General features: G+C 39.5%; 11 protein-coding genes, 1 long non-coding RNA gene and 2 pseudogenes across 15 annotated transcripts; 7 read left to right on the top strand and 7 right to left on the bottom strand.

Annotated features, from left to right (window-relative positions):
- Positions 1-12,409: 12,409 nt before the first annotated feature.
- On the bottom strand, positions 12,410-15,381 carry LOC129768026 (uncharacterized aarF domain-containing protein kinase 5). The gene is made up of 4 exons (XM_055769387.1): positions 14,442-15,381; positions 13,866-14,383; positions 13,653-13,808; positions 12,410-13,593 (listed from the first exon to the last, which is right to left on the bottom strand). Exons 1-4 carry the CDS (start codon positions 15,297-15,299, stop codon positions 13,485-13,487), a joined length of 1,641 nt encoding a protein of 546 aa, XP_055625362.1. The 5' UTR covers positions 15,300-15,381; the 3' UTR covers positions 12,410-13,484.
- LOC129768027 (uncharacterized) lies at positions 15,242-15,942 on the top strand. The gene is made up of 3 exons (XM_055769388.1): positions 15,242-15,415; positions 15,480-15,709; positions 15,765-15,942. The coding sequence occupies exons 1-3, from the start codon at positions 15,374-15,376 to the stop codon at positions 15,940-15,942; spliced, it is 450 nt and encodes a 149-aa protein (XP_055625363.1). The 5' UTR covers positions 15,242-15,373.
- Positions 15,943-18,848: 2,906 nt separating this feature from the next.
- Positions 18,849-84,203, top strand: LOC129764518 (maternal effect protein staufen). Of its 4 annotated transcripts, XM_055763689.1 has the most exons (10): positions 18,877-19,113; positions 19,800-20,072; positions 43,103-43,425; positions 43,489-44,204; positions 44,272-44,410; positions 44,492-45,481; positions 62,769-63,040; positions 63,115-63,340; positions 83,710-83,812; positions 83,878-84,203. In XM_055763689.1, the coding sequence occupies exons 2-10, from the start codon at positions 19,918-19,920 to the stop codon at positions 83,960-83,962; spliced, it is 3,009 nt and encodes a 1,002-aa protein (XP_055619664.1). In that variant the 5' UTR covers positions 18,877-19,113; positions 19,800-19,917; the 3' UTR covers positions 83,963-84,203. The 4 variants fall into 4 exon arrangements, with proteins under 4 accessions (XP_055619661.1, XP_055619664.1, XP_055619660.1 ...); XM_055763686.1 differs by lacking the exon at positions 18,877-19,113 and adding an exon at positions 18,849-18,870 and having other exon boundaries at positions 44,272-45,481; positions 83,878-84,202; XM_055763685.1 differs by having other exon boundaries at positions 44,272-45,481; positions 83,878-84,202.
- On the bottom strand, positions 64,696-83,340 carry LOC129764519 (methylenetetrahydrofolate reductase (NADPH)). Its single transcript, XM_055763690.1, has 2 exons — positions 82,622-83,340; positions 64,696-67,985 (listed from the first exon to the last, which is right to left on the bottom strand). Exons 1-2 carry the CDS (start codon positions 83,186-83,188, stop codon positions 67,605-67,607), a joined length of 948 nt encoding a protein of 315 aa, XP_055619665.1. The 5' UTR covers positions 83,189-83,340; the 3' UTR covers positions 64,696-67,604.
- A 3,910-nt stretch (positions 84,204-88,113) lies between the features above and the next one.
- On the bottom strand, positions 88,114-88,300 carry LOC129772241 (U4 spliceosomal RNA; annotated as a pseudogene).
- A 12,110-nt stretch (positions 88,301-100,410) lies between these two features.
- LOC129767224 (probable cytochrome P450 308a1) lies at positions 100,411-102,463 on the top strand. Its single transcript, XM_055767889.1, has 5 exons — positions 100,411-100,654; positions 100,712-101,051; positions 101,112-101,302; positions 101,513-101,744; positions 101,801-102,463. The coding sequence occupies exons 1-5, from the start codon at positions 100,473-100,475 to the stop codon at positions 102,362-102,364; spliced, it is 1,509 nt and encodes a 502-aa protein (XP_055623864.1). The 5' UTR covers positions 100,411-100,472; the 3' UTR covers positions 102,365-102,463.
- Positions 102,464-104,077: 1,614 nt separating this feature from the next.
- LOC129767226 (chromatin accessibility complex protein 1) lies at positions 104,078-104,871 on the bottom strand. The gene is made up of 2 exons (XM_055767892.1): positions 104,603-104,871; positions 104,078-104,537 (listed from the first exon to the last, which is right to left on the bottom strand). Exons 1-2 carry the CDS (start codon positions 104,717-104,719, stop codon positions 104,145-104,147), a joined length of 510 nt encoding a protein of 169 aa, XP_055623867.1. The 5' UTR covers positions 104,720-104,871; the 3' UTR covers positions 104,078-104,144.
- A 7,383-nt stretch (positions 104,872-112,254) lies between these two features.
- LOC129767225 (probable cytochrome P450 308a1) lies at positions 112,255-120,649 on the bottom strand. Its single transcript, XM_055767890.1, has 5 exons — positions 113,790-120,649; positions 113,391-113,730; positions 113,145-113,335; positions 112,569-112,800; positions 112,255-112,509 (listed from the first exon to the last, which is right to left on the bottom strand). Exons 1-5 carry the CDS (start codon positions 113,969-113,971, stop codon positions 112,414-112,416), a joined length of 1,041 nt encoding a protein of 346 aa, XP_055623865.1. The 5' UTR covers positions 113,972-120,649; the 3' UTR covers positions 112,255-112,413.
- A 2,979-nt stretch (positions 120,650-123,628) lies between these two features.
- LOC129766186 (RINT1-like protein) lies at positions 123,629-126,316 on the top strand. Its single transcript, XM_055766689.1, has 4 exons — positions 123,629-124,752; positions 124,814-125,151; positions 125,211-125,897; positions 125,961-126,316. The coding sequence occupies exons 1-4, from the start codon at positions 123,778-123,780 to the stop codon at positions 126,145-126,147; spliced, it is 2,187 nt and encodes a 728-aa protein (XP_055622664.1). The 5' UTR covers positions 123,629-123,777; the 3' UTR covers positions 126,148-126,316.
- Positions 126,317-134,291: 7,975 nt separating this feature from the next.
- On the top strand, positions 134,292-136,482 carry LOC129768423 (uncharacterized). Its single transcript, XM_055770075.1, has 2 exons — positions 134,292-134,446; positions 134,614-136,482. Exon 2 carries the CDS (start codon positions 134,625-134,627, stop codon positions 136,134-136,136), a length of 1,512 nt encoding a protein of 503 aa, XP_055626050.1. The 5' UTR covers positions 134,292-134,446; positions 134,614-134,624; the 3' UTR covers positions 136,137-136,482.
- Positions 136,483-141,443: 4,961 nt separating this feature from the next.
- LOC129770196 (uncharacterized) lies at positions 141,444-142,842 on the bottom strand. Its single transcript, XR_008742049.1, has 3 exons — positions 142,345-142,842; positions 142,227-142,288; positions 141,444-142,150 (listed from the first exon to the last, which is right to left on the bottom strand). It is a non-coding gene; the product is annotated as an uncharacterized LOC129770196 (long non-coding RNA).
- Positions 142,843-157,366: 14,524 nt separating this feature from the next.
- On the top strand, positions 157,367-169,097 carry LOC129770914 (retinaldehyde-binding protein 1-like). Its single transcript, XM_055774106.1, has 2 exons — positions 157,367-158,146; positions 168,421-169,097. The coding sequence occupies exons 1-2, from the start codon at positions 157,433-157,435 to the stop codon at positions 168,676-168,678; spliced, it is 972 nt and encodes a 323-aa protein (XP_055630081.1). The 5' UTR covers positions 157,367-157,432; the 3' UTR covers positions 168,679-169,097.
- Positions 169,098-169,437: 340 nt separating this feature from the next.
- Positions 169,438-170,731, top strand: LOC129766748 (uncharacterized; annotated as a pseudogene).
- Positions 170,732-190,941: 20,210 nt separating this feature from the next.
- LOC129766747 (uncharacterized) lies at positions 190,942-197,394 on the bottom strand. Its single transcript, XM_055767345.1, has one exon. The coding sequence runs from the start codon at positions 197,392-197,394 to the stop codon at positions 190,942-190,944; it is 6,453 nt and encodes a 2,150-aa protein (XP_055623320.1).
- Between the last annotated feature and the right edge of the window lie 12,416 nt (positions 197,395-209,810).

The following is a 209,810-nucleotide window of genomic DNA, read 5'->3' as shown; positions in this document are numbered from 1 at the left end:
GCTGTTTTCTAGATTGGCATCAAGTTGACTCCGTCTGGCTCCTCGTTCAGCGCGACCCTTGGCAATTTAATCTTTTCTCGGGTCCGAAGTCGGTTGCGGTAAGTTGGTATCCGATATAGCTGTCCTTTTCAGAATTAATCGATCGGTAAGGTATTTCTCAGCTAAAATGACCGTTCTACACTTCACTGGCAGCACACATCTGTCCGTGACACGCTTTTCAAAAGACTCGTTACTAGGTTCACAAGGCTCATCAAGATATTCACACTGCTCATAAAGAGTTTCACAATGCTCGTCACAAGGTTCACAGAGCTCGTTGCAAGTCTCACAAGCCTCGTGATAAGGTTCAGTTTTAATCACAACATCCATTTTCCTCCAGTATTGTAGTATTGTAAAATTATCAAAGTAGTACTAAAAAAAAATTGTGTTTTTCGTATTTTCCCTTCACGAGGAAAAACTAATCGAACTATTCCATGTTGCAGCGTTTTGATTCTGCTGAAGTTTCATTAATAATTTTAACGCTGGAATTACCCTAGAATCTAAAACCATTGTGTAGCCGGCGAAAAATAAATACTTTGGAGAATCAGATGCAATGTGAAAACAATTGAACGAATTGAACAGTTTATGCGGTTTGTTCACATTTTGCTCACACACTGAGCCATCCTTTCAGGAATGCCAGGGACGGGACTTTTTCGAATATCTTCACGCAACACAAAAAAACCACCCTCAATCTTCTTTTATGTGAAGCCGAGGACATACCAAACGCGGTGCGGTGCGATGCGAAGCGAAGCGATTAATTTCAGCTCATCTGATCGAGTTTTTTGATGTTTCATTCCACTCCATTTTACATGTAAACAACCTAGCACAAGGATGCCAGATATGATAACATGTCTTCGTTTTGTAAACGGTTGAATTGTGAGATCGTTTTTATTTGTGAACATGGTGAATGAAAAGCCCTTAAGGTGAAGGTGGAAGCTAGCCATAATGGCGCTCATTTCTTTCATCTCCCTTTCTCACCCCTCGCCTGAAAATCAATAATTTTGCGAAACAGTGTAGAGAAAATGATCGTTTTCGTACACTTCCCATCAAGTAATATCAACCAAACTCTAATCGATTACTCACAAGATATTAAATTTTCATCTACTGTCGTACTGTATAGTGGAAAACGTCGGAAAATTCAAGCTAGTGATCTGAAAGATAAATTTTCATTTTTCAATATTCGGTAATGGTTTTGTTTGTATTGGTGAAAGCATCGTTATTTTTTCGACAATGATGCCAGACAACATCATCGAAACTGCTATAAAACAACTCGATAAAATATTATTTCTGAGTCATAGCATTTCATGTCATGAAAATCAATACAATAAAATTGTGTTGATATCAATACAATTATTATTTTTACGTTTAATGGGTCTATAATGTAAGTTTCAGCAACTTTAACATTGGGTAAGAAAATTGTATTGCAGAGCCCGGAACACTGCCACGGCTGCCTATGCTTTCAAAACAGTAAACGGTATTACATTCAATCAAAATGCCTCGGCCAACGAAGAGAAGTGTTAAGGCTCTCCAACGTGAATATGTGAAAACAGTACGATCAACGAAGGAAAATATTAAGGAATTATCAACATCGTGTTACTATGCGGAAGAACTTGTTAATACCAAAAGAGCCGCAATTCGCATGTGTTATAAATTTGCTCATGTTACGCTCGCGTATAATTAGAATTATACTTCATATGCAAAAGCACCTTCTATATATATATTTATATTTGCAATTGTTCATCGGAACATATCATTCATACATTTTACTTTAGTATTGAATTGTTATTCTTTTTTCAAATGTATTCAAAGACTCGTGTCAATGAAGCGCCACACAGTCTGATAAGTGAATTGATCTATTTACGTGTGCTTTGCTCTTCTCTCACAAACACTATTACCCCATTTTACACGTGGGTTTACTTATACTACTACAATGGCTAGCTTCCACCTTCACCTCAAAGGTAAAAAAATACTGTGTTTGAATCACCGTTTAGAAATTTTGTAAGGAAGAAAACACTGATGTACATATACATCATCATGCATTCAAGGGTTAATACCTAAAAGGGGCGATGAGCATGATTTGAATAACCATCGACCGATCAGCATGCTCAATACGGACTATAAGCTGTTCACAAAAATATTGTTGATCAGGTTACAGCCCGTATCAAGTAAGCTCATCGGTCCGGGTCAATCGTAATACCTCAAGGATCAATCCTGTGTTGATAATCTCCGCATTCTTCGGAATACGTTGTTGAAGTTACAGCAAACGCGTCATTTCAAAGGAATCCTTCTTAGCAAAGATCTGGAGAAGGCATTCGATCGAGTTGATCATGTTCTTTTGTGGGCTATTCTGGAAAAATTCCGATTTCTAACTATGTTCATTGATTGTTTGAAAAGGTTAGATAAATGGGCTAACTCTAGAGTTTTGTTCAATGGCCTTCGCACACAGACTTTTGCAATAAAATCATTGGTACGGCAAGGTTGTCCTTTGAGTACGGCTCTATTTTGTCTTTACATCGAGCCATTGATTAGAATGATTTACTCGAACATTGATGGTTGCCTGATTGGAAATTATTTCGTGAGAATAATTGCTTATGCCGACGAGATTAACATTCTCATCCGTAATAATCTCGAATTTGATCGATTCTCAGAACTAATTCATTATTTAAGTATATATGGAAAAATTAAAATGAATTTTCCCAAATCACAGTACCTACGATTTAATAATTGTCATTTTGTGCCTCATAGGAAGAAGAAGAAAATTAGAAGATTAAAAGATTTGAAAGTTTTGGGAGTAGATTTGTATAAAAATTTGAGCAAACTATTGGAAACAACTACATCAACTTAGTGTCCAACTTAAAATTTACAAAGCATGTCCAAAGAAAATTTAATCTTGTTCTTGTTGTTTTTATCTTGAATATTTACATTCTTTCTAAATTATGGTATATTGCTCAATTATTTCCACCAGCAAAACAACATTTTGCAAAAAATTTGAAATAATAAATTTATGTGGAAAGGATACTTTTATAGTGTAGCAAATAATTAATTGACGAATTTACGCAAAGCTGAATCACCTCATGCGACATCTACATTAGAACAAGCCATTCCTCGTAATATACATAGCACATTGTAAAATGATGATTTTCTAACCTTTTCAGCGTGGAAAGAATACATGAAACCGTGAAATTTGAAGATAAATTCTGATTTGTCTAGAAAATTTGAACGAATTTCATACCAAAAAAACAAAACATCCTCATTTTATTCGCTGCGCCATCTGGTTGTAAATCCAACGTAAATTCGTCAATTATACCTGCCAACGTTTAGGAGCCCCCGCATACTACAGCCTATCTGTCAGCCAAAAGTTTGGTCGGGTCGGCCTTCTGGTGCAAAAACCGACCAAACTGAATCGGCGTAATGTGCGCACATGCATACCTCTCCGTACTGATTAAGAAGCCGACCAAATCATCGGCCGACAAATCAGTCTGCAGTCTGCGGGGGCTCTAAGGGTGGATTAGGTTTGGAAGATGTTGAGAACAAATCCAAAAGTCTTTTTATAAAAAACATTCCCTTCGCATACCGCGATCCCAACCAACACATCGATGAATTTATACAAAACTAGCTGTACTCTGCCACGCTTTGCAGTGGCACGTTGTGGTTGCATGGTTGAGTTGAATTTTTCATTTTTTTATCTTGTAGCAACAACCCTAGATGTGTTTGGTTGTTTTGTATATTGTATCATAGTTTGAGCTCAGTCGGTTCCGTACTTTTCGAGTTTTTAACGCGCACACAAACGAACAGAAAACTTTTATATATATAGAGATAGATGAGGGAAATCGATAAATTTTAAATCACTTCGAAACGTATGTTTCCTTTACATAGAACACATATTCATTATTGAATAGTCGATTTTCATTAGCAGCTCTGTTACGACGAGACCCCTCATCGCAGCAACGCCTCACGCTACGACGTGGCGTCAGCTGTCAACAAGTGACATGGCGATAGAAGAATGCCATGTAACGCTACTGGGTCATAAAAGGATGGAACAAAAGAATTATTAAGAAATGATCAGAAGGCTTTGAGTGTACCAGAACAACATTTATTCTTATTCTAATTATTTATATATTTTCCTAAGTTCCTAAATCTAAAACTTATTCTACCGTGCAATTATAAAACCTAAATATAGAACTAGTTATTAAACTAGCATTGTAGTCAGCGCAGTTAAAAAGGTAATTTAAGCCATACCACTTCCAGAAGTTTCTTACACCAAATTTCTTAAAGCTCACATACTAAAAACGTGGTGCTCAATTTAGAGTTGGTGACCCTAACCCAACAAGCTCAATTTCAGAAACGCACTCTGGTCATATATAGAATTATTTTTCTTCCAATTTTCCAATTTTTTATGCCGTAACAACACTCCTTGAAGTAGATTGTATTAGGCTGTCAAAAAAGTCCTGCGGTATTTTTTTTGAATTTTCATTTGTTCATAAAATTAGTTACAATCATCTGTTTTAAGTCAAATATGCGCCGTTTTGTTCGATGACTTGTTCCCAACGAGATGCCAACTTCATAATACCCCTGTTATAGAAGCTCGCTTCCTTATTGGCAAAAAACTCGGATAGCCAATCTTCACAGGCCTCTTTTGTGGCTAACTTCTGACTACCTAGCTCGTTCGCCATAGACAAAAACAGGTGGTAGTCACTTGGTGCAAGGTCCGGACTATACGGCGGATGCAAAAGAACCTCCCATCCGAGCTCCCGGAGCATCTGGCGCGTCACCAAAGAAGTGTGTGGCCTGGCGTTGTCCTGATGGAAGACAATGCGGCCTCTGTTTATCAAAGATGGCCTCTTCTTCATGAGTGCTACCTTCAAGCGGTCCAGTTGTTGGCAGTACAGGTCCGAATTGAGCGTTTGGCCATAGGGAAACAGCTCATCATAGATTATTCCTTGACAATCCCACCAAACAGACAGCAGAACCTTCCTGGCCGTTAATGAGGGCTTGGCCACCGTCTGAGCCGCTTCAGCGGGCTTCGATCACGACCGTTTGCGCTTCACGTTGTCGTAAGTGACCCACTTTTCATCGCCAGTCACCATCCGCTTCAGAAACGGGTCGATTTTGTTGCGATTCAGCAGCGATTCACATGCGTCGATACGGTCAAAGATGTTTTTTTGCGTCAACGTGTGTGGCACCCATACATCGAGCTTCTCTGTGAATCCAAGCTTCTTCAAATGGTTAATAACGGTTTGATGACTTATCCCCAGCTCGTGGCCGATGCTACGGCTGCTACTATGCCGGTCTTTCTCGGCTAATTCAGCGATTTTGTCGCAATTTTCGACGACAAGCCTTCCGGAGCGTGGCGCATCTTCGACGACCTCTACAGCAGAACGAAAACGTTGAAACCATCGTTGTGCGGTGGAAATGGAAACTTATCGGGTCCATAAACTGCACAAATGTTATTGGCAGCTTGAGATGCATTTTTGCCTTTGTCATAGTAGTACTGTAAAATATGTCGGATTTTCTCTTTATTTTGCTCCATATTTGCGACACTATAACTCACGAACGACTTAACCAAACAAAACACTGTCAAGGACTATATTATAGCGCGCAAAAATACCTTTCCAACAAGCTATAGTATGACTCGATACAATGAATACAACTAGAACTACGCGCTTACACCGACACCTCGCGGAGATACCGCAGGACTTTTTTGACAGCCTAATATATAGAGATTACGTTAATAACATTAGACAATTATCAAGAAACGCTGCGAAATAGCTAGTCATTGCTAGAAGTTTAGAAGCGGATCCGAAATTAAATACTTGTAAGTGAGGACGGGGTAAGACGGCCACCCTAAGTATATAGTACAATTCAACACAATGCATACAAAAATGAGGCATTTCATTATGTCAGTATCGATCTTTAGAATGTTTTCCGCAATCACGTTGACTTCCATAAGTTTTTTTTATTTTATTTCATAATGTTATATGAATTAAAAAGGTATGAAAATCATGACGGGTCAAGTTAGCCACCACTAAGGATGAGATGGCCACATGAAGTGACTCGTGAATCTAGGCGTTTATAGAATGATTGTTTCCGGCTAAATTGTGCTACATATCAAGGTCGTTGTATTTTAGATCAAGCGTGAAAAGAGTGGGAGGTGCTGTTTATAGGTTATAGGTAACTATAACGTGCTCAATGTGCAATCCTTGCGAAATTATCATAATTTAAATTTATTATATTTGGTATCTGAAAAAACATCAAATTTATCATGAATGCGCCTTGATTTATTCAACCAACATGATGTTCTCATCCAATTCGTCAATTAGGCGCGTTCAAAGGTCCGTTAAAAGGTGCGTTTATGGCAAATCTCATCTCTTACAATAGTGGCCACCTTGCCCGCGCTATGAGTCAAGCAAAAGAGTCTCAATAATTCTATGAAATGTTTTAAAAACATACCGTTTTCTATACAAACACACTCCCACGGCCCGCGTGTTTATTATTGTAACATTGGTTTCACAGGACATGTCCACATTCACCACTAAAACCAAAAATTTCTTGCAAACAAAATAACGAATCGGTGCTCGTCGCCATCTGAAAAGTTTATTTTTATTGTTTACTAGCTGACCCGACGAACTTTGTCCCGCCCAAAATATTTTTTTTTATTTGAATACTTTCAAACATCCACGTTTTCTTACTAAGTGAACGTTAGTGAGGTCAATAACTGAACTCTTCATTGATTGATTACCTTTTGACTCTTTACAATTTCCTTTTACTATAAATTGTCTAGTACTTCTACAAAAATTCGTCCTTATAATATAAAATTATTTTCAGACCCAATTCTCGTTCAAGATTCTTCAAGCATTTGGAAATAACATGTTTCTCCGTTGCATGGAATACATGTTTGATACAGAGAATGTTACAAAATAAAGACAGCTTAAATCGGACCATTCCTTCCTTGGGTTTAGGGCACACCAACACATTTGGCCTTCCATTTTTGTTTATATAGATAGAAGATATAGGAATGCATTATTCCGTCTGAAAATCCTTTTCCACTTTCGAACAAAAATCAATTTCGTTAGCGCCAACATTAAATGGATTAACAACGCTTAGCTAATTGTAGAACATATGGGAATTCAATTTTCCGATTTTTTTCTCCGCTATATTGATCTACGGGAAGAGACGAATACAACGAAATAAAGATGGCTCAAATTGAACCTTTTCTTCTTCGAGTTTTGCGCTTACCAACACATTTAGCCTTACATTTTTATTTTTATAGATATAAGATATGGAAATGGTTATTTCGCTTGAAAATTCATTTCCACTTACGAACAAAGATCAATTTCGATAGCACAAAGATCGAATGGACTAACAACGCTTATTATGATGTAATTTTCGAACATGTGGGAATTCAATTTTCCGAATTTTCCGACCTTCCATCAGGATTTTCCGAAAATTTTCCAATTTTTCTCTCCACTATATTGATCTACGGGAAGAGACGAATACAACAAAATACAGGAGGCTTAAATCGGACCATCCCTTCTTCGGGCTTTCCGCTTACCAACAGATTTTGCCTTACATTTTTATTTACATGTGTTCAGTCTCACGACTGAAGAAAAGAGAAACCGCAAGAGAAAACATGTCTGTACATGTTCATAAGGAACAAACGCCCCTTTTCTTTGATTCCCCTTCCAGCAGCGCACGTGCATTACATAGCGCAATAACGGCAACAACACAAGAAATAAAAATGCTGTCCATCGCTATTGCAGCATTACCGCTGAATAAAACTATGCGTTTCAGCCAGTGAGACGCTCTCACATCTATATTTTTTTGACGGCTCAAGAAGTGTTTTACCTCGAATAGTTTTTTGCAAGTGTTTTCTATATTCTAGATTAAGTTAGTATAGTTCTAAATTAAGCTAGTAATGTAAATCAAAAGTGTAAATAAAATAGTTTAGAAAGACATTATTCCGTGTGTTGATTCTCACAGTGTTAAAGAGTTTTATTTAGCAGCTGAATCAACAAGAGTGGTCATCAGCGTAGATCAGCGAGTGGAAAGTTTCGCAGCAGGCAGCTTTTCAGCCAGCTACTTCCCGGCGATTGTGATTGTCGCATGCGTGAGGCATCACCTGCTGTCCAGTTAATCCGAGGAAAGGTCACGAGCATCTTTGCCTCCTCCCCAACCATATACAGTCCACCATCGAACCACACATAAGAAATTGGTCCTTCGAACCGGATAGAAGCAGACTCCGAGAAGAAGAGCAGTTACCAGTGTGAAATCAAACACGGAATTTAAACAGTGAAGCGTTAATAGACTAAAGTGAGTGAAAGTATTTGAACAATTTGTGAAGTGAACGAACAATCAAACAACGAGCAAAATGCCCACGAAGAGAACACCAGTGAAAAACGACAGTGCAGCTGCAGAAGTTGCTTGCAGCATCGAAGCTTTGTCTGCGCTCCGCGGGGCAGCGCAAGGAAAAATAACAAGGATCATGCATCTCCTTCAACAAGCAGAAGTGGAGCAAAAGGAAATTTCCAGTCAACAAGTCAAAGTGTGGATGCAGCGAATAACGACTTTGACGGTTATCATCAGCAAATAGTGAGTGGAAGTCCAGCGTCGGAGCAAGAAGAAATTGATAATCGTTATGTGCAGTTTGAGAAGATTTACAACGAAGTGACAGTAAAATTAGAAATGTTGCTAGAGCGACAAGCACAACCAGCTGCTTCACAACCCATTATGAATCCGCCGCAATTAGTGATTCAGCAATCGCTCCCACGTGCCATACCAACATTCGACGGCAGATATGAGCACTGGGAGAAGTTTAAAATAATGTTCCGAGATGTAGTGGATCGAAGTAATGAGCCTCCTCGCATCAAGCTGTATCATCTAGAGAAGGCTCTAGTGGGAGAAGCTGCCAAATTGATTGACGCCAGGACGCTAAACGAAGGAAATTACGACAGAGCCTGGCAACTGCTAGAGGAGAGATACGAGAACAAGCGGCGATTGATCAATTTGCATATTCGCGGTTGTTAAGTTGTTAAGCATGCAAAAAATAGTGAAAGAAAATTACAGTGAGCTGCAAAAATTAGTTGAAACTTTCAGCAACCATGTGGAGAATTTAAAGTTCCTTGGACAGGAATTTACTGGTGTTTCAGAGCAAATTGCTGTTTATCTGTTAGCACAATCCATTGATAACGAGACGAAGAAACTTTGGGAGGCGACCATACGGCGAGGTGAACTACCAAATTTTGACTTAACAGTCCAATTTTTAAACGATCGAGTGTCAATTTTGGAAAGATGTCAGCCAACCGAAGAAATTAAATTCAAGCAGCAGCGCATTTATTCGAACCCGTCCTCGGAAGAACCTTCGATTCAGCGTTTCAACTCAGCGAATTCTCCTGCAGTGCAACAAAGTCAATGTAATTTCTGCAGTAACATCCATCCATCTTACAAGTGTCCGGAATTCAACAGTTCTACATTGAGTCAACGTCTGCTGAAGGTTAAGGAAAGGAACTGCTGTTTTAACTGCCTACGTCAAGGCCATCGAGTAATAGAGTTTCCATCGAAAAGAACGTGCATCAAATGTCAACGGAAACATCATACCTTGCTTCATAGCGACGGAACTGTACCGAAGAGCAATGTTGATAAGAGACAACTTTCCCAAACCAGTGTCGCAGTGGAACCGACAACAACCTTTGAAGAGAATGCTGCATGCCAGTCCACAGTAACATCAGCCCTGTCCAATACACGGTCAAACCCAGTCAGCCAAGTGGTGTTATACACTGCTTTAGTCAAAGTTTTAGATCGAGATCAGCAAATACATCAATGCCGTGCCCTGTTGGATTGTGGCTCACAGGTGAGTTTCATTTCGCAATCACTCCAAAATAGTTTAAACCTTAACATAGAAGAAGTGAATGTTCCCATAGCTGGAATCGGTAATGTTAGGTCGCTTGTGAAGCAAAAGTGTTCTGTTCAAATTCGATCACATTACACTAATTTTGAGTTCAATTTGGATTGTCTTATCACGCCAAAGGTTACCGGCAACATCCCGGCTATTCATTTCACGACTGAGAATTGGAACATACCCACAGGAATCCAATTAGCAGATCCCTACTTTAATCAATCAAATAAGATAGACCTACTTATCGGAATGGATTGGTTCCATGATTTGATGAAACCAGGCTTTCTTAGACTAGCGGACAACCTTCCCAGTCTTCAAGACTCACAACTAGGATGGCTAGTAGGTGGTCGATTTAATAATTACAATCACAACATAATAACACTACACGCTCTTACTGTGAGCTCAGATTCTCTTGGAGAAAATTTACAAAAAGTCCAGGAGATAGGAGTGTCAGAAAATACTTACTCTACCGTTGAAGAAGAAAATTGCAAGCTACATTTTACAAAAGCATATCACCAAGATGAGAAGAGTCGTTCCATATTTGAATCACCTCTGAAGAACATGAAAGGAAAGAAAAAGCATCCATTACCAGCAAATGTCATCGAAGGGATTTTTTACATAAACGACACCCTATTTGATTCCAATGATACAGAAGAAGCGAATATATTTCAAACACAACCAAATGGACTTAATTCCAGCGGAATGAACTTGCAAAAATGGTTACCTTATGACGAGCGCTTCTTACTTACAATCCATCAAGATAAAGATTTCATAGTCAATGTTAGGAACTGTACGATAGCGAAAAACGAAATATGGTGGAATGATTCCCAGTTATTGCGAACAGAAGAGTATAACGTAGAAAGCATTGATGTACCTCCAGATATTGAGGTATTAATTCCCGAACTCAATCATAAATCACCATTTCATTACTCATTGATAAACGAAGAATTTCCGCTTTTCAAAAATGTTGAATCGTATGATCATCTAAAGAAAACTATATCATATTTGTTGCATTCAAGTAACACCAAACAGAATCGGGAAACCAATCGCTATCCTATCGTTTTCAAACATTACCAAGCAACATCATATATCATTAGTGCAATGCAGTATCATGAGTTCTTGAAGGAAATTAAGTGTATGTTATCTGGTGTGCCTAATCGGAGACAGGATAATTTGAATGGACCTGAGTTTACTAAGTTTAGTGCTTGTGGTAAAATTCAAATGTACGACACTTTCAAGCGACCCATTCACAAATTAACACCTTTACCTATTTTGGATAATGATCGAAATGATTCCACTTCATTAGAAAAAGCAGCTTTGACCTATTCGCCGGGGGAGTATGTTCAGTCTCACGACTGAAGAAAAGAGAAACCGCAAGAGAAAACATGTCTGTACATGTTCATAAGGAACAAACGCCCCTTTTCTTTCATTCCCCTTCCAGCAGCGCACGTGCATTACATAGCGCAATAACGGCAACAACACAAGAAATAAAAATGCTGTCCATCGCTATTGCAGAATTACCGCTGAATAAAACTATGCGTTTCAGCCAGTGAGACGCTCTCACATCTATATTTTTTTGACGGCTCAAGAAGTGTTTTACCTCGAATAGTTTTTTGCAAGTGTTTTCTATATTCTAGATTAAGTTAGTATAGTTCTAAATTAAGCTAGTAATGTAAATCAAAAGTGTAAATAAAATAGTTTAGAAAGACATTATTCCGTGTGTTGATTCTCACAGTGTTAAAGAGTTTTATTTAGCAGCTGATTCAACGAGAGTGGTCATCAGCGTAGATCAGCGATTGGAACGTTTCGCAGCAAGCAGCTTTTCAGCCAGCTACTTCCCGGCGATTGTGATTGTCGCATGCGTGAGGCATCACCAGCTGTCCAGTTAATCCGAGGAAAGGTCACGAGCATCTTTGCCTCCTCCCCAACCATATACAGTCCACCATCGAACCACACAATATGGATTTTGACGTTTCACCTATACACACGCAAAAATGGGTATGCATGATTGAGTGTAATGTAATACACCAAACTAATGTGTTATAGTTGCCTAATAGTTGATTGATTTAATGATCTAGAGAGTGGCCATCTTACCCCGGGTAGCCGTCTTACCCCGTCCTCCCCTAAGGGTATACAATAATCGTTCGCTAACTGGTCCTGGCTTAACTGGTCTGCTTTTTAACTGGGCGAACGTTAACTAGTCCTTGGACCATTTAAAAACATAATTTCGTAAATAAGCGACGCCATATTCAAATGGAAAAAATTACATGAGTGGCATTCGAATGTAATTTGAAATGTTATGAAAATTTACCTTTTTTTCGCATGACAAAAAAAATAAATTACATAAAAATAATTTCCTCAAATTTTATTTCATACCTGTTGTCGCACTCAATGCGAAACTTCTTCTTCTTCTTCTTTTTGGCTTTAAGAGGGTTTAAACTTGTCAGTTCATTCGCCTCTAATTGCGAAACTTCCATTGGAATCCTTTTGTTTTGTTTGCGAATCAAATAATTCATTGAAGTTCCCCGCGATTTTATTTGACATTTTACATGCCGGACCAGTTAAAACGCGAATGTCGATAACTCGATAATTTACTGTATATTACCACCTTCAAAATGAAATAGTTACCAAACCTCAATTGCAAATGGAATTATCCAACGCAAAATGGGAGATTTTATATAAAAAATTTAGTATAAACTTTCTCTCCATTGATCGAAAATCGGCTTTATTTGCAATATTTAACGACTTAGTTCCTACGCGTAGCAAAATGTTTAGTCACCGTATAGCAGGAATAGATTCTCCTTTTTGCAGCATTTGCGGTAGACTCGACACACTAAAACATCGTATAAAACAGGGTAATTCAGCTTCATTGTTTGGTCGTGGATCAAGTCTGTAATCCATTCCCGAATGAAACTACAAATCAAAGATCCAGAAGAGTTGCTTACTTCACAGATTATTGAAAAAAATTTCAGGTCGAAAGTTGCCCTTGGTAAGACGGGCATTGGTTATTTGATTATTTCAAAGATGGAATACGAGAAGTACGGTGGAATAATAAGGAAAAGTTCAAAAAAAAATTCAAAGGGTTTTTGAACATCTGCTGAGGTCGGCTAGGTTCTGCTGGAATAAATTGGGTTTCGCTTTGCTGGTTCGTATTATGTTAGTTACTAACCCCGAGTTACCGGGGGTAATCGGTGTTGCTTACTTTAGGTTTAGATTAGGTTGAGTTTTTTCGTCTCTTATTACCTTACTTCGTTAATGTAAACGAATATTGTTTACTTAGAGAACAAGGAATGCTGAATTGTGAATAGTAAAAATGGAATAAATAAAAAAAAACCTTCGCGTACAACATCGAGTCTCATTCGTGGTATACTTGCATAACATGGGGCGCTAAAACGTTCAGCAGAATAGTGAAATCACTTAACGTGTGACGTATTAAAAAATACGCTAAGGGGTTAACAAAAACAACTTTATTTGAATACTGTATATATTATCACCTATAATAGTAACATGCACAATTTTTTTCATATGCTAAGTAGGACGGCCTAGAATACTCTTCTTAAACTTCTACGTGGACTTCGAGCAAGTGGGACGTATCCGGCGCTCGGCCAACTCGAGTTAATAACCTCAAGTAGCTGCTCACAAACCAATATAGGAACGATGACTTCCTGGAATAATTAACCGAAATTCACCTTGAACCGAGTTTAGTATTAATTTTTGTACAAACCATAATTGATACTCAAAATTGATCCTTCGAAAAAGTGTATGGAAAAAACTTTGGTTGATATGCCTCAGAGAAGTAATTGCACATCGAGCCATTATTTTGACACGATCCACGACATCTCCATGATCGAAAGCGATTGACCGGATGGTGTTTAAGTTTCTACAGGTTAACATAGTGGTTGTGAATCGTACCACAGAATGGAACATGATAGTTTACCTCAGAACGAATATAAGATTCCTCGGCATGCTTTTTAGTGTTATCATCACTCTATCGAAGTGCTCTTTCGCTTGTTTGGTCATGTACGCTAAATCCGCCTCTGACAATCGAATGGACATATTCGAACCTTTCAGCTCCAATGGTCGCTGTAACAGAATCTCGGCGAAGGTACGATAATCCTCCACATTCAGAGCTCGAGCATATTTTTCCATCGACTTGTAATCTTTCAAAACAGTAGCTTCCCAAAAATGGCATAAGTTGGCACAAATTTCCTTAGACAGTCCACCGTAGAGCCCATGATCCAGCAAAACTAGTTGTGGTCTACCGGAGCAGGGATCTCGGCGAACGAAAATATTCCCCGGATGAGGATCTGCGTGAACGAAGCCGGTGCGAAAAATTTGATCGGCAAAAGCATGAAAAAGAGAACGATCTAACTTGGACATATTGGCATTAATCTTACGAAGTCCATCGCGATCGCTAATTTTACAACCATCTATGAATTCAGTTGTTAAAACGCGCTGTAAGAAAGCAGGTTTTCAATATACCTTATAGTCTCAGAGTGCCAGTAAACTTTACCTCGTTAGTATACTCCCAGAGAACTTTGGGAATGTAAACATAATCGTGCTTCTTTAAATCTTCGGCACAACGCTCAGCATTTTTTCCTTCGTGTATAAAGTCCAGCTCTTCCCTAAGATTATCTTGTAAATCACGTGCAATCCAACCAAAATTATAATTTTTGTGCAGCACAGCTATCAAATCCTGAAGAAAAAGAATCGTCCTCAAGTCACCCTCGAACCGTTTTCTTAGATCCGCGTACTGAACTTTAACAGCAACTTGCTTCCCTTCTTTGGTCATAGCTCGGAATACCTGCGCCAGGCTAGCAGCCGCGATGGGTTCGTAATGAAATTCGGCAAAAACTTCATCGGGGGGCCTACTGAAGTCCTCTTCAAACAGTTTACGTACTTCATCTGGCTTGCGTGTTAGGCACCTGTCTTCCAATTTCCTCAGCGTGTGTACGTACTCCTTTGGAATTATGTGATTCAATGCTGCAACACCTTGACCCATTTTTATATACAACCCACCGTTAGCCAAACAGCCCCGTAGAAGCTTATCCGCAGATCTCTGATGAACCTCCGAAATCAACTCCGAGTGGCGGGGATCGTCATCATTCAATCCCCTCAGACTCCAGGCGTAATCCAGTGAAATGCTGATTCCAATGCTTAGTGATCGTACAAATCTGTGGGCACTTTCCACATTCTCAAAATCGTTGTAAAAACCATCATAAACAACACATCCAGATAACAAACCACCTGCCGCCCCCAGAAAGAATCTAGTCGCTCCTGTCGTAGTAGGCGTATTTCTGGTTGATAAATTCCTTTTTCGACATCCGAGCCCCATGAAGTATCTTATCCTTGCGAAAAAGGAGCCATTCATTGTGGAAGTCGCCTTTCAACAAATATTTTTTTGAATCACGTTCCGAAATTGAGCCGGCATAAACAACGAGCGCAATGACTATCTCTCGAAGTGCTCGAAAAAATTTCTACGTCGTGGTATTTCGATAGATGATAAATGTTATGGACACAGTAAAAAAAACATTTTTTTTTTCACCCTCAGTGGCATCGAGGACGTTTGGATCAAAAAATACTGTTCTTCCTTCATCCTTTTCTACAGGATCTGCTGTTTGTATGGGTAGATATCTGGAGCAATGATTGGTCGACAAGTCTCCCGGCAATAGTTAAAGTATTATCGAGTGTGATCATTACCGGGGTGATGCTACTGCCGGTATTTTTTGGGATTGTCGCTTCACTCGCCTTTCTTGGATTCTGGTCATACCAAATCGAAAGGTGCGTTGTTGCTTGAAAGTTTCATAGTCTCATCCATAAGGTTTTTTCGTTCTAGTTTATACCCTGGAATAGTACCGGTACAGCTTCTGATACACCGCTGTTTGGGTGTTTTATTTCAGAGTCAAATATACTCGGATGCATTTATCGAACGTTGGAACTTATTGGTTTACCGCTCTCTGCTCGTAACTATCGGAACGATTGATTACTTGAGAATGCTGATGGAACTTGTTTGAATGAGTTCAGATCTATAGAAGTGTACTATTGATGTAATATATCCATTGGCGACAAGTGAAAATATATTTTTGTGAACTATCACACCAAGTCTTTTTATATTGTTGTGAACCAATATCATGTTCGTTCTTCCACCTGACGAAGCTGGCAACTCGGTATAATGTATCTTCGACAAGTACTGAAAACCGTATGAATGTGTGTTAGTGCTCCATCGTAACCAGTTGGACACCGTCCAGTAGATGGGTAACATCGAGCCCGAAATAAGTCCACGAAAAGGGTAATTTTCAGCCCTGTTCTGTATTTCGATCAATTCGAAATATTTCGAACGACTTGATAAAATTCCATCCTGTATTTCGTTCGAGTTGTTTTTGCATTTCGTTCTATCTGTTTCTTTTTGAATATCAAATGGGCAAAACATTCTAAATAGGAAATGCGAAATTATAACTCGAACGGAATAACGGTTTCGATCGATGTAGAAATCCGTCGTAATACAGAATAGAGCTGTTTAACTCTTTTAATATTTGTAAGCACTATATGGCTAGGCGTTAGCGTATAGCGATCGTGAGCTAACACAAGGACCGATACGACTCATATGGACCACAGACGTAGCGTGGTGGTGCGCATATTTAGTCGCAATTTTGAGTAAATAACGTGGGAGTTGTGCGGTATATTTATTTACTAACACAACCACCCGACCGAAGCCATTCCGTAGTGTCGAGAATACTGCTGCCGCTAGCGCATCAATTGAGTGTAGAGTTAATGAATAGTAATTTGGCAACCATGCCTGACCAGCGAGAGAAACTGACCAAGAGTGAGCGAGAGAAATGTAGAGATACATGGAAGCAAGTTAAACGACGACATTCATATGCTTCTACCAGCTGGCTCGGCTAATGTGATTCAGGGAATACTTTGATCGTGTTACCGGTTTGTGCTGTAATTTGCAGGTTTGTGCTGGTTCATAACGGCAATCAACCTTGCCGACGAAACTGTAGTCAATGTTTAGTGTTGTTTGGATGCCATCTATTTAAATAAGTTCAAACTTACGGGATACGCCCGAACGGCAATTCTGACATTACGTTTTACCTTCCACTTCACTTTCCTTGGGTCGTACTTCTTCCGTGATGATCTTCAACGAAGCAACGAAGTGGACTGGTTGGGAACCGAACGGAAAGCCGACGGTTGAGGGGTGAGTGGATGGTGTGTCGTTACTCACACATCATTACGATGCATGTTGAGTAATTATATGATTGGCAGTTTAATGCCACACAGTGGCCATGCAAAAGAAATCTAGTTCCATAAATAATAGCATCAAATGTACTTTTACATGAATAAAGAATTCCATTGCTTTCCAAAATCGTTTTTGTTTTATTTAAAAAAAGACCTTTGTAGCGTTCTTATTAAAAACCCCTTTACAAGCTAAATTTCCCCCCTTCCAAATCTACCATGAGTTCAACGAAGCTTGTCATCTAGTTGTGAATAATCCCTCGTAGAATGTGCACTATAGCGGTCAGGAACAAATAAGCACTCCCAGAACGTTTTGATACAGTGCGTTCGTTTCCAAGCATGTTGAGTATACATATGTATTTTAATGTATACAAACAATCATTGGTGTCTTTCATTTGGAAGAATCCTAGAGTATAAAAAAATTGCATTGTTCTCTTGTGTCGAATTTTGGGTTTATGACCAGCGAGGATTTCCGCCGGAGTTCTACCGCTGTACGGAGCCGAAAAGTATGCACATCGCGCTGGTGTGATCGATGTGCAGTATCACTCTCATGTCGTCTGAAGACGACGCTCGTACATACAGCTCATCGCGCGGATGTCGTCTATAGACGACGCTCGAAGCGAAAGGGTTAATCACGGACCGAATCGATTCGAGAAGACATGGTATAGAGTCTGCATCAAAATTCCTCCCCACAATTCACACCGCCTGAGTTGATTTTTGTAGTAACGGCGATAAAAATTGGCATTTAAAAGTACATAAACTTATTTATCGTCTTGTCAGTCAAATATATTCGCAAACCATCTGTTTCTGTCATTTGTTCAAATGAATCTAAAGACGCGTCCACATTACGCCAATTGGCCTTGGCCGCCCGGTAAAGCTGACTAAATGTGGATGTACCACCCGGGCTTGCCGACGTGCCGAAATCCGACTCGAATCAAACCGAACCCAACCCGAAACAAGTGGGTCCGGTTCGATAAAGTCGAACCAAAACAAAACGAAGTAAATTAGCGTTCACGACGTTGTGCTTCGTGTGTTCGTGACGACTTCGTGCATCCGATGGGGCTTCGGCTTCGTGCACCCGATGGGGCGTCCACATTACATAACGAACCGAATATGCCACCTGGTACAGGACGATCGGCATCATTCGGCATAATGTGGACGCGCCTTAACGCACAATAATTCTTTATCGCTTCTGTTGTCTCATTGCCCAGCTGCAGGCCGTCTTCTAGGTACTCCTCATTATCGATTTATGAAAGCTGGGTTCGATCCTGTCTTCCAAGAGAAGTTCGGCACTTTCGTACTTGAAATGAAAATTTCGTTAAAATCTTTATCTGGAAAGTAAGTGGTTATGTCACGTAGTAAACTCCAAAATCAAAACAATTGGTACCTAAATATAGATAAATATTTGTACTTAATGGGTTTGAAAGGTTTACAGTAAGGAAACATTAATATGCGAATTGGTGTTGTGTTATAAAGTCACAATATCTAATTTGTTTGAATTTACAGTGCAGTGACTGCTCGAACTTTAACGATGACAGTCGCTTATTTTCCATCCTTCTCAGCCCTTCCTTTCCCACCAACATTTTAGCAGTGGTAGAACTTCGTTTTCTCCGCTCCGTCACAAGTATTGCCCCATCTCGCTCTGCCTTGCGTGAATTTTACACTACTGCTGGGGAAGAACAAACGTCGTCTTCTAATATGTTTAGGTAACTTTATTTTAGTGCTTAGCCAAAAAACGCCAACAGCGAATTCCATATGTCGTAGAAAAATTTCTTTACTGTTTGCCGACGATTGTCCAATGGGTCGTAATCGTTTCGAATAGTGTACCCGAACGTGTGTGAAATGTTTGTGTTATTTGTTTAGTGTTCAATGATTGAATTAATTGTGATTAAAATTCGTTGAAAGAAAGTTGTTTTTCCTTTACTCTCGAGTAAGGGTTGAAACGGAAGGTAAGGAAAATTCTTGCTTCCTCGCCTACCCATATATGTATTGAGCAATGTCTCCCGATATCGATAGTGTGAATAAATATAAAATTGAATAACTGTATTGAAATCTGTGAATGTTGCGACATATGCATTGTATTTCTCTGCAGAGAACATAATTTATCATCATGGCGGAAAATTGGTTGCTAATTTCTTGTCTGAGCTTGTCACCCGGATCAAATCACGGTCGTCGTATGTGTTGATAAAGGTGGCAAATGTGGGAAAACTGTTGACTATTTAGATTCTATATGCTAGTTCCTCTGTTCGCGAACATAAGTTATTCAACACCAATTTGTTCGGTTTATTATTTATCAAATTAGTTGATTGCTACTTTTCATTAGTTTGAATAAGTCGGATTACTTTTGAATTTTATGTTACATTTTTGTTTCATTATAATTCGATGGTTGATAGGATGGGTAACCGGTTACTGGTGGACAACACGATGTTAGTGACGTGATGTTTTCTACAGAAAAAAGGATGATGCTTGGGGAAATTCATGCAATTATACATGAAGATCGATAGCTTTCAGAAAGACGTTCCAGACATTCCAGACATGTAAACAAAAAAACATGGGTCCGAGCGATAAGATATAATTTGCACGACAATTCAACTTTATGGCATCAAAGCAGTGATGTGTTTTTTGTATTTTCCAGAATCCTGCAGGTGAAATAATATACACGTAGAAGACGTGTGAAAGTTAAACTGTGAAGACAGTATAGTGAAACAAAATCTCCAATCGAGTGTGAAGGAAAAGCAATCGATCTAGAAAGGATGTTGCATGTACCTCCTCCGCAGCCCCAGCAGCATATGGCTCATCCGCCAACGCAACCGCCACCTCCTCTACCGTCGCATTTACCACATCTGACGAGCGTTCCACCGCCGAACGTTCCAACACAGGGATCGGCTGGGCAACATCCTGGACCAAGGTAGGGTGTTTCCTTTCTTGTTTTCACCGTTAATTTATTCAAACAGTATGGGCTTTGCTGAGAACCTGTATATCCATGCCAATTTATGAAAATGTGTTATGACCTTAAAGCCCGGTTCTTGTAAATTTTTTTTTTATTTTCATCAAAAATATATCGAATAAATATCGATCAACATCAAACAACATCGCGATCTACTACATGAGTTATAATTAAGAAGATCAGTCCATTACCGGAATGTCTTTGAATCATAGTTCTATCATTTTAGCGGTATAGTCAGTGTCATTATAGTTTTCGTTAAAACACTGTTTTATCGGCATATTCCAACAAGAATAATAACAATACCACGAATTGAACCAATTCCATCGTGCAAAACGGTTCACTTTAATGAACCGTCCAATGACCAACAGTTCACTTAAGTGAATCGTTTCTTTTGAGCAGTTCACTCACTCTTTCGTACAGTAGAGGCATATGTCAAAGCAAGTTTAAAAAACTATGGACGGGTTATATCTATGATTTTACCGCAAGGTTGACTGCCGTTGGCTTAGGCCGTCTACACACTAGGCAACCTAAGTTGGAAAGCAACTTAACGAATATGTCAAAAAAGTTTAGAGCATGTGTAATCAAATGGGAGCATACACACTAGGCAACTGGCAACTTAGGTCGGACCAACTTTTTCGATTCAACCTAGCATGTCGAGTCACGCGCGATATATGTTGGCAACTTTTTCGTTCAATTTCTGTTGACATTTTTAATTCTGCGTTCGTTGAGTTTCAATGTTTGTCAGTAGTAATAACAGTGTTTTCAAGATTTGCCCAGTTTATAATAATACGAACGAAACGTAAACATTTTTTATTTTGATATATAATTTTATATATGGTTTATATTGTATCAGGTGGAACAAACTGAAAGAGGATTTCGAATGGAGAATGACCTATGTTGGGGAGCCAAATTGAGCCGTCAAATTCTCAAACTCCGATAGCTTCATTTCCAGGCCCCAACATCAAAGGGAAAATTTCCTTTCCCCCACATAAGACACAAACTCCGCTACCGTCGGCAAAAACAAAAAGTACACATCCACTCAAATTTCGACGACAATCCAAATGCGTAAACACTCAAAGTGCAATCACATATGCTACCGACATTCCTTCACAAACAAACATATCACATCCGTGTAATTCCATTTCACATTACATAATTACAATTCACATGTAAAAACTCAATTTATATTTACATATCACAACGTTTAGATTTTACATTATATTTACAGTTACAGGTATTTCACCTCACAAATTACATCTATTAAATTAAATGTCACCACTGGCGGACCATCTCGGACTACTTTCGCTCCGCTATTTACAATTTTTGTTGTGCGTTGTTGTTGATGTTGATCCTACTCTGTGTCATATTTCACGATCTCCAATCTACGATGAAGTGATGAATAATTCACCAACGTGACCGCTTCGTTCGTGATGAGATCCCAGAAGGAGAGAACGGCAAATCACATTGTTTTTTCCGTTCTCCTATCGCACATGTGAGATACACAATTCCTGCTGTATATGATCAGCTGATGTAGACCTTGTAGTTCATTGTTCTCCAGCAGGCAGCCGTCTCGATTATGTAATCGTGTGTACCAGGCCTGTATTTGGGGAGCTTCTACTACTCATAAACAATCTATGTAGGATCAGCCGAATCGGAAGAGTACAATCAGGTTCTTGACACGATCTATGTTGGTCCGGTACCAGTGGGGAGACACATTATTTCAAGCAAACATACATTCCCAATGTGACACGTATTCCGGAGCTAGACGCAGTGACTCTTCACACTTGTTCATATTGTGGTCAAGGATTCGCGCGAGCCGGTTACGTTATAAATAATTAATACTCAGAAATAGAGAGAGAATGGAATGACCACTGAGTACAATCCGGGTGATGCTTGAATTGATGTTGCTTTAAACATTGCTGGAATCATAACGGAACAGTAGAGAACAATAGAATATTACTGTGAGAATTTAGCAGAAATTCGAACTCGTGACCGACGGAATATTGGACATGAATATGTTTACTAGAATGATCCATTTTTTCAATTGTTTTAGATTGATGCGGAACCTAAATAAAGTCTACTGTCGAATGGCAGCGCGTCATATTTTTTTTTCTTTTCCATGCAATCAAAAAAAATTTTAATGGTGCTGGTTATCTGTTACATGCAGTTGAGGTATTATAAAACTGCTCGTTTTGATTTCATTGTAGCTTACAAATATTGCGCACATTTTCAATTAGATGTCGTTTGCATAAATTGAGTACTTTTGTTTTCCTCTTTTCGCGAGAGTTAGATAATTCGCTCTTCATATGATTTATTTTGGTATTTGAAGAAATGACATCTCTGCCAGCGATTACGCAGTTGACAGATGAAAACTTAACGAATTCATTACGTTTGAGTTGCCTCAATGTGCTGAGCTGAGTTGGAGATCTGATTGACATCGCCAACAAAGATCGGGTTGCGGTTGCCCAATGTGTAGATGGCCTTAGTAATCAATTGTATTTCTTCAATTAGCAATAATTCCACTTCGGATGTTCCTTATAGAGTACGATATCGCCGTTGCGCAGAGCTGTCTTTTGTGTGAATTGATTAAATTATGTCTAATGCTCAAACGGTATGCGTAGAAGTCCAGTGAGTTGGTGACATGAAGAGATATATTTCAATGCAGTCTTGAATAATCGAGCCAGAGCGTTGCATTTGTACCCGCTTTTGTAGATTGTGTTAGCAAAAGGAATTCCAGAGTGTAAAAATGCATGGGGGTATAAAAGTATTGTCGACTTGAATGTATCTGCAATGCCGATTTCCACAGGCTCCATGGTTTCGAAGTCTGTGTTAGGGAAACATTCCGATTTCCAGATACGAAAGCGAGTACAAAAGTACCCGCAGCTTGTATCTATTTTGCAATGTCGATTTCCCCTGGCTCCATTGTTTTGAAGTATGTGTTAGACAAACATCCATCCATTCCAGCGATCGTTCCTCAATCGTAGCGCAATCATGACTGAGTGAATTTCCGAACGGCAATCGCTTATATACCGATTGGTGTGATTCCAATAGCCTGTTTTGAAAGCAATTTTAGGGCTATTGAAACAAGTTTTTGGATCAATATGTAACAAGCATATAACGCGTAGACATTTTGTCTTTCGAATGAAGTGTTTATCATGCCATTTCGTTCAGTTATTTAGGAGCTATTAACGCTCAAAATCTCGTTCTCCGGCGTATCGCTTTCGTTTTCGAAACTTTGAACTTACACCCCAGTATAGAAATGAAAGACGTAGTCCTACGTCAAAAGTGTGGGATGTTATGTAGGACTGTTCTGTTCGTTCATGAAATGCTGTTTGTAAGAAATAACTATTCGTCCGAATTTTGTGAAAAATACCTAAGAACAATAGAAGATCAAACTTTGATTTTAAAATTTTGATTCAGTTTGTGTCGTGATTCATTTTTTTCAGCACAAACTAGCTTTGCGCTGCTTTTCTTACGTTGTTTTGCAATAACTGAATAACTGCTATAGCAAAACTGTACCAAAACGCGAACGTCTATCTCAAAATTATTGAGCACAATATGACATAATGTAAAAAAAATCATATCAACGACCCGAATATTTTTTTACTGTTTAACAAGACTGTTTGAAACGTTTCACCTTCAACTGTTTTTTCCTGCATATCATCTTACTGAAATATTTACCTAACACCAGGTATGGGCAAAATCGCATCGAAATTCGTTCAACAACACTCATTCAAAGATAAAACTCACCCTTCTATTCTCCGTTTATGCCTCACTTTATTTGAGACAGAAAACATTCACCTATCCTCTTCGCAAAGTTCATTCTCGATTAGAACGGAAAAATACTGTCTCGATTCCGTCCATCTATTCTCAGAAATTTTTGCATTCCCTCATTTGCCGCTCGGAATGACGTTAGATGGTGATAGAATCAAACTGGAAACTTTTGTTTGAGCCAGTGAGTGTCTCTGTAAAATCATTCGTTTTTCACTCAAATAGCAATCATTGAGCCTCGATCGCGGCAGTAAAATATAGGCAGATAGTTGAAATCGAGTTGTTTCCTGTGCACTATTGCAATGACATTTTTTTTTATTCTAGTATGAAACGATCAGTGCTCCCGTGGCCGAGTGGTTAGCGTCCCACACTATCATGCCGGGGGTTCGGGTTCGATTCCCGTTCTGGTCGGGAGATTTTTCGTCAAAGAAAATTCTTCCGATTTGCACTGTGGTCACACGTATTCTAGAGCTTGCCACTCCAGAGTACATTCAAGGCGTGTTATTCGGCATAGAAATCTCAACCAAGTACTACTTATAAAAATGATGCAAGTAGTGCTACGTTGAGAAGGCAAAAGTTCCACTGGAACGTTAGTGCCATCCAAGAAAATGAAACGATCTAAGCCAACGCAAAAGACCATATTAACGCAAGTTATTGGTGAGCGGGAAGGTGAATTCATGTGCACTTGAATGCTGACAAGGAAAAGAGTACAAGCGTAAATAAAATCATGCATACTCGCAGATTCAGTCTATTTTGACTCAATAGTTATTTTGTTTCGTGCTATCTTTCTAAATGAGTATTCATTCATTAAATGTTGTTTTCCACTCTTTGTTTTGTTATGTTCACTATCAGTCCCGAATGAAGATGGAGTGTAAAATATTTCATCGTGCAATCTCACGATTGCTTGCTGCATTCTTTCCGTCATTATTATTCCAAGCAGATACAAGACGAGATCTAAAGATCGACCCCTATTAATTAACACAAGTTCTTATTTGAAACTTTCAAGACACTGCATAAGTTGTGTTACATGTACCAACTTGTTATAAGAATGACTAATATAATATTAGAGAGTTTTTTTTTGTAATTTGTATTAATAATTATTAATTACACCTGATATTCACTAAAATTTATGTCTATTTATTGATGAGAAGATTACGTCAAGTGGCTATAGGGGTCGATAATTTCACTTCAATCCGGAAAAGGGGTCTCTGGCCAAAATAGTTTGAGAGCAGGGTGTCGACTACCTTGAAAAACATTGAACATCAGGGAATTCAAAACATGTCAGGGAAAATCAGGGAATATCATGGAATTTTGCCGCCAACCTGGAAAAAATTAAATTCCGTCAATTATGATTTTCATTATTTCAGTAATTAGAAATTTAATGATACAAAAAAAATGTATTTGACTAGTTTGAAACTCTATAGGTTTTTCAGCATATTGTTTGCTTTTGCCTGTAGGTGAAGTTAGTCCTTGAGAAGAGCTTTATAAACTGTTTTCTAGGTTACTAAAAATATTAGTAGGCAAAACCACCCTCCAAGGTATTTGGCTGCAATATCCGGATATTTCGTCATGGTTGATCGACACTAGGATGCGCGTACTGTTCTGTATTAACAACAAGAACTCGAACCAGGCACCTTTGGTTCGTCTTACAACTGATCACTTATTTGTGTAATTAGTATCTGCAGTTCAACTCCAAAAACTTCCTTTTTTCTTCGAAAAGTGTCGATAAATTCATGCTTAAAACCGTCATAGCTGAGATCCTGTGGAGTCCGGAAACAGTTAGGTGTCAAAAATCACTCCGTAGTTGCATCGAGAAGAATGTATCATAGTAGCTAGAAAGCTGAGAATTACTGATAAAATGAGCTTTATGATGATGTTTGGCATTGCCCCATATTCTTAATTTGAGCTCGATGAAGTTGTGCGTAATAAAAGCTATTACATTGTCGTTAGTTTCGACCTAAGACAAGAAGTGACAACTGGTTTCTTACTCTTTGACCAAGTACGAGCAACAGGGATACCGAACCACTCGAGATATCAAGTTTCCAAATGAGATAAAGCGCCTGAAGACTATGTTTTCACGTCCCTAACATATGTTTTCGTATCAAATATTCTACGAATGATTTTATTTGGATGATGTAAAGCAAAATGTTTGCGTATTTCACAACAAATTGTATTTTTCTGTTATGCTTTATCATGAAAACTAGTGTGAGAGTACATACCATGAGTACATTATGTAGAAATGTATTTCCAAATATTATTGGTGACCCTTTAAAATTGACCAATCAACTGCTGGTCCGAAAACTGGTCTGAAATCGACCCCCTATTGTCAGGTCTTGTCTTAGGTTTCGACGAGTCTTTGCATAAAACTACAAAAAGACTGCAGATGGGTTTGAATATCAGATTTTAGGATGAAGAAGAGAAGGAGGTGATAAATTGTTACATGACGTCAATGTTCTTGGAACGTTCATAAAAGTCAGATCAAATTGCAGATATTAATTCGTTGAGGTTCGTGTCAGTCCTTAGGGACTAACATTAAGCTTTTCGGTAGAAAAAAGTTGATAAATGGGACTGACTGTTACAAAATAAGGAAATATAAAAAAAAATATTTGTTTTCGGATGTTTTACGATATGTGACTACTTTCAACTCGAATTTCTACCTATTTTCTTTTTATACAATAAATATCTTTGTATGCGGGGACCGATACTGATATTATACAAATACTCTTGATGCGGACTAAATGGGGAGCGCAGCAAGAACAAGCGGGGCTCAACGTGTTTGTTAAAACGAAAATTACTCGTTCTGTACAAGTGTTTATGTATCCTTTAATATAACTTTGAACAGTATTAATAAATCTATTTTCTTATCTTTCCCGACACTTCTCAGTAGTTGTTTAGTTCAATCAAAAATCACAAACAACTCATTTATTGGAAGATATCGACAGACGTTCACAAATTCCATTGTTTTAGCAAATAAAATGTCTTAAGAACTACAACTACAGAACTAGTCGAAAATTTTATTAATAGTTTACATCTGGAATCTTTCTGAAAAATTACTGGAAAATCAGGGAATATTTTTTCGAGTTTCGAGTCGACACCCTGGAGAATCCCTGGTGTAAACACAGCGATTCCTCGTGCTCGTGCCTCGTGTCTCGTGCCTCATAATCGCCGATCTCTTACACTCTCCCGAAAAAGTTGGTATATATAACGAGCTTTTTGGTAAATATCAATATTTAGTAAATTTTTGCAACGGAACAGCTCGCAAAAAAAAACAAACAGCTCTTCAGCTCATTTTGATAATGATGCAGGAGAGAATAGAGCTGTAGAATTGCAGAGAGTATGTGAGCTGTATGATTCAACTGAACTGACCGCCTCTCTGTTATATTAGCGTTGACGGCATTAAGCTTTGTTTACCAGTTTAGGGGGCGCCAAAAATAATAATTGACTTTCAGGCAGAATGAACACGTTTTTAAAATTGAAATTATGAATGAAAATTAACTTCTGTGTATTAAATTAGTGTTCTATTTCAATGAAAAACACTTTGTAGGCGGTGAAAAAAATAATAAATTCTCTTCGAAGACAATTTTATATTATAATGAAAAGTCTCAGTAAAAATGTCGGAAATGTATAGACAAATGGTTAAATAAGAGTCAGGAATAGAGATGTGCCATCCGCTCATGAGCTGTTCCGAAGAATCGACTCTTTGAATTAAGTTGACACTAATGACACGGAACAGCTCACAAAAAAAACAAACAGCTCTTCAGCTCACTTTGACAATGATGCAGAAGGGTAAAGAGCTGGAGAATTGCAGAGAGTGTGTGAGCTGTATGATTCAAATGAACTGACCGCCTCTCGCGTTTCGTGTTATGACATTAGTTATGTTTCATTGGTTCTTGTATTTTCAACTGTTATATTCGTGTTGACGACATTGGGCTTTGTTTACCAGTTTAGAGGGCGCCAAAAATAATAGTTGCCCTTCCGGCAGAATGAACACGTTTTTGAAATTAATATTTTGAATGAAAATTAATTTCTGTGTATCAAATTAGTATTCTATTTCAATGAAAAACACTTTGCAGGCGGTGAAAAAATATCAGAAGAAAATTGTTTTCGAAGACAACTTTATATTATAATGAAAAGTCTCAGTAAAATGTCGGAAATGTATAGACAAATGGTTAAATAAGAATCAGGAATACGTGTTCCAAGTAATTTAATAACATGGTGTGAAAAATTCCATTTAAATTTTAACATTTTAAAACTTGGTTCGTGTCTTCTAATCTGATAAAGGATACACTATCGTGTTTGGGACCCAAATTGAATGTCGCCACCAGACGTCGATACTGACAACTGAGCTGAAGAGCTGTTCATAAAGAACAGAGCACTTTTAGATGAGCTGAACTGATCTGAGCTGTTCATCATGATGAGCTGGATTGCACGCCTCTAATAAGGTTAGACACACAGACGTTCGACTTGCGTATTAGATAAAGCGGAAAGGAACGCTTCTGATGCCCCTTTCTATGTCTGATCAGTATTTCGCTGGAAGTGTGTGTCTAGCCTTATGAACATTGGAATGTACGTCAAGTACATATGTACAAACGAAACATTGAGATATAGGACATAAATCGAGTTACACAATGGAAATTGGAAATCTTTCGTTGAGAACTCGGGATAACCTGCCGCATCGACTTGATTTAATCACTGTTGCACAACATCTGGTTATGCGACCATACGATCCGCAAACATCCAACAGTTGTGTGATGAACCCTTTCTCAACTTTAATTTCCTTGGTTTATGCACATAACTGCACTTTTGCGCTACTGTCATCTGCGAAGCAAGAAAAACAAAGTCGGAAACACATATGCAAAACCAGATCGCATTCCATTGTTACGCGTTGACTAAATAGGCATCCCGTTGCACTCTCCACCTCTCTGAACCGTCCGTAGACGTGAAGAGTTGCGTATGAGGTGCTCAACGCGAAGCAGCGAGCAATTTATCATATTAAACGTCAAATGGAAATGTGCATTTTATTGCATCTCTTATTATATTTTTTTCTCCATCCATCTCTTGTTGATTCTGGAAAAATGTTGAAGCACGAGTTTACTCTTCGCGATGGCACACCAACTATGGGGAATGAGATAATTGTCGCGAAGTACTTCGAAGAACAAGGTATTGAGAACGAGTTTCAACTGTTTTGACTGGTTGGATAATTGTAACTTGATCGGTTTTGTTTTATTGTGCTGCATCAAAAATGTTCATAGAGCCGTCAGGTTTGGGGGTTTATTCAACTTTCTTCAAATCCTACTCTTCGCTGAACAATTGATGTATTGATTGTTGTTTCACATGGATCATTCGAAAATTGGTTTAGAGTTCGGAATCTGAACAAGGAATTGTAGATATTTGTCATTCATATTTCCAATGTCGTATCGACCACGTAAATTCACTTGTTTTATGTTTTATGGCTTCCTGTAGAATCATATGCTTTTGAATAGCCACTTGGAATACATGCCGTTGGTGCTGCATTCATTATTTATATTTTTCGATTTAATTAATTGAAATTCGTGTCGCTGTGTTTGAATATATATATATATATATATATATATATATATATATATATATATATATATATATATTTTTTTTTTTTTATTTGATTTAAGACACTTTATCACAATGTGACATTCGTGTCATTTACTGAAGGAGAAAACGAAAAGAATTAAAATACAGTGAAAACTAACTAAACTAAATTTCTTTGAACACATTTGCATCTTTCAAAAACCTGATTACTGCTTCTTCCTGCCTGTTGGTGTTGGCAAGAATAGTTGCTATTGTGCCATTCATTTCATGTTTTCTTCTTATTTCGTCGAGTCCTCTGCAATCCACAAGTATATGAGTCACAGTAAGCTGCGTTCCGCAGAAGCGGCACATTGGTGGGTTTTTTTTTTCTAAAACATAGGAGTGGGTCAGCCGGGTGTGCCCAATGCGTAGTCTGGTAAGAACACGTTGCTCCGATGAATTTTTACAGTCCACATATTTGCAGACGATTGGCTTAATTTGTCGTAAGTGTGCAAGTGTTTGTCTCCACTCGTTTTCCCAAACACACCAGATGCGTTGTTTAATGAAACGTACAGCATCTTGTGCGGGAATTGCCATGATTTGTGGAGTTTCGTTCCGTCCTTGGTTCGCTAATCTATCAGCTTCCTCATTTCCCGAAATTCCCGCATGACCAGGAATCCAACAGAACATAACATTTCTACCTCCCACTTCACGTTCAATCGCTTGAATCCAGGGATGAGTTGATTTCCCTTTTTGAAGGGCATCCAAACAGCTGGCCGAATCGGTTAGTATGATGGTTGGTTCCCGGTTACAAGTCTCTGACAGAGCAGCCTTTAGTTGGAATGCTTCGGCTGACATTATGCCACAAATTCCTGGCAAGCAGAGAGAAATTCGTTTAATTCCTGTTACAATTCCTACACCAGTTGTTTCTTTGATCTTTGATCCATCGGTGAATACTCTAACATGCTTGGGAAATTTGTTTGTAATGATTTCAGTAAAAATCGGCACGACAATTTGGCTTGCAGTGCCGGCTCTGATTTTTTCCTTTAAGTCGCTACATATAGATGGTGATGGGGTAAACCACTCCCTGTCGTTTAATCTCAATATGTTACAAACGTTTGGCAAAGATTGTCCTGCTCGGGCTGAAAAAAGATCAGCTGCTCGTTTCATTACCGGTAGGATAGTTGCTGATCTGTTTTTTTCCGCGAGTCGCACTGTGAGCTGTGATAAGCGCTGTATCAGTACAAGACGAAATGGTAGACAACCTGCTTCAATCATAATGGAGTGGATGGGGCTGGTTTTGAACGCACCTGAGGCTTGTCTTATTACTTCATTGTACGTTGTTGAAAGGATGCGTTCCAATGCATCTAAGTTGATACTAGTAAAGACTAATCCGTACAATAGTTTAGATGTTACAAGAGCTGACCCTACGTTTAGGAGGGTTGAGCGACTGCTTCTGATTAAACGGCGTCCCAGTATTCGGAGTATGTTCAGTCTACGATCGCAACTGTGTTTGATCTCTTTGAAGTGTTGAAGAAGATTGATTTTTGCGTCTAGTAGTATCCCAAGAATTCGTAACTTTCTCACATATGGAATCGGAGTACCATTGACTTTGATGGCCCGACCTCGCTTCCTATGGTTCATATCACAAATGTGCAATAATTTTGATTTTGCTGGAGCAATGGAAAATCCAACACTAGTTGTCCAGTTGGTAACTTTAATAACTGCATTTCGTATCAGTTTCCGGACGACTGTAGAATTGCATCCCTTGGCAATCAGAATTACATCATCAGCATAAACTATTATTTGAACATTTGTTGGGAAATTTTCAAAAATAGGTTGCATTGCAACTAAAAACAGTGTTACCGACAGAATAGAACCTTGTGGCACGCCATTTTCTGCGACACGAACGCTAGATATAGCTCCATTAGCTGCAACACGAAATGTTCTGTTGCTGAGGAAACTGATTATGATGTTCAGCAAATGTCCGGATATTTTCCATGATATCAGTGTCTTGAGGATTGCCGGCCTCCAAGTGGTATCGTAAGCTTTGGAGATGTCGAGTGATACTACTTCTACATGCTGGCGCTCGCCGTGGTATAGTAGTGTTTCCAACTGTGCCAGGTAAGTGTTGGCACCTTTACCCGCGCGGAAGGCATGCTGACGAGGATCGAGTTTATCAATGATGTTAAGTTCAGTGATGAGCCGACGGTTCACCATACGTTCAAATGTTTTCGCTAAGCAGCTGAGCAGGGTAATTGGCCTATAGCCGTCTGCTTTACTCCGATCTCCATCTGGCTTTGGAATCGGAATAACTACTCCTCCTTTCCATTCGTCCGGGAATAAAGGGTGTGTCACATCAAATTGCATCACGGAAAAAACGCTGTAGAAATTCGCCCAGTAGACCGATCCTTTTGAAAATTTTAGACAGTAAAATAAAAACTATTAAACAACTTTTGGCATTTTCTTTTTATTCATACTTCGAGCCCAAGCCCGTATGCTCGCACCTTCCTCTTTACCCCGTCCATAAGGTTCTGTACAACGTCAGGTTGTAGTTTTTTTTGAACAGAAATCCATTTTCTCTTGAAGTCCGCCTCCGATTTGACAACTTTTGGGTTCTTCCGGAGGGCCTGCTTCATAATCGCCCAATATTTCTCTATTGGGCGAAGCTCCGGCGCGTTGGGCGGGTTCATTTCCTTTGGCACGAAGGTGACCCCGTTGGCTTCGTACCACTCCAACACGTCCTTTGAATAGTGGCATGAAGCGAGATCCGGCCAGAAGATGGTCGGGCCCTCGTGCTGCTTCAATAGTGGTAGTAAGCGCTTCTGTAGGCACTCCTTAAGGTAAACCTGCCCGTTTACCGTGCCGGTCATCACGAAGGGGGCGCTCCGCTTTCCGCAAGAGCAGATCGCTTGCCACACCATGTACTTTTTGGCAAACTTGGATAGTTTCTGCTTGCGAATCTCCTCCGGAACGCTGAATTTGTCCTCTGCGGAGGAGAACAACAGGCCCGGCAGCTGACGAAAGTCCGCTTTGACGTAGGTTTCGTCGTCCATTACCAGGCAATGCGGCTTCGTCAGCATTTCGGTGTACAGCTTCCGAGCTCGCGTCTTCCCCACCATGTTTTGCCTTTCGTCGCGGTTAGGAGCCTTCTGAACCTTGTATGTACGCAGGCCCTCCCGCTGCTTGGTCCGCTGGACGAATGAACTTGACAAATTCAGCTTATTGGCGACATCCCGGACCGAACTTCTCGGATCACGTCTAAACTGCTTAACTACGCGCTTGTGATCTTTTTCACTGACGGAGCATCCATTTTTGCCGTTCTTCACTTTCCGGTCGATGGTTAGGTTCTCGAAGTATCGTTTTAGTACTCTGCTGACCGTGGATTGGACGATTCCCAGCATCTTACCGATGTCCCGATGTGACAACTACGGATTCTCGAAATGAGTGCACAGGATTAATTCACGACGCTCTTTTTCGTTCGACGACATTTTTCCAAATTTACGAAAAATTGACAGTGAAGCATGGCCAACGTGATCTATACACTCTTATCTGATTATAAGCGAAAGCTGAAGATATAATTCCTAAAAATTAAATTTCTACAGCGTTTTTTCCGTGATGCAATTTGATGTGACACACCCTTTATTCCGCTTATCCATACTTGGTTGTATAGCTTGAGCAGTGACAGCTTCGCTGAGGGCGGCAGTTTTCTTAAAAGTGGATAGCCGATGTCATCATTTCCTGTAGATGAACCACCTTTACGATCCAGGGCCCATATCAGCTCATCTATCGAGAAAATTTCGTTATACCGTTTATGATCCTTTGAATGTAGTGTTTTCGATATTGCATGTTTTTCCTTCAGGTTTATTCTCCGAAACTTTTCTGTGTAGTTATTATCCGATGTTTTATTTTGGTACTCGTCTGCTAACATGTTAGCTACTGTTTGTCCGTCATTCGTAAATCCATTTGAGAGTTTCAATGTTATCGTATTGTTTTTTCTCTTCCCTCGCAGTTGGTTGACTCTTGTCCACATTTGACTACTCGGAGTTTGAGGGTTTATGATCTGCACGAAATTTTCCCAGCTTTTCAATTTTGCTTCGCAAATAATTTTACGGCTTACTGAACGGGCAGCTTGAAATGCTTGAAGTGCTTCAGCTTTCCGGGGGTCATCGTCACTAATTCTCCGAAGTGCGCGTAGTTTTTTTCTGCGGTCTTTCACAGCTTTTTCTATAACAGGATTCCACCAAGGAACTGTCTTAGCTCCCTGTTTTCCGCTGGTTCTAGGTACGGTTGCTTCGGCGGCGGATGTGATAAGATGAGTAAATTGTTCTACGGTGAGAGTTTGCTGAGGATTTAGAGTTCTGTTGCATATATTTTCATAATGTTCCCAGTCAGCTTGATCGTAGATCCATTTTCTGCGAAATTGGGGTTCTGCTGATGTTCTAGGTATGTCAACTATAATTGGAAAGTGATCACTGTCTCCATAATCTGAAATTGTTTTCCATGTGAATTTGTTGGCGATGGAGGCTGAACAGATGGTGACATCGAGAGCTTGTGTGTATCCGGTGGCGGGATCAAGACGAGTGTGCGAGCCGTTGTTCAAGACCACCATGTCATGATCGACAGTGAGTTCAAGAATTTTGTTGCCTCTCTTCTGTGCCGAGTTTGATTTGGGCGATATTCGGCTTCCCCAGGCGATATGGTGTGCATTCAAATCTCCTAAGACAATAATCGGCTTTGGAAGCTGCTCAACTAAATTACGGAGTTTGTCATCAGCGTTTTTATCATTAGGTGATAAGTACACAGAGACTACTGTCATTTCCATTGGTAGGTGCATTCTTATGGCTACTGCTTGAATATTTGTTGGAAATACAAGCCTTTCAAAAACAGTATTCCTATGTACTGCTAGGCCCGTTCCTTGCCTACCGGAGGATGAGCAAGAACTCAGCAGAAGTAGGTATTGTGTTCCAAGGTAATTTGTCGTGATTAGATGTTCCCACGTGTTGGTTTCTTGTAAGCATACAACTGTTGGTTGATACTTAGCAAGAAGAGTCTGCAACTCATCTCGATGTGAACGGAGCCCATTGATATTCCATTGTATTGCAAATATTCGAGATGCTCTATTTGTGTTACTTTTCTCACTGGAGCTAGAAGATTCTGAGAGCGTTTCATCGTTCAGTGATGGTAACTGAGGATTTTCGGTGTTGGTATGCCCTGTAAGCGGGAGAGTACACAAGGAGGATACACATGCGCTTGAAGATGATAAACAAATGGGGTAACTTGCCAGTGGAGTTAGACTGCTCACGTCGGCAGCCGCCAGAGGTTCTTCGGTTGAAACCGGTACATCTCTAGTCGGGGCCGACGTGAGAAGCTCTGGCGAATCATTAGACGGAGTATCGACTGTTTCGAGTGGTTCATTCTGTAGAGTTATGCGGCCCACGTCAGCTGCCGCCAAAGGCTCTTCGATTAAGACCAGTACTTCTCTGGTCAGGGACGATGTGGGATGCTTCGTGCTTGACCAATCACCTTGTTTAATTCGGTTGGTGTCTGTGATGTTATTTTTGTAACTGCAGGCTTTACTCGTGCTTGGCCTTTGTTTTTGGTGGTATAACTGATCATACAAATCTGCATTACTGAGGACGTTTGACGGTAGTTTACGCATTCTGTTTTTGGTGTTTACATTATCGTGTTCCAATCGGTTTCCAATGTCGTGGTACATTTTCGTGATAGTGTGTTGTCCTTCTGGGTATATGTATTTTGGTTGATGTCCGCTATTCTGATTTAGGTATTTCATATTCTCGCTGCTATTTTTCAAAGATAGTGATGAATCCATGAGTGCGTTGACTTATGGGTTTAGCTGCGTTAGGGTTACTGGGACATGTGTGTATCCTGGTTATCAGCTGTGCCTTCATCCGATGAAAAGTTAAACTCCGAGTGGGTTTGGGATAGATAAGAGTTGTTTTTATGATGCTGTGTCTCTTCTGAGTCGGAGATGTACATAGGGATATCGTTGTTTCTAATCTTTTTTGGGGTCGACTCGCTACCGTTTTGTTGAGAGGCGGCAAGGCGTGCATTTTTTTTTTCTTAGACTCCGTGTGGTCGGAATGGGAGTTTTGTTCGGAGACAGAATCGGTTTCCATTGAAGAAGAAGCATTCTCGAGCGCTTTTGGCTTGGATGATTTGCTGTTTTTTGTTGTTGATTTTTTAATGTTGACGTTAGTTGCGGAGAGGGCAGAATGCGCTAAGTATTTCCCTTCTTGTTGGAGTTTTTGGGCGGGTTCACCGTACATTTCGCGTCTATACGCTTCATTAACAGTTCGCAATGTTTCGATTTCCTTGTCCTTTTTGGACACTGTTTTTTCAAGGGAAGAGACTCTTGCGATAAGGTCTTCAATAGTGCCATTTTTGCGTACAAGGTCCATCCTGCATTCTCCTTTTTGCATGTTCTCTAGTGCTTGAATTCGTTCATCTTTGTTTTTCAACTCTTGTTGGAGATTGAGAATAAGATTACGGAGGTTACTGAACTCGGAATTATTTGTTGTTGTGGGTCCTGCTGCGATCTGGGCTTCTAATGCCTTGATCACGGCGTCCTTTTCTTCCATTTTTCTTGTCATGGTTTTAATTGTGTGGTCTTTAGAGAGAGCTACAATACTGGCGTAAGATTTTTGTCCATGCGTAGCCTCATAGATTCTTCGGGCTGCTGGGTACGAAATGCCTTGATCGACGCGAATATGTTGAATATTGTCTTCAGTTTGGTAGATTGGGCATTTTCGGCTGCTGATGACATGGTCGTTAGATTTGCATCTTGAACAGAAAGGTTGATTTGTGCATGGCGTGTTCTTGTTTATTATATGCTGTTGACTGCAGTTTCCACATGTGGCGTCCTGCTGTTGGCAATGAGTCTGCGTGTGCCCGAATGTGTGGCATTTGTAACACAGCATAGGTGCAGGGTAGTAGGGACGGGTCCTATATCGCTGATAGCCCACGTCTATGTGCCCTGGCATCGTTGTACCTTGGATTGTGAGAATAATAGTGGCCGTATTTTCCTTCTTGTCTCCTATCTTCCTAGTAATTCGCCGAATACCTTTAACTTTTTGAGATTCAAGATTTTCGAGGATATCGCTAATATTCGCCAGCTCTATACAATTGATGACACATCGAGTCAAGTTCATTCCGGGGTGCATTGAGATTTTGATAGCCGTACCATCTGTCAACTCAGTCATCGAAAGAAGTCGCTCTATCTGATGTTTGCTTCTCACTTTCAAAGCATATGTTTTTCCTCGTGCCTCTGGAATCGCTCCTTCAATCTTGCCATTAATGCGTTTTTCAATTGAAGTCCTTAGCGTGAAGGGGTGATTTGGAAGTTTCTTTCCAGCTATTGGTTCCAGTTTCAAAACGACTAGTTCACCGTGGTCTCCCTCAGGGTCCATGTGTTCAGGTAACGTTGATCCGGTATACGTGCCATCTATCATACTGGAGAACCCTCCTCCGGGGTCCCCGGGAAGGGGGGGGGAACCCCACCCCCAGCATCACCGCCGATGTGGTGGAATGTTCTCGTCAATCTGTTGACTTGCTACCAAGGATTGGTCGCAACTTGTATGCAAGCTATACTGTCTTTGTTGAATGACAATGCTGATAGTGATGACTGCTTTTTTCTGTCGCCTCGTGGTAGCTTTTCTTTTACGGATACACTATATTACAATCGTTTTTTCCACTCACTTAACGGGAAAATTCGAAATCTTCGTGTTTGGCCGATGGCCAGTCGGTTGGTGAATGATCTGCAAATAAATGAAAAAGATAATCAGATTTCACTCGCGGTAATACGAGAAAGATTGGAACCCTTTGCTTGCACGACCGATCTCAGCGAAACCGAATGACGTAATGTGTTGAAAATATATTGATTTCAGATTCATGTGCGAGATTATCCAAAATTAGGAGAAGTGCTTGCAATGCTTGACAAGGGCTCATTCTAGTCGCAGCTTGTGCGAGAAAATGGCATTTGGAGAAAGCTGTGAAACCGCAAAATCCACAAGTGAACCTTGACAGGATACGAACCTACGAACACAGGAATACAGGTGGTTAATTGGTACAATTTGCTTGACTTTTCTATCGAGTGTTGCCTTTCCAGGTAGTGATTGTTCTTCATCGTCGTAACATCATTTGCTTAATAATTTCAACTTCAACCGCTTCGAACTCCTGTTGCGCTATTAGTCAAATGCGTTTTTCACCTATCTTTGGTCTTAACAAATCGTAATTGTATAACTAATAATTTCTCTTAGTACTGCAGAGATATTACTGTGTTTCTTGGAAGAGTGTCTTAAAATTTGACCTAAGTTTTATCTAAATTACATTATATCAATTCAATATGTTCCACAAAGTTATAGGTGACATTCAAATAAATAACTTTGCCGAAGACACTAATAGTTTTTAATGAAACTATTCTGATGTACAGTGGTAATATGTCACTTCTCCTTACCAAATTATTCAAAAAGGTGCACGTCTGTGCATCCATACTCAACATCATTTTATTCGTCAAAGTTTGGAGTATAACACATACTCCGTTTCGAACTCTGGGACTTTCGGGAACATAATTTTTGATGTCAATATTGCAGCCTTATTTAGTCCATATTTTAACCTTTTTTCTTCATACCTCATCTTGATGTTCATCTACAATATATTGACTTACAATTCGATTCCAGTTTCTAGTTTGCAATCAGAGCTCAAATATGAGTTATTTTGCAAAAGTTTCACTGCAACTGGTGGAATAAATTTGATTTTCTTTTCGGATGTTAAAAGCAATTTTAAGAAAACATTGTGATTGTTAACCTCTCTGCAAATTGGAATTTTTTAGGTTTACAATAAGTATATTATTAAAAAATGTAGCATTTAACAATTATAATTAAAAAAAACTGAATGTTTTCCTAAAATTGCTTTTGACATCTGATCGATTGCGATCGAAAATTGGTAGGAAAAATGATTCTGGTATATGCATGAATTTTGGTTATCAGTAAAGTCCCGGTAGACTTCGAAATAAAACAATCTTTTAAATTAGTGACAAAAGCAACAAATTCGCTCACTATAATTAGAAAAATTACCCACTGGACTAATAGTTTTTTAGTTTGTGTTTTTCAAAAAAAAAAAAGGAAAAAAAATTAAAGAATTTTTTAATTTAAAAAATATAAACTCGTTTACTCGTTTTACTCGTTTGAAAATATTAAACCATTTTTAACAAAAAACTCATCGGAAAAAAATATTTTAAAAATTTAAATACAGGTATTTTTTTTCAAAAACATTTTTGTTTGAATTCTGAAAAAATACAAGTGATTCTTATAACGGAAGAAGGGCATTGCTACAGGGGAATAGTTTTTCTTTTTTTTAATGTTTCACTCGTAATATTTTTATGTGTTAATTATCGAGATAGACATGTTCTACAAACTTTTCTTTCTATTTAGGAACATGTCAAGAACATGTCAAACGCGAGATGTTACTAGAGCAATTCCACGATAAAACAGCCGATTTTCACGCGACCCTTTCCGATTTTACGTATGGTGGGAGCTACCTAAAATCAAAATTTTCATTATCAGATGATTGTTTTTATAAATGTTCAGAATTGTTCAGAACCGTTTACCTCTTTTCAAAAAATCATAACTAGATCTAGATATCTGTTTTCAACATGATGTACAGTGAAGTTGTAGGAAAATCAATTGGATAACGTTTTGAATACACTATTGAAAAATGTTACTCAAAAATCGAATTGAATATCAAAAATGTTTATAGCTTAAGGGTGTCCTCTACGACATTTTTTAAAATATACAATACATATAATTTCATAGAAAATCAACAAAGTTTGACGTATGACAGAAAATTTAACAAAGTTTGACGTATAGTGGTGCCGTGTCGGATTCACCAAAATGAAGATAGCTTTTTTTTAAATTAATGAAATTTCAATACTCTGCGAAATCGTGACCATTTAAGAAAAGTAAAAATAAAAATGGGATCTACATGTGATTTTACATTGAAAAGAATGTTTAACGTTTCATCCGAAGACTTTTCTAAGGGTCTTTTCAAAAGAAATCTAATTTTTTGGAGATTTCAAGTATGCAAAGTTGCTTAAATGACCAATGACTTTACACCCACAACGTTTCACTGCAATCTGAGATGGTGTTGCCAACTTCTAAGACGAGTTGGCAGGAAACTCGTCTATTGCCTATTGAGACTCATTTGTTCTTAGATGGATTTAGAATAACGGGAAAAACTGATTGATCATGAGCAACATCTGTTTTTAAATAGTTGGCGACAGCTATTGGGTGTGGAAATCACATTTAATTAATGTCGCTGTTCCACAATATACTGACCTTGCTAGCATAGTTTGACATTGAAAAACTGTGTTTTTCCAAGAATCAAGCCGTTGACAATGTTTTTCCATTAACTGCATACATTTTGCTTACGTCAAAATGCGTGATTACAGGAGTATAGCTGACGAGGCTAATCATGTCACAATGTTCGCTACAGGTATAATGAACCAAAGAATAGATTTTAACAAAATCTACGTTGAGACAAATTTTTGAAAAAATTCTAAAATGATGTTTTTATTTTTACATTTTTTAAACTTTCATCTGTAAAATGTCGCATATTCAATCATCATATCTTCATATCTTCTCTATGATTTTATTCCTTTATATGAAATCATTATCAGACATAATTTTTGTTCAAGATTTTACCCGACCTGCAGAGGATGTAAAAGAGTAAACCTTTTACATACAACACATATCTGATACGTTAGAGTTAATTTTAATACATGATTTTTGTTTCAAAAGCATGCTTATACTACCTGAAAATCCATTACCATTTTCACGAATACATGCTGTGATATCATGAAAATGAATTGCATTTTGATATGAAAATAGCAAAGGCTGTGTCGGCGTTGCTCACGATAGTGTCTCGCAAGAGAATGTATTCCTTTTTACACCGCTTCTGTTGATAGTGTCGTAGGAATCGCAGTCGTTCGCTCTCTCTTTCGCGTACATGTCGACCATATATTGTTGATAGAGCTCTTCACAACGTAGAATGAAGTTTTCCTGACCGCGTTAAATCATCATATGATTTTCATCGAGCGCACTCTTTTGTTTGTTTCGTCTCCTCTGTTCATAATGCTTATACACATTAATTCAAAAAGAGTAATGATGTTTATAGTGAATGAAGTTCGTATGGCAGGATCTTGTTGCTAAATGCTTGTGCAATATCCGTCTTGTTTTTTCAGAACAGCTGGAGGATTTTTCGTCAAAGATATTTCGGTACTTTCGTATTAGCGTCACCGGAGCCGAAATACAATAGATAGCAATTACTTAACCGAGCAAACGTATGCCGTCCGACGCTCGGTCGGACCTAACTAAAGGATCGTCTACTATGTTTCAAACTAGCTTAGGGCCGTCTCTGTTCCTTATCCCAGATTGATGGGGACTACGTCCCCATTACGTTGACCTCAGAATAAAATACCCCAAATCCCAAATACGCATTTTCGTAGCACTAAAAAATGACCAACAAGGCAACAACAATACAAATAATATTTGAATGCCAGTGCGAACAATAAAAATGCTATCTATTATATTTCGGCTTCGGTGACGCTAATACAAAAGTACCGAAATTTCTTCTGATTTGCACATTGTTCAGACAATTCAGAATGGATGTTAGATAGTGAAAATTTGTGGTTTTATGTATGTTTGAAGTCAAATTTAAAAAATATACAAAAAGAAAATTATTCAGAAAAAAAAACTTTTTTTATACATCGACACTAAATATACGGTAATCAGTATCTTAGCGGTATCATATATAGTTTACGATCTATTCTCATGCCTAACAATTTTTTGCGCATAATTCCATTGGACTCAGTCAAGCCGTTTCGGAGGAGTTCGACCACGAACACGAATTTTTTATATATATAGATAATTTTTGTAATATTTTAATTGATTAGCCTTTGCTTTTCATTTTAATTCTAAATAGAAAAAATTGCATCATAAAAATGCATGTTTTATATTATTTGGTTCGACTTTCAGTGTTGGGCATTTTCCGCAATCATTCAATTAGAGACAGTGTTCATATAAAATATTCACAAGTGCGAAGGTTGGCCTGAACTGTTAGTTGAGGCAAATATTAATTTTACTGTATTTTTAGTGTATGAACAGAAAATACGAAGAATAATACATAATATTTCGATATCTGGTCTCTTCATGGATCGTCCAGCAATAAGCAACACACCAGACGATTAAGACCAGACCTTCACGATCAACTAACCCGATTACCGTCAATGACAAGTATGTTAAATTATGTATACAACGAATTGAATGAAGGTAAAAAAAAGCTTCGTATCGCTCCTGCTTGTGTTTGTATGTGCATATGCAGGATCAGAGAACGGTAGCATTATGATGCCGTCAAAGTGTAAATAGAACATGAGAATATGAGGACCCTTTCCGACGCGCAGTGTTTTTAAAAGGCCATTTTTATCCGTGTCTGCTTGAATCAACTCGCCCTTGTCAGTCCAATTCGATATTAACATGACTTTCTGGGCACTCTAAAGGGGGATTTCAGGAAGAGCCTGTAACCAGAATGGAAAGACATATGATAACTATACTCGAAAGATTATACTTGATTTTGCTTGACAAATTTGAAATTTGTTTATTTAAGTTAACTAAACATAAATGATAGAAAAGTTGGGCGGAAGCTGATTCCTGGAAAACGCGGTTATGATACGGAGTTGAGATACAGCTGTATGCATAGTACTATATTTTGTGCGAACCACGTGAATGCTTGATTCTGCTGTTCTCTCCATATCGGCGGCTCTCATTATTTATTTGTTTTTATCCGCAAATGTACGCGAATTCTTTCATCACCCCATTCAGACAGATATATCACTCATTCTACCTGTACTCATTCACAATCTCCTCCCCTCCTTCATGGCCACATCCCGGTACTCAAGCCTGTTTTGCTGCGACAAACGCGATGTGTAACTGAAGCACATTTCATGAGGAAGGGAAAATCGCGATTTGCCACTATAGAAAGAATAAAAAGCAGACAGTGAAGACATGAAAAAACAGGAGCAAATAGTAAAATATATTTATAATATTCTCTCTATGAACCACGTGTACATTTATGCCTTCCTTTGAATTGCACGGTAGCATTGGCATTTTTCTTGGCCAATTCAACACTGTGCTACGACCAAAGCGCACAGCAGGAGATCCGCGAGCAACCGGACCTGCACTGGAAAGGATCGTATAACATTTTACAGACTCCGCGAAAAAGGAAGAGCTCAACTGGCACCTATTCTTTGTATTTCTCAAGAAGGACTAGAAAAAGACAAGCAAACTCACTTTAATGATATATGGCAGAGTGTAAATAGAGAAAATCAGATTGCGGTTTTATGATTCAGATTGATTCAGATTAGTACTGCACGAACATCGGGTGCGAGCAGAGCTGAGGGCATAATCCATAGCGCCGAAACAAGCGAAAGGATAACACGTTGTTTTTCGCGAGAGCGTAGAGAATTTGGATGATTTGGAAAATTTATGGGAAAAGATGCTGCAGGACAATCGAATGCGTTTACCTCTATTTGGCTTGCCAGCTAGTTTGACATTTGACTCCTTTCTTTCGTACTACAATCGTTCCTCTATGTTTTCTTTCAGAATCACAAATCGACACCATCACCATCAACGTGTTTCGGCCGCCGGAGAACATCACCAAGCGATACCAGCGCTACGAATGCCACTCCAGCAGCAGAACTCCAGAAAATCTGCGTCACACCACTATGTATCCAACAATATGATAGGCAATGGTGGAATGCCATCGAAGCATCAGCAAGCTCCGATGGGCCATCCCCCAAAGTCACTATCGTACCACCAGCATCACCATCCCACCCACCATGGACATCCGAACACGATCGTCATCCCGGTGGTATCTGCGGCAGGTTCTGGTGGGTCGAAAACACGCATGATTCCAGCCCATGATCGTAAGTTGACGAAAAATCGGTCGATTCAAGAACACTTCTAAATTGATTGTTTCCGCCTTTCAGCCAAGAATATTAGTAAACCCCACAGTAATGCGTTATTAGCAACAAACAACACATCGTCAAATACGAAGGGGATCCACCAGGTGGAGCCCCCTATTCAGCTATCGGGAGGAATCCCCTCCTCGACCACCACTGGCACGGTCGGAACCAACACTAGCAACACAAGTACCACTACCGGCACTGTGAGTATCCCAGTTGGTGGTAGCGGTGGCGGAGGAGGAGACAGCAATATTGGAGGTGGTGCAGTTACGTCAACCGCCTCCTTAGCGCCCATTGTGGAATGTTCTTCCGATAGCATCCCGAAAGATTCCACCTCACAGCAACTGCAGCCTAACCAACTGCCGTTGACTGTGTCGGAAACCTTGGCAAACAATAAAGAGAAAACACCAATGTGTTTAGTTAATGAATTAGCACGTTATAACAAACTGCAGCACCAATACCGATTGACCGGTGAGTCGGGCCCCGCGCACAAAAAGCGCTTCACAGTCACGCTTAAGCTGGGCGATGAAGAGTACACTGCGGAGGGTCCGAGCATCAAGAAAGCCCAACACACGGCGGCAAACGAGGCGGTCGGTAAAACCAAATATAAACATCCGCCGGCCAAAACCAGTCGGGCCAAGTCTGGCGGGAAGACTAGCATAGGAAACATCACACCGACCGTTGAATTGAACGCACTGGCGATGAAACGAGGCGAGCCGACTGTTTACGAAAGCGAAGAGGTACATCAATTCATATAGGCTTGATCAGTTTTTCGGTTTTAAATACTGTGTTTATCCATCCCGTCAGGTGGTTGTTACTCCCAAGTATACTCATCCACCTCCAGGGCGTCCCAATGCACCCCAACCGAATGTTAGTGGTGGAGGTCACAGCTACTTTCCAGCTCCACCTCCTGGGACACATTACAGTTGTTTCCATCGGAACAATGGTATGTACAACAGCGCTCCTCCAACGGGCGTCCGATATGGTGCTCCACAACATCAAACTTACGGTAGACGCAATCCAATAGGTGGAAAGATGGATTACCATTCTCGCGGATATTACTACAACCATCATATGCCACATGTGCCTCAGTCCGTACCAGAACTCTACAAGGTTACACTGCACGTGGGCGAGAGAACCTTCCTGGGAGAGGGTCACACATTACAGGCAGCTCGACATGATGCAGCAGCACGTGCACTAGAGGTACTGAAACCGCTCACTCCGGATACTAATAACGCTGGCTCCGAGTTTCTCGATACCTCGCTTGATAGTGACGATCCAAACTCTGAGCTGAAATCTCCAATCTCTCTCGTGCACGAGATGGCTCTGAAACGCAAACTGAGCGTTCAATTTGAAGTTCTCGGCGAAAAGGGCCCACCCCATATGAAAGTCTTCACGACACTCTGTAAAGTGGGCAACATCATCACGGAAGGCGAGGGCAATGGGAAGAAACTTTCCAAGAAAAGAGCCGCTGAAAAGATGCTGGAAGAACTTAGAAAACTTCCTCCGACTGCGCCAGAGAAAAGCACATGCAGTTTACTGAAGCAGAAGCGCAAGCTTCCGCTGCCGAAAAAAAAAACCCGCAACCTCATCAAGGAGAACGCGGACGAAGATCCGCTGGACATGGTGAACCCAATCAGCCGTCTAATGCAAATTCAGCAGGCACAAAAAGAGAAGGAGCCCGTGTACACGCTGTTGGAAGAGCGCGGCCTTGCCAGGCGTCGGGAGTTCATTATGGAAGTGTCAGTCGGTGGTATGACCGCCACCGGTATGGGACCAACAAAGAAGCTCGCCAAGAAAGAAGCAGCGGAAAGTTTGCTGGTAATGCTCGGACACGTACGTTCGCCAACGGCGAATGCTTTCTCACCCAACAAGGAAAACATACCGGTGGGTGCAAACGAGATCGCTGAGAAGACGGGAAGAAAAGTTACTGATGGCACGGGAGCAAGTACGGTCGGAAAACATGGTGGCAGTGCCGGGAGACAGATTGTTCCCGGAGTGTTGCAGTTGAATACAGGTGAGAAATATCCGATAAGGGGCTCAAATCAGGGGCTAATTTTGGAACCAAAACCCATCAATTTTGATCCAAAATATTCCGAAGGCAAATCACGAAATGATTGCGCCATAGTAGAAACATCGGTAAAAATTTGGTATATAGTTTGTGTCATATTTTAAAGCTTCACATGAATAGTTAGGTTTGATTGATTCGCCCTGACCAAATACATGATTTTTATTCTCATAATGCTTCCCAGTAACCCTTGAACAGTAAACTCAGATACTTCTTCCTCTGCTTGTTTCCTTTGACTTTTTTTTTTGTAGTCGGGGCCGTTACCTTCAAAGCGTTTTTCCACTCCCTGAAAAGACTGTCCATCAAGATCAATTTGAACGGTTGGACTTCCTTTTTAAAGGCAAATTTAAATAGGTTTTTTAAGCGAAATGTGTTACCAGATGACGTCCTGGTCACGCTAGGCCTAGGAAATGTGTTATATGTCCCCCCTCCGACAATACTTTTCGTTTTCGAATGAAAAATCAAATTTATCGAAACAAGAAGCGTATTTATTATAATATTAGATAGGACGAACAAGAAATCACAAAATTTTCACGCGATGGTCACTGAGACTGACAGTTACAAAGTAAGAAAATTAATAAAATATTTTTTTTATGTTGAAATGAAAAGACTCGAATAAATCTTATAAAAAAAATCTTTGGGAGCTGAGACCGACAATGATATTGTACAAGTGGAAGGTATTTCGTCTGTTTTGCTCATGTTATGAGGAATTCTCCTTTCTGTAGCAAATCGTTGGTCATTCCGGTCAGCCTTTTTAATGGTCATTCCGACTAATCCGAAAAGCAAGAAAGCAAAAAAAAAATCCACTTCGTTGAGTCTGATCACAACGTTACTCAGAGATGGTCTTTTAATTTGCAAATATACTGCGCTGATGTACTTCATGTAGTACAACGCATCAGAAGTACAGATAGCCGAGAAGTATCATAAATTTCTGGTAGGAGTAACCGTGCGCTTGATCCAGTATTTGAGTTGCACAATACTCCAGTGGCTATCAGCACATGTGTGAAACATTTCTCAGCGATCAGTTGAAACTGCGAGAAACGAGTAAACAGATTAAACAGTTCTAAAAATGTCACACACTGTAGATTCTTAGCAAAATCATGTTGTCCTCATAAGCCCAAACAGTTGTCTACAAACCCTATGGATACTGCTTTTTTGTTTTGCTTTCTCACCTTTTCATTTTTACTATTAAATAATTTGCTTTCGAAGCTGTTCTGAAAATATTGAAGCTATTGAAACAAGTTTTCATGCCCAAAAAGTAAACTCACATCTCTCGTAGATCTTTTATCTTTCGAATGATGTTGTTTTCATACCACTTCGTTCCTTCGGTAGAGAGATATTAACGCTCATAATCTTGTACTTCGAACGTAACCCCCTCGTTTTCGGGACTTTGTATTTACACCCCAGTACAGAAATGAAAGATGTAGTAGGGGAACTGGGGGTAAGCCCGTCATTGGAGGTAAGACGTCGGTCTTCCTTCTGCCCCTTGAGTTCTACTAGGGAATTCTCATTAACTATGTTTTTGAACAATGTACATGTTAGTATTTATTATTTTAGACGTTTTAAATCAAATCCAACCCACCGTGATTCGTCAAATGTTAAAATATTAATTAAAACAAACGCGAGTGCCGATGATGTGCAACCGGATGTAATTTTTCGGTAGTGGAGTTTAAGCTTTTATTCTTGAGAAGGTTAGACCAATTAATTTATAGAAAGTCTCCTTAAAAAATGTATGCTGTTGGGGTAAGACCGTCACCCTTAGGTGGAATAAGCCCGGCATGATTTCCAGTTAGTTGAAGGTTATTGGGACATATTTTTCATCTATTTCAGATGCCTCGCAGCTCCTGAGGAAATCAAACTGTGACAGTGGGTCCCAGGAGAATCTCAACCTTGCAAAAGAGGCTATCGTTGGTGGAGTTTCCGTCGAACGTGTCTCCAAGACTTTGAAATTCTCATGTCTACATTACAAGCTCGAAACTAGGACATAGATTCCATCGAACTAGTGACTGAGTTGTAGTGTAGTTTGAGGTGCCGCATGATAGATTTGCCTAATATAAAATTCCTTTTTTTTCATATTCCATGTTCACCGGAGCTTGTTCCGACCATATCTTCGGAATCAGTTGAGCGATTCAGATCATATTCGATAGCGATATATAGAATTGGAATACCTCCCATTTGGCGGTTTCAACATTCAAACTGGTTCAGCTGGTGTCAAGTGTATTTATTGACAAATTGAGGGTGCCGGTGTTACTCCCATGGGGTGCCGGTTTCACCCGCACTGGTTGGTGAACTCTGTTTTTATGTCAGCTTTGAAAATTGACTACTACTTGCAAAATTGCCGTTTTAAAAGTACTAATATTTCTGGGAACCGCGATTTAGAATTGCTGCTGCTCGCGCCGTGTGTTGAAGAGATCCCAGCTACGTTCTATCCGATCAGGGTGTCTTGTCGAAGGTCGTAATGCATCAAGAGTGTGTATACGAGATGGAATGATTCGGTAAAGTATAACGGCCGTAACCAGCAAGGTTATCACAATATACTCGCGGTGTCACACACATAGTGACTTGTTTTGTTAAATAATACCATAAGGAATAACCAGTTACTTTCATTCAAAATCATGATTGATTTTTTAATATAATATACTTGTCATGGTCATGGGTGTCACCCTTAGGACCGCCATCACCGCCCCCCGTGCACTACGCCACTGAGTACAAGTTTTGTTTTATATATTCAAGTTTCGAGTTTCCAGATTCCAAGCTTCCTTAACAGGAACACTCTGTATGGTTTTGTGTATAGTTATAATTATTGTATAATATGCCCAAAGTTCTTTTAAGATGTTGAACAGGCAACTCTCGAATACGGAAAGGCTTTTTCGCACCGTGTTTTGTTGTAGTTAGAAATATGTAGATGATTGGAATGTCTCAGCTTTCATATTCATTTTGTACACTGATTATATTTCCAAAAGATTTGGATGGTTCCGACGTAATAATTTGGATAATGTGCTGTGCTTCTTTATAATTAAATATTCAATATTTATTTATTTAACCCTTTCCCGTACAACTTCGAGTCTCACTCGTGTGTACTTGAATAACATAGGGCGCTAGAACACTCAGCAGGCTAATGAAATCACTTGATGTGTGACGTATTAAATAATACGGGAAGAGGTTAATATTTATTTAATTACAGACATCAACAGGCTTAACATAATTGCCCCAAAGAAAACTAATTCTAAAAAAATGCTACCCACTATATAATTAAAAATTAAACTTAGAGCTACTTAAGAACAACAGAATAGAGCACTGTGAGGGACGAACGAGAAAGGTGATCACGAACACGAACTACAAAGATTGAACACACGACATATACTGTTTATGGTGTAGCCATTGTAGCCGTAATTAGTTCGAGATGATGGAAGGTACAAATAGTTTCGGGTTCGCAAATGGCGACGACTAATGTTGAAGTTTATATATAATTAAAGCATAACATTTTTGACTAGTATTACAGTCAAACACCAGGATGTAGTTAATATAGCATGTTATGTAGTTTATGTAGTTTATGTAGTTTATGTATGCATAAGAGTTCTATATAGTGTATGTGTAAAGAATAAGAGAACATATCGTCGTGTTGATTGCTGTTAGAAGAGTTCTCACGGTTATCTTCTCAGGTTTCTGAAAAAGAACTCTTCGGCGTTGCGAGATTGGAGTTTGTTACAGTTTGCTGCAGTTTGCTCGATAAATAACAAAATATATCACCGGTCCGATCCGATTTTCAGGTTCCCCAGAAATAATTCTCCGAATAACGAAAAACGGAACACATCGTAGAGACCATTGGTTTTAGAGATGTTCTCTCGGTTACCTTCTCAGGTTTCTCGAAATTAACTCTTCGCCGTCACGATAGGAGTTCGATAAAAATTACTTGCGATAAATAATAGAACATATATTAGGCTGTCAAAAAAGTCCTGCGGTATTTTTTTTTAATTTTCATTTGTTCATAAAATTAGTTATAATCATCTGTTTTAAGTCAAATATGCGCCGTTTTGTTCGATGACTTGTTCCCAACGAGATGCCAACTTCATAATACCCCTGTTATAGAAGCTCGCTTCCTTATTGGCAAAAAACTCGGATAGCCAATTTTCACAGGCCTCTTTTGTGGCTAACTTCTGACTACCTAGCTCGTTCGCCATGGATAAAAACAGGTGGTAGTCACTTGGTGCAAGGTCCGGACTATACGGCGGATGCAAAAGAACCTCCCATCCGAGCTCCCGGAGCTTCTGGCGCGTCACCAAAGAAGTATGTGGCCTGGCGTTGTCCTGATGGAAGACAATGCGGCCTCTGTTTATCAAAGATGGCCTCTTCTTCATGAGTGCTACCTTCAAGCGGTCCAGTTGTTGGCAGTACAGGTCCGAATTGAGCGTTTGGCCATAGGGAAGCAGCTCATAATAGATTATTCATTGACAATCCCACCAAACACACAGCAGAACCTTCCTGGCCGTTAATGAGGGCTTGGCCACCGTCTGAGCCGCTTCAGCGGGCTTCGACCACGACCGTTTGCGCTACACGTTGTCGTAAGTTACCTACTTTTCATCGCCAGTCACCATCCGCTTCAGAAACGGGTCGATTTTGTTGCGATTCACATGCGTCGATACGGTCAAAGATGTTTTTTTGCGTCAACGTGTGTGGCACCCATACATCGAGCTTCTTTGTGAATCCAAGCTTCTTCAAATGGTTAATAACGGTTTGATGACTTATCCCCAGCTCTTGGCCGATGCTACGGCTGCTACTATGCCGGTCTTTTTCGGCTAATTCAGCGATTTTGTCGCAATTTTCGACGACAAGCCTTCCGGAGCGTGGCGCATCTTCGACGACCTCTACACCAGAACGAAAACGTTGAAACCATCGTTGTGCGGTGGAAATGGAAACTGTATCGGGTCCATAAACTGCACAAATTTTATTGGCAGCTTGAGATTGCCTTTGTCATAGTAGTACTGTAAAATATGTCGGATTTTCTCTTTATTTTGCTCCATATTTGCGACACTACAACTCACGAACGACTTAACCAAACAAAACACTGTCAAGGACTATAGCGCGCGAAAATACCTTTCCAACAAGCTATAGTATGACTCGATACAATGAATACAACTTGAACTACGCGCTTACAACGACACCTCGCGGAAATACCGCAGGACTTTTTTGACAGCCTAATATAATTAAATTCAATGGGTTTCCTTCTTCCTAAAGATCTGCCGCGTATTTTGACACATGAGATTTTCGGATTCTAGTTTCGTTGAGTTGTCGATAGTTTGCGTATACAACATAATCACATCACTTTCCTCAGTGCATCCTGATTCTTACGTCCCCCACTAACAACTATCCCTTCCTTGATAATCGCTAGGGAACCACGCTATAGAGTTGACCCTTCTGGCCTTCGGGCGGCGATTATCATACTAACATTCCTTCCCTTCCCCTGGTTACTGTAAGGACGTGGCTGGCGTCGTTATTGACTATTTATAACTCGAATCACTGAAACTTGCACAATGAGAATGAATTGCTACTCCCAAGCGTTATTCAGTGTGTTCTTTGTGCAATTTCACTGATTCAGGTCAAGAGGTCAATAATCGGAGAGCAACTACGAAATGTACAGTCTACCCAAGTCCAAGGTCAAGCTCAAGATTATAAACAAGCGAATTGAGCAACTTAATTTCATAGTTATACGTCATTATCCTGGATACCACCCTTTAATTTTTTGCAGTTTGTGATGGAGCATGGTTTTGAAGAAGTCGGATCTGCGTTGCTTCTTTTGGTTTCCGTTTTGGAAGTAAAAACTCTTCCATACGATGCAATGTAGCGGTGGTATATAGTAGCACTAGAAAATTGAATGTTGTGGATTATTTTTTCTTATGAATTGAATTGCATATTTATGAATTGTTTTAGCAAATCTGAGAATCCACAATCAATAAACTGCACTTTATAGCAGAAAAGTTGATGGATCTGAGCCTATGGGCACGGACGGGATCTTGACATAGGAATGTGAGACTGTGCAGTAATTGCATTTGAGTTGAGTTTTTTCCATAGTTCAAAATATGTATTTTTTGTCTTTTGATACATCAAATGGAAGCCCTGTAAAAATATCGTTTCCTGTATGAACTTGTGTCCTTTAAATGATCCCATTTAATCACATGAGGTAAGGTGGTAGAATCCGGATCACATTCTATTCAAAAATGTACACAACAATACCATTAAAGCCACTACTACCCTTTTTCTGTTTACTCAATTGTGCAGAAAAAGACAAGGAGTCATCATTTATCATTTTTAAACACAAGTCTAAATAGTAAAGATCTACATAAATATAAACCTAAGTCAAATAAATTTATGACTACAGAAATGTATTATGAATAAAAATAGCATTTTCTCCTTCGTTGTCACGTTGTCCGGACATTGTTATAGGGGTTGTGATAACTTTATAGCCAGATGGTAATGTATATTAAGTATCCTATGGCCATTAGTTCGTGTAGCTGCTGTACTGAATTGATCTCATTGGGTATTCTGATTTTGTATAAGAAAGGGAAAAGAGAATGAGTAAGTGCATTCGAGGAAGTGAAGCGGGCTTCTAAGGAAGACATACATATATTAAGATCGCAACTACTTAAGCTATCATAATCTGATATGCGTGAGTATACCCTTTCGAGTCTCTAAATCAGCAAAAATTAATTATTAAAAATTAAATTCTTTAATTGCTTTTTTTACATTACCAAAGAACATGCACGATATCATCATATCCTTGACCAACATTACATAAATTGTTAGTAGCACGAAGTAATTGGGCAACATAGAATACAACAAATGATAACTTTAACTCTTTTAACTAACGCCCGAATGTAGGTAAAAAGATTGTGCCTGCGTCTGGGAAGCGAGCGGTTAGTGCAATCAAAAAACATAACCGTTGTTTAACTTTTTTACTCTATTTTATGTTCGTGTTCCAAGCGATAAGTTGCTGGATAAATTTCCTGTCTAATGGTATACAACACAACATATGTCGCAAAAACTATTTTTAGTAATATGCATTTGAAACCTCCTAATAAATCGTTACATTTTGCGTAGAGTGACCCACCTTTATGGAAATCAAAGACATAGTCCTATGTCAAAACGAAATGTTTAACAGAGGATCCCCACAAAGCGCTTCAAGCTTCCTCCACTGTTCAGTTGGTCTCGAACAGGGTGGTTTCTCAACGAAGAACTGATCAGATGCTTTCTATGCTATCCATGAAGTCTCTCTTGCCCTTGAGAGTATTTCGCAGGGTTATGAACAAGTGATAATTTGAAGATTCAATAGCTAGTTAGTAGAGTGAATGGGATAGCTATAACTAATGTTTTGTGTACCGAAAATTCCTAATCAACCGATAACCTGATTTTCTGACAAAGTTATGAATTGGACGAGTTACCTCGTTGATATTGCGGAACTTCATTCATGGCATTAAAATAGCCATTAAGCCAATTTAATTAAAAAGAAAAAGGACTGGTTTTATCACAGACGAAAGAACAAGTTGATCCATTATCTGAATCTTTTTATTCCATGGCTTGATGAGATAATTTCCAACTCGAAAAGATTCTAGTCCGCTATGGAATTAAACCCAATATATATATCAGTATAAGCCAATGGAACTAGCAAATCCCCTGCGACGATTTACTAGTCTGAAATCTAGCAGTTGAGCCAATCCAAACTCAATGCTAGCAGTCAACATTTATCTCAAAGCATGTCGAGAAAATTACCAATCCGAAGAAAAAATCCTTGATAGATCAAAAATTGGATTGAAGTGTTAGTCTTGAATCTACGAAGAAATTCTCCAAGAAATAGATTCCCGACAACGGTCTACCAATGTCAGTAGGTTTTGGGTCTAGATCAGTGGTCTCCAACCTTTTTTGCTCAATTCACCCCTTTACGAAAATTAATCCCATCCCCTATCAGTATTTTGTAAGAAAGTTTGCAGCATATAAAAAATAAAAAAATGTAAGAATACAAACGGTTTTCGAGTTATATTCGCAACAAGTTTGTTTTTATACTTGTATCTGATTGCAAAAAAGGTGTATACAGTTTGGCAAGTCAGTATGGCACCTGCGCCTAAACGTTTTCCGTCAAAATCGTAATACTTGAGAACGTTGTCAAAAAGAACACCTCATGTCTTCGATATCCACTCTGTTACGGTGTTTTGTTCCCATCGGCAGCGTTGTAGGAAATCCAGATTCACATACATTCTACGCAAAAGACAACAACACTCGTAACGCTTATTCTGCATATCAGGATTAAAATCGATCAATTGTAGATCGATTAGTTTGTTCTGAATTTGATCCGAAACTTTCGTCACTGCCAATCGGGAGGCATTTCAAACCATGTCCAAATTTGTTCTTTAATATAAGGAAAGTATGTTCCAAGTTTAACTTGTTGTAAAAAGTCTTGACAAATGCTGTACAATTTCCTTTCTTATGCACTTCTGTACTGTTTTGTCGTCTGTTCCATCATCATTCAGTGACGAAAGTCTTTCAAACATTCAATTGAACATTACATTTCAGATTTGGAAATGTTTACCGAGGATCGCAAATTTTAGTGTATCCAATAAAGTTTATGTGGCAATTTTTGCTAATCAATGTCATCTTCGAAGCGAAGTAAATGTGCAATATTCCCTTGCCCAATTCCCCCTTTTAATGACCAAATTCCCCATCAGGGTGGTACTCAAAAATTATTCCGCTGGGACCATGAGTGCAGCACTGCACACGCGAAATCTTCCAACGTCTCAAACGTGTGCGCTACAACACACGTTTTACGTTAAAACTAATGTGTTTAATAGAAGATATTTTACGAGTTTGAAATAATGTTATAAAAAATTTGATTTTGAAAAAATAAATTGTTTTATAATGATTTTTATCAAGGCGGGCGCTGTGTGCTGGCGTGTTTATCGCCATATCATCGTCATCGAAATCATCGCACTGTGGAGCCATACACCGTTGCAGCTGTGCTGTACGATCGACACGCGGTTCGCTGGGAACCGTTCTAATTCAACCGCACGGGTGTGCGATATAAGTATATTTTTTATTAGATTAAGGTTTTTAGTTTAAGAAATAATCAGAAAAAAAGATTGAGAAATCACTGAAAAATTGTACATCTGCCACTTTATATGGCAGAATGCGGAGAACCCGTTGACATGGAGATTGAATCCACTGTCTATCCCTCCACATCTACGGGAGGTGGGAAGTCGCTTAAACGCGTTCCCCCTTCAGAAGAAGTCTTTTCGGGGGAGGAATTAACCCACCTAAACAAGCCTCCCTCAAGAAAATTTGTAAACCTCTCCTCTTCACCCCCTCAATCTCCTGCTCCCGTTCCTCCTCTCGCTCCCGTTCTCGCTCTCCCTCTCGCTCCCACTCCCGTTCTCGCTTCCCCTCACGCTCCTGCTCCCGCTGAACTCCCGATCACGCCACCCAACCCTGCTGTTTCCGCTTCCGCTCAACAATCGACCCCGCTTTCCTCTCCTGTTGTGTCTCCACCCCGTGTCAAGGTTTATCCAGAAAATGCAACTGGAACTGGCCCATGGGTTGTTTTCTTCCGACCTAAACCTAAAGGAAAATCTCTGAATGTCATTCAGATCATGAAAGATTTGTCAAAAAATTATTCCTCCGTGGTCGAAATTTCCAAGGTTCGCCCGAATAAACTGCGTGTTGTCGTGGCTGATCGGAAGCAAGCTAACGCTATTGTTGTCGACAAGCGGTTCATTTTAGAATATCGCGCATACGTGCCCTGCCATAACGTAGAAATTGCGGGAGTGATTACAGAAACGGGTCTGACGTGTGAATTTATTAAAAAAGTAAATGGAAAGTTCAAGAAGCTCCCCTCGATGGAAGTCGAGATCTTGGACTGTCGCCAATTAGGCAAACTCTCCCAGGAAGGGGGAGAAACTAAATTCACGCCGTCCGACTCGTTTCGAGTAACTTTTGCTGGTTCCACTCTCCCTGACTACGTTATGGTGGACAAATTGAGACTGCCGGTGCGACTCTTTGTGCCAAAGCCCATGACTTGCAACAAATGCAAGTCAGTTGGTCACACTTCAGATTATTGTGCCAACAAGGAGCGCTGTGCAACTTGCGGAGAGCAACATGTGGGAGAATCCTGCAGTGCGACTGAGCATAAATGTCCATATTGCGGGGGAACTCCACACGCGCTCTCAGCTTGTGAAACTTATAAGAGTCGCTGGGAGAAACAGAAGCGCTCTTTAAAGGAACGCTCGAAGCGCACATTTGCGGAAATTTTAAAGGGCGCTTCTCCACTGACCCAACAACAACAACAACCAATCTCAACACACAATACTTTTTCCTCGTTGCCAGTTGATGAAATGGAAGCGGACACAGCTAGCGGGGACACACCGTTTATTTCCAAAGGGAATCCCCGGCGCAAGAATGTGACCACTCCCAAAGTTCAAGAACAAGTCCCCCCGGTGATACCCCCTGTTAGCTTGCCTAAAAAATCGAGTGCCGCGGACAAGTAAAATCAGGTTCCTCCTGGCTTCCGTGGGAATAGTTCACCTTCGAACGACCCAGCACTCGAGGGGACATCAAAAACCCCAACTGTCTCTTTTTTTTCGTCCAGTTCAACTTCCCAATCGGGATTTATAAAGTTGTCTGACCTTCTGGATCAAATCTTCAAGTGTTTTAATGTTTCCGACTCCATCAGAACCATTGTCATCTCAATGTATTAAAGACAATTTTGCAACAATTGATGCAAACATGGCCCCTCCTTGCAATGATTATCTCTCTTGATGTCTAATTTAGATAGAGAGGTCGGAGATATCACTGTTTTACAGTGGAATTGTCGTAGTCTCATCCCTAAATTGGATACATTCAAATTTTTAATTCATAAATTCAATTGTGATGTTTTTGCTCTGTCCGAAACTTGGCTTTCTTCGCGAGATGATCTCTCTTTCCATGATTTCAATATTATACGCTTGGACCGTGATGACAGTTACGGAGGGGTGCTATTGGGGATCAATAAGTGCCACTAATTTTTTCGAATTGACCTTCCACCTATTGGAGGGATTGAAGCTGTTGCTTGTCATGCAAACATCAGAGGAAAAGACCTCTGTATTGTCAGCTTGTATTGGCCTCCGAGAGCTGCGGTTAGCCGCAAGCAACTTGTTGACATGTGCTCACTCCTTCCTGAGCCACGATTGATCTTGGGAGACTTCAACTCTCACGGAACTGCCTGGGGGGAACAGTACGACGACAATCGTTCATCGTTGATATATGACCTTTGTAACAGCTTCAATATGACCGTTTTGAATACTGGGGAAACAACAAGTGTTCCTAAACCTCCTGCTAACCCAAGTGCTCTTGACCTCTCGCTTTGCTCGAATTCACTATCGTTAGATTGCAAGATTCATTCCATCCAGGACCCCAACGGTAGTAATCACTTGCCAATCAAAATTTCCATCACCATTGGGTCGAATTCTTCTGAATCTATAAACATGGCATATGACCTCACAAGACACATTGACTGGAAAAAGTATGCGGACGCGATTGCTCTAGCCATCAATTCCAGAGATGGTTTACCTCCATTGGAGGAGTATAACTTCCTTTCTCGTTTGATCTATGACAGCGCAGTTCGCGCTCAAACGAAACCCATTCCAGGTTCCACCATTTCCCGAAGGCCTTCCAATCTATGGTGGGATAGCCAATGTTCCATGCTTTATATAGAAAAATCGAATGCATTTAAAGCTTTCCGGAAACGTGGAACTCCTGAAAATTTTCAAACGTATTTAGCCCTTGAGAATCAGTTCAAAAATTTGATCAAAGGGAAAAAACGTGCTTATTGGCGAAATTTCGTGGGAGGTGTGTCACGAGAAACGTCAATGAAAAAATTATGGAAACTGGCTCGGAACATGAGAAATCGCCCTTCAACGAATGAAAGCGAAGAATATTCACATCGATGGATTTTTATTTTTTTTTTTTTTTTATTAATCCGTTTATTTTTACAGGCTCAGTTACATAAGTTTAATGGAGCCAAACTCTTAACTATATTTCAAATAGCATATATCAACATGTTGTTTCCTTAATTCTATGGTTAATGAAATAGGAAACCGATTACTTGCGGTCGACTCGAGTTTAGAAGGGTAACACATTTTCATTAGGAAAAGGATGGGATGTAAGGAGATGTGTGTTTACACTCGCACTCACATTCACATTCACATTCTCATTCACACTGACACTTCACACTCAATTCTTAAAACTATCCTTACATCTAATATGTATTTACAATTTAACTTATTCTAATGTTAGTAAGAAGGGAACCGATAGCTCGCGAAGGACGAAAAGGAGGGGAAAAGGATGTATGAACAATCACACTCGAAGATCGATAGCTTTAAGGAAAACATATATTTGGGACATGTAATCAAGGTCTAACCGAGCCAACACATCTCTCACCGGCACATTGGACTGCTTTCCTCCAGCCCGAAGGGAGTTTTCTAAATTCGATCTGGCGACAAGATACAACTTGCACGACCAAACAACGTGTTCGATGTCGTGGTAACCATGGCCACAATCGCAGAGATTGCTGTCGGCAAGATTAAAACGAAAAAGCAGCGCGTCTAACGAACAGTGATTAGACATGAGTCGGGAGAAGGTGCGAATAAAGTCCCGACTCAAGTCCAGACTTTTGAACCACGGTTTGAGGCTAACCTTAGGGATAATCGAGTGGAGCCACCGGCCCAATTCATCTTCGTTCCATTATTTGCGATGCCAGTTAGCGATGGTATTTCTACGAACTAAAGAATAAAATTCATTGAAGGCGATTTGACGCTGATAAATATCGCCTTCAATTGCACCTACCTTTGCTAATGAGTCAGCCCTCTCATTACCCGGAATTGAGCAATGTGAAGGGACCCAGACAAAGGTAATGACATAACAGCGTCTGGATAGAGCACTCAAAATTTCTCGTATTCTCTCAAGGAAGTACGGCGAGTGCTTTTCCGGCCTCACTGAACGGATAGCTTCGACAGAGCTAAGACTATCCGTTACAATGTAATAGTGTTCAACAGGTCGTGAGGCGACGCTGTCCAGCGCCCAATGTATTGCTGCCAATTCAGCAATATACACAGAGCAAGGATTCTAGAGACTGTGGGAGGTGCTAAAAATTTCGTTGAACACTCCAAATCCTGTGGACTCATTCAGAGAGGACCCATCAGTGAAGTACATATTCTCACAATTGACACGCCCATACTTTGCTTCGAAAATCGTAGGAACGCTCCCCGATCGATGATAATCTGGAATTCCATGGATATCCTGCTTCATGGACAGATCAAAATGCACAGAGGAATTGATGTAGTCAGGAAAACAAACACGGTTGGGAATATACGAAGAAGGATCAACCTGCATGGAGATGAATTCATGGTATGAACTCATGAATCCGGAGTGAAAATTTAGCTCGATCAGCTGCTCAAAATTTCCGATCACCAATGGGTTCATGACCTTACACCGGATGAAGAACCGAAGGGATAATAAATTGAGGCGATCTTTTAGTGGGAGTACGCCTGCCAAAATCTCGAGACTCATGGTATGCGTTGAGGGCATACATCCCAACGCGATACGGAGACAAAGATACTGAATTCGCTCGAGTTTAATGAGGTGTGTTTTGGCAGCTGATTGAAAACAGAAACTGCCATACAATTTTTAATTTTGCACGAAAGGTTTGTCCCAATTCCGCTCCCGTGCAAAAAATTGTTCGAAATATTCCACAAGATAGGTGCGATCTTGATTCTGAGTTTTCGATGGTAGAATTCTCTCTTGCTCTCCTTTCATGTAACAATTCTGCTCCGGGATCGGATCGAATTAAGTTCAACTTGTTGAAAAACCTCCCTGATGTGACGAAACATCGCTTGTTGAATTTATCCAATCGTTTTCTGGAGCATAATATTGTTCCAGATGATTGGAGACAAGTACGAGTTTTAGCTATTCAAAAACCCGGAAAACCCGCGTCCGACTTCAATTCGCACCGCCCAATAGCAATGCTGTCTTGTATACGGAAATTGTTGGAGAAAATGATCTTGTTTCGCCTTGATCGATGGGTTGAAACGAATGGCCTACTCTCAGATACACAATATGGGTTCCGCAGGGGCAAGGGGACGAATGATTGTCTTGCGTTGCTTTCTTCAGAAATTCAAATGGCTTACGCCGAAAAAAAAACAAATGGCTTCAGTATTCTTGGACATAAAGGGCCTTTGATTCAGTTTCAATAGAGGTCCTGTCAGACAAATTACACTCTCGGGGTCTGCCGCCTCTATTGAATAATATGTTATATAACTTGCTTTGTGAGAAACATTTGAATTTTTCTCACGGGGATTCGACAGTAAGTCGGGTCTCCTACATGGGACTCCCCCAGGGCTCATGTTTAAGCCCCCTTTTGTACAACTTCTATGTAAGCGACATCGACAATTGCCTTACACAAAATTGCAGCCTAAGACAACTTGCAGATGATGGAGTGGTGTCTGTCGTAGGATCAAACGAATCCGACCTGCAAGGACCCTTACAAGATACTTTGAACAATTTTTCAACCTGGGCCATGGATCTAGGGATCGAATTCTCCACGGAGAAAACAGAGATGGTGGTTTTTTCTAGGAAGCATAGACCAGCAAAACCAAAGCATCAACTTTTGGGTAAACCGATCACTCATGCTATGTCATTCAAGTATCTTGGGGTCTGGTTCGACTCCAAATGTACTTGGGGGGCCCATATTAGGTATCTGAGTAAAAAATGTCAACAAAGAATAAACTTTCTCCGTACAATTACCGGCACATGGTGGGGAGCCCACCCCGAAGATCTTATAATGTTGTATCGAACAACTATTCTCTCAGTGATGGAGTATGGCTGTTTTCAATCAGCTGCCAAAACACACCTCATTAAACTCGAGCGAATTCAGTATCTTTGTCTCCGTATTGCGTTGGGATGTATGCCCTTAACGCATACCATGAGTCTCGAGGTTTTGGCAGGCGTACTCCCACTAAAAGATCGCTTCAATTTATTATCTCTTCGGTTCCTCATCCGGTGTAAGGTTATGAACCCATTGGTGATCGGAAATTTTGAGCAGCTGATCGAGCTAAATTTTCATTCTGGATTCATGAGCTCATATCATGAATTCGTCTCCATGCAGGTTGATCCTTCTTCGTATATTCCTAACCGTGTTTGTTTTCCTGACTACATCAATTCCTCTGTGCATTTTGATCTGTCCATGAAGCAGGATATCCATGGAATTCCAGATTAACATCGATCGGGGATCGTTCCTACGATTTTCGAAGCAAAGTATGGGCGTGTCAATTGTGATAATATGTATTTTACTGATGGGTCCTCTATGAATGAGTCCACAGGATTTGGAGTGTTCAACAAATTTTTTAGCACCTCACACAGTCTTCAGTATCCTTGCTCAGTGTATATTGCTGAATTGGCAGCAATACACTGGGCGCTGGACAGCGTCGCCTCACGACCTGTTGAACACTATTACATTATAACGGATAGTCTGAGATCTGTCGAAGCTATCCGTTTAGTGAGGCCGGAAAAGCACTCGCCGTACTTCCTTGAGAGAATACGAGAAATTTTGAGTGCTTTATCCAGACGCTGTTATGTCATTACCTTTGTCTGGGTCCCTTCACATTGCTCAATTCCGGGTAATGAGAGGGCTGACTCATTAGCAAAGGTAGGTGCAATTGAAGGCGAAATTTATCAGCGTCAAATCGCCTTCAATGAATTTTATTCTTTAGTTCGTAAAAATACCATCGTTAACTGGCAACGCAAATGGAACGAAGATGAATTGGGCCGGTGGCTCCACTCAATTATCCTTAAGGTTAGCCTCAATCCGTGGTTCAAAAGTCTGGACTTGAGTCGGGACTTTATTCGCACCTTCTCCCGACTCATGCCCAATCACTGTTCGTTAGACGCGTTGCTTTTTCGTTTTAATCTTGCCGACAGCAATCTCTGCGGTTGTGGCCATGGTTACCACGACATCGAACACGTTGTTTGGTCGTGCGAGTTGTATCTTGTCGCCAGATCGAATTTAGATAACTCCCTTCGGGCTGAAGGAAAGCAGTCCAATGTGCCGGTGAGAGATGTGTTGGCTCGGTTAGACCTTAATTACATGTCCCAAATATATGTTTTCCTTAAAGCTATCGATCTTCGAGTGTGATTGTTCATACATCCTTTTCCCCTCCTTTTCGTCCTTCGCGAGCTATCGGTTCCCTTCCTACTAACATTAGAATAAGTTAAATTGTAAACACATAATAAATGTAAGGATAGTTTTAAGAATTGAGTTTGAAGTGTCAGTGTGAATGAGAATGTGAATGTGAATGTGAATGTGAATGTGAGTGTAAACACACATCCCCTTACATCCCATCCTTTTCCTAATGAAAATGTGTCACCCTTCTAAACTCGAGTCGACCGCGAGTAATCGGTTTCCTATTTCATTAAGCATAGAATTAAAGAAACAACATGTTGATATATGCTAGTTGAAATACAGTTAAGAGTTTGGCTCCATTAAACTTATATAACTGAGTTGGGGCCGCGTGTGCAGCACGGGTAGTTTTTACCCTTATATGGCAGATAGGGATGAAATTTTATGCTAGATGGGTTCCTGGCACCATCTAGTATAAGGTCAACAATTGGACCCTCCATGCTTCTACGAACTTTTTGGTCAAAACACATACATTAATAATCTGTAAGACATACTACGCCTGGGACCGCACGTTTTGGGGCAAACTTGTACGCTTCTCTTGTTCGGATTCCACGAATGAGATCGTTTCCTTCGGTGTGGATAATACGAAGGCGAACCATCCTTGTTAGCCTTGTTAGATTACTGACAGACCAAGGATTTAACCATCAAGTGCAGAAAACACGGGTTATTTTGTAAACCATCCGTAACAGACGGAACGCGAAACACGAAAAAAAAACTCGTGGGCGGTCCTTAATGTGCTAAGAAGTAGAGTTAGTCGGTTGAGATAAATCTAGTTTCACTCCGGTTGTATCATTGAACCCCTTGTAATACCTTCTTTGTATCCGAAAAAAATGAAAAATTCTTTGCTTATGTTAAATCTCATGTTTCTCGATACCTGTCAGGGCAAGCTGGCTCAAATTATTGCAGACTTCACAATAATAAACTAAAACGGGAAAAAATTCAAACAAACAAAACCATAATCCAACATTTCTCTTCAATATCAAATAGGAGTATCGAACAAGTCCCTTTCCGATCTGCCATCGTTGAGGGAATCTTCTCAAGAAACTAACATCAACACGGAAGCACATTCACCCGACATCGCCAACACTGCAAGGGTAGCAAGCCCAACGAAGTCGTCTACCGGAATAGGCTCAGCAACTACTGCTCCCAGCGTTACACAGAATACAACTGCGAGTAAAAATACCACTGGCACTAAACCCCCCACTGTCGGCAGAATGAAAGAACAGCTAATGTATTTGGCTCAACTATTGAAGTTCGAAGTGAGTGTCATTGTGACAAACTTCCTATGTTTATGTGATCTGGACCCAAACAACTTTTTTTTCTCTATTTTCAGGTCTTATTTTCAGATTTCCCGAAAGGCAACCATGGCGAGTACCTGACTCTGGTAACACTTTCAACCGAACCACCGCAGCTGTGTCACGGCGGGGGCGCAAGTTTGGAAGAATCACACGATGAGGCCGCTCGTGGGGCTTTGGACATCCTGAGCAAGATTGGCCTGGATAACGTGACACCCAAAGGAAGCGCTTCCACAGCAGCAGCATCATCTGCCGCAGACGACAGTAAGTCCAAGTCAGCATTTACTAATGGGTTGAAATAAGTAATTGCATGAGGCAGTATTTGAACAATTTTCAATAATAATGATAGAGAGATCGTGAAATACGGAAGAATTACATATAAAATAGAAAAAAGAAGGAGGCTCTGTCGTTCGAGTGGTAAGCTTGTTTGATGTCTGTAATAAGCATGAATTTGTCTGGAGATCATACATTCTTCTTATAAACTCATGCTTTGTTTTATTCAAGTCTACCGCCTAAACGCCACATCCACACGGGTTGTCACAGTCATGAAATCAGAAGCGCTAATTCATTGACTAAACATATTGAAAACACATAATGTGCTGAAACTATCAAGCACAAGCAAAATTAATCATTTTAATAACAATCCTTTACAGAGTGTGTTGCTCGTAGATGATTTTTATTACATACATTTGCTGATTCTGAAATGAAAAAGCTGCAGAGCAGAATGTTTGCACGTAGCTCACAGCAGATTTGAATATTGATTACCATTTACCTAAAAAGTTATACATATAAAAACGCAGCCAAGTATTAAATACAACAACTTGAAGGTTCTTATTCATATGAAATCGATTCGAGCGACCGGAGAAAGATGCTGGGGTGGCGAACGGTATGCGGTTCAATGCCGCCGGTGATTGAAGAGACAAGAAAAACAAACTAATAACCATATAATTGTCGTAATAGTGGATAATACATAAATACTCTTGATCACTGACTGACGTGTTACAGAGGAAGATTAGGTGACGCGCGTTGAGATTGTCGTCAGTCAGCCGATCGATAAAATACGTTTTTATATGCTATTGTTTCAATCGTAATTCGTGTATTGTTTAAAAACCTTCATAAAGTGTAGTAAACAAAACAGAATGCGAATGCTAGGACCGTCGCATATCGCATATACAGTAAACTCTCGGCGCCGTCTGCTCTTGCGTTCAGGAATCACATGCGTTGAGGTAGCTGTACTGAAAGTCAAAGGATGACAAACGAAATAATTTTGATAAAATTGAAAGTGAATTATTTATTTATTTTGGCTTAACGTCTTTTCAACATGATACACACATTTTTTTCCAACTAACTCGGTTCGTGGCTATCTTTCTCCAATTCCGCGGGCACCCCGTGTTCTTGCTTGTTGCGCTCCTCGTCGCCATGTTGCGCCATTTTTGCAGGATAATTGTCCCACATTCTTGCAACATGTCCTGCCCAGCGTATCCTTCCAGCTTTGATCACTTTCTGGGTACTGTGATCCGGTGAGTTGCGTGAGCTCGTGGTCCATCCTTCGCCTCCATACACCGTCCTCCTGTACACCACCCAAGATGGTTCTTATTACCCGTCACCTTGTCGAAGCCCCCTGCGGGATTGGGTTTGCTGTTTCTGCTCCTGTCTATATCGTTCCACGTTCTGACGGGTAGCTTGACGCAGCATTAGCTCCCGCGTAGCGTTCTTCTCGTGTAGTACTGTAGTCTTCGTTCCACGTGTCCTGGGGTGTTCTCCGCTACGCTGTTTATGGCTGTTTTTATCATGCTCCAACAGTCCTCAAGAGGAGCTTAGTTAATTTGTACTCTTCCGGCAGCGCAGCTTCAAGCGAACGTGTGTAGTTTTCGACGAGATCTGCATGTTTCAGTTGCATAAGATTGTACCGTCGCGGGCATCGGTACCGAATGTTGTGCACAACGGAGAGTTTTGGACGCATCTTAAACATCACTAGGTAGTGGTCCGAATCGATGTTAACGCCTCGATAGGTTCTGACGTCAGTTATGTCCGAGAAATGCCGACCGTCTATCAGAACATGGTCGATCTGAGATTTTGTTCGATTTGGTGACCTCCAGGTGTATTGGTGGAGGAATTTGTGTTGAAAGAAGGTTCTGCGTACGGCCATATTCTTAGAGGTGGCGAAATCGATGAGTCTTAGGCCGTTTTCATTTGTTAACTGGTGTGCGCTGTACATATCAATCACAAGTTCGTACTCCTCTTCCTCACCGATCTGGGCATTGAGATCTCCGATGATGATCTTGATGTCATGTTTTGGGTAGCGTTCGTATTCGCCTTACAGTTGCACGTAGAATTCGTCTTTGTCATCAGCGGGACTTGTAAGGTGAGGGCTGTGCACGTTAATGATGCTGATGTTGAAGAATCAGCCTTTGATCCTCAATCTGCACATTCTTGGGTTGATTGGCCACCATCCAATCACACGCTTCTGCATATTGCCCATCACTGCTTAACGTCCCGAGTACCACCGGGACTGGGCAAAAATGCTTATTGTGGCGTCAATTCGCTTAGAGGAGCTGTTTCCGGCCTTTTGTGGCTTTTATTGGGAACTGGCAATGCCCAATACTCATCTCACCACACCCTAGACAGTTCCCTTGAACCAGTGCAAGCCAGAAAAACGATCTATGACGATAGAATTTCTCCATCTTTTTCCATCTTGCCAAGCGCAACGCTTACCACTAGGCCACGGGGATCACTAACCAAATACTCAAAGTTCGAAAATTACGTTTACATTTGGTAGCAACTGCGTTCCTTGAAATATGAGTACTAAGATAAACTAAATTTACCTAGCCACTAGCCAACCACTGATGCATATTGTATAATCTACCTCAAACAGACACAACATTTCCTGAATTAAAAGAGCTAACAGCTGTGGAGATTTTACTGTATTATTCGTAAGTATCAGGCGTATGTCCGGTGGTGTGCCCAAAACCATACCCAACCTCCTTCGTGGTTGAGGTATAAAATTTGCTGTCAGATCTATCGCACACAGTCTGGCCAAACGCCTTTTCTTCGTATAATTAATCACAAGTAAACTTAAGTGTGTTTCTACTAGTATATATCTATAAGAAATAATGTATTTTTTCAGTACTTCCCTGTCCCTATTGTCCAACTACACACACATTTATACAAACAGTTAGCACCTACCATATTTAATCGTTCACACATACAAACACAAACTCACATACTCTCTCATGTTTTGCCCTGTTTTCAAATCAACACAATAGCAATAGCTGATACAAGATTAAATTCCCCTTTTTTGTCTCCCCAAAAATCCAAAACGGTTAATTCGCAAACACAGTGCCGCAACTAGCGAACGAAAAATACATTTTTTCCTGGATATTCAAAGCCGCAAAGTAGAAGAAAACGAAAAAGAAAACTGCATCAAAACTAGTTATTGGTAATCTCAATGAAACGAACAACATTGCAACAGCGAAAAACAACACAGGCAGAAACACATTTCTTTGGAAAAAAAATACACGCTAAAATTCATGTACGTAACCCAATTAGGCATATGGTAATTGATTAAGAAGAAAAAGAAAAAAGCAAAAACAATGGATATCTTTGCGCATACCATATGCAGGCTAAGGTCCCGATTTTATCCAGAGAAAAAAAAATAGGCGAAGAGCAAATCTGTTTTTGTTATCATCATCAGCAACTTAATTACGTACTAAAATGCACAATCCGTTTCATGTCCATGTCGGTCGTTGCTTATTTTATCGGCCACAGCCGGCATAATAAGAGACTGCAATGTGACAACGGAATTGTTGTTTGCTTGTTCTAGCTGGATGTACTTTTTTTTGGCTCTACCTAAAAAAATCTAAATTGTGGAATACGTTTGATTATTGAAGTATTCCGTTTGTTCCTAAAATATTATTTATTTTCCGTACTCATTAATTTTCAACAAACAAAATTATCGGATGGTCTGTTTTGAGGAAGTGAGAAAAATTTACTTATTAAAGAGAAAAAATGTTGTTTAGAAGCTAGCCACACACACGAAAATGTTGGTTCCCATGTTATGTTTTAACAAAAAAATTAAAGATAAATTTTGACTCCCATTGAGCTATCAGCATCAATCGTTCTGTTCAATGCATTGTTTTTTGGCAGTTGTGATACTGAAATATTTCTCTGAATAAATTTTGAAACAATATGTCAAAATGAGGTCAACGTACTTTCCATGCATCTAAAACTGCCGAATATTCCATGGTTATTTTGATTTATTTTATTGTCGATGGTTTCTCATACATAGTGTTACAACATTTCCCCCCTTATACTGCACCGCGAGTGACGCGAGATAACAGTAGTCATTCCTCTATTCCGGAAGTCACCTTACTTTTCAGCTCCTATTCTATACCCAAGTCGAAAAATGAAACGACTTCAAATCTGCACCACGACCACTACAGTTCGCATTGATTCGCATCATTCCGCCGCACAGAATGAGGGGATTTTTTCCTTGAGATCATCTCGCCTTTTTATTCGTAGTATCGCCTTAAAACAAATCCATAATTTTAGCTAAAACTTTTTTGAGCAAATCCAATCGGTTGAAGGTGAAAAAGTGCACCAGCTTCACTTCTTCTGGCCGTGCTTCCCGGAGCGTCCGGACGACACCTGCGAAATGTTCCACAACGAATGATTCGAACTGTTCCGGTTCGTCGTTTGCGTGCGCTTGTAAGAGATCCATTACTTCGGGTGGTGGGCGCACGTGTGTTATTCCTAGTACCGTCTCCAGCTGCTGATACGAGTAGGGAAGGAATATACCAGGCACAATCGGAACTGTGATGCCGACACGGCGACATTCGTCTACGTAGCGCAAAAAGGAGGCTGCATCGTAGAGCGTTTGCGTTAGAATGAACTCAACACCTAGATCGATCTGGAAATAGAGGGAGAGGAAGAGAGAGAGGTTAAAGCAAACTGCCAGACTCTAGTGAGAATTTTATTATTTTTTGAATGAACGGTAATTGTAAAATTATGGCCGGGAAAGTAACATTGTCAATGTCGCTCTTACTTCAGGATATGTATCACAGTAACGATCTAGTACATGTAGCGAGATATATTCCACATAAGATTTGCTAAGACGGAAAGAATCAAAACAGAAATCGACAAAATGTAGGACTGACGTTCAAAAGTGAAATTTAAATACTAATCGACATCTCTTGTCAAGAGATGTAAAGATGAATAATATTCTAAGACTTACCTTCTCATGATACAAGTCACACCAGGTGTGGAAATATGAAACCGGATTTTTCATTAACCCATTAACGACCAAGTCGTAAAAATATTTTTTAACAAAAGTCATTGGTGTAATTTTGATAATTGGCATTACAGAAACCCCAATCTTCAAGAGTTTTTTTTCCGTTTTTCAGAAAATGACGAAAAATCGAAAAATCACCAAACAAAAACATTGGTCAAAACGTACATTTTTGTTCCCGTAGGAGATTCAATCCAATGTTTTTTTTTCTACATCACAATGTGTGTTCTTTTTTCAAAGTATATATACTATATATTGTATAATACTGTAGAAAAGTTAACATATTTTTGGATTTCATAAGGTTTTTTTTGTTAGGTGATGTGAGGTTATGTACTTTCCGCACATAGTTGCTTGAAACCGAATTTATTGCACAATAAAGTGATACAGAATTGGATGAAATTGATAGTAGGTTATAGCTAATGAACTAAGCTATCCTCTCATACCAAAACCTCAAAATATGGTTGCTTTCCAAAGCAATGAAAAGTGATCAAAGTTGCTGTTCGATGTTTCGAACGCTTAGCCTAATATTACATTAACATTACATTACATTAGGTTAACATTAGAGATGGGCAAAGCGGTACAAAAGAACTAGTTCGCAGGAAAGAGTAACCGAACGGTCGTTCTTTTTCAAAGAACTGTAGGAAGAACTACGAACTGATTGCGAGCGAACGGTTTGTGAACGAACTGATTCCAAAAAAACGGTTTGCGAGTAAACTGTATGGGAAAGAACTGTTTGAGAAAGTACTGATTGAGAGTGAACTGTTTGTGAACGAACTGTTTGCGAGTGAACTGTTTGGGAACGAACTATTTGAGAACGAAGTGTTTACGGGTGAACTGTTTGCGAACGAACGAGTGGAGCTAAACTGTTTTGTGCTGAACGGAATGGGAAAATATAACGAGAACGCTTGTAAGAAGAATAAAACGATAATGTACTTTATGAGCAAAATGCATGTAACGCAGGGTTCATTTCGTTAATTTATACTCAATTTAGGGTTAAAAATATTAAATTAGATTTTCGTAGTTTTAAAGGCAAAACTATATATTTCCAATTTCAGGTAATTTTTCAATTCTGCGTAACATTCATATACTTCCTGATTATCAGAAAAAAATCTGGGAGAAGCTGGGGCGATTCATGAATTAGGTAAACATAAAATCTTATAGTGACGGCAAGTTGAGAAAAAAGTTTTTTCGTTGCTTTCAATCCATTGTTTGGCATATTGCGTGTACGTGTTATCGTAATTGTTTGTATTATTGATTGTTAGTGAAAATCGCTGCTGATTTTTTTTTCTCTTGATGAACATTATGAAATATGATCTTACAAGGAACCTGTGTGTTGTTCAAACAAAAAATATGAAAAATATTTTGTGCGCATCAAATTATTACATATACTTTTGTCTGCCGATAAACATAGTTTCACATACAGTTTGTGACTTTTAAAAAAGAAGCAGCTTATCTTTCCCCACTAAATTTCAAAATTATAAATCCCATACGTACACTATGCAATCAAACAATATCAATTAATAGCTGTCTATTGATGTTGGGTTTCAGCTCACATTCTATGTTGTCTCTAATACCGCTGAACGAAAAAGCTAAAGAACGGTTCAAAAGAACTGACTCACTTAGATGAGCAGTTAGTTACTGAACGGTTCATCAAAGTGAACTGTTTTGTCCATCTCTAGTTAACATATAAGTTTATTATTTTCGAATGATTCCGATTGAAGGCAACGGTCATTGGAAGCTGCAATTTTTTTTTCTTCAATATCCTTACTCTTCTGGAGAGTTGCATTGAACGGATGTCTGGTTCCGGTCGTCCGATGGTGCAACGCGATAGTAAACTGCAGCTTAAAGCAGAAAACGGAGAGAAAGGTGACTACATCGTTCTGGGCTTTGGGCCGGGAGGTCGGATAGTAAAAAATAACTAGCGGAGATGGGAATCGCCATGCGGAAACGTAAATCAAGACTTACCATGTCGGAACGGCATGCTGTGACCCAGAAACAAAGACTGAAAGTGATGGAAAATAATGTTTTTTTCCGTGCAGTGGGAAGTCGCGTTCCGTTCGAGACTTGCGGTGAACGGGGATTTTTACAGCACAAAGTGCCTACCGGAAGTTGTCTCCTTCATCCATAAATATCATCCGGACGAGGATGCGGTATTTTGGTCGAACATACAAACATGAAGTGGGGGGACAAAACTGGTCACTTGAGCATCCTGAATCCCTTACCCTCTGGACCAGCCTCAGAGACGAACAGTGATTGGAAGGAACCTAGGACTAATTATGACATTCCAAATAAAGTGATCGAACATTCTCGTTCAGTATGGGATGAGGGTGGTAGAAATAGCTGCAATTATAGAATGTTTAAATGTCTGCCTCAAAAGAAAGTATAAACATGGCAACATCTGCATATTTTCAGACAGTCAAGCGGCACTTAAAGCTCTAAACGCCTTTAAGGGGGGACCCAAGTCTGGAAGGTCGGGAAATAATGAATTTTCGTGTATTTTTTTTCGGATGTTACGAATAAAGTGAAGTGTTCGTGTATTTTGGTTATTGTTTAAGGTATATTTTATGAGATGTATTTTCCATTTTTTGAGTGCACGAATAATAGTTATGACGCTGTTGGCATCTGGATACATAGATGCTGTCTGAAAATCGGTACCTTGCTGGTGGTATCGGTTCTGAAGCAACGGGGTGTCGTAGAAAAAATTCCAATCAATATTTTGACACTTTAGGACAATACCTAAAGCGTTACATAGGGGTTTTTTGAAAATTCGAAAAATTGCTAAAACGGCGGCTGAGATATCGATTACCACCAGTTGAAATAACATGGTTTCGATAAATACGCGTTTTAAAATTCGTACAGTAATACTATATCCCTTGAGGTGACTTCATACTTTTGGCTGTAACTTTCCAACGAAATCAAATATCGAATAATCCTTTTAGGACAACATTTCTGAGGGCATAAACTTCCCAAAAATGCAAAAAACAAAAATTAATTTTTTTCGATTTTCCAGACTGGGATTCCCCCTTAAATGCTCTTTAAAAATCGTCTGGGAATGCATCTTCCTTCTACGGCAATAGAGCCAGATAAGTTCGGTACAACTGTACTGGAGCGTAATGCAGTACTAGTAGACAGACATAAAATATAATTAGCTTATGAATTCCTCACTCTATAGTAATTTGTTTTCCATTTCTGCGAATATTTGCACCCAGCTATTTGCAACTAGCAAAGATTATTAGTTCCACCTTTTTATCTCATCAATTTTGAATCCTTGAGTTATTGTGTACCCATGAAATAAAATGCTTCAATTCATCTGAAAAGGAGTTGTACTAATGATACTTTGAATGATTAGTTAGGAATGGTCTTCAATACAATCCATTTATACTGTTGTGTGTTGGACTAACCATCCATTTTTAAATATACTCCAACAAAAAATATGAAATCCGCGTTTCAGCTACCATCACCAACCCATTCGCTATCGTGAAATTTTCTCACAGAACAAATTTCATTTTCTGTATTTCATGGGTTTTCAGTGAAATCCCGTAGCACAGCATGACACTTTTTCCATTGATTTGCAATTGATTACTAATTGCCTGTTACAGTAATACAGTTGTGTAAAATTGTTGCGAATGCAACAATGTAAATCCCAATTTATTCATCAGTTGTTCATTCGAATACAATTATTGAAAATAATGACAGTAGAATATTGAGGATTATAAAATTTTTCTGTATACTCAAAATACGGTACAAATTGATAAAAAAACGTGGATCCAAACCTGTCGAAAAAACGGTGCTGTCCCGTTCATAACTGTACGTTTGGTCAGCCTTACTTTCAAAACGCTAGAATGAAGGGAGCTGGAAAAGGGTCTCCTTACAATCAAATTGTCAGCGTAGTGACACCTTTCATTTGACACTACTAAAAACTCGGTAGGAGACAGTGCCGAAATTGGTTTGTTAAGTTTCATTCTGGAGATTTTTGTTCGACGATGAGCAACGGTTAGTCGCGCAGGTCACCCAATGAATGATGATTGAATCAAAGAAAATGGTGAGCAAATCAAGACCATCATCGAAATGGATCGTCATGTAACTGGGCGAGAGATTGCAGAGGAATTGAAAATATTGAAATCAACAATCCATGATCATATAAAACGTCTTGGACTCGGTATAAAACATGGGTACCATATGAACTGAAAGAAATTCATTCAATAAAGAGTATCAATGTTTGTGGTATGTATCACAAACGCATGAATTCGATCCTATCTGAAGCGAATAATTACTGGCGATGGAAAATGGATTGTTCACAATAATGTCAATGGTCCAAGTATGATGAACCATCACAAAACACCTCAAAAGCTTTTTTTTTTTTTTTTTCTGTATTATAGTGACTTTCAACGCTTCTGGCTGGTTCGTCACTTTTACCTTTCATTTTGGAAGAATGTCGGGAGTGAGAACTGAACTCGTGATCTTGAGCGTGAGAAGTATGGATGTTACCTCCACGCCAGATCGGCTCCCACCTCAAAAGCTGATATTCACAAAAAAAAAAAGATTTTGCTTTCAATTTAGTGGGATTCAAAAGGAGTAGTATTTTTTGAACTGCTTTCGAGGGATCAAACGATCAATACGGAAGTCTACTGTCAACAACTAGACAAACTGTATAAAGCGATAATCGAAAACCGTCCAAAATTAATCAATCGTGAGGATGTCGTTTTACACCAGGAAAACGCCAGATCACACAAATCCTTTGGTCACTCGCTAAAACTTAATGGAGCTTGATTAGGAATTAATGTTATATCCACCATATAGCCCTGACCCTGCACCATCAGATTACTGTTTCGATCTTTTCAGAACTATTTGTATAGTAAAACTTTCAATGATGATGAAGCTGTGAAATCGCACTAAAATCAGTTTTTTCCGATAAAAACCAAAAGTTCTACGAGCGTGGAATTAGGAAGTTGCCAGAAAGATGGCAAAAGGTCATCGAACGAAATGGAAATTATATAATTGATTAAAGTTTATTCTATGTACAAAAAAAAGGATTTTATTTGCATTTTTCATTACTTTTTCACTTAACTTCACTTACTTTTTTACAATTACATTTCGGACAACCCAATCATTGGTGGATGCCGGAAAAACTGTTACAAGTCATTTTACACTACAGTGCTTCACCGATTGAATGATTGAGTTCGTCCTGTAAGCCTATAGAGCATAGATGAATGTTTTCTTCGCCGCAACAATGCGTTCTCTCATACTTCGCTCACTACGAGTGAAGTTTCAACCAAGTTAAATGTAGCAACCTACAACCTACAACTCCGATCAACCTCTCAGAAACTTTTTTGTTCCCTTGAAACATGAAACATTTGCAAGGGAAGCGCTTCGACTCAATTTTAGAAGAGTTAGGCAGTTTTGATGAAGTACGTTGATAGCCTTCGGCTGTCATCGTTGTGTCGATGCCTAAGAGTAGAAATGAGTTGAACGATTCGTTTCCATGGTAACCGCATCGAAAAGGCGGCTCGTGATCCACTAGTTTGTATATTGTAAAAGAAATTAAACCGAAGAAGGGTAGTTTTAAAGTTACATCTTTTTCAAGTTTTACAAAGAAAAATTGTTGAAGGCTCTAGTGAACATAGTGAACATACGTTTAGAGAAATGTGGCGGAAGCCCCCTTTCATAAATCGAATATATTTAGGGATACATACTGTTGACTATAGATGGCCCGTCACTCATAACAGCAAGACTAAACTGATTAAGTGGGGATTTACGCGGCTATTTTCTGGAACCGCAATGTATAACAATGAACGCACTGACACTAACGTGTGAAAGCAAATATTTATCATTTATGTGGTCATTTTGTCACACGCAATATTGTTTCTTACGGATCTCTCGCAGTCTCAGACGGAACTGATGCTAGGACGTTCTGCTATGTCGCTTGTTGAAACGGTTGGATTCAAGCGAATTTTCGATTAGTTAAAATTTAATTCGATCGGGTAATAATAATAACAGCAACGAATGCGAAAATGTGATTCATCTTATTTTTTCCATCCATTGAACAGAGCTTTTTAGCTCTTTTACACTTGCTAGCTATTTCAAAGCTAATTTGAAGAAAAACTTCATAGAATTACTATTCTTGATTTAGATGTTCACTTTTTATTAAATCGCAACTGAAAAACACCACAATTTCAAGCTATATAAATTTCCGATGAAGAAAACACATGATATTCAGGAGAACCTCTAAATATTTTTATTGAAAGTAATCTCCGTTTGATTCTACACATTTCACCCATCTCTCATGAAAATTGTGGATTCCATTCGACGAAAACCATTCACCAACCCATTTTTCGATATTCTTATATTCGACCAAGTACTACTTTGCAAGTGACAATCTAACGGGGCCAGATCTGGAAAATACGGCGAGTGCTATAACGTTTCCCATTCAAGGGGGTATTCTAGTGTAGAGGCGCGAATTTTTGACGTTATTTCGAGCTTCGAAAAAATAAAACAAAGAATATTTTTACCATCCATTATCTATCTTTTAACAATAAAATAAAAACTGAACGGAAAAAGATTATTCAAAATTAGAATAGTTACAGGCTGATAAAGTGAGAGGGTTCAAAAAAGTTGTGCCACGGTGTGCACGATTCCAGCCCTTCTAGTTATCTGAAACAAAAAAAATCGAGCTGATCCTGAAGTTGGTAAGATGCCGCTATCGCATGAACCGTTTGAGGAGAAAAATGTTGTTTTAAACGTGTTTCTTACGTTTCCTGATTTTTAAAAAACAGTTAAATTAAAAAAAAATATATGTTTTATTGGTTTATGAGAGATAGAGAGATACATACAGATTGTATTCATATAAATACGTCATAAACCGGTTCAGTAGAACTTGAGATATCGTGTACGTCAGTTTGAAAAAACTCGTTTCGCGTTTGAAGTTATTTGCTATAGCCATACTAGATTAGAAACCGCATTACTAAAATGGCTATATCTCGGTAAATAAAGGGATTTTCGAAAAGTCCTTTCTAGGGTATATTCTTGGATGCCTAAACATCAGAAATGTGAACTTACTCAAAAGTTAAATTTCATATTAAAAACTTTTATACCTCAAAACACCCTACTTTTGTATATTTTTATACTTACGCTTTTTGTTTTTTCTATTGGATAACGAATCTATCCCTGGAAAGGCTTGGCCTTCCTGGTTGGAGAGGAGAATTATACAAAAATGTTTTGTCCGCTACGCTTTTCGCCAGTTACCTTGGACCGATCCTATACACCTTCCTGCTTTCGAAGACCGCTGCCAGCTCCTTCATTTGCCAACGCTCAAAAGAAGAAGAACAATCCTACAACGACTCTTAATTTTTGACATCGTTTCCAACAATCTTGACTGTGTCAAGCTACTTGGTAAAATTAATTTTCACGCGCCGTTAAGACTAATCCTACATGTTGGGCTTCTCCGACTACAAACTCATTGGTCTGAGTATGGACATAACAACCCATTGAATATATGTTGCCGTTTATACAACGAAGTTAATGACCAATTCGACTTTAACATGTCGAAAAATGTGCTTAGATTTAGAATTAGTTCATACGTGTCCGTGCGGTGTTTTCATCGAAGAGTAAATAAATAAATTAAATTAAAAATTTATTTAATATTAATTGAATTAACAAAGTTTGACGTATAGTGGGAATCATCAAAATGGAGATATGAATTTTTTAAAATTTATGAATTTTCAATACTTTGTGATCTCGTAACCATGAAAATAGAATATACTTGCGATATAACATAAAAAAACTACAGTAGAACCCCGATTATCCGCGGAAGCGAGTTCTATAGTAATTCTATAGAGCTTTCCAGAGTTTTTCAGTGAGTGAGGTATGCTCTTGATATTTTGTTTTGGTTAGGGCTTTCGCATTATCTGTCCTCTGGTATACACGAGTTGAATGATTTCTGTATTGATAAAAAATACTGAATTTTTTTTTCCGCGTTTGCACATCATTTTTAGTCCTTTATTGCGTTATTCGCGTTTCGCGGATAATCGGGTTCTACTGTATATATATAATGTTTTATCCGAGGACTAACCGTTCTCGAGATATAACCAATTTAATATTCAGTCATTCCAAGGCAAACCGATATAGCGGTTCTCGGATTTTCGTGAAAATTGGTAGTTTTGTTCTTTATCGGAAATTATTAGACCTGTATTTCTTCAATTTTTTACTGTCGTGAGCACTTCCATTTCAAAGTGATTCGAAAAATCATTATTTTCCTTTTTTTTCCAAAAATTACTGCTTTCGAAAATTTATAAATTTTGTACTACGACACCGATTTCGATGATCGACATATCAAATTAAAGCCAATAAGCTAGATTTTATTCGGAAAAATATTAGATTTGCGAAAGAATAGGATTTTGTTTTCGTAATTATTGATTAAATTTGTTTTCATGGATTTCATGGTCTCGGGACCAAGGGCGCTATACTTTTTTATATTTTTTCTTGAAAGCTTACATTTTGACGTAGAACTACGTCTTTCATTAAGGGTGCCAAATAAGAAAACAGGTCACGTTATTATGAAATAAAGTTAACTTTAATAACTATTTTTGCCGCGAATGGATTTTAGCGATTTACATACCAAACGAATCGGAAATCTCCTAAGATTTGTTTGATATGCTATACATTACAATCCCATTGTCTGTATATGGTTAAAATTGATAAAAATTGGAAGCATTCCCATTTCCTCATACATTTGTTCTGTCCATTTGTGTGCTTTCCCGAACAGAGCTGTCAATAACGAGCAATTTATCGACGAGCAACGAAGGGATAATCGTAAGTTATAAAGTCTCCGTGAACAAAGGAAAAGAAGAAGAACGAAGGAGGATATTTGCCTAGAGTATAAACAGTGGATCTCGCTGAGGCAAACTTTCATTCTTCGTGAGGAAATCGACTGAACAACATCGTTGCTGGGCGAGCTGGATGGCGAGGGATCGGATGCCTTTCTCAAGGCAATGGAGGTGGAGGAGTAATATTAGGCTGTCAAAAAAGTCCTGCGGTATTTCCGCTAGGTGTCGTTGTAAGCGCGTAGTTCTAGTTGTATTCATTGTATCGAGTCATACTATAGCTTGTTGGAAAGGTATTTTTGCGCGCTATAATATAGTCCTTGACAGTGTTTTGTTTGGTTAAGTCGTTCGTGAGTTATAGTGTCGCAAATATGGAGCAAAATAAAGAGAAAATCTGACATATTTTACAGTACTACTATGACAAAGGCAAAAATGCATCTCAAGCTGTCAATAAAATTTGTGCAGTTTATGGACCCGATACAGTTTCCATTTCCACCGCACAACGATGGTTTCGTTCTGGTGTAGAGGTCGTCGAAGATGCGCCACGCTCCGGAAGGCCTGTCGTCGAAAATTGCGACAAAATCGCTGAATTAGCCGAGAAAGACCGGCATGGTAGCAGCCGTAGCATCGGCCAAGAGTTGGGGATAAGTCATCATACCGTTATTAACCAGAAGCTTGGATTCACAACGAAGCTCGATGTATGGGTGCCACACACGTTGACGCAAAAAAACATCTTTGACCGTATCGACGCATGTGAATCGCTGCTGAATCGCAACAAAATCGACCCGTTTCTAAAGCGGATGGTGACTGGCGATGAAAAGTGGGTCACTTACGACAACGTGAAGCGCAAACGGTCGTGGTCGAAGCCCGCTGAAGCGGCTCAGACGGTGACCAAGCCCTCATTAACGGCCAGGAAGGTTCTGCTGTGTGTTTGGTGGGATTGTCAAGGAATAATCTATTATGAGCTGCTTCCCTATGGCCAAACGCTCAATTCGGACCTGTACAGCCAAAAACTGGACCGCTTGAAGGTAGCACTCATGAAGAAGAGGCCATCTTTGATTAACAGAGGCCGCATTGTCTTCCATCAGGACAACGCCAGGCCACACACTTCTTTGGTGACGCGCCAGATGCTCCGGGAGCTCGGATGGGAGGTTCTTTTGCATCCGCCGTATAGTCCGGACCTTGCACCAAGTGACTACCACCTGTTTTTGTCCATGGCGAACGAGCTAGGTAGTCAGAAGTTAGCCACAAAAGAGGCCTGTGAAAATTGGCTATCCGAGTTTTTTGCCAATAAGGAAGCGAGCTTCTATAACAGGGGTATTATGAAGTTGGCATCTCGTTGGGAACAAGTCATCGAACAAAACGGCGCATATTCGACTTAAAACAGATGATTGTAACTAATTTTATGAACAAATGAAAATTTAAAAAAAATACCGCAGGACTTTTTTGACAGCCTAATATTAAAGACGTAATATAAAGTAAAGTTTTCCAAGGGCCTTTTTGAAGGTTAGAGACGAATGAACTGAATAGGTTTAAAGTCTCAATCAAGGAAGGAAGGCAAACTTTCAGTATCGTTCTGTATTAAAAGCAATGAATATGAACATGTCTTCGTTTTGGATTGAGCAGTGAACGCGACCAAATTACTCACTCACTGATGTCTCTGGCATTGCAATCATTACATCAAACTGACACCATTGCATTAAAGTTTTGAGCTACACAATTTTGTGGGGAATCATCAAGCTAGGCTATCGTCAGCTCACCAAGAAAATAAATCTCGCGTAACTTTTGAAAAGGTCCTATGTAAGAAATGTACACTATTACACACTCGATACGTCCGAAGTAACAAAGCAATCAAAACAACACGAATACGCACTTCGGACATTTTGAGTTTTTGTTATTTTCGAGTGTAGATACCGTTTGTAGTGCAATTCAACGAGTGATAACAATAATGATCTGATTTTAGCACGAGGTACAAGTATTTATATCGTTGTTCAGTTGTTATTTTCAAATTTTCATCGTGCAACGTAATTTGTCCAATGTACAAAACGATCAGTCAAAACGTCCAATGTAACATTTTTCGCTCAGAGGATTCAATTTCAATCTAAAATCTCATAACAACAGTTACGATAGGTTTTTCAGAGTTATTATTGACTGCTAGTGGTAAAAGTAGTGAGAAAGATCGATTCCTTTTGAAACAATTCGCGTTTGTGCCATATAAATGAAACACAAATTTCTGCATTACTCGAGAATTAATCGAGCACACGAAACCAAATTAGGTATATGGAGGTTTTAGGGTGCAATAAATGTTTTCACGGTGGTTAAACATTCCACCCCCTCTCTAAGGGGGGGGGGGAGGTGGTGGTGGAAACCAAATTTGGCATGTGAAAGTTTTAGGGTGCAATAAATGATTCTATGGTGGATAGATACTCCTCCTACCTCTATTAGGGGGAGGGGGGATTTTACGGGGCACGAAATGTTTCTATGGTGAATAGACGCTTCCTCCCCTCTCTCTCTAAGGGGAGAAGTGGAGAGGGGTCTGTCTTTATTCTATCATATTTTCTAAATGAAACATTTATTCCTTGTAGCGGAGAAACATGTTATTTGCAAGTGGTTGAAAAATATTGAACGAGAATTGTGTCTGAAAATAATCTAATATTATAATGATGAGTTTTGGTAGAAGTACTAGGATTTTTTTAGTAAAAGGTAAATTCAACGGGGTCGATTAGAAGATCAATCAATGAACAGTTCTGCGATTGGACTCATGAACTTGCGCTTAGTAAGAAAACGTGAATGTTTGAAGGTATTGATAACAAAAAACCAATTTTGGGCGAGACGAAGTTTGCCGGGTCAGCTAGTTTTGAATAAAATAAACACATAGAAAATATAAGTTTGAGATGTATTTATGTGCGATAATAATGTTCGCATTTCTAAATGTTTTAAATGTTTTGAATGTTCGTTATACTACAAACAGAGGATCACTAAGGAATCGCTTTACTGGTACTCAATTTGCAAAATCCCATTGTGTATAATACCATGTTTCGCTGAATATTACCCCACAGCCCTGCCAAAATCAGCAACTAAGAAAAACGCAATCAATGTTTTCTAGCATATTTATTTATCAGAAGCTTTAATCAATTTAGTGCTCCCGTAGCCGAGTGGTTAGCGTCAAAACCTAACATGCCGGGGGTTCGGGTTCGATTCCCGTTCTGGTCGGGGAAATTTTTCTTCAAAGAAATTTCCTCTGACTTGCACTGTGGTCACGCGTATTCTAGAGCTTGCCACTCAGAATACATTCAAGGCGTGTTATTTGGCATAGAAATCTCAACTAAGTACTAATGAAAATGACGCAAGTAATACTACGTTGAGACGGCGGAGTTCCTCTAGGAACGTTAGTGCCATATAAGAAGAAGAAGAAGCTTTAATCATCTCAGTGTGGCGATACACCGGGTTTTTTTTGTAAGCAGTACATTACTGTTTAATTAAATGTGAAAGGTTCCCCTCACTTGAATCATCGTGAAGAAGGGCCATCTGCAACACCTTCGCACAATATAAATCTAATTGTTATTAGACATTCGCTAACAAAGTGTACACGTGTTCTATAAAACTTGTTTTTCTAGTTGTTTGAGAATTAGTTCGTTATTCCAAACCAGAAATGAGTGCATTAGCCTTGCTGAAAGCGTGACATAAAATTCTTCTACTTGAACCGATTCATTTATCATGGCTCTACAGAAAATACATGAAGGGACAGTTATGCCTAGAATATCAACATGGGACACTTGAGCCTAATGTTGTTTTTTGAAAAACAAACAATAAGTTTTTTTGTGGTTTTCTGAAAGTTTAGCCATAAAAACATCGTTTTATAAAGAAAAGTGAAAATTGTGTAAAAGTAACATCTATGCGTAGAACGGCAGAGCAAGACTTTGAGTTCTTACTTTTACATGTATAATATTTAATTGATTTCATTGTATTTTGAGTTCAATATGTATGTAATATATGCTATGAATATATGAAGTAAATATTAGTAATAACATTTTCAACCCATCTTTTTCATTCAATATCTTACCAGCGAAATTTACTCTGTGATTGACGAATATACTCGTCAAGGCTCGATTCTGACGACACAAAACTGTGCGTGCTTTTAAATGGAGACGCCACAGTTAACTGGTTAATAAATCAGTTCTAATTTCAATTGTTAATATGATATTGAAAATTGAGATTGAGAGTAGCTTCAATCATAAGTACCCAGTTTTAAAAATGTAGGAGAGGGTCGGGTCAACATTTGTTGTTTTTTGATCGATTTGGCGTGAAATTGCTCTATTGGGACAAAACAATTGAGGGAAGGAAATGAGAATAGAATGGAACTAAGCCTATAAAAGATGCTGCAGTTTTATTATGCAAAGGTAGATGTAAATGTTGATGTACTGGTTTAGAATAAACAAATAAAATTTAGCTACTTATGCTTTAAAAAACTATTAAATGAAACAACACAGTCTATACTCGAAAAATCACATTGATAATTTTTAGTGATATTTTATGTGTGGTGCAATAATTTGCCGACCCATCTTTAGCTATTACCCTTCACACATCACATTTGACATTTTTCAAATAATTTGTAATATTCATCTTCTCAGTTGCAAATGTATTATTCTGCGATTGTTGAGCATTCCACAAAAATTGGTTCTCTCAGGTTGCCTCATTTGATTCGATCGATATTTTCTCATTATATGTTTTGAATGTTAACAAAAGCTGTTCGGATGTAATTGAAAACTTTTTATAAAATTACAAATGAACTGTCTAAAAATTTTGATTGTATACCACATTTTGAAACACAGTTGATTCTGTTTGACCATTTGCGCAGAACAAGAATCGCTCAAGCAAATCACACAACGTAGCCAAATAGTACAAGCATCAATTATTTTTGGAACTGCGTGAGACTAGTGAAACATCAACATGCTCAGCGTCGACATCAAAAACAAAAATATTCACAGAATTTGATCACAAACTAGTAGATAGAATTTCAGTCAGCTAAAAAATAATGTTATTGTATGAAACAGACAAACATAATGCGAGTGGAACTAAATGACCACACACAACTGATATATATTTGCGTTCACACATTAGCGGCATTGCACTGATTGTCTTCAGCCTACGGAGCGGTGATTGAGTGATTCAGTGGTTGTTGATTTGGTGGCGGAGAATACTTAAGAATATGAATCCCTCAAAATTTTTGATTCGTGAATATTCAGCGCCAATACGCTCAGCTTCCCGTGGCAACCAGACAAATTCACTCATCAATGAATATACCACTAAAAATAGCACAAGCTGCGGCTGTTGACGAACAAACTCTAGTACTACATGGTGTCTGTGTGTTCCCCAATGTCATATATCTTATCATGGCTTATCTACCTCGGCTTTCTTTTCCAAGCACCAAGCACTTACCTTCTGCTTCAAATACTTGACGTCATGATCCATCGAAGGCGATTCTTGGTGCACATACGGATAACCTCCGACAGCGATGGTCAACTCGGGATTATTCTTTCCTCTCAGATACTCCACCAGATCCGACGAATGCTTGAAGCGTTGTCCTTCACTGACAGTGTCCCCCCGAATCACGAACAGGTTCCAATTACCCATCTCGACGAACTTATCCACCTGTGCCTCGGTAATATTGTAACAGGAAATATGGTTCATCACCGAACAGTGGGGCACTATTTTCGCGGTCATTTTCAGCATCGGGGTATCGACAAATCGCTGATACTGTAGGTTGTTATCTGATATCCATGGCAACGAACAGAACTGTGGTTTCGGATTCAGCCGTCCAAAATCCAACACCAGGTCTTCCCTCGGGATCAACTCGATGGAGTAACTCAACCGATCGGAACTGGTCCATCGTTGGATGATGTGCTTCAGATTTCTGCTATTCTCGTGACTATGCATCACTTCTGCTGAACTTGCTCGTTTGTCCTTTTCGCCATTGGGATCGGATTCGACTGTTAGCCGATGCATGGCCGCTTGTGGTGAACGATAATTTTAGACTGTGAAGGCGTTCGTTCTGTACGGTATGGTCACGCGTATCGCACTGAGTCGCTCCCGTGTGCGACTGTAGTTGAATCGTCGATCAGCTGACGGACTCTGAGAGTAAGAGCACAAAAAAAAAACAAATACGTTGGGAGCGCGCTTGTGTATAAATATTTTTGTATGTTAGTTATCGGCCAGCTTGTTACGCTATGTACTACAGGCGATACTAGCGTACAAATCGAGTGGCGCCTCGTGCAAATGCAGTGGTACTAGAATTCGCGTGGTGGATGCGCAATAGGATGCAGCAGGATTCGCGTGTAAATATTTGGATACGAAGCACTGCGAAAAAACAACGTTTGTGACCTTGACATTACACTACAGGCGCAGACTGCGAACTTTAGTTTTAGCTTTATCAATGAATCAATGGGTGGAATGGGTGGAATGGGTGGAGATTTTCAAATTCGTAGAACAAACAAATACATATCACTGACATACTGTTAACTTTATAGCATGCCCAACTGTTCTAACCAATGAGAGCCGTGTTACAACAATCGACGAAAATTGCAAATTGTTCTTCGTTAATGTAATAAATTTCCTACCCGAACGAGGAAGGTATGTAGAACAATACTTGACGGAGCTGTAACATTGTTGATTTCCAATATTGATTACATTCGTAGGAGACAGAGTTTTGAGGTGACGTTGAACGATGTCCATGTTGTACGACTGAATAGACACAACGACAAGCCTTCTGATTGTTTATGATTGTTATGTAACGTCCAAAACAACGTTAATTTAAATTACTCAAATTAAAGATGACATGATTTGTATCGCGGGATAGCCAAAAGCGAATGTATGTTTACCAAAAGTTTGTTTGTTATATTGAATCTTGTAAGAACGTTAGTAATCTGTTATAAGTATCGATATTTAAAATTACACAAACTTGTTTACACAAATATGTTTATATGTTGCTAGGGATAAGTTCAAACAAAATGTATATTTATATGTTATGTGTTACATGTTATATGTCAAGCTATTGACTTCTGTTAAATCCCACCAATGGACGTAAATAAAATGACTGTCTGCACTGTATGATAACGTTTGTTATCATTTCGTAATGTAACACAATTCGTTCCAAAATATTTGCTCTGATTATCATATTCTTCATTTATGAATAGGTTAATCGTTCCCTGCATGAACAAAGAAAACAATGGAACGAATTACATGTTTCATATATATTAGATTAGTTTCACTCTGATATGGACGGTAGCGACATACAGAGGAAAGACAAAAGAATTGAGTCAGACACAACTTTGACAATACTGTTAAGCATAATTCTTAGAAAATAAATTTAAACGCAAGTGGGAGTAGTTTATCTAATTTCATTAAATTTTTTATGATAACTTAGTGGACACCAGACATGTTCCGAATTCCACGGGGAAAAATAGCTTAGAAATTATCTGTACAGTAGAACCCCGATTATCCGCGAAATAGTCTGGCTAGGTCACCGTGAATAACGAAATAAATGACTAAGAATGAGGTGCAAACACGAAATAAAGATATTTCAGTATGAAAACCAGAAATCATTAAACTATCCATCTGCAAAGTCGTGTCACCAGTGATCAGATAAAGTGAAGAGCATGACCAAAACAAAAGAGCAAGTGCCTACCTCTTACTGACAAATTTCGGGAAGCTCTAGAGAATTACTATGGACCACGCTTTCGCGGATAATCTGTACCGCGGTTCATCCGCTCGCGAATAATCGGGGTTTTACTGTATAAGCGAGTTTGGGGCACTCCAAACAAAGGTGACCATCTATGAGGTACATTGGAGAAGGACCAAGATGACTTCCTTGATGTACGCCCGAGGTATCTCGAAATGGAGAAGATACAGTGTCGGCGATTTCCACTGCCAGACATTAACGATTGTGTCACATTTACCCGAAACCCACTCACCCGAATGACAGTTACCCGAAAGACATTCACCCGAATTCTACTCACCCGAATGTAACAAATACCCGAAAGCGACAGCTACCCGAATGTAACATCTACCCGAATTGACACTTATTCGAATGCGACATTTACCCGAATGCAACAATTACCCGAACGCTCGGTCGGACCTCACTAAAGGATCGTCTCCTATGTTTCAAACAAACCGGGCAATCGGTGGAACACAGGTTTGCTTGCGAGAGGCCGCCGCTTCCGACGGCGGGTCGGCGGCCTACTCGGATTGCGTCACGATTCCTTATCCTCATTAAGTAAATTTCATCACGAAATAATATACTCATGATAAAAATTGCGCTGCGGCGGCAAATACGTAAGTACCATTTTTTCTTATCTATTCTTTTCACATTTTCATGAAAAATTTTATGTTAAAGTTACCTGTTTAATTTTCGGAATATTTCATAACCCATGCTCATTTCTGAATGATCTCTTGGTCTTAAAGAGCAATACGGAAAGGAAAGAAGACAGCATGACAATTGTGCCTACACTAATTTCCTAAAATAACACAGCGCAGTCTTCAACATCTTTTTCGAATTTCCTCATTACAATTTCTCAGTTTACTTCGTAACTTCCTAACAGCAGATTCGACAAAACTCATAAATTGATTTGTCGGAATTTTTCCTTCTTCATTCGGGTAAACATCCCATTCGGGTAAACGTTGCATTCGGGTAAATGTTTATTCGGGTATATGTTGCATTTGGGTGTCATTCGGGTATGCGTTACATTCGGGTAAATGTGCTTCGGGTAAACGTGTTTCGGGTGAATAGGACACAACCGGCATTAACAGATAAGAAGCTGGCGACCGGAAAAATGTTTCCATGCATTTGGAAAGTTTTCACATGATAATGATCGGTTAAACAGCAAACTCATCGGCGACGATAGACTGTGGCAAGCCGGTTGTGCTCTGTTAGGGCAAAAAGCAGTTAGATCACAGAAAGACGACAGACAAGGTACATCACTGACTACTTTGTAAACTTGATCGCTATTGAGAGATTGTTATCGAACAAGTGTTCATGTGTTTCCTCTGGTGCTTCTACATTATTATGTGGAGCAGCTGAATCTTCTTTCTCTGTTTATCTGCATATCTCCAGAAACCCTTCGCGATGAATCGTTTTACTGTTTTTGTTGCCGGCCGAGTGCTTTCTCCAAAAATCAAGGCGGAATTTCGAGTATAACCAATATGAAAAATTACGACGATGAGCATTATGATAAAGTTTTAAGGGAGTAATCCCGTTTATGCTCAAATTGCACCTAAAATTCTTCTTTTTTCTCCATCAGTGCTCACTAGCCCATGTTTACAAAGCTAGTTGTCAAAATTCCTGTACTATACACGAAACAGATAAACATTCAACAGTTCTATTTCAAACTAAAAATGAAGTTAGGCAACAAAATATGTTTAAATATTTAAAAAAGTAATTATCAGCCAGTCCATGCCAAACCGATATAGAGGTTCTCAGATTTTCGTGAAAAGTGGGAGAATTGTTCTTTATCGCAAAATACAGGTTCAACTCGATTATCTGGAATTCGATTCGAAGTATTTTAGTTTTGATTAAAATAAATTGATCATAATTTTTTAATAATTTATTAGAGTACAGTTGAACCCCGATTATACGCGAGCGGATGATCCGTGGTGCGGATTATCCGCGAAAGAGAGTTCCATAGTACAGGCAAACCTTTTTTTTGTTGGGGGGATAGGGACCGCACAAAAAAAATCGCATAAAAAACCGTGCAAAACTTCACCAGTAACTTTAAAAAATTATGTTTGGTACTCATTTTGAAAAAAACTTTTTTTGTGCGGTAGATAGGGACCGCATAAAAAAAGTTTCCCCCAAGAAAATAACTCAAATCCACGCCGTTCACCGTTCCATTTCCTTTTGTTCTCCTGCATTGCGATGGGACAGTTTGCCTTTTCGGTTGCGCGTGGCTGTTTTGTGCTTTTAGTTGCATGTCGAAACGTGTTGCTGTTAGAAATCATGTCATACAAAAACTTAGAAAAACGTAGAGCATTTGATGGGAGGAGGGGAATAATTTCAGAAGAATTATTGAGACGCAAATGTGCTTTTTTCGCACTGAAATACATATAAACCATCGAAAAAAAATAATTGGACGATAACTTTGTCAAATATGCTTCTTTTCATATACCGCACAATAAAAACCGTACAAGAACAGAAAATCGCACAAAAAAACCGCAAAAAACAGGTTTTACTGTAATTCTATAGAGCTTCCCAAAATTTGCCAGTGAGACGTAGGCGCTTGCTCTTTTATGTTGGTCATAGCTTTCATATTATCCGACCACTGGTGCACACGACCTCGCAGATGGATAGCTTAATGTTTTTGTGTTGATAAAACATAGTTTTCATGCTGAAATTTCTTTATTTCGTGTTTACACCTCATTTTAGTCGTATAACGCGTTGTCCGCGATTTTCGTTATTCGCGGTGACCTAGCCAGACTATTTCGCGGATAATCGGGGTTCTACTGTACTTTATAAGTATGATTATTTGAACAAAATTGAAAGTAGCCAGGTAGACCAGGGGCTGAAATAAGGGTAAAAACGTTTTTCTTTAATTCTATTCTTTATTGCATTTTCACAAGTCCAGACAATAAGCGTTATTATTAGACATATAGTGGCCCTTCAAAGAAGATGATTTTTAATGTTTTGTGTCACTAGGGTTCCGTTTCAACTTGTGGACATCTGTAAAAGAATGGAAAAATAAAATGAAAGACTAGCATGCAGTGTTAGCGCTTTCGAATGTTTACTGATAAGGCTTCCGAATCGGCTACTAGGAATCGTTGCTTTTTGAAACCCAGGAACCCACACGAGACTCACTCCACCCTGGGACATCGCTCTGTTGTCGGCCTTATCAAAACGTTGGTTATTCGGAATCTAAAGTTTATTTGCAAATTTTTGTTTTGCATGTTTGCCTTTCAAGAATTTTATTTGAACATAGCAATTTTTCCTTTGCAGTACAGCTGATTATGATTGATGTATAATGTATGATTGACCGTAAGACTGTGTTTTGTTAAGATGAAATTTTCACCTAGTAATAATCGCAACTCGGATGAACCTCATTGGTTACGATATCGTCCCTGCTCAAAGCAATGTTGTTAAGATGAAGGACCGAATAAATATTAAATAAATAAAAATATATGAAAGTGTGAAAAATTGCTAAAATATCCATACACAATATCACAATCAGAGAATATTTTTAGGTCAAAATCATTATTGGAATCTCGCTTTTTAATCCGGAGCGAAATCATGAACCCATCAGTAATTGAAAATTGTAACAAGCTTCTCGAAATGAACCAAACCAACTGAAAAAAAACTGATTACCGATTTAGAGGGTCGAGGAGTACACTCACGCATGCCAGTACGCGATATCTTAGCTACTCGCGACCTTAATTTTATGTTTCTCATATTCTCATATTCTTCCTTCTTCTTCTTCTTCAATGGCACTAACGTTCCTAGAGGAACTTCGCCGTCTCAACATAGTATTACTTGCGTCATTTTTATTAGTACTTAGTTGAGATTTCTATGCCAAATATCACGCCTTGAATGCATTCTGAGTGGCAAGCTCTAGAATACGCGTGATCACAGTGCAAGTCGGAGCAAATTTCTTTGACGAAAAATTCCCCCGACCAGAACGGGAATCGAACCCGAACACCCGGCATGTTAGTTATGACGCTAACCACTCGGCCAAGGGAGCACGCATATTCTTCCTAAGAAGGGCTAATATTATTATTTAGGTCGCATCTCCTACTCCCAATTGTCCATCCTCTCTTCCTTTCCTATTACATAAGCAAACCGTTGAGATAAGATCGTTACAGGAGCTGGAAACATAACAAGGAGGCACTTACTACCAAAGGATACCGATGCTACATCACCTGGCGACGTAATTGCTACGATCCACCATAGGCACTGATGAATATTGTATTAATTACTTAATCTATCTAAACCAAAATATCTCAACTTAATACTAAATGCGCTTAAAGCCATTTGAACTTATTTTGTAATAATTTTGTCACCTAAAATTTATATCTAAATCTATGATCAATTTTGAAACCGATCTAAAGGGATCACCTTAGAATTTCTACCTAAGAGTTGAAGCGAGGAGAGAACAATTCAGTTCGATGTTCACTAGTAACGGACACTGTATGTAAAGGCTAGGATAGGAAACTATTGTTAAGAATATAGTCAGTACGCAATTTATCTTTGGAGTGTGAAGTCAATCCTCTTGCTTCATTCTTGTTCAGTCGGGTTCAAAGTGGTCAAAGAAAAGAATTTTAATAGTGTTTCGACAATGAAAGGAATTCACTGGAATTCGTCCATGTGCAGGTGATCAGTGCAACAGTACTGCATCAGGCACACCTTGCAGCGTACAAATGGCCGAGCATCATTATCGTTGGAGTCAGGGCCCGAAATCTTCGAAGGAAAAATGAGGACCGACCCTACTCTCAGTAGCTTCGCTTCGACTAGAACTGCTTCGGCAGTCGCCGCCAACAAAAATTGACTTAACTAGGAAATGAATATATAGCAAGGATGACTGGTGAACTAGTCCAGTCACTGGTTATTTTAACTGATTAATGAATACAAATCTGCCTCTTCATTCAACTGACTTCAATCCACACTTCCATTTCCCCTGACACTAACTCATACCCGCGTACACAATCTCATTTTTACGTCCATATAAAGAGGAACGAAAACATGATTTCTGATGCAAAAAATTATAGGAGGTTGTGTCCAAAATACGACCGCATTGTTGACGTAGAACTACGGTGTTATTTTAGATAAGTCGCTTGTTTATACCTTAGGATATTATTCTATAATGCTGTGAAATTTTCGAAACAACTGCTTAGTAGAATAATCTCTGAAATGATTTTTTCATTGTAGAATCAGTTGACAATAATTGATTGATGTTTCATTCTTGCCCTCGCAAAACAATACACTAGCTGATCGTATGTCGCAATCTATTTCATTTCAATGCATTGAAAATTTACCACGAACGCTATTCCGGTGGCCTTTTTCGCAACTGACCGGGATTCGGCTACACAACAATGACAACACTTGCAAGTATCAAATATCATGCTACATGTTATTTAGTATTGCCTCAAAGCAATCGCACCTCAGGCATCGTTCGTACAACGTAAACAAAGCGCCAAACAAGCGTTCGCCATAGCATGCATACAGAGCCATACTTTGGTGGCTTGAAACTACTAGGAATATAAACACTTCTCATCATTTTGCGCTACTCTTAAAAGAAACGCTTCTGTTAATATCACTGGCCTCAAAAAAGTTGTATTAGAAGCGCAGCTGTCACCCTTAGTGGAGGAATTGTTGCTACTGGTAAGCGAAACCTAATCACATACAAAATTCCAGAACGACATTTACTTTCTTGGTGACTAAACAAGCGAAATAAACTCTTCTTGTTAATATCAACAACGTCGAAAACAGTAGCAATGCTTCATTATGATCAATATTAGCGCAAATTCAATCCTAGTTGAAGGCAGTTTTGCGACTGGCACGCGAACCGAAATAACTTATAACATTCCAGTAAGACATTCAAGATGCTTGGTATTCCCCAAATATTTTTTGGAGCACAACCTTAACGCCTGCTTCGGCATAATGTCAGTTTAATGCATTGATGCATTCTCAAATACACCAAAGAAGCCCTTATGATGACGGAAAACAAACAATGTTAACTGCTTGAAAAAAGGCTGAATTATGCCACACAGCTTGTACTCTGCTGTAACACCCATCGATGCGAATTCGCTGATGAGTTTGTCAAGAGCGATCGCCTCTTCACCACCAGCGGGGGAAACTTGATTTTGGTTGCTGCCTGGGTAACGGCGTTCACATTTTCGACCGACGCGCCGAAATCGCCTACTTCGCTGTTGTTCGATGTGGTGTCATACACGCGAAGACTCGGTTCAGTGCGAGCGGATTTCACTGCACCAAAATCGCGTGCATCATTAGATGACGCTTGCCTCGAAATTTCATTGCCCCTGGCAATGCGTTCGTTTTTTGCAGGGCTAGAGCCTGCCTCCCTTTTCTTGTTCATCACACACTACGCGAAGCGTTCAATTTATGACGCGGAAAGAAAAAAAAACACGATATGAATAACGAATAACGAACAGAAAAAGCAAACGACGATATCCAAGTTGGATTACCACTGGTGGGGTCCAATCTTAGATCGAAGCGCAGCGAAAGCAAAGTGAACTGGATTGCTCAACAGTCCGATGCCGAATGAGAGTTTGCCTCAGCGAGATCCACTGTTTATACTCTAGGCAAGTACTCCCCTTCATTCTTCTACATTTCCTTTGTTCACGGAGACTTCAAATCCTACGATTTCCCCTTCGTTGGTTGTCGATAAGTTGCTCGTTATTGACAGCTCTGTTCGGGAAAGCACACAAATGGACAGAAAAAATGTATGGGAAAATGGAAACGCCTAAAGTTTTCATGAATTTTAACTATTTACAAACCAGGGGATTCTAATGTATAGCATTAAACAAATCTTAGGGAATTTCCGATTCGTTTAGTATGTAAATCGCTAAAATCCGTTCGCGGTAAAAATAGTTATTAACGTTAACTTTATTTCATAAAAACGTGACATGTTTTCTGATTTGGCACCCTTAATGAAAAACGTAGTTCTACGTCAAAAAGAAGTTACCCCATCAATGGACGGTTTATTATCTACCCATCGTGAACTCAAACCAACGAACTTAGACATTTATCAAGTATGCTATGAAGGTCCTCGTGTTAGTATTAGTTAGTATTAGGCGTGCAAAATAGCGCACACACACTGCACGTTATTTTATACGTGTAAGTAATTTTCATGTGCGATTCAAAAGAATCTACCTTACCTGTAGCGTATGTTAAACCACGTTGAACTCAAACATCGATGCATGCACATGTACATGGGATAGAGAAAGAGAGGAACGAATTCATTTTGGGGGAAGTCACTTCAAAATGCAATGAGGACAATTTGACTGGGAAGAATGAAATGATATAGTCGAGTCGGTAGAGGGAGATAAAGTCTAAACGCCCGACTGACTGTTCAGTCGTTTTGACTATGGATTCAGTCAGTCAGTTAGCCAATTGACTATCCTCAGTTGACTATGACTATGCAGAGCCCTGGTTGGAGTCAACGATTCAACGCCGATAGTCAGCGTCGGTGTATTCCGCCATTGGAACGCTTCTTCTGGGCCGTCGTTTATCGGTCCTTCGAACCGGGTCGAAGGTTCCCCCGACCAGAAAGGCAGGTGTGGTGAGTACACCATTTCGTATTTCTTCCACGCGCTGGTAGTTGATTGACCTGCAGTTGAGGTCAATAACTTGTGTGGCTGATAAAAGTCAAGCCTTTCGAAGCCATTTTGGACGCGCACAGTGAATAGGCTAGACAGTAGGCAGATTTTTCGACCTGTTTGCAGTGGTGAAGCACGGTGTGTGCAACTAGAGAAATTTCAAGAAAAATAACAAACTGATTTGAAAATAAAGTGAAATTAGTAAATTGAAGTTTCATTTACATTTACATCTGGTGGTGGTGAGTGGAAAGTTGAGTCGCGTGGGTGGTACGTATGTGTCGAGAAAGACTTTAACGTTCATTTCATGTATCATCCTAGAGTTTCGTTCGTGTATAAAGTGGCACTTCGTGACGGGAAGGATTTATTCGTACGATTTGTGTTATTTTCCGATGATCGCGCCGTGTAGAAGACGGTACGACGCGCCGGGAAGGAGTCCGTAGTCCGATTTACTTACCGTTCTACCGAATCTCGTTTTCCCGCATTCGATTTGTGGTGGTAGTGAAGTGGTGATAGTAATCGAGATGTCCACCAAACCAGAAAAGAAGCTGGCCGAATGCCTGATGAAGCGCGAGGCACTGCTCGTCGTTCGTGATTCCGTTGAAGTGTTCATCAAGAATTTCGATAATCAAGATGACATGTACCAAATTCCGATCCGTGTTGAGGCGCTGGACAGAATCTATAGCGAGTTTTTGGACCTTCAAACGGAGATCGAGAAATACGATGATGTTGAGAAATTTGAGGAGCATCTGCAAGAGCGAGAAGCATTCCAAGCGCGATACTGTTCGGCCAAAGGGTTCCTACTGATGAAACGTTCCAATGATCCCAACCAACCAGCATTGAATACATTCTTCACTGCAAATAATCATGCTTCTTAAGCGGGATTCCACCTTCGCTCACCCAAGATTGGTGTACCGAAATTCGACGGAGACTTGTTTAGCTGGCTTCCCTTTCGTAATACGTTCACCTCCATGGTCCATTCCAACGCGACGCTGCAATACCTCTTACAGTTATTGGAAGGAGAAGCACACAAGCCATTCGAATCGACCGATATAAGTGCGGATAATTATTCTCTAACATGGGACGCTGTACTGAAACGATACGACAACAAGCTCTATCTGAAGCGTCAACTATTCCGAGCTCTGTATGACCTCCCGTCCCTCCAGAGAGAGTCACCTCAAGAGTTGCATGACCTGGTTGATGATTACCAAAGGCATGTGAAGGCCTTAGCGAAACTGAACGAACCAGTCATCCACTGGGATACCCCATTGATTAATCTGCTAAGCTACAAGCTGGATTCAACAACCCGATCCTGGGAAGAAAAAACGAGTAGCACTGTTAATGTCACTTACGAGGAGTTGATCGATTTCGTGTATCACCAGGTCCGAATGTTGAAGTCCGTCTTCTCCGATCTGCAGCACCGCTCCACTCAGCCCGGCCAAACCAAGGTGGCCGGTCCCACACCGATCCAGAAGAAGCCATTGAAGATGGTATCTAATTCCGCCACAACTGAAATCGAGAATTCCGCTCCGTACTGTATTGCATGTCCAGAGAACCATCTCCTGTTCCAATGTCCAACATTCTCCAAGATGTCCGTTCGCCAACGTCGAGAACTTATATCCCAGAAGCGTTTATGCTGGAACAGCTTCCACTCTGGACACCAAAGTCGGAATTGTACATCCAAGTACGATTGTCGAAACTGTCACCAAAACATCACACCTTGCTACACGCAGTTGCAAACCCGAAGATTCAATCCACTCCTATTGCCATGTCTGGTCAGCTATCCCTGCAACCGAATCCATCCACGTCGACCGTCGTCGAAACCCCAGGATCAGCGAATCCAAACCACCAAGTGAGCCCCAAGTGCAGTTCGATGAATCCACTGTTTTGTTGGAAACAGTTAACCTTCTTGTTGTGGACCAGAATGGCAAAGGGCACTCTGCTCGTGCATTGCTAGACTCGGGTTCAATGTGTAGCTTCATTACAAAGAGTTTGGCAAATTTACTCAACCTCCGTCGCACAAAAGTATCATACTCATCCTAAAGAAACCGGCGTTTCTGAGGAACAGGTATAGATGGAGCAGAAGATCAGGATCACGGCTACCTAAGATATCCTGGACGGGGATATCCGATTGTCTACCTTGTGCCCTCAATGCTCTGGAGAGCTGAGAGCGGGCAGCATGGAACCGGATACACGACCAGACAACATGCTCGATGTCGTGGTAGCCATCGCCACAATCACAAAGATTGTTTGCTGTGAGCCCAATGCGATAAAGATGCGCGTTTAGATTGTAGTGATTGGACATAAGCCGAGATACCACGCGAATGAAGTCACGACCTACATTCAATCCCTTGAACCTTGCATTCGTCGAGACCTTAGGGATAATCGTGTGTAACCAACGACCGAACTCATCTTCACTCCACAGGCGCTGCCAACTTACGAGCGTGTGCTGACGAGGAATGTGGAAAAAATCATTATAAGCAATTTGCCTTTCAAAAAGTGTGCCTTCTGAAGCCCCCATCTTATATAGCGAGTCCGCTCTCTCATTCCCCGGAATCGAGCAATGAGAGGGAACCCGTACTTAGGTAATCTTGAATAATTTTTCGACCAAAACACTCAATAGATGTCTTATTCTTGTTAGGAAATAAGATGAGCGTTTATCAACTTTCATTGAGCGGATTGCCTCTATTGCAAGCAAACCATTTGTCATGACAATTGTCATGCGTAAAGCGAAAACAGCTTGAGAATATGAATCCTGGCAGCTGATCGGAAGCAAAAACTGCCATATTCCAACACTGATAATATCGTTGTTTTGTACAACTGAATGAGGTCTCCTGGATGGGCACCCCACCATGTTCCGGTTATTGTTTGGAGAAAATTGATTCTTTGCTGGCATTTCTGTTTCAGATACGCAATGTGTCTTCCCCAGGTACATTTAGAATCCAAATATGCACCGACGTATTTGAAAAACTTAGAGTGCATGATCGTTTTGCCGGAAAATTGAAGCTGGAATTGGAATACCGTGAACAGATTGTTCAGGGTATCTTGCAACGACTTTTGCAGAACGACGGGATTAGTACCCGTGATGGAAATAACTCCATCGTCTGCAATTTGTCTCAGCGTGCAGTCTCTAGTAAGACAATCATCCATATCATTGACGTAAAAACTATACAAAAGGGGGCTTAGACAGGAGCCTTGCGGTAGACCCATAAAACTGTAACGAGAAGATTTCGAGCTGCCATGAGAAAAAATCATGTGCTTTTCTGACAGTAAATTGTACAGGAAATTATTGAGTGGTTTCATTGGAGTAAAAATCAGAACATAGCATAACTGCATGTTCGAAACAAACATGTTATTTACATTCCATGCAATTGTTGCGCGTTTTCGGGTCTTTTATCGAAGAGAATAATGTGTACCGACCTTCTAGATAATAAATAGACGATAAAGGTTCTGGAATATAAAGTTTGCATATTTCTAATATTCTTTGTCTCTTTATTCTTGGTAAACTAAAAATTAATGCCTTTTTATAGATAGGGCATAAAAAGATGATATAAAAGGATTTCTAGGAACTTCCTTTTCCTTCTCTTGTTTTCTTGTTGATATTGTCCATTATAAAAAAAAATATCCCCGAAACTGTAACTGTTAAAAATTACCATAAGCCACCGATTAGTTTATAGTTTACTGTTTACAATTCTTCCACAAGTGAAATTCTTTCACAAGTGTGTATATGTATGACCATTATACTTAGCGAATAACTATACGAAAGTCAAACATTCACATTTTGCTTTTGAACATATGAATCTAACGACGAATATATCGACCAATAGTTAATATATGGATCTGTTCAATCCAGTTACAAAAGGGACTGAAACCAAATAAGAATAGTCCGGTAATGATCTTATGCATTATATTCAATAAATATTCCACGCCACCAACATTAATTTATACATTTCATTCAACAATATTCTAGAATATGAAAAAAGGCACATGTCCTAAAAAGTTACTCCTATACTCGCGTCGGTGTGTCAGACCGAAAGTGTTGAAAAAGTGGCACACGTTCTCTTTTTACCAACACATGCGATACGCTAAACGATGACGAACGACGAATAACGAAGCTAGAGAGAATCGCAAAGTCGTAGTGTTCATATTTTCTGAGAAATGAACGAATTATTGATTTCTCGGTCTGACAGACCAATGCGCGAATATAGGAGTGTTAATCAAACCTTTTAGTTTGGCTTCTAGAGCTTGGTACTTTCGAAACCATTCCACTAATCCAGTTTTCCTGAATTTTTTGAAAGCGGGTGATTTTTCAAGGTAGACCTTTGAACACTCCTTGTCCCACCAAAGAGATGGAGGACGACGTCGGAAAGTGGTAGCAGGAACACGTTTCTTTTGAGCCTGAAGTGCGCTTTCGGTAAATCAAACTCGATATAAAGTTATACTCTTCGAGTGGAGGAAGTTCATGCATTGAAACAATTGCTTCAGATATTATTTCAACAAATTTTCTCCAGTTAATATTCTTTGTGAGGTCATACGAAATATTGACTGATTCACGAGAGTTTGCTGCTCCGGGAAGTACTGAGGACCCCTGGTGCGTAGAAGAACCGCTTAAACCAGGAAGTACTTGCTTCGGTCTATTCTCAGCACGTTCAATTCGAGTTTTCATTCCAACTTGGGAAGGTCCGGTCGTCTTTCTGGGGAGTGATGAAAAAGAAGTAATTTTTCTTTTCCTGATGGCTCCCTGCGATATACCAGAACTTCCTGCATTGGGAGCGTCAGCAACAGGCTCGTCGTTCTGCAGGATGGAGTAGAGATTGTCCTGAGTCGTTGGAACGGAACTCTTAAGCATTTCTGCATAAGTCCGCTTGGAACGTTCCTTTAAGGAACGCTTGATTTTTTCCCCTCGTTGTTTGTACACATTTGGCACTGAATAAGATCATGAGGAGTCCCGCCGCAATGAAGACACTTGTGCTCTTTCGCGCAAGGATTCTCATCATGGCTCTCTCCATAATCTGCGCAACGTTTTTTATTGCAACAAAAGGCGGCCGCGTGACCGAGTTGCATTTCATTACCCGGGGCACAAACAATCGAACAGTGCACCTATTGCAACGTAGTTTGGAAGGGCGGAACCCTCAAATGTCACACGAAAAGAGTTTGTCCGATTGAGAACTCTTTTGTCATTTTTAAGTGACACAGATTTCAGTCGATCGCATGCAACAATCTTCACACTTTTGAATGAAGAGTTCTTGAAGCGACCGACACCATCGAGTATCTCTTTTCGAGTCAAACCCTTTTCGTTTATTACACCGTCTATTTCAACGTTGCAACAGGGTAGGTATACGCGATACTCAATCACAAAGAGATCACAGCGCGTTATTTTATTCGCTTGGGTCCTGCTGGAGACGATAACTCGTAATTTGTCTGGCCCCATCCGAGTAATCTCGGTAACATCGGAAAAATTCTGTGTCAATTCTTTTGAGATGCGGATGACGTTAAGAGGTTTGGATTTTCATCTAAAGTAAACTATAAATGGGCCTTTGACGCCATCAGGGTATTCTTTTAGACGAAAATCCTGCTTTTCGTCAGTTTCCTCATCTTCGGAGCTTTCTATTTCGTATACATTTGTCATGATTGTCGGTGGGGAAGTCTACCACGACCTACAAACTGGTGTCAAGATTCCCTGCGGTGAAGGGCAGCCTGTATTCGTCGAGACCTTGTTCGGATGGACTGTTTCCGGAAAGATAGTCATCCTGTCATCCGAACTTCCACGTGTTTGTCACCTTACTACTGTGGACCGTAACCTGGAGCAAGCACTCCAGAAGTTCTGGGAGTAAGAAGCCGTTGAATCGTGCACCATGTTAACAGTTGAAGAAAATCTCTGTGAAGAACTGTATACCACTACCACCACTCGTGATTCATCGGGTCGTTACGTTGTCTCCTTGCCACTCACCCGCGATCCGCTCGTCACTCTCGGTGAATCCCGTTCAATCGCCGAGCGCCGCTTCATGAATCTCGAAAAAAAATTAGAGCGAGATCCAACCACCAAAGATGCCTACTGTCGATTCATGGAAGAATACGAACGCCTAAATCACATGAAGAAACTCGTGGATCCTGTAGACCTCCCACACCATTCAGCGTTCAAGACATCCAGCTTCACCACGAAAGTTCGTGTCGTGTTCGACGAATCGTGCAAGACGTCGTCTGGATTCTCCGTGAACGACTTACAACTACTTGGATCAGTCGTTCAAGAGGATCTACTGTCGATCCACATCCGATTCCGCATCCACCGAATTGCGTTCATCATCAACGTGGAAAAAATGTACCGGCAGATCCTGCTGAATCAGCCATTCCGTCGATACTAGCTCATCCTCTGGCGTTCCAGTCCAGATCAACCGATCGCTACGTACAAACTGCAGACAGTAACGTACGGTTTCGCGCCGTCTCCGTTCTTAGCGACTCGCACCTTCCAGCAGATCGCGCAGGACGCAAGTAAGACCTATCCAGCCACAGCCGCGATAGCCCAGAAGGATTTTTACGTGGATGATTTCCTGTCTGGTGCCGACACTGTTGAATCTGCCATCCACATGCGCCAAGAAATATCTGCCATGTTTGCAGCGGCAGGCTTTCCGCTAAAGAAGTGGGCATCAAATTCACCTGGTGTTCTAGCAGACATTCCCGAAGACGATCTAGCGTTTACGCCGTACCATGACCTTCACAACGATCAACCCTTTTCCACTCTCGTGCTCATATGGGAGCCGAGAACAGACATGATGAGCTTCAAGGTTCAGCTCCCACTTCCAGCACCCGTTCTGACGAAGCGGAAGGTTATGTCGTACGTAGTGCAAATTTTCGACCCACTTGACCTAGTGGGACTAACCATAGCTAAACTTTTTATGCAGCGTCTATGGGCGTTGAAAACCGAAGCCGGAGATTCCTATGAGTGGGATCGTCCTCTTCCTTCTCGTTTGCAACGTTCCAGACAAGGATAATACCGACGAGGCAACGAAGGAATAAATAATATATTTTTTATGAAATATTGTTCTGTAGTTTGAGCTAATTAGACTTAAGGTGAAGGTGGAAGGAAACCGTTGTAGTAGTATAGGCGAGCCTAACATGAGTAACATAATTTATAATACATGCGAATTGGGGCTCTTTTGGTATTACCAAGTTCTTCCGAACAGTAACTCGATGTTGATAATAATGTGTTCCTTCATTGATCGTATTTTTTTACATATTCATGTTGGAGAGCTTTAACCCTTTTCTTCGTTGGCCGAGGTAATTTGGTTGAATGTAATAGCTTTCCGTTTATTATTACTGACAGCAGAGGCAACCATGACAGCCAATTGAACAATTTTCCGAATTTTTCCGACATTGCGAAGGCAGATGAAAATTTAATATCTTGTTAGTAATCGATTAGAGTTTGGTTGATATTACTTGATGGGAAATGTGCGAAAACGATCATTTTCTACACACTGTTTCGCCAAATTATTGAATTTCGGGCAAGGAGCGAGGGAGGAAGATGAATGAAATGAGCGCTATTGTGGCAGCCATTTGTGGCTTCCTTCCACCTTCACCTTATGTCAATAATTATGTAGTTATAATATATTTAAATAGTTTAATGATATACAGCTAGATGATGGCTCTTTATCCACTTGAGCCTAATTAAATAAATAGAGGAAGAAAAAAATTGGAATCAATTGAAATAATAGTTTCATAGAAAATTGTCACACTTCGAAGGGCGCAGCATAAATTTTCGCACCACCCTGACGACCTTCGCTATCAAAACACGAAAATTTGCTGGATTGATTAGCTACCAATACTGCACAGGAGAAGGACATCATCTGGGGTGTAAATGAGCACATACAATCTGCTCGCTTCTCTCATCTCTTTACCGCGTAGTGCATACCATCGCACTGGCATTTGTTACTCAGCAAACATTCAGTCTGTCCAGTCAGGTGGAGACCACGCAGTGAGAATGATTGAACTGTACATCGCTCTGTCGGTGCTGGTGATTTGTTTGTATTTCAAATGGTCATGCAGCTATTGGCGCCGCGTGGGTAATATCGATGGACCGCAGCCTCTACCATTTTTCGGCAATGTTTTCGAACAATTAACTGCGAAGAAACATTATGGCGAGATTTTCGACGAAATTTACCGGTGAGTTTTTTTTATTAATAATCATAATATACAATGCCACATACTCGTATATTTTAGATCATATCCATCGGCATTGTGGGTGGGAATCTACGAGTTGTTCAACAAACCAGCGATCGTTGTTCGTGATATGGACCTGGTGAAGGAAATTCTCGTAAGCAACTTTCAAAGCTACAACAAAAACTCCTTCCGGGTGGATGAAACCATTGATCCTCTGATTTCGATGAATCCATTCACTCAATCCGGGGACAAGTGGAAGCAAAGACGGTCGCAAATTACGCCGGTTTTCTCCATGCCCAGAATACGAGCTGCCATACCAATAATTAACAATATAGCGGAGAATTTCATTGAACATGTTACCAATGCTCGTGACACATGTCTCGATTTCGAGGCAAAAGATGTATGTATGGTTTCGGTTTTTCTTAAATTATTTGTACCAAATCATTTTTCTAACGTATAGCTCTGTGCGAAATACACCATCGACGTTGTAGCTAGCTGCGCCTTTGGTATAGACGCCGAGTCATTCCACAATCCCGATGCCGAGTTCCGACGATATGGCCTGGCTCTTTTTAAAGCGGATTCGATCGTTGCTTGGTTGCGTGCTTTTCTGGCCCTGTTTGTTCCGCGAGTTTCATCAATTCTCAGGTTACCGTAAGTATAAATGTACTGTTCATCCTACACTGCAATATTGATAACATTCCTTCGAGGTCAAGCGTAACGAATTCAAGTTGAAAATTTGTTTTGACTAAGCTGCTGGAATTCGGCAACAGCAAATTGCGTAGTGTGCACTAATTATATTTGTAACGAGATAAGAATTTGAAATCGTTGTGTTTGAAGATATTTCTTCCATCTTTTTCGTAGATTTGTCCCCGGGAAGGTAGATCGATGGTTCCGTGGAGTTATAGGAGAAGTCATGCGACAACGTAAGGATGGTGAAGTGAAACGACAAGATCTGTTCCAAGCGATTTACGATTCACTCTCGCAGAACGGTACGATCGAGGTGAAAACCAGTGAGATTGTTGGGCATTCTGTCACATTCCTGACTGAGGGCTATGAAACTTCCAGCACTCTGATGAGCTATATGCTTTATGAGGTTCGTTTTTGATTCGGCAGTATTTTCTCAGATTAATACGATCTCTTTTTTTTCAGCTGGCAACCAATCAGAAAATTCAGGAAAAAGTTCTGGATGAAATCGATTCCGTATTAGAGGAATTCAACGGGAGTCTAACTGATGAGGCTGTCCAAAAGTTGGTTTACATGGAACGCGCAATGTACGAAACACTGCGAATGCACAGTCCTGTTTTCACTCTTCCCAAAATTTGCACAAAGACTATCGAGCTACCTCCTCAGTATCCAACCGACAAGAAGAGGATGTGGTTGAAAAGCGGAATGACGGCCATCATTCCAGTTAACGCTATCCATTATGATCCAGAGATATACCCCGAACCATTCCGCTTCGATCCTGATCGCTTCCTGGAGGAAAACAAGCAGTGCCGCCACCGGTATGCTTTCTTAGCGTTCGGCGAGGGCCCACGCATTTGTCCGGGAATGAAATTTGGACTTACTCAGAGCAAGATAGGAATCGCAACGTTGCTTAGCAAGTTCAGAGTGGAGCTTTCTGGAAAACAAGAGCTTCCACTGGAATTCTCGAAAACGTCTTTTCTGCTGGCACCGAAGAGTGGAATTTGGGTCAAGTTTGAAAAGAGGCAATAAGCATGTAAGTATGCAGCTGAATATTCGAGTTTACTCATAACGATAGAGAAAATATATACGAACATTTCTGGCAACAGTCTATGCGTAAGGGATTTATGCCGAAAATAACTGCAAACACGGCGACAGAGATTTCATCCGCCATTTTATCAGTATAGATGTCATATGTTTTTACTAGAGATGAAACGGATATCCGGTAACTATCCGGTATCCGGCCTATCCGATCATTTTTTGCTATCCGGCCGGATACCGAATATTTGAAAAAAAAAAATAATAAATTTCTTATAAACATAAGTTAAATTATAACACAACTAGCTGTACCCTGCCACGCTTTGCTGTGGCACATTGTGGTTGCATGGTTGAGTTGAATTTTCCAGTTTTTTATGTTGTAACAACAATCCTAGATGTGTTTGGTTGTTTTGTATACTGTATCATAGTTTGAGCTCAATCGGTTCCGCACTTTTCGAGTTTTTGACGCGTACACAAACGAACAGAACATTTTTATATATAGAGAGATAGATGAGGGAAATCGATAAATTTTAAATCACTACGAAACACAATTTCAGTTCATAATTTTGTCAAACACGTGGAAAAAAGATGTTCCTTTCACATAGAACACATATTCATTGCTGAATAGTCGATTTTCATTAGAAGCTCAATTTCAGAAACGCACTCTGATCATATATAAAATCTTTTTTTTCCAATTCTCCATTTTATTTATGCTGTAACAACACTCCTTCAAGTGGATTGTATATTGTGTACAACTTTGAGCACAATCGGTTCCGCACTTTTCGAGTTTTTGACGCGTACACAAACGAACAGAACATTTTTATATATATAGAGATGGGATGAACAATATCGACAAGAAAACAAGTCGCAGGAAGTTTTTAGAAAACCTACTATATCATTTTATATGCCCAATAAAAAGGCATTAATTCCTTGTTTGCCAAGAACACAGAGACAAAGAATATTAGAAATACGCAAACTTGATATTCCAGAACCTTTATCAACTGGTAATTATCTAAAAAGTCATTATAAATTTTTCTTTTCGAAAAAAGACCCGAAAAACACGCTACATCAGCATGAAATGGCATGTAGTTATGGTAGTTTCTGATGCTGATGCACCAATGAAACCTCAATCGATTAATATGTTTTTATGTTATTTTATAGCTCTTTATACTTTCATGAATTATAGTAAGTTGCTTATTCTCAATTAATAATGGGAAAAAAGGCGAACTTCATTATTCGTGTTGAAGTATCTAAAATTACTACGTTTTGAGGAGGCCGAATTAGATGACCATAAAAACTGAATGAAGACGGAGAAAGTCTAAAAAATACTTTCGGTCTGTGACACCGTGCGCGAGTATACGAGTTTTGATTTTGCTCGCGAGTACAGGAGGGTTAAATAACTTGGACTATAACATTGTCGTACTGTACTTAACTCTATCTATAAAGGTAAGAAAGTAAAAATTTTGATTTCATTGTTAATGTTGATCACCCTATTTTTGATAATATCAAAATAAGCGGTCTGTCATGTGCAACAACTTTGTCGAAGACAGTTTCTGTCTAGAGAAAAACTGTCGAGCTCTAGATGCTAATTTCCACTTAAATACACCTCCTGGACCATTGTGCATTGTGGCAACCATTTGTGGCTTCCTTCCACCTTCACCTTAACTATAAACAAATGTTCAAGTATTCAAATGATTTCCATAAAAATAAGTATATTTTATGTCTAATATAATTCGGTAATAAAAACGAACACAGATACAAAAGCAAATTAATCCTAGGGTGAATCGCCAGTCTTGTGCTTTACCAGCGTTTTCTTGTTGCTAATATTCTTAGAGTTCTCCTTCTCATCCGAGCTGGACGAATTTATCGAAATCACATCGCCCTCTTCAGCCGAGGACGATCCGGATTCATCGGATTCATTTTCCTCTTCGCCACCAGAGTCGCCCTCCACACTGCTCTCCTCGTCACTGTCGCTATCCTCATCGTCTGTGCCCTTCCGCTCCTCTAGTATCTGTTTATACTCCTTCACGGTAATCTTATCAGGTAAAACCTGAACCAGAAAATCTAACGCTGCCTTCGATTCGACGTAGGCGGCCAGATGCTTGTAGTCGAGGGTTTTGTTACCCTTCTGGTGTGCGTTCTTCGCAATGTACTCGATGAACATTTCCTAGCGGGAGAATAAACAATATGAAGTTATCTCAATAACGAATTTGGTTCAAGTTGTTCACATACCGCTGCTCGACACATCAGGAATAAAGCGTCTGTGTTGATGGGACCAATCGATGGGGACGTTTTCATCACTGTTCGTATGCGACTAATGGGAAGCTGTGTCAGCTTTTCCTGCTCCATTTCTGCTGGTTATGATGCTATTAAATAATGAAACTAAAACCGGCAAGCAATCTCGAGGCGCAAAATGCTAAATTGTTTTGATTATACAGCCCGCTTTAAGCGTATATCGCCTCGGGGCGGGTTTGATTGACAGCCGATGCTAATAATAGTCCGCGTACTAGATTGTTTGGAAGTAATAGAATGTAACGTGATAACGCGTGAAACTGGTAAACACTGAGGAAAATATAATTCCTCATTATACACTCGACAAAGAATTAGAGGAACAGAGTGCGAAGTCGGGAATTTTTAGTGATTTTGGACATGCTGTAACATTGTAAAAAAAATCAACGCATATCGATGGGATGCGCATCATGTTGTAACTTCAAATTTTCAGGTATTAGAATGTCCTACGTAGATGCTTTTATCTTGGTGTGTGTAGGTGGGCAACAATATCGGGAAGAAATGAAACATTGATTTTTTTCTGTTTTTCAAAGATTTTCTGGACTACCACAATTTTTGGCTAACCAGCTCAATAGCAAATTCATTTACTTTTATCAATCAGCTTTCATTTGGTTCCTAGAAAATCCCTGTAGAACCTTCCAATACAGAGATATTTCAGTTTGAATGAAAAATTACTCTTTCGTTTGTGATGATGAATTATTCAATAAACAACCATCGCATCGCAAAACGAAAGCCAGTTTTGAAAATTTCAATAAATTCTGTACAAGAATAATTTGTTGCTTTGATGAAAAAAAAAGTTTATTGCTACCAGAAGGTTATGCTGTCTATGGGACCAGCTGGGTGTGGTGTACTATGAGCTACTAAAACCGAATGAAACCATTACGGGGGACATCTACCGACGACAATTGATGCGTTTGAGCCGTGCACTGAAGGAAAAACAACCACAATACGAGCAGACACAATAAAGTTATTTTGCAGCACGACAATGCTCGGCCCCAGTTTGAGAAACCGGTCGAAACATACTTGGAAACGCTAAAATGGGAGGTCCTATTGCACCCGCCGTATTTTTCAGACATTGCTCGGTCTGATTATTTCTTTTTTCGATCGATGCAAAATGGCCTGCTTGACCAGCACTTCTCCAATTTTGATGAAGTCAAAAATTGGATCATTGGGGGGCCCATATTAGGTATCTGAGTAAAAAATGTCAACAAAGAATAAACTTTCTCCGTACAATTACCGGCACCTGGTGGGGAGCCCATCCCGAAGATCTTATAATGTTGTATCGAACAACTATTCTCTCAGTGATGGAGTATGGCAGTTTCTGTTTTCACTCAGCTGCCAAAACACACCTCATTAAACTCGAGCGAATTCAGTATCTTTGTCTCCGTATTGCGTTGGGATGTATGCCCTCAACGCATACCATGAGTCTCGAGGTTTTGGCAGGCGTACTCCCACTAAAAGATTGCTTCAATTTATTATCTCTTCGGTTCCTCATCCGGTGTAAGGTTATGAATCCATTGGTGATCGGAAATTTTGAGCAATTGATCGAGCTAAATTTTCATTCTGGATTCATGAATTCATATCATGAATTCACCTCTATGCAGGTTGTTCCTTCTTCGTATATTCCCAACCGTGTTTGTTTTCCTGACTACATCAATTCCTCTGTACATTTCGATCTGTTCATGAAGGAGAAAATCCATGAAAATCCAGATTATCTTAGATTGGGGTTCGTTCCTACAACCTTCAATGCAAAGTATGGGCGTATCAATTGCGATAATATATACTATACTGATGGGTCCTCTATGAATGAGTCCACAGGATTTGAAGTGTTCAACGTATTTTTTAGCACCTCACACAGTCTTCAGAATCCTTGCTCGGTATATATTGCTGAATTGGCAGCGATATACTGGGCGCTGGACAGCGTCGCCTCACGACCTGTTGAACACTATTACATTGTAACGGATAGTCTTAGCTCTGTCGAAGCTATCCGTTCAGTGAGGCCGGAAAAGCACTCGCCGTACTTCCTTAAGAGAATACGAGAAATTTTTAGTGCTTTATCCAGACGCTGTTATGTCATTACCTTTGTCTGGGTCCCTTCACATTGCTCAATTCCGGGTAATGAGAGGGCTGACTCATTGGCAAAGGTAGGTGCAATTGAAGGCGACATTTATCAGCGTCAAATCGCCTTCAATGAATTTTATTCTTTAGTTCGCAAAAATACCATCGCTAACTGGCAACGCAAGTGGAATGAAGATGAATTGGGCCGGTGGTTTCACTCGATTATCCCAAAGGTTAGCCTCAAACCGTGGTTCAAAAGTCTGGACTTGAGTCGGGACTTTATTCGCACCTTCTCCCGACTCATGTCCAACCACTGTTCGTTAGATGCACTACTCTTCCGTTTCAATCTTGCCAGCAGCAATCTCTGCGTTTGTGGCCAAGGTTATCACGACATCGAGCACGTTGTTTGGTCGTGCGAGGTGTATCTGGTCGCCAGATCGAATTTAGAAAACTCCCTTCGGGCCCGAGGAAGACAGCCCAATGTGCCGGTGAGAGATGTGTTGGCTCGGTTAGACCTTGATTACATGTCCCATATATATGTATTCCTTAAAGCTATAGATCTTCGTGTGTGATTGTCCATACATCCTTATACCCTCCTTTGCTTCCTTTGCGGGTAATTCGTCCCCTTGCTATAAATAGTAGAATAAGTTGAAATGTAAATAAACTATAGATATACGAATAGATTTAAGAATTGAGTGCTCATCAACATTGTTACAATTTCCTTATATCCCATCCTTCTCCTAAAAGTATGTCACCCTTCTAAACTCGAGTACACCGCGAGTAATCGGTTTTCCACCTTACTAACCATAGATGTAAGAAAATTGTTTATATATATATATATAGTTTTAAAAATATATTTAAGAATTCGGCTCCTTTAAACTTAAGTAACTGAACCTGTAAAAATAAACGAATTAATAAAAAAAAAAAAAATTGGATCGATTCGAGGTCAGCCGACCAACCGGCTGATTATTTCCGCAAAGGGATCCGTGAATTGCCAGAAAGATGGGAAAAATTGTGACTAGCGATGGACAATACTTTGAATATTAAATTTGTAACCATTTTTGCAGAATACAACATTAATTTTTGAAAAAAAGGAAGAAACTTACCCGTACTCTTATTAGAAAAAATGTATATTGTTTTTGGAACAATATTTGGAAATATTTGGTTTGTAATCTAGAGAAAATTTAAGAATTTAAAATTAGTCGGAATAGTTCCTAAGACTTTAAATAAGCTAGGTGTTCGGATGGCGTAAGAAAAAACGTCCAGATAGCAGCTAACTCGCACCTTCAAAGCTGTAATATACAGTCAATCCCAAAATTAAGTAAACACCTCGTGCTGTTTTGTTATTTTTGAGTTTTTCGGATTTAAATAAAATAATTAAATGTAACATATTCATCATAAAATCGATCAACTTTACATTCATGTAGTAATAAGAATAAAATTAAAATGGTCACATTTCTACTTCATGTTCAAAATACAAACAAAAAATAGAAGGGTCTGAGCCTAGGGGCACGGACGGAAGTTTGACGTAGGACTGTGATTGTTCAGAACACTTGGTTATTTTAAATGTAATTCTTGTCTTTTTTCAGTAATCTGTTAGTTTAACTTTTTTGAAACTCCAAATAGTAGCCCTGAAAAAGGCCGTTTGTTATATGTACTCATAACCGTCAAACGGTTTGTAACGAACAAAAAAGGAAATTAAGTTTCTGGCAGGAAGTTCAACTGTCTAACTGAAAATGATTAATGAATATAAATGTGACACATAGCAGGGTGGAATGGTAGGAAAATGATATCGTCGTTGATTACATTGAACATGAAGTTTATGGGAAAGAAATAAAAAAACAAGTTGAAAACCCTTACAATTTCGTGATATTTTGAGGTAAGTTACACGTGAAATCATAAAGTTGCTTTATTTTTAATGGATAGCTATGGTATTGTATTTTCTTTCTAGTTTGTTATTCTTATTATTAGTCTTATTCTAAGGCATTAGGAGCAATAGCTTTTTCGGTGAAATAATGTTCGTTTGCAGACTATCACAATCAAGTCGTATTGGTTCTACTGCTCAATCTATCATAGAAGGAATTGAGTCATTTAGAAATATGAATATGAGTCAGGAAGAATATTAATATTTCATTTCGTTTCATTTTTGTGATGCGGTGTAATGTCGATCTCAATAAGTCTTCGCGTGATAATCGCTGCCTTCTCCTAATTAATGAACGATCAATGTATGGGTGACATTTTCTCGTTGCTTTGATGAAATCTTGCATGAAGTTTGAGTGATGCATGAAATCTTGCATCTGATTACTTTAATACCTTGCTAATTTGTTAGATAGAACGAATTATTGCACGCGATTTGTGTTACATACAACATTCATGGAAACGAAGTTGAAAGAAAGAATGCATAATACATGATTTATCTTCGCATCCGCTCGCAAAACCTACCTCTTTCTTTTTTTAAATTGCTCACTTGTTTTTTATTTCCACTGTTGATGGCTCAGGCGAAAGAAATGCTGGATAAATTTTCCGTCTAATGGCATATTTTATAGCATAAATCGTAAAAACGATTCTGTGTAATATGCATTTGAAAACTCTCAATAAACGTTACATTTTTCGTAGAGTGACCCCCAATATAGAAATCAAAGACGTAGTCCTACGTCAAAAATCTCCAATAAGGACATGGCAAAATTGAGTGTACAGTTCAAGTTTTTCTTTAAAAGAAAATTGAAATCAGGTCACGCGTATTATTCGGCATAGAAATCTCAACCAAGTATTACTAATAAAAATGACGCAAGTAATGCTACGTTGAGAAGGCAAAAGTTCCACTGGAACGTTAGTGCCATCCAAGAAGAAGAAGAAGTATTTGGTATGGCCCCTCTTTGGCGTCCAGCACATCCTGCAAGCGACGAGGCGAGATTTCTGGTCACTGTAGACGGAAGTGCCTCCCAGATCTTCGTAATCGTCGTTTTGAGTTCCGCTTTGTTTCCTGGATTTTTATTCTTCAGATGGTTCTTGATTTCCCACCATAGATACTCAATAGTGATCAAGTCCGGTGATTGCGGAGGTGCTTTGAGTGGATTGGGACATTATAGAGCAGGTATTCCCGCACGATGAGGTCAGTTTGTTTCGGGTCATCATTCTGTTGAAAGTAGTAATCACGAGGGAGACCCAATTTCTGAATGGGAGACTGCAGGTTACGGTTCAGAAAGATTAATGAAGCCATCTTGTCCATCGCCGAATCGATAAACTCCATGATTCCAGTTCGAGAAGCCACCAATGTACCATACATCAGCTGACTACCGCCACCGCGTTTTACTGTGTGGACCATATGTTGAACCTGGAGCACCGATCCTGGTTTCCTCCACACCATTTGTCTTCCATCCGATTCCAAGATCCGAAAGTTTCCGATTTTTTTACGTGATTTACAGACGTCATTACTCGTCTGTTTTTAGTCGAGCTCGGCTTCTGGGTATGAGAACAAACCTATTTTCTCTTTTTGTCATTCTAAACCTAACCGCTATTAATATAACACGTTGTTAGTTTTTCTCTGAGTATACTCATCGTGTTCGACTATGTTTTCAGGTTTTTTTCTCTAAAACCACAAGTGGAAGGGGTGCAACCAGACACTTCCACACCGAATGCGAAAGCTTCACTCGATGCAACTGTTCCGAATATTCAACGAATACGAATTTCCTCGAATACGAGGACCTGTTCACCATTTCAGTCCGAGGAAAAATAATCTTTTCATGTTTATCGGTTTCACCTAAATTTATTTATCGATTTGGCCTATATTCCTCTTTCTTTATTAATTCTTTAACCTACAACGTCGAACCACATTATCTAATCATCTAACGGATATACTGGAACGGAGCCTCAATTTATGAGCGAGTGTGATCTTTCTTCAACGTCTGGCCTTAACACGTTCACGCCGGCGCTGTAATTAATGCTCCTTGTCATCTGGCGGCTGCACTTTTTTTTTTTTTTTTTATCTTCGCTTATTTTTCGTCGGCCTATTTCCGCCACTTTTAGTGCCAATCACCGACATCAGGGAGGCGACTCCACCTGTTCCTACCTATCAGACTCAACAACTCATGAGCCGGGCCAACTTCTTTTACTTCCGCTCCGAAGGAAGACGTAACCAGAGATTTTTCGCCTCAGAAAATCCCAACGACGCCAGCTGGGATTGAACCCAGGCCGATCGGATTGTGAGGCTGTTACGCTAACCATACAACCACTGGCGCCGTCTGACGGCGGCTGCACTTAATGCTTTCCAATTAAACGTGTCGCATTACAGGTCTGTCCAATTAGCAAAATGTCGTATTAAATGTAAATTACTGTGTAAAAATGGAGTGATATCAGCCTGCCTTTCTGATCTGATTCTTACGGACTTGGAAACTACTAAACCGATCGGATCAAAAATTGGTATGTGGGGGTTTTAGTTGCCGGGGAACATTTTTATGACAGTTCGAGACCCCTCCCCCTTTCTATGGGCGGCTGCCACACAAATGGAACACAAATTTCTGCATAACTTGAGAACTAATCAAGCAAATCGATTCCAACCAATTGACAACTGAACATTTTCGGAAAACTCTGAAAGAAAATGGGATAATTCGGAAAATTCAATTCCCATATGTTCTACAATTACATAGTAAGAAGCGTTTTAGTCCATTTGCTGTTGCTCTAGCGAAATTGATCTTTGTTTGAAAGTGGAAATGGATTTTAATGTGATAAATCGCACTCCTATATCTTCTGCTATCTATATAAATAAAAATTGATCGGCTAATATGTTGATAACTTGAAGGAAGGAATTGTTCGATGTATGGTTGTCTTTGTTCTATCATATTTTCTGTAACGGACATGTAACGGAGAAAAATGTTATTTGCAACTGGTTCAAAACATCATGTACGTGAATTGTGTCTGAAAATAGTCTGATATTAAAATGACGAGTTTTGCGATGAACGTGCGCTTAGTAGGAAAACGTGATTGTTTGAAGGTATTAATGAAAAAAAAATTTTGGGCAGGACGAAGTTTGTCGGGTCAGCTAGTTCATCATGAAATAGGGAAAATCGCGGATTGCAACGGATCTAAATCTAGTAATTATATATAAAGCTATCGGAAACGACGTAAAGCATTTACATACATTTACATACATGCTGAGTTCAAAATTATTCATATCTATTATGTAGTATATTTTTGATTAGAATTAATTCTCTATCAATTGATTTACCTTCTTATCCTCTACTCTCGAACCTGACCCAAATTCCCTTTCTGGGTGTCAATAGAATTGACGTTTTGGAAAATTCGAGCGGAAGCTCTTGTTTTTCAGAAAGTTGTACCCTAAACTTTCTGAGCAACGTAGCGATTCCTATCTTGCTTTGGGTGAGTGCAAACTTCATTCCTGGACAAATGCGCGGCCCCTCACCAAAACCTAAGAAAGTATACCGGTGGCGACACCGTTTGTTTTCCTCCAGAAACCGATCGGGATCAAATCGGTACGGCTCGGGATATATCTGTGGATCATAATGAATGGCGCTAATTGGAATAATGGCTGTCATTCCACTCTTCAACCAGATCCTTTTCTTGTCGGCTGGATATTGGGGAGGCAATTCGATATCCTTAGTGCAGACCTTTTGCAGAGTGAAAAGCGCACTGTGCATCCGCAGTGTTTCGTACATAGCCCTTTCCATGTAAACCAATTTTTACAAAGCCTCATCGGTTAGGGTTCCATTACATTCTTTCAATACAGAATCTACTTCATCCAGTACTTTATCCTGAATTTCTTGGTTGGCTGCCAGCTGGAAAAAAACGTATCGTATCAATATAAGAAAATACAGGAAGTTCGGAAAGAAACAACCTCATAAAGCATGTAGCTCATTAGGATGCTGGATGTTTCGAATCCTTCAATGAGGAATGTGACAGAGTGTCCAACAATTTCAGTAGCGTTCACGTCGATCGTGCCGTTTTGTGAGAGTGAGTCATAAATCGCTTGGAACAGATCTTGTCGTTTTATTTCACCATCTCTGCGTTGGCGCATGACTTCACCTATCACTGCGCGAAACCATCGATCTACATCTCGAGGGACAAACCTACGAATATAGTGACATTCGAAGTTAAAAAATATCTTATGTATCCTATGACATTCCACACATGAAAGGTTCAAAATGTTTTCTTCATATTTAGTTTGTTTTAATGAACTAATCAAAGTTTGCGACCTACATACACTTGAAACATTTCGATAGTAAACCATGTTTCGTTCGCATCGAACGCATCTTATCTATTCACGAGTGTTCTTATCACGTTGTGAATAAGTTGTATACATTACGTACGTATGTATACGGCAGTGGAGAACTCAAACGTTCAACATGAATTCACTGCACTTAGTAACGATTAAGATCTATTAGTATCGCAGTTCAACATGAACAGTACTTACGGTAATTTCAACATTGACGAAAGCCAAGGAGCAAAATGGGTCAGGAACGGGCGCAACCATGCAACGAGCGAATCTGATTTAAAAACCGCTAGACCATTCCGTCGGAACTCGGCATCGGGATTATGGAATGACTCGGCGTCTATACCAAAAGCGCAGCTAGCTACAACGTCGATGGTATACTTCGCACAAATCTATAACTTAAAAAATTGGTTATTTTGACCCAGTAAAACTAGGAAAGGTACATACATCGTTGGCCTCGAAATCCGGGCATATCACACGGTTGCTGGTAACATGTTCCAAGAAATTTTCCGTGATATTTTTAATTATTGGTACAACAGCTCGTATTTTTGCCGTGGAAAAAACTGGCGTTATTTGGGACCGCCTTTGCTTCCATTTGTCCCCGGATTGAGTGAATGGGTTCATCGCAATGAGGGGATCGATGGTCTCATCCACTCGGAAGGAGTTTTTGTTGTAGCTCTGAAAGTTGCTCACAAGAATTTCCTTCACCAGGTCCATATCACGAACAACGACCGCTGGTTTGTTGAACAACTCGTAGATTCCCACCCACAATGCCGAGGGATATGAACTGGAATATACGAGTATATTACGTTGCAAATATTGAAGGAGCTTTTTGAAACATGTCACCGATAAATATCGTCGTAAATATCGTCATAATGCTTCTTCGCAATGAGCTGTTCGAAAACATTGCCGAAAAATGGAAGAGGCTGCGGTCCATCAATGTTACCCACGCGGCGCCAGTAGCTACAAGACCATTTGAAATACAAGCAAGCAGCCAACACGGACAGCGCAATACAGAGCTCAATCATTTTCACGATGTGGTTCTCACTTGACTGGATGATAGAATGCACTTTTCAACGATATTTGGGTGAGAGAAACGAGCAGATCGTACACTCATTCAAACCCTAAACGATATCTCTCTCCAGTCCCATTGATAGAGGACAAACTAATCAATCAATGTTTCGGTTGTTGATAGCAGAGTTAGAACTGCAGGTTGGTTTGAAAATGTGTGAAAAAATATACACAAAAATATAATCATCTGTTGACTCAGTTGATTTATGTGATCTTCAGAATTTCGTTTTGAAAAATGCAGCGACGATGAAAAAGTCTTAATATTTGTTCGCATCATCTTGAGAGTAAAATTGAGTATAACATTATTCGCGCTGTAGCGTCACAATGAAGCGATATTCATGAAATGTGTTGGTAAATTATCGCATATCACTCACGGTAATGATTACGTTTACAACAATGACCCATAACTATAATCAAACCAGCAGGAACGCTTCTTCTTTTTATTCATGAAATCTATATATATAAAAATGGATTTCTGTCTGTCTGTCTGTCTGATTCTTATGGACTCGGAAACTACTGTACCTACCGAAATAAAAATTGGTATGTAGGGGTTTTTGGGGTCAGGGAAGGTTCTTATGATAGTTCGAAACCCCTCCCCCCTCACTAGGGGGTGGGGGGGGGGTATTTAGTCATTCAAATAAAACACAAATTTATACATTACTTGAGAATTGATCAAGCAAATGAAACGATATTTGGCATGTGGAGGTTTTAGGGTGCAATAAATTAGTCTATGGTGGTTATATACTCCTCCCACCTCTCTTTGGGGGAGCTGCTATACAAATGAAACGCAAATTTCTGCATTACTCGAGAATTGATCAAGCAAATGAAACCATGATAGGCATATGCAGGTTTTAGGGTGCAATAAATGTTTTTATGGTGGTTAGACACTCCACCCCCTCTCTAAGAGGGGGCTGCCATACAAATGAAACACAAATTTCCGTATTACTCGAGAATTAATCAAGCAAGTGAAACCCAATAAGGCATATGGAGGTTTTAGGATGCAATAAATGTTTCTATGGTGATTAGACACTCCGCCCCCTCTCTAAGGGGGGCTGCCATACAAATGAAACACAAATTTCTACCGTACTCGAGAATTAATCAAGCAAATGAAACCAAATTTGGCATGTGGAGATTTCCGGGTGCAATAAATGTTTTTACGGCGTTTAGACACTCCACCCTCCCTCTCTAAGGGAGGGATTTTCTACATCACTCGAAAACTCATCAAGCAAATGGAACCAAATTTGGCATATGGATACATATTTGTTTGACACTCCTTTCTTCTCTCTGAAAGGGGGGGGGGGGGGGTAAGGTTGCACAACTCTAGAATTAATCAAACAAATGGAATCAAACTTAGCATATAGAGGTTTTAGGGATCGATAAACGTTTCTATGGTAGTTTGACACTCTCTCTAAAGGGGGCTTCCATGCAAATGAAACACAAATTTCTACATAACTCGAGAATCAATCATGCAAATTGAGCCATATTTGGCATGTGGAGGTTGTAGGGGGCACGAAACGTTTCTATGGTTGTTCGACACACTAACCCCCTCTCTAAGGGCATGGGGGCTACCATACAAATGAAACGCAAACTTCTGCATAACTCGAGAACTAATCAAGCAAATGAAGCCAAATTTGGGATGTGAAGGTTTTTTGGTACCAGAAATGTTTCTATGATGGTATGAAACCCCTTCCTCCTTTGGAAAGGAGAGGGGGCCCCATAAAAATAATGCAAATATTTCAACCAAGCATATTCCAACCAAACATGACAATTGAAAATTTTCGGAAAACTCTGAAAGAAAATAGGAAAATTCGAAAAATACAATTACATATTGACAACGTCAAATGGACTACCATTTGATGCTTGCGGTAACGAAATTGATCATCGTTCGAAAGTATATCTATTTCTATCTATATAAATAAAAATGCATCGCCGAATGTGTTGATAGGAGCAAAATTCGAGAAAGGAATTGTCCGATTTAGGACTGTCTTCATTCTGTCATATTTTCTGTATGAAACATTTATTAACATTTATGTAACGGAGAAACATGTTATTTGCAAGTGGATGAAAAATCTTGCACGAGAATTGTGTCTGAAAATAATCCTTTATTATAATGTCGAGTTTTGGTAGAAGTACTGAAATTTTTGACGTGGGACTACGTCTAACCGGAATATATGGGGGGTAATATGAAAACCTAAACACAGGACATGCAGGAAAAAATGAAAGATTCCGAATACCTATAACTCGAATATTTCTTACTGGATCGGAAAGAGGTTTGCATCTATTGATAAGGAATATTTCTACGCGTCTATTGCAATGAATGAAATGTTATTTTCATTAGATAAACAATTGAATAACTGTAAAACGTTAAGCGTTATCTAAGCGCTCTAACTGCCTTGTTTCGATTGGCCTGATTTACGGTTTCCCCAACACAGCCATCAAAACTAAGCAGCCTTGGGGAACTCGACATTGCATACACATGAAAGTAGGGGGAGTTTTCGTTCTCACCGAAATGTGTTCCCTAACAGAGATTTCATAACCAAGGTGCCCGAAGGAAATCGGCATTGCAAATTCATACAAGTCGGGTGTTTTTGTTCCGACTGAAATGTCTTTCCCTAACACAGCCTTCAAATCCATGGAGCGTGGGGATATTTACATTGCAAGTACATGCGAGTCGGGAGTATTCTAGTTCCAACTGATATGTGTTTCCCCATCACCGACTTCTGAGCCAGGTGTCTGGGGGAAATTGGCATTACAAATTCAGATAGGTCGGGGGTATTTTTGTTCCAACTGAAACATGTTTCCCTAACACAGCCTTCAAACCCAAGGTTTCTGGGGAAATCGACATTGCAAATACATGCAGGTTGGGGGCATTTTTGTTTCGACTGAAATGTGTTTCCCTAACACAGATTTCAAATTTAAGATTTCTGGGGAAATCGGCTTTGCAAATAAATGCAAACTATAAGTACTTTTGTACTCGCTTGCCTATGTGCAGACTATAACATGTTTCCCTAACATGGTCTTCTAGACTTAGGAACCTGGGAATTTTTCGTCAAAGAAATTGCCTCCGTCTTGCACTGTGGTCACGCGTATTCTAGAGCTTGCCACTCAGAATGCATTCAAGGCGTGTTATTTGGCACAGAAATCTCAACTAAGTACTAATAAAAATGACGCAAGTAATACTACGTTGAGACGGCGAAGTTCCTCTAGGAACGTTAGTGCCTTTGAAGAAGAAGAAGAAAGAAGAAGAACCTGGGAATATCGTGCAGACACTAGAGGCGAATGAACTTTCAGGTTTCAAGCAAATTCGCAGTTCGAGAAGTACGTTCACTTGAGGGATGCATAATAATCGTTTGATTATTCTTCCGTTCACATATTTCGAAACTTAAACCAAACGTAAAAGGACTGTCGTTTAATTTACTTTTAACGAAGAACATAATCTATAAAAATGCATGAATTGACCTTACTTGTTCAATCTTTTTACTCACGAAGCAAATATATTGAATTCAATTGAATTCGGAAATTGTTTCATTCAATCAAGAGTTTAATCAATACAAACAAGTGATTGCTAAGCTAAGGTAGTCCCACGTCAACCTTGCGGTTGTATCATAGATATAACCCACCCATTTTTTAGTAAAAAATAATTTCAAAGGGTAGATTAGAAGATCAATTAATGAACTGTTCTGCGATTGAACCCATGAACGTGCGCTTAGTAAGAAAACGTGGATGTGATAATGAAAAATAAATTTTGGGCGGGACGAAGTTTGCCAGGTCAGCTAGTAGTATTATAGAACATGATTCTCAATAACTCCCAGACAAAGTTGAGGGCTCTAAGAAGGATACTAGCTCGGCCATTCCATGCCAAACCGATATAATTAAAGTGACCAGATGGTCAGAGGTCTAACGCGGGACACAAATAACAAAACGATATGTGTATACGTTATGTGAACATAAACCATAGTTTAGCGAGTCTAAACTGATCAGTATTATTTTTTTCTGAGTATCGGCACTTAGTTGTGATTTTTCGGTGGTTTAGATTTTGTTTTTTTTTTTGAGGTTCATCCCTTTAAAAAAATCAACATGATCAAATTGTGATATTGAAATATATTGATATTGCGGGACATTTTCGTATCTTTTGCCAAAAGCGGGACGTTTCGCGGGACGGAATCTTACGCGGGACATTTTGTTGAAATGCGGGACTGTCCCGCGTAACGCGGGACTTCTGGTCAGTTTAGATATAATGGTTCTCAGATATTCGTGAAAATTGGTAGGTTTGTTTCTTATTGCAAAGTATAAAATCGTTTTTTTAAATTTTTTTTTAGGGTGGTTCGAAAATTCAATTTTCCCCCCTTTTTATTTTTTAATTTTTAATTTATTTATTTCGCCGTCTTGGATTTAAAGATTCCTACAGACTGTTTACTTAGGCGAGTTCCTTAATTCTATTTTTGAATACATTTTTAGATATATTAAATTCAAGACAATTATTCGCTACATTGAATTTACGGAAACATTAAAATATAGCAAAAAATATGATGCCCTTGGTTCCGGAACCATGTAAACTATGAAAACCAATTACAATTAATAATTACGATTTTTTCCCAAGTGTAATATTTTTTCAAGCAAGGTTAGCTTAATGGATTAAATTGATATGTCAATCATCTAAATCAGTCCAGTAGTTCAAAAGTTATAAATTTTTGTTGTGGAAAAAAGAGTAAAAATGGATTTTTCGGATCATCGGTTAATTTTGAAAAATCATTTCTCAAGAACAAAAACATGGGTTGGTATAACCGCAAGGTTGACGAGGGACTATCGTTAGCTTAGTAATCATTCGTTTTTATTGATTTAATTATTAGTTGAATGAAACAATTTTAGAATTCAACTGAATTCAACACATTTACTGTGTAAGTAAGGAATTTGAACAAACGCCTTTCTTCCTTCCTTGTTTGGTGTATAGAAACTTTTGCAGTTCATTCGTCTCTAACGCTGAGAAGGGTTCTTGTGGAATGAAAACTACTACATTACTTCTCCTTCACCTGTCTTAAGACAATCCATTCCCACTCAACACCCGCCGGCAACGAGGTTGCTCCGATGACCCCCAAACGAGAAGTGGCGGGAGAACAAACGCCCTGTAATGTAAGGCACCTTGGTTTAGATGGCTATGTTAGGGCACACATGTCGGTGAGAACAAAAGCCTCCCCCCTACACAACTTGTATGTATTTGCAATGCCAATTTCCCCAGGCACGTCGGTTTTGATGGCTGTGTTGAGGAAACCATAAATCGGGCCAATCTAAACGGGTCAGTAAGAGCGTTTATATAGCGCTTGACATTTTCAGTTATTCAATTGATTATGTCACAAATAATAACATTTCATTAATTGTGATAGAAGCGTACCGAGGCCATGCAAACTATAAAAAACAAATGCAATCAATAATGTCGGAATCAAAATCATTTTTTTAGGTAGTGTAGTATTTTTTCAAAGAAGACTTCATTGGCTTCAATTTCTGCTTAGAATTGCGAGTTACATTCAAGCGAAAGAGCTTATTTTATTGTTTTCTCTTTGTATAGTACTGCGACCAAATATATTTCGTCAAGTGCAATTGACAGGAATGCTTCCGAAGATTATTCTTCCCCGTCAGTAGAATATTTTTATATTCAAATAATGAAGTGATCATCATATCATTTCGTTCAATCGACAAAGAGACAACGTAACGCTCTCGTTTTCGAATTGCCCCAAATATTCATTTATTCATTCATTCAAATGGATTCAGATTCAACTTCAAACAAATGACCAATAAACCAACGATAGTCGCTTAAAACGATCGGATATGGTTTTCTGAGCTACTCCAAGTTCTTGTTGCGTTTGTGACGGATCTTGATTGAGTAAAGCCTCTAATTCTTCATCTTCTAACTTTTTTTGCGGTCTGGAACGTTCTTCGTCTCCTAAGTTAAAATTACCACTTTTAACCCGTGCAAACGTTTTTTCATTCGCGTGATATCTCGGCTTATGTCCAATCACTACAACCTAAACGCGCATCTCTATCGCATTGGGCTCGCAGCAAACAATCTTTGTGATTGTGGCGATGGCTACCACGACATCGAGCATGTTGTCTGGTCGTGTATCCGGTTCCATGCTGCTCGCTCTCAGCTCTCTAGAGCACTGAGAGCACAAGGCAGATAATCGGATATCCCCGTCCGGGATATCTTAGGTAGCCGGGATCCTGATCTTCTGCTTCATCTATATCTGTTCCTCAGAAACGCCGATGTCAACGTTTAATGATGTTTCCTTCGTTGTGCCCCCGTTTCATATCCCTCCTATCCGATCGATAAACTTTTACTTAGTCGCGGCAATACATACACACACTCTTTACAGATGCACGGGCCGAAGATTGTGCAGTCCACTGATCATTCAACAAGAGCCAAAGGTTGTACCGCTCATGACAACTCTACACGAGCTGATGATTGCGCCGGCTAGTGACCATTCTATCCTGGATTCCTCGAGGCGAGAAAGACGCACCACGCTAGATATGGGGTACATACTAGGGGGGCGTTGCTGATTAATGGTCAGCTGCATCCCAATAGAAAGTATCCCGTGTCGGGCACACGTACAGAGCATCGAAGACTGCAACATACCAATTATGAGAACACTTGTAATACTAACCTCGAGCCAACCGCGAGTAATCGGTTACATATTACTAACATAGTTGTAAGACAAAAATTGTCAAAATATTGGACTCCCGGCCCCGTCAGGCTAACTCCACATGTGGCTTAATAAAATATATATTTTGGAAAAAAAAACCGTGCAAACCACGTCTAACACGTTCGCTCAGTTGGAGCATAGTCACCATAAACTCCCACCAAAATGCGATGATTTGCCGCAGTTTTTATATTGAAGTAATGAAGTAACATTCCTCGCAAAAACACTCTCGTTGATACGAAATTCGACATATTCGAAATGGCAAAAAATTATGTTGTTTATGCTTCAACTTTTTGACATACAGTGAAGAAGACGCACAATGACAGTAATTTTCCAACGAATGTCTGGAAATTTGATTCAATGGAACAATAATCAAGTTACGCCATCTGTTGTAAAACCAAAGAAACTTACCGGTACACCTAATATATGAAGACAATCTGTGTGCATCTCTCTACCGCATGAACCTATAAAAATCATATTATTTTTAATTTTAGTATTGGAAAAAAATCGAGAAACGTAGAAAAAAAAACGTTTTATAAAATGCTGTATCAGAGCGAATCAGAGTTGTAAAGTATTACTTGAAAAAGAATGGAGAATTTTATCCGGCTTCGCATCTGAATTAATTATAATCTACTAGCTGACCCGGCAAACTTCGTCCCGCCCAAAATCTGTTTTTTGTTATCAATACCTTCAAACATTCACTGTTTCTTACTATGAGCAAGTTCATGGGTCCAATCGCAGAACTGTTCATTGATCATTGATTGATCTTCTAATCGACCCCGTTTAATTTACCCTTTACTATAAAATTCCTAGTATTTCTAACAAAACCCATCATTATAATATCAGATTATTTTCAGACATAATTCTCGTTCAAGATTTTTCATCCACTTGCAAATAACATGTTTCTCCGTTACATGGAATAATTGTTTTATACAGAAAATATGATAGAATAAAGACAGTCCTAAATCGGACAACTCCTTCCTCGAGTTCTGCTCTTATCAACACATCCGGCGATCCTTTTTTCTGGTATAGATAGAAGAGGATATAGGAGTACGTTTCATCACATTAAAATCCATTTCCAGTTTCGAACAAAGATCAATTTCGCTAGCGCAAACATCAAATGGACTAACAGCACTTGTCACTATGTAATTGTAGAACATATGGGAATTTAATTTTCCGAATTTTCTCTTTTTTCCTTCAAAGTTTTCCGAAAATTTTCAATTGTCATGTTTGGTTGGAATATTTTTGGTTGAAATATGTGTAATATTTTTATGGGACCCCCTCATCATTCCAGAGGAGGGAGGGGTATTATAGAAACATTTCTCATACCCAAAAACCTCGAGTTATGCAGAAGTTTGTGTTTCGTTTGTCTGGCAGCCCCCCCCTAGAGAAGGGGGGAGGAGTGTATTCACCATAGAAACGTTTCGTGCCTTGTAAAACCTTCACATATAAAATTTGGCTCCATTTGCTTGATTAGTTTTGGAGTTATGCAGAAATTTGTGTTTCATTTGTATGACAACCCACCTTTAGAGAGCCGAAGGAGTGTCTACCCAGCAAACATTAAATCGTATAACTTTGCACATTATAAGTCACATATAATTTCGTATCAAATCACAATCGCATAAAATATCAATCAAAATATCGATCATATATATCTAAAATCGCATAAAATGCAAAAACACGATTTTGCATGTCATCGATGGATTGAGTGGTAACGTTGTCGTATCAAATCGCATATCAGTCCAAAAAGCATCGCATATCGTTATATACGGCTTTATATGCGTACAAAACATGGCATATACGTATATCGCCTCCACTTTTGTGTGTATATGCTAGTTATCTGCATCATATATCATACAAATGTGTCTTGGTTGTATGTATATCGCCTCCAATTATAGCTATTCATACGACTTAATGTTTGCTGGGTAACCGCCAAAGTATTACTTATTACATCCTAAAACCTCCACATGCCAAATTTGGTTTCGTTTGCTTGATTAATTCTCGAGTAATTCAGAAATTTGTGTTTCATTTGTATGGCAGGCCCCCTTTAAAGAGGGAGGTGGAGAGTCTAACCATCATAGAAATATTTATTGCACCCTAAAACCCCAATATGCCCAATTTGGTTTCATTCAATTGATTAATTCAAACTATCACGAAAACCTTTCCCGGCCTCAAAAACCCCTACATACCAATTTTCATGTTGATCGGTTCAGTAGTTTCCGAGTCCATAAGAATCAGACAGACAGACAGACAGAAATCAATTTTTATATATATAGATTTTGGGAAAACAATTTTATTTCTTCAGTGTTTAGTAATACCAGGGACAGACATACAGCTGTACTAGCGTTGTACGTTTACAGCGTTGTACAGGTACCATTGTAGCATGACAGACATACTTCGGTTGTACATTGTACCGCACGTCAAACTGACAATCAGAAATTTGACCAATTTTTACCTCATATTTCAATGAAAAAGATTTTTATTTAGCGTCTAAACCATCAAACACAACAAACAAGTTTCCAATCTGAGTTATTGACTCAATAGAAGGTCAATGAAAAGAATGTTTACCAGGTATTTCGATTCGGTTTGTTCATGCTACCCACCACTAACCGTCTATGGCGCTGCACACAGTACAACTGTAGCCATGTACAGTGGTAAAATAGGTCGGTACAGGTACAACGATTGTACCGGGTTGCTTGCATGCTCCTAGCGCTGTACATGATGATAGACATACAATTTTCGCAGTACAACGTTAGTACAGTTGTATGTCTGTCATAAGTATAACATTGACTACAAAATCAAATTTCGTCCCAATTACAAAACTTTTCTTGATATACATTACTAAAAAAAAACTTCAGTGTAATCTTTGGCAAATAATGACCAGTGGGTACAATTTTTTCCCATTGTCAACTGGCCAAACAACAACTGCTGGAGAAATGTCATCTGCGGTGGATGATGATGATGTGTTTACAAGTTCCAATGATCACGAATTTCTACGGTATGTTCAGTTTGTTCGCTATCCCAAATCCCAAATAATTGACCCCAGCCAGTAAGTAGCCACCCCCCCCCCAATGCAAAGACATTCCACACCGAAAATGACGATCGAAGATCGTGTTGTCGCCCAATTGAACACGGAACTGGGTCCGGGTTTCAATGCGCTGACCAAAAGCGATGAACTGGTTCGGAGTTACCGTGCTGATCTGGACCGATTGGCCACAAAATTAACGCTTAGTGATGAGAGCTGTGCCCCGGAGCTGAAGAATGCGGTGCAATCTTGCTCGTGGAAGTACACCGAACTGGAGGAAGCGGCTGACAATCTCGAGGCGTACGAGGAGAAACTGCTCGAGACGATCGATCGGCACAGTGAGGTGATGTCACGAATCGATGGGCATTTGAAGAAGATAAAGAAGTTGGAGAATATGAAGGAGTATTTTCTGATTTTGCTGGACATCCAGAATATTGGCCAAGAGCTGACGGTCACGGTCAATGGGAAAGATGAGAATAAAACGATTAGTTTGTACGTTGCTTTGAGTGGGAATTTGTCGAACAGTATTTTAGATCGATTGCAGGGGGTTGAGGCACCACATTTGAAGATGTATGCTAGGAATACTGCGTTCTATTGGCACGATATTTTGAAGGAAAAGTTTTCCAAGGAATTCGAGGCCATTTTGAAGACCATAAAATGGCCCAACTTGAACCAATCTTTGGAAACATTCAATCCTTCCAAGGAGAATATTAGCAAATTGATTATCCTGGCGGAATATCTGTTCTTAGTGAAAGTACCTGGTGATCAAAATTTGTTGAACGTTAAACTCACTCCGTCAATTATATGTCCTCCATTCACTACTGTTACGGAATTGTTGCTTAAACCATTCCGACTAAGATTCCAATTCCATTTCTCCGGAAACAAGCAAACCAATCGTTTGGATAAACCGGAATGGTATTTCACACAAATTTTGTCATGGGCAAAGGAAAATCATGTGTTTGTAGGACAAAACTTCCAGAGTGCAGCTCTCAGGGCTGGTGTCACCAACCATAATGTCAGGGTAAGAATGTGGTATGATTTGGGCGTGTTTAGTAAATAATCGAATTTCGCTTATTTTTTAGCTGGAGTTCATACGCGGTCTCGTGCAGTTGGCCATCGAAAAGCTGGTGGGAGACATCGATTCCATATGTCAGGAGGAGACAGTATTTGCACATCTCATTGATGAAGTGCTTGCGTTCGAACAGGAGCTGAAGAGTACCCTCGGGTACCCTACCAGTCTTCCGAGCGCAATATCTGTGCTGATTCAACCCAAATATTTGGTGAAGTGGATGGCGATTGAGGAAAAGTTTACAACCGACAAAATGGACGCAATGTTGAAAAGTGATGACCCGTGGCGCTTCCTAGATCCTGCCAATTTGGACGATATGAAAATTCCTAAGTGTGCGGATCAGTTTATTTGGTAGATTCAGGCAAAAATAAGCTTTTCGGGTTGGAACAATAATGTTTGATTCTCCACAGTCTTCTGGACGCTATCAAGGAACGATATTGTGCCCTTCCCCAGCCAGGACAGCAATTACAATTCCTGGATCTTCAGCTCAAACTGATTGATAATTTCCGTCGCCGGTTAGTGCAGTTGCACAACAGTCCCGGAACGGATCGTGTGAGCTCAACTAAAATTCTCAACGCCATCAATTATATTACCTCAGTTCTCCAAGAGTGGGGTGAAAATGTCCACTATCTTCACCTACATGCCGCTCTGTATGGTCCGCACACAGACGAAATAAGTTCCGTGTTTGACAAAACAATCGAAGAGCTGGACCATTGGCAAAATACTTTGGTGAGGAATCTCTCCTCTCGCGTGGTGGATGAAGTGAAGGCAAAGTCGAGATCCTATCGGCACGACATATGGCCCATCATTGACCAGCTGGACACGAAGGAAACCTTCATGCTGTCCGCTACGTCTAGCGAAATGTTTCAGGTTCTGGTGAACAATCTGCACAACCTGGAGAGTGAGTTGTCTTCTAACGTATTCTCCATTGCGATACGTCTCATCGCTCTCCAGCTGGATGAGTGGTTGATAGATGGAATGGTGATGAACACTATGTTTTCGACGGGTGGAGCGCTTCAGTTTCAGTATGACATGACAAGGAATCTGTTTGCGCTGTTTGGTCAGTACGCACGAAAACCGAGCTTGCTGTTCAAAAGGTTTCGCGGTTTATATTGGTTCTAGTAAACTTAGTTATGCGTAACTTTTTGAAATACTTCCAGAATCAACGACACCTGTCTATTGCTTACGCTACCTCTCGGATCGGCCTTGCTTTTGCATGAGACTGTCTCCTCCGAACAGTCGGAGGAAGCAGTGACGAGCACACTGAAAGAGATGGGCCTAATGATACTTCGAAAACCTATGGTCTTGGAAGTGTTGGAGAGGCGAAATGATATTGCACATTCCTAATTTGGTGTAATACCTCATTCGTGTTGAAATTATTGTCATCATCAACCAAATGACTATGACTGGAATGGCAATTGTTCATGTCATACCCAGATCCTGATTTGTCGATTGAAAATGATGTGTACGTTTCTTTATGTTTGTTAATAAATTGATTGTGGTGTATATACAGTAACGTCTCGATTATATCACACTAAAAAAAAATGCGTGATATAAGCGGCTGTCCACATACCACGTGGACAAAAAAGTACCATTTCAGACACCCCCCCCCCTCTCCCCCTCCGTGGACAAGCATGGATATTTTCTACACCCCTGTTGTTCATGTTTACATTTTTCCATTTATTTGAAAAAATAATCGGAAAAAGCATTTAATTGCGTTCAAATCCAATGTTATGTTTGTTTCTATTTTCGATCCTTTGTTTGTACATTATAAAAATGTAAACTTAATAGGAGCGGTTTCTTCTCAATTCTTTGGACGACTTTGGAGAACAACAACCCGTGAAGTTATTTGTATTGCTGTTTGTTTTCTTCCAAATTCAATTTACAAATTCGATAACGTTATAAAACACTATGGGCCTGATCACGAACATCACTATCACACACACTTTCACGTCGCTTACACTTCACTTAATCTTTTTGTGTCTATCATCATTGTCACGGACAGTTTCGTGTAGAAATGAACTCTGAAGTGAATGAGTTTATTCCCGTTTATAAGAGACATGTCAGTTGCATAATTTCGGGCGTTTGAACGTTATGTCGGTTGCATAATTTCGGACGTTTGAACGTTATGTAGGTAAAATTAATAAGTGTATGAGATAATATTCCATTTAATTGAACGTATGTTTTAGAATGACAAGTTTGCGGTTATACCTGGATGATTCGGTATTTCAATGCCAACTATTCGAACTCATTCCATGAATCATTTGCTTGGAACGTTAGTTTGTTGATTCAAACGCTGGTTCAAAGATGAGGAGGAATACTTGGTTGCTCTTGAATGATACAGTTGTTGAACATATGGGAATGTAATTTTATTTCCTCTTTCTATAAATTACTCTAGAGATAAAGCATGACTATCATGAGTTTAATAATCGATATCTCGCATACTCTTGTACTCATATCTGTCTTACTCGTTTGAATAGTGAGAAGTATTTAGTATAGATCAACGTTAAAATCATTTTTTAAGAACCGTTTCTACAATTTCGATGAATAATAATATTTTCTATATCTCAGAATAAACCCGAATTTATCCATCACATGATCAGTATAATCAGAGTTACTCCCATATGGGATTCTGAACTTTAAGCCTCTTATCCTTCCGATTCTCGTGTAATTTGATATACGGGACATGAGGTTTGATATAATTATTTAAACAGAAACTGGTCAGTAGCGTCGGTCAGAAGCATAATTTTCATATGAAACACCTGATGAGTTTCAAGGAATTAGCCAAAAGCAGAAAATGATTCAGATTTTCTTTAGACGGATAACAACATTATGGAAAAGAACTAGAGAATAATTTAAAAATTATGATTTTAAAAGCTGTGCAATGATGGATTCATTTTTTCCTTATTTGAAACTTAAATATTCTTTCATTCAAAGTATGTCTTCAAAACAATATCGTTAAAAATATCTATGACGTAAAAACAAAAGATCAATGGCCTTATTCGATGTAACTATCGTCCTGATTCGGGTCTTGTCCACCAATTGCGAATGTTTGAATTACAAACACCAGCTCTGCAATGTTGGAAATTATTTTATATTTAAAATATCAACAATCAGTATTATACATAATCAATCATAATGTTCGTTTTGGGCCAGTGGCCTCCATTTCCATTTTATGAAGTTGCAACTCTCTGTTAGTCTCATCCTCAAAATAGAAACAAAAAATTCTATTCATTTAGGACAATCGAAAGTAGACCTTTCGCCATGTTTCAATCGGTCTACGGGAGCTACATTTTTATGGCGGGTTTACATTAGGGAGATCTATAGCTATAGATGGATTTATACACGTGAAAATAGGTGTAAACGGATGAGAATAAATATGATACACTTATTCGAGGTATATATTCAGCATGTGTAAGCGCTTGTGAATTTCTCACTGGTGAGAAATCACTAAAGTTGGATGCGGTTCTACTTCAGGTGAATAAATTCACCGAAGATATGAATATATTCATTATAGAAGTTCACGCTAGTGTAAACGGTTGATGCGATTTCTATAAATCTCATCATATTTCTTCACATGAATATATCCCTAGTCTAAACCCACCCTTAGTCCTTAATTACATCCCATTGCGCATTCATCGAGTCCAAATAAACAAATTTACACCCTCTGGATACGTCAGGATTTCGTTCTAAAAATGCCACCAAGCCGGTAAAGTGCGATTCACATACAACATCCACATCACGTTCACGTTCCGTCCCGTCACGTTGCGTCAATTATCTTTCCAAGCAGTTCTTATGCAAACATTCACATACACCGGCAACGGCAACTTCGACTTGCCGTTGCTGGTGTATGTGAATGCTTCAACACGAATTGCATGGAAGAATAATTGACGCACCGTGACGTGACGGAACGTGAACGTGACGTGGATGTTGTATGTGAATCGCACTTAAATTGTTGTTTGTTTACCTTTTCATTCTTAACCCTCCTGTACTCGCGTGCAAAATCATAAAGGCCGTTTTATATTATCTAGCACGTAGCGTAAACGGCACGTACCGACACCGGCAGACAAATACATGATGTATTCATATCAGGCATAGCAACTTCTCTGTACGGACCGGCAGCGCAGACGGAGCGGAGAAATGCTACTGGTGATTGAACCGATGTCGTACCGAAGTGCGACGAACGCACCCATACCACGAACTTCGACGTTTGATTTGTATGTATGGTGCTACTCGCCCGTGTAGTTCGTGCCCGGCACCGGCAAATATTCTTTTCGAGAATTCCTTCATGCATTTGTCTGAAACGTGCTGTGTATGTCCGGAGCCGTTTCGCTATATATACGAATACACATTTGAAACACACGCAATAATATTTGTCTTGCATGAAACGTGCCGTGCCGGTTACGCTACGTGCCTGATAATATAATATTACCTTAACACGTATACTCGCCCACGGTGTCACAGACCGAAAATTGAACTTCTCTGAAATGTTGCCATTGTGTATTTTTCAGACTTTATTGGCATTTATTTGAAGGAGAGGGTATGTGTACGCTTCATGAAGATACGAAATGTCAGTTGACGGGTTCAGAGTGGCCGTGAGCCATAAATACTAGGGAACTATTATGCTGCATGGGATCAGCCCTATTGTTTTATAGCTCCGTATTTTTTGTTTAATTTAAAAATAGACGACAGTAGAAATTTGAATGTAGTGAACGTAGTCCAATTCTGTTTCGTCCTTGTTAGCCAGTAGAAGTAGATCGGTTGACCATGTAAAATAAATGTATTAAACCAATTGTATTTTAAATCAAATAAATCTGGTGTTATTGTAAATGTTGTGAAAATGTTTGTGTGACTTTCATTGGAAATTCTGGAGCAATCTAGCAGTGTTGGACCCAACGGGAACTCTCTAGACCCTGGTATGAACGACAGCTATCGAAGGAAGGATTTCAAAAGATTTTGGAGACCCCTTGAGTCCGACATTATGGTCCTTCGAACCGGATCCTGGACACGGAATTTGGATCATTTTCAAAGGTTCAGTATCTGTGGATCAAAGGGAAGAGGATCTATTTAATTCGCACAAAGGTCATTATCCTGGAAACCATTATCGATTATATGGAGTATTGTTCCTGGATCACAATTCTTATTCGGTGGAACAACAATATTTTCTTTCAATTTGATGGAACAATCTAACAAAACGAGTAATTCATTCTGGATCAACATCAATTCGGATCAAATCGACTTCAAAGGATCGGATCGCAACAACAATTGGATCAATTCTATTCCTATTCACCATCATTTTGTGTAACATGGATGAAATCACAACAGCAATCTGGATCAATTCTACTTCTGTGCTCAACCAATAAAGCCGAGTTTCAAGGATCAAAACGCAACAACAATTTTGGATCAATTCTACGCTTGTGCCCAACCAATCAAGTCGAGCTTGAAGGATCGGATCGCTACCACACCAGGATAAATGCTCCGTCGCGGATCGTCAACAATTAAGGAGGATTCTTTTGAAATTAGAATACTGGACCAGCCAGCTGTTCGGTTTCCCGGGTAAAATTATTGAACAGTATATGTCCAGTCGAATGCGGATTCCCAAATACTTACACGCCTGTTCGAATTTTTCAACGCTTTGTTGTTATCGGACTGCTTGCTGGAAGGAGAATTATCGAGGATTTTAGCTGGTTTTGCGGCCGAGGGGAAGCACTGGAGTATCACCATATCTATTTTATGTGAAACAAAGAGGAAGCCACCATTTATTTTCCGTCAGGTTAGTGAAGAACGGTATATGTTCAGCCGAGTCTGGACTTTTCAGAAAATACACACACAAACCCAAATCCTCTTCGGTTTCAAATTCATTTCCTACGTACGTAATCCCTGTTATTGAGGCGGAGCAAGTGATCATCGAAGTGGACGATTATTGGTATCTCAGTTCGAATAGGTTGATTTACCGGAGGTTGAAAAGTTTCACTACCTGAAGGGATGCCTTCAGGGTGAACCTAGAAATTTGATAGATCCCTCGAAACTCACTGGAGCGAATTATCAAGTAGCATGGGACATGCTACTCAAGAAATACAATAATAGTAAACTACTAAAGAAGCGCCAGATCCAATCGCTATTCAGGCTACCGCATTTATCCAGAGAGTCCGTTAGTGAATTACATAGTCTTGTTGAAGGATTCGAGAGAATAATACAGACGCTAGATCAGATTGTTCAGCCTGCGGATTATAAGGATCTTCTTCTAATCAACATTCTTACGGCACGCTTAGATGCTTCAACACGCCGTGGATGGGAAGAGTTCTCAGCAACTAAAGAAAAGGATACACTAGAAGATTTAACAGAGTTCCTGCAACGAAGAATACGGGTGCTGGAATCATTACCACTCAGAACAAATGACAACAAATTTATGCCACCAACATTCATGAAGCAAAAACCATCAACTGTTAACCCTAGCTTCAGTTCAGCACAAGGACATGTATACAAATGTCAGGCTTGCTCCGAGGATCATTATTTGTATGCCTGTCCTCAATTCAAAAATTTATCCGTGGTAGACAGAGATGCATTCGTTCGAAGACATTCATTGTGTCGCAACTGTTTTAAATTTGGTCATCATGCGAACGAATGCCAATCAAAATTCTCCTGCAAAAGTTGCAAAGGACGTCATCATACGCTCATCTGTTTCAAAGCTAACGATGAAAACGCCACAAGAGATAACGGTCACTCTTCGGCCAATGCAGAAGAAAGTCATCCATGCTCATCACACAGCTCCCACACATCTGTTGATAATATGGTCCCCTCAGATTCATCATTTGCTCTCACTGCTCAAAATTGTACATCACAAGTATTTCTGGCCACAGCATTAGTTTTACTCGACGACGGATATGGAAATCAAATGCCGGCACGCGCATTGTTGGATTCTGGTTCTGAATGCAATTTTGTCTCAGAACGGTTGTGTCAACTTCTAAGAACAACGCGAGAAAGGGTACACATTACGGTACAAGGGATCGGACAATCAGCTTCAAATGTTCGGCACAAAATTCAAGCTACAATAAGGTCACGAGTCACTGGATTCGCACGATGTATGAATTTTCTGGTACTCTCAAAGGTCACAGTAAATCTACCTACAACCTCAGTTGATACTACTGGATGGTCCCTCCCAACCAAAATCTCCTTGGCAGATCCTACATTCTCCTTATCTAATGGAGTGGACATAATATTGGGCATCGAAGCATTTTTCGATTACTTCAACGCGAATAGAAGGTTGATGTTAGGAGATGGCTTACCTGTATTAATAGATTCGGTCTTCGGTTGGGTGGTTTGTGGCGGTCCATCAGTACCGAACCCAACAGTAAAATTTAATTGTCATTTGAATATTTCTGATAATTTGGATGAATTGGTCACAAGGTTTTCGAATTGTGAAGATATTGGGAATGACGAAAATAGTTTCTCACCTGAAGAGGCGCGAACTGAGGAATATTTCACACAAACGGTGAGCCGATCACCAGCAGGCCGATATATCGTTTCGTTACCGAAAAAAAAGGATAAACTTTCGCAATTGGGTGATTCACGAAAAATTTCCATCAGACGATTTATGGCTACCGAACGAAGTCTCGCAGCAGATAATTCTCTTCGAGATCAGTACACAAGCTTCATGGAGGAATATATTAAATTAGGCCACTTGCATAGAGTTCCAGAAGCAGCAGTGTATACTGTTAAGCGGTGCTACTTACCTCATCATCCAGTTATTAAAATTTCAAGTACTACTACGAAACTTCGTGTAGTATTTGATGGATCCTGTAAAACATCCACTGGAATTTCATTGAATGATTCGTTACTATTGGGACCAGTGGTGCAAGAAGATTTGCGCTCTATAATTTTGAGAAGTCGCACGAGACAAATCATGATCGTTTCGGATATTGAGAAAATGTTCAGACAAATCAACATAGTACCTGAGGATAAAGCACTGCAATGCATCGTATGGCGCTTTTCACCTACGGAGGAAATTCAGACATTCGAGTTGAATACGGTTACGTATGGAACTAAACCAGCACCATTCTTAGCCACCCGAGTTCTACGACAATTGACGACAGATGAAAGGGATCGTTTTCCGTTGGCCGCGAGGGCTGTCCTGGAAGATTGCTATATAGATGATATAATAACTGGAACTGAAACAATTGATGAAGCGAAACAACTCCAAATTCAACTAGATGAAATTATGAATTCTGGAGGTTTTCATTTAAGGAAATGGGCCTCAAATTGTCCAATAGTTTTGGAGAATATTCCAGCTCAAAATTTGGCAATTCAGGAACAAAATGAGATTAGCTTTGATACCGATCCTAGCGTGGCAACCCTTGGATTGGTCTGGAAACCAAAAACAGATGTGCTCATGTTGAAATTCAATATTCCGGCGCTTGAACCAACGTCCATTGTGAATAAGCGAAAGGTTTTATCCATCATTGCGGCGCTTTACGACCCTTTAGGTCTCATAGGTTCTGCTATTACTACCGCAAAAATATTTCTTCAACTACTGTGGACTTTACAAGATGCAGAAGGTCAAACATTGAACTGGGATCAACCGTTGCCGCCAAGATTTGTTGATGAATGGATGAAATATTATTCGAAGCTCCCTCTGTTAGCTGATATACAAATTGAACGGTGTGTGGTGATACCTAATGCTCTATCGATTGAGTTACACTGCTTTTCCGACGCCTCTGTAAAAGCATATGGTACTTGCATATATGTGAAAAGTAGAGATGCACAAGGTGCAGTATACGTTCGGCTGCTGACTTCTAAATCGAAGGTCTCACCTCTGAAATGTCAATCGATTCCAAGATTGGAATTGTGTGGAGCCCTGTTGGCTACTCAACTACACCAGAAAGCGAAGCAATCTATTCGAAGGCCTTTCCAATCCTATTTTTGGACGGACTCAACGTGTGTAATTCAGTGGCTTCAATCGATCCCAACAACATGGACCACTTTTGTGGCCAATCGTGTTAGCAAAATTCAAAATCTTTGTGATGGATGTAATTGGAGGCACGTTCCAGGAATACAAAACCCTGCGGATTTGATATCCAGAGGGGTTAGTCCACAATCGATAATAAATAACCGTCTTTGGTGGCATGGCCCGTCATGGCTAACAGAAGAATCATCGAAATGGCCACATCAGTATAATTGCACAGCAGATGAAGCTGAAAAGGAACGACGAACGATTAGTTTGACTAACACAGTTTCGCAAGCTGCAGAATTCATCGATGAATACGTTTCGAAATTCAGTACATACACGGATCTAATTCGCAGTACTGCTTTAGAGGTGAATGAACTGCAAAGTTTAAAGCCTCTTAAAAACAAAGAAAGAAAGAAGTAAGGTACACTGGGGCAAGTGGAATTTGGGGGTAAGTGGATCAAATATAAAGTAAACAAATAACAAAAAATATTTTGCTTTGTTTCCACACAACATCTGCCAAACAATCAATAAACATCTACTAAACGTACTTTTTAGTCGTTGTGAACCACCAGACGCAACCAAATATTGCTTTGTTTACAATCGCATTTCTGCAGCTGCGATCAGAGTCGATTACGCTGTCAGTAAAATTACATTTTCGACGATCGGCAGTTCGGAAAACTGGTTACATTTCACTACTAGGTAATTGAAAAATGCTTATTTTTGTGTTTACCGATACAAAATGTGAAAGATTGTCTTTTTACTATAAAAATCGGCCTGTTTCCACTTGCCCCACATGTTTTTGTAATTGGGTTAAGTGGAATACGTGAAAGTAAACATTGCTTATTGAATGTTTTTAATCTTTACAGCCACCGGAAGAATGGTTCGCAAATACATTCGCAAGCGTTCTCCTGCTAAATACAGTGGACAGGACTTGACAGATGCGATGGATGATGTAAAAAACGGCAAGATGAAGATAAAAGCGGCAGCAAAGCACTTCCGAATCCCATATGCAACACTCTTCAAGCGAGTGAAAGGTCTGAGAGGCATTAAAAGTATAACGGGAGGCCGACCCACTGCTTTGCCGTTGAAGGTTGAAACACAGATCGCCGACTGTATCAAGAAAATGGATAAGTGGGGCTTTGGACTATCCAAAGAGGAGACAATTTTGGCAATAGCAGAGTACGTAAAAGTTAACAAGCTTCAAACACCGTTTGTAAGCGGTGTTCCGGGAGACGATTTTTTCCGGAATTTTAAGCGCCGGCATCATCTATCGCAAAAAAAGCCCCAAGCCGTTGAGGTCGCACGGAAACGAGGAGCTGATCCTTTCGTGATGACCGAATACTTCAAGCTCCTAAAACAGGTGACCACGAACGTTCCTCCAGAGCAGATATATAACATCGATGAGACTAGCTTCTGCCTCGATCCGAGTCGGGTTAAGACTGTGGGAGAAACTGGAAGAGCTGCTCATCGTGTCACGGGCGGTTCAGGAAAAGAAAATTTTACTGTATTGATGGGAGGAAATGCGGCTGGTGACAAATTACCACCACTTATTATTTTCAAAGGATCCAACGTATGGAACAGCTGGATGGCTAGTAAATGTGATGAATTTCCTGGAATAGTTTATGCTGCAACCAAAAACGGCTGGATGGAGACGGATGTTTTCGCCAACTACTTCGAACGGTCCTTTCTGAGCGCTACCGCTGAGGGACAATTGGTCCTACTTTACGATGGCCATGTATCACATGTTTCTCTTGCTCTCATCCAAAAAGCAATCGAGAATAATGTTGTGATACTCAAACTTCCGCCCCACACAAGTCATCTCTTGCAGCCTATGGACCTGGCGGTGTTTAAACCATTGAAGCAAGACTATGACAAGTGCGTTATCCAGTGGCAACGGAATCACTATGGGACGAAGCTGTCTAAATCAGCTTTTTCAAACATTATCTCCAAAGTTTGGAGATCATTTGATTCACAAATAATTAAAAATGGGTTCCGCAAGGCCGGCGTATACCCGTTTTCCGATAAGGTGATTCCGGAAGACAAATACGAACCGAGAGCATGGGCACGTTTCATCGCATCACAGCAAGCAGCTCAAACGTTAGATGACAACACTGTTGAGATCGTCGAAGGATCGAAGAAGGCGCTTCCAAGAGTAACAAACACCAGAGATGCAGCTTCAGCAACTTGTAATTGCATTGCTTCCTCAACAGGGAATGACCAAATGGAAAATGATAATCCACAAAATAATTCTTTTGAAGCGATTCTCCTTGACCATGTGAAACAGATTCCTGTTTCCAAAGCGCAGAGAAAAACAGGAAGTGGGTTATATCTATGGTATAACCGCAAGGGTGACGTAGGACTATCGTTGATTTATAGATCATTTGTATGAAGTTGAATCTGAATTCATTCTGAATGAATTAATATTTGGAGAACTTCGAAAACGAGAGCGTTACGTTGGAGGCACAAGGTTTTATGCATCCAATATTGGATACGGAAATATCCTACTGATGGGGAAGAATAATCTTCAGAAGCTATCCTGTTGATTGCGATTGATTGAAAAATCACAAAACCTAATGTATTTGGTCACAGTGTTACATGGATAGAAAACATTAAAATAAACTCTTTCACATGAATATATTTTGAAAATTCCCAAAGGAACTGGCAGATTATTTTCAGTAACGATTAGATATTTCCACATTTTCCTCGATACTGGAAGCCCACCAGTGGTTAATGCCAACTCGATAACCACCTGTTAATAGCACTTGATTGAAACATATTTGGTCACAGTGTTACATGGATAGAAAACATTCAATTAAACTCTTTCACATGAATATATTTTTAAAATTCCCAAAGGAACTGGCAGATTATTTTCAGTAACGATTAGTTATTTCCACATTTTCCTCGATACTGGAAGCCCACCAGTGGTTAATGCCAACTCGATAACCACCTGTTAATAGCACTTGATTGAAACATATTTGGTCACAGTGTAACATGGATAGAAAACATTCAATTAAACTCTTTCACATGAATATATTTTGAAAATTCCCAAAGGAACTGGCAGATTATTTTCAGTAACGATTAGTTATTTCCACATTTTCCTCGATACTGGAAGCCCACCAGTGGTTAATGCCAACTCGATAATCACCTGTTAATAGTACTTGATTGAAAAATATTTGGTCACAGTGTTACATGGATAGAAAACATTCAAATAAACTCTTTCACATGAATGTATTTTTAAATTCCCAGAGGAACTGGCAGATTATTTTCCAGCAATGATTAGATCTTTCCGGAACTTTCTCGATGCTGAATGGCATCCAAACGGAAAGAATTCTGCGCGTGTATGTGTCGATCCTTCGCCGTCCACCTCCTCCAGCACGTTAGGCGATGTTGTCTTGTCGATGTCCTCACGAAAAATGAATGTGTCTCACCACCAGAATATCGCCTAAGTATGCTTTTTGTGTGTGATTGAATCGAGAGAAGGTGTGGTTTACGATGGCAATTTGGAAGGCAAACTAGAGGGGAATGAACTCTCTGAGCTCGGAACTTTCGGCGAATGAGCAATAATCGATTGCGGGCGCATACAATATTGGATACGGAAATATCCTACTGATGGGGAAGAATAATCTTCTGAAGCTATCCTGTTAATTGCGATTGAATGAAAAACCACAAAACCAAAAGTATTCGGTCACAGTGTTACATGGATAGAAAACATTCAATTAAACTCTTTCACATGAATATATTTTGAAAATTCCCAAAGGAACTGGCAGATTATTTTCAGTAACGATTAGATATTTCCACATTTTCCTCGATACTGGAAGCCCACCAGTGGTTAATGCCAACTCGATAACCACCTGTTAATAGCACTTGATTGAAACATATTTGGTCACAGTGTTACATGGATAGAAAACATTCAATTAAACTCTTTCACATGAATATATTTTTAAAATTCCCAAAGGAACTGGCAGATTATTTTCAGTAACGATTAGTTATTTCCACATTTTCCTCGATACTGGAAGCCCACCAGTGGTTAATGCCAACTCGATAACCACCTGTTAATAGCACTTGATTGAAACATATTTGGTCACAGTGTAACATGGATAGAAAACATTCAATTAAACTCTTTCACATGAATATATTTTGAAAATTCCCAAAGGAACTGGCAGATTATTTTCAGTAACGATTAGATATTTCCACATTTTCCTCGATACTGGAAGCCCACCAGTGGTTAATGCCAACTCGATAACCACCTGTTAATAGCACTTGATTGAAACATATTTGGTCACAGTGTTACATGGATAGAAAACATTCAATTAAACTCTTTCACATGAATATATTTTTAAAATTCCCAAAGGAACTGGCAGATTATTTTCAGTAACGATTAGTTATTTCCACATTTTCCTCGATACTGGAAGCCCACCAGTGGTTAATGCCAACTCGATAACCACCTGTTAATAGCACTTGATTGAAACATATTTGGTCACAGTGTTACATGAATAGAAAACATTCAATTAAACTCTTTCACATGAATATATTTTGAAAATTCCCAGAGGAACTGGCAGATTATTTTCAGTAACGATTAGTTATTTCCACATTTTCCTCGATACTGGAAGCCCACCAGTGGTTAATGCCAACTCGATAACCACCTGTTAATAGCACTTGATTGAAACATATTTGGTCACAGTGTTACATGGATAGAAAACATTCAATTAAACTCTTTCACATGAATATATTTTGAAAATTCCCAGAGGAACTGGCAGATTATTTTCAGTAACGATTAGTTATTTCCACATTTTCCTCGATACTGGAAGCCCACCAGTGGTTAATGCCAACTCGATAACCACCTGTTAATAGCACTTGATTGAAACATATTTGGTCACAGTGTTACATGGATAGAAAACATTCAATTAAACTCTTTCACATGAATATATTTTGAAAATTCCCAGAGGAACTGGCAGATTATTTTCAGTAACGATTAGTTATTTCCACATTTTCCTCGATACTGGAAGCCCACCAGTGGTTAATGCCAACTCGATAACCACCTGTTAATAGCACTTGATTGAAACATATTTGGTCACAGTGTTACATGGATAGAAAACATTCAATTAAACTCTTTCACATGAATATATTTTGAAAATTCCCAAAGGAACTGGCAGATTATTTTCAGTAACGATTAGTTATTTCCACATTTTCCTCGATACTGGAAGCCCACCAGTGGTTAATGCCAACTCGATAACCACCTGTTAATAGCACTTGATTGAAACATATTTGGTCACAGTGTTACATGGATAGAAAACATTCAATTAATCTCTTTCACATGAATATATTTTGAAAATTCCCAAAGGAACTGGCAGATTATTTTTCAGCAATGATTAGATCTTTCCGGAACTTTCTCGATGCTGAATGGCATCCTAACGGAAAGAGTTCTGCGCGTGTATGTGTCGATCCTTCGCCGTCCACCTCCTCCAGCACGTTAGGCAACGATGTTGTCTTGTCGATGTCCTCACGAAAAATGAATGTGTCTCACCACCAGAATATCGCTTAAGTATGCTTTTTGTGTGTGATTGAATCGAGAGAAGGTGTGGTTTACGATGGCAATTTGGAAGGCAAACTAGAGGGGAATGAACTCTCTGAGCTCGGAACTTTCGGCGACTGAGCAATAATCGATTGCGGGCGCATACAATATTGGATACGGAAATATCCTACTGATGGGGAAGAATAATCCTCTGAAGCTATCCTGTTAATTGCGATTGATTGAAAAACCACAAAACCAAATGTATTTGGTCACAGTGTTACATGGATAGAAAACATTCAATTAAACTCTTTCACATGAATATATTTTGAAAATTCCCAAAGGAACTGGCAGATTATTTTCAGTAACGATTAGATATTTCCACATTTTCCTCGATACTGGAAGCCCACCAGTGGTTAATGCTAACTCGATAACCACCTGTTAATAGCACTTGATTGAAACATATTTGGTCACAGTGTTACATGGATAGAAAACATTCAATTAAACTCTTTCACATGAATATATTTTTAAAATTCCCAAAGGAACTGGCAGATTATTTTCAGTAACGATTAGATATTTCCACATTTTCCTCGATACTGGAAGCCCACCAGTGGTTAATGCCAACTCGATAACCACCTGTTAATAGCACTTGATTGAAACATATTTGGTCACAGTGTAACATGGATAGAAAACATTCAATTAAACTCTTTCACATGAATATATTTTGAAAATTCCCAAAGGAACTGGCAGATTATTTTCAGTAACGATTAGATATTTCCACATTTTCCTCGATACTGGAAGCCCACCAGTGGTTAATGCCAACTCGATAACCACCTGTTAATAGCACTTGATTGAAACATATTTGGTCACAGTGTAACATGGATAGAAAACATTCAATTAAACTCTTTCACATGAATATATTTTGAAAATTCCCAGAGGAACTGGCAGATTATTTTCAGTAACGATTAGATATTTCCACATTTTCCTCGATACTGGAAGCCCACCAGTGGTTAATGCCAACTCGATAACCACCTGTTAATAGCCGCGCGTGTATGTGTGTATAGCGATGTCTTCCCAGGGAACCGTTTGTGGCATCACTCTCCTCCTGATAGATTCCCTTCTGGCCTAGGGTGCACAAACAGGCTCTTGGTGACACCGTTCATCCGCGCTTTCATGATAAATAAAGAGCTTCACCGCAACAGCGACAACATGCTCCAATCGCTGTTCAATTAGAACTGAGTGGATTTCCGAGCGCCGCTCGCTTATATACCGATTCGTGATTTCAATAGCCTGTTTTGAAAGCAATTTTAAGACTATTGAAACAAGTTTTTGGATCAAAAAGTAACAAGTATATAACGCGTAGACATTTTATCTTTCGAATGAAGTGTTTATCATACCATTTCGTTCAGTTGTTCAGGAGCTATTAACGCTCAAAATCTCGGTCTCCGGCGTAACGCTTTCGTTTTCGAAACTTTGATTTTACACCCCGGTATAGAAATGAAAGACGTAGTCCTACGTCAAAAAAGTTTGTCCTGGGGCAGAAGTTATAACATCGACTGATGCCGTTGTGAAGCTGGAAACGATCAAATCGGTTAAAGAGGCGACACAGAAAGCAAAGCGTAAGAGAGCTTCGAAGAAATCATAACTGTGGTTAGCGATGTACCTGCTATTTTTATCTATTGACCTGATTTTGAAGACTTGCGAAGCAATAACGATATTTATTGCATTTTTTTTTTATTTCCTTAAATGCATTGATTAATTAATTTTGTATTATCAAAGAATAAAAGAAAGTGAATACAGTTTGTTTTATTCATTCCCAAACACCTTTTTAACAGAGTTTAACTTGTTGTAAACATAAAATTCCAGGTTTCCACTAACCCCCGTATCAAGGGGTAAGTGGACTTTGGGGACTTGGAGATTATTTTTGGCCAAACTTAAAATCTAGTTGAGGAATTCATTTTTCGGTTCCATATATTAATAGCTAATCGGCTACAGTAGTGATGTGTATAATTCGTTTTGAAAAATAATCAAAAACAGGAAAAATAGGACACTTTATTTTTGAAATAATGGTTTTTGGGGTTCCACTTGCCCCAGTGTACCTTACTGCTTATTGGATTCGACTAATCAGCTTGCTCAAGGAACCGAAAGATAAACGTTGCAACACGGGTTTCCTAACAACGGCCGAATTATCGAAAGCAGAAAGAATAATTATTTACCATATCCAGAAGGTGAATTTTCCTGAAGAATTAAAATCTTTGTCTAAAGGGAACGCAATATCGGTAAAATCACCCCTTAGATGGTTCAATCCATTTCTATGCAAACAGGACCACCTTTTACGAGTGGGTGGATGTCTGAACAATTCGCATGAGATTGATAGCATGAAACATCCAATCATCCTACCGGCTCGTCATCATTTTACTAAAAAACTTCTTCAACATTATCATGTGAAGATGCTGCATGCTGGAGCACAGTTGTTGTTAGCGTCCGTCAGATTAAGATTTTGGCCACTCGGAGGGCGTAGTATTGCAAGGCATATTGTGCATCAATGCGTTAGATGCACTCGGCTAAAGCCAACTAGCGTACATCAATTGATGGGTGATCTCCCTTCATCCAGAGTGACCATTTCTCGTCCTTTCTCTAAAGCTGGAGTAGATTATTTTGGTCCAATTTATATCAAATCTGGTCGTCCGGCTGTAAAAGCATATGTGTCCATTTTTGTATGCATGAGCACTAAAGCGGTCCACATGGAGCTGGTCACAGATTTGTCCACGGAGAGTTTCATCCAGGCATTGAAAAGATTTGTGGCACGAAGAGGATGTTGTTCAGATATATATTCCGATAACGGAACAAATTTCGTTGGTGCTCGGAATCAGTTACATGCCTTGTTGCAGCTACTGAAAAACAAGGAGCATGGTTTCAAAATATCAAGAGAATGTGCCAACCAAGGTATTCAATGGCACTTCAACCCACCTGGTGCCCCTCACTTCGGAGGTCTGTGGGAGGCTGCTGTGAAATCAGCTAAACAACACATGCTGAAAGTAATCGGAGATACACCATTATCATATGAAGATACCAATACGCTACTTACGCAGGTCGAAAGCTGCTTAAATTCACGTCCTTTGACACAGATATCAGATGATCCGAATGACCTTGAACCTCTGACTCCAGCTCATTTCTTGATTGGATCATCGCTCCAGTCTCTTCCAGATAAGGATTTCTCTGAAGAACAGATGAACCGCCTAAGTCACTGGCAATTTGTTCAACGAAAACTGCAAGACTTCTGGCAGCGATGGAGAAAAGAATATTTGACCCAATTACAAGGTAGAACCAAGCGCTGGCGACCATCTGTCAGACTAGAATGTGGCAGACTGGTAATAATAAAGGATGAAAACCTAGCACCTCTTCGTTGGAAAATGGGAAGAATCCACGAGTTACACCCTGGAGCAGACGGAGTGATGAGAGTTGTCACCCTGAAAACTGGATCTGGGTTTCTCAAACGCCCAGTAGAACGCATTTGTTTGTTACCTTTTCCAGAAACTAGTGAAAACAATGAGTCTGTTCAACAATAGCATCACTTCTCTACCTTTGAATCTTCACCGAGGAGTGTTTTCGTTCAGAAATTATAGTAATTTCAGGGAGGGCCAGAATGTACGCTTCATGAAGATACGAAATGTCAGTTGACGGGTTCAGAGTCGCCGTGAGCCATAAATACTAGGGAACTATTATGCTGCATGGGATCAGCCCTATTGTTTTATAGCTCCGTATTTTTTGTTTAATTTAAAAATAGACGACAGTAGAAATTTGAATGTAGTGAACGTAGTCCAATTCTGTTTCGTCCTTGTTAGCCAGTAGAAGTAGTTCGTTTGACCATGTAAAATAAATGTATTAAACCAATTGTATTTTAAATCAAATAAATCTGGTGTTATTGTAAATGTTGTGAAAAATGTTTGTGTGACTTTCATTGGAAATTCTGGAGCAATCTAGCAGTGTTGGACCCAACGAGAACTTTCTAGACCCTGGTATGGACGACAGCTATCGAAGGAAGGATTTCAAAAGATTTTGGAGACCCCTTTAGTCCGTTATTGAACACAAATAACGAAATTCGAATTTTTAACTGTTATAAATTAAAAGTAAGCAACTGAATATTATTCATTCACGTATTAATCGATTGTGGTTTCATTGGAGTAAGAATCAGAACATAGCATAACTGCATGCTCGAAACAAACATATTTTTTACACTTCATGCAGTTGTTGCGTATTTTTCGGGTCTTTTATCAAAGAGAAGAATGTATAACGACCTTCTAGACAATTACCAGATGATAAACGTTCTGGAATATAAAGTTTGCATATTTCTAATATTTTTTGTCTCTGTATTCTTGGTAAACTAAGAATTAATGCCTTTTCAGATGGGGCATGAAAAGATGATATAAAAGGATTTATAGGAACTTCCTTTTCTTTTTCTTGTTTTCTTGTCGATATTATCCATTAAAAAAAATGTCCCCGAAAATGTAACTGTTAAAAATTAGCATAAGCCACCGATTAGTTTATAGTTTTTTTTATCCCTTTTGTTTATTTTAGGCTCATTAGCATTTTAGCTGTAACAGAGCCGAATTACAATCGTGTGCATGTCACATGTTTATCATATCTATAATTAGCACATTACACAGTTGCCATGTTTTCGGCGTTAGAGTACTCCCTTCTATACCATTGCATATGGTACACATTAACACAGTTGCCATATAGGCGTAAGAGTTTTCGTTCTGTTCTTCCATTATCCAATTAGACCGGACAGCGGAGACAGTTGATTGAACATTGTTGAGTTATTTATAGAACAGCAGCCCGATGTGTCTTGCAGAGCAGAGCAGTTGTATGGATGAATCGATCTTATTTCGACCGTGGATCGATCTCCATCGCTAATGATTGTTGCGTGGACGTAGTTATTGTGTAACAACACAAAGATGGTCAATGAGGGCCCTGAGTTTTGAACTCACGATCGATCGCTTACTAAGCGAACGCGCAACCAATGTGGCTACGGAGACCCCCTATTTTATAGTTTATTGTTTACAATTATTCCACAAGTGAAATTCTTTCACAAGTGTGTATATGTATTATTATTAGCGAATAACTATACGAAAGTCAAACATTTATATTTTGCTTTTCTAACGACGAATAGTTAATATATGGATCCGGATATGGATCCGTTCAATCCAGTTACAAAAGAGGCTGAAATCAAATCAGAATAGTCGGGTAATGATCTTATGCATTATATGCAATGAATATTCCACGCCACTAACATTATTTTATACATTTCATTCAACAATGTTCTAGAATATGAAAAAAGCACTTGTCCAAAAAAGTTACTCCTATACACGCGTCGGTATGTCAGACCGAGAGTGTTAAAAAGTGGCACACGTCCCCATTGCACCAACACATGCGATACGCTAAACGATGACGAACGACGAATAACGAAGCTAGAGAGAATCGCAAAGTCGTAGTGTTGATATTTTCTGAGAAATGAACGAATTATTGATTTCTCGGTCTGACAGACCAATGCGCGAGTATAGGAGTGTTAAAAAGAAAGACAAGATTCAAAATGTTAGCAAAAAAGTTAAATAAATCCGAAATTAAACTTACTCCATTCCGCGTGACTAGCTTTCACTATCTAAAACACAAGTGACAAATATACTAGTTTTTCCCCGTGACGTGACAGTATTGTGGTATTCATAATAACACCGAGTTCATCAAAGTTGTCGCGACGGATGAATTCTTCCGGGTTCTACATACACGGTGGCAGCCGTGATAACGTTGTATACAATTCACTTCGTTTTCACCGTGAAGTGACCTTCGTGATCAGGCCCGTTATGTAAAAAAATCCTCAGCTTTCAAGAAAATATATAAAAAATTATAGCGCGCAATAAAAACAATGAAAACGACTACAATAAATGATTACGAAAATAAAATCCATTGTTTTGCGAGTTTAATATTTTTCTTAAAACCACCCTGAAATGTAAATAGGCACCCTAACGGAAAAGTAAAAAATCTAATATTTTGCGATAAAGAATAAAATTGCCGCTTTTCATGGAAATCTGTAACCTCTATATCGGTTTAGCATGGAATGGCTGTATATATGTTTTATTCAAAAACTATATATATTAGGCTGTCAAAAAAGTCCTGCGGTATTTTTTTTGAATTTTCATTTGTTCATAAAATTAGTTACAATCATCTGTTTTAAGTCAAATATGCGCCGTTTTGTTCGATGACTTGTTCCCAACGAGATGCCAACTTCATAATACCCCTGTTATAGAAGCTCGCTTCCTTATTGGCAAAAAACTCGGATAGCCAATTTTCACAGGCCTCTTTTGTGGCTAACTTCTGACTACCTAGCTCGTTAGCCATGGACAAAAACAGGTGGTAGTCACTTGGTGCAAGGTCCGGACTATACGGCGGATGCAAAAGAACCTCCCATCCGAGCTCCCGGAGCTTCTGGCGCGTCACCAAAGAAGTGTGTGGCCTGGCGTTGTCCTGATGGAAGACAATGCGGCCTCTGTTTATCAAAGATGGCCTCTTCTTCGCTACCTTCAAGCGGTCCAGTTGTTGGCAGAACAGGTCCGAATTGAGCGTTTGGCCATAGGGAAGCAGCTCATAATAGATTCCTTGACAATCCCACCAAACACACAGCAGAACCTTCCTGGCCGTTAATGAGGGCTTGGCCACCGTCTGAGCCGCTTCAGCGGGCTTCGACCACGACTGTTTGCGCTTCACGTTGTCGTAAGTGACCCACTTTTCATCGCCAGTCACCATCCGCTTCAGAAACGGGTCGATTTTGTTGCGATTCAGCAGCGATTCACATGCGTCGATACGGTCAAAGATGTTTTTTTGCGTCAACGTGTGTGGCACCCATACATCGAGCTTCTTTGTGAATCCAAGCTTCTTCAAATGGGTAATAACGGTTTGATGACTTATTCCCAGCTCTTGGCCGATGCTACGGCTGCTATTATGCCGGTCTTTCTCGGCTAATTCAGCGATTTTGTCGCAATTTTCGACGACAGGCCTTCCGGAGCGTGGCGCATCTTCGACGACCTCTACACCAGAACGAAAACGTTGAAACCATCGTTGTGCGGTGGAAATGGAAACTGTATCGGGTCCATAAACTGCACAAATTTTATTGGCAGCTTGAGATGCATTTTTGCCTTTGTTATAGTAGTACTGTGAAATATGTCGGATTTTCTCTTTATTTTGCTCCATATTTGCGACACTATAACTCACGAACGACTTAACCAAACAAAACACTGTCAAGGACTATATTATAGCGCGCAAAAATACCTTTCCAACAAGCTATAGTATGACTCGATACAATGAATACAACTAGAACTACGCGCTTACAACGACACCTCGCGGAAATACCGCAGGACTTTTTTGATAGCCTAATATTATATCTGAGATTATTTAAAATGCAACAAGTTGATAAGTTTTGACGTAGGACTACGTCTTTCATTTCTATACCGGGGTGTAAAACCAAAGTTTCGAGAACGAAAGCGTTACGCCGGAGACCGAGATTTTGAGCGTTAATAGCTCTTAAACAACTGAACGAAATGGTATGATAAACACTTTATTTGAAAGATAAAATGTCTACGCGTCATATACTTGTTACTTTTTCATCCAAAAACTTGTTTCAATAGTCTTAAAATTGCTTTCAAAACAGGCTATTGAAATCACCAATCGGTATATAAGCGAGCGCCGCTCGTAAACCCACTCAGTTATGATTGAACAGCGATTGGAGCATGTTGTCGCTGTTGTTGTGAAGCTAATTTCGTTTATCATGAAAGCGCTGATGAACGGTGTCACCAAGAGCCTGTTTGTGCACCTAAGGCCAAAAGGGAATCCATCAGGAGGAGTGATGCCACGGTTCCGCTTGAAACATCGGAGCAGCCGCCACACACACACACACACACACACATACACGTGCGGAATTCTCATTGCTGAAAAATAATCTGCCAGTTCCCCTGGGAATTGAAAAATACATTCATGCGAAATAGTTTATTTTAATGTTTTCTATCCATATAACACTGCAACCAAATACATTTGGTTTTGTTATTTTTCAATCAATCGCAATTAACAGGAAAGCTTCTGAATATTTTTTTCCCCATCAGTGGAAATTTTCGTATCCAATGTTGGATGCATAACATGAAAAACGGAAAATGTTTTACATCGCGAAAATCAAGTCATTTTCGAGCGATTATTTGCTTTCTACTCATATAATGCTGCGACCAAATACATTTCGTTTTGGATTTTTTCAATCAAGTGCGATCAACGTAAGACCACGTATTTCGGCAATTTATTAGAGGTGCAATGAATCTTTAGGAATTCCCGCTCTACGCGCACTGGCAAACAATGTTTACTCAACAATTTCTCAAACTAGAAATGGGTGTTGTGAGAAAGGATTAGCGAACGCGAAAACGACAAACGGGAGAAAGATACGTTTGGAGGTTGAAGGAAATTGGCAGAAAACTTCTTCATTCTATCATTCAAATAATGTGATTCATACCACATCGTTTTGCCAGAAAGAGATTATTAATGCTCAAAGGAGGAATCGAGTCCTCCGAGGAAATTACCCAGCGCAAATTAGAGTCGACTATCGATTGCGGCATTCGTACACAAATAATTTTATAATGCAGTTTCACCAAAGTGATTTCTTCGGATATATTCACTACATCATATCATGTATTTCATATTCTTCATTAAGAAATCCATATCCATGGCACCTATCGGTAACGAATTATTATCGAAACCACGATTTTCGCTAAATGCTCCTTTCAGTTCGGCCTGTAAAAAACTTTTCTAAAAAAACTTTTCCATCAAATTTGGAGCCCTGAAAAGGGCCGTTGATTATAAGCTAATATAGCAAGCTCTCCTCGGATACGATGGGCCAGCTGGATGTCCTTGGGCATGATGTGACGCGTTTTGCATGGATAGCACTCAAATTGGTATCTTCGAATAAGCCTCCTGCAGCGTCATAGCCGCGGAACTTTGAAAGCGCAAGTCGGTTTTGAAGTCCTGAGCAATTCCACGAACCAAATGCAGCTAGGTAGCTTGCGGATCAGCAATTTGGTCGACTTCCGATAGCGATGAATTTCACGCAAAGTTCCCGGTCGATAGCGATGTGGCTTCTCCACCTATCCTGCTACTGGTGCGCTTATCCGAGCTGACTTCGTGTGCCTTACCACCGAATGACTAACGAGCTGTCTGCGAAAGACTAACGAGCTCGAGTCCTCACGGTGCGAGAGTAGAATAAGAAATGAACTAAAGCAAAGGAAGCGTCATTTTAGAAACCATAAAAGTATAGAATCTAAATCCCACCCTTATTATATTCGTGAGTATACAGTAAGCTTATACAATAAAGAGGGTGGGGTTTACATTCGATTCTTTTATGTTTTATAAAACGACACTTCCCTTGCTTTCGTTCATTTCTTACTCTACTCTCGCACCGTGAGGACTCGTTTCATCGGTACTAAGCAGACAGCTCGTTAGTCTTTCGGTGGTAAGGCACCACGAAAGCAGCTCGGATAAGCGAATCAGCCGCAGGAAGCATGAAGAAGCCACATCGCTATCGACCGGGAACTTCGCATGAAATTCGTCGCTATCAGAAGCCGACCGAATTGCTGATCCGCAAGCTACCTTTGCAGCATTTGGTTCGTGGAATTGCTCAGGACTTCAAAACCGACTTGCGCTTCCAAAGTTCCGCGGTTATGACGCTGCAGGAGGCTTATTCGAAGATACCAATTTGTGTGCTATCCATGCAAAACGCGTCACATCATGCCCAATGACATCCAGCTGGCCCATCGTATCCGAGGAGAGCGTGTTATATTAGCTTAGCATATAATCAACAGCCCTTTTCAGGGCTCCAAATTTGATGGATTAGAGTTCAGAAAAGTTTTTTACAGGCCGAACTGAAAGGAGCATTTAGCGAAAATCGTGGTGTCGATGATAATTCGATACCGATAGGTGCCTTGGATATGGATTTCATAATGAAAAATATGAAATATATGACATGATGTAGTGAATATATCCCCATATCGAAGAAATCACTTTGATGAATCTGTTTACCGTTTGTCGTTTTTAATTGTTGGGAAAGGGCATTATTTCTGCTGACTAAATTCCAAGAAAAAATCCATTCCTTCTTTAAGCGTGATTCATTCTGCTTCGGATCAACGGAACAGTATGATAATCATTTCATACAAAAGATAAAATGTCCAAGAGTTATATGATTGCTATTTATTGAGTCGAAAAATTGTTTCAATAGCTTAATGATAGCTTCGAAAACAGGTTATTGAAATCATTCGTATCCGTATGTAGCGCGCCCACTTGGAAACCCATTAATCTTATTGGAATGTGAGATGGGGAAGCTCATACTTACGTCTATGCATTATGCTGTACACTACAGACTTTTTTTCTCCGTACTGATTAAGAAGCCGACCGAACTATCGGTCGACAAGTCAGTCTGCAGTCGGCGAGGGCTCTTAATTTCGTTTTTGCAGGCCGAACCGAAAAAATTTCAGTCGAGTTAACTCTTTTTTACAGTAATGCTTTTGAATCCGGACACTTTGCATTACATTCAATATCATACCACAGCCATAACATTTTTTTCATGTTGAATTTATGCGATTAATAGTTGCTAATATAGTTACTGATAGTTTCTTGATAGTTACTAATCAATCGCATTAATTCAACATGCAGAAAATGTTGTGGCTGCGGTATGGTATTAAATGTAACGCAAAGTGTCCGGATTCAAATACATTACTGTATACTTACTTCGATGTTATTCGTTTCTCTCTCAGAGTAAGCAACGAAGGGTGGGGTTTAGATTCTATACTTTTATGGTTTATAAAATGACGCTTCCTTTGCTTTCGTTCATTTCTTACTCTACTCTCGCACCGTGACGACTCGTTTGTTTGGGACCAAGCAGATAGCTAGTTAGTCTTTCAGTGGTAAGCCACACGAAAGCACCTCGGATAAGCGCACCAGCCGCAGGATAGGTGAAGAAGCCACATCGCTATCGACCGGGAACTTTGCGTGAAATTCATCGCTATCGGAAGTCGACCGAATTGCTGATCCGCAAGCTACCTTTGCAGCTTTTGGATCGTGGAATTGCTCAGGACTTCAAAACAGACTTGCGCTTCCAAAGTTCCGCGGTTATGACGCTGCAGGAGGCTTATTCGAAGATACAAATTTGTGTGCTATCCACGCAAAACGCGTCACATCATGCCCAAGGACATTCAGCTGGCCCATCGAATCCAAGGAAAGGGTGCTATATTAGCTTAGCATATAATCAACGCCCTTTTCAGGGCTCCAAATTTGATGGATTAGAGTTTAGAAAAGTTTTTTACAGGCCAAACTAAAACGAGAATTTTCGTTTGGATGCCATACAGCATCGAGAAAATTCCGGAAAGATCTAATCGTTGCTGAAAAATAATCTGCCAGTTCCCTGGAAATTGAAGAATACATCCATGCGAAAGAGTTTATTTTAATGTTTTCAAATTATATGGCGAACACAGCGACCAAATACATTTGATTTCGTAATTTTTCAATCAAGTGTAATTAGCTGGAAAGCTTCTGAAGATTATTCTTTCCCATCAGTAGGATATTTTCGTATCCAATATAGGATGCATAACATGAAAAACGGAAAATGTTTCGTATCGCGAAAATTATATAATTTTCAATCGATTATTGCTCAGTCGCCGAAATTTTCATACTCAGAGAGTTCATTCTCCTCTAGTTTGCCTTCCAAATTGCCATCGTAAACCACACCTTCTCTCGATTCAATCACGCACGAAAAGCATACTGAAATGATATTCAACATCGTTACTGAACGAGCTGAACGGCGAGGGATCGAGGGATTCATTACCTGGTCTGACCTGACCTGAAATGCAATCAATTTGTTTTAACTGTGAGGGAGCGCAGAAAAGCAGATGCTGATACTCTCGTGACCAAGAGAGTATCAGCATCGAAATACGGTTCCTCGGGAAGACATAGAAGCAGCCGCCACACCCACACACGGAGGCGATCTGGCGTAGTGGTAACATCCATACCTCTCACGCTAAAGGTCACGAGTTCAATTCTCACTCCCGACATTCTTCCAAAAATGGAAGCAAAGTGACGAACCAGCCAAATGAGTTGAAAGTCACTAAAATACAGATAAAAAAAAAAAAAAAAAAAAAACACCCACACACATACACGCGCGCAACTCTTTTCATTTGCTGGTTATCGAGAGGAAACCTGGAAAGAAATGATCGTTGCTGAAAAATAATCTGCCAGTTCCCCTTGGAATTGAAAATTACATTTAAGCGAGTTTATTTTAATGTTTTCTATCCATATAATACTGCGACCACATACATTTGGTTTTGTGATTTGTCAATCAAGTGCAGTTAGCAGGAAAGCTTCTGAAGATTATTCTTCAGAACAAGGTTTTTTGTATCCAATATTGGATGCATAAAACCTTGAGTCTCCAACGTAACACTCTCGTTTTTTAAGTCACCCAAATATTTATTTATTCATTCATTCAGGATGGATTTAGATTCAACTTCAAACAAATGATCTCTAAATCAACGATAGTCCTACGTCACCCTTGCGGTTATACCATAGATATAACCCACTTCCTGTTTTTCACTGTGAAAGTACTATCACGATTTTTTTTCAATTAAATAAATGGTGTATTTGGTGAGAGATACGCCTAAATGTATATGAGTCCAGCTAGTGAAATTTCATACAGTTAGAGTTTTCGAAAAAAGTCATTTTTGGGAAAAAGGCGAAAAAATGGATTTTTCGTACCACCCTAAAATAGAAATTAGCACCCTGATGAAAAAAAAAAATCCGAGTCTAACATTCTGCGATAAAGAGCAAATCTACCACTTTTCACGAAAAACTACTAAATCGGTTTGACATGGAACGGCTCAATTATTATATGTAGAGGAGAGGGGGGCACATTGGGACACTTTTTTCCTTGATTTTCAAATGAACTAACAATGCTTGTCAACATGTAATTGTAGAACACATGCGAATTGAATTTCCCATTTTCCTTCAGAGTTTTCTGAAAATTTTCAATTGTCATGTAGTGGTTGAAATATGTGCATTATTTTCATGGGACCCCCTCCTTTCCAGAGGAGGAAGGGGTGTCATACAATCATAGAAACATTTCTCGTACCGAAAACCCCTCACATCCCTAATTTGGCTCCATTTGTTTGATTAGTTCTCGAGTTATGCAGAAGTTTTTGTTTCATTTGTATGGCAACCCCCCTTTAGAGAGAGGGGGTGGAGTGTCTAACCACCGTAAAAACATTTATTGCACCCTAAAACCTCTATATGTCTAATTTGGTTTCATTTGCTTGATTAATTCTCGAGTAATGCAGAAATTTGTGTTTCATTTGTATGGTAGCCCCCCTCCCTAAGAGAGGGGGAAGGAGTATCTAACCACCATAGAATCATTTATTTCACCCTAAAACCTCGACATGCCAAATTTCGTTTCATTTGCTTGTTCAATTCTCGAGTGATGTAGAAATTTGTCTTTCATTTGTATGGCAGCCTCCTCTCCCTTAGAGAGGGGATAGGGGACTTGAACTATCATAAGAACCTTCCCCGATCCCAAAAAACCCTACATACCAATTTTCATGTCGATCGGTTCAGTAGTTTCCGAGTCCATAAAAATCAGACAGACAGACAGACAGAAATCCATTTTTATATACCGTCGATGGGGTCAAAAATGGAGAAAGTTACTATTAGTAATATCTTGACAAATATTGCGAATATTTTTAAAATCTGTGTGCCGTTTAATAGGAGACATATTTCTACAACTTCCGATGCATAATACTTAGCTGTAGTACAAATAGTTTTTTTTTCATAATTCATCAAATTTTGATGTGTAAATAGACATCAAATAACACCTCAGAAAAAATCTAATGCCCAGCATTATACAGAACTACTAAAATTGAAAATATTGGATATAATTATTCTTTAAAATCTTGCCAGATGAGTCATTACTGATTTTGAACATCAATTTTATTTGTTCCATTCAGTTTTCAATATTTTCGAAATAATGTCTTATTTACACTGAGTGCGGGTGAGAATGGGTCAAGCACAAAATTGAATTCCATGCCAAACCGACATAGTGATTGTCAGATTGTCATGAAATTAAAGCCAATAAGCTAGTTTTGTTTGAAAAAAAGTACACTTGAAAAAAAATTTTTTTTTCGTAATTGTTAAGAAATCGAAAATCGATGGTGTTAAAACACGCGGTCAGTTTGGTTAGATTTTTATTAAACTTAACTTTCACAACTCTGTCTGATATTCTAGCGATAACACGATAAATGTTGAGTACTTCAGTATATATTTCCGACTGATGAAGAGAGTGAGTCCAGAAATTAGCGAGCTTTTTTCGTGTTGCCAATACGAGGTTTGGAAAATTATCTACATTCCTGAACCGTAATTATTGCTTGTAATTATTTTTATAGTTTACATGGTTTCGGAACTAAGATCACCATATGTTTTATATTTTTTCTTGAAAGCTGAGGTTTTTTTTTACATAACATATCCGAATATAAAAAAGTTGTTTTTTCGTTTTCGAGTGATTTTGCGAAGTTAACATATTTTAAGTTTTCGTTCTTAATTCCTATGCGACTAGAATCCAATTTTTATGCATATGTGGTATTTCATGTGGCTTCGAATTAGTATATCGATTATCTGAATCCCGGCCCGGTAGATGAAAAATTATGAATTCAAAAAAAAAGTCATTTTTGGAAAAAAGGGAAAAATAATTTTTCGGACCATCGGTTAATTTTGAAAAATCATTACTCAATAACACAACATAACGCATCTCTGAATTTTGGATGTGTTATCTAAAAAAATCTTAGCTTTCAAGAAAAAATATTAAAAAATCGAGCGCCCTTGGTCCCGAAACAATGTGAACTATAAAAAAATACAATCAATAATTACAAGACCAGAATCCAAAATTTCTGCAACTACAACATTTTTCGAAAAGAGACCTAGCTAATTGACTTCAATTTGATATGTCGATCATCTGAATCGGTGCAGTAGTCAATAGTTATGAATTTAAAAAAAGGAATTTTCCGAAAAATGGGAAAAAAAATATTTTTTGAGCAACCCTAAAATGAAAAAGATTACCCTAATGATAAAAAAAAATACGGGTCTAATGTACTTTTCACGAAAATCTGGGAATCATTGTATCGGTTTGACATGGAATGGATGTATATAAACATTTCCATCGCACTTCTAGGTGGATTGACACTGTTTTCATAACTCAAATAATCATTCAAGACATTTACATGTTCCTCAATTATCTTGAAATTATTGAGAAATTGATTGTTAAACACAATTCTTAATAGAAAGTAATATTCACTACTTTGATCCATTGTCACCCCCTCTAAGGAGTGAGATTGGATCAACATTCATTGAATCGTAGTTCAGTGAAAAATTAATGTTATTCAACAATTCCTTGAACACTTACGAGTGTTCATCATTGGATAACATTTCTACGTAATCAGAATTGTGTTTACTCTAATTTACGATAGTTAATCAACAGAAAGTTCGAAAACTACCTTTTTTGACCCATTTTTACCCCCATCAACGGTATATAGATTCTCCAAAAACTATACGAATGGCCGCCGTTTTCAATAAAAAAAAGTTTTTGTAAACGTTTTGCATTACGTTTAGCTGAATCTAGTGCGATATGGTTGCAATTTTTGAATTTTTTATCCAATGTTGAGGTCTTCAATGGTATTTGACCATGGAGAATATATATTGCCTTTTTCAACAATTCACATAGAAAAAACTAGAAGTGGGTTATATCTTTGATTAATCGCAAGGTGGACGTAGGACTAACGTTGACTTGGCAATCAACAAGTAACAAGCATATAAATCTTAGACGTTTCATCTTTCGAATAAAGTGATTATCATACCACTTCGTTTAGCCGGAAAAGAATTATTAACGTTCAAAGGGGGAATCGCATCTCCTCGGAAATACCCAGCGCAAATAGTACCCACTCCCCAAGCCCCGACAATTGGAATCATCGTTGATCCGGAGCGGGATTATTAACGCTTGAGAAGGAATGGATTCCTCCTCGGAATTACACAACGAAAATAAGACCCCCTTCGCAGCAATTCCAACTTCCCAATAACGACGATCGATTGCAGCATTCATAAACAAATAATTTTATAACGCTGCTTTTATAAATGTGATTTCTTCGATATGTAACATAATATCCACTTAGATCATATCCACTACACCATATCATGCCATATAAAATCCATAGTCAATCCGAGTACACTAGTACTCGCTGCTTGCATCTAATTTTGTATGCCAATTTCCCCTGGCTCCATGGTTTTGAAATCTGTGTTAGGAAATATTCCGATTTCCAGAAACGCATGCGAGTACAAAAGTGCCCGCAGTTCACATCTATTTTGCAATGCCGATTTTCCCATGCTTCATGATTTTGAAGTCAGTGTTAGGGAAACATTCCAATTTGCAGAAACGCAAACGAGTACAAAAGTACCCACTGCTTGCATCTAATTTGCTATGCCAATTTCTCCTGTGCCAATCGGAATGTTTCCCTGACACAGACTTCAAAACCATGGAAGTCTGTGTCAGGGAAACATTCCGATTTCCAGAAACGCAAGCGAGTACAGAAGTACCCGCAGCTTGAATCTGTTTTGCAATGTTGATTTCTACCAGGCTACATGGTTTCGAAGGCTGTGTTAGGGAAACATTCCAGTTTCCAGATACGCAAGCGAATACAAAAGCACCCACTGCTTACATCTATTTTGCAATGCCGATTTCCCCTGGCTCCATGATTTTGAAGTCTGTGTTAGGGAAACATCCATCCATTTCAGCGATCGTACCTCAATCGTTGCGCAATTATAACTGAGTGGACTTCCGAGCGGCACTCGCTTATATACCGTTTGGTTTGATTTCAATAGCCTGTTTTGAAAGTAATTTTAGGATCAAAAAGCAACAAGCATATAACGCGTAGACATTTTATCTTTCGAATGAAGTGTTTATCATGCCATTTCGTTCAGTTATTTAGGAGCTATTAACGCTCAAAATCTCGTTCTCCGGCCTAGGCGTTTCGTTTTCGAAACCTTGAACTTACACCCCAGTATAGAAATGAAAGACGTAGTCCTACGTCAAAAACCCAATGGAGTTAGATCCAGAGGTCTTGGTTAGCAGACAGATACTGTCCGGTTCTATACACCACAGCTTCCGACGCAATAAGTCCATGATTTGACTTATAACATGACATGTCGTTTTTTTTTGTGGGGTTTTGTGAAGTTTCTGGTCTACACTGATTGACCGCAGACGATTGACTTCTTGGAAGATAAGACAACATTGTCTCTGATATTCGGCCTCCGTTGTTGCAAAAAGTTATTAAAAATTAAACTTCCTCCGAACCAGCCGAAGTATGTCGAGAATCTTATTAAATGGCGCGTTTGGCATCAATTAGATTGACAAGACTCCGCCGGTGAAGCAAAATGTTGTCAAATGGAAGCAAGAAACTCCACTGTCGGCATTTGTATAAAAACAAGAACTTTATTATTCCGGGTGTTTAACACTAGAGAACAAGTTGCCTGCGGTCTGAGACGCAATTTATTTTTCACAATATGACCCCGCTAACGTGTTTAATTATGTTTGCTTGCATTACATGCATTTATGTATCGTAATTTTGAGGGGTTTCCAATGTTGTTTCTCTTCGTTTTTTCTTCGTCTGCGAGAGAAAAATTATTCCAGATGTATATTGAAATCCCCAGGTTTAATTTGCTACCGAATACTTGTCTAATGATTAAATATTGATCTTTTTCAGATCAGATCAAGAGTTATAATTCAATTTATCAGCATTCGTTGGGATTAATCGTCGTGAGAAATCCCAAAACTCACAGAACGTCTGCCGCCTGTTGTCTGTCCTCAACGAGACATCCCCACGTGACTGTGTGCGTAATAAAAGCTTAAGTGAATTTGAATTAAACTTATTTTATTGCCGACTTCAAACAAACTCCGCTCAATGATTTTTATTTTGATTAACACAGGACTTGCAGTTAGTCGTGGTTTGTTCGTTGTAAGGAACGGATACGAACGGATTTGAAATAAAATTCAGTGTTGGTAGAATCTGTGAGCAATGACTGGTCTCAGTGTTGAAAAGTTCCCAGAGCAATACGATGAGTACACTTTTACTCTGGGCGAACGCTATCTGAAGATGGCCCAGGAGGATCTTAACGAGACGGATAGTGTTCGGGAACAATCACTCACGCAGATGCGTGAGTGGATCGCAAAGCATCCTTTCATAAAAAAGTGTCGCACCGATTCGGTTTTTGTTCTGCGATTCCTCCGATTGCGGAAGTTTTCTGTCCCAAGAGCTCAGGAAACATTGGAACGTTATCTGGCCATGAGACAATCCTTTCCGCAGTGGTTCCAAAAATTGGACCCGGAAGATGTCGAGATGAAAGAGTTGCTGGGAAATAACCAGTATCAGATTCTGGGAAAGGATTCCGAGGGCAGAACGGTTATTCTGATTGAGTTGAAACGATTCAACGAGGAACGGTTCACATCGGATCACCAGGCGCGTAATGCCATGCTGCTGTTGGAGTTGTTGTTCGATGATGAGGAAACCCAGATAGGCGGATATGTAGTTGTTTTGGATTATATGGACCTGACGATGCGTCAGTTGGCGATTTGGTCGTTGACGGATGTTAAAAATTTTATGAATTGTGTCAATCATTCACTTCCGTTCAGGTTGCGGGAAGTCCACGCTGTACGGCTCCCTAAATTTGCACTTGCGATTGCCGAGCTGGCGGTGTCCTGTTTAAGTCAGAAGCTGAAGGATCGCATTTTTGTGAGTATCTTCTGTTGTAGCTGTACTGATTTTTAGTTGAAGACGTATTGTTTCGTGAACTGCACCTGGAATATTATTTCATTATTTTCCTGAACCAAAAAGGTATCTGGCAATACTTAATTTTTTGGGCTGCTAAAAATGCACAATATCAATTTGGGAGACATTTTTATGTAATAAAAAATGGATGGATTATATCTATGATATAATCGCAAGGTTGACGTGGGACTACCTTAGCTTAACAATCATATTGTTTAATCAATAGGCGTTATCGCAGCAAATGGTTATCAACATTTTGCCTGATCATCAAACGGTATGCGTAGAAATTTAGTGAGCAGAAGATATGAACGCATATCCTTCAATGCAATCTTGAATAACCGAGACAAAGCGTTGTGTTCGTACCCGCTTTTGTAATCCGTTTTAGGAAAACTCTTTTCGGAGTGCAAAAAAACATGCGGGTGCAGAAGTACCCCGACTTGCATGAATCAACAACTTCAACTTCTTTTTTTTTATACTATAGAGGCTTTAATCTTGAAAGTTCCTTCGCCTCGAATGTCTGCACGATTTTCCCAGGTTCCTATGTTTAGAAGATCGCGTAAAGGATACATATAGATACTAGTATGCACAAAGGCAAGCGAGTACAAATGTACTCGCAGTTTGCATTTATTCGCAAAGTCGATTTCCCCATACATCTTGGTTCTGAAGTCTGTTTTTGGGAAACACATTTCAGCAGGAACAAAAATGCCCCCGACCTGCATGTATTTGCAATGCCAATTCCCCCACGCTCCATGGATTTGTAGTCTGTGTTAGGGAAACAAATTTCAACCGGAACAAAAATGCCCCCGGCTTGCATGAATTTGCAATACCAATTTCCCCACGCTCCATAAATTAGAAGTCTGTGTTAGGGAAACACATTTCAGTCGGAACAAATATACCCTCGACTTTCATGTATTTGCAATGACGATTTCTCCAAAACTGCTTGGTTTTGAAGTCTGTGTTAGGGAACACATTTCGCTGAGAACAAAAGTCCACATACTTTCATGTATTTGCAATGTCGGTTTTCCCAAGGCTGCTTGGTTATGATGGCTGTGTTGGGGAAACCGTAAATCGGGCCAATCAAAACGAGACAGGGCGTTTAGATAACGCTTAACATTTCACAGTTATTCAAATGTTTATCTAGTGAAAAATAAAATTTTCTTAATTGCGATAGATGCGTAGAAATATTCCCTATCAATTGATGCAAACATCTTTCCGATGCAGTAAGAAATGTTCAAGTTATAAGCATTCGAAATCTTTAATTTTTTCCAGCATGTTCTGTGTTTAGGTTTTCATTTTAATGAAAACCTAAACACAGAACTTATAAGGGGGGGATAATGAAGTTGCCTTCTAAATGGCAACAAGTTTGTGAACAAAACGGCGCACATTTGACTTAAATTGGATAGTTTTAAGTATTGTTTGTTTGTTTGTTTGTTTGTTTATTGTCTAGTAGCGTAAGATATGAATCTTATGAATAATTTGCTACCTCCGGTTTTAAAATTGGCACAGACATAATTATAATCTATCCTATTCTTTACTATCGTTATAATAAAATTCAATTTACTCGATTCCAAAAATTTATGCAGCTACTCTTGAAGATTGCTTCCGAAGGGGAACGCTTCACAGCGGGGGGTAATGAGTTCCAGTTTACCACACCTCGAACGAACAATGAATTAGCATAGCATGCGGTGTTGTTGGCAGGTATTACCAGGTTCTGCAAGCGGCGTCCACGAGTTTGGATAAGTTTCCGATAAAGTATGCCAGGAGACTTTGTCTTCAATAGATTCCATAAAAAAACACAGGATCGGTGCGCGTAAAAGTTTTGTAAAGAGCACCCAATGAGGTGCTGTTGCAGGTGACTCACGTGATCAAGGCGGTTCAGCCCATATACATATCTCACACAGCAGTTTAATGCGACACGCAGCCGGTTGAAAGATGTTGCGCTGGGGCGGACGTGGAGGACGTCGCCAAACAAAAAATGCGGCAGGATCAGTGATTTAAACAGTTTCAGTCTGGTGGCGGTCGGGGCAGTGCGGGTACAGCAGTAAAGCATTCGAAGACTAGCATAGATCTTTCCACATTGTTGAATTATGAGTTCGTCCCATTGGAGATCATGTTGGAAGATAAATCCTAGGTTGTTGACACTTTCCGACAATTCTGTACTCTGCCCGTCCAGTTTTAGTTCAGATTCTGGGGAAATAAAGCTTCCAGCTCTACGACGTCGGCTTGTTATGAAAAGTGCTTTGCTCTTAGCAGGATTCACTTGGAGTTCATTCCGTCGCGACCAATTCGAAACCCGTTCAAGATCAGCATTCATCATCCTGATTAAATCCCGAGTACATGGACCAAGCCTACCAACGTATAGTTGTACATCGTCGGCGTAAATCTGGATGGAACAGTATGTAAGCACCGTCGGTAGGTCGTTGATATGGCAGCAGAAAAGCAGAGGACCGAGAACTGAGCCCTGAGGTACTCCTGACGACACTTCGACACTGCTTGAACAGCGGTCACCACAGAAAACTGTCTGTCTTCTCCCACGCAGGTACGATTCCAACAGGTTTACGGCAGTAGAAGAGAAGTTAAACTGAGAAGCTAATTTGCCAAGCAATTTGCTATGTGGAATAGTATCGAAAGCCTTAGAAAAGTCGAGCAGTAATAGTATGCCAGCACCTTTTTTATCAACAATGGTTCCTAAATCGTCGTACACTCGAAGAACTGCGGTTTTGATGCTCTGTCCTTTACGAAAACCGGCCTGACAGTCAGTTAGTAAATCATTTTCCTCTATATAGCTGGTCATTTGGTGTTTGAGGAGCTTCTCGAAAGCCTTTGACAATGCACAAAGGATGCTAATAGGTCGTAGATTGAAGATATCGTTCAAATGCGCTTTTTTCTTCAGTGGCAAAACCTTCGCATGTTTCCAGGGATAAGGGAAGGTGGAACTACTGATAAACATGTTAAATAAATGCGTAATTTGTTGCACAACTAATGGTAGTATGATCTTGAAGAAGTTAATCGGTAAACCGTCCATTCCCACGGCGTTCGATTTGATGTCCCAGATGGCGTTCACGACTTCCCAGTAGCGCACAGGTCGAAATGAGAAACTGTACAACGATGGTGGTGCTAGTCTCAAAGGTACAGCTTCTCGATGAGTATTTCTCGTAAAATTTGCAGCGAATGTACGATTTACATCATCTGGATCAAACGCACAAGGTCGCGACTGTTTATCTTTGCCTACTCCAAGACTCTTTACCCGCTGCCATAAGGTTTTCGAAGGTATTCTGCTGTCTAAAAAACGATTTAGGTACTGTCGTTTAGCTTGAGTTATTTTCGCGTTGGCGCGATTCCTCAATATCTTGTACCTCTGCCGCCTGACGTCCTTCAAATGTGAAGGTGCTTGCAACCAATCTTTGTACGCCAAGTCACGCTCAAGCAGGAACTGATGAACACTATCAGTGAACCATGGATTGTACTGTCGACGACTGGCAGTGACACGTAGAGGAATACACACATCGTGTACTCTTTTGATGTGAGCGTTGAAGAATTCCATGGAATCGGCTGGACATTCCATCGCGTAGAATTGGTTCCAGGGGATGGACAGAATTTCGTGTTCCAAAACATGCGCATCAAAATTTGCGTAGTCTCGATAAGTACGTGGAGTGGAAGGCCGTAAGACGTCGAAGTCAACTGACGCATAAATTAAATCGTGCTGAGAAAGCCCGGGAAAGCTGACCTGTCCAAATCGCAAAACCTTTTCGTTGTTGTTGGTTAGGAAGAGATCAAGCTGTGAGCACCCTCCACCATGAAAGAACGTTGGTTCGTGGTTCGTGGTATTGTAAATAAATCGTCAAATTTCGATCAGAAATACGACATTTTTTTCCCCAACACTATATGTGTTATACCTCATATGAGGATTATGTTCTCTGAAGTCGGTGTCGATTCGTTGCCTAGTTTCTACGGCCTTATAAAGGATTCAACACAATTTTCGATTTCTAAAATTTTGATGCGACTGTTCATTGGAATACCTCACTCACTACAACAACATGTTCTGGATAAAATGACGGTCAACATTGTCTTACTTCCTAATGACACTGAGAATACTCAGTTGCCAAAGCTCAAAACGTAATAACTTTTCAAATATCTAGTGTCTTGGGCAGAATTATTCAAAAAGCCAGCAGTGTAGGTAAAATTACGTTCTCAATAAATTTCGTGATACTCAAAGCGTGCAATGTTGCAGTAAAATTGTATTCTCAACTGCTGGCAATTAAGTTCTTATTTCAGTTCTGTTACGTTAAAATTCTAGATTCAACAATTCTAGTAAAGATTCGGGAAAAAGTCTTCCGACTTCTAACTTTTGCTGCCAATTGCATTTTACTGCGTTCCAAAATCTTCACCCTCTTAAAAGAGGGGGCAGCATTCCCGCTTCTACAAAATCCACTTCTCGTTCTGGTTATAAATATTCTAAAATCACGTTGCCAATCTTGTTATCACGACTGGAAATTTAAAAGTGGTGCTCCAGGGTAAACCGCTGCGAACAACGAATTGCTGTTTGACAGGGTCAACTTGTGCTATCTCGACAACTGTAGAACATATCATGATATTTTTTCGGTATCTGAATAGCCTTAAGCGTTCTGGACCTTTGTCTATTAGAGAGAACATATAGTTCAGCAGTGTCACTCAGAGCGTTTTTGTAATCGTTTTTCATCACTACCTTCACCACTAGGAACTAAATCCTTACATGAGGAATAAGTGCAATTTCAAATGAAATCGAACTAAAAATGCAGATTTTAAAAACTTGTATTTTTTATTCGAACGAAAATTTGTATTCCGTTTGGGTTGGAGGAAATATGAGTTTTCCACGGCATTTGGGAATTTTTTGACTCAAGTGTAGCTTTTGAAAAGGGCGTATCGATTTTAGTAAGATAAATCTTTGATAATTTATATCTCGAAATTGTGAGTCGTACCGAAATAGTGTCTTAGAAAGAGTTACAGAGTATTGATGTTAAAACGCGAAAAAAATATACACTGAGATAAAAATTATTTTTTTTATTAATTCATAACTTTTGAGCTACTAAACCGATTCAGATGATCGACATATCAAATTAAAGCCTGGTCTTTTTTGAAAAAATACTACATCTGCAGAAAATTTGAAATCTGTTCTCGTTATTATTGATTGTATTCGTTTTTTATTGTTTTCATAGTCTCGGGATCAAGAGCGCTATACTTTTCCATATTTTTTTCTGAAAAAGGTGAGGATTTTTCGCATAATATATGTCGAAAGCAGGGAGGCGTTTTTGAGTTATGATTTTTCAAAGTTAACCGATGGTTCGAAAAATAATTTTTTTCCTTTTTTTTTGGTTTTTTGGTGAAACCAAGTTGAAAAATGAAGTCTGCATAACCGAAAACATGCATGTTTATACCAAACACGATAAAAACTGAAAGTTTTAAACTTTGCCCTCTTGCCCCTCCCACCCCTTTCGGTTTTTTTGTGAAACCGAGTTGAAAAATGAACTCTGCGTATCCGAAAATATACATTTTGATACCAAACACGATAAAAACTGAAAGTTTTGTACTTTGCCCCCTTGCCACTCCATCCCCCTTTTGTTTTTTTGGTGAAATAGAGTTGAAAAATGAACTCAGCGTATCCTAAAACCAAAGTCTACCAATAATTGGGTTTTTAGCTAAAAAATCTGAGTTTTGGCCGCCTAAATTTCCTCAGGGACTTCTGTATGAGGTGGTGATATTTTGACTCAATACAAAATTATTTTTTGCGTTTTCATGTATGAAACATACAAAATTGAATTGAAATTGAGAAAATTTGCTACAAGAATCATCAGTTGGAGAATATTTTATAGATAGACTGGCTTGTTGTCATTTAAATACGTTTGTGTCGTGACAACATCTGATTTTTTGCTGACATTAATTATTAATTTAATTAATATCAGTTCCATTTTAAAACATACAATTGAACTTTGTTCTGTGATTTGTCAACAAAAGATGCACGTAGATTCCAGAATATAGAATATAATCTTGTTTCGACTTCCGGCTCTGAATAAAAAATATATAGAAAAACCATATGATATGAGTATTGAGTACAGGTGGCTTACTAGCGGAAGTCGAATATCGTCATTCGATGCCATTTTGGAATCGAGGAGGGTTCGTTAAAAACGGATCTAAAACACCGGGAATGGCATGAAATTCCACAGTACGATCGGAAATCATAGTGTTAGCATATATCCATGGGTGGGCGGAGAAAATGAAAAAGAAAAGAAAATAAAGTTTTATAGTGAGCAGATAGGATTTGAGCGAAAGGGAGATAATTTTAGAGTGGGAAGAACTTAGCCTTAGAGCGACGCTTGTGGAGCTAGACAAAGAAAGAGTACATACAAGTCCACACGCAAACGTCAACGTCAACGTCAACATCAAAGTCATAGTCAACACGCAAACACAAACGCCCTTGCACAGATCACGGCGCCTAGAAGTATATCCTAAGGTGGGCCAACTTGCTAAAACCACTCTTCAGCCATCTTGGAAGTCTACTGTGTTTTGTTTGTAAACAAAACACAATACGCTAGTGCCGAAGCTCGCTCGTGATCAGTCTGTCTCTTTCACGCCACAAGCAAATAATTCCCCTTCTGCTTTCTTCCGTACTGTTTTCATATACCGCTCCCCTAACCAACTTAGTGACGAAACGGCCTCACCTAGTACCATAGACCCATCTTGGAACAGATATGCGCACTTGCATAGGGTTACCATCTGCCCTGATTTAGCAAGACATGTCCTGATTTTGAGATTATTTTTGGACGTCCTGATTTTTATAAGAAATTCAATTTTGTTGATGAATCATAATCAGGGCTTTACAATTTCGCTTCAATTGACAAATCCTCACTCACTGATGAGCCTATCGCCTTTCAATATGCTGCATACTCATGCAGGATAAAAAAATGCTACTCTCCCACGCTCGATGAAAAAATATCAATTCACCTCTGAACAATCTCGTTTCGTTTCACGTTCATTTGTTCACACTGAAGCGAAGTTATCAAATTGTCAAATGAAAATGAAAGTGTCTTATACAATAATGCAAATTTCGTGTAAGTTCGAACCGTATTTACTGAAAGTAATGAAAATGACGATGTAGAAGGATGTGCAGTATGTCAGCAGGCATAATCAGTTGCTGGCGCTGGTTGTAAGACTAATATGCCCTCATGTGCCTCTATTAATTCCACTTCTTTCAGAAAGACAGTCCGGGAAAATCCAATTTGGAGAAATGAAACCGAATGAAACATTCAATTGGAAGCAACGATGCGAAACTGAAACTGACATAAAGCCCATTCATATGATAATGAATTCGAGTATTTTCAATCTGCAAGAGCAAGTGTTTGCTTTCACATTCAAAGGAAATGACAGCAGAAAAGAACGAAATCGATGTTTCAGTTTAAGTAGAGAATACTCACAATCGAAAAAGATTTTGGCCAATGAGTAAAAATGAACTAGAGAAACTATTTTCATCTTCTCGTGTCGAAAGTCCCGCGTTCTGATTGGTCATTTGGCATAAGCAATCCGTACTCTCCCAGTTGCTTATTCAATATGAATACGGGACTGTGCAATGAGTAATGCGTTTGATTTGACTTTTGGTGCGGTAACTCTTACGTTTTGATTGGACCAATTTACTCTCCTCCAGTTCTCATCTCAATCCCATTCGGCATTTTTTATCGTGCGTCATCCAACGACATATCATCATCCTTCTGCCATCATCGCTTGATTGTACCTCTGGTGGAGTGAACAAAGAAAACTCAACAATCAAACTAAACGCTCCTATCCAGGGCCATCAAATTACTATCCAGGAGTTAAATAATGGAATGTTTCAAACATCTACATAATCAATTTGCAAGAATAGCTTAACGTAATCCTACGTCATATGCTGTCGTTTCTCTGTCACAATCCTCCTGTAATTTTCATTGGTGACTAAAATTTTAAAATATCTAAACGAGAGTATCATTTTGCCGACAAATTGTGCCGAATGTACCATTGTCTCATATAAAGATTATGAGACCAAGTACTGCACATGTGATTTATAAGTGTTGGTGGTCAATAGGTAGGTCATTATAAGTAAATCTGATTTGGAAAAGCATATACAAATACCGAAACATTGCAAGAATATTCAATTGGAATCCTCTTCTAAAGATATGTTGAATTATGCGGTGTAAAAATCACATCGCTCAGAAGATTTGAGCTACAGAAGGAACTCTTGCGTTTCATACATCATAAAATCCATGGATTGTACACTATTGATGTACAAGCGTGATGTTTGATGACTCGGAAACCGCCCAAAAATCTTCTGTTTTGAAGATCACCTCCGGATTATTTTCACCGCATGGATCGTCCAAGAAATACGTCAAATAAATGAAGTGACAAACCAGCCAAAAGTGTTGAAAGTCACTATAATACCTTTCTTCCTTGTTTGGTTTATAGAGACTTTAAACTTTTGTGATTCATATGTCTCTGGCCCTGAGAAGGGCCCTTGTGGAATGAAAACTACTCCATTACTCTTTCTTCACCTGTCCTGAAAGACAATCCATTCCCGTTCGACGCTCGCCGGCAACGATGTTGCTCTGATGGCCACCAAACGAGAAGTGGATGACAGAAAAAAATAGATTTAAGTATTCTGGTTTCTCGAAGTGCAAATCACATACAACGTGTTTTTATTTATGCCTATCTCAAAATAATGTTTATGATTTGTTCATTATCGTAGCTGTGACAGGTGTCCTGATTTTCAACTCCGATGAGATGGTATCCCTACACTTGCACACACATATGTATACATAGAGTTAATCAAAAGTTTCTGATAGCAAAATAAAATGCGTTACCCCGGTAGTGAGCACCACTCGATGAGCTAGACTTGTGCGAGCCATTGATGGCAAGCCCCAGAGTGAACGTATTGAATGAAGCTGGGTCGATTTATGATCACTCTGACTTCTTTCAAATAACGGTATTGCGTGTACTGCAGCTAGATTAAATTTATATTTTTTTTTCTCTGTTTTTGAAGCTTTGAAGATGCAAAATGATGCTAAAACGCTAGAACGAAGTGAGCAAAAAAAAGTCACCATATTATAAAATTGTCAGCGTTGTGCCAGCTTTTATTTGACACTACTGAAAATTCGATAGGAAGCACCGTTACTGCACCGTATATAGCTACAATACAATACGGTGAAATTCATATTTATTACACCTTATTGATTTTGTGACGTGACAACGCTTTGTTTTTTCAGTTTTTTTTCATAAAGAGCTTGTTGTTACGTCACAAAATGCATGCCGATTTTTGCAAAGTTCTTGCGAATGTTTTGAAAAACTTAATATACAGAAATCCATGTTCATCTTTTGTTCACAAATCATAGAACAATGTCCATTTGTATGTTTTGAAACGGAAATGAACATACAACATTAATGTCACGTCACAAAAGTATTGGGCTGGCAACAAGCGAATTCAACTATAGAAAAATCTCCAATTGAAGATTCATGTAGGAAATTTTTTCAATTTTATTTTGACATCGTTTGACAGAAAACCTGTGAGTCAAACCGTTTTCACGTCACGATGGGTATTTTTTTTGGGAAACATAAATTTTCACAGATACAACAGATTTCACAAATTCTGCTGATAAATTTGCTAAAAAAAACTTCAAGGATAAGCAGCTGTTTAAAAAAAGTCTTCAAAGAAAAGCTAGCGATTTTCTTTCAACCAAATCAGAATAACTTTTGTATGCCCCTTTCTGAAAGAGCAATTAATAACCTTTATTTTGAGTTCTTTGTTTCATTGAAGCTGTCGTGAGATGAAATAAATTTCTTGCGTACCATTTCTAAGTAAAGCGTTTTTTTCAATTTTTCCTGATATTTTGATATCGAAATATTTTTTGGAAATTAAAATTTCAATTAATTCTCATTCCCCATCTAACCGGGAACAATTTTCAAAAAAAAACAAGAATACGAACAATTCCGCACATGTTTGGAAGGAGAAGAAAATACAATTATTCAAAAAAAAATCTACTTCTCCGTTGATATATTCTTCTAACTTCTCCGAAAATGTTCTCTAAGGTTGCAACGTGAATTATAATATAAACAATTTCAGCTATTGCCGATGTGAATGTCTTGCAAAGTTGAACTATAAATGCGGTGTGATGATTTTAAGTCTACATGAACCTACTTGTTACCTTAAATAGTATTGTGCCCAATGTTATCGTTCGTTTCAGTGCCACAAATCAATGGGGGATGTGCGGAAGCATTTGGATGATTCCCTACTTACCCTCGATTACGAAGGAGGCAAACAGGACCCGGAGCAACTGAAAAACGATTTTATCAGAAGAGCAGTGGAAAAACGCCAGGAGTTATTGCTACTCGACGAAATGGAAATCGATGCAAGCCGCTACAAATCACTGTGGCATCAAACAACCGATGAGAGTATCGAGTCTGGTGTGGCCGGTAGCTTCCGGAAGCTTACCGTAGATTGATTGAATCAACTTAGTTGTTATGATTGCGTGTGGTAATGGATAATTGGTTTATAAAATAACGCAGCTTTTTTTTTTGTTATCTGTCTTTCCCAGTGGCAGAGAGATTAAGCTATTTCGTGTACCTTCAAACAAAAGCGAATAAAAAAAAGTGTTACCTCAGACGAGAAATGAAAGAAATCCATTGAAGTCTGAACAATCGGAAGCATGATCAGTGCCAGTAGGTCATCTCAAGCGGTTCTCCGTCACCTCACTTCGTCAGTGTAGTTTAGGGTTACGCGTACAGGTTCCCAGTAATCATAAAATCACAGGAGACCCAAGGTCGAGAGTAAAATCATCATCTCAGCCGCCCCGCCATCAACCGGGTGCAATGAAACAGAGACGACACTGTTTTACTATCTAAAATATACGCACAGATTTATAGGGTAAAGTGGGACGAAACGCACCACCTACCGTCATGCGGGGCTACTTTGGACAATTTAGGTTTTCACAAATTTCTTATATAATTACATTTTTTCAAAATGTATTATCTGTCATAATTCATTCATACAATACCTTTCTACCACGTTGACAGTTTTTTTTAAACGCAACTACTCCTTTTCAAAAAATTAAAAAACCTCGAAACGTCGAGCGGTAGTGTTTTCAAGCTCCAGAAAAATTGTTTCCGTACACATTGTTCTTACAATTTTAAATACTGGTAAGTATGTTAATCTATCAGAGAACTATTCGTTTGTCATATATCAGCAGCAGCACGTTATTTTATTGTTGAAATTAGTTATTTTTGAAAAAAAAATGAGAGCGATAAATTTTCCACCATTAGCCATATTGTAAGGTTATGTTTGTTTACTTTTTTGTAGGTAAAGTTGTAGGTAGAATGGTGAGGAACTATCGGAAGGATAATAATGCTCGGAAATAAACTGTAGTTTCCACTGCAGATTCAATGCAGTGCCTTGAAAAAGTCAAATCCGGAGAAATGTCCCACGCAGAAGCCGCTAGGCAACTCCATTGCAGCCGACAAACAATATACAAACAGCTATGCGAATCGCACCAGAAACAGCCCGGACATCAGAAAGTTTTTACTGAGGCGGAAGAATTATCGTTTTCAGACCATCTCAGCTGCTTGTCCGAGTAGGGCTTCCCCGTTGGAACCGATGATCTGCGGGAAATAGTTCGAATTTATTTGACGAAGCAGGAAAGAAAAGTGCCAACTTTTGTAAATAACAAACCTTCACGGGACTGGGTGGCACGATTCCTACGCGATCACCAGCAACTAAGCATACGTTTTGCACAAAATATAAAGTTAAAACGCGCAGCAATAACACGAGAAACAATCGCAGAGTACATGGCCAACTTAAAGGAATCTCTGGAAGGTGTCCCGGCTTCCAATATTTTTAATTACGACGAGACGAATTTGTCAGAAGATCCGGGTAAGCAGCTTGCTATCTGTAAGCGTGGCTTAAAGTATTTTGAAAACGTGAGGAACTTCAGTAAATCTGCTACTTCCGTTATGTTTTTCGGAAGTGCAACTGGAGAACTGTTGCCACCATACGTGGTGTTCAAGGCAGAACATTTATGGGATTCTTGGACACTTAATGGCCCTCGAGGAACATGCTACAATCGAAGTGCTTCTGGCTGGTTCGACGAAAGAATTTTCGAGGACTGGTTCAAGACACTTTTTCTTTCAGCTATAAGGCAATTGAACGGACCAATTGCGCTGATCGGAGACAACCTCTCATCTCATTTGAATCCAACAGTTATTGAAATTTGCCGTCAAAAATATATTAAATTTATCTGCTTGCCACCTAATGCAACTCATCTGACACAACCGCTCGACGTAGCATTTTTCTCTCCAATGAAGCGTGAATGGTGGAAAATTTTAGGACGGTGGTGTGCCTCTTGTGAGGGTTCTAAGAACGCAACTATTCCCAAAGGTCGCCTCGGAAGCCTTATCAGTGAACTTTTGAAGGCACTAGCACCACACACTAGACGTATTCTAATATCGGGCTTCCGGAAATGCGGTATCGTACCATGGAATCCCCACGAACTCATTAACTAGCTGCCATCTGATAGCTTAAAGCCCGAGTTGATTGGAGACTCATTCAAACAATTTCTAAAGGAACATCGTAACGACGTGATCGGCTGTCCAGTTGGGCCTCAACTGAAGAAAAACCTAAAGGTTTCTCCTGGAAAAAGTGTTTCTCTTGATGAAATTCCAAAACGTGATTCGAAACCCATATCTAAGACACCCGGTAAAAGGGGACGAAAGCCCAAATCACCTCGTTGTAAAATACATTGATGTAATAAATTTATTTTGAAAAATTCGTTCAAATGCACATATGTATAGCCATCCATAACTCCTTGTTCCAAAAAATGTTAATTCAGCATTATCCTATGTAATTGATGTAATTGATGATGATTTTAAATTTTCAAATGACTATGTTAAAAGTAGCCCCCAACGTGTGCAACGGAGCTATTTTTGATCGCTCTATGAACAAAAGTTTTATTTCTCAATTAATTCAGATCATATTTTGCACAAATGTCATCTATACATCCAGGTTAAATATATGTCAAGATTGTTAAAATCCACCCACAATAATCGGAGTTAAAAAAAATTTCAAATGATGAAAATGAAAAAAAGTGTCAAAAGCAGTCCCGCACGACGGTAATTGGAAGCGTGATTTTTTTGAAGATACATTTTCGAGCTATGTCATTTGACAATTAAATGCGAACGCGTTCCAGGGGAAGAGATTTACCAAATATTGTAGACAAGATGCTTGCGTGTAAACGAAGATGTCGAATGAGCCACAAGAAAAAATGTTTCAATAACTTATCACAATTTGTTTGGTGTAACTGTGGCGTTCTATAAAGATTTTTAATTTTTGAGAGTTTTTTAATGCTATTTGAATATATACGTGAATGAAAATTCGTTCCCTGGGAATTCGAGAAGCACAATGTGCTACGATTCAGACTGTTACATACAGAGATTCATCTGACTCCCCAAAGCGGTTTGTCCCACTTTACACTACGTCCGGATGGGAGTTTCTTAAAGCACTGGCCGAGGTCTCTTAAATAACGCAGTGATGTTTCCATGTTTCTATTTTTGGTAAAACATGCCCTGTTTATTTGGACTGTTTGGTAACTTTCGAAAGTAATTATATAACAGATTGAATTTGATGGTAACAAGTGAAGCGACGGACCGATTTGAATCTTATACAGATAGCTTCAGCGGCATATGTGTAAGATAATAATAATGTTGTATATAATCTTCGTTGAATTACAACTATTTTATGTTTGCATCTGATTTAGATTATGGATTATGTTGACGAAAGGTATTCAATCCTAATTAACCCCTGATAATCAATCCAAATAATATACGAAACAAAATGTTTTTTGTTGTTTTTTTAATAGTGAGCATATACGAGATTAACATTGGCTGCAACCCTCAGCCCGAATAGCGAAGGGGTTGAAAATATTTCTGCCAGCAATACGAGTTAGCATCAATGTGTAAATAACTAGTTTAGTGAGAAAGAGCTTGCAAGGTAAGTCTGAGGCGATTGGCGTCCTACATGAACTCACACTAACCTTTCAGCATCACCGACAACAGACAATTAGGCGGGCGTCTGTTTATAATAACATTCATTCTGAAAATTGGTTTAATTGTTCGAGTCGAGATGCAATGTGTTATTGCAACAAACTTCATTATGGTTTTGTTTGGGTAATTGTAAAGCGCCGATTTTCGGTGCGATTCAAAACCGAACTTCATCGTCCATGAAACCCACTTTGACGTTCGATTTTTTGTTGAAATGTAGATTCAAACCTACATCTCTATTGCGATCATTCTTCTTCTTCGGAAGAGAAATATTTGACAGTGTCTCTGGCTCAGTTTCGATTAAATAATTCATGGTTTCCGACTAATTGTTGCATCCATTGATTTCACTGTGTTGAAGTTTTTGAGCAGTGGATCGGTTTCCCGTTTCGCGAATGTGAAATTAATAGCAAAGGATAAGTAGGAAATCGGAATTTGCACATTGATAGTTATATATGCTAAAAAAAAAGTTAAAAGATTAGAAGTCATTTCGATTGTCATTTTTTATGTTTTCGTCATCTATCAACAATATCCAACTGAAAATGTCAGAAGTTCCACGCAGCTACAACATTTTTGGTGTTGAAAATGGTTAAGTTTGTATCACACCGAAACAAGCGTTGGCAGGAAACATTTAATCTTGGGCAGAAAAAATGCTTTTTCGTCTGCTGAAGGGTGAAATGAACAAATAAAAGCACATTTTTAAAAGCTTCAAAATGGTTGTAAATATGGGAGCAGACATCTCTTTTTCTCAGATTGAACGTCTCTGCTTGAAAATTTATCCGTAAAAAATACAAACAATGTAAACGGGGATCGAACCTAGGCCGGCTGGAATGCAAGACTCACACGACCACGCTATCCACATAGCTACTGGTGCTGTTGCGTAAATGCTCTTATATTGCTATAGTATATGTATTACACAAATGCTATAACAGTATAGGAGAGTAGTAATAAATCTGGATGCCAAAACATATGCTAAAAATAAATTTTGGGTGTATCGTTCTGAATCATATTTCGGACGCTTGAGGCATATGACGCAGAAAATAGATCTAAACTTTATGCACATGTATTATTTAGTTGATATTTTTAGTAAATTAGTTCATGCTCTAGCTTTTAAGCTTTCTACTGTGGTACCTGTTTAATTGAAATCATCGAAAATTATCGAATAAGAATGTTTTTCAATTGATGCAAACAAAAATCAAACTTCGGGCACTATTCATAAAAAAAATCAATTTCCGGACAGAGTGAATTCAAATTTCGGACACTGTTTGCATAACGGTTTCTAACGATCGAATATGGGAAAATAACTAGGACTCGGCCTGTCTAAAAGTGTACTGTAACCTTCCATGCACATACAAATGACGAGTTTCATGCCAACTCGTCTTAGGAATTGGCAGCACCATCTCAGATAGAAGTGAAACGTGAAAAAAAATACATGGGTCATTTAAGCAACTTTGCATACTTGAAATATTCGAAAAAGAATTAGACTACTTTTTTGAAAAAGTCAATTTTTTTTTCTTAATTTTTTACAAAAATTTATAACTTAAAAACTATGATACCTACAAAATTATTTTCAAAGGGTGAAATATAGGAAATTATTTATATTTTCACAAAAAAATTACCAAAAAAATTTTGGAAAAAAATTTCGCTGAAAAAAAAGTTGTTTTAAAAATTAAAATTTATTTTTCTCAAAAACGTATTTTTTTTTTAAATTTCCAAAAATATATATATGAATAGCCCTTAAAATTTCCAACAAGTCGTCCATACATTGGAAGATGGGCACTTTTACAGGGAAAAAGTTTTTCGAACAACAACTTTTTCATGTTTTCTTTGAAAAAAATACAACTTATCCTAATTTAGTTTGAAGTCAAGATAGCGATATAGTGTATTCAGCAAAGTTTTAGATCTTGTTAAAATATAAACTTTTGTCGAAGACATCAACTTTCTACAGGGTGGGCCATTTAAAGTGGAAAGATTTGTTTTTGCAATAGCAGAGTAAAGAAGTGGAATTTTAAATTTTTTTTTAAATTCATTTATTTTGGTCCAAGGAGATTTGTTCTAACTAGTTTTTGATTATGATATCTCGTAAATGACCGCCTCTGGCCTTGACCGCAAAATGTGCCCTTTTTTCGGCATTTTCCATCACTTTGCCCAATGTTTCGGCCGATATGGCAGCAATTTCTTGTCGGATATTGTCTTTCAGCGCAGCCAGGGTCCTTGGTTTACCAGTGTATACCTTGGATTTTAAATATCCCCATAAAAAAAGTCAGGAGGCGTCAAATCAGGTGATCTCGGTGGCCAGTCATAATCGCCGTTTTTCGATATTAATCTTCCGGGGAACATTTCGCGCAATAATTTGGTCGTGGCAGCAAGTTGTGGCAAGTTGTTGAGCCATTTGAATTTTATACGGAAACATTTTCAAATCAACACGAATTATGCGTCGGAGAGTGGTTCGAGCGATGCCTAACTCTTGCGAACGATGGCGACCTGATGTCGATGGAGTCTCTGCAACACTGGCTCGAACGGCATCAATATTCTCGTCGAAACGTCTTGGTCGTTGTCTGGACAGATGACTGGCATTACCAACACTACCAGACGATATAAATTTGGCATATAATCGACGTATAGTGTTGTCTCCAGGCGATGTTTTAACTTTATTTTTATTTTTCCACGCACGTTTAGTTAACACAATTGAGAAGTTATTTTGAATGTACAGCTGAACAATTTCAGCGCGTTGTTTAGGTGTGTATTGTTCCATGGTTAAAATTGTACTGAAATGACGCTTCCAACGCGGTATGACATTTGTTAATCTGACATCTCTGTCAAAAGTTATGGGGTTGCCAGATGCTTCCACTTTAAATGGCCCACCCTGTATCTTTCATAGTTTTTGGAATATGTGTCATTTTTGTATGAGGACTCCTGAAAAAAATAATGTTTTGTTCGTAACATTTTTGTGTGTAAATTCTTACGTTTGACATGTTCTTGACATGTTTCTAAATAGAAAAAAGTTAGCAGAGCATTTAAAATGCGATAATTTATACAAAAAATGTTACGAATAATAGTATTTTTTCAAAGAAAAACAAGAAAAAGTTGTTGTTCGAAAAACTTTTTCCATGTAAATGTGCCCATCGTCCGATGTATGGAAAACTTGTTGGAAATTCTAAGGGCTATTAATATCTATTTCTTTCAGAATTTTGGAAGCATATGTTTTCGAGAAAAATGAATTTTAATTTTCAAAATAATTTTTTTCAATGAATTTTTTTTCTAAAATTTTTTTTTATAATTTTTAATGAAAACCAAAATAATTTCCTACATTCCATTTTTTGACTAAAATTTTGTAGGTCTGATATTTTATGGTAGGATTTTTTAAAATTTTTAGTTTTTTAAACTTTTTTTTCGAAAAATCTTAATTCAAAAACTATAACATCTACAAAAAGATGGTCAGAGAATGAAATGTAGGAAATTACTTAGGTTTTCATTAGAAGTTATTAAAGAATTTTTTGGAAACAATTTCATTGGAAAAAAAATATTTTGAAAACTAAAATTTGGTTTTCTCGAAAACATATGCTTTTAAAATCCTGAAAAAAATATATAAATAGCCCTTAGATCTTCCAACAAGTTTTCCATACATAGGACGATAGGCACATTTACATGGAAAAAGTTTTTCGAACAACAACTTTTTCATGTTTTTCTTTGAAAAAAAATATTAATGTTCAATTCGTAACATTTTTTTGTATAAATTATCGCAATTTACATGCTCTGCTAACTTTTCTTTATTTGGAAACATATCAAGAACATGTCGAACGTGAGAATTTATACACAAAAATGTTACGAGCAAAACATTATTTTTTTCAGGAGTCTTCATACAAAAATGACTTATATTCCATAAACTATAAGAGATAGAAAGTTAACGTCTTAGACAAAAGATCAAATTTTAATAAGATCTAAAACTTTGTCGAATGCACTCTATCGCTATCTTAACTTTAAACAAAAAAAAAGTTGTTGTTAAAAAAAACTTTTTCCCGGTAAAAGTACCCAGCTTCCGATGTATGTACGACTTGTTGGAAATTTTAAGGGCTATCCATATAAATATTTTTGGGAATTTAAAAAAAATACATTTTTGAGAAAAATGAATTTTAATTTTTAAAATAACTTTTTTTCAGCGAAATTTTTTTCCGAAAAATTTGTAGTATTTTTTCGTTAAAATTTCAATAATTTCCTACATTTCATCCTTTGATAATAATTTTGTAGGTATCATAGTTTTAAAGTTATAAATTTTTGTAAAAAAATAAGAAAAGAATTTTGGCTTTTCCAAAAAGTTGTCTAATTATTTTTCGAATATTTCAAGTATGCAAAATTGCATCTATGACCCTTGTCTTTACACCCACAACGTTTCACTGCTATCTGAGATGGTGCTGCCAATGGATAGTCGGGTTGGCATGATATTCGTCAAATGTCTTAAAAAATTTCTACAACGATGGCTTGTAAACTTGTAACAGAACTTCTACCACTTGTTTTTTTTTTAATTAACTTTACATAATTTTCAACAACCTCTTTTGTGATATTTGTAAGCATTTACCCCTTCCCATATTTTCTCGAAAATGCTTTTCGTTTATTGATGTTTCTGCATGGTTTAAATTACCGTATAGGTGATAACTATATATTTGAATTCAAGTTATTTGTTGTTCAGCGTAATACAATGATTCAAGGTTATTCACATCTCGATTCTCAATTTTTGTTACATAGTTTCATTCATTTTGCCATTAACCTTCTGTACCAATTTCGCGTTCTTAATTCGTGAATTTGTAGCTTGTTTTGCCATTTTCAGTCCTTCAAGTTTTTCTTTCTGCTGCATCCGTTTTTCCTAGTTCCTCAACTTAGCTAATGCTTGGAATTCCTTTTCTCACCGTTTCAACTCAATTTTCCTTTTCCTTCCTACTTCTTCATACAACATATCCCAAGACTTCAACGTTTCTTTTGTTGGAAGTTCATCCAGATGCACATTGTCCATCTACGTTTCTGCACACATAATGGGACTGAAAACTCACATTTTAGTATCACCAGTTTCAACCGTCCGAAATATGAATCGTAAGGAATAAGTTCGATCCGAATTTCGGACACTTTATTTTGCAACTTTTTGAGGGGAAATTACATTACACTTATTTATATTTTATAGTGAAATGTGAAACACTTACCAAGCAATAACAGTAAACTTATAACGGTGATGAGAATTGATGAAACACGAGAGAAATTTAAATATTGATGAATGGTTAAATTCAACATGCTCACGCTAAGTGAACATCAAACACAAACGATAATGAGTAGTGCTGTTAGATTTTTGACTATTATGTTATAATTCAGATGTAACTCTCATATAAAACGAAAGTGAACCCAAGGGGTTAGTCTAAAGAATGAAATGTGATATTTATCACACATCACAAATCAAAACAACCCTTATAGTCATTTTTCCGGATAGGTATAATGGAAAAAATGTTAGTTATGATGAATTCTCCTATTTGCATTAAAGACTTATGTATTATACGTAATCGCAAAAGTGTCTTAAGCGCCAAATTAATAGTGTATAGTATATTGATAGTGACATAAAATTAAATAGTTCTCTGGAATGGATCTCCTGTTTAGATAAAAGGCTAATAACACCCAGTCTTTTATATCTCATCCGACGACACAGTGACCTAAACGCCACCGTGGTAATTTCTCATTTTTTTATACATTTTTTCGTCTAAGTTGCTAATGCTTCATTTTTAACAATTGAATACATTTCACTCTAGGGCAATGTTTGATTTATATATTCTTACTCTTTGCATAAAAGATTAATGCTTTATACGACTTTGTTTGCATAAAAGACTAACTATTAAACATTCTATAATGCTAACCTGTAACCGATGTGAATTACGCATTCAAAACATTTTATCTTGCAATGCAGTGGTGACAGACCTAGCTTGTGTGGAGGCGATCTGGCGTAGTGGTAACATCCGTACCTCTCACGCTCAAGGTCACGAGTTCAATTCTCACTCCCGACATTCTTCCAAAAATGGAAGTCAAAAGTGACGAACCAGCCAAAATGTGTTGAAAATCACGGTTTCGGTATTTGGTACTGTCTCAACACCCTTCGATGTATTCATATCTTTCGGAAAAGATCCACATATTGAGCATTTTGCAGAAGCTTTATTTCCGGAAAGCACATTTGCCACCTTTCCATCTATCATAGTAAGATTGAATTTAAAACTTACAACGATCTGAGCGCCATCGCAGTTGATGATGAAAATCTGTAACGCTTTAATTTTCTTCTCCATTTCTGACTGAATGCCAGGAATAGCTTGTGAGTCTTCCTTCGTGAACACAAATTTAAGCGGTCTACAGTACGATGTTGAACTTGGCCGAGGATTCATCCAGATGACAGCGTTATTTGCGGAGTCGATCAGTTTTAAGGGAACCAGTGCAATGACTAACAAACTTTCGTCTGAACTTCCTGCTTCCGTAAACTTTTGCTTGTATGCACTATGCCCTGAACTGCCGTCAAAACCCCATTTACAGACGAGATTGACTGAAGTTGAAGTCATTGGCGAAATTTCTTTGACGATGCTAGCGGAGGTGCAATTCATAAGATCTTGTAAATCTACTTCAGCAGACCTGCAACCGAGACCGCAGAGATCAATTTAGGAGTTATTTTTGCTTTTTCTTGTTTCAATATATAAAGACTTGGTAGCAAATTTGGATGTATTTCATTCAAAGTAATTCGAAGTACATTGTCTTTTCTTTCAGAGAGATCTAAATCAACATATAGAGCCAGTGCTTGTGCCGCCGTCAGTGTTTTCTCCTGATTTCCACTCGAACAGTTTGATACATTGGCAGCGAATGTAAGCCCTTCAGGTGCATTGTTGTTAACAAGATCTTCAACACGTCGCCTTTTTGTCTTTTTCGAACATTCGTTAAACGATTTCTGAGGTCTTCCGTTACCAATTTGTAGAACAAACTGCAAATCGTCTTTTTTTACCTTTCTGATATACCTGAAGCTTAACTGGTTTTGACAACCAGTCAGAATTTTGAATATGATCTGTAGCATTTCGACCATCTCTGGTTAATTTTGTAGCAATAAACTTTGCAAAATTTCAAAAGCTCTTCTTTAAATTCTTTAGAGAAATCATCCGTATCATAAAAACTCAACAAAAAGGTGAACAAACGATCTTTTCTTTGGCAGGGGTCAACTAGGAGCCATTGTTCGAAAATTTGCTTATTCTTGATTGTAGAAATATCATCTAAAAACGTGAATTGTGGTCAGAAGAGCAGACTTGAGCAACAAGAATCACTTGCAGAATAAATCAAGGGTATAATGAGTGGAAAGTTGAGGGGTGTTTTGGAACGGAACTCCACGGAACTTATTTTGCCGAAGGATTTGAAATTTTAGTATCTTTTTTTCTTAAGGAACAAAATTTCCTTAACCAAGAAGCGTTTATTTTCACAGTGATTGCGGAATGTCCCAATAATAGTTAAGTAAACTGATTATACTTACGTGTTGCTACCGTCGCCATTTGGGGTTTCACTTTGAAAGATATCGAAAGTAAACGAAAACTCAATGTAAAACTGTGATGAATCACTGAAAATTAATTTGCCACGTGCTTAGAAGAAACTTCTTGACTGCACATGCTTGTTCTGACAAATTGAGTGGGCTAACAAGGCTACTGAGATCGTTTCAGCATGCCTGAAACATGTATATAACACACCGCCTACTTAGTTTGGGTGAACATGAAAGTGAATTTTTTGACTTTTGTCTATGGGAGACGCACTGTGCGTCGGTCCCTAGGGGTGTTTTTGGAGCCTGACTATAACACCAGCTAAACTAGCCAAATATTGCACTTTCAGGTTATTACAGGTTCAGGTCTCTACCAAATTTTCTCAAGAGCAAGCACATCGGCTCTATGGGCAGCATAAAAATACCTTGAACAGTTTTCGCGCACGTTCATGGGTCCAATCGCAGAACTATTCTACTAATCAAACCTTTAAATTTATATTTTACTATAAAATTCCTAGTACTTCTACCAAAACTCGTCATTATAATATCAGATTATTTTCAGACGCAATTCTCGTTCAGGATTTTTCAACCACTTGCAAATAACATGTTTCTCCGTTACATGGAATAAATGTTTGATACAGAAATTATGATAGAATAAAGACAACCTTAAATCGGACAATTCCTTCCTCGAGTTTTGCTCATATCAACACATTCGGAGGGGGGTCTCCGTAGCCACATTGGTTGCGCGTTCGCTTAGTAAGCGATCGATCGTGAGTTCAAAACTCAGGGCCCCCATTGACCATCTTTGTGTTGTTACAGAATAGCTACGTCCACGCAACAATCATCAGCGATGGAGATCGATCCACGGTCGAAATAAGATCGATTCATCCATACAACTGCTCTGCTCTGCAAGACACATCGGGCTGCTGTTCTATAAATAACTCAACAATGATCAATCAACTGTCTTCGCTGTCCCGTCTTACTGGATAATGGGAAGAACAGAAGGAAATCTCTTACGCCTAAATGGCTACTGTGTAAATATGTACCATTTGCAATGGTATAGCAGGGAATACTCTAACGCCGAAAAATGGCAACTGTGTAATGTGCTAATTATAGATATGATAAATATGTGACATGTACACGATTAAAATTCGGCTCTGTTACAGCTAAAATGCTAATGAGCCTAAAATAAACAAAAGGGATAAAAAAAAAAAACACATTCGGCGATTCATTTTTATTTATATACAGCCATTCCATACCAAACCGATATAGTGTATGTAGTGTATAACATATGTCGTAATCAGAGATGCTATTTTATTTCGTTTTTGAGATATGGTTTTTCAAATTTAACATGTTTTAAGTCTTCGTTCAATATTCCTGTGTGACTAGACTAGACCTATGCGACCAGAATCCAATTTTCCCGCAAGTGTGATACTTTAAGTTTAGCTCATTGGTTTTAATTTGATATGTTGTATATCTGAATCGGTTCAGTTGCTCAAAAGTGATAAATTTTGGAAAAACGTCATTTTTTGATACAAGGGGAAAATGATTTTTCGGACGAGTCGTTCTCGCTTCCAAGCTGAAGTAAAATTTGAGAAAAAAAATATAATTGTGTCTTCCGAAATAAAGTAACTAAAGTGGCTCTTGAACTGAAATAGAATTACAAAGGTGCGACTTCCAGGCAGAAACGATATTTTTGGAAATTGTGGCTACCAAGCAGAGAAAAATTTTTCAGAACATTGTGCGATTTCAGAGCCATCATTCAGAGCTTAAGCAGATTATTAGATAGTAGTGTGGTTTCAAAACTGAAGAAAATTTGTCATGTGTCGCCGGAAGAGGCTAGTCAAACGAATTCGTCGCTTCCTAGATGAATTCGAGCTCTGAAGAAAAATTATACGGTGTTACTAAAACTAGAGAAGACTCAGCAATATATATATGTCGTTCCGGAGCTGAAACAGAATTGGAAATGTGTCGCTTCCGAGCAGAAGTGGAGTTTTTCGAAATACATTGTGGTTCTCCAGAAGAAACAGACTATGCGGACAATCGTGCGATTTCAGGACCATTGTGGATGCTTCCGAGCTGAAGTTTGGTTTTTAAACTGAAGCAAATCTCTTAAGTGTCGTGTAAACTAGAGAAGGCTAACCAATACATTTATTGCAACCGAGCTGATGCGAAATTTGTGAATTACTGCGTTGCTTCCAAAATGAATCAGTATTCTCGACTGTAGTGCGACTGAAGTTCTTTATGACGCTATTGTACTAAAAAGAATTTTGAGGTTTTAGTGTAGTTCCCGGGCTGGAGCTAAATTTGTAAAATAAATTGTGTAGTAGTTTTTAAGTTGAAACAGACTTTGCAAACCGTAGTGCGATTTTAAAGCTGTCTTCCGAGCTGAAAAAATTATGAAATAACAGTGTGGTTCCCAAGCTGAAACAGTATTGAAAAGTTTGGTTTTCGAGCAATATGCGGACTGCTGTTCGATTTCAGAACTATGAAACAGATTTCTTTCTGAAACGTCGCTCGAGTTAAGAGAGGCTAGTTAAATGAATTTATCGCTTCCAAACTGAATCAAAACTCTAAAGACTAAAGTGTGAAAAAAATAGCAGAGCTGCTTCTAAACTGAATCATTATTCCCGGGTGTCGTGCGGCTTTTGAGCTGAATCATAATCTGAAATTGTGTAGTGGTTTTTAAACCGAAACAGATTTTTTGTGTAAGTGTCGTTAAGACCAGCTCGCTTCCAAGCTGAACTAGCTTTAGTTTCCGAAGTGTTGTCGGAGAAGTAAAAGGAAATTTATTTGTCGCTGAAGTAGAATTCGTAAACTGTAGTGCAAGCTTGAGTCGTTTCGCGATTGCAGTGGTGTTCACAGACTGGAACAAAAATATTTCTAAAATGTCGTTTAAGCTATAAAAGACTGGGGAAATAATCAGAATATCAAGCGCATAGCAATTTCAACCAAACGGAGAGTCCGATAGCAAGAGCAGATCATATGCCTCGTCTCGGGTTACCCCGTTTTAATGGTGCAGTAACGGAATGGATCTCATTTAAAACGAGATTTGAATTGATTTGCATTTTTCTAACGCACTAAAGATGATCAAGAGTACAAGTCATCCGGCGTGAACAGTACTTCGCTTCCATGCATAGCACATGGGCTCTTAGTATGTATAGCGAAGCAAAGATTGGACTACGACACCCTCGTAAGAATGGAAGAGAAACAAGACTTGAGCACTATACACACCTGGGATCAACTTAAGGCTCAATTAGAAAAATACGGCAACCAACTTACAAGTAGCTACAAGGCTGATTTGAATAAGGCAGTGCTGCCACAGAGGATGTTGGTAACATTTAGTCAGGTCAATCTATCTGTGGATTCAAAAGCTCAATCGGGTTCGAACTGTATGGTATGTGAGGAAGCAGAACACAAGATATATGATTTTCCCGAATTTCTGGCACTAAATCAGAAACAAAAACGAGAAATCACAATGATTAGGGGCATGTGTTACAATTGTCTAAAAAGGGGCACTCGGTATCACCATGTTCATCGCAAAGTAGGTGTAATATCTACAATGGTACACATCATACGATGTTGCACAAGAAGAGAACATCCATCACAGCATAACCAAACATCGGTGAGATCGAAGTAGTGGTATCAACTTGCCATGATGAAAGATCACAAAATGAATAAATGCATATACATCAATTCACATATAGCCACAACGCTGAATAACATTCATTCGTTAATTCAATTAATTCAATAGTTCTTATACCTGTTTGACTCGGGCAGTCTACTTAAACTTACAGACAATACAAGCAAGTATAAGCTCATCACAGCCAAAATTTGAACGCAAAAATCATCAGTTCATCAATTTGGGGCAGCAGACTGTGCCCCAAAGGGGGGAGAAAATGGATCAGATTAAAGTAACCCTTTCCGAAGCCACGTTACATCGTCCCAACCTAGAAGCGGACCCATCGAGAAGCGGGAACACATTCAAGCCCAAAACATATGAGTGAGCAGCCCGACGATGTGGATTAGAGTTCAGCGGTCTGATCAGCAGCAATGGAGCAGTTACAAAAAGTATATAAATCAGTTAGAATTATAGAAATATAGATCAGTTTCCAACAATCTCTCGATGAGTATACTCATTCCCGAACGAATGAAGCCTTAATTTTACCCAGAGCACGCTGTCTTCGGAGTGACCGGTTGGATGAAATCAGAAGATTTCATCTTCTTACGGATCACTCAAATTAACGAGAGTTTACAATTTTCAATTTGTATGGCAGATACACAAATAAAAGAAACAAATAAAGGACCTATTTCAAGAATTTAGAAATGGTTGTGTGTATGGGAGCAGATCTCTCTTTCTCTCAGACTGATCGTCAGCTTGGAATTGAATCAAAAAAAGTCCAAACGATGCCAAGTGTGAATTGAACCAAGGCCAGCTGGAATATAAAGCTGTTTTACACGACTACGCTATCCACATAGCCATTGGTGTTGTTGCATTAATGCGTGATAATATTACACCACGTTATACAGGGTTTTCCAACTTTAAATTCCGAAAGTAAATAGAAATAAAACACACTTAGAATTCGAATTTCGATGAAAATTTTATTTCAAATTAATGTTTGGTGTATGCCATTATGTGTGAAATACAACATCATTCAAATGTCCACCTAGGGCTTCCTCGCACACCTTGATCCGGAACAGGTAATTTTCGATGACTTTTCGGCACATATGGGGCGGTATCTCGGTTATAACTTCACGAATGTTGTCTTTCAAATGTTCAAGAGTTTGCGGAGAGTTGGCATAAACACGGTCTTTCGCATAACCCCACAAAAAAAAGTCTAGCGGGTTCAAATCGCATGATCTGGACGGCAAATTGGCATCACCAAAACGCGAAATTATGCGTCCCTCAAATTTCGTTCGCAATATGGCCATGTTCGGTCGTGTTGTGTGGCACGTGGCGCCGTCCTGATGAAACCACATGTCATCCGTATCCATATCTTCAATTTGTGGTAAAAAAAATCCGATGACTCCACCAGACCATAATGCGCACCAAACAGTGACTTTTGGCGGATGCAATGGCCTCTCAACAATCACGTGTGGATTTTCTAAGCCCCATATACGGAAATTTTGGGTGTTCACATAGCCACCGAGCTCGAAATGTGCCTCATCGCTGAAGAAAATTTGATGCGAAAATTCAGCATTTTGCTGTTGTTGTTCGTTCACCCAATCGACGTATGCCCGACGCATTCCATGGTCACCACGCTCTAATTTTTGTACCAGTTGGACTTTATATGGATGTAGGTGCAAGTCCAAATGCAAAATTCGCAACAATGATGTGTTTGACAAGCCCAATTGCTGAGCACGCCGTGGAATCGAAACATTCGGGTCATCCTCCACACTGGCAGCAACAGCAGCAATATTTTCGGCCGAACGAACATTACGATGATGCACAGGTTTCACAAGATCCGCTACGGATCCAGTTTGTTCGAATTTACGCACTACATTAGCGATTGTGTGCTCTGTAGGCTGTCCATGACGACCAAAATCCGTCCGTAATGCTCGAAAAACATTTGCCGGTTTTTCATCATTTTTATAGTATAATTTAACAAAATTAACACGTTGTGCGATGCTAAAACGATCCATATTGTAAAATGGCAGGCTTTCAACTAACGATATGACGCTTTGGTTGACAGCTATGTCAAACGGTTGTCAGCACAGGGCTGTATACTTTCGGAAGCCCGAAATGGAAAACCCTGTATAATGATGTTGGATCTTAAAAGTATACTTGGAAAGTGTTTCCTAAGAGTAAAAAGTAGAACATAAACGGGAACCTTTATCCTTTTCGCGACGAGGGCCATGTATGTGGCAAAGTAAGAAAAGTTTTAATGTGTGCTTATTTGCAATGTGTCTTTTGTTTCGTTCTCTCATATTGCTCTTATATTGCTATGGCTCTTTCCAAATGAAACTCCAGAACTCGAGGACAATGTTCCTTTCATAACTTGTGGAACCATGAACCATGAAATATATCAAAAGGAGTGCCTTCAGTAGAGGTTCCTGGCTCAATAGAGTAGTGTTTGAATCGACTAAACAGTAGTACTGTTTCAAAGTTTCAAAAAAGTGAATGCCAACACCCGGAGCTAAGGTCGTAAACTAGGCAGGCTAGAAAAGAAGGATTAAGCTGCAATCGAAAATGGGATTTCACGAGCGTAATGAGTTACAAACGACATAAAATTATGTGTTCGATCGTCTAGCGATTATCGGTTCACAACGTGGTCAGAGATATATCTGAAAGCTCGGTGAATTGATCAAGCAATGGATCAAGATCGATGAAATATAGAGCCATAACTTTCGCGCAAGGAAGCTAAGTGATTACCACCAAAAACGTCGACCGTTTACAAGACTGATCGAGGAAGTCGAGTTAGTTTCCATCACGACAACGCACCATTATTTGTTCCCCGATTTGAAGAAAAGGCTGGCTGGAAAATATTGTATTCATACAAGGAGGTTATTGCAGAAACGAATGGCTGTTTTTCAGACGAATCCTTTTACTCGGAAGGGATCAAGAAACTAGTGCAGCGTTGGACAAAGTGTATAAGCCTAAAAGAAGACTATGTTGAAAAATGAAAAAAGGTTTACTCCAAACAATAAGTAGTTTTTCTTTTTGCACGGATTTTTTCAACAACCCTCGTAGATGATATAGTTTGGTCAAGCTTTTCTATTGTTTTTTCCGTTATATTTATTTAAAACATTACTCTAGCATAAGATCGTCAAATTATATCGTTCATGAATTGTGTCCTTTCATTGACATAGTATGATAATTAACAGATTAATTTTAATTCAGCTTTCAATAATTGTCCTCCCACGTGTTTAAAAATTGAAGATTTACCTCGCCGGAGGAAGATCTAATTTGTTGATGATGAGACATATTTCTCAATTCTCTCCTGAAATCACGATCGATTTTGTTTTATTACTTGGCGGTCTCTTACATAACATGTTATTAGGTCACACGAAATATGTCAAAATAAAGTACCTTTAGGTGGTCATTCGAGTTCGCTACCCAATGCGCTATAAAATCGATGGTTGAGATTTTATTGATGCCCAAATGCTATGTTGAAACAGAGCTGAAAAAAACACCAACTAACTTTCCCCTCGAATTGCGTATATTTCCTAGGGCTTCGGTAAGTGACTATCGATGGGTCAAGCGATAGTTGGGATTTTATTGGTGTTTAAATACTGTTTCAAAACATAGCCAGCAAAACACCAATAGCAAACGCGCTATCTTTCTTATTGAACATAAGGGAATCTGAACCCACGGAAAAAGCTGCCATTTTTTTTTAAATTTAAATACCCGAAACATTAAAATAAAACGCATCAAAAAACGAAACGCATCAAAGAAATTATGTTATTCATGTACCGTTTTGTCTCATATTCCGAACAATTAAGGCCATTAAACAGTGTCTCATTACTCAATATGGTACTTTTTCGCGAAATTAGACTGACTTTTGGATACGATTGAGCCTTCTTCTTCATTTGACTGCAATAAAGCTGATTTACAAATACATATTCATGGTAAAAAACTAAAAAAATGTTTCATCACATTTGTCTCAAATTCCGAACACCATTTTTGCCACTGACTCATATTCCGAACACATTGGTCTCAAATTCCGAACAGCGAAAATGCATTTTTTTTAAGAAAATCATAACTATTGAATTACTGGACCGATTTATTTGATCGATATATCAAATCAATGCTAATTCGCTAGTCTTTTTTGTAAAAATATTATTCTCACAAAAATTGTATTTTGTTTTTGTAAGTATTGATTTTATTTGCTTTTTATAGGTTCTATGGTTTCGGGGCCAAGGGCGCTATATTTTTAACATTTTTTCTTGAGAGCTGAGGTTGTTTTTACATAACACTTCTAAAAAACAGAGATGTGATTTTATGATTTTTCAAAGTTGAGATGTTTTGGTTGCGGTCGCTTAATGGACAGCAGATAGGAATATGGGAAATCTAGTTTTCCTGCAAGCCTAATATTTTAATATTTTCTCAAAAAAAATATTTTGGATACAATAGAGCTTTTTTCATTTCACTACAATAAAATTGATTTATGAATAAATATTCATGGTGAAAAACTGAAAATATATCACTGACTCGAATTCCGAACAACAAAAATGCAAATGATATGTTCCGCGTATTTTTGGAAGTTGAGGTCCATAGAAGGGGCTATATACATATGCCAGGTGACAGTTTGAGAGGGTGGGGGTTGAGGCCTTGGTCACATATATGAAACCAAGCGCCCTCTATGAGACAACGTTCAGGTCCGAAGTCTTTGGGAACCGCTGACGACTTCATACGTCATTCCACACAAAACCTGACTCAGCAAATCAATTTTACTCTCGTCGGTTTGCGTCTGCGACTTTCGTTTTGACGGAAAAGAGCTTACAAACATTTGTTAACAAATGGTCTTCTTATATTGTTGCTCCAGAACTGGATTGTACTTGTACCCCAATTTGTGAACCATTGCTGTAATTCCCTGAAAATAGTGTGATCAAACATATTCTGTTCGGGATTCGAATCATGCGTCGAAACTTGATTCAAATTCTGAAACTACTTAAATGCTTATTTTAATGAAGATTTCGGCATTATTCTCATTTGTTGATCTATGTATAGTAGATTCTTACCTTTTCTAGCACTTAACATGAAAACAGCAGGCAAAATAGATAAAACATCAACAAAAACTGAAAAAATCGCGATGCTTGGTTTTTACGGAATTTACTAACGCAAACATTTTATCACTGGATTTGACAGTCACACTTTTTTGCAAATGCTTAATATTATAAATTATAGGCTGTATCGATACCTGTAATTGGTTTTAAAATGAAGCCTATAACCCAAAGAATGTCAGGGTTTTAAATTTTCAATTATTTATAAAATTAAAGTTCAGTAAATTTACATTTAAAAATGAAGTGTTCGGAATTTGAATCATACGTAGAAACTTGATTCATATTCCGAACACTACTTCAATACTAATTTTAATGAAGAATTCTGCATAAGATATCATTTTTCTCATCCATTTATTGTAGATTCTTACCATTTCTAGCATTGAACATGAAAACAGCAAACAAAATAGTCGAAACATCTACGAAAACTGAGAAATGAACAATGCTTGTTGTTTACGGAATTTGCAAACATTTTATCTTTGGTTCTGACTGTCACTTTTTTGTGAGTGTTTAACATAATAAATTATCGATACCTGTGAATGATGTCAAAATGATGCCTATACCCCAAAGAATGTCTGTGTTTTCATTGTTCAATTATTTATAACAAAAAGTTTAGTAAATTTACATTTGAAAATGAAGTGTTCGGAATTTGAGACTGTTCAGAATGTGAGACAAAACGGTACGAACTTTTATGTTTCATTCTTGTTAGTTTTCTTCTTGATGTAAATTCAATCATAATTTCTTTCGATTTACTGATTTTATTTTCCTTGAACTCTGTCGCTTGATCAATAACCGATTACGTCAATAATTTTTCATGTTTGCATAATTATTATAGGAATAATTCTATCTAAGTATAGCATACCACAAACAAAACTAGAAACAACGAACCAAACTGGTCGCTTCAATCATCGTGAAACCAATTTATTGGAACTTCCTAATAAAACACTGTCGGTAGTCAAAATGTAAGCTGTTTGACTATCTCTAGCAAAGGTAGCAAAAGTAGTTGCCAATACACTTAGGGGTAGTGGGGGCAAATTGGTCATGGGGGCAAAGCGGTCACCTGCTTGTTTGGTAGTATAACTATTGAATATAGATGCCGTATTGATAGTCACCTTAAGAAATTGATGACTTTTGAGTCGCTCTGTACTTCAGTAGAGCTGTCGCGTCTCAAAATACAAATAAAAACAGAAATTGCTCTCACGATAGCCATTCGGCAGTAGTTCTGTGCGCCTAGTATCTAAGGAATTTCTCGTGGAATTTAGTTTATTCAATCTTATATATTGGACAAATCATCAGTTTGGACGACTGTTCACATATTCTAGGAGAGGTGAACAGATATTTTGTTTAATCTCAGCGATTAATTAGCATAGAAATTACTTTGGTGTTTGGGGGCAAAGTGGTCATAGGTGAATAACGACTTACAATGTTCTGTTTACTAAAGCTGATATACCGCATTCTGCTCTTGAAGAAGATCCTTTTGTGGCTTAGACCCTGGATAAGTATGCCACACAAAGTCAAAGTCGTTTGAAAATTTTTGAGCTTATTTTAAGTAATGAGAATATCAACGTAAACAATCAGATATCTGCCCACGTCGGAATCAAATGTTCAGACGGAAGTTCTTTATATGCTAGTAGTGACTTCGGAAGAACTTTCGACAAGTTCATAAAATTTCGAACAGACCGAGACGGAAAATTAATGCTGACATCTGTTGGGATTGGTGCTTTCAAACCATCTGGCGTTTAGCTGAGAGGAATATGGACCGGTTTCAATTGATGTTGATTTACACAAAAATAACTACACCTTTGTTCAATGCACTAGTTTCTTTCGTTACATTTCACTCCTTGCGAAAGGTCTTGGGATGTCCTTACATGACGAGCAAACAACTCGACTTGATATTGTTCTGTTTCCACTTCGTCGAATTGGGAGTTTGCGGACTTAATATGGGAAAGTCTGGAAAGACGGACACCCCTGTATTATTAATAAATAACATTTTGACGTAGGACTACGTCTAACCGGAAGATATAGGGGGTGAAATGGAAATCTAGGCACTGAACAAGTAGGAAAAAATGCAAGATTTGGAACGCTTATAACTCGAGCATTTCTCAATAGATCGCAAAGTTTTTTGCATCAATTGATAGGAAATATATCTACGCATCTTGTCGAGATTGTAGTGAAAAGTCGGCTGTGACCCTTTTGATAGCTTGAATCTGAATAGACAATTTATTTTAATATTTGTTTTTATAATTTAGGATAATTTTGTTACCTGCTTCAAAAAAATTGGTTCGCCCACTTTTCTTTTAATTTCACTATTTCTAACTTTTGTTTAACACGTCTTTATACACTCGTCTTCTAATCCGAAATGAGATTGTCGTTGGCAAGCGGAAATGATTTTGACATTTCGCTTGAAATCGCCCGCCTTGCTTGCAACCGTTCAGCTCATTGACAGCCGATTCGCCCCTTCAGTAATGCCGGTGGATAGGGTTGCCAGCTCGGCGAATTCTGCGTTGACAGTCTCCCCCGGGTGTAGTCCGGAGTCCTCCGGAACTCCACATCTATTTACCACGTCGAGCAACGCCAACCGAGTCACCGGTCGCACTGAAGATTTTCCTCCGATTTGCACCACTGCTCTACGGCACCGGCCATCCGGATTAGGAATCATACGGATGATTCGTCCTCTCTCCCATCCACTTCGCTTTGTAGGTTCCGCTACCACTACCACGTCACCCGGTTCCAACGCTCGGACTTCGTCGAACCATTTGGCTTGTCGGCGAATCACGGGCAGGTACTCGACTAGCCAGCGCTGCCAAAATGTCTCCAACTGACGTTGTATCAGTTCCCAGGATTTTCCCAGAATTTGTCGGCGTACTAGGTCGTTCAACTGACCCAGAGCCACATCTTCGCCTCGTCGCTTTACCCCGTTTGAACTCAACAACAAAAAGTGGTTTGGTGTGAGTGCCTCTGCCATCTCAGACTCGAGTGGTAGATACGTCAGAGGCCTTGAGTTTACTATATTTTCAGCCTCCACGACCAGTGTCTGCAGCCCCTCGTCATCTAGCTTCCCTTCTATGTACGCTTCAGCCATAGCCGCCTTTACTGATTGCACCAAGCGTTCCCAAGCTCCTCCCATGTGTGGAGCTCCCGGTGGTATAAAGCTCCATTTCGTGTTGGCACTGGTGAATGTCGAGGACAGTCCCTGGTTTATCTGGTGCTGCAGTACTCGTTCGGCTCCTTTGAAATTCGTTCCATTGTCGCTGAAGAATTCTACCGGCGATCCCCGTCGTCCCACGAATCGACGAACGCAGGAGATACATGACTCTGTTGATAGAGTGTAAGCGACTTCCAAGTGGACAGCGCGCACTGTCAGACAGGTGAAGAGTGCTATCCATCGTTTAACTATAGACCTTCCCAGCTTCACCAGCAGCGGCCCGAAATAGTCCAGCCCCGTATAGGTGAATGGTCGTTCGTGATGGGCCAGACGCGCAACCGGAAGCGGCGCCATTGGTGGAATCATTGGTCGAGTCCGGCGAATTTTGCAGAGCGCGCAATCGCGTTTTGCTTTCTTCACTACTAAACGAAGTCGTGGAATCGTGTAAAGCTGACGTAACTCATTCACTACAGTTTCTGCGTTCCCGTGTCTGTAGCGGCGATGATATCTGTTTACCAGGAGTTCAGTGACGTGATGCTTCCTCGGAAGGATCAGCGGATGTCGCACTTCATGTGGTACACTTTCAGCTGCCTCAATTCTGCCACGCTCGCGTAGCAGGCCACGATCGTCCAGGAACGGCATAAGGTTGTATATGGAACTGTTCTTCCCGATGACCTCCTGTCCCGATTTATTCAGAGCTTTATTCGACAATGCAGCAACTTCATCTGTGTAAGCTTCACGTTGAGTTAATTTGATGATGATTTCTTCGGCAGCATGCAGTTCCGCCTGTTGTAGTGATCCGGAGTATTTCGGCTGCTTCTTGGACGCGTTATTCAGGAATCGCAAGACATATGCTGTGGCATGTTGCAGTCTCTCCCAGGTAGAGAACCGGTGGAAATCTATGGTTGTCTCTATCGTACAGTGATGAAGAATCGACGCTCGCATTTCTTCTGCAGTAGCCACCACTGGCTCTTTAACACGGGGCCACTCTTCTTCCGCTAGCCACAGAAAATTGGGTCCTCGGAACCATTTGCTGTCTTGATTGAAGTACGGACCACTTCCCCATTTCGTCGCTTCGTCCGCAGGATTGGATTTCGATGGTACCCACTTCCATTGAGTCGCTGTTGTCTGTTCCAGAATTTCGCCTACTCGGAAGGAAACGAATTGTCGATAATTCCGAGGATCTGATTTGATCCAGGCCAGTGCGGTTCTGGAGTCTGTCCAATACGTGACCTTGGTTACGGGAACGTCGAGATGGCCTACAACAAATTTCGCCCATCGTGTGCCTAGAACACATGCCTGTAATTCCAGTCTGGGAATAGACCAGGGTTTCAGAGGCGCTACCTTCGATTTGGCGACGATCAGACAGCACTGCGGATTCTCCTCTTCGTTGAACGTGCGCAAATAAACCGCACAGGAATAGGCCACTTCGCTAGCGTCCACAAACACGTGAACTTCGGAATTCTGATATGTTATTCGTGTAGCACCACTGAAGTAGCATCTTGGGATGCGGATATCGGAAATATATTCGATCATTTTTATCCACCTCTGCCATTTCACGTAAACTGCGTCGCTGACCTTCTCATCCCAGTCCGTACCTTCTCGCCACAGGTCCTGGATCAGAACTTTGCCGTGAATGATAAACGGCGAAAGTAGTCCCAAAGGATCGAATAAGGTCATTACGCATCGTAACACCTGCCTTTTCGTTGGACGTGTATCTGTACGGATCAGTATTTGCATCTCGTCGTTCATCTGAGTGGAGAAACTCAATTCGTCGGTTGTAGGACTCCAAAGCATACCGAGGACCCTTTCCGTATTTCCTCCTTCCACCAGATTCAGCTGCTTGACTGCTTCTTGCTGGATTTCGCCTAATTTCTGTAGAAGTATGCTGCTGTTCGATCTCCAGTTGTGTAGGTTGAAGCCTGCTTTACCGTGAATGTATCGCACGTCGCTTGCTACTTTCGCTGCCTCCTCCACTGAGCTGAAACTCGCCAGATAATCATCCACATAGTGGTCATGAACTATCGCCTTCGCTGCTTCCGGATGTAATTCCGCATATTGCTCTGCGTTACGGTTTTTAATAAACTGCGCCGAAGCAGGCGAGCAGGTGCTTCCAAATGTCGCGACGTCCATCATGTATACAGTGGGCTTCTCCGATGGATTGTTACGCCATAAAAATAGTTGAGAAATTTTATCTTCATCGCGGATTCTAAGCTGGTGAAACATTTCCTTAACGTCTGAGCTGACCGCTATGCAATACAAACGGAAACGGAAGAGAACTCCAGGTAACGAGGAGAGTTGATCCGGACCTTTGAGTAGCGCGCCGTTCAGAGACACACCGTTTACTTTCGCAGCCGCGTCCCAGACCATACGGATTTTCCCCGGTTTCTTGGGGTTAACCACCGCTCCTACCGGGAGATACCATATCCTCCTTGGATTGGCGGCTTCAAGTTCCTCAGGTATGGCCTTGTGAGCATATCCCTTGGCTTCATATTCGCGCATTTGCCGGTGAAGGTTCTCCTTCAACTCCGGATCGCGACTCATCCGACGCTCGAGGCACTCCAAACGTCGAAGAGCCATCGGGTAGCTATCTGGAAATTCCACATGATCTTCTTTCCAGACCAATCCCGTTTCGAAGCGGTTACCACATCGTTTTGTCGTTGTTTCAATGATGGTTAATGCCCGCTGATCTTCCTTTGAAAGTGACGGCTCAGGCGGAATAACTCCTGCACTTTCAATTTCGAAAAATTCTTTCACAGTTGCCTGAAGATCCTCATCGCAGGAACATTTGCAAACGTGGAAACTGTATGATTCGCGCTTGCCGTTTCCTCGCGGCCCGTAGACGCACCAGCCTAGTCTGGTTTTAACCGCTACTGGGGCCGCACCATCACCTTCTCGTATCTTCAAAGGAAGTGCCAGCCTCAGGTTGTCGATGCCGATGAGAATCTTTGGTTTCACGTTCTGATAGCTGCTAACCGGGATGCCCTTAAGATGTGGGTACAACCGCACTGCTTCTTTCATCTGGAAACTCTGACGAGGAAGACCAAGGTTACTGACGGTCCTTGCGTTCACAAGCTTGTGTAGTTTGGTTTGCCCGATTCCAGCGATCTCGATTGTAATTTGCCTAGAATCATTTTCTATTCGGGAAGTGTCCCCAGTCCATCGAAGACAAAGTGGATGTGGAGTGCCATTTACTCCTAACGTCGTAGCCAGATCATTCTCCACCAACGTTAGATCAGAACCCTCGTCCAAGAATGCGAACGTGTTGAGTGACCCATCTTTCCCATACACCGTTACAGGAATGATCCGGAACAGTGTAGAAGCATTCGAGTGGTGGTGTGTATGATTTTCGGCCACCTGAACCTTCGGTGCTATCAACTTCGGAGGTCCACTAGGCGAATGTAGGAGCGGATGATGGCGAAACTGACAGCCTTCGATGTCGCAGGTCTTCCGTCCCCGACACGCACGTCGGCCATGGTTGAACAGGCAGTTCTGGCACAGTTGCAATGCACGGACTCTTCTCCAACGATCGTCGACAGTCAGCTGCTTGAACGCGCCACATTCGCGCACCCGATGTCCATCTTGGTTACAGTGCAAGCAGTCGGAACGTTTAGCTGACTCTATTGGTTTCTTCGGAGAATCGCTGGAATTGGTTGGTTTATCTGTTGCATGGGTGTTCACAAATCCTTTGTTCTTCAGGCGGTCGCGAGCGCTGTTCTTCTTAACCTCGGGCTCGAAGCTAACCACACTGGTCGCGTCTTGTACCACTGACGCCATATAATCACCGAAAGTTTTCAAGTCTACGTGTTGGAATCCTCGTTTATATCCCGCCCACATCATTCGTTGATCAGCGGGAAGCTTTGCTACAAGCTCCTGCAGAAGCGATGGATTTGAAAGATGAGCGCGTTCATTCGCCGCTTCGATGTGGTCGCATAAAGCCTGCACGGCCATCCCGAAGTCGATCAACCCTTCCAATCTGTCTGACCTTGGTGCTGGGATTTCTCTCACCTTACGCAACAATGCGTTGATGAGCAATTCTGGACGTCCAAACCGCATCCGGAGTGTCTCGATCACCTGGGGAACCGCTGCTGGCAACACCAACCGGCTGCGCACCGTTTCAAGCGCTGGTCCGGTCAAGCACCGTTGCAGACGAAGCATGTTTTCACCATCCGAAAAACCACAGGCTTCCGTTGTATAACGATAATTGGAAATAAAAATCGGCCAGTCGGCGGGATCACCGGAGAATCGAGGAAGTTCCTTTGTCAGGGACTGTCTTGCTGCTAGCTGTTGTTGTGAGGGAGCACTAACTGATCGTGAGGGAGGCATCACTTGATTTATTTGAAAATTATCTGACTGACGAGGGTACTGAGACAAATCAACCGTACGCGGGGGAGTTTCACGCGCTTGTTCACCGGTCGAGCGGTGTTCGGTTTGATATATTTTTCGATTAATCATTATTGATTCATTTGGACGCGCGAGTGATTCTCGCGACTGATTAAAAGATATTGTTGGAGGCATATACAATTCTCCCGGGCGCGCGTCAATTCGCGACTGCTCACGGGTATCTTTATTTATAATGGTCGTGGAGCTATTATGTGATGGAAATTTACTCAAATGGCTCAAGGCTTGACGCTTACCTGGGGGTTCCATATGTTCGGGGCGCATTTCGATCGATGCGGCTTTCCGACTTACCACGGGCGGATTATTCTGGCTTACCACATCCCTCAATGGCCAAAGAGGGTCAGTACTTTCCTCCAGTCCAGTTGCTGAATGTCCTCTTGGCTGATCACCTTCCAGCACAGGTGGTAACTTACGACTCGCCTTCGGGATCGCACCGATCTGCTTTTCCAAAAGCGGCTTGCTCGCCGCCAGCGTTGACAGTTGACCCGCTGCCGGTTGGTTTATGTTCGACGATCGGTTTCTGCTTCCATCGTTTCCGGATTGGAATCCCTCCAGAAGTTCTCGGCACCTCTCTAATTGGACACGTAGTGCGTCCAGTTCTTCCGGGGTCGGATTTGCTCGCCTTTCACACCGTTCGACGCGATTCCGTAGTTCCGATAAAGCAGCATGTGGGTCCTGTACCTCCTGCCGAGGGTTTAGAGCGAGTTCGTCCAGCACATCAGATGGAATTGAAACCATAGGCGGTTCGTTTAGTCGTGATACACCCAACAATGGCGTTGAGCGACGCACGGACGATGATATGGGAGCTTCGGGGTTAGGTGTAGTTGGAGGTCGTTTACGCTCACCCGAAAACGTTTCGGAATTCACTTCCCGTGAAGAAACGCAATTATCGCAGCCTCCTGAGGCCTCTCCGCTGACTGCCTCTCCACCTAGCACGTTGTCAATGAGCTGCTGCTGCTCCTCAAGATGGCGACGCTGCAGCGCTAAGTCCGCACGAGCTCGCTCCGCTTGTTGCTTCTCCACCAACTGGCCCAAACTCACCGAAAATGCCGATGTTGCACTGCAGCGACTGGATTCGCTTCGATTGGAGGCAACATCATCTTGCTGCTGATGTCCAGCACAAAGGGCACACACCCACGAACGATCCGCAACGCTGTCGTCCACTCCCGCACACGTGTAATGCTGCCAACCATCACAATTGTCACACTGGACCATATTTTCCGCGCTGTCCGGCCGTCGGCATTCGGTACAGCTCGATTGCTGGTTCCCGGATTCCGTGGTGGGCTCCACAATGCTCACACCATCCATCACGACCGAATGTTGAGAGTTCTCATCCATAACCTCAATTTTTTTGAAGATTGTCGAGATTGTAGTGAAAAGTCGGCTGTGACCCTTTTGATAGCTTGAATCTGAATAGACAATTTATTTTAATATTTGTTTTTATAATTTAGGATAATTTTGTTACCTGCTTCAAAAAAATTGGTTCGCCCACTTTTCTTTTAATTTCACTATTTCTAACTTTTGTTTAACACGTCTTTATACACTCGTCTTCTAATCCGAAATGAGATTGTCGTTGGCAAGCGGAAATGATTTTGACATTTCGCTTGAAATCGCCCGCCTTGCTTGCAACCGTTCAGCTCATTGACAGCCGATTCGCCCCTTCAGTAATGCCGGTGGATAGGGTTGCCAGCTCGGCGAATTCTGCGTTGACACATCTATAATAACGAATAACATTTAATTTTTCTTGAGATAAATAATTGAATAATTGTGAAATATCAAGCATTGTTAAAATGCACTATGTGCCCATTTTTGATTGGTCCGTTTTGTGCTCCTCAAATCGTACCGACCAAAACGGGCAACCAGAGCAGCAGCGAAATAGAATGAAGCACGATTGGAAAGGAAAAAGAAAAAAATGAACGAAACATTGGTCGCAGTCTCACACATGCGTAATTCTCGAGCCAGCCAGTCAGCTTAAAAATCCCCGCTCCGCTGCCGTAACGATCATTCTCATTCAAACCGTACACCACATCGGTTCGCATCACAACACATCAACAAACCAACCCAAGCAGCCATGTCTGGACATGGTAAAGGAGGAAAAGTGAAGGGAAAGGCAAAATCCCGCTCGAACCGTGTTGATCTGGAGTTCCCCGCAAGGGTAGCTAGGCCGAGCGCGTTAGTACCCAAGGCGGTATAATAAGGTGGAACGTTATGTCAGAACTGCTGTTCAGCCATTACTTGAGTTCGAATTGACAGCGGCCAAACGAACGGCCAGAGTTTTCCGAGAAAGAGGATAACAAATGGCATGCAATGAGGAGTGCATGCCGTTATGTGTTTGCTGCGCATAAATGTTGGTTTTGTTTACGCTGTTGGCATCATTGTAGTGTTTCGGTGACTGCTGCAAGTTATTGTCTGCATTGCTGTTCTACGGGACGTGAGGGTTGTTGCCGTTGCTGCTGGGATTGGAAACTCAGCGATTGTGGGAGCTTTGCTAGCGGGTATATAAAAGAGGTGGCTCTTAATAACCGGTGGGCTTGTGCCGTATTGCTTTAGCTGAAGACTCGCCTGATCGTGCGGATTGTGAGACACAACAGCTAGTTCGATTGAAACCAGCCCAGCGTAGGTATATGTTGGTGGGGACCGCTATGTAGCATAAAGATTTGATCTACTTTGTTTATAAACAAAAAAAGCCGCTGTCATTTTTCATCCCCTCTCGCATCATCCATGCCTTATCCTCATACTGTCGAAAACGAACCACCTGTCAATTCCAGCTCCTTGTTAGTACCAGTGCACCAGTCCACCTAGCTGGCGTTATATAGTTTCGCCGGCCAAGTGATCGAGTTAGCTGGCAAAGCTGCTCGCGACGATAAGAAAACCCGCATTCGGAACAGAACACATTCGGTTCGGTGGACATCAAGACAACAGGCGGTTGCAGCGAGTGGCAAACGCAATCGCAAACGGCATCAGGTAGCAGAAGAAAAAAGTTTGTTATTTATACAAACTGCTTTGGTGGCAAATCCAGAACAAGGCGGCATCGAGGGCGTTCGAAATGGGTTTTTTCAAAACCACGAGTACTAAGTTTTCTAAATTGGAACCATTCCATAAAACAAGGCGCTTTTCAGGGCCATTAAACCTTCCAAAAAAGAGTTTAGGAAATATAGTTCAATGCTTTCTAAAACATTATCCAAAATAATCATAAAACAAATTGATTTTTTCATAATTTGTTTGCCAGGATCTGATGAGTATGTGAATTTGGCAGTTGTTCTGAGCTTATTGATTTTCACCAATTCTTAAATTGCTTCTAGATTGAAAGTACAGTAATTTACACTTATCTCGACATTTAGCTAATTGGACGGACCTGTAATGCGAGATATTTAGTTGGACATTTTTGTAAACATAGAGTTCGGGGTCCAAATTATGACCCCACATTGAAAGTCGACACTGTACCACTGTCATCGCAAATGTTCAATTACAGGTTAAAATTACCTCCAATCCGACACTGAGTGGTGGTAATGCGACGTGAATGTAATTTACTGTAAAATATGTCACAAGCTGGATGAGAAGAAATTTTCCAACTGTGAAAGCTGTGGCGAGTGGCAAACGCAATCGCTAAACAGAAAGGTTTAGCCAAACAAGATGGGGATATCGAGTGATAACAAAACAATAAACTCTTTAGATTGAAGATTATTTTGTGATCCTGAAAAGGACCCTTTTTAGCCTGCATGTGAATCCAACGAGCGAACAAATCGTAATGAATGTATTTTTTTGCCATCGCTCCCTTTTAACGCTCATTCGTTCGTCTCGTTGGACTCGCCCCTCTGGCTGAGTCTGCCGATTTGTCTCTATCCTGTGAGTGTGTACCGCTAGAGTATAAAACACGCGGACCCCAAAAAATATCTTATTTTCTTTCAAACCGTAAACCCGTGTGGTTGTACGGCATCGGTATCGTGGACGTAACAAAGGAGAACAAGTTAAGGGAAAGGCAAAGTCTCACTCGAACCGTGCAGGTCTCCAGTTCCCTGTTGGTCGCATTCACTGATTGCTCCGCAAGGGTAACTAAGCCGAACGGATTGGTGCCGGAGCACCAGTATACCTAACAGCGATTATAGAGTTTCGGCCGTCGGAGTGCTTCGGTTCGGCGCTCATCAAGGCAACAATAAGTTTCAGTGAGTGGCAAAGTGTTTCTCCGGCACGTCGCATTAAATGTAATTTACTGAACAACATGTCACAAGCTGGATGGGAAGAAATTTTCCAACTGTGAAAGCTGTGGCGAGTGGCAAACGCAATAGCTAAACAGGAAAGTTTAACCGAACAAGATGGGAATATCGAGTGATAACAAAAACACAACACCAAAGGTTCTTTTCAGAACCATCAACATATTCATAAAGAGTAAACAGTAAACTAATCCATTTTTCAGGTAGATAGGTAGGTATTCACGTAGGAGAAGAAAATAAAACAATATATTTAAAATATATATTTAAGAAAAGCTGTCCCCTTTGTATAGTCCTACGTCACTCCGGTTATGTCCCCGACATTACCCACCCGCCTTTTTTATTTTAAATTTGAATGATGCACAAACTTGCAATACAGTGTATCAAAACCTGTGGCACTTACTATGTACACTTAGCTGGCTTTCTGTTAAATTTATTTTAAAAAAACAAATAAAAAACATGGAAAAATGAGACAAATTGCAAGTCATTCAGGTGATTTCAGTCTAGCCTTTTTGTTTGATCATTTTAAGGCCTATTTGAAGACCACCAAAATTTATCGAGTACATAAACCTGAATTTTAAGATAGTGTCCCGACTCAATCTTATTTTTTCAAGAATGCTGTACACATTCATTTTGCCAAATGTCTGCCTCAAAGACAAAGTTTATTATAAAAACAGACCTAGACTATCAATTTGTGGTGAGATAGCTTAATATTTTTTCGTGAAATTCACGAAAAAATCAACGTTTACTTTAGGTGTCCGTCTTCACCACCCTTCCCCTATATTCTGCTTTGACGGGATATCCATCGATTGCTAAAAATGGTTTGTTTCCATTTCCGGGATCCTTGTTTCGAGTTTTTCATCCAAATGAGATCCCTCATGATCACGAGGTATTTAACCTGCCGGGAAAAAGGGACAATCCAGCTCAGTTGAATGCACTGCGTGCTGGAGAATTTGTAGCAACTAATATTGCATCAAGATTTAATTGATTAAAATGATAGATCGAAAATATCGATGACCTTTTTAATACGAGGGTTCTCGTCTGGTCCTCCACCCACATTAATTATGGTTACTGGCTTGATTATTCTTTGGTACCGAATAATCTCGAATTCAGGCAGCTCGCACATATTTTGAAAATCGATCCCATGAAGAAATGCGTTCGAAGAACAGTGTCTTCCTGAACAAACTACTCGCGTTACGTAATTTGTGCACGACGCCTAAACCAAGCCTCATTATGCGGAACATTATATGTTTCTTACTACGTTTTTGTATACATGAGAAAATTTTAATTGGGACAATAGGTGAATGGGCCAAGCTTATTTCATACATGTACCTACTATATCAAATATGATTTTAACAAATTTGGACGAAAAAAACGCATAAATCTATTCCATTTAGCTTGATATGTGCGAGTGACCACTTTGCCCGTACTAGGTGACCACTTTTTCTCCACGCAAAAAAACAAAATCGATTTTTCATCTTTTTTTTTCAATGATGAAAAGAGTACTATTTTGAATTTTTATAGTAAAAGCCCTTTACTATCTTGAAAAACAATGAGTTGAACTATAATACTCTCCGAGAAACGGGAATTGAATCGGTATGTGGACGCTGGAAATGGACATATTCCTTAGGGTGACCACTATGCCCCCACTTCCTCTATACGCTATTTGTTCTACGATTTTGCGTATATCCATTCAGTCTTCTATCGTCTGTATGTTTTAATAAGAATAACTGTAGAATTAATTATTGAAAAAACAGGAAGTGGGTTATATCTATGGTATAAACGCAAGGGTGACGTAGGACTATCGTTGATTTAGAGATAATTTTTTTGAAGTTGAATCTGAATGAATGAATATTTGGGGGATTTCGAAAACGAGAGCGTTACGTTGGAGGCACAAGGTTTTATGCATCCAATATTGGATACGGAAATATCCTACTGATGGGGAAGAATAATCTTCAGAAGCTATACTGTTAATTGCGATTGATTGAAAAATCACAAAACCAAATGTATTTGGTCACAGTGTTACATGGATAGAAAATATTAAAATAAACTCTTTCACATGAACGTAATTTTAAATTCCCAGAGGAACTGGCAGATTATTTTCAGTAACGATTAGATATTTCCACATTTTCCTCGATACTGGAAGCCCACCAGTGGTTAATGCTAACTCGATAACCACCTGTTAATAGCACTTGATTGAAACATATTTGGTCACAATGTTACATGGATAGAAAACATTCAAATAAACTCTTTCACATGAATGTATTTTAAATTCCCAGAGGAACTGGCAGATTATTTTCCGGATCTTTCTCGATGCTGAATGGCATCCAAACTAGAGGGGAATGAACTCTCTGAGCTCGAAACTTTCGGCGACTGAGCAGTAATCGATTGCGTGCGCATACAATATTGGAAACGGAAATATCCTACTGATGGGGAAGAATAATCTTCAGAAGCTATCCTGTTAATTGCGATTGATTGAAAAATCATAAAACCAAATGTATTTGGTCACAGTGTTACATGGATAGAAAATATTAAAATAAACTCTTTCACATGAATGTAATTTTAAATTCCCAGAGGAACTGGCAGATTATTTTCAGTAACGATTAGATATTTCCACATTTTCCTCGATACTGGAGGCCCACCAGTGGTTAATGCTAACTCATAACCACCTGTTAATAGCACTTGATTGTAACATATTTGGTCACAGTGTTACATGGATAGAAAACACTCAAATAAACTCTTTCACATGAATGTATTTTTAAATTCCCAGAGGAACTGGCAGATTATTTTCCGGATCTTTCTCGATGCTGAATGGCATCCAAACGGAAAGAATTCCGCGTGTGTATGTGTGTGTGTAGCGGCTGCTTCGAGATCTTCCCGGGGAACCGTTTGTGGTATCACTCTCCTCCTGATGGATTCCCTTCTGGCCTAGGGTGCACAAACAGGCTCTTGGTGACACTGTTCATCCGCGCTTTCATGATAAACGAAGAGCTTCACCACAACAGCGACAACATGCTCCAATCGCTGTTCAATTTGAACTGAGTGGATTTCCGAGCGGCGCTCGCTTATATACCGATTGGTGATTTCAATAGCCTGTTTTGAGAACAATTTTAAGGCTATTGAAACAAGTTTTTGGATCAGAAAGTAACAAGTATAGAACGCGTAGACATTTTATCTTTCGAATGAAGTATTTATCATACCATTTCGTTCAGTTGTTTAGGAGCTTTTAACACTCAAAATCTCGGTGTCCGGCGTAACGCTTTCGTTTTCGAAACATTGATTTTACACCCCGGTATAGAAATGAAAGACGTAGTCCTACGTCAAAAATTACTCATTACAATTTCAAGTTTCATTCTTAATAATTGCCTTGGCACCTTTGATACAATTAATGTTATAGACCTTCCAATGGCGCGATTCTAAAAGCTTTCTATTATTACCAAAAACAAAAACAAGCGCAAAACAAACATTGGACCGAATGTGGAAACCAATTCGTTCTTCTTTCCTCATGTAATCGATTTTCAGAGGTGAGATTTCGTATCCCGAAAGAGATAGAGCAGCTCGAGGCTCGGGCAATCCGGCGCATTCGGTGATCAGCAACACGTCGTCACACACTAATTTGTATGTTGCCAAAAGCAGCAGAGTGCGGCTGTTGTTCACCTTGGGCTAGTAATTTTGACCAAAACGAATCCAACGCCAAACACACGGAGCGAGGAAGCAGGAGTCAATCACATGCAGCAGCTCTCCGAAGATGCCAAAAGCCGAAGATGATTATTTCGATACACAGTAGACTTTAAGCTGCTCAATGGGGGCCGGTGCAAACCCGCAACATGTTTTTGCAAACTGATGGACAAACCTGTTTGTATCGTACACATAATTTCTCGGCGAAAATGACACGATAGCGATGCCGGGTCACCGGCAGCAAGCTTTCGTATTCAATTTTCGAAGTTAATTTCGCGTGAGAAAATGCATATTTTGCGTGAACCGGTTCCACGATCTTCATTTCGATGAGAGCTGAAAATGTTATCGCACCAGCCCTTGTAAACAATGCCATATGTTGCATGCCTCAGGGTCTTTAGGGCAGCGGTTTCGCACGCGTCACGGTCTCGCTATGGCGGGAATGAATGCGTGCGTGAAGTGTGCGGTAGTCATAACTGGACAATTTTTCATCTTTTATGCGAATGTTACGAATATTTCGGTGGCAAACATAACTTGAACTTTGTGGCTCACTACCCGAACGTGTTATGATTTCATTTTTCAGTTCTGTTTATTGCTAGTTGTTAGGACGAGTTACAGGTCTGGTTTCGGCTAGTTGGGGGGAAATACAGCTAACACCTGACGAAATGCCATGAATAACTTCTATTAGTGTGGTATGTACTGCACTATTCTATGAGGGACTGAGATATGCAGGGTAGTTCAAAAAGTACCAAGTATTTCATAATTGTGTGTTATTGTTTGTGCGAATGACATGCATATATTTCCGCGCAATCTAAATAACAGCAATAGAATTTGCTTAATTCGATCAAAATTTTTGCCTACAATTGTGGTTCGAACATAATGTATTAGTCAAATTTCGTTGTATATGAACAAATAGGAAGGAAGCGATAGTATAAAATCATTTAACAACAATGCAAATATTATGAATTAATATTGATTCAATTCAAATAGAAACAAAATGCAGAAACAAAAGTTGATTATGGACTCCGGTAAACGGCTACGAAAAAATCAACTCAATGTACCCATACGCGTTATCAGATACTGTAGTAGGACTGGTCCGACTGCTTAATCGCCCAGGGCTGGTTGCAAAGTTCACCTTGACTTAAGAAGAAGGAAATCAATTGTTACGGAAATATACATCAAGTTATTTACAAATAACTTGATGTATATTTCCGCTTTATGTTCCGTTCACGTTAAATAAAATCTAGGAATGTTGATCTTGTCATCAGAAATCTATGTTTCCATTTGGCCTTTGCATATATGATTTCATCTAATGTTATAAGTCGAAGTAATTGAAAATTTTTGTTCTCGATTTATTTATACTTGATATTTTGAGGACAGTATTATGCAAATCCTGAAAAATTCTGAATCGATTAATAGAACTCAGATTAATGTCATCGGAACAAAATCTAGGCCAGTCGAAAATAACAGATAACAGGCTCGTATTCTCCACTTAGACACGAATATGGATTGTTTGGTAATGTACTTTAGTCTTTATTATTATTTTTCTTTGCCCCAAACACTGCGCTGCATATTCAAGACGATAGCCAAAACTAGAGAAAGATCCGGATCTAATCAACAAAACACGTGAAATAGATGTCCCCTCAGACGGATTAAGTGACTTTCATTTGAAAACTGAGTCTAGAAACTGGAAAAACTGGGTGTAACAAAAGTCCTAGTATGCCTCACCTGCCCGCATGGACTCTTTTGCCCCTCCCAGGATCGGTTCAAGTCCAGCTAAATTAGATCAGGAAGAGGGAAAACACCACGCTCTTAGATTTCCTAACAATACGGACTTAGTATTGAATTTAGCTTTATACTCAGCTTTATATTATTTATCGCTCTAATACCCTAGCTTCTCATTTGGGTTTACAGGGTAGGTACAAGTGTAGTGTTCTGTGTCAGGACCCGCTGCTGATTCTCCCTCGCTCCTGTGTTGTCTTCTCGTTCGTTGTTTGAGATTACGGCTCTGGTAATGGGCTAGATGAACCTCGCCACACCGGGCACTCTTCTCCAACGATAATGCCGATTATTAACGGTTTAACTTTTCCACTGGAACGGCCCCCACAGTAAAATTAAGAATTAAGATTTATGGAAAACAGAAAATATTCGGCATTCTGTGTAGATGAAATAGAAATTTGCAATTAGCAAAAAATAAAAAGGACGCTCAAGAGAAACGGTCATGGTTATAAGATAAGGTATGGCGACGGCGCCCACGAAAAAGGACCCATAATTTTTACATGTATGATTTCAAGGTGTTCGAAGGCATAAGCAGGGACATCTGCATGGAGATCGGCCTCAACATGTGCCGCTGTGTCCATCTGCTGAAAGGACAACTCACCTAATCCGGAGGATACAAGGTCTATGACGGCGAGTTGATAGAAGACTTGGTTCGTGGGGAATACCTTGGATTCCGGTCAATGGAGTCGAGTGGAGCTTCTGCACCCGGGGCGGAAGTGTCTGGTTGCACCCCCTCCCTTTTCACTATCTACGGTGAACGTAGATATACGTAGGTATACGGTGTATACGGTGTATACGGTGAATGTCGAATGTTGAAGTATTTGTTAATGTAAGGGTGTTTCTGCATCCTCAAAATCAGCTACCCGGGGGCTGTCCGCAACCCCCAGTCGACGCCATTGATTCCGGCAGACAAATTCTTGAGTCGAGTGAACTGTGTAGGTGCGCACCATGTGTATTCTGTGTATTGGTATTGGTGTCAGCTATAGCCTCATATATAGACTAACCGACGCGAACGGTGTCGACTTGCTGTCATTTGTTGTTTGTTTACCGCGCACGATAAAGTGAAGTCGTCGTCGTTGTAAAGTTGATTGTGAGTGGTGAGCGATCCGGCGACATATTCCGCCGGTTGAAATCCCACGGGGTGAAGCGGAATTTCATCTATATCACCATCCATCGGTACCGGGAGACGAATTCGGCCAAGGACCGTACGAGATCCGGGCGGCCACGTTCGATGAGGACGCCAGCAGCTATCAAGGTGGTGAGGGAGCGGGTTCGTCGAAAAATGAACCACTCGATACGAAAGACCGCAGCTGACCTGGATGTGTCGATCGGGTCTGCTCACACCACCATGACGAAGCACCTGGGATACAAGTCGTACAAGAGGCGCAAGGTTCACAGGGTAACGAAGGCTAAAACGAAGAACACGCTGAACAGAGCCAAATTGTTACTTTCGCGGTACGCAGGTCAGGAGTTCGTGTTTTTTATTGTTTTCATATCACAGTTATCTGTAGAGGATGAAACATAAATTTGGACTAACAATCACAAAATTAATCATTAAAAAGTTATAAAAAATGAAATTAATGAGTTAAAGCCCTTGGATATAGTGATGAAAGGCAGTAAAGGCATTGTTCATTCTCATTATTCCTCACAATGATTGATGGAAAATGTCTCCATTCCCTCATAAATGCAACTTCTGCGCAAAGCTGATATGCTTGTAAAGTTACAATATCGTAGTTTAACATGGTTGGACACGTTGCTTTGGAAGCATGATTCACATTTCTTATTTGTCGGCTGGAGAAAATGTGGGTTCGAAACACAGTATGAAGCCACAAAAAATAAGGTAAGAACAAGTAGGTATTTCAGCTCAGCAATATCAATCAATAGAATTTCGCATTTAGGAAAGCTTCAAAACTAGCATGGGTCTCATCATTGACAAACCAAAGGCTGCAGGTCCTGGCAACAGTACTTATGGCAATACTGCCTGTAGTTGATTTGCGAGTCCTGAAACAAGTTCCGAAATAACTGGCGTGAATTTAGAATTGATTAAACGACTTCGTAATATTCTTGAAGCAAATTCATGCTCCAAGCAGATAGATCCAGATAAAAATCGACACAGCAAAACATTACCTTTATCTGTACTCTTGGTCCTATAAAACTGCTATGCACAAAATCTTACATCATGGCTACATAATTATTCAAACCGCAATAATACCTATAGAAAGAATGACCGAGTAAGAGTAAGAGTAATAAAATAAATAAATATACCCAAGTTTCACTCATAAAAATAGTCGAGAAAATACTAATCATAATATAGTCAATCATTTTCTCATCTTCACATATTCGATAGTAAACACTTATGTTGAAAAAGAGAAAAGTAATTGAGGGGCTCAAAATGAAAGGGGTGTAAGTGTCTGTTTTTTCTGTTTTTTTTTTCATTTATTTATTTATTAGGCTCATTAGCATTTTAGCTGTAACAGAGCCGGGTTTTTTAATCGTGTACATGTACATATGTTTATGTTTCTATAAATTGTAAATTCCACAGTAGTTAGTAATAGCCATTTAGGCGTTAAGTTTTCTGTTCCATTACATTATGGTAAATTACACAGTAGTAGCCATTTAGGCGTACGGGTATTCTTTCTGTTCTTCCATTGTTCAGCAGACCGGACAGCGGAGACAGTTGATATTGATCATTGTTGGGTTATTTATAGAACAGCAGCCCGATGTTTCTTGCAGAGCAGAGCAGTTGTATGGATGAATCGATCTTTGTTCCACCGTGGATCGATTTCCATCGCTGATGATGGTTGCGTGGACGTAGTTATTCTATAACAACACAAAGATGGACAATTGAGGGCCCTGAGTTTGAACTCACGATCGATCGCTTGGTAAGCGAACGCGTAACCAAGTGGCTACGAAGACCCCCAGGGTGTAAGTGTCATTAATGCTTTCTCTACAACGACTCTCTCTTTTGGTCATAACCACGATAAATACAATACGGTATCGCGACTTATGAGAAAGGTCTTTCAGTCATCTTGTATTTTGTATGTAAACAATCAGCAATATTTTGCAATATTTTTGACGTAGAACTACGTCTTTCAGGAAGGGTGCCAAATCAGAAAACAGGTCACGTTTTCATGAAATAAAGTTAACGTTAATTACTATTTTTGCCGCGAACGGATTTTGGCGATTTACGTACCAAACGAATCGGAAGTTTGCTAAGATTTATTTAATATGCTATACATTATAATCTCATAGTCTGTATATGGTTTAAATTAATGAAATTTGGAAGCATTCCCATTTCCTCATACATTAGTTCTGTCCATTTGTGTGCTTTCCCGAACAGAGCTGTCAATAACGAGCAACGAAGGGGAAATCGTCTCCGTGTAAAGTCTCCGTGAACAAAGGAAAAGAACAAGAACGAAGGGGAATATCAGCCTAGTGTACAAACAGTGGATCTCGCTGAGGCAAACTTTCATTCTTCGTGAGGCAATCGACTGAACAACATCGTTGCTGGGCGAGCTGGACGGCGAGGGATCGAATGCCTTTCTCAAGGCAATGGGAAGGAGGAGTAATATTATGGATAAAGTAAAGTTTTCTAAAGGTCTTTTTGAAGGTTACAGACGAATGAACTGAAGAAGTTTGAAGTACCAAGCAATGAAGGAAGGCAAACTTTCAGTATCGTTCTGTATTCAAAGCAATGAATGTCGCTTGTTCTTCCTTGTTTTGCGTCATCACACGTCTTCGTTACGGATTGAGTTGTGGACGCGACGAAATTACTCACTCACTGATGTCTCTGGCATTGCAATCATTGCATCAAACTGACGCCATTGCATCAAAGTTCTGAGCTACACAATTGTGTAGGTAATCATCAAGCTATCGTCTATGTACCAAGCTATCGTCAGCTCACCAAGAAAATAAATGTTCTGGAATTTTGTCAGTGATTTGGTTTCGCATGACGGAAGAATGACAGCTAAGCTAATCTAGACTGCCAATATTGACGGAAAGGGCTTCTGTTTAGAAGACCGCAAAACGGAGGTAAGTGTGTGTATATTGAGTTGCTTCAAGCCATCGTATGTGGATATTTGTATGCGTACG

Source organism: Toxorhynchites rutilus, chromosome 2 (assembly GCF_029784135.1).
Source record: "Toxorhynchites rutilus septentrionalis strain SRP chromosome 2, ASM2978413v1, whole genome shotgun sequence".
Taxonomy (NCBI): domain Eukaryota; kingdom Metazoa; phylum Arthropoda; class Insecta; order Diptera; family Culicidae; genus Toxorhynchites; species Toxorhynchites rutilus.
This window is presented reverse-complemented; position numbering and strand designations above follow the sequence as displayed.

What these genes read in the sequence shown, in the direction of transcription:
- LOC129768026 (XM_055769387.1), bottom strand. Translation starts at nt 15,299, where the DNA reads ATGAATGGCTCCTTTTTCGCAAGGATAAGATACTTCATGGGGCTCGGA. An exon ending in TCTGGGAGTATACTAACGAG is followed by an intron (nt 14,384 to 14,441) that starts GTAAAGTTTACT and finishes GCTTTCTTACAG; the next exon opens with CGCGTTTTAACAACTGAATT. An exon ending in AATTTTGAGTATCAATTATG is followed by an intron (nt 13,594 to 13,652) that starts GTTTGTACAAAA and finishes TAATTATTCCAG; the next exon opens with GAAGTCATCGTTCCTATATT.
- LOC129768027 (XM_055769388.1), top strand. Translation starts at nt 15,374, where the DNA reads ATGACTATCTCTCGAAGTGCTCGAAAAAATTTCTACGTCGTG. An exon ending in GAAAAAATTTCTACGTCGTG is followed by an intron (nt 15,416 to 15,479) that starts GTATTTCGATAG and finishes TTTCACCCTCAG; the next exon opens with TGGCATCGAGGACGTTTGGA. An exon ending in TGGTCATACCAAATCGAAAG is followed by an intron (nt 15,710 to 15,764) that starts GTGCGTTGTTGC and finishes TTTTCGTTCTAG; the next exon opens with TTTATACCCTGGAATAGTAC.
- LOC129764518 (XM_055763686.1), top strand. Translation starts at nt 19,918, where the DNA reads ATGTTGCATGTACCTCCTCCGCAGCCCCAGCAGCATATGGCTCATCCG. An exon ending in CATGATTCCAGCCCATGATC is followed by an intron (nt 43,426 to 43,488) that starts GTAAGTTGACGA and finishes TCCGCCTTTCAG; the next exon opens with CCAAGAATATTAGTAAACCC. An exon ending in CTGTTTACGAAAGCGAAGAG is followed by an intron (nt 44,205 to 44,271) that starts GTACATCAATTC and finishes CCATCCCGTCAG; the next exon opens with GTGGTTGTTACTCCCAAGTA.
- LOC129764519 (XM_055763690.1), bottom strand. Translation starts at nt 83,188, where the DNA reads ATGCATCGGCTAACAGTCGAATCCGATCCCAATGGCGAAAAGGACAAA. An exon ending in TCAAGTATTTGAAGCAGAAG is followed by an intron (nt 67,986 to 82,621) that starts GTAAGTGCTTGG and finishes CTCTATTTCCAG; the next exon opens with ATCGATCTAGGTGTTGAGTT.
- LOC129767224 (XM_055767889.1), top strand. Translation starts at nt 100,473, where the DNA reads ATGATTGAACTGTACATCGCTCTGTCGGTGCTGGTGATTTGTTTGTAT. An exon ending in TCGATTTCGAGGCAAAAGAT is followed by an intron (nt 101,052 to 101,111) that starts GTATGTATGGTT and finishes TCTAACGTATAG; the next exon opens with CTCTGTGCGAAATACACCAT. An exon ending in TCATCAATTCTCAGGTTACC is followed by an intron (nt 101,303 to 101,512) that starts GTAAGTATAAAT and finishes TCTTTTTCGTAG; the next exon opens with ATTTGTCCCCGGGAAGGTAG.
- LOC129767226 (XM_055767892.1), bottom strand. Translation starts at nt 104,719, where the DNA reads ATGGAGCAGGAAAAGCTGACACAGCTTCCCATTAGTCGCATACGAACA. An exon ending in TCCTGATGTGTCGAGCAGCG is followed by an intron (nt 104,538 to 104,602) that starts GTATGTGAACAA and finishes TTCTCCCGCTAG; the next exon opens with GAAATGTTCATCGAGTACAT.
- LOC129767225 (XM_055767890.1), bottom strand. Translation starts at nt 113,971, where the DNA reads ATGATTGAGCTCTGTATTGCGCTGTCCGTGTTGGCTGCTTGCTTGTAT. An exon ending in ATTTACGACGATATTTATCG is followed by an intron (nt 113,731 to 113,789) that starts GTGACATGTTTC and finishes CGTATATTCCAG; the next exon opens with TTCATATCCCTCGGCATTGT. An exon ending in TCGTCAATGTTGAAATTACC is followed by an intron (nt 112,801 to 113,144) that starts GTAAGTACTGTT and finishes CTATATTCGTAG; the next exon opens with GTTTGTCCCTCGAGATGTAG.
- LOC129766186 (XM_055766689.1), top strand. Translation starts at nt 123,778, where the DNA reads ATGCAAAGACATTCCACACCGAAAATGACGATCGAAGATCGTGTTGTC. An exon ending in TCACCAACCATAATGTCAGG is followed by an intron (nt 124,753 to 124,813) that starts GTAAGAATGTGG and finishes CTTATTTTTTAG; the next exon opens with CTGGAGTTCATACGCGGTCT. An exon ending in TGTGCGGATCAGTTTATTTG is followed by an intron (nt 125,152 to 125,210) that starts GTAGATTCAGGC and finishes GATTCTCCACAG; the next exon opens with TCTTCTGGACGCTATCAAGG.
- LOC129768423 (XM_055770075.1), top strand. Translation starts at nt 134,625, where the DNA reads ATGGTTCGCAAATACATTCGCAAGCGTTCTCCTGCTAAATACAGTGGA.
- LOC129770914 (XM_055774106.1), top strand. Translation starts at nt 157,433, where the DNA reads ATGACTGGTCTCAGTGTTGAAAAGTTCCCAGAGCAATACGATGAGTAC. An exon ending in AGCTGAAGGATCGCATTTTT is followed by an intron (nt 158,147 to 168,420) that starts GTGAGTATCTTC and finishes CGTTCGTTTCAG; the next exon opens with TGCCACAAATCAATGGGGGA.
- LOC129766747 (XM_055767345.1), bottom strand. Translation starts at nt 197,394, where the DNA reads ATGGATGAGAACTCTCAACATTCGGTCGTGATGGATGGTGTGAGCATT.